Source organism: Anthonomus grandis, chromosome 4 (genome assembly GCF_022605725.1).
Source record: "Anthonomus grandis grandis chromosome 4, icAntGran1.3, whole genome shotgun sequence".
NCBI classification, from domain to species: Eukaryota; Metazoa; Arthropoda; class Insecta; order Coleoptera; family Curculionidae; genus Anthonomus; species Anthonomus grandis.
In genome coordinates this window covers 5,730,222-6,018,579 of record NC_065549.1, presented here as the reverse complement: position 1 = coordinate 6,018,579, position 288,358 = coordinate 5,730,222, and the positions used below count along the sequence as shown (strand labels likewise).

At 31.0% G+C, this 288,358-nt stretch overlaps 12 protein-coding genes across 19 annotated transcripts; 5 read left to right on the top strand and 7 right to left on the bottom strand.

Annotated features, from left to right (window-relative positions):
- Positions 1-65: 65 nt before the first annotated feature.
- LOC126735506 (negative elongation factor B) lies at positions 66-9,620 on the bottom strand. Of its 2 annotated transcripts, XM_050439521.1 has the most exons (7): positions 9,518-9,620; positions 9,314-9,460; positions 8,936-9,254; positions 7,068-7,639; positions 6,856-7,011; positions 4,939-5,190; positions 66-564 (listed from the first exon to the last, which is right to left on the bottom strand). In XM_050439521.1, the coding sequence occupies exons 2-7, from the start codon at positions 9,434-9,436 to the stop codon at positions 217-219; spliced, it is 1,770 nt and encodes a 589-aa protein (XP_050295478.1). In that variant the 5' UTR covers positions 9,437-9,460; positions 9,518-9,620; the 3' UTR covers positions 66-216. The 2 variants fall into 2 exon arrangements, with proteins under 2 accessions (XP_050295478.1, XP_050295477.1); XM_050439520.1 differs by having other exon boundaries at positions 9,314-9,550.
- A 228-nt stretch (positions 9,621-9,848) lies between these two features.
- Positions 9,849-13,249, top strand: LOC126735018 (single-strand selective monofunctional uracil DNA glycosylase). 5 transcript variants are annotated; one of them, XM_050438889.1, is made up of 5 exons: positions 9,849-9,931; positions 9,985-10,224; positions 10,284-10,573; positions 10,629-10,649; positions 12,995-13,249. In XM_050438889.1, the coding sequence occupies exons 2-5, from the start codon at positions 10,182-10,184 to the stop codon at positions 13,247-13,249; spliced, it is 609 nt and encodes a 202-aa protein (XP_050294846.1). In that variant the 5' UTR covers positions 9,849-9,931; positions 9,985-10,181. The 5 variants fall into 5 exon arrangements, with proteins under 5 accessions (XP_050294846.1, XP_050294845.1, XP_050294843.1 ...); XM_050438888.1 differs by having other exon boundaries at positions 9,985-10,573; XM_050438890.1 differs by lacking the exon at positions 9,985-10,224 and having other exon boundaries at positions 9,877-9,931.
- Positions 13,250-17,391, top strand: LOC126735019 (tRNA-specific adenosine deaminase 2). Its single transcript, XM_050438891.1, has one exon. The coding sequence runs from the start codon at positions 13,250-13,252 to the stop codon at positions 13,739-13,741; it is 492 nt and encodes a 163-aa protein (XP_050294848.1). The 3' UTR covers positions 13,742-17,391.
- Positions 17,392-17,497: 106 nt separating this feature from the next.
- LOC126735022 (uncharacterized) lies at positions 17,498-17,996 on the bottom strand. Its single transcript, XM_050438893.1, has 2 exons — positions 17,843-17,996; positions 17,498-17,780 (listed from the first exon to the last, which is right to left on the bottom strand). Exon 2 carries the CDS (start codon positions 17,773-17,775, stop codon positions 17,566-17,568), a length of 210 nt encoding a protein of 69 aa, XP_050294850.1. The 5' UTR covers positions 17,776-17,780; positions 17,843-17,996; the 3' UTR covers positions 17,498-17,565.
- A 519-nt stretch (positions 17,997-18,515) lies between these two features.
- Positions 18,516-19,189, top strand: LOC126735021 (U6 snRNA-associated Sm-like protein LSm5). Its single transcript, XM_050438892.1, has 3 exons — positions 18,516-18,703; positions 18,759-18,955; positions 19,085-19,189. The coding sequence occupies exons 1-3, from the start codon at positions 18,661-18,663 to the stop codon at positions 19,112-19,114; spliced, it is 270 nt and encodes an 89-aa protein (XP_050294849.1). The 5' UTR covers positions 18,516-18,660; the 3' UTR covers positions 19,115-19,189.
- A 65-nt stretch (positions 19,190-19,254) lies between these two features.
- Positions 19,255-21,360, bottom strand: LOC126735017 (zinc finger protein 25-like). Its single transcript, XM_050438885.1, has 2 exons — positions 20,588-21,360; positions 19,255-19,908 (listed from the first exon to the last, which is right to left on the bottom strand). The coding sequence occupies exons 1-2, from the start codon at positions 21,242-21,244 to the stop codon at positions 19,459-19,461; spliced, it is 1,107 nt and encodes a 368-aa protein (XP_050294842.1). The 5' UTR covers positions 21,245-21,360; the 3' UTR covers positions 19,255-19,458.
- A 168-nt stretch (positions 21,361-21,528) lies between these two features.
- LOC126735016 (presenilin-1) lies at positions 21,529-27,078 on the top strand. The gene is made up of 8 exons (XM_050438884.1): positions 21,529-21,964; positions 22,022-22,176; positions 22,228-22,437; positions 22,494-22,714; positions 22,775-22,873; positions 25,894-26,121; positions 26,687-26,799; positions 26,862-27,078. The coding sequence occupies exons 1-8, from the start codon at positions 21,776-21,778 to the stop codon at positions 27,015-27,017; spliced, it is 1,371 nt and encodes a 456-aa protein (XP_050294841.1). The 5' UTR covers positions 21,529-21,775; the 3' UTR covers positions 27,018-27,078.
- Positions 27,079-33,866: 6,788 nt separating this feature from the next.
- LOC126735569 (adenylate kinase 7-like) lies at positions 33,867-43,106 on the bottom strand. Of its 2 annotated transcripts, none has more exons than XM_050439599.1 (6): positions 42,858-43,105; positions 42,493-42,801; positions 42,174-42,404; positions 35,095-35,388; positions 34,184-34,343; positions 33,867-34,128 (listed from the first exon to the last, which is right to left on the bottom strand). In XM_050439599.1, exons 1-6 carry the CDS (start codon positions 43,044-43,046, stop codon positions 33,950-33,952), a joined length of 1,362 nt encoding a protein of 453 aa, XP_050295556.1. In that variant the 5' UTR covers positions 43,047-43,105; the 3' UTR covers positions 33,867-33,949. The 2 variants fall into 2 exon arrangements, with proteins under 2 accessions (XP_050295556.1, XP_050295555.1); XM_050439598.1 differs by lacking the exons at positions 33,867-34,128; positions 34,184-34,343 and adding exons at positions 34,464-34,686; positions 34,741-34,900 and having other exon boundaries at positions 42,858-43,106.
- Positions 43,107-44,854: 1,748 nt separating this feature from the next.
- Positions 44,855-94,338, top strand: LOC126734962 (phosphofurin acidic cluster sorting protein 1). Of its 2 annotated transcripts, XR_007660229.1 has the most exons (15): positions 44,855-45,331; positions 45,393-45,696; positions 54,570-54,727; positions 54,783-54,934; positions 55,020-55,225; positions 64,142-64,267; positions 64,356-64,490; positions 74,606-74,823; positions 74,881-75,135; positions 78,466-78,580; positions 84,649-84,846; positions 85,030-85,165; positions 85,304-85,423; positions 87,965-88,164; positions 88,222-94,338. XR_007660229.1 is itself a non-coding variant. In XM_050438827.1 (14 exons), exons 1-14 carry the CDS (start codon positions 45,219-45,221, stop codon positions 88,090-88,092), a joined length of 2,364 nt encoding a protein of 787 aa, XP_050294784.1. In that variant the 5' UTR covers positions 44,855-45,218; the 3' UTR covers positions 88,093-94,338. The 2 variants fall into 2 exon arrangements, 1 of the variants encoding a protein (XP_050294784.1); XM_050438827.1 differs by having other exon boundaries at positions 87,965-94,338.
- Positions 94,339-97,328: 2,990 nt separating this feature from the next.
- LOC126735152 (uncharacterized) lies at positions 97,329-97,844 on the bottom strand. The gene has a single exon (XM_050439091.1). It carries the CDS (start codon positions 97,842-97,844, stop codon positions 97,329-97,331), a length of 516 nt encoding a protein of 171 aa, XP_050295048.1.
- A 49,122-nt stretch (positions 97,845-146,966) lies between these two features.
- On the bottom strand, positions 146,967-287,658 carry LOC126735151 (homeobox protein homothorax-like). Its single transcript, XM_050439089.1, has 7 exons — positions 287,511-287,658; positions 255,557-255,664; positions 215,334-215,482; positions 200,151-200,227; positions 158,684-158,742; positions 151,789-151,950; positions 146,967-147,609 (listed from the first exon to the last, which is right to left on the bottom strand). The coding sequence occupies exons 1-6, from the start codon at positions 287,656-287,658 to the stop codon at positions 151,790-151,792; spliced, it is 702 nt and encodes a 233-aa protein (XP_050295046.1). The 3' UTR covers positions 146,967-147,609; position 151,789.
- LOC126735290 (uncharacterized) lies at positions 201,861-202,521 on the bottom strand. The gene is made up of 2 exons (XM_050439236.1): positions 202,499-202,521; positions 201,861-202,219 (listed from the first exon to the last, which is right to left on the bottom strand). The coding sequence occupies exons 1-2, from the start codon at positions 202,518-202,520 to the stop codon at positions 201,927-201,929; spliced, it is 315 nt and encodes a 104-aa protein (XP_050295193.1). The 5' UTR covers position 202,521; the 3' UTR covers positions 201,861-201,926.
- Positions 287,659-288,358: the final 700 nt, after the last annotated feature.

Sequence of the window (288,358 nt, the reverse complement as noted above, 5' to 3'; positions counted from 1 at the left end):
CAGATTAACACTTTTTTATAATAAACATACTAGGTCGATATATTCAGGACGAAACAAAACAAAACTTACTTTCTCCATACTTTTTTATTGGAACAACTTACAATGAAATAAATAGAGTCAAAGCTTCAATGTTTTTCACAATTTATTACAAAATATATAACAGACTAACAGACACAAAAAGTTATACAATAAAACTCCAATCAATCAATGCCTCACTTAAATAATATGATGATACGGTGCCGGCGTGGGCACACTCATAAGCGGCGAATTTATGTCGATTTCCATTTCTACCGGGGCAATGGTCTCCTCTTGCGAGTGAATCTTTTCCTGCAGCAGTTTGTACAAATTATGCACTTTTTCGCTATGCTGATGCGTTGGGGCCACCGTTTTTAGCAACGTATGTAAACGGCTCGCCGGTAGTTTATGGTGAACGTACCACAACAGTTTCAAGAGGTGTCTGGTGACGTTATCACGTTGTAACCCGGCCGAAAAGAACTCGTCGAATAAGGCGGTACAGAAGTCTTCCGCTTGGAATTCTTCGGGGGTGCTGATTAATAAATGGACCTGTAAAAAATACTCTTATTATGATACGTGTGAGATATGTTCAAATATGTTGTTAATTCATTAGTTTTGTCAAAAACCTACAGGGTGATCCACTAATAATTTATGCTATTAGAAAAAGTACACTGCATTTGAACAAGTAACTTATTTTTGTAATGCTTTTCTAACTTGTTCAAGCAGAATAAAAAGATTGGGTGAGTAAAGAAATAAAAAATATCCTAGTTTTATAAAGGATTTGTATGTAAAGTACAAAATGACAGGTTTGGAGGTTGATTTAAATATGTATAAGAATGAAAGAAAATGATATGGAAAATGTATCACAGTTCACAAAAAGTGCATTAATGTTAAAAAAAAACTAATTCAAACAATAAAACCATGTAGAACATTTTTAATAAAAAACCAATAAGAATAACTTTTTACAAGATACAACAATTAAAACCCAAAACGATGAGGTAATTGAAGACCCGATAGTCATAGCAAATAGTTTTCTTGGATAGTTTTCTCTGCCATTACTAGCTCAAATAAGACTTTTATAATAACAATTAACAAATATAAATAAATAATATAATAAAAATAACAATTTTATAAAACAAAAAATTCCTACTATTTGTCTAAAGCCAGTAGATGAAACTGAGGTCTGCAGGATCATCCTTGATCTTCCTAAGAAGTACTCATGATTGGTATGCTGTCCTATTTTATTTGTAAGGTTGCCTAATCAGTATTAATACCATTGACTACAATTTTGCAGTTGCTGGATATTCTTATTTACAACATGTTTTTCGGAAAAATAGAATTGTTTCAAGATTTGAAGATATTTAAAAAATAGAATACTGTGGTAAGTCTCTGTGTCTCATATAAATAATCTCATAATAGAAATTTCTAAAAACCAATTCATATTGACGAAAAAATGTTATGCTACGAAAACAAACCTTCTACCATTGGGATACTAAAGTGAAATACCTAACTTAATTAAAAAATCACAACATTAGAGCATTTTTCTACAGAAATTAAAGAATGCTAAGTTAGCAGATATTAACCTTCTATTGGAAAAGCATTTTAAAAAAGAGTAAAAGACAAAATCGGATCTGCAGTTCTTTAATGATCTTGTAGAGGGATAGTCCAGCAATTGGTGTCTTTCTATTCTTACTTTCGACATTTTTAAGGCTGCGGATAGGGGTGAGACTACAGCGCTTGTTCTTCTTGACTATAGCAAGGCTTTCGACACGCTTGATCACAGACTATTATGTGCCAAACTGAGGTCTTTTGGTTTTTCCCCCGAAACCGTTGAATTTTTTAAAAGTTATTTAATGGGACGGTCTCAGTTTGTAAAGATTGATGGAGTGGGATCTGATCTTAAATTGCTTACTAAGGGTGTGCCACAAGGGTCTATTCTTGGACCCCTATTATTTGTCATTTTTACCGCTGATTTAGACTCTGTGATTGGCGATGACTGCTCTGGCAATCGATATGCTGACGATACCCAAATCTCTAAGAGTTTTTCTAAATCTGAGAGTCATGCGGCCATCAGTCAACTGAATCAATGCCTGGAAAGAGTGGCAAATTATTCAGAAAATAACGGTTTAAAGCTCAATCCTTCTAAATCAGCTGTTATATACTTTGGTCCTAATCACAAATGGGCAGCAGAAAGTTTGGTAGTCCAGATTTCCCAGAGCACTATTCCAACAGTACACGAATCTAATAACCTCGGTGTAATAATGGATTCTGGTCTTAAATTTCGATCACAGGTGGCAAAAGTAGTGCAAAGGTCTTATATGTCATTACGCAATTTATACAAGAGCAAAAGCGTTCTTGGTACTCATCTTAAAAAGACTTTGTGTGAGTCCTTGGTACTCTCGCATACTACCTACTGTAACTTTGTATATGGACCTTCACTAGACTTAATATCAAAAAAGAGATTACAACGCATTCAAAATTCTTGTATTCGCTTTATCTATAATTTGAGAGCAAGAGATCAAGTAAGATACAAGTTGCCAGAATTAAAATGGCTAAATATTCAGGACCGCGAAACTCTTCATTTTGCATGTTTTCTCTATAGAATATTAATGACGGGTATTCCTGATTATCTAAGGGTTCAGATGACGTACAGATCCTCTACACATGATCGGATTACACGCCATAATAATCTCTTAAATGTGCCAAAGCATCGAACAGCCATGTTTCAGCACAGTTTCTCGTTTTTGGCTTCCAAGTGCTATAACACTTTAATATGTAACAAATTTGAAAATCTCAGTTCATCGGGTTTTAAAACTCGACTAAAGGGCTTCTTGCTGGGTAAATATAAATAAGAATAAAACTTCTAAACTGTTTAAGAAGCATTATTATTTTTCTCGCGTATAAGTAGTAGGTATCTTTATAAGTATTTTTTCACCTGTTTTTCCCTTAAAATTAATATTGTAACATAGTAGTTTTTAATTAATGCTGAATTATACATTTGACTGTTATTATTTAGAATTTAATGTATTTAGTTAGATGTTTGCCGATATTTTATTTTATGCAATATTGTAATTATGTAATATTTGATTTTTGTATGCTCGGTTAAGCAAACAGCCATGGCTGCCCTTCGCCGAGCCTAATAAAAAGACGTTTATTATTATTATTATTATTATTATTTACAAAAAAGGGGATAAACAGAAAATTGCAACAACTATAGAGCTGTATCCTTGCTACCTTTAATGTCAGGCTATTGAGGTCTTGTAGAGGGCGCTTTACATCCGATTATTGAATTTTTTGAATAGACATAATATGTTAAGTAAGTGACGATTTGGACTTCAAGGCCATCAAGGTCAATAGAATATGCTCTTTTTAATTCTTTAATTTTTAATAACCTTTAATTTTTTTGGGTTTTGAACTTATTTCCTGTTATAACATTTTAACTTCGGATCAGTAAAAAAAAATAGTACAATGTACTGTATGTGTGTAAAAGGAATAATCAAACTGAATATTTTATAATGATACCTTATTGTAAACTGCTCTAAGATTATATTTAATTAATTTTCCAAGATAAACACACAAAATAAAACAAAGACAATAACAATAATAAAACCAAAATCAAAAAACACGCTGTACTTACAACAATTATTCAAAATATTTACTACATATTTGTAGCTTCGATCACATTTTCTGAAACTGTTCTGAAATTTGACCTATTACTACTCTTAAACGCCTTTCTAGGTCGTCTTTAGTCAGTTGGAATCATTTAAAAGACTTGTTCTTTAAGATATCCCCAAACAAAAAAGTCTAGTGCAAAATCCGGTGATCTTGCTGGCCATCATATTAGACCATTGGTGCTTAACTAATTTCCTCCAAATCGTTCGTGTATTATTTCGGTTAAATAATGCCAGATTTGTAAATCTTGACTCGTTAGAAAAAAGAATATTAAAATGAAAATTGTTGTTTCCATTAAAATGATTACAATAATTTAACCGTTTTATATGATCGTGTGTTGGTGTAATTGTTATTTGTAGGAAACAAAAGGAAAGCCTATCGACCTCGAGAACTATCGACCCTTCTCTCGCAAATATATAAATTATTGGCAAGAATTGTGACAAACAAACTTGCACAAAGGTTTGAATTTAATCTAACTAAAAAGCAACCAGGCTTCAGAAAACCTTTTAGCAAACTCGAACATATCTTAATCTCTTAACATAATCTCCTAATATAACAGTAATGACCCTGTGTAATAAATAAATTTTGCTAAATCTTCGATTTTACTTGACCTGCTGCTTGTCCACATCATGCCTCTTAAAAAAAAAGTTTCGAGAAAACGCCAAACTTCAGCAATTATTAAAATTTTTTTATAAGCAAATGCTTTTTTTTTAAATCTAATATTGCACTTTAATTATTGCTACATATCTTTAAAAAAATCTAAACGTTCCTTAATTTTTCCATCAAAAAAGGTATAACTATAACCGTTTAAGAAGATTGTTACCTCCTATGCCAATGAAAAATGTTTTTGCTCTTTTAATTTTAAATGTATGTGCAGTATGAGAACAGTGCAGTTTTATTGTAAGTCACTTTGCTTTTTCCTATTTTACTGTGCAACTTTTTCTATACAATTTGATTCTAGGCATAAATTAATATTCACGTAGAGCCAAGAGGCAATATATAGCGTATGTCATATTATTATTGTATATATGACAGGATAATTATTTATATTATTAATATGCACAACTAAGGGCCGCATGTATCAATTATCAATTTTTATTTTTATACGACCTACTTCTGTGATATTTTTATTTAGCCACTTCTGGGCAGCTGTAATATTTAAAGTTTTACTGTTTAACGTTGCTTTGTCAGATTATGTGATTTTTTTTAACAAGAAAATTATAATTATCTTTAAAATTAATGATTACTTACAAACGAATGCAAGAAAGGATCCTCAGAGGCCCGATCGTCCTTGCAATTGGCTAAAACGGTAAGGATCCTAAGCAGGGCCACTCTGTCCTTGTTTTTGGCCACGTGCAAGGTGTAGTACATGGCCAGAATGCTGGCCACACTGCTGTCTTGGATGTAGGCCTCCACCGCGTCCGGTAGAGGGCCCGCGTGTTCTATCACTGTTATAGCCGCTTCCCTTTCGTCTGGGGGTAGTTTAGCTGATAATTGTCTTACCTAAGGAAAGCTAAAGTTAATTTTAGGGTACTAGAATTTTGTGCACAACTTTCACTGAATTTCAACTTTAGTGTTACATGGTAGTTGTAAGCAAGGAATTTAGTTACTTAATGGTAGTAATCAAAAGAAAGTAGAAGTTCCTTTAATTCCAATATCAATCCAGTATTAATAAAAGGTGCCAGGAATGAAGTAATAAATTATCGACCAGTTACTATACTAAACTCTGTATCTAAAGTGCTTGAAATTGTATTGTTTGATGAAGTAAAATATCGGAAAATCAACATGATTTTTTACCGAAAAAGTCAACATTGACTAATCTAATAACATTTTGCCACTATGTACATAATGTCTTTAATAAGAAAAAGCAAGTTTATGTAATGTTACAAATATTTTAATAAAATTAATAATTTTTTATTTAACCAATAGGCAGCAATATTTTGAAGTCAGGGGTGCAAAGTCTAATATTTTTACTAGTACCCCAAGGATCCAATTTGGGACCCTTTATGTTTTTAATTGCTATAAATGCCATATTGTATGTTATAGGTAATTCAAGGGCCTTATGTTTTGCTGATGACTTCAAAATGTATATGGAAATTAGTACACTAGAGGATTATCATGTTTTGCAAAGAAATTTACAAAGTGTTATAGACTGGTGTAACTTAAATGATTTTAAGACTGTAATTTGACTTTTACAGACAAATTGTTGAGTTTGTAAATAAAGTACATAGAACAATGGGATTTATCATCAGGTCTACCAAGGGTTTTAGTGTTGAGTGTTGTCTAAAATTGTTCGACAGTCTGGTGTTGCCAGTATTGGAGTATGGTAGCATTATATGGTCACCACAAATTGAGGTGTGGACTAAAACTATAGATGTTTACGATGTTATTTTCTGAAATACATGTTTTTCAAAAGGTATGGATATTATCTTATAGTAGTATGGAATTTTTTAGTTTTTAGGATGCTTGTACACAAGATTTTGTTTTGTCTTACGTAATATAGCACATTTTCTTTCTTTCTTTCTTTCTATCCAAGTCAGGGCTATAACCTTTTATTGTTATTGCAGGAATTTAATAGGCTCTCCCTGGAAAATAGACACCAAAAAAATTGCCTTGTGTGTATGTATAAAATCTTAACAAATAAAATTAACTCTCCAGAAATACTTTCAATGCTTCCATTTTTTGTCAATGCTGGGAACACTAGACAAAGAAAGACTTTCAATTTAGATTTTCCAAGGACAAATATTTTTAAAAGCTCACCAATATATAAAATGTGCAATTCTTTTAATATTCATGCTAGTGACTTGGACATAGATTTGATAAGCTTAGAAAGTTTTACTAGAATTATAAATGATGCTTCTCAGATGCAGAATTTAAATAGTTTATATCGTTAGTTCCTGTGTTAGTAGGTATTTAGATAATTTTCTAAGAGCTATGTAGGATTTTGTATTGTTTACTTAGTACTTCTGATTATTTTGAATTTATTAGTTATAGGTAATTTCGGTATCTGTAATTGGCCATTTGGCTGTTGATGCTAGAATATTAAATAATTACCTGGAAAAAATTAAACATTCCTTAAGACAGTTGGTTTATCTGTAACCACATTAAACTTGACATTTAAAAATCAATTTACTACAAAAAGAAGAAATATCTATCTACTCAACTCACCTGGTCATCAACCATTAAGCTCATCAAAGCGGGTAAAAACTTAGTGACAACTTGGCTATCCAGCTTTGGCTCCTTGAAGTCTTGCGAGTCAATCATCACCCAAGCACTCAAGCCCAGCGCAAGCATCCTCAATAATAATATTAAAATGGTATTTTCCTGCAATCAATATTTTAAGAATACTACATTTAATTAATAAACAAATAAATGCATACTCTTGGTAAACTTTCATTATGAATCAGATGCTGCAAGATCTTGATGGCTGACAAAGCCAAAAAGTTTATGGCATATGGGTCACATAAGGTCATGGACAAGTCGCCCAGTACTTGTTCCTGTCCCCTTTTGACATTGTCTAGGAACCCTTGGAGTTCTCGTGACCTCTTGATATCCACATTTTTCTCCCTTATGCACGCGTCCAAGCACCATGTGAATTTATGACAAGGATCAATTGATATTATATCTTGTACCTCTAAGTCGTGTAGGGCCATAAGCAGTTCCGCCCTAAGGGTGCAATAATGCACAATTCTAGTCCTGAGAAAGAGGGTTCTTAAGAACTGAAGCACCATATCGTAGAGTTTTACACTGTTGCCAATCATGTGGGCCAACTTTTGCACAACCTCCCCCTGTCGACGCACTTTGGGAGATGGTCCGAAGAACTGTGTGTTTAAGTTGTGATGGTCAAATAAGACGTTTTCTTTTTCTGTAATGTACTGGCTTAATAGTGGGGACACTTCGTCACCGAATAGTGACTGGTTGTCTTTCCAAATTTGCCTTTTTACTTCTGTGTCTGAAACGTTAAGGAAAGCATTCAGCAATAGACAATTGAGTAATTAATTGGATGTCGTGAAACCAGTCAAGCACATAATAGACAGGGAAGTTTTAAACAGGGAAATGGGATTATGTTTTTAACAGAAAGGCTGACTTTCATAATCATAAGCCATAACTCTATTCTTCTCTTCTCTTCTATATGTATTTGATAGACTCCAGTTTGCCTTGGCCATTTGGAGTACTAGATACAGGAATAATATTGACAGACTTAAGATACAGAGCTGATTTTTGAGATTGTCTCATTGAGAATCATAAATACTTTTTAAAGTTGAAGAATTTTTATGTTTTGACTTTGTAGAGAGATACTAAATATTCTCTTTAGCTCTCCAGGTCAGTAAAATTTGTTTTAGTGTACCTCATTGGCAAATTAGAAGCTATAAGTTATTCTGCATTCCTTATTTCAGAACTAATTATTAGCTGGATACTTTCTTAGTAAGAAAGATTAAAGCTACCAACTTGCATTGTACTCATCATAAAGAAGATTTTTATGCAAAGATTTTTCAGCTATTAAAAATAATCTTAAACACATTAATTCAAATCAGGACAGGGCTTATATAACACTATTTCTATCTTCATCTTTCAGGTAGTTAAAAGCATCTTTTATTGCTTCCAGGCAGTTGAAATTCATTTTTTTTTGTTGTACAATGATTTGAACAGCTCGGAATAAAATGATTGAATATTGTTCTTATTCCAGGGACGTAAGTTTCTAAGATTGGATTGAGGTTTATGTTTTTATAACATTTGATATTTTTTTAAGTAGGTTTTATATTTGTCATATTATTTAATATTTAAATTAGTTTATATATTAAGAAAGCATTTTATAGCTCACAGGAGTTACTTGAACTTGAAGGATTTTAACATAGAATGCTGTTTTATCTGATATTATATGTGTTAGTGATTAATTATTTTGTATATGTATGTAGTATTTTGTATATTAGTATTATGTAGTATTGTCTCTAAATCAGTGCCACAATAGATTTTTTTAAATGTGTTATTCTGCATATATTTTTTGACCTGTGTAAATGCTTGACATCTTGAGATGTAATATATTTGGTTTGATTTGATATTAGGTTAAAGCTGTCAATTCTGTTAGTGATAAAGGGGCGGTAGATTTTAACTCTTTTGTTGAACTTCTACATCAATAAATTATAGTCATTATTTAAGGCAAATAACATAACATATTCACTGTTGTCGCTCATTATTCTTCGGAGTAAATAATCAAAAAGATTTTACAATAATTTCTGATATAACTTACCAGTATCATTATACAACTCCCTATCTCTTACAAGTACTTTTAAGTAGTGATCTTCGATTTGCGGTATGTTTTTCAATATTCCCATAACAATAGGCCTCATAGCTTTCACCTTGATCACTGGAAAGCTTTTTTGTAACAACTCCTTTAGTTTTTGATCTCTCTCTTTGCCCTCTTGCTTGCCTATCTCGTTTATATGTGTTATCAGCTTTTCCCTTAAAGCTTCCACTACTGACATGTGGAAATCCAGCCTCCTGACCCCATGCAGGTCTAGCAGTGGAAGCATTGGTCTTAGCGATGGAAGAAGTATTCCATTCGCAACCTAATAAGATTGAATGAATATAGTCACTCCTTTGGGGCTTTTTGGAGTCTCTAGCTTACCTGAAACTCTTCAATAGCCTTAAGGGGATCTGTGCAGCTAGTGAGTGCTGCCTTTAAGTAAGAGGGGCCCTGAACCTTTAATGCTCCCAGAGGAAACTCATTTTGGACCCTTGAAGACGACATTTTGCTCACCCAATATATAAATATCTAAAATACACTTATTATTCAGCTTAATTAAAGAGAAGTAACATCATATTTATATACATTTGGAGTCTTGTTTATGTTTATGTCACGTGGCGTGACGTTGTCTTAAGTCAAATTTGACATATGTCATCTGTCAAACTATCCGGGGTTGCCAAGCTTTGGAAAATTCCTTCACACCTGGAGATTTTTCGTGCGTCTTGGGATTGGGAAAAACTTTTAGTAAAATAAGTATTTTTTCACCATAAACTTGTCAGTCACTAAACTAACATTAATCTCTATTTCTTACATCACAACGTTGCACGCTTGTGTTAAAAGGCAAAATTTCTGCCTAAGATCTGGGAAAATTAATTTATTCACCTGGCAACACTGGTTACATTGACACTAAACCAAACTCAAAACAAACAAACAAAGCATTTGATTGTGTACATGAATTGATGCATTTTTTTCAAAATTTATCACTTATCACAGCAGACAGTAAGTACGAAATTATGTAATAATCCCTATTCTGCAATAAATATGCTTCGAAGCAAACTGTATCCCTCAAACAACCAGACTCAAGAGCAACTTCTGGACCTGTCTTTACAAAACTGCCCCCCAGGTGATGTATCCAAATATTTTCCCAACGTACATCCCTCCAGTCAAATTTCCACTGAGGTGCTTCGCATCCAAGACAACTTAAATTGTGGCCTAAACACCATTAATTTCTATAAAAACCCCATTGAGTATGTGTATAACCCCACTGAATATGCTCGCCTGCCATATGAGATGTATGTTAAAAAATATTGCCAGTCCAAGAAAAGAATATTGTATGTCGGTATGAATCCAGGTCCTTATGGCATGTGCCAGACCGGAGTACCATTCGGTGACATAAATTGGGTGACAAACTGGCTTCAAGTTGAAGCTCCTGTATCAAAACCGCAAAGAGAATGCCCCAATAGACCTGTACAAGGTTTTATGAGCACCAGGAAGGAACAAAGTGGGGACAAGTTTTGGAAGTTGTGGTCGGATGTTTGTATAACTCCAGAGAGATTTTTTAAGGAGAGTTTTGTCTATAATTATTGTCCATTGGCATTTATGGGAGTTAAAGGGGTCAACTTGACCCCTGAAGATATTAAGGTAGATATTAAGGTCTCGTAAAGATTTTTGATTACTTATGTTGTATTATTTTTAGAAAAGCAAGGATTTAGTTTCTGTAAGTATTGTATGTAGGTAAAGTTGCACTGATTTCAATCATCTCATATTGTCATTGGGTGTAATGATGTCTATATACATACATAAAAGTTATTGCAATGGTTATTATAAAACTGGCTTTGGGGGTGGTATTTTTGATAGTCAATATTGAAATACTAACCCCATTTAAACCAACAATTTTAAAATATTATGTTGTAGAATTTGTATTGAATGTGGTGTGTGCCCTTGTTTTCTCTAAAAGTATATTTAATAATTCTTTTATTTCCTTAGTAGAAAATATATATACAAAAATACAGTTCCTTAACTAAAGAAAAGATCAAAATATAAAAATTAAAACTAATGAAAATAATCACATGTTTTGTACAAAACTATCACTGGTACACTTTTTCTCTCTTATTATACTAAACTTAAATAGTCAACAGACTATTGATGGAAAGACCTCAACTATAAAATCTACATCCACAGTTTTTGTCATGACTACATTTACTATTCATTTCACTATAATGATATTTTCTGCTTTGTCTAAGGGTTTCATAAAAATCATTTTGTTACCATGGTTTTTAGAGGTCAAGTTTTTTTCATTGATTCATTCTCAGCATTTTAATTCAAAAACAAAGAAAACATTATTAATATAAAAAAGCACATCTGCATCAAAGAATAAATTCTACTTATTCTAAGTTTCTTTCTTCATTTATTTATTTCCCTTTTGACTTCACTATCTTTTTCCTTCTATATATTATTACACATATTTAAATAGGATTCCTCTGACTTCTTGTTAGGGCTAAATTATACTCCTCACAGTTCACCCTTTAAATTGCGACCTGTAACATTGAATATGATTGAAATGAGTTAACATTGAAATGAGATCAATCTAGAGGCTCTTTTGGAATAAGCATAAAAATAATTGAAACTATAAAAAATTGATACTTTATCCATTGACAAAATTAATCAACCAAACAGTTTCCCCTAAAAAAATTTCCAAATATTTTACACATCAGATCATTGAGGGTTTTTAACTGGGTAAGGACATTGAACCTAGGACCTGACCAAAGCATTTGACTGTTGACTTGTTTATCGTGGTTTCCACATGGATAATGTTCTAACTGATATTACCTTTATGAAAGTTTGCAATATATAAACCAATAAAACTCTCAGGAGGCATTGGTACCCCTGGGTGTACCCCAAGAATCTGTCTTATGCCCAATCTTCTTTCTCATGTAAATGATAAATTTTCAGAGGAGTAGTAACATTATACTGTTTGCTGATGAAGGCCCTGATCAGCCCCTGAAAAGGAGCACATTTCCATACAAATGTTGCCAATTGGCAACAAAGTTGTCTGTTTCCTGGGTGTTCACTTTCATGTTTCTTTGATTTGCCACCAACATGTCTTGGAGATAAATAAAAAGCCTCTTTAAAGTCCCTAATTACTATCATGGTTATTTTCCTTCAAAAATTAATTATACCATTATGGAATGGGGACATTCTGTCCATGCCCACAATATCTTTTACTTACAGAGGAAATGTATCGGAAGTCTGGGATACAGGGTTGATTGCATGTGATGAAAAAATTAAAACCTTTAAAAAAAAACCCTTTTATAAGAAGAATTTGTGAATAGTAATAAGGATAATATCCTGTAACATCTCTTATCTGTCTTAGTTATTATGTTTTAAATGTGTTCCTTTTAATGATAATTGAAAGCATTCTTTTGATAATCAAAATCAAAATAAGCTTTATTATTATGAACAAATATTTATTGTTAACAAAGCAACTTAAATGTATACATAAATAGGAGGAAAATCAAAATCTATATATACATACAAAAACATACACTGTAGACTCTACAAAACATTAAGCATAAAACTCTTCAAGGTTATGGTAGGCCTTTTCTGTCAGATACTTTATGTCTCAAGCATTTGACATGCCTATGTCTAAAGCATTTGAGTGTTACGAGGTCTCTAATGTTGCATGGCAGGTGATTGAATACCTTTATACCTTCATAAAAAGTTTATTTCTGAATAAGAGTGGTTGTTGGAATGGGAGTTGCAGATTGCCCCTCTGTCGTGTCACATACCTAGAGTCCTCTACCATATATTTATAACTTTTACTTGTGACTTGAAAAAATGCTTTGCATATTTCTTACCAATAAACATTTGAATCTGAATTCCCATATCTTCCAAGAGTGTTAGTCTAAAGCCTTTTTCAAGTCATCGAAAATTTTCTAATTTACACCTAATATGTCAACCAATATATTAATTTATAAATAGTCCTTATACTTTATAGTCATTCACATATCCATGCTCCCAAAGTATGTACAATTGAACATAATAGTACAATTTTGATTCCAGGACCGACAAGAATTAGAACGTATATGTGATATGTTCTATCTGGACATTATAAACCTACTTCAGCCCCAAATTATTGTGGCTGTAGGCAGGTACATCGAAAAACGCACTAAATTAGTTCTAAAAGGTGCAAACAGTAACATACAAATCCTCTATCTACCTCATCCAAGCCCAAGACCGAAGGGCAATCAAAACTGGTCCGATAAAGCCATCGAGTTCCTCAGAACCAACAATAATTTGTTACAATATTTCACATAAATGGAGCTAACAAAAAAAGAAGAAGAATTCATGGAGAAGGCCTTTGATTATGCGAAACAGGCCTTAGCGAACCAAGAAGTGCCGGTCGGTTGTATTTTCGTACTTGACAATGATATTCTCGCGGTGGGACGTAATGAAGTGAACGAAACAAAAAACGCAACAAGACACGCGGAAATGGTTTGTATCGATCAAATTGTAGATAAGGGAAATTCGCGAGACATTTTTCGGAAAATTGACGTTTTTGTTACGGTAGAACCGTGTATAATGTGCGCGGCCGCTCTGTACAATTTGAAAGTGCACAGTGTGACTTTCGGGTGTAAAAACGACCGGTTTGGGGGCAGCACGGTGTGTAACGTTGCTGACATTTTAAAACCCGTAACAGTGGTTAAAGGGGGTTATAGGGCAGATGAAGCTATGCAGCTTTTAAAGGAGTTTTATAAGGGGCAGAACCCTAATGCTCCCGAGAGTAAAGTAAAAAAAAAAAAGGAATGATGTTATTTATTTGTTGTTATTGAGAGTTTTATATTATTTAAAGGGGCTGAGATAGGGGTTTCAAAGATTGGGATTACAGAAATCATGAATTTTTTAATTGGTGGAGCAGTTGCTCCTGAATAATGTTTATCACAATTTTTTTAAACTTTTGACTCAGTTCTTTAAGAATCAGAATTTATCTTTTCTTAATGATTTTTGTAATTTAAATCATTTATCTTGGTTTTTAGTATGTAGGGTGAATGCGCCTGTTTTCAACCGTTTAACGGTTTTTTGTCTTTAAAAATTGTGCAGCCCAACCGTCTTGACGAATATGTCAATCAAGTTTTGTTCTTGATGATATAATAGTATTTAGTAATTGCTTTTTTTTTGAAAATAAGTATGACTATGCCCAAAAATTTACAAATAACAGAAAAATACAAAATACGCACTTTTGCCGGTTTTCGAACACCCGGAATCGTTGTCGGCCAAAATTCTACCCGTTTTCGACCAATACGTTCTATTTTCGTCCACATGTCTTACCGTTTTTCGGCCATTGAGTTTTTTTACTTATAAGTTCTTATATTTTATAATAAAACTATTATTTATACCTATTTATTAGAAAAAAAAACGGTTTTGCTTAAATCTGTATAATATATTAATTAGATAATCTGTTTATCAAAAATAGATTTTTCTTATTTAGATGCTTGAAAAGTAATAGCTAATTATTAAGGGCTTTTTAACATTAACCAAGCATCAATATAAAAAATTTACACATTAAAACAGTAACAAAAAATAAATAAATAAAAGCAACAAATTATACCTTAAAATGTGGCAGGAACTAAAATTGTTATTCCATGAATTTTTGGTAAAAAAGGAACAAAAAAAATGAAGCTATAAAAGAGTGCAAGCAGAGAAACTAAGAGCAACAAAAACAAATATAATCTTTTGATGCTGCTTCAATGTACGTCATTCCAATAAACTCTGTGCCTCGCAAGTGAAACCAATTTGTGCACTTATCACATCTAATGTTCTTTTCCTCGTCTATTTCTGTGTCGCTTACAAAATCTTCATTACAAGTAATACATTTTGTTTTTTCCTTCCTTTCAGCCCCTTCGTGAGTGCTGTCTTGAACATTGTCTGCCTTTTTAACATTTCTTTTATTGTATCTTTGTCTGGCGGTCGTTCTAACATTGATTTTCTTTTTTTCTGTTATTCGAAGTTTTTGGGCAGACATTCTATTCTGTTTTCTTTTTTCAATTTCCTCTGCCTTTCACTATCATTTTCCTCGTAATGTCTTCTCCATGCTACAGACGAAATAGCGCTTGGTAATTTTTCATTGCTGCTGACTTTCTTTTTATATGTCACAGGTTCTGGATACATCAAATGACGAAGAAACGAGCCTTGATTTGATCATGAGATTGGTTAGTTTCTAAAAGGGATTCTCGTATTAATTCTTCACTAGATTGGTGTTGCAAAACTGTTTCCTTTTCAGCGTGGACGTTGGTACTGTTTCCGGTGTTACCTCCCGGGACTCTACGTTTAAGTCAGTATCTAATACAAAAGTATATTAAATAACAATAAGAATAGTAATAGTAGCAAGCTTTTTACAAACCTGTTTTATTTTCATCATACAAAGTTGATGATGACGTTTCAGTTAAAGTCTCCCCTGATTCTTCTACGTTGAGCTCGGTATTTGTGTTCGTTTCATTATGAGAACATGATGTTTCAGGTGTAATCTCCCAAGCTTCTACGTTAAGCTTAGTATCTAATAAGACAGAAAAAAGAATATAACGTAATAATACAAAACGTAAGTAGCTTTTCACAAACCTGTGTCCTTCTCATTATGATAGGAAGTTGATGAAAGTATCTCAGGTATCACCTGCTGATGAGACTCTATGTTGAACTCTGTATCTGTTTCCTCATCAGAAGTTTTTTGAGGCATGATATCCCTGGGTTTGATGTATAGAACTCTTTATCTTTATCGTTTATGGGCATACAGATAATATTCTGTACAGGAATGATGTCAATATTATCCATGTTAACATATGTTCCAGTTATATTATCTGGAACGACGTCTGTAATGTGAGGAAGAGGGTCTTGTAATGTTTGTTGGTGAGTCACAACAATGTCATTCGACAGGGTCACATCTGTAGAAGGAATACTTAGCTCCAGAATTTTAATCTCTTCCATAATTACATCAACGTTAATACCGTAACTAACTAATTTTTCGCGAATTGCTTCCAAAACCTGTTTGGAACCTTTAATATTGTCGGAAGATAGTGATGGTTCTACTAAATCCTGCGTAGTTCTATCAGTATTGTGATTCTCCAAAGTGTTTCTTACACACTTCGTGTAATCAACATTGTTCGGGTTTAACGGAAAAAGGCCACACTTGCGGAAACAATTGATGATATACTGGGTCATATTAATATTATTAAGACATTCCTGAAACACTTGGCAGAAATTTAATTTTGTTATTGAAGAATTAATTTTTCCGGTCGATTTTGCCACTTTCTGACCGTAGGTTTCCACTCTGTCTTCATGGGCTTAAAGACGCTGACATCTGCGGGTTGCAAGATGTGTGTGGTATTGGGTGGAAGCCCATAAAGTATGATGTCATTTTGCTCACAGAATTCACTGAGAGCCATGGTCATATGGGATCGGTGACCATCTATAAAAAGGATGATAGGCTTTTTTATCTCATTTTCTAATAACCATTTGGAAAAGTCGTTTGCTATGTACTCATAGAACACGTCCTATTTCATCCATCCTGAATCGGATCGACCCAATACCCAGTTTTTTGGCATAGTTTCTACTAACTGCCTGGGTGGCCTTAGGTAAGGGAATACTATTAAAGGCGGACAAAGATTCCCGATTGCACTGAAAACGATTAGTACCGAAAGGTTTTCTTTTTCTTGTCCTTTTTTAATTTGGTAGAGATTTTTCCAGCCTCTTGGTGCCAAGACTTTGCCGGTCTCGGGGCACATAGAAAAACCCGATTCGTCGCCGTTAAAAACACGTCAAATATTTCTAAATAATTATGATCATTAAAAAAATGCATTAGTTCTCTAAACCACAACCTTATGGATTCCTCAGTAATTACAGCTCTTGCTTTGTTTATTGATTCGGCTTCCCGCAATGAAATTTCTGGGTAACGCCTTAAAAAATTAGCATACATCGTTGTTTTTTCCAATCCTTAATAATGCATTCGACGGTAGCCATAAGATCAGATTTTTTTATGGGAAAATTACATTTTGCCATAGTTAAAATCCATTCAACAATTTTTTTTTCTACTGCGATAGATAGAAGTGGTTCCGGTCCAGTTTTTCTGGAAATTTTTCCTTTAAGATGATCTTGAATTGTACTTCTAGGAACTTCATATCGTCTACTTGCTTCCCTAACTCTTAAAAATATAATATAGGGCTGGGATGCTTAGTCGAAAACTAGTTTGTCAATATTATCATACCTAATATCTGAAATTAGCCTTATTTGTTGCAAATTTATTGATAAATGGCCGAAAAATGGTTGTGGCCGGCTAACCGGCACAATCACCCTATGTGTAACTGTATACACAAAATCAGGTTACTACAACACGCACTAATTTAATAAATTTTTTCCCTCATATTTTATGTTTAATGAAAGTGTTATTTTATTAAAAATTTTCACCTAAATTATTGTTTTATTCGAACTTTATTTATAGAATAATTGTATAACATACCTACCTTGAGAATATAATAATTATACAATGCCCCTTGAAAGGGTAAGAAAACACCCTGAATCTCTTAACCTACAACTTTATTTTTAATTTATCCAACTACATGACACTTAAGCCTACAAGACAATTCTTATGCTTGTCCCTTGTAGTTTTTGATGTTAACAAGGACCCAAGCGGGTATAAAAAGGCATCCAACAGAGATGGCGAGTCCGTGCATCAGTTTTTCTGCAGGGCTGATTTTTACCCTCGGGGGGGCCGTGACGATCGACATATTTCTGGTTTGCTGCACCACCTTTTGGGCGGCACGGGGGGCCAATCTACAAGCTTGGGTCGCGAACATTGTTGCTAAAAGATGATGAGTTTTTTGGGTGAATATTGTTTTTTAGGCTCTTGAGGGTAAAACTTACAGTTCGGTTAAAATAAAAAACGGGATTTCGTTATATAATCACTGAAATTTGGTAAAGGTTTCTGAGAATTTTTTTTTTGGTTTTTGACAGCGTTGACTTTGACGTAAGGCCGGGTGTGAACTGTCAAACGGCAATAGGGAGCTAAAGTAATAAGTTTACGATATATGGTTTTTTTTTTCGCGTAATTCTTACCGTTTAATTATTTAAGGTGTAATTCTACAATTAAGCAGTTCTTGTCAAAATCATATTATATTATTCGTTTTTTTTTGTTATAATGGTTTATTTTAGTATAAAACCTAATTTACTACAATGTTATCAGATTGTATAGATGTTATCATACATATTATTCCTTAAATATTATATATTATAATTTGTCAAACATGACGGTTTACATATTTATAAATTAGAATGAATCAGACTATTGATAAATTTGTTTTTATTGGACTTTCAATAAGTGCATCCATTTACTTAAGCATTATAAAATATCGTTAAGTATGGCAACATCGCAGAAAATTAAAATAAAAATTCCAGTAAGAAAAAGAACTAATTTTGTGAAATCTACAGGAAAACCCCTACTTGGGTACTTACACTGCTTTAGAATTATTATTATCACGTCACCAAAGACATCATTCGTGTCTGTAGGTTTACGTACGTAAATGCTTTACCTCTCTAGTTTCAGAACTGTCATTATGACATTTGACACATCTGTCATTTTGACAAATTCAAAAACATTCCGTAAAACCTAACCAAACAAATTAGTTTTAGGTTTTCAGAATAAAATTATTAGATTTCTAAAAAATCACAACTAAACAGCCAAAATGAGTACGATGCCCGTGAGTTCCTCCACATTACTTCCTTTAGGTATGATTTCCCGCTCAATAGATATTTTAATAATTAATGTTTACTAAATGTGTAGAGTTGGTGGACAAATGTATTGGCTCCAGAATACACATAATCATGAAAAACGATAAAGAAATGGTAGGGACGCTACTAGGGTTCGACGATTTCGTTAACATGCTCTTGGAGGATGTCACTGAATATGAAACAACCCCTGAGGGCAGAAGAATTACCAAACTTGACCAGATTTTATTGAATGGAAACAATATAACTATGGTAAGCAATCTTGGCTTATAGGCAATTACCGTTGAGTTTATGGGGTATTTACAGACAAAATGTCTCTTATTAAAATAGAAAAACTTTATTTTAGATTTTGTGTGTTTAGGTTTTTATTTTTGTTTTTAGCTTGTCCCTGGAGGAGATATGCCAGAATGAGTGATATACAGCATATATTACATTTTTGTAACATTAAAATAAGGAAAACATTCAAATAAAGGATATGTTGTGTAAGCATCTTTAAATTCAAGCCCCACCATCAATTAGTTAAGAAAAAACACTCAATCAAACAACTATGGTTATTCTTTTGAAAATTTTATTTTCTGTTAAAAATGGACCATCTTAAAACTTGTGAATTTTAATAAAATGGCCTGCTTGGTCTGCTAACTTTTAAAGCATAATATACAAAAAAAAACAATTAGTAACAAAAAACAACATCACTCTACTTAACCTAAGAAAATGTACAATATTTATAATTAATTAAATTCACCATCAGTGGCAAATTACCTCTTCTTCTTTTTAACAGCTTTTTTTACTAAGTTTGGACTCGGGTTTGCCCCCTCGCACTCCCTAAGACCTCCACAATCGTCAAACTGAACCACACTGTCTTTTTTCTTTCTCCTTTTCACATTAACATTTACCGGTTGATCTTTTTTGACCACATTTCCAGGAGCCACTTTATTTTTCGGATGGTCCCTCACCAAATGCACACTGAGTTCACAAATTTGTGAAAATGCCTGGTTGCATTTCGAACAGGCATAGGGGTACATTGGGTTTACATCATCGGTCAGTACAATTTTGTGAGTTTTGTGATGTTCGGTCAGTTCTGAGATTGCCGAGAATCTTTTAAAACAAACTATACACAAGATCATTTCGTGATAGGTTTGGTAATGGGTGGAGAGGTCTTGGAGTTGCTTGAACCACTGTTCACAGAGATCACAGCTGATGATAACCTAGTGTTTAAGAATTCAAATCAAAAACTGCTTTATTGTATAAGAAATTAACATATTCTCAATAATAAAGCATTGTATAATAGGTACAATAATAACTATTAAGTGAGTGATAAACAAATATTTTTCATGGCCAATTTTAATAGATCATATTTTTGAAAATGCACCATTACAGGATTAGGTTATTTGATAGTTCACTGAGGGTCACAAGTTTCATTAAAGTAAGTTCAAATTCGAGAATACCTTAAAGTAAGATTGGCTAATGATCCATACTTTTCCAAATTTACCCACATGCTTTATATTAGTTTTTTAAAGTAAGAAAACTTAAATAATGAAGTAGGGTCCTTTTAACTACATTTTCAATGAAGCTGATCTTGTTTTATTAAAAAAATATAATCAGTGTTTCAGGAATTATTTTTATGCTCTCTGAAAAATATCCATATAAAAAATGTGGGAAAATTTAATCGAAATTTCATCTTCTATTGAAAATAATTTTAAATTTGACCCCAGTGTTTTGAATATAGTCACATGGAAGAGTCAACCGAGTACTGACTAAAAAATTAATTGAAAACGCTGTTTTTTTATTTGAAATAAACAGTATTTCCAGTATGTCTAATAGATGGAATAATAAATATCTAAGCTGGAAGGAACTAAATAATAGATATATTATACTAAATCTTACCTCAAACTTTTGATGGAATGTCTTACAATGATTGGACAAAAATAGAGCATTATCAAAAGACATATCGCACACCTCACAAGTGACAAAATGAATTTTCCTATGGTCAAACATCTCCTGGCGACTTTCACACACTAAATTACATTTATGGCATATTTCTGTGTAATTTCTCATATATGTCATCTGATTGCACTTGTATTGAATCAAACCCAAGTTCAAATGGATGCTCTCATAGTGTGATTTGAGGCAGAATATGCATCCGGTTACTCTTCCACACAATTTACAGGGAAACATATTTATTAAATTATCAGACTCTGGTTGGCAACAAAAGACCAGAGCATCATTCGGAAGGCCCTCTAATATAGAGGTTTCAGAAGGTTCCTGCTTAACTACATAATACTCCCCATCAGTCCCTTCTATGTGTACAGAAGAGTATTCTCCAGAATGTTCTCCTTCATAAAGAGTCTCACATAGAGCAACGGTATCTGTAGGGCTACTTTCTATGTTTTCTTCGCTAATAGTGATTAGAGTACTATGGTCTTCAAGAGCTGTATCTTCTGTCTGGGTCTTGCCATCAGTTTGGGTGTACAGGGAGGCATTGTGCAACTCTTGGAGTTCTGTGGCGTTTTCCATGACCGCAGACAGATCCGTATTACTCATTATCTCGATAATTTGTCGAATAAGACTAGAAATTTCATAGGAAATATGGGGTCCAGATTAATAAACATAAAAAGCTGATTTGTTTACTTTCTACAAATAGCTGTCATCTGTCATTATTATAATATGTGTCAAATATATTTAAAAAAATATATTTGCGATGTTGCCAAAAGTCGTCAAGTAACCAATCACAAGAGCAAATTGGACGTCGGAGATCCGACAACACTACAAAAAAAGGATACTTTTGACATATGTCAGATTATATTTTGACATTTAACTGTCAATGTCAAAATAATTTGTTTTGATCCTAGAACAATAATGCCAGTGAAGTGACTAATAAAATTCAACCAAATGTTTTAAAAAGAGTCAAAAATCCCGAAATTATTTTCAGCCTTTGATTAACAACACACTATGGCATACTGACGCTAGCAAAAGAACGCTCGATACCAAACCAAATCTTATGTAATTACTACAGGCATTGAATCTTGAAAGCTTCATCCCCCACAGTGTTTTCCTCTTTGTAATTGGGGATTTATGTCTAGCAGTGAAAGTGAAGATTTAGATAACGTTTCGGAAACCACCAGGCTAATGGACGGTCATGTCGCAACCAACAGCAGCAATGCTACCCTGGAGGTTAGGAGTGAAATACCCACCACTAAAAGGAAAAATAAGGATCCAAACCCGAGAGATGGTGGTGGCCAGTCGTCTAGTGCTGATAGACAAGTAAGACATTCCAATTTTTGTATGCATAATATTCTATTTAAAGTTATTTCGTGACAGAGAGAAGACCCTAATTTAGGCATAAATGATGATGAAGAATTAAAATATGGGGCAACGCATGTCATAAAACTCTTTGCCCCTGTCTCCCTTTGTATGGTAGTAGTTGTGGCCACAATAAGTTCTGTAAACTTTTACTCAGTAAAGGACATGTATTTGTAAGTTTGTATTACCATTATAGACAATAGCAAAATGTTTGTATATTTCAGTGTATATACACCTTTTCATGAAGAGAGCCCTAACAAAAGTACCAAGGCCTGGAATGCTATTGCAAACTCTTTAATTTTAATGGCGGTAATTGTTGGAATGACCATTTTACTTATTGTCCTATACAAATACAAATGCTACAGGATTATACACGGTTGGCTCATTCTTTCTTCTGTAATGTTGCTCTCCATTTTCAGTTATTTATATTTAGAGTAAGTATGTTATTGACCCTTCAGGCAATTTATATTATTATGTTATTTGATCTTAGAGAGGTATTGAGGGCATACAACATACCAGTTGACTACCCAACTGCTTTTATTATAATGTGGAATTTTGGTATTATGGGAATGATCTGCATACATTGGCAAGGGCCATTAATTTTACAACAGGCTTATTTGATTTTCGTTGCCGCACTAATGGCTTTAGTATTTATAAAATATTTACCTGAATGGACTACTTGGGCAGTGTTGGCAGTCATCTCAGTTTGGGGTAAGTCTTAGTTAGTATTTTGCACAGATGCATGGATTAATGTTTTGATTTTTTTTTTAGACTTAATTGCTGTACTAACACCTAAAGGTCCTCTTAGGATTTTAGTCGAGACTGCACAGGAAAGAAATGAGCAAATTTTTCCGGCTTTAATATATTCATGTAAGTGGTCCAAACCTTAATAAATTTTATTGAATAACTTAATTTATTTTAAGAATCTTAAGTATGTCATTTATAAAGCTCTAGAAATTAAAGATTCCTTATATATTTACTATCGTTCACTTGTTACATAATTTGTCTCACAGCATATAAAAAACACAAATTCCTTGGTAGCACCTAGGAATTTGTGTAGTTATAATAGAATAGTTGTCAAATTTGTCCACATAGTACAGGTATATTATTTATGAATTAGTAGTTCTTCCAAGCTACAGTTATGGTCATATAAATAGCACACTTTTCTAAATTGCAATAAAAAATATTAAATACCATTTTCTATTTTTTTTATAATATATTTTGCTTAGATGTTCTACAAAGAGTTGTATTTAATTAAAATTAAAAGAGTATTTTAAATATATAAGAAACATAACAAAAAAACTAAAGAAATGCTGGCCATTTAAATAGCACACTTAAAAAATATTTACTTTCATCAAAACCAATTTAATATTTTGTTGGGTATCCTTTATTTTTTATAACTTCACTTAATCGCTTGGGTATTGACTCCACCAATTCTGCACACACGCTTGCCGGAATACTGTTCCAAGCCTCTTGGAAGTTTTGCCATAGTTCATCCAGATTTGAGGGATTTAATACCTTAATTTTGGTTTTAACGTGATCCCACAAATTTTCCAGAGGGTTCAGGTCTGGGCTTTGTGGCGGCCATTCCAAAACATCTACCACATTTTTAGTAAACCATCGTTTTATTGATTTTGCAGAATGTTTTGGATCATTATCGTGCATGAACTTACATGTAATTGGCATAAAATGCTCCATGTATGGTTCCATAACATTCTGCAAAATCTCCCTATACTTGTATTGGTCCATTATTCCCTCTATACGATGAATAGGTCCAACACCATGCCATGACATTGCTCCCCATATCATAATTGATCCTCCTCCATGCTTAACAGTTTTAATTGTGTACCTAGTGTTTAAAGCACGATTGGGAGGACGTCTAACATAGCATTTTCCATCATTTCCAAATCTATTAATCTTGGTTTCATCGCTCCATAATATGGTTTTCCAAAAATTAATGTCCTTATTTATATGTTGTTTAGCAAATGCCAATCTTTTTTTAATATTTCTTTTTGAAACAAGTGGTTTTTTCCTAGCTACACAACCTTTGAGATCTTTTTCACATAATCTTCTTCTTATTGTTCTTGCAGAAATATTGACGCCATATTGGTCTGCTATTTCACGTTTTATTTGGGCGGAACTTAAAAATGGATTATCCTTGCTTATTCTAATAATAATTTTATCCATGTTATACGTGGTTTTTCGAGGCCTTGTTAATCTTTTCTTGTTCATTGTGCTTTGAGTGGTCTCATAGAGAGCCAGAGCATTATAAACCATTTTCCTAGAGCAATTTAAATCTTTTGCTATAGCAGAAATAGAAAAGCCTTGATTTTTCTTTTCTATAATAAGAGCTCTCCTCTCTGGTCCACAATGTTTCTTTCTACCCACTAAAAACAAAACTACTCTTGACAATATTCAAAAATTTAAAAGTTAAAATAATACTTACTAATTAACACTCGATATATTTAATAAGAATGAAAGGTGTGCTATTTATGTGTCCAGCCTTAAAACGTTAATATTGGAATGAAATTCTGTATGTGCATATATTTTTAAAATAAACATAAAGTCTTGCATATTAGGAGGAGATTAACTGCTTAAATATTTTCTTATCAGTCAGGAATTTGTTTTTTGTAAGTAATATATGAAAAGGCTAAGTGTGCTATTTATGTGACCACAACTGTAAGAAATAAATTTAAAATTTATGTTTCGACTTAGTAATATTTCAATTAATTTATCTGCTCTACCAGGTGTGTTATGCATAGGATTGGCATATGTTAATTTAGTTTGATTTTTGTGGATATACACACAGAAACTGTATCAATCTTACATTTTGAATTTATTCGGAAAAAAAGTAAGTTGCATAGTTCTCTTCTAGGCTTATTATACTTTCCTTTTAGAATAGATTTTGGATTATGTTACGCTTTTTTAAATAAATGTAATACAACCCACCATAATGGATCACAGCTTCTATCAGCATTTTATAAATGATCTGTAATAGTTTTTTAATTAAATATATCTCTTTAAAGAAAAAGTGTATGTAGCAGATGCCTGATCTTATTTGTTACATAATCAATATGTGGGCCCTATTTTAGATATTTATCAATTTTTATCCCAAGGTATTTGGATTGTGAAACTTCATTAATCTGGTCACTATTATTACGCACTAGTACATAAAAAGACTTTTTTAGGCACTAGTGCATAAAAAGTGCAATTTTACACACCCTGGGAAGTATGTAAAGTGAGTACTTCACGCACGGTAATAGAAAATAGTTATTTATGTAACAAGTGTGTGCAATGATCTTTTTTTAATGAATAGGAAACTTTTTTTCCTTTGTTAGGCAATAGTGCGTAAAAAGCCAAACTTTATATAAACCCTGGGAAGTGTATAAAGTGAGTACTAAAAAAATGTGAGTAGTGGAAAAAATGATTTTTTCCACAAGTGTTCTTACTTTCTTAGATCTACTCAAATCCCGTTATAACCCGGTGTGATCCTTTTTTTATGAATGGCAAATTTGTAGCATTGACCGTAGACGAATGAAGAAAGTTGGTGCTAATATTACTATTTTTAGAATCAATTATTAGAAATTATTAGATTAGGTTTCTACCTTCATGGATTTCAGTTCCTCAATGTCCTTTTTCATAGCACCAGATATGGTAGTCTTGCCAACAGTCATCACATATCAAAAGTAAAAGCCATTTTTTGCAGAGGCATGAATTTTACTTCCTATGCAGTCATCTTTTACCTAAAACTCCCAGACAAGAGTCACACTTATAGAACTGATCATAATCAATCTCCTTTTACATTTAGGGCAAAATATCTCATTCCCCTCCATAATTGTAGGATTTTTTAGTTAGGATAGATACAGGTGTGTATACTTATACCATTTTAGCTACATATATGTATGCTTATACCGCAATGGCAACTGAGGGAGACAACGAGAGACCCAGCGAAAGACCGTCAAGGTCCAATAGTGAGGATCACGGTTTCACCCAGGAATGGGTGAACAACCACGCGGGTCGAGCCGCACAGAGACAATTAGCCGTTCATGAGAATAGCAGCGGACAGGTGCGCACTCAAGTTCTCGAACAGCAACCGCATTCCCACGAAGAAGAAGAAAGTAAGTTTTTAATTCAAGTTAAAGTATATTTTTAACATTCCATTGCAATACAATAGAGTCGTCACATACTCTCTTTTTATATTATTTCAAAAAACTTACTTTATTTAGATCTGGAAAAAGATCATGATTTCGGCCTGTAGTGATGTTATATTATTCTTGACAGATCCAGGATTAGAACTAATATTCGCCATATTGCTACGATAATGTTGATTTATTTACATAATACCAGGTTCTCCGTAAGGAGGACGACCGGATTTTATTGGGTCAATAATACCCTGAAATATTGAATTATTTTAAAAGTGTAACTAGATACATTCATCTAGAAACTGTAGGACTCAATTAATCAATAGCATATATTGGTCAATTATTGTCATAAAAGTAAATTTGATGACAGAGCTGTAAAATGACATGATACAGTAATGAAATTAGTTTTCTCAGTATTGAGAGTTCTGAATTTTTAGAATTTTCTATTTATCGTTATATTTAATTGTTATATACTATATAACAATTTAAAAATCATTAACATTCATTATTAAATAATTAAAAAAAAAAATACTTTTCTTAGGAGGTGTCAAACTTGGCTTGGGTGACTTCATATTTTACAGTGTACTCGTTGGAAAAGCCTCGTCTTACGGTGACTGGAATACCACTATAGCTTGCTTCGTTGCCATCCTGATTGTAAGCTCATCATCAGTATATTCATGTTTCTTTAATAAATTAAATAAAATCACACATTTTAGGGTCTTTGTTTGACACTTCTACTGTTGGCGATATTTAGGAAAGCCCTGCCCGCCTTACCGATATCGATCACTTTTGGCCTCATATTTTACTTCGCCACCAAAGAGATCGTCAGTCCGTTCGCCGACAGTTTAGCAAGCGAACAAGTATTTATTTAAGTTTAATTAATGATTTTAGGTTAGGGTTTTATTTAAAGCAGTAATAAACTTATGATGTAGCTCCGATGTGTTTCAATTTATATACATAATACTACCAGAGGAATGGGTTTTAGTGGGTCGGGACATGGCCAACTCCAACCCCACACTACCCTGGACGTTTGACAGGAATCACCTCTATCTAACGTCCAGGGTGTCTGTTTGCAGATTTCCTAAGCCTCTTAAAAAAAAAAAAAAAAAAAAAAAAAAAACAGGTCAAAGAAGACTATAATAAATTAATGTTTATTATAGGGCAACTCTTGAAGAAATGAAGGAATTTTACTATTAAGTAGAAGAAATTGCTGTTGTTAGTTAAGATTGTATAAATTTATTAATTTTAGTCTAATGACCACCTATTTATAAAAAACTGTAATGATATCATCCTAATTTATGTAATACTATACAGATGTTAAACATTTACGTAAAACATTTTTCCAATATATCATACCGCACTGATATAATTATGTATAGAAAATATCATAAATAATTTTAAGAAATTAAAGGCAGACATATTGTTACCGATTGTATAAAAAAATTAATTTCATGAAATGAAAAACTTAACATCAGATGATTTTTTATTTCTTAAATTTTAAAGGTTTGGTTACTTAAAAAGTTATAAGTACAATTTTGGGGGGTTCAAAAAAAAAGGTTTTACTTGGGTGCATTTTACTTCTAGATCGGACTTTTTTTCTTTAAAGCGGGTTTAGTTTATTGCTGTATAATTTGTCTTATTTTTTCTTTAATTGCTGTTTTGGATATTGTCGGGGGTGGTTGGTATTGAGGATTGTCAAAGTGATTTTCTTAATTATCCTCCTTATAGGGCTGCCAAGCTTTTGGTATGTTTATTAATTAAGGTGTTTCAGTTTTTGCTCCGGAACTACTTTAGCTACCGCAACCAATTTTGGGAGGTAAATTATTGTTAGTACGTTTATTCTTTTGAACCTACTAAATAAAAAAAAAACTTGCCAGGGGCTTCAAAATCAGGGGGGTATTTGGTAAATTTAGGCCCATTTCTTTAACAATTTAATTTCTGCCAGTTTGGGCATTAGATTATGATGTTCCTATGCTTTTTACATAAAAAAGGTGCTCTTAGTAAAAGTCGGTAAATTTCACCGTTTTTGTGGAAATTGACTAAAACCAAACTAAGATACAGCACCTGAATTAATTATTTTAATAATAATAATAACGCTAATTCATTGCCCCTGTCAGGATTTTTTAAATTTGTCACTGTCAGTATTTTTTACATGATATTAATTCCGTTTTTATTACGGTTAAGTAATGGAAGATTACACTTTTGCGGAATACGCCGATATGCTTTTAATTTATGGGGAAGTTCGATGTACTTAATGGTAGAGCTGCTTCTCGACTATATGAAGAGCGGTTTCCCGAAAGGCGAATCCCAGCTCACACACTTTTTGAAAGGGTCAATCAATGGCTCAGGGAGACTGGCTCCGTTAAAATAAAACGCCAAGATAATGGCGCGCAAAGGAACATCCGAATCCCGGATTTGAGGAAGAAGTGCTTCAGCGATTTGAAGATAACCCATCAGTAAGTATACTCGAGCAGTAGCTGATGCGATGCATGTAAATCATGTTAGGGTATGGAACGTTGTTAATGCTTCTTCGGCCCTACCACCTGCAAAAGGTGCAATCATTAGGACCCAATGATTTTATGCGCCACGTGAATTTTTGCCAGTGGTTTCTTGACTTGTGTACAGAAGAATCTAAATTTCCAAAATATGTCCTTTTTACTGACGAGGCTTTATTTACAAAAGAATGCGTTTTTAATTCTAAGAATAATCATGTGTGGAGTGAGGAAAACCCTTATGGTATTCATTTTAGGAGCTATCAACATAAGTGTTCGGTCAATATGTGGGCCGCCATTGTTGGAGAATGCTTAATTGGTCCAATTATGTTGCCTCCTCATTTAACGAGAAATATTTATTTAAATTTTTTAAGAAATGTACTGCCAGAACTATTAGATCATCTGCCCCTAAATATACGACAGAACTTATGGCTACAACATGATGGAGCGCCAGCTCAATTTTCACTTATTGTCCGCGAGTTATGAATGAAAATTTTGGAAGGCGCTGGATTGGCCGCGGACGCCCTGGCACCTGGCGCGCTCACCAGATTTGACACCCTTTTGATTTTTTTCTTTGGGGGCATATGAAAGGTCTCGTATATGAAACTCCAGTCGAGTCAGAAGAAGACCTGGTGGCCAGAATTTCCGCAGCTGCTGAAGTAATCCAAACCACGCCTGATATTTTTAACCACGTCAACCTTAATATGGTGCGTAGATACAATAAATGTATCGATCGTGGCGGCCGGCATTTTGAGCAATTAATATTTTAAGTTTATTTTTGTAATACCAATCTTTAATAAAATTTGTTTACGTTTCTAAAATTGTTAAGTTGTTGGTTTTTTATTACACTTAAAATAATTTAAACATTTTATGCCTCAAGGTAATTAAAGTGACAGTTAATTAATTTGAGTACCAATTTAATAAAGTGGCTACCTTAACTTTTTTTAAACATTTTAATTGTTTATTAATAATAATAGGTAATTCATTTTTGTATCTCATAACTTGCTTTTCGTCAATTTTTACAAAAACGGTGATATTTACCATTTACCGACTTTTACTAAGAGCACCTTTTTTATGTAAAAAGCATAGGAACATCATAATCTAATGCCCAAACGGGCAGAAATTAAAGTCTTAAAGAAATAGGCCTAAATTTACCAAACAACCCCCTGATTCTGAAGCCCCTGGTAAATATTTTTTTTATTTAGTAGGTTCAAAAGAATAAACGTACTATAATATTATAACAATAATTTACCTCCCAAAATTGGTTGCGGTAGCTAAAGTAGTTCGGGAGCAATTTAAAAAAAAATAGTTTTTAAAGGTTATTTTCAAAGAGCTCTAGCTCCCTGAGGCAGCTTTTCCGGACCCATGTTTATATGAACTTTTGTTTTTCTTTTGACGTTTTCTATCTGCCCTAGAAGTTTGTAACATGATCAACGGAACACCCTGTATATAGCATATTTATTTGCTAAATAAAGAGATATTATTATTATTATTATTATTATTATTATTATTGGGTTTCTCTAGGTCTTTTTTTTTGGCCCTGTGTCGAGCTGATGTGATGTTGTATACACCTGTATTTCAAACAAATACGAAAAACTCATTGGTTTAGTTAATTATCTAAAAACTTACATCTAACTCTCTATAATATAGATATCTGCTTGTCAATTATTTTAATATCTGTATTAAATGCTTATTTACTTTTTATATATCTACTACCTAATAGGAAGTAATAAGCTATCTTTTGAAAATTGTAGACTGGGTCACTCGCTTCTCGCCTTGGAGTCTAAGTAAGGCATTGTTTTAATTTAAGACTATACATGGTGACTCGGATAGGTAGGTAAATAACACTAGAAAAAAAATAGGGGGTGTTTTTTACATCCTATGTTTAATTTTACTATTCATTATTTCAAGTCTAGTTTTTACGTGAATTATATTTTATTTTTACATAGCTATAAAAATTTAGGAAAAGTTGCTTCTAGTTTTTTATTTGTGGTAACTTCTACCATAAGAATTGCGTGGCACATTGGAAGTAAGGATAGTTTTCCAAGTTCCATGTTTAAAAATTGAATGGCTTGGGAATTGCTTTTACAAGCAAAAAGTCTATGATTCAGATTTTTTTTTTGATTAGGTAGAATTTGCGTAAAAAAACATAGTATAGAGGCAATAAATTTCAAAACCAAAAAGGCGTAATTTAATTCCCCTTTAATGTGAATAAAGGTTAAAGGCTTCATTAGTACCCATACATTTTTCTTTCCCGAAGTGAAATTAGTGATGTTTGTCTTTATTTCTGTTCTTAAATAAAACCCGAACAAACTTACAGGAAATTTGAATCAATCAGTTTAAATATAACGTGTCGTTTATCTTTCTATATAAGACCATTGAAACGCACTAGATAAAGGGAAGAAGAAAAATGAAAACCCGTTTCTTGTGTTCGAAAATTAAAAATAAACGGAATAAGGAGTAGGGTTACTATAGATCGAAGTAACATTATACAGGGTGTCATTGAAATGGTGTAAAAAAATTCGGGGGGTGATAGTACTCCTAAAAATTTAAAAAAAAGTTCCTATAACTATAGGGTGGAAAATGCATATTAAGGGAGTTAGGGGCACTGAAAGGGTAAATTTAAAAAACGGTTTTTTGAAATTGTAGGCTTAAAAAACGAGATAAAATTTCGAAAAAAAATCCTCTGCCATAAATTTTGACCCAAAATCAAATGGTGATACTGAAAAATAATTTGGAAAATCGGAAAGGGTAGTTTTTGCAAGGGTAGGGGGTTAATTCGTGAATAACTTTTTTTAGGTTATTTTTTTCGCAACGTGGGTTCCTTTTTAAAAACTACATACTTTTTCCTACAAAAAAGGTACTCTTGTTGCACATCGCCCAGAACGATGGTTTTCGAGAAAATTGAAGGCAAAAAGTTTGCTCTGATGGGTTGCTAACTGGTTAAACAACATAAACCTATGAAAGTTATGGGGTTTCAAAAGTAAACACGTAGTTATTAAATAATTAATTGAAAAATCTAAATTTTATGATTTTTAAAACATCTTATTGCTTTAAAAAACGAACCAATTACCAAAATTCCTTATTAAAATAATGCATTTCTTAATTCATTCATAGTAAATGTTCAAAGTGACCACCATTCATTTTAATGCAGACATCTGCTCTTCTTCTCCATGATCTGCGTACCCTGTGGAATATCCCTGGGGTTGTACGAATTTGATTGGAACAGTCGATAATGCGTTGACGTAGTTGCTCTTCAGTATTAATCGGCACTGAGTAAACCAAAGTTTTCAAGTGGCCCCAGAAGTAGAAATCTAATGGATTAAGATCTGGTGATCTTGCTGGCCAAGCTTGTGGACCACCACGTCCTATCCAACGCCTCTCAAAAACTTGGTTTAAATGATTCCTCACCGCTAGCGGAAAATGAGCTGGTGCAATATCATGCATAAAATACGTGATCTGCCTCTGTGCTATGGGAACTTCCTCCAAAAGTGCTGGTAGATCATGTATTAGAAAATTAAGGTAACTTTGACCATTTAGCCTAAAATGTTTATTATTATAAATAACAAGCGACTTTTCAAAAGGTGTCAAATTAACCTCGGGGGTAGAAAAAATGGTCCAATAAGTCTATCGCCAAGAATTCCCGCCCAAACATTAACTGAGAATCGAATTTGGTGTCGACTTTCCACAACAGCATGAGGGTTCTCATCGGACCAGTGATGTGTATTATGGTAATTGAAAATTCCATTTCTTGTAAACCCAGCTTCATCCGTGCATAAAATATTTGCCAAAAAAAGGGGTTCTTGTACCTGTTTTCTTAATAACCAACGACAGAAGATGACTCGAGCGGGATAGTCTGCCGGAGCAAGAGCTTGTACCCTTTGGATGTGATACGGATGCAGGAGTTGAGTCTTAAGAGTCATCCATACAGAATGGCGACTCACGTTTTCCCGCGCTGCAATTCTCCTTACAGATATCCCCGGATCTTCCTCTACATGTGCTAAAATGCGCTCCTCAACATCGGGTGTACGTACCATCAAGTTACGGCCACGGTCTTGGTTTCTATGTCCAAATGAACCTGTGTCTCTTAGGCGCTGATGAATTCTCGCAAATATCCGGTAAGAAGGTGCCCTGCGATTTGGATATTTTTGGACATACAAGCGCTTAGCCAAAAGACCGTTTCCGTTTGCTCTTCCATAAATAAAATGCATATCTGCCAGTTCACACACAGGGTATTCCATAATTTGTGAAATTTTACGTTTACGCACACTTCAACAACAATCAACTGACAAAAATATTTATGAACCAGAACATTTCTTTTGCGTACATGCAAAATAAATAAAGTGATAAGACCGCATACCTTCAATAGCTACGTTTACCCCGCGAGTACCAAATATTCAGTACGCGGACTAAAACCTCTACATATTCTCAAACCTATTAAGTCACAATTTGGAATAATTTACGTGTAAACTTGTCAACTCGCGCACGTTGAGTTTGAGAATAGGGGATTGGGTCCGCGTATTGAATATTTGGTACTCGCGGTGTAAACTAGGCTAATGAATCAAATAAGTATGCATTTAATAAGGAATTTTGGTAATTGGTTTATTTCGTTTTTTTAAAGCAATACGATGTTTTAAAAATCATGAAATTTAGATTTTTCAATTAATTATTTAATAACTACTTGTTTACTTTTGAAACCCCATAACTTTCATAAGTTTATGTTGTTTAACCAGTTAGCAGCCCATCAGAGCAAACTTTTTGCCTCCAATTTTCTCGAAAACCATCGTTCTGGGCGATGTGCAACAAGAGTACCTTTTTTGTAGGAAAAAGTATGTAGTTTTTAAAAAATGAACCCACGTTGCGAAGAAAATAACCTAAAAAAAATTATTCACGAATTAACCCCCTACCCTTGCAAAAACTACCCTTTCCGATTTTCCAAATTATTTTTCAGTATCACCATTTGATTTTGGGTCAAAATTTATGGCAGAGGATTTTTTTTCGAAATTTTATCTCGTTTTTTAAGCCTACAATTTCAAAAAACCGTTTTTTAAATTTACCCTTTCAGTGCCCCTAACTCCCTTAATATGCATTTTCCACCCTATAGTTATAGGAACTTTTTTTAAAATTTTTAGGAGTACTATCACCCCCCGAATTTTTTTACACCATTTCAATGACACCCTGTATATTACTATTATATAGTGATAAACATATTTTATAATAAATTTTCAATTCAGTTGATATTTTTTAATTACAATATTTATACAATGTATTCAAATGTCTTACACACAACTCATTATTTAATTAAATAAAAACTATTCTCCTCTAAGGTCATTAAAGGTGGCAGTAACAGATTCGTATTGCTTCAAAATCTCTTCCCCGGCTCTAGTGTAGGATGGATCGAACATTTTACCCTCCGGGTTTTCTTTGAACAGGAATTCGGCCAAGTAGTCTATGGGGTCTTCCGGTTTGATCTTCGTTACTTCTGATAATCCTAAAGGGGGTAGAAGTTAATTTAAAGTCTGCTTTAAATTTTTTTTTAAAAATGCCTTTCGTTAAAGTCGGAAAGATGTACTTCATCAAATATAGTCGCAACGGCTCGCTTTCGATCGCGGTGATCTTTTCCTCTTCCATTTGGAGTTTTTCTAACGTTTCCGCCCATTTTTCCATTTTGTCCTCGTATTCTTTTCTTTCCACGTCTTCTTTAAGCTAAATATTAATTTTATTTAGAATGGAAGTATGTCAAAAATTAGCTTGAATGTTCAAATACAGGCACTTTTTAACAAGTCAAAAGGAACAGAGAGACTACTTTGGCACAATTAAAACACATTTTCAACTTTTATTCAAAAACTCTTCCTTTATTTCAACAGCGAATTCGCATCGTTAGATTCTTCGAGCGATTGTCTTTCTGAATCCCGGTTCACCCCGCCAGAGTTGTCCAGTGAAGGTCCGGTCGGATTGAACATCTTCACTTCCGGATTTTCCCTTAAAAGATACTCCGCTAAATAGTCGATCGGATCGTCCGGTTTGATTCTCACTATATCCACAAAAGCTAGAAATAGTCTCGGTTAATCCAGGCATTTATATCAGGCCAAAGGATGTCTACCCCGGTTTAAAATGTGACACAGGTGCTTGATTATGTAAAACCTGTATTTTTCAGATTCGTCGACCAGTCGCTTTTCCTCGTCCAGTTCGTACACCTCCAATTCGGTTTGCCAGTCTAATTTTTTCTCTTCGTATTCCTTTTTAGCGGTTTCTTCTTTAAGCTGATTTAAATTCACCATCACACAATCCCAAATCAATCAAAATAACCCGAACTCAACTTGAAACTTATAATTCAGACAGAGGGTAGTTGGATAATAAATAAAACATTTCTAACATCCTGAGGATGACAAGATAAAGGGACAAAACTACTCTCCACCTGTAACTTTTAATTTAACAACACTTGTATTGCATTTACCTGCTTTTCAATTTGGTAGGCCTCTCGCTCCATCCTCTTCTTCTCCATTTCCAACTTCCTAAGTTCGTCCTCTTCCTCCTTTGTTAAGCCGAAGCCGGGTATCGGAGGACCGAATATACTGTACAAATAGCTCAGTATATTCTCAGTTTCTTCGATGGTATCGTCAGTTAAATCGATTAATATCGGGTGAATTTCCGCCTCATCGAAAAAGTTTAAGACGCTATTGTCTGGCGAATTATTCACTCTGAACTCCATTAAACGTCGGATCATGTTCGGCTCGTCATAGTGTGTACCCTGTAAGTTTAGAATATGAAGTGTACATTAAGGGAATTAATACAATTAGTACAACATTTCTAAAGGAATGTTCTCTTATGATGCAGCCATCAGGAATATTTAAGTATTAGGTTATGTTAGTGACAACACGTCGTTGAAAATTTTTTTATCGTTTTTTCTTTTTGAATATGTTCATTTCCTAGCAATATGCACCTCGAATTTAAAAGACCCCATACATAAACTGCCTTTGAATAAAAAAGGACTTATGCGATTCCCCCTTAGAAAATATATTTTAATTTGAATACTAATATTGACTGTTCCAATTAAAAAAAATGCAATGTGGATGCAAAGGCAAGGGCAGGCAACGGAACCGAAGAAGAAGAAGCGAAAGAACTAATGTATATAAAATTATGACAAAACAGAAATATCAACAACGCACACGATGCAAATTGTAATTCTATTATTATTTATTTAAAAAAAAAATAAAAATTCTAATACTATAGACTAGTAAGGATAATAAATGACTCCTGACAGAGTAAACATCACAGGTCCATTGTACTTCAAGTCAACTTGATTGAAATCAATAGAGAAGCTTGTAAGGGTTAGAATGCTTTTCATTATGTAGGTCTTAAGCTCAAGTCAGTTTGGATTTAAGGAGAATATCGTCTTAAGAATAACCGATACATAAATAGTGTCGAGAATTATTCAAGAAACAACTGATATGGCTTTTAGGGTTTTTTTTATCCTGATTTCAACTGGTCTTCTGGGGATTTTCCAAACATTTCTCATTCCATAATTTCAAATTCCACAATTTTGATTTTTTCCTGGAACTAAATTTCTTCGTGGAATCAAATTTATTCCTAAAATTGAATAACCTTCAAATATTCGAAGGTCCTTAAAATTCATCTTCCTGAAAATTAATTCCTTAAAGACAATCCTGGAATAGAACTTCTTCCAAGAATATGCAAGCATTTAATGTTTTTTTCTAAAATAGAATTCCTCACAAACATTTAAAGTCATTTTAAATTTATTCCTTTAACTACATATTTTCCAGGCATTCGAAGCCATTTACAATTCTTCTTCTTGGATATAAATTTCTTGAAGACATTCGAAGCAGTTTTAATTTATTTCCTTAAATTTAACGTCATTTTCAGTTTCTTCCTATCATTGATTTCAAGGGACTACATGAATCCATTCATGTATTATGGATTGATTTAAAATCCTAAAAGAAACCTTTTAATATATTTTTTGAGCCTATAAAAAGAGTAATTTTTTGCATAAGCAGGTAAATAGATTCCACATTGGAATAGCATCAAAGCTGAAAAATCACTAGTAATTGCATTAGTCAAACAACAAAGAAAGTATTAATGTAATACATAAAAAGTATTTAGTTTTGACTGGAATGTGACGCTTTAGATTATATAGACATATTTTTAAAGTGATGGATGCAATATAGAATACCGCAAGACAAATTGACTTTATCTAAAGTTAAGGTGCTTCAAATGAGTGAGATAGTCATGAAATTCATCCGTAAACAATGTCGAAGATTTGAAACACATATGCTGCTGGAAAACACCATTAAGGATATAAGAACTATTTAATTCAAAGCCAGGATAAAGTAATTCATGAAAATAGAAAATTCAGGATTAAAAAAAAATACGCCATGAAATCACATTTCATTCAGTCTCACTGTTGTCAATGCTATCAAAGGTGATAGAAAAGTGCATGGTATACAAGCTGACAACTTTTTTCAAATCAATCACCTATTTACTGATAGCCAATATGGGTTTAGAAAGGGGAAAAGTACAGTTCTTGGTGGCCCTTATCTACTCTCTAAATTAATGCATTCTTTTGAGAAACATGATCATCTCCTAGCACATTTTTATGACCTGAGCAAGGCTTTTGATTGTGCGCATGATCTTTTGAACAAACTTATAATTTTTCAGATAATACGATACAACTTCTGGAATCGTATCTCAAAGAACGCCTACGAAAATCAAAGTTGGGAGGATTTGATTGGTGTTTTGGTGATTTCAAGGTTTTTTAAGCTTTCAGGGTTCTGTATGGGGACTTCTTTTTCTTCCTTTTATAACGGTACTGCCACTGGGTCAACTAGTCTACTACATACTTTTTGCGGATGACACTATATTATAGTCAAAATCGCTCTTATCGTGCGGGTGTATCGGATTATCAACGATAAACTTTTGTAGTTACGTTTCATTTCAATTTGCGCAACAACGTTTTTTAACTACAACGCGTCAGATAAACAAAACAGATATATGCAGCGTTAATGTATCAAAAGAAGATAAAAAAATAAATGTCAGTGGTTCTAAAACAATTACTTTCATAACAAACATGCCTGTCTCGTTTCGATTGACGGATGACATTATTTGTCACAAGATAATTTAACTTTCAAATTATGGAAAAGAAAAAGCCTTTTTGTGGATTTCTAAATCCTCAAGCCAAAAAAATGGTACTTAATGTTATTAATTACTTCGAGAACGAAAAAGAAAATAAAGGGTTGCCTAAGAATGTACAAGAAGAAGTAGCTAAAGCGCTTGGAATTAGTTTAAGAATGGTGCAAAAGTTTGCATATGAAAACAAGAACAATCTTATTCCCAAGAAGGAAAAAAGTGTAAAAGGAAGAAGCCAAAGACTGAAGATTTAAGTGAATATGTAAAAATGGAAGTAAGGGATAAGATTTATGAACTATATAGGCTAAAAACAAATATAACGCTGCCATTTCTGAGGGATGTTTTAAAGCAACGCGGCACTTTGGAAATTGGACTTTCTGCTTTATTAAAATTAATTAAAAGCATAGGTTTTCGCTATAAAAAAGACTGCAATAGAATATATTTGTGTGAACTACCAAATATTGTGAGCCAACGAATAGGATTTTTAAGACAATATACACAAAATGAAAAATCAAAGTTAAGGAAAGTGGTATTCTTAGATGAAACTTGGATATTTTCAAACGGGAGTGAAATAAAATCTTGGCAAGATGAATCTGTAAAAAGTGTGAAAAAAAAAGGATGTGGTCAGGGAAAACGATTTATTATTTTACATGCCGGGTCTTCAACGGGATTCGTTTCAGGTGCAAGTTTAATTTTTTCTTCTAAGTCTAAAAGTATGGATTATCATGACAATATGAATTGCGAAATGTTTGAAAAATGGTTAAAGGAACAGTTAATACCGAACTTGCAAGAACCTTCCTTAATACTATTAGACAATGCGTCGTATCATTCAAGAATTTTGAATAAACAACCAAATGGAAGTTGGAGAAAAAGCGAAATTTATGAATGGTTAGTAAAAGAAAATCAGAATCCCTTGCCATATATGCTAAAATCCGAACTTCTTTCAATTGCAAAATCGCTGAAAAGACCAAAAATATATGCTGTTGACGAAATAGTACGTGAATATGGCCATGAAGTTTTAAGATTGCCACCATACCATTGTCAGTTTAGTGCCATTGAGCTTATATGGGCAGGGTCAAAATCTTATTATGAGAAGCATGTAGGTGCTGGGCTTAGATCTGACCAGGTTGAAGCTGTTTGGAGTAAGGCATTGAATCACATCACAAAGGAGTATTGGCGGAAATCAGTGGATCACACAGAAAACATTATTAGAACCTGGTGGAAGAGAGAAAAAGTACTTGATATCCAAGTTAAACAATTGATCATTGCTCCATTTGAAGAAGATTCGGAAAATGACGAAGAGTTTTCCGACTCTCTTAGTGATAATGATAGTTATAATTAGTTTTTTTTTTAGTCAAATTTGTTACTTCATTTTTACACATTCACTTAAATCTTCAGTCTTCGGCTTCTTCCTTTTACACTTTGTTTCCTGCTTGGAAATAAGATTGTTCTTGTTTTCATACACAACCTTTTGCACCATTCTTAAACTAATTCCAAGCGCTTTAGTTACTTCTTCTTGTACATTCTAAGCAATCCCTTATATTCTTTTTCGTTATTAAAATAATTAGTTTTCTTCTTGTATTTCGTTTATTATTTAGGTGTGGTTAAAAAGTACAACATTTTTTTTTAAACAAAGCTAAGTAAATAAATTGGTGAATCCGCTGGGATATAGATATGCCCGGCGCATTCTCCATTTTTTAATAGTTAGTTTCAAACTTTTTTTTGCCTCGTATGTGTAAATAAATAAATATTCATAAGAAAACGACATTTTAAAGAACTGTCGTAGCTCGCCTCGTATTTATCTTTTTAAACAAAGTTAAATAAATAAATTGGTGAATGCGCTGGGAGATAGAAATGCCCGCCGCATTCACCAGTTTTTTTTTTAGTTATTTTTTTATCTTTTTTTGACTTTTAACTGATATAAAAGAAAAGGTAACACAACTTTTTTAATTTTCTGTGCATCAACGTATAGATTGGGTCTAACGACAAATAATAAATCATAAAATTAAAATGTTATCTTAAAAGTGAGATTGTAACATGAACTTGCCTTTAAACAAATAAAGTAGTTTTCTGGTCTTTGACTGCACTGCATCACACACAATACAAATTAATTGTTTGTCATTATACCAAAATGTATAGCTTCCCAATAATTATTACAAAAAAACACAATCACACGTAAACAAAGAAGAAGACAAGATCAAATAATCGTTAAAAATTAGACGCTGTGCCCTGAAATCGACAAATTAGTATGTTATGCACATACATAGGGTCATGCTAAATCGTATACTAATTTCTCAAAAATTTAGGTAACAACCATTTTTAAATGAAATATGTACAATTTTAATGAAAGGCTAGGGAGGCATTTTTGCTCTCATAAAAAAATATAAAATACTTAGATTTAGATATTATTGCGTAAAGAAAAATTGTTATTGAGAATTCCGTCTATTTCGGACAATTTTTCAAAAAAGAAAAGTAAATATTATGTCTGACAACTTAGCAGAATATCGGGGATTCTAGGCATATACCGATGAGGCATATACCGATGAGGCATATACCCAACGGGCTTTATACTTATGGGCTTTTTCACGTCATGAAAGGAAATAACCAACGTATGTTTTACATGTCGAATCTCGGATACGTAGTATTCCGCAGACATTTTTACGGCGTTAAAGGCATCACGTCAGTTAATAATTATGATCTAAGGTGTATACGCGGCTTCAATATGTCACATGACGGCGTTCAATGTATTGTCAAACTCTCAAGGAAATAACATTTTGGCAGCCACTGATTTTTCAATTTGATTCATATTACGTGGTGACCTTTGAACCCGCACGATTAGAGCGAAGGCGACTATATCATAATTCATTCATGATCAAGATCGTTTGATAGATGCATCCAGTGAAAACAAGTAATTGGAGGTTATAATGATAAGAAACTTAACCTGGATAAAACCCAAAAAATATGAAACACTTAAGAAGTTTAGAAATCCGTCTGAAGTAAAGTGTCTAGGATTTTATCTGGATTCAATAACTCACTCGGGAACATACAGATAATTTATCTGGAAAATTGAGAAGCAATTTATTCTTGCTGAGAAACTTATATAACTGTGAAAGTACAATGCCTACTAAGGCATATTTCATTTGGTAATGATATATGGGATTTTTTTATTGTGGAGGGCCTGGAATATAGGGATGACTGCAGGTCTGCATTCAATATACCAAACTTTCCGTCAGTTACAACATCATCATCATGGAATACGTACTTTATGTCAAGAGATCACAAGATGCGATTTTAATTTATAGTAACATTTACAACTATCAAACCAAACACTGTAGCAGTATTGTACCATCTTATTGCCAGTTTATAAGTGCTAAATTATTTAATAAACTCCCAATCAATATAAAAACCTTGCAATACAGCTCTTTTAGGAAGGAATTATGTTTCAGAGTTCCTTCAACCCTAGACAACTACCGTTATGTTGTAATTATGGGAATTTTGTAATTCTAATCTCAATTTTAAACTACTTTACTCAAATAGTACAGAAAACTGATAAAAATAAATCAAACACTGGAAGCCTTCCAAGTATTCTTATATTAAGCCAAAAAAGAAAACACCATGCGGATAAAACCAATAACAGTGATATTGATGTGTATTATTAAGTGTGAAAATAATTAAAACTAAAAATAAGATATATAATGTAATATATAGGATAAAATAGATATAGTTAAATCCAGTGCAGAAGATATTTTCGCTGATTACGAAGCGCAATTATCAAAAATTACAAATTACGAAGGAAAACTTGACCCGCAGATTTTTGAAGATAAATTTATATCTTGGTTAAAAAGCTAAAACATAATGATACTTTCATAATATTTGGTGAATACACTCCAGGCTCTTTTTATAGGTTTATGCATGCAAAAAAGTTGTTATCAATCGCTCACATTTTAACGAACATAATATTGATAATTTGGACTGTCCAGTGCTTAAGATTAACAATACAAGATGGGCGCCACATAATATGTCAAAAATATTAAAAAATTAATACAATTTTACACATTGAGAGAAATACTGAATCTCAACATGTTAATTTGTTTATATAAACTTTTAGTATAATCCCTTATAAAGTACGGGATAATTGTGTACGAAAACTCACTGTATCCTGAGAAAAGATAAGATCAGCTTATTTCCAAAAATTTATAATTCTATACCGTCAAATAAAAAAAAAACATTTAGAAACTTTTGCTTCTTATGTTTCTTATATCTATAATGCTACCTTATGCACATATATGAGCTTAGTTCCCTAGGTGCACCTATAAACTATTAAATAATGAATAAACTAATGTAATGTAAATTAAGGTTTAAATATATTTTGATTTGATTTAATTTGATTACCTGAATCACTTTTTCCGGCAATCTCATAATTCTCTCACAAAGAAACTCGTCTTTTGCTTGCAAACTGACCACGAAATCGGGCATGATATTCAAACTGGCGTTGCCCAACATGTCTCCCACTTGTCCTCCCAGTTCATGTTCGCCTGAAACCTCTTCGGCCCCCAAAATTCCCCCTTTGCCTTCGGCAGGTTCTTTGGTCACTTCTGCTGCTTGACCGAATAATTCTTTTGCCTTAAATTATTCACGGACAAAATTGAAGGTGCCATTGTGAACATGTCAAATGAATATTATGGTAAAGTAGTTGTGTTCTGTCTCCCACCTGTTGAATAGTCTTGGGAAATCCGTCCAAAACATATCCGTGGCTCTGGCATCGATCCTTAGCCAGAAATAAACGCATTAGACGCACCACATACTCGTCCGGTAATTTATTATTCGGGCTATTGGTCATCAAACCGTCGATGTCCCGGATTTGTTCTTCGTACTGGGCGATGTCCTCGTTCACATCCAGGTTGTCCTCGTCTGCTTCTTCCTCCTCCTCTTCCACTTCCTCTTCCATCTCAGACTCCTTGGGGTTTTTTTCGGTTTTCTTTAGTAACGCTTGTTCTCGCAAGTGAGTGATGTTTTGCCTCTAGAATATTAAAGATATTAACAGTAAAGCTTGGAAAACTTATTATCGATTCTTACCAATTCATCCAGGGTTTCCTCTATCATGGTTTTCACCGAAACGTAATGGGCTCCGTACATTTTACATATTCTACGGGCGATTTCGGTTTTTCCTACGGCGGGTGGTCCGTGAATCATTAGCTTTAGGGGCTTTAAAACGTCAGCGAATTGGTCGCTCATATTTTTCGCTGCATCGTTTTGGGTCGACATTTTCAACTTCTTTTGATAAGTTCAAGACTTTGTCATAAAATTAAATCGTCAGTCATAGTATAAAACAGACTTCTAAGAGAAATATGTTCAGAAAGTAATACATTTTTCTATCAATGTCAATAAAATGTTTACATAAATTAAATATAAAAAAAGCGCGAAAAATTCAAATTTAAAAAAATTTGTGACCAATGGAAAGCTGCCGTTACAAAAATTTTTCGTTCTCTTGAGATCATAGTCTAAACCCGCCTTAAGCACGGCAACGCGCCAAAAATTTACATGGGGGAAAATTATTCCGCTTTCTTGAAGCTCTAATATAAGCCCGCCTTAAGCACTCCACAGATTTTTGACAACTATGACAGATGCCCGGTCGTGAAACGTCATCCGTACATTGCGATATGTCAAGATTTTAAAGTCACTTAATATGACATGAAAGTAATAATTCCATATGACAAGGTGTGAAAATCCGCTTTTTTGACGCCCTAGTGAAAACTTGCTCTAAGCCCGCTTACGAACTTTTGACAAGTATGGCAGATGATGAACTGTCATCGGTACATTTGAAATGTCAAAATTTTGATTGCTTAGTTCTGTACAATAAAAAATGATTACTTACTTAAGTATCGAACCTCCAGAGAAATTTAAATTAGGACACAAGTATGAGTTATCGTCATGAAAATCACTTAACGTCTTAGTGTAACCTCGCTCTAACATCCATGGATTTTGACAACTATAGCCCTAAGCCTGTCCACAGATTTTGACAAATATTATGACAGATGGTGAACTGTCATCGTTCCATTTTAAAATGTCAAAATTTTGGGTTTATATATTTTGTTCAGTACGACAAAGTAGTCCTTAGTTATAAGTATTGAATCTCGCAAGAAATTTAAATCTGAACAGAAATATGACCAACCGTAAGCTGTTAATATGAAAATTATCCCGCTCGCTTAACACGTTAGTGTAAACTCCCCCTAAAAGCATCCATAGATTTTGACAACTATGACAGACTGTCAAATGTCACCGATACACATTGAAATGTCAACATTTTGTTTTAATTATATTATATAAGCCCAGTTCGACATAAACGCGACAGTTGGGTTAGATAACACACGAAAAATTTGAATTAGAAGCTAATTGTGACAAATTGTATGTTTATAGATAAAGTTCTTACGTTAGGGGTTTGTTGGGTAAATAGGTGTTCTGTGGGGTAAAGTTAGGTATGGCGAAAAATTTTATTTTAAAGCTTATTATGACATACCATAAGTTGTTGTTACGTAAGATTATTCCCTTCAATCCCGCTAAAACACTTACTCCAAAACTCGCCTAAAACACTCACGGATTTTGATAATTATGACAGATGACAGGCTGTCAAATGTCACTGATAAACTGAAATGTCTTTTTATTTTGATTATTTACGTTCAGTTCAACATACAAGTGATAGGTAAGAAAATACAAACAAAATTCGTCTGTTGTCACTACGTAAAATTATTCCATTACATTGACGTTACAGTGTAAGCGCGCCTTAAACAGCTCCAAAGGATTTTGACCACTAAGATAGATGACAGGCCGTGAATTAAATAATCAATAATATGAAAAATGTCAATAATTTTTTAAGATTATTTTTATAATATAAACTAATTACAATTAAAAATCAATAGATAGGTATCAAAAGATGCTCTGAATTAGAAGCTAATTAAGACAAATTATTCCGTTTCGTTGACGCTGCGATGTAAACTTGCCTTAATCACCTCACGCATTTGACAACTATGACACATGACCGGCCGTGAACTGTCATCGGTACATGTAAAAATGTCAGAATTTTGTTTTGATTGTACGCCTTGGGGCTTGGCTCTTTGTACAGTGTTTATAATCTTTGTTCTGTGATTCACCTTCTGTAGTTTTGTAGGAGTAGAATAGTGAAGTGAGGAATCCTTATGAGAAACGCATCGTAATTAGAAAATCTTATGCAAATTTCTGCGTCTAAATTGCGCATCTAATGGTAACAACTTTCCCAAGTAGATTGAGGATTTGTTATAAACAATATCCTTCCTCGTTTTGTTTATGCCGCGTATAGTCTTGTTAAAAAGTTGTTATAGTGGGGCATAAATAATGACCCTGGTTAATTATCATTTGGGGACTTGAGGGCTCTTAAGAAATTGATAATAAAACCACCCAAAAATGAGTGAGAAAACTGGGAAAACTTTAGTCGGTGCCGGCGGTACCTCAATACCGAACAAAATGCGGCTTTATGCTACGTGGGTCGATCGCACCCCACCAAACTGCATTCCCAGGTGAGAAATATCGCAAAACAAACTTACTATCCCCATTTTAATGCCAAATTCCTCCTTATAGGCTCTGCACTTTAACTTTCACCAGACTTCACATCCTGAGACCTCTCGGTTCAGATTTAGCCAGTGTGTCTATAGCTGTTAAAATGCAGTCAAGTAAACGCACATTGAGGTCACAGGAACTGTTGGTGCCCCCTAATGGTTTACTCGATACACCCCTTGATATCACTTTTAGTGTGCAATATCCTCATTTTCTTAAGAGGGAAGGTAATAAATTGCATATTTTGCTGCAGAGGAGGAAGAGGTACAAGAATCGAACTATGCTTGGGTTTAAGACTTTGGCTGAAGGTGTTATTAGGATGGATCAGGTATGTAGGAAAAAAGTGATTTATTAGATAAAATATTGATATTCTATATTATTGCCATTAGGATAAAAAATTAATAAAATAAAGAGCAATGGTCGCAGTTGGTTTTTGTTGGAAAAAGCTGTTTCTCCCTATTAAAAATGACTTCAACAAATTAAAAGTTTTCCTGAAAAACCTAACTGTACCATTTTATTTGGAAGAATACAGTGAATGACCTTGTTGAATGTTTGCTTAGAATTAATACAATGTAATGCAGAAATGTAAATTAGTGTATTTATTTGTTATAGTATCAACAGCATTTATGCTAATTAGAGATAATAAAACATTGTACCATATTGTACATTAAAAACAATATAAAAGTACAGTAAGAATATGCATTATTTACACTTATAAGTAATAAACTTTTTAAAATATAAGTTTTTTAGAAACTTTTGTATATACTCCATACAGCTAACCCAAGAATCACCATATTCTAGTTTTGGCAAAACAAGGCTTTCAAACAATTTCACACATATACTTTGGTCATAATTCTTTGTGGTTGTAATAACATACCCCAAGACCCTACATGCTTCTTTTAGATAAAACTAGACCTAAAAATTGGAAATTTTATTTATCTGTTGCAGGTCATAAACATTTAAAACATTTTTATCCTAATCCATAAAGCTATTCATGACTTTGTAGAGGAAATGTAAATTGATCTACCCTGTCCTGCATTCTGAAAGAAAAGCACTAAGGAAATGATATATAGAGGAAATAAGTAAGTAGTGCAAAAATAAGGGTTAACTCAAAACAGTATTCCAAACTTTGATAATGCATCACACTCAGCCTGCAACATTATAAACTATAGTAGAAACAAACTGTCATCTAATGTCAAAATTGACCCTAAGGAATTTAATTTTTATCTCCTTTACCTTTGCCGCTAACCCCCTTTAACAAGTATCTGAATAAGCCAAATCTTAAAAATAACTCCTTTTTGTGTTCAGAGGTGAGCTTCCATTATGTAGTTGTTCAACTCTAGTATTAATGAAACAGCCTACCCAAATTTTTTTAAGATCAGCAAGACTGTTACAATCAATAAAAGTGGTCATAAACTTTGTGTCACTCAACTATAGACAAATTTCCCTGATCTCGGTAGTCTTAAAACTGCTTTTTTAAAAAGCAACTTTATGCATACTTTGAAAGCAAGTCAATTTTTATTGCTGAACAATTTGTATTCCGGTATAAGCTAACGAGTATAAAACCATATTGTGCAGTGATTTAAACAGTATTAACTTAAAATGTTTTAATCATAATTCCATAAAAATATTTCAACTAAATATCTGTAGTGCTGTTAAAAATCTTGATAATTTATTGCTCTTATTGTCACAGATTGAGGTAAATTTTGATATCATAGTATTGACAGAAACTTTTCAGATATTGAACACAGATATTTTAAATATTTCAGGATATGATTTGCTTTACAATCATGGCAATATTAATAAAAATGATGGTGTTCTTGTATACATTAGTCAAAAGTTCAGTTATAAATATGAAATAAAAAAATTGTCAAATATAAATTTTATTGATATTGATCTAACTCAACAAAAAAATGAATCTTTTAAAATTACTGCTATATACAGACCACCGTCCACAGATGCTGACGTTTTTTAATGCAGACTTGCTTCATTATTTATCTGAGTTGCCTAGGTTGGATGTTCACGTTATTTGTGGGGATATTAATATTAATATCCTAAAGGAAAAACATTTTGTTTCGTACGTAAATAATGTTTGCACTTGGGAGAGAAATTTACAGAAATCCTGTCTAGACCACTACTTTGTTAAATCCGGAAATTCTGAAAATATTAAAGCTTATTTGTTAAATTACAAGATAAAAACGGATCATTATCCAACTATCATTGAAATAGGAGATCAGAACAATTTATGTAGAAATTGTCCAAATAAAATCATTAAAGAATACATTAATTATGGAAAATTGATACAAGACTCCTTTTTAATAGACTGGAATTATTATAATTATTATAATTTTACTCTTGTCAGGACTTAGATGAAATGACGAACATTTTTATAAATAACATAACAAAAATCATGCAAAAAAATACAAAAAACGTTAAAATAAACAAAAAAAAAATTCCAAGGAAGGGTTGGATTAGTCCAAGCCTACTAAATGCTATTAATAGTAAAAATGTACTACATCAAGAATTAAAAAAATCTCCTAATAATTTAACTCTAAAACAAAATTACAACATGTGTAAAAGAAGTCCTGCAAAATCCATCGCCGCCTCAAAAAAACAATATTTTGAAAAATTACTAAGTAACCAACAAAACACCAAATGCCTATGGGATTCAGTCAATAAAATTTGTAACAAAAACCAAAAAAATCAGGAAATTGAAAAAATAAAATCAAAAAATAAAATTATATCTGATAAAAAAAAATAGCCGACGTATTTAATAAACACTATTGCTCAGTAGGGAAAAACTATGCCAAAAAAATTAAAAAACCTAAAAATTTTATTGACAACGAACCTGAAATAGCAAACAATATGTTTCTTAATTTTGTTACTGAACAAGAAATATTAAAGATTATAAAAAAATTAAAGACAAAAAAATCCCCCGGTTTTGATGGTATACGTACTGAAATCTTAAAATTAATAGACAGTCAAATCTTATACCCATTAGCATTTTTAATAAATAAATGTATAAAAAAGGGATATTTTCCAAAACCATTAAAAATAGGTATTATTTCTCCTTTGCTAAAATCTGGAAGTAGACTGGATATTATAAATTACAGACCAATTTCGCTGTTAACAAACATAGCAAAAATTTTTGAAAAAGTGCTAAAAAGTAGAATCATGAAATTCTTAAAAAAATACAAATTGATATCCGAGAATCAGTATGGGTTCATGGAGGGTAGATCGACGGAAAATGCAATTGCTGGGCTCACATCACAAATATATAAAAATCTTGATGGAAGCAGCCCGACTGTATCTGGCCAAGGCGTTCGATACAGTTTCGCACTCCTTGCTCTTAGAAAAAATCAAAAGATATGGCCTTAGACGAAAAATATTTGATATCATAAAGAGCTACTTATGTGATAGAATACAATATACAAAAATCGGTGGAGTAATGAGTGAGGCTGGGTCGATAACCTGTGGCGTTCCTCAGGGGACTGTTTTGGGACCCCTACTGTTTGTTTTGTATATAAATGGCTTACTTAAACTGAACATCAATGGTAAAACTATATCATTTGCTGATGATACTGCTATTTTGTTTAAGGAAGAAACATGGGAGGAATTAAAAATTCAAGCAGAAAGGGATTTTTCGCTAGTTAAAAAATGGTTTGATTTTAACTTATTAACTGTAAATCTTGAAAAAACCAAATGCATATTATTCTCTCCCAATGATAAAACAATAAACTGTCAAGGCATAATAGTGGATAATCAAGCAATACCTGCGACAAAGACTATAAAATATTTGGGAATTATTATAGACAACAACCTCTGATATGACCATCACATCAAATATGTTGTTCAAAAGATTAGATGTGTCATGCCAAAATTAAACTATTTGAAAGACTTCCTGTCAACGAATCAATTAAAAACTATATTTTTCATTAGTGCAGTCACATTTGATCTATGAAATAATTGGTTGGGGAGGAGTGCTAAACTCACATGTTACAGGTTTAGAAATAACTCAAAAATGGGCACTTAAACTTGTATTTAACAAAAGTAGGTTTTTTCCATCGGATACATTATATGGCATAAGTGGTGTCATGGATATTAGACAGCTTTTCTGTTATAGAATGCTCTTAAGATCGTTTAAGAAACCTCAAGAAAGTTTAGTTTCCAACGAAACAAACGATAATTTAAGGTCTTCAAATAAAGTTATTATTCCAAAATGCAAAAAAATGTGTGGACAGAGAAGCTGGCTATACCTAACTCCAAGACTATATAATAAAATCCCTGATGATCTTGAATGTTGTGAAAGTTTTATTAGTTTTAAAAGAAAAGTGTCAGACTGGTTACTGAGGGTACTATCGCGAGAGGATTTAAACAGTTTTGTGAACCAAAAAGAAAACAAATATTAAATTATATACCCAAAGACTTATATTGAAGTGAAAAAGTGTAAGAAAGGGTCACACAAAAAGCAAAATGATTTTTGCTTTTTCGACAATACTTATGAACGTTTATTACGGTAAATTTATGGTAAAATATGTATTAATATCGAGATTAATATTGAATTAAAATTGTATTTTACATTTGTTTAATAAACGTCCTATATATTACTTAAGAGGGAAAGAAATAAGATATCCTTTGGAATATTTCATAAGGTAGATCAACTACAGGACCTCAGAGAAGGTTTTGTCATTATGTAGTCAGAGGTTTTAAGAAAAAAACTTTTGTGTGTATCTCATTACATCCTAAATAAAAAGGTCTCTTCAAATTGAATAAAAAAAAGTATTTACTTCCCAAAAAGTACCTACAAATTATAGTACAGTTCTGAAGCACAATGGATCAAAGTCTGTGTGTGCACCTTGAGTTAAAAATTCTCGCCTACAAATTATCTTGTTTTTTAGAACATATTTGTTCTAGTGACAAAATTTGTAATGTTAAGCCTACCATAATCATTTTAAGCAATAATTGTCCAAATAATTACCTACCTAATAAATTTACATTGAATACACTATTGAAACATGTTATTTGGTTGCAAGTAGAATCCAAATTGTTCATTAACCAAAGATCTATTTTATTTTGTGCAGTTTTTATTTTATATGGAAGTATGTTTACTACTTTAGGTAGTATAAAAGACATATTTTTTGAGTAGATGATACAAATAGTACAGTTGGAGCATACCATACACCATAAACATAACATTCTAGATTTTTGTTCCATAATAATGAGTGTAGGTGTGGTAAACATTGATAATCCTTAACCACTTCTGGACATATCTTTTTAGAGAAATTGCTCTAACAATCTAAATCTTCGAAATGCATGTGGCACAGTACACTACAGTTTACATAATTTTCAGCCTTCTGTGTGAAAAGTTTAAAGGAGTGTTTAATAACTGTTAAAAGTGTTTTCTTAGGTTGCTAAAGTGGTTATAGTTTGTCTTGCTTTGATTTGTTTGTTTCTGTTAGAGTATTTAAAGCATTTCGTATATTCTCACAGTGGTTTTCCTTAAGAATTTAATTTATTGAAAAAATATATTACATAAAAAATACAAAGAGACCAATAGCAAGGCAAACTATCATTACTTTAGCGATATACCAACTTTAGTAGCTAGTAGTGTAGGGATAAAAGAGGTGGCGGAATGTCAAAACTAACATGAAAATAAGAGAAATAGACAGATCGTCAAAGGATCAAATTGTATACTGGTGATGTGTTAATATAGATGAACAAAATCTGAAAGTAAATGCAACATATAAACCATCATCTTATAACAATATAACATTAAAATTTATGCTTAAATACCCATATTATGGTAGGAGATACTAATATTAACTTGTTTCATTATAATTCTAAACCACTAACAAACTATAAAAGTGATCTAGCCCTACATCTTAAAATCTGCAATATTATGTCAGAGAATCATCCAATAAGAGAAATGTCTATAAATATTCTATCATTTAAAATTAGTCACTTGAAAGTAAGGAATAAAGTAAAGGAATATAAATCAAAAAAATACTTTAATCTGAATTCAATTAATTATAAAGAATTTGTTACCCAGTTCATGAAACAACTCAAGCTTATAAAAATGACTTATAACGTTAATAAATGAAACAAGGAATAACGGTATAATTAATAAAGCTTTGTGTTATAAAATGTAATTAGATTACAAGATTAGGCTTATATTAGGAAAATAAAAAACCCATATAATTAAAAGTACGACACAGAATTCAAACAATATAAAAATCAAGTAAATAACTTAATAAAATGTGCGGAAAACTTATACCTCAGGAAAAAATGGGAATCTGCGGATACTAGTACTAAAAAACAGTGGAAATTCATAAATAATTTTTTTGGTAAACAAGCAGAGACAATATGAATGAAAACAAATGATTAAATACAGGGTCCGGCAAAATGATCTCCCACATTTTGATTTTTAATAAAAACGCCAATGTAGTAAATGCTATTTATATTTTATTTTTATTAACTAAAAATATATGGTATGCCATTTTGTTTTTATTAAATTTTGAAAATTACAGAGTTGAGTCCAAGTTCTTTTGACATGAAGACATTCGAAGCTGATTTCTGAAAGTTTCCATTACTCGAGCAGTAATTTGAAGCGATATTCCTGTAATTTCTTGGCGTATTGCTGCTTTCAATTCGTCAATGGTTCAGGGATGATGTTGAAAAACCTTGTCTTTATTTCAGATAGCCCCAAAGGAAAAAGTCGCATGGGGTAAGATCGGGTGAACCCGCAGGCCACCCAACGTGTCCACATAACGAGATTACGCGTCCTGGAAACATTTCCCTTAACAGGTCCATTGTCCTTCTTGCCGTATGAGCTGTAGCCCCACCCTGTTGAAACCACACATCCGGATGTTCAAGTTTCCTAAGTTTTGGTTCCAAAAAATTACGTAGCATGTCAACATATCGATCAGCTGTTACGGTAACCGTTACCCCTCCTTCTTAAAAAAACAGGGACCCCAAACACCAAAAGAACCAACAGCACACCAAACGGTAACACGTTGGCTGTGAAGTGGCCTTTCATGGAGCTGCCGCGGATTTTCTGGTGCCCAGGTAGCGAAAATTCTGCTTGTTCACACAGCCAGACAAATGGAAATGAGCCTCGTCACTCGTTATTAAAAGCGCATTTTGCGGGACGTTTTGAAGAATATCATTTGAACATTCTCGGCGATTTTCCCAGTCTCGTTCACTCAGTTCTTGCACGATCATCATTTTGTATGGGTAGAACTTCAGATCAGTGTGCAAAAGTCTTCTCACAGAACGATCTGACAAAGGCAAAGCAGAGGCATGTTTAACAGCTGAACGTCTAGGAGATCGTTCAACTGCTTCTCTTACAGCTGCAATGTTTTCAGGTGTCCGAACACTTCTGGGTCTACAAAATAAGTCACTTAACCATACATACAACTTTTATAGAGATCCCTTGTGATGGATTCACATTTAATTTAGAATAATCGAATAAAAAGGAAATAAATATAATTATAATGTAAATAATTATAATTAGTTAATCTTACAGAATTTAAAATAGAACCAATTGCAACACTGGTAAATCAGGTATTACATTAGCAATGGCTATTTTTCCAAAAGAACTTAAATGTCACAATTACAATCCTGAACAATTATTATAGAACATCTGTAGTAAGTGTGCTTTCTAGAATTTTTGAAAACCTGATAAAAGAATGACAAAATTTATGTTAAATAGCGCATTATTTGATAAATTCCAGTATAGTGTTATTAGAAAAAAGTAGTACCTTGAGGGCAACCTTCGGTTTTGTAAATTTTATAACAAAAGCCTTAGATCTAAAGAAAATTATAGTACTAGTTTCAATCAATCTCCGTAAAGTATTTGTTGTTTGTCCTGAACTTATCTATAAGCAACCTCAAGGTCCAATATTATAGTTTGCGGATGACTGATATTATTTTTGGTATATTTAGGAGAAACTGAGGGGATTTGGAGAAATTAATCAATGAGGACCTTGCTAGATAACTTAAAAATAAACCTCGGTAAAATTAAGTTTAACAAAAGAATTAACTAATCAATAATATGTTGATTTAAAAATTAATAACATCCAATTGGAAAAAAACACGCTTATTAGGACAAAATAAATTTCTAAAAATCTTATTTAATTATGATTATCTCATATCTAAAAAAATGTATATCAGGAATTAAATGTACCAAAGGTATAAACTGTATTACTCGAAGCAGCTTAAATGGTGTAAACTTATTTAAAATTCTTTAAACTTAATATCAAATACAAATTGACAAGCAGTTAATAAAACTCATAATCAAAGTACAAGATAGTGCACCAAGCAAAACCAACATAAGTCTAAACAATCCTATACAGCTTGCATCTAAAAAATGTAATAACCTGAGTGATGACGTTAGATTCTTCAGTTCCTACGCACTTTTCCTTAGGAAATGATATAAGATATACCTAAATATTTATGAAAAAAAATCCAATGCTATATCTTTATTATTGTATTAATTAAGTACAACTTTCCTACAGTCAATGTCAACACTGTAGAAATAGGATTCTATAAATGCGAAGAAATAGAATAAAAAAATAGCAGAATATTCTCTTCTTATATGACATTATTGTCAAGTGTTTTTTATGGTGTGTCAGAATTTTTAACTTGTTTATTTATTTATTTATTTATTTACCAAACACTGTCTAACAGAAAATTCCTAATAATAACATATGCTTAGCAGATCAAGAAGTAATGATACAAAACAGATACACTTGACAAAAAAAATTATATACTTTAAGTAGCTTAAGTTAACAGTTTGTAAAAATTGAAATGACTCAAGAACAACCCTCAACGTAATCCCAAACTCACACGTGTATATTCTACCAATTTTGAAGCATATATATATTTCTTTTACATTCTTTTATTGACCTGATTATGAAACCAAGGAAAATTTAAGAACTTCATCAATATGTTTGTTAAATGTGAGTTTATTGTCAATTATGAGCCTTAGATCCCTCATTTCAGTTCTGATGTTGTTTTAAATTCTAATAATAATTTTATTGTTTTTTTTTTTACTTTTATACCTATTGTGTGTTAAATAAATTAATAAAGTCTTATGTGCAATTAGTTATATGCCAATACATATCCTCTATTGACCATTGTAAAAACTATGTTATTGTACGATAACATATTCATTTAATTTAATTTACACACTTTTTACAGGTACTACAGAGACCTCTGGACATCGAGCTCGACTTAACCACAGAGGGAGGCGGTAAAGACAAAGTCTCTGGACTGGTGGCTCGTCTATACATTCTTCAGGTAAGCTCTAACCCGGTTGATCAACAAGAGCACAAACCTGATAGAGAACACGATTTCAGGTGAGTACTACTCATATAAATCAATACTTTTGCTTTAATTAAAAAACGCTTATAGTGACGAAGACGATGACATATCGTCGGGAGAAGAAGAAGTGGGCGATCTGTCGGATTGCGAGCCGATTCGCACGAAAATGCCGCACACTCGTCATAATTTAAAACAGAGATTCGTCGCGTTACTAAAGAGGTTTAAAGTGCCAGATGCAGAAGGTACTTTGAATGTGTCTTGTTCCTGAAAAATTATCCTAAATCAGTTAATTTTCGTGAAGAATTGTGTCTATTATCGATTTTTCAGGTGGTCGCGGTCCGGATCTGGATAATCCGAGCGATATCCAGGCGTTGTTTCACGAGTTGGAGTCGTTGAGCTGCGACGAGGATTCCGGCGCGGAACAAGACACCATGTCTATATCGAGCACTCCGAAACCGAGTTTACGTCCATTTTTTAGTAGCAGTAGAAGTTTGTTGGAGTCAAATGCTGTTCCTTATATTGAGGCTGAACCGGTACGTTAAATAATCATTTATTGTTGCGGCAGAACAACTATTTAACAATGCTAGAATAAAATTAATATATGGGTAAGTATAAAATAACATGCGTTCTGTTTAAAAAGTATCTATAGCATATTAAAAGTCCTAATACAATGTTAAAAATAAAGCAATAGAATAAACGTACAAGATAAGCTAAAAGAAACCCATAGAACAAATATTTAAGTTCATTGCATTCTCATTAAAAAAAAAAGTGAAGTAGTGGAAATTCTAATTCTAATTCTAACTCGAAAAATTCATCCATTATCCCAAAGATGCTGATCATACACTTTTATAAAAGGTAAACACACAAAATCTACAGCATCACAAATACATTTATTAAAACGACAAAGGTTACATGTTTCGCTCGACTAGAGCATTATCAGACTATAACATACACAAAACACCTAACATATAAATAAACAAAGCTTACAAAAATTCTAATCTTATTTCATTACGAAAAACCATAAACTTTAAAATTTGTTTTTTTGCACCAAGTAGTTGAATTAAGTTTTAGCAAGCGTTTATTGGAAAATAAAATGTTTCTGTTTAGAAAAAAATATGAAAAAGTATGGATCATCCTTATATTCCCTCCTTAGTCTAAGAATACATAAAGAATGGGTAAGAATTGACGTTTTTTATATGTAATCATACAAAGTGTACAAGAAAAACATAATTCCCAGAAGATCTAGATACTAATTGAGAAATGAAATGGTGATATTTATATCGACCATATTTTAAAACATATACTAATGTTTTATAACATGACTGCCTGCCCTAACATAAACGTTACTATAAACAATTATTTTACTGTATTTTAAAATATTTTATAAACTGCATACTTTAACTATTTTCCCGAAAAACAAAATATCGTCAGATAAGGATAACATAACGAGCTGCTTTAATGAGTCTCAGAGAGCCAAGAGGGAACATCCTGTTTATATCCTACCAATTTTGGTTTAGGATTGATTGAAGGAAGTAGGGATGCGCCGAAGCGTAATTTTTTCGATTCGGCTGAATACCGAATCTGTTTAAATTTTGCAAAGATTCGGCCGAACTTTCGGCCGAATTGTTATTAAAGCTATTGAGCGAACATTAAATTTGTTAAGCAAGAGGGAAAAATAAAAAAAAATTATGTCATTATAAACATGACTTTTAAACATTTATTAACAAAAACATCACATTAAAAACCCAAATATAGGAAATGTTATTTCGATATATTTATAACAAACAAAAAAATAACTCTCATAAAAGCTAAAAAACATAGTCCGAAAAAAAAAGAAAAAAAAAAAACAAAAACGAACTGAAAACATGAAAAAGAGCATTATTTTTCAGTACTGGAAATTTACCAGAGGTAAATTATGGTGGATTTCATCATAAATATTACCTGCTTCCGAAAAGGACCTTTCACTATATACACTAGAAGCAGGGGCTGTAAGAAATTTTAAAACTATCTGAAGTAATTTAGGAAAAACTGTTTTTCGGTCTTTCCACCAAGTAGTTGGATTCTCGGTTCTATTAATTAAAGGTAAAGAGAGGTACATTTCAAATTCATCTTTAATGCTATTTTTATTATTTTTATTGGGTGTTTTGGTTGCAGAACTAGCTGCAATTTTGTCAAAACATTGCCATAATTTACTTTGGGATGATTTTCTACTTCTTCACTAGTTTTATCACATAAATTATTTTCTAAATATACTGTTTGTTAAATTTTTGATAATGGGATATCATCATCGTCAGAGTTAGTTGATTCTCATGGTACTGAAAAATAATGCTCATACTCATCTATTATACTATTTATAATTTTCAAGATTATCACTTTGAAAAAATGCTAACTTAAACCTAGGGTCTAATATAGTTGAAATTACAAAGAATTTATTTTTAAATAAAACATCGAATCTCTTTGAAATTTGATCAAAAACGATTTGCTTCATTGTTCCAACCCCAAAAAATTCAGCCTGGTCTTTCATCAAGTATTTTTTCAACATAACAACAGTTGGCAAAACTTCCGATATCAACGCTTCATTCGAACTCATTTTTTTTGTAATCTCTTCGAATGGTTGTAGAAGATTTATTAATGATTCTAATAACACCCACTGGTTTGATGTTAAATTATCCACATTATGATCGTCTGCATAGACAGTTAAAGCTCTCTTTTGCTCATATATTCTTTTGATCATTAAAAAGGTGGAATTCCACGTAGTTGGGACATCTTAAATTAACTTATTACATGGTATATTTAACTCTGTTTGAATTTCTGTTAATGTTGTACATGCGGCAGATGAATGGTTAAAATGTCCCACCATTTTTTTGCAAGTTGCTATTAAATCCAAAACAGATCTTTGAGTGTCTATAGTTTGGGTAATCACTAATTGAAAGGTATGAATAAAACATGACACACTAGGGATTCCAGCATCCTTACAGCCCTTTACAATATTAGCACCATTATCTAGTACCATCAAATGAATTTTGGAAATGTTTATATTCCACATATTTAACATATCAAAGAATACATTTTTTATTGACTCACCAATATGACTTCCAGGAAAATGTTTACAGTTCAACACCACATGATTATACTTAAAACTAATAAAACTCTCATTTGTGTGAGAGCAAGTCCATAGATCAGATGTTAACGATAAAGAGTCTATATTTAATAAACTTTTTTTTATTACTGTCACTAAACGGTCATAAATGTTAGGAACAATATTTTCAGTTAAATATTTTCTGCCGGGTAAGGTATATGGGGGTGCAACTTTGACATCAATCTTTGAAAACCCAAATTAGTTACAATAGAATAAGGTAAATTATCTAAAGCAATCATTTCACCTATTGCATAATGAATAGGTTTTGCACGGTGATCGTCAATTTCCCATTTAGTACGTGACTGTAGAGAATCAGCAATTGTTGGCTGTTTTAACTTTTTGATCGCAGATTTTCCTTGGAACTCCTTATAATCGTCTTTATGTTTTCTTTTTAGGTCGTTAATCATTGGTGTTGTTGTAGCGCTCTTACCAATTCCGCCTCTAGATATCTCACAATTACACTTACTACACCTTGCATACTTATTATTATTTTCAGATATCACATAATAATGTGAATATCGAAAAATGGAGTTATTACTCCATCATCACTACTCCTTTTTTCCATTTTTAAATAAACTGAGCTAATCCTCTTGCACATAAAACAACAGAGAAACGAACCGAATTAAATAAACACGCTCGAAAATGCTGACAGTTCACTTACGAACGACAAGTCTCGACAAGTTTTTACGCGGCTCGCGCCGTATGGTCGCTTCAATTAATAATAATAATAGCAAATAATTGCTTATTGATATTATTAATAATAATATAAATAAGCAATTTTTTGCTTCGGCCGAAACCGAATAGTTAAAAAATCGGCAGAAGCGGACGAATACCGAAGCCGAATCGATGATTCGGCGCATCCCTAGAAGGAAGTACTACATTGGCAATTTTAGATCTTGTGTCCTACATTACAGATTTATTGAACAACTTGCAACATACAGGTGCCTTATTCCATCACTTCAGTTGGCAAACAAAAGAAATAGACAATGTTTAAAGCATAGAGTAATATCATTAATGAAAATATTGAATAATAAAGGAGCTAGATCTCCGCCTTTATTAATTGACAACACTTTAAAGAACAACATTAAAATTTATGAGTAGAAAAAAGAGATTATAGTGCAGTTTATCAAAGGCTTTTGAACAGTGGAATAAAATAACGGTATTTTTAAATTTACTAATGCAAAGTCTGTACTACATTTTTTTTAAACCGCACTCTTAGGGATCGAGAGAAATTATATAAATGGTTAAATAAAACCTTTGCAAACATTTTTGATAAAGCTGGCAAAATACTGATTATCCTTAAATCATTAAAATTAGAGGGGTTAGTTGTTTTTGGTAAAGGCTTCCCTATTCCTTTACTAACTTCCATGACTCTGGAAAGCTTTTTTTTATACAGCAATAATATGAAGAATATATTTATCAATATACAGACTATAGAATTTTAACATAAAAAGAGAAATTTCATCAACACCAGTTCCATTACCTTTATTTCCGTTTAAATATTCATTTACTTCCAGGATATTAGCTAATTGAAATGAAAAGTTTATGGTGTTATTAAAAATATGTCTTATATAAAAATCTAATGAGTTTACTTAAGTTCGGTGGAAGGGAGCTATTTTCTTTATTAGTTGTAATGGTTTAAATACAACTTTTAATTCATGTCTTAAATTTGAAAGCGTTACATTCCATTTTTTGTTTTTATAGAAGCCACTCCTGCTTACTTTTGGTTCCTTTAGATTTTTGTAGAGCGGAGTGTCATTGTCTTATATGAATCTTTAAATTTTCTGTCAACCACGGACCCTTGGGTTTAGTTATTATGATTTCTTTAAGGGTGCATGAATAATTAAAAGATCAAAGATCATTAAATAACTTTATTTTACTATCGATACAATTTTAATATAAAATATTATCCTATGACAAATTTTGCAAATCCTGTAAAAAAACGTTAGAATTAAAGTTTCCAAAGGAACGATACTCAGTTATCATTGGAACAGCATTTTTGTTTAGAAATGTTTACAATACATGATTAAAAATTTGATTATCTGCAATGACACTACTAATTAATTCTAAGTTACTCACATAAATTGCATCAAGCAAAAGGGGAAGCGGTTGAAGAAATAGTACCGAGCAAAAGTTAAGAAACTTTTCTTTTATTTTGAAATTTATTTTATTAAAGTTAACTAACATTTTTTTATCCTATAATACTACACCAAACTAGATAATAAAAATAAAACATAAACAATACAATTCTACTTATTATAAAGCCATATGTAAATTAATTAAAAAAAAAACAGGGAGCAAAAATAGAGAAACACATATTTAAAGAAAATATATAATAGCAACAAATTAATATTTAGTTGCATATCCCTTATTTTTAATAACTGCAAGGCATCTCCTTTTCATAGATCCAATCAGATTCCCTAAGGTCTCCTTGGGTACAGAATGCCATGCAGCTTCAACTGCTTCAACCAACTCGTCTCCATTTTTAAATTTTTCGTGATGTTCCTTACGAATTTTTTTGTCTACTAAATCCGATAGATTCTCTATGGGATTAAGGTCAGGACTCTGAGCTGGCCACTTAACAACAGTTATTTTTTTGTCCTCAAAAATTTTAGCTGTATGCTTCGGATCATTGTCGTGTTGAAACCTCCATTGCAATGGCATGTTTTCCTCAGCATATGGCAACATATTATCAGTTAATATTTCTTAATATTTAAACCGATCCATAATCCCATCAATTTTGACAATGGGGCCCATTTCCATACCAGTGAAACAACCCCACACTTGTACATTTTCCCCTTCATGCTTAATAGTGCCCAAAGCATACTTTGGATCAACCCTTTTATTTTTAGGATGCTTGACCCATAAAATACCATCAGAAGAAAATAAATTAAACTTACTGTCATCCGAAAATAATACTGTATTCCATCTTGCTTCTGACCAGTTTAAATGGTCATGTGCAAATTGAAGTCGGGCGGTTCGATTCTTCTTCGAAATGAAGGGTTTCTTGGATGGTTTTCTTGCCGGCAAGCCACTGTCCCTTAAACGTCTTCGAACTGTATGGATACTAATATTTACATCGTCTAGTTGAGATTTTTATATCCACTGCTGTGTTAATGTGTTAAAAGAGCTAAGGATTTAATCTTCTCGTCAACTCTAGGCGTCGTTTTTCTAGGCCTACCAGTTTTAGGTGGACTTATTAATGAGTTCCTAATGCGGTGTAACTTTATGGTTTTGGAAACGACTGAGCGGTTTAATCCTAACTGCTTATCAATGATTGCTTGCTTAATACCCGATTGATATTTTGATATTATCAACTGTTTTATACATAACGCAAAAGTAATACCTCGAGGCATATTTACAGGTTATTCTTTATTAATTAACAAAATATGATTGTGTATTGCTTTCAATAAGCAAACATAAACTAAGAACTTTAAAAATGTTTCTCTACTTTTGCTCCTCATAAAATAAAGATAAGCAAATAGATTGTTTTTGTTTCAAGAATTTATAAATACCAAATATGTTTTTGCATTCCTTTGAACCTTGTCAGCGGATTATCTGGGTTTAACAAATTTACACCAAAATCGCCTAAACAAATTAGCTTGTTAGTAATAGGATATAGTGAAGTCTCTAATGTTATCAAAATCGCCCAAGAAATTACTTAAATTCGGGCTTTGAGGCTATAAAAAGCAATGGCTTTCTGTCCCAGTTTAACTTTCACAATAAAACATTCCAAGCCAGGAACTAATTAACCACAGTAAAAAAGTGAAAGAATATATTAATCTAAATATTATCAAATTCTTGAATGTTTCTTTCTTGTTTATATGAGATGTTTGTTTGGATACTAAAGCACGCACAGGTGTTGTCATTTAGTATTGAAAATTATACAGGGTGTTACAAAATTCGGTGCAAATATTTTAAGACCGTATTGCTAGATTCAAAATAAGACTTTTTCCATAAACATGTGTCCTAAAATGCCCCCCTTCAGAGTTACAGCCCGCGCAAATTGCTTGCAAAAATCGATTATTTGGATCAGGACTACAGTTATATATAAAATTTTTTGAAAACTAGCAACTTGTTTTTTTTTTGAGTTTTGTTGAGTGCTTTTGGCATTTTCGTCCCAAAATTGGTGTTCACCCAGATTCAGGAGGGCTTACCCTTATAATGATCCCTATCTTAGGTTTCCGATAAAAATTTTGAAAATCTAGAACACCATTTAGTTAGCAATAAAAAAATCTAAAATTATCGTTTCGTGCATTTTTTCGATACAATTAATATGGTTTAACAAAAATGAAAGCAGTCACGGTCCACTTCGTTTTTCTAATTTGATAGTTTAATCGGGTTTAATCATGTTCTTTTTCCTTTATGAGCGATTTCCTCAAAAACGGTCAATTGAATCGAAAAAATGCAAGATACCAAAATTTTAGAACTTTTAATGGCTAATGAGATGGTACTGCTAGATTTTTAATTTCCTTATCGAAAACATAAGATAGGGGCCATCAGAAGGGTAAACCTCCCGAATCCTCTCGTAAAATTGGATTTACAGCATTTTGGGGACGGAAGATGAAAAGAGCCCCTAAAAAACAATGACTTGCAAATTTTCAGGAGATTTGACAAATAACTGTGGTTCCAAATAATCGATTTTCATCAATCAATTTGTGCGAGCTGTAGCTCTGAAGGGGAGCATTTTAGGACACAGGTTTATAGGAAAAAAAAGTCTTATTTTTACTTGAATAATACGCTCTGAAAATATGTGCACCAAATTTTCTAACACCCTGTATAATAAATTAAATTGAATTGAATCATACAAACTATACAAAAACACTTACAATTATTCATTTTTTCTTTGAAGTACTTAAACCCTATTCTATAGGGTGGTACATAATGAACGTTATGGTTTAAATGCTTTATAACTTTTTAATTTTTGAATACAATTTTAAAATTATTATTCTTGGAGAATATTGTTAATCTAAACGTGAAAAATTACGTCTCGCAGATGTATGACTTTTTGCAAAATTTCAGGAGTTATGGCACGAGTTTCATTGCAAATATTGGTTTTCAGTTCAGGGATGGTCTCTGGCTTATTGATGTATACTCTCTCTTTCAAAGAGACCCAAAGAGAAAAGTCTGTAGCATTCAAATCCGGCGAACGCCCATGATATCCCATAACAGAACCATTGTGTCCTGTGCAGTATGGGGCGTGACACCATCTTATTAAAACCACATTTGATAGTGGTTTGCCACAACCCTGTCTCAAAAAAATTGTTCAACTTGTTACGGTAGTGATTAGCATTGATGGTAACGACAGCACCGGATTTATTTTTGAAAAAATATGGTTCAAAGATCCTTTCGAACGATATAACACACTGCATTTGAGTGGATTCAGCTCTCGCTGATTAATCGCTCTTGGAGTTTCTGTAGCCCATATCCTGCTATTTTTATGCCATCATTATCTATAAGTCTAGTTGAATATTTAATTACTGTATAATAATGTGAGAGAGGGAAGAGCTACACAAATACCTTGCAACCCTTATATATAGTTCAGAAATACATATTAAAAGTTATATTTAAAAAAATTGAGTATGCCACAGTATAATGAGGATATATGTGATCATCTTTTTATGTTACATGTGTTTCTCTTTTGTACACAATACCGACTTAGCTAAAAAATGTATGTCACTCAAGGTACCAGGAATACTGTTTTAAATAATCTCTCTCTCTCTCTCTCTCTCTAAGCATTAAGAATAGTAATTTAAAGTTTATTGACTATTTGGGTCCAAAGTATTATAATTCATTACCAAACGAAACTAAGGCAATTTAAAATGAAAAAAAAATGTGTGAGTGAAAGAATATATTTACCTAAATATTAATTAATTTAAATCTTGCGTCTTTACTTAAGCATAAATTAAATATGTATATTGACTCTTTAAGTTCTGACTTGCCTTGATTGAGAGGTGTAGATTTAGTGGACGAAATGTTTGTTTCTTGTTTATTTGTTTATACGAAATTTTTTTGGGATGCTGGAGTTGAAAACTTTCATATATTGTTTTACTAAGTAAGGTGCAATAGTTTCGTTTGTAATAATTTTAGGTACACACAGCTGTTAAGCTACTTAGGTGCCTAAGCTATTATTTATCATATTAGGTATTATGTAATAGATTGAATTGAATTTAATTGAGTTAAATCAGGAAAAGTATAAAAAAATTGAAGTACTTGAACCAATTTTATTATTCAGTTTTCAGTGAGTATAAGTAGTTTTTTTTCAGATTTTCATTTTTTTTAAAGAAATATTCATAAAGCATATTTATAGATCGGAGACGAGAAGACTGCATCCGGAAGCGACGGCAACACCGATCTCCTCACCGACCCTGAGGCCCAAAGCGACCCCCAAACCGGCTCTCCACCGCGCGAGCACTACTCCTCAAAAAAACACGGCGTAAGGTCCACAATTAACATTTACTTTTTTCTATACACCCTTTAAACATTCTCCTAAACTCGGTTCATTAACAAATATTTCATTACAGAACGACAACGATTTAACTGTAATGTTCCAAGACTTGAGCGAGAAAAAGTCAAAACTGTTTAGGACTTCCGCTTCCGGTGTCAAAAAGAAAAACTCGCTGAGCGTCAGTTCCGACACGCCCACGTTAGAAGTAACTGTAAGAAAATTTTTTTCTATATATACTATACAACAGGGAACTTTACATTTTTTTTTTAATTTCATAAATATACTGTTTTAAGATAAACATAACCACAACACCGTTGTTGCCGGCAGAGTTGCCAACTCGGTGAATTTTTCACCAAAAATTTTCGTTTTTCAAAGCGAATTTTAAGATGAATTCGAGGAGTGACTCTAAGCTGGTGTATATTTGATTTTATTTGGAGAATATCTAGTCAAATTAAATATTTGCCTCTTTTTTCGTCCGAACAAAGATCAATTGTCAAGAAAGGAATATGTCTTTTAATAAATATTTTTATTAGTCTCTTTTGTATTAATTTATATTCGTTTGTTTATTTAATACAAACGTTGTTTTAATTAGGCAATCCATAATCCGATTACTGTTGTAGATTCCAAGCAGAAAATTAGTAGGGTTTTGAAAAATAAAACTATTTTCTATAAAAATGGCAAAACTGGCTGCCGGTGTTGTTTGTTGTTAACGGCCTAGTCAAAAACGTTTACTCGTGTGCGTTTTCTGTTAATATATTAAAAGTGGACCAAAAAGTGTAATATTGGATAAAAAGTGTATTTTTTTTGCAGTTAGAAGAGGATATGGATAATTATATAAAATTTAAAATTACGGATGGTAAAAAATGTTTTGTACCCCCTATATTTGACTGCCAGCCAGATAGAAAAAGGGCATTTATTCAACCTTCCGCACTAGCAGCTATTAAAAGAGCCAAATGTATAAGCTTTAAGCATATGCAGCATTTACTTGCCTCAAAGGGTTGCATATTAGTTAGACCACCTAGCATTTCTACATATGTAAAACTCTCTAAAAATGAAATACTCGAGACTAAAAGAATAGGAAGTTTAAGGATGTATGTTAAACGGGTTATACATAGAGTACGAGAATTTTTTCTTTTAGAACTTTTCTCCATTTTTCATGGTAGCTAAATATTTACAGTCCTTACCAATATTTCTTAGTAAAATTAGAAAAATAGTTTGGAATACAATATAATCTACATATTTGATTGGCTTTATTTTTGATTAAGCTACTAAGTGTGTAAGTTTTTTGTTCAATAGTGTTTCAAAAGTCATGGTCCAAACTGAAAGGAGGTGTAGGGGAGCCTATTTGGAATCAAAATAACCCCCTATGTTGTTATTCGATTTTTGATGGTTTAGAAGTTATAGCTGTTTTTCACTTTTTTGCTATAATTTCTTCTAAATAACTTCTGGCTTAAAAAATAATTTTTTTTTAATGTTTGGGGATTTATTTTTTAAATATATTTTTTTAGTATTTTATTTAAAAAATGAATGTCGAGTCTTTTTAATAAAAGTATATCATAAAAAAAATTTGTATTATAGCTGCAGAAAATCATGTTTAATTTTTTTGTGGTTTATTTAAAAACAAGTTTTACCGTTAATGAGGCACCACAGTACAGAAAGGCGGTGCAAGAATTTAAACCAATGTTTTAAAAATTCTTACAACTTATAGCCTTTTAATAGAAACCTTTAACTTAAAGGTCTTTATCTGTTTAATATAAGTTAAGTAAATTTTTAGAAAAATGGAACGTAAAAGAAATAAAAGCTAAAATAAAACTTCGAATATTTCATTGGCATTTATTTAAAAAAGATGTTCAAAATGGCCGCCGCCGGCTCTTATACACAAACGACATCGTCTTATAAAATTTCTTTTTAATACATTGATTAAACATACATTGATCAAATAATAAACACTATAAGGTAAATGTTTTTATTGAAAGACTAGAAATAGTAGGAAGTTTTTAAACATTGGTTTAAATTCCTGTAGGTCTTTGTGTACTGTATAGTGGCTTCATTAAATTGTTAAAATTCATTTTTGAAGAATCCAAAAACAAATTAAACAAGATTTTCTGCAGCGAAACAAAATAAAATTTACACTGCACTTTTATTAAAAAGACTCGACATTCGTTGGAATAAAAACAAAAAAATATATTTAAAAAATAAAGCCCCAGACATAAAAAAAAAATAATTTTTTAAGCCAAAAGTAAATTATAGAACTTCTAAACCATCAAAAATCGGATAACAACATAGGGGGTTATTGTGATTCCAAATAGCCTCCCCTACCCCCCCTTTCAGTTTGGACCATGACTTTTGAAACACCCTGTATAGCTATAGTATATAGCTATAGTGTTTTATTTATATACTACATAAATTTTAAAAAGAATACATTCAAAATTTGGGTAAAAAAGAATTTTTCGTTCCATCTTTAAACAATAAAATTGTATAACTGTTCCAAGGTAAGACAAAAGTTATGTAAAACATTTTACAATAAAAGTAACAATTAAATAAAAAAAGTTACAAACTAAATAACAAGCACTTTATTAATGAAATTGATAATTAATTATTCTTTATAGCCTGATACAAATGAGGAAATATACAGGGTGTAACATAAGTGATGACTTTAATTTTAAGAGATAATTCCTGGTAATATAAACTTATGCCCGGAGACGCTTCGTTTTCGAGATACAGGGTGTTAAACTTCGATTTTTAATAATTTCTAAAAAACGGGCTTACCGAATTTGTTAAACTTTTACACTTTGTTAATTTTTTTTAGGGTGTCTCTTGGAATTCTCACATTTTGCCTTAACTAAAAATGCCACTTTTTGTCGCTTGATTCTTATGCGTATCTTGTTCTTCGTTTACATATTATTTCATTCATATTTCAGCACTCGCAATGGTTTTTGGCCTCCATAAAAAAAAATAAAATGCTTTAAAATTACTAGTATGTTTAATTGTAGTGTGTGGCGTTCAGATTATTTGCATTTCACGTTAATTAAAAAACAACATTTATTTGCCAAACACAGTAATAAGTACAGTATAAATTATTAAATTAAATAGTATGACGCCATTGCTTGCGTCGTCAGAAAGTCAAAAACGAGAGAGTCCGTCGTTCCCACTTCTACACCTCGCGCGGCGCTCTCCTCGCGCATGGTGACGTCGTGATATGGAAGGGATGCGGTATTGCCAAGCGTTTACAAAAATAACTGTCGACCAGACAACCAGACATATCGCCCCCCTTGAAAGCCTCCAGGCTTTAAAAATCATAAATAGGCAGGACAGCAATCTTCGTAACTGGACGCTTATACTCGCCAGCAGCAGTCCTCACTAATACTGTTCGGACAATACCATCTCCTCCAGGAAATATTTGTACCACTCGGCCAGTTCGCCATTTTAATGGTGGTAATCCATCCTCCATGATGAGCACAAGAACGCCTAGTTTCAGGAGCTGCGGGTAATTCTGCTTCCATTTCGTACGTATCTGGAGTTCTGCAATGCATTCCTTGACCCAACGAGACCAAAAATGTTGCACCATTTGTTGTCTATGTTGGTATTTTGATAGTCTGTTCTCTGCTACTCCCAGTAGATCAACTTGTGGGCACGTCGTCAATGGTTCACCAATAAGAAAGTGCGCAGGAGTGAGAGGATTTGGATCATTCGGATTATCAGAAAGAGGACATAAGGGTCTGGAGTTTAAACAGGCTTCTATTTGAGTTATTATTGTAGAAAAATCTTCAAAAGTTAATGATAAACTACCAACTACACGCTTAAGATGAAACTTTACCGATTTAACGCTGGACTCCCAAAGCCCACCAAAGTGTGGAGCGCGAGGCGGTATAAAATTCCATTGTATACCTTGATTTGCTAATTTATCCGAAATAGTAGAAGAGTGTTCTTTGAGAAACGCATTTAATTCATTTAATGCACCCACGAATGTTGTCCCTTGATCAGAATAAATTTGTATGCACTTGCCTCTTCGTGACATGAATCTGTACAAAGCGGCTAAGAAACATTCGCTAGTAAGATCACTTACTAGCTCTAGGTGAATAGCCTTGGTAGCAAAACACACAAACAATGCTATGTATGCCTTGTTAGTTCTAAAATTACGTCCTTTGCGATCCCTAAGGGAGAAGGGCCCTGCGTAGTCAACACCGGACACAGAAAAGGGTCTAGAGGGTGTAATTCGTGTCTTGGGTAAATTACCCATAAGGTACTTTGTCGATTTTGCAACAAAGCGAAAACAAGTTAAACAGTCATGATAAACCTTTTTAATTAAGTTCCTGCCATTGATTGGCCAGAAGCTTTCACGAAGTGATGCCAATGTAAGTTGTGGACCAGCATGAAGTAGCTTAATATGTTCAGAATGTGCGATCAAAAGTGAAAGTCTATGTTTAGGGGGTAAAACTATAGGGTGTTTCTTTTGATATTCATAATTAGATTGTTGCAAACGACCCCCAACTCGAATAAGATTAAGAGTGTGGTCAAAGAAGGGATTCAAGGTAAGGAGTTTGGATTTATTAGAGACCTTATTATTATTCTTCAGTGCTTTAAATTCTTCAGAAAATGTCGAAGCTTGTACCAAGCTGACAAGTGTATGCAAAGAATTCTCAATTTCCAGAGTTGAAAGCTCTCTATTAAAAAAGTCAGATTTAGATTTTAATTTAAGGATGTTTTTAAAGCGTAGCACAAAGGCAAAAGTACGAACCAGTTTAGTTAGATTAGAAAATTTGTCAATTAAAGTAAGTAAGTCATTATTGGTATGTTTTTCGATGGACACATGAAAAGAAGTGACATTTCGTAATTCAGGAGTATCAATATTTGATAAATCTACTATGTCGGTTGGCCACTCATCTTCAGTCAGCCAAGGAGGTCCATGAAACCATAAAGTCGAATTTAACAAGCTTAAAGGTGGAATTCCTCTAGTAAGTAGATCAGCTGGATTGTCTGCGGTTCTAATATATCTCCATTCATCAATATTAGTTATGGATTGAATTTGAGCTATTCGATTAGCAATAAATGTCTTTAGACGATGAGGAGATGATCTAATCCAGGCAAGTACTATTGTAGAGTCACACCAGTAGTGCTTAGAGTCCAAAGTAGAGGGTATTGAAGCTAACACAGTTTTAGCTAGTTCTGCTAAGAGTAATGCTGCACAAAGCTCGAGCCTAGGAATAGTCAATTCTTTAAGTGGAGAGACTCTAGTTTTTGCACAGAGTAGTTTAGACGAAGAATTGCCTAACGAATCCTTTGAACAAAGGTACACGCAGGCACCATAACCTGGCTCCGCAGCATCAGAGAAGCCATGTAATTGCAGCTCAATAGGATTACCGCAAAGAGTTAGTCTTGGTATTTTAAGATTATTCAATTCCACAAGTTGTGTCCTGTAAGATGACCAGATTGTAAAAAGATCCATTGGAATCGATTCATCCCATGATATTTTAAGCTTCCACAGCTGTTGCAAGATGATTTTTGCCGAGATTGTGACAGGAGAAAGTAGACCAAGAGGGTCAAAAATCTGAGAAATTGAAGATAAAATTGTACGTTTTGTTACGCGAGTGCTAGATTCAATAGGACCTATTTTATATTCTAGCGTGTCAGAAATGTGATTCCATAAAAGGCCCAAGGTTTTAGAAGCAATATCTGTATCAAAAGAAATCGAATGTATTGAGGAATCAGAAGTTAAGGTTGGCTCATTTGAAGCCCATTTTCTAAGTGGAAATCCATACTTCATAAGAAGATCATGGATGTCTTCTTTAATTTGTCTAAGTTCATCGACTGTTTGTGCGCCGGTTAAAAGGTCATCAACGTAAAAATCACGTTGTATTATGTTAGAAATCTTTGGACAGTCTTTAGCATGTATTTTACCTACTTCCTGCAAAGATCTAGTAGCCAGAAATGCAGCAGAGGCTGTACCGTATGTAACGGTGGACAAATCGTAAGTTAAAATCGGCTCATTAATATTAGCACGCCAAAGAATTCTCTGAAGTTTACGATATTCAGGGGCTACATAGACCTGTCGATACATTTTTTCAATGTCACCACTGAGAACTACAGGATGTATACGATACCGTAAGAGAATTGAAAAAAGACTGTTTTGGACATTAGGTCCGACCATAAGTAAATCGTTTAAAGAAAAACCTGAGTCAGATTTACAGGAAGCATCGAAAACGACCCGTAGTTTAGTTGTAGTGGAGCTTAATTTAAGCACACAGTGGTGCGGTAAAAAATACCCAGAAGTATCATTTTGATTCTTAGATAGGGTCATGTGACCGAGTTTTTCATATTCTGTTATAAAATCTTGATAAGTACGTTTTAAATCAGGGCTTTTATTCAGTTTCCCTTCAAGATTTAAAAAACGACTTGTAGCTGTCAACTTCGAGTCCCCAAGACGATCAATGGAGTCCTTAAGAGGAAGATGTACTACAAATTTACCATCAGGGGCTCTAAAAGTGTGCTGAGAGAAATGTTCCTCGCAAAAGGTTTCCTCTGGTGATAAGTATTTAGTTTTAGGAAATTCCTCTACCTCCCAAAATTTAGTTAGCTGATTGTCAATTGAAGTTGTAAAAAAGCACTGTGTCTTTGAGCAAAGGCTTGAACTAAGATTAGTTTGTAAAGGACCAGAAATAATCCATCCAAAATGTGTCTTTTGCAAAATTGGAAGTCCTCGACCCAATTTTATTTGACCAATATGGATCAGTTCCCAGAAAATGTCTGCTCCGAGCAGTAAGTCAATAGGTTTTGCAGAGCTGAAATCGGGGTCAGCCAATGCAATATTTTTGGGAATATGTAATAAACTGGAGTCAAAGGATATAGCTGGAATATTTCCAGTTATAGATTTAAGTACAAGACACGATATGTTCGCCTCAAAGTTAGAAAAATTGGATTGGACTTTAGCAAAAACTCTAGAATTTATGGTTTCAATTTTCTGACTGATACCAGTGATAGAATGTTTAATATTTTCAATAGGAAGTTGTAACAAGTTGCAAAGTCTTTCTGAAATGAAATTGGATTGGCTTCCACTGTCTAGGAGTACTCTACACAAGTGTGACTTATCTGTAATGTCAAAAACTTTGATGATAGCAGTGGATAATAATACAGTGTTTGAATTAAGTTTTTCATTTACCACTAAACTACAAGGTGAGTATATAAGAGGAGTGTGCATCACATGTGTAGACAAAGAGGTTGTGGCTACGTCTTTCAAGTCAGTCTCAGTGCTGTTGGAATAAGAAGAGGTAGATGTGTTATTATTATTGGTTTGTACAGTCCCAGAATCGGTTCTGTTGAAATGTAGAAGGGTATGGTGGAATTTTCCACATTTTCTACATCCAGACGACCTACAGTTTTTAGTTGCGTGGCCTATAGAAAGGCAGTTAATACATAACTTCATTTGTTTAGCATTATTTAATTTTTCAATAGCAGAAATTTGTAAAAACTGAGGACATGTGTAGATGAGATGTTCTTTTTGACAAAACGTGCATTTTTTATTACTGTTAGTAGCGACAAAGGATTGAGAAGTATTTTTGTGAAAGTTGGGGTGTGATTGGCGAGGCCTTTCGATTTTGTTTGAAGCGTTTCTTAAAGAGCTGTTTTCGAAAGACTCTAAAATTCGGCATCTGTCTTTTAAAAAATCTATAAGTTCCTTGTAAGTAGAGAGTTCTTCAATAAAGGTTTTGGAATCCCAAGCTCTTCTAGTCACATTGTCAAATTTACCTGTCACAATATGACAGATTAAGGCATCCCAATGTTCTGTGGGCATCTTTAAAACCGTCAAGGCGCCCATGTGCTTCTGTAAGCCGTCAAGTATGACTCTAAGGCCACGTCCAGATTCACGTGATAAAGATGGCAAATTAAAAATAGCCGTTACATGGTTGCTGACTAAAATCTGTTTGTTTTCGAATCTCTCATTTAAGATGTTCCAGGCTACATCATAATTGGCGTCAGAGATTTCAAGTGATGAGATAGTTTCAGCGGCCACACCCTTTAGAGAGAGGCGCAAGTAATGAAATTTTTTGGCTGGTGTCAGTTTGAAATTGCTATGTATTAAAGAATTGAAAGTGTCTCTAAAAAACAACCATTGGTCATATGAACCGTCAAACGTTGGAAGGTTTATTGGAGGCAGTCTAATGTTGGCTAAATCATCATTAGAATTAGATGCTAAGTTAGATTCCACGTTTGGAGTTAAAACCTGCGGCTGCATCTGGTCAATTAAAAATTTGCTCGCTTCAGATGTTATGCGGTAGAATTTATTTTCAAATTGTTCAGACTCACTGTCATGTTCATCAAAATCAATATCAGTCTCCGTAGCGGCAATCTTTAACTGAGCAGCGTTAAAATCTTCCAACAATTGATCAGCCTTTTGCGCACGCATTTTGAGTTCCACCAAATCAGTTTGAGAAAGATTTATGTTTGACTTAATAGCTTGAAAATAGTTTTCAAACCGTGTAAGAGCAGCTTTAGTAGCCTTTCTTTTATTTCTTGCGTCAGCCATCTCGAATAGTTAATAATACAAATATATAAGTAGTTTCAAAGAAATTGTTTAAAATAGAGGCAAAGTAATAAAACAATGCAATTAAATAGGTTTCTCAGAACACTTAATTAAAATGCATGTAAAGTTATCAGACCTACGTAAGTGACACCAAAAATGTGTAAAATATCTAATAAAGTAGGTATATTAAATGTCAAAATTTAATAAAATGGAAATAGTAGAAATCACCATCAAAGGGAGTGTGAAATACCAAAAGAAATTAGTGTAAATAGGTATAGTATACCAGCAAATGTGTAATATATTGCAACGTAAACAAATGTCAGTTAAAGGTATTAATTTTGTCACCAAAGTAGCATCAAATATCACGAAATCGTTTGTAAATCAATGTAAAGTACCATCAAAGTAACCACCATAAAGTAACACAAATACAAAGCAGTTTAAGTTTATTAAAAAAATAAACAAATAAATCAAACAGAGGCCTGTAAAAGTAAAGGAAAGAAAGTGAGAAAGGAACGCACTAACCTGTAGTGAAATAAGCAAAACCAATCGGTGTTCCCTGAGAAGACGGTCTTGTTGTTTCCGTCGTCAAAAAGGCAAAATATCCAAACTTGTGTCGATTGGGTCGGCGGTCGGCGTTTCTTCCAGTTCAAGCCACAAATAAATGCGGTAAAAGCCTCGTTGAAAGTCCCGTACGGATGTTAAAATGCAGTAAAATTCCGTTCAGGAGTCAAATCCAGCGACGAAGGACCATAAAATGTAGTGTGTGGCGTTCAGATTATTTGCATTTCACGTTAATTAAAAAACAACATTTATTTGCCAAACACAGTAATAAGTACAGTATAAATTATTAAATTAAATAGTATGACGCCATTGCTTGCGTCGTCAGAAAGTCAAAAACGAGAGAGTCCGTCGTTCCCACTTCTACACCTCGCGCGGCGCTCTCCTCGCGCATGGTGACGTCGTGATATGGAAGGGATGCGGTATTGCCAAGCGTTTACAAAAATAACTGTCGACCAGACAACCAGACATTAATATTGAAAAACTAAAAAAAACTTCCAATAAACTAATTATTAAGATGCTACTTTTGGTGTAAATTTTAAATAATAATTACAATAGCTGGACATCCGTTTATATGAACTTTCTTACTTAAAAAAATACAAGGAATCACTCCTCAAACAGGTACTCAAGTACCTGCAGCACTCATGGTATTTTCCACAATTTGGAATTTCTTTCAAAATTGGGTTTTGCAACACAAAATAACCATTTTTTTCTTGATACTTTGCCGTGATATTATATTCTTTAGTTAAATAGTTTGCAACAGCTTTTTCACTTTGCGGACATGTCATTTCGACAACAAAATCTTTACATATACCATCTGGTGAGGCTCCGAAAATAGGATGCTTAGGGTTTAACAATAATCCAATCTAAGAAACCTTTATTCTTAACGACTTTTCCAGGCTTTTGATAACATTTTCTTCGAGACTTTTCCTTCTTTTCAATGCTTCATTCTTTAATTGCTTATTTGAAATAAGATATGCAAGAATAATTGCATTTAAAAGCAGTTATTATTGCATAATTATCTTAGTTCAAACCAAAGGCTGCAGTTTGACTGTTCCTTAGTTTTAAGCAAAGCCTCTTAAGTTTTTCTAATATTATATTTCACTTTAAATTTTTGTGTAAGTTCCTTACTAGAAAAGTACTCATTTTGAAATAATAATACTTAAATATATTTATTGTCGCACTATTACGGAACGCAACTATTCTTTTTAACAAAAACTATATTGGAAGGCGTGTCTTGTTCATTGTAGGTGCGCAAAGGTTTCCTGGACCAAATCTCGAGGCTACTGCCCACGGAGGAAAACTCACTTCCGGAGTGTATCACGTTGATTTCCGGTCCGGAAAACGTCGCCTCGGCCATATCGAATAAGCTCGGGTCCGTTCAGCCGAATTTTCGGGTTTTTCAGCCAACTTCCCATATGGAAGTTAAGGCCGTTCTAGTCGCTTTATTCTCGAAGATACAGAAATAGTAAGTGGACTTTTTTCTTATAAATTTTCTTATTTTTTTAATAATAATTCTATGTAGTTGCAACAGTTGTGCGAAACCGTCGACTCCAATAAAACTCCTTCTGGTGGGAGGAGATTCTTTGGTCGGTTGGTTCGTGCGGCCGTTTGTGGAATCGTTATCCAGTAAACCGCCGGAATGGTTGTCGTTTATTTCCGTCTTTATCGCACCGCTGGGCGGTTGCGGGGTGTGTCGACATTTGGCTGCTCTGGATCCCGCTTACTTCTCACTCTTTCCCAACGAAATCGATACGAAACCCGACGAGATTGCTCAGAGGTAAATACCAAATGTATCTTAGAACTATCAGTAGTAACTTAAAAAAATACTTTTTTCAATAATATCAAAGAACTAATAAATCTGTAAATGGTGTGTTTACTGTTTAGGCCTATAATAATAATAATTTGTTTGAAGAATTTATACATAAGTTCCACAACTCTATTTAAATGAACTAACAGGGAAGACCTGCATTATTATCGTCAATGTCATCCTCCCCACTATGAATTGGTGAAATATAATAACTGGTTTGCTTTTTCTCTCCAAGCTGTATTTTTGACGTATATGGAATTGAAAGTGTATCAACTGTAAAAATAATCGCTGAAAAACATGGGTTAATATATTTGAAATCGGCTAAATGAATAATGTGTTTAATATTAAAACATACATTATTTAGTTTAAAATCCAAATTAATTACTTTGTTTACCTAAAGATTACTGTGCTAAAAGAATAACTCAGTTAAACTGACATGTCAGCTAAAATAGATATAAAGACTACTTCCAATTTAGAGAGTCAAAGTAAGACATCACAACAATAAAAAAAATTATAAAAAAAGGGTAGTATTTAATCGAACATCAGTTTTTATACTTTTTAGCACGTTTAAAAACTGGGTGGAGCAACAAAAATACTTATTGAGCATCTAATAAAGTTAATATTGTCAACTGTTTTATACTAATCTGGATAGCTATTTAAATAATAAAGCTTCTAAAAACTGTTTGAACTTCATACTTTATAATATGACAAAAGCTAGTGAGCATAAAATAAAACAAAAATAGGCATCACAATTATACTTTATTGTCTTCTATTTATAAAACAAAAAGGACAAAAAATGCCATTTTAAAACAGTATTTGAACCCCAAAAAAGAGTGAACATTAAACAAATTATTAATAAGGCTTCAATAAATTAAAAACATCATTGAATTACCAAAGCAGGTTTGGATTTTGATGGACGTCCACGCTTTCTTTTTTGTCCAATCTGGATATTTTTTGCCTCTACAGGCGGAACTGTATATTTTAATCTAATTGCTAGGCCCAGAAGATGTTTGCACATATTCATCTTAAAAAAATGTGGACAATCGCATCTACCATTCATCCAATCATCTTTTTATTTGGAAATTGTTACTCTCCAAGTGGAAAAAAAATTCTTTGAATTCATCAAAAGTTTCCCAAGGTTTTTCAGCCTGATCATCCAATACTTCACCTCCCGGTACTATATAGACATTGTTCTTCGTGTCAGCATCTAACACCTTTATTTTTTTGTCTAATTTTGCCCATTGATAGGCTTTTGTCCAATCAGGAAGTTTAATAAGCGGAGTAATTGAAAATGACTCCTCTGTAGTTTTGCAGGACCATTCGTTAACCATCTCCGATGCGATAACCAGAAAACGAGACAAAGAAAATCTTTCGCGTAATGTATTGCTATCTTTTATGGTTCTATTAAACGATTCCAGTGCGTTGTTTGTAGCTGGTGATCCTGGGGCATCACCTAGGTACCAATTGCGATTTTAAGTTAACCACTCTTCTTTGAAGTATTTAATAAAATTAGTTTGGGTTTTCCATTTCCTCATAAAAAGCTGTGATGCGCTAGTAAAATGTTCAGGAGAAGTAACGGACTATAAAGCATCAATGTCTTGTAATATATTCTTTCGGGCGTTTTTGTCTGAGCAAGTTTGTTCAACCCTGGTTTGCATTTTTGTTTTTGCATGTGCCCAACACATTCTCACAATGGGTGCAGGACCAAAGACTTCTGTAAAAGCATTTTGGATGCTCTTTGCGGCATCACAAACTAATACCGACGGTTGTAGAGAATGCCCGTATACAAACAAAACCTGTTCTTTTAAACTATTAAATAACATGGTGAAATCTTCCTGACGCTCGTTTGTCGAAACTCTCTAGCCATATCAGATGAAATTTTCTATGTTTATCTGTAGTTCCTACAACTAATACCGGGAACCCTTGCCAAATCAACTTGTATGTCGCATCAGCATGGATAATATTTGCATGACGTTCTGCTAACCCCAGTAAATGTTTTGTAGACCATGCAAAGCGAAAGGACATTGGTTCATCCTCGAATATATAATAAGAAAGTACAAACACTTGGTGTATGTCCTCGGGAACTGCTGTATGATTTAATATCCATCGCTCCAGTTCTCCTAGATTTATAGTTGAGGAACCGTATTTGTTCAATAGTTTCATTAATGGTAATTTTACTCCCTCCATCTTACTAAGACTTTTTAGAATAGCTTTAGGCTTCAAATGTAAATCAAATAGTTTGTTTATTTCTGTTTTAACTTCCTGCCTTATTCCGTAATCAGAACGAATTCCAATCGACTCGTGGTTATGGGCAGCCTCTACACGATAGAGCAAAACAGCATTTGATGTAGCTTCAAATAGTAAATAAATTTGTGCCGCACACTGAGGGCCACGACGTTTTACTTTGTTACAGCGATAAAACCTTTTTTTCCTTCTTCAGTCATATGTGTTATTAAAATAGACCAAGTATTTTCTGCACGAACAACTTCCTCCGCTACTTTAACACATGCAAATTTTCTTACAAAGAGCCACTGTTTACTCTCGCCACGCTTTTTTTTTGTTTCTAATTCTTTAATGTCCGAATCACTGTCCGAACGATATGAAGGAATTTCTATTTCATTCTCCATTTGAATATTGTCATCAGAACTATTCCCGGGTAAAACAGTATCGAGTTCCATGATTATTTAATATTTAAAACGAATAAAACGGTGCATAAAACAACTGTTTATACTACTGAAATATTATATACACCATAACCAATAAACGTATATGGGAATTCCAAACGCAGTTAACTGTCGCTCCAGTATAAACGCACGTTGCCGGATTTTTTTGTAATTCATTAACGAAAGCTGTTGCCGAATGCAAAATAAAAACTTTTAAGAAAAAAAATTGATGATTATATAATATTTTAGTTGAAATGAATTTGAAAATTAGATGCTCATTTAGATTTTTTGTAAGCTTTGTGTATTTTTTGGTGTCTGCTTTTGTTGGCAGATTAAAAATATAATGATGCCTTAAGTTTGTTCACCGATAAATTTATTTGATATACAGAAATATAAAAGTTGCCATGTTAGTTAAAATAGTTACCGCATTTTGTTGTACATCCATAATATTTGATGCTCATTTAAAAATTTCCCATAAAAAAATGTAATGTCTAATCTAAAAAATCTATATTAAAAAAAACAATTAATTTATTATAAAAGAATATGAAAAAGATAATTTTGTCCAGGGACCTCTAATACTATTCTTACGATTGTTGTGTAACCTGTTATTTGAATTTAAATTTGAAAACTGTTTCAGATTAATTAGATATACGTCAGCATCACCCGCTGCCCCGGCAGCCCACTTGCCCATCGGCGAAGCCATGTTAACCTGTTACGATGAAACTAGTCAGCTCTTTATTCCTTTTATACACGTAAGTTTCCCAATTAAAAAAAAAAACAACATTATCTCTCTCATTATTTTTACAAAAAAAAAAACAATATAGGAAATAGGTGGAGCCGTTAGTATTAATTGCTCTTCCATGCAACCACCCTATCTATATCAGAATACATGAATAAGTCACAAAAAAATATAAGAAGAGTATTTAAGAAAAATTAAGAGAAAGATTCTTTCCTGATTAGCGAATAAATTCCAAAATTTCAATTTCGATTTTCACAACGAAGGCCTTTAATGCGTTTCCAAGTATGGAATCTTTTCCAAAATATCCACGAAGACAAACTTAGCTTGACTGAACAAAATCTTTAAAAAAATTCTGTGTAAGATTAAGGAGTATTCTTGTATTCCAGAATAATTTCTTGCTTATTCCATACTTTCGCTGTAATTTTTCATTTTATTCCAGGCATTTGAGGCCACTGGATTTTTTTTTCAGAATTTTTGGATTGATTTTTCATTTGTCACTCAAATCCCTGGAATTTGTAAAATTTTAACACATTCAACAAACACATTCTTGATATATTTGCCAGATATTCCAGATATAAGAAAAGAGCCGAGAAAAATTCAAAATCGAGAATAAAGGTCCATATTTTCCTTAGTTTTCCGAATCTCTTTTTCTATTTCCAAAAAAAAGATATTTGTATATATTCCAGAGTTCTTAGGAGCTTTTCTTATATATTCTAGGCATCTGAAGTTTATTTTTCAACTTATTCCAGGCATTTGAACAAAGTTCAACACTAAACCTAAAACCCCTGGATATTTCATATTTTTAAATAAATTTAAGGCAAAAACACGCTTTTGATTTAGTTGCCCGCTATAGCAGATGTAAGGTAGAACTCGAGAAAAATGTTGTGTCCAGAAATAAAAGATTTCGGAAATTTTAATTGCTTTATATCTCTCTGCTAACCTCAACCACCCACTTGCGACATACCTGTGATTTTCATGACCAAGGCTTATAAGCCCAAAAGCTAATCGAAAACATGTATTCTGTATTTTTTGTAAGGTTTCTTTATCTTTATTTAGAATCGCTGGCCAATACATAACATCACAATATGAAATAGTGGAGAGAATAAGACTATTATACAATCCCAATTTTATGTTACTACTAAAAAGATCTTTGCTTAAATGTAGATTTTTCCAACAATTTTAACAGATTTGGACCATACTTCCACTGATTAGGAAATTGAGGAGTTGAAATAAGGGAGTTGAGGAAAATTAGAGATTATTAGACAGCAAATTAGAGAGATCAATAATTTTATTTAGAGCGTTTTGATTTTTGCTGACCGGGATAGAGCTCACTTCAATCAATAAATTCTTCTGGACTTTTAGAAGAAATATACTCAAATGGCTCCAGGGCGCATAATCGGATCGTACTTATTCCTCATTGGAAATTAACGAACAATGCCGACTCGGGTCCGAAGTAACGTGCGTGATTACACATAAGTGTGCAATAACGTTAAAAAAAATAAATAAATAAACCCTGCATATCGAACGTGCAGTGGCTCTTGTGAAAAAACCCATTTGCGAGGAAACGAACACAGAAGTTATCCACTCTTTTGAAAAAGGACATTCAGTAGCTTCAGTGTACAACAGCACAATGGGAGTTCGGTGACCAGTATTGAGTTTTGTCTTTAGGTCGTTCTATCCAAAAACATAAGATTTTGAAAATATATGGCGACAACACTTTGTTATAGTTTATTTTCTTCAGATACATAAAGAATAAGAAAATAAAATGAATCCAAAGTTAATAAAATAAACAGTTATCATTTCAGTATTAATTCTATTTTTGATATTAATAATTTTCAACCCTTATGATGATTATTTGTTTTGATTTTACTAATGTCAGAAGTCATATCCTAGCCAATAAGATCCCAGCTCATTCTCCTATATCCCTACTAAAACCATTTCTGGCGCGAAAATCTTTGACATCTAGGAGTCTTGAAGAACAAGCCTTTGAAGAAGGTTGTTTCTTGGTATTTTTGCCGGTTTTACTCCAATTAAAAGTTGAAAACTCACCTTTTGGGTATTTTAGTTTGTGAATACTAAATGCCATACTGCAATAGTGCAGGATTATAAGTGGTGTAGTTAAATCCCAACTTTTTCAAGGTTCTTTGTTTAAGTGTCCATTTTTGTGTTCCCGAGAAAATAAAATTGGTAAGTCCTAATATTTTCATTTGGCATCTTGGTTTATGATACTCGACATATTACATATGTAATTTTATATAAGTAGACTTAAGCATACCGTTAAGTTTAACCATTAATGATTATATCTACTTATTCTATTGGCGATTCCTCAATTTCTTCTATTCTTCCACTTTTAGGCTTTTTTTTTCTCCCCGGTATGGTTTTTATCCACTATTATAGGAGGTAGAAATCTCCACTCATCTACTTCAATAATGTCCACAACATCTACATTGACATTCACTGTTCCTTTTGGAGCCAGGTTTGATCAATGTTTGTGATGTATAGTGAACCATGCAGTCAGTAAACCACCTAACCAGTAAACCTAAGTCCTATCAACATTTATTAGCTTTACTGTAGTATATTATACTAAATACTAACCTCAAAATTACATTGTTATCACTTTCATTATTAGATTTCACCACTACACTGTTGTTTTGAATAGTTTCATAATAACTAGGTGCATATTAGTAATAGACCGTATAGATCTCCTTGTAAACTGGATAAATAGGCCTATTTCGAAAGTACTCACGCGAACTTTTAGCCCCAAACAACAGATTATGAGATTTTACCCTTGATATAGACACTATATTCAGGAAGGGCAACATAACTTGTTTTTAAAGTAATAAGTTTGATTATTAACTTTTCTTTTAATATAGATTCACTTGAATGCTGAATAAAGCTTTTCTTTTATGTTTATTTTGATTTTTGAAAGATAACCTAACTTTCTAAGTTAGACAAGGGACTTTTGGTGTGAGCCCATGAGTTTTAAGGTGCTCTTACACTAAAACTGTGTGTATTTCCTGTTTTCTTGGTCATCGGGATTTTCTTATCCATCTGGGATAAAACAGGTGGCGCTTATATTTTATTGCACTCTTGTGGAATCCACGCCACTCTACCAAAAGTGGTTAGTGCTAGTCGTCGGCTTCCCTTTGAGAGTATCCCCTGAGCCTTCACCTCTATAGTAAGTCTCCCTCCTCTCTCCCTCCTTCCATTGGTTCCCTTGTTCCCATTTTCGAAGCCTCACTTCCCATTGAAAGAACTCGTCCATTATCTCAAAGAGACCTACGTAACTAGAGAAAAAATGAACACTCTAAGTCTCAGTCTCAAAATATCTTTTTAATTAATCAGGTAACATGTTTCGCTAATAAAGCATCATCAGATCTACAATAAACAGAAAAACACACGTAACTACGATAAAACCTTACACTAAAACAAAATCAAATATTAAAAATTAGTTAAAATTACGTTATTACTAACTTTACTAGGTTCTTTCTTAGCGAGTTAGTCAGACGTTGGATAAAAGTGATTCTCTATCTAAATCCGGTGTATATTGTCTTAATTGTAAGGATTGCCCTGCTGTTTATGTGGGACAATCAGGAAGGAGAGTATCCACAAGAGTACAGGAACACCTAAGCCTCGTTAATAAGTTCAGGGACACCAACACCACAGAAACTAAGTCAGCATTTGCTAACCATTTATTATCAACGGGCCATAGTTTTTCCGTCCCTGAAAATGTTTCCATTGTTCACGAGTGCCCTAAGAGTAGAAAGTTGGATCTCTTGGAGAAAATGGAAATCACCAAAGCCAAAAAGAGTCCAAATTTGACATGCGTTAATGATGTTTTCACTTTTGAGCCAGGACTTATCTTTAATAATCTTATCTAACCTCTTGTTTCTGCTCACGATACGCATATATGACTCTAATATTCATAGGCAAGGCTGGCCGAGTGGTTAACGGTCGGGTGTTTCACCGAGATCAACTTTAGAGCGTGGGTTCAAATACTACACCTGTCACGTTTTTTCCCTTTTTATATTTTTTGTTGAATTTTTGTGCCGTGTTATTGTTTTTATTACAAAATATGTGGGTATTCTCAGGTTTAAATTTTATTTGTCAGTACATAGCAGGTCATCTAGCTATAAGGTAATTTTAACTAAATTTTAATATTTGATTTTATTTTAGTGTAAGGTTTTATTGTAGTTACGTGTGTTTTTCTGTTTATTGTAGGTCTGATGATGCTTTATTAGCGAAACATGTTACCTGATTAATTAAAAAGATATTTTGAGACTGAGACTTAGAGTTTTCATTTTTTCCCTCACTTCCCATACTTTTACCCTCCTTTTACCCCCGTTTCCTTCCTGTTATTACCCATCTGTCCATTCAAATTTTGTTTAATCCAGGTAAATAAGATAAAGTAATTAATTATAAATTAAAGTATTATTAATTATAATTAATTCTTATTATTTTTTTATTTATATTTAACAACTTAATCAAATTATAGCGAAAGTGTAGGAATAAATACGTTAAATAAGTTACAAGAAAATTTAATAAAATATTCGGATGGTTCCTTTAGAATTTCTGAAATTGGTGATCACCATGCTGTCTCGTTTTCTATAGGGATCACGAAAAAGGCACCAGAGAAACTCTGCCAATAATCCGAAGTTTTATTTATAGATGCTACTGGCAATTGCGATGGTCAGCTCACAAACTATATTTCTTTACTATTGGCCTGCATTATTTTAACAAGTCAAAAATAAGATGTTTTTGATAGAGCCGTTGAAAATTCAATGAATATGATGTCAGTTAAAATAAAGCCAAGCGTCATTATTACAGATGATGATACTATCGAAAAAAAGGTTCTTCAGACATACCGGCCTTCTTCTGACATGATATTAAGTAAATTTCATGTTTTGAAAGCGGTATAAGAGTGGCTGAATTTGTTCAAAAATAATATGTTCAGAAATATCTTGTATGCAAAACTTGATTCGAGCTTGGAGACTTTCACGAAAAAATGCCGTTTCTCAAAAGTATATTCAAAATAAAATTGATAATGATTTGCATTCATGGTGCCTTTTTTTTCAGAAAACGTTTACCGAACTTTTGGATCCGATACAAATAATTGTATTGAAGTCTTGTTTAGATTATTTAAGGATATGCCTTAAGAAAGAACAAAAATCTACAATTTAACACAACTCACTGATTTTGTAGTATCTCACTTAAAAATATATTATAAGCAGTGACTTTTTGATCTAGTTTTTGATAAAGTGAATAGCATTACTTTAAAAAGGTTATATCCAAATTCTAAAGATGTAAGACAACATCAGGCAAAACGTTTGATAGCCTTGTAGTTATCCGTAAAATCTAAATAACTGCCGAAAACAAAGTTTCATTATACGAAACTGCTATCGGACTATTGTGCCCATTAAAACTTACTGAAAGTGTTAAAGAGAACGCTATTTTAAATGATGCTATGAATCGAGTAAAATTAAATCAGGAACGTATCAACTGCAACATACAAACGAAATAATTTCTATATTTTCTTATAACATACGAGTGGTTTATGTCAGATGTTCAAATTTCAACAATCGGAGTCCTTATGATTGTCTAAAAAGACGCAAAGAAAATGCAAAAAAATAAGCGTTCAGCCAACATCAGTGGCACGCAGAAAACTGCTACAAAGGAAAAAGGCGATTATTGTTCAAAACGAAAATATGTTCTTTATTTTGTTTTTTATTACTCTTGAATGACACTACATAGGTATTACGGGTAAAACTTTCTCAGTTCTTTTATTATGCTAAATATTATTTTGAAATTGTGTTTTTCTGTTGTAGTTTGCCACATTATACAAGAAAAACGTCACTTTACTCTTCTATTTCTCTGACGGAGATAAGGATTTAAAAATGTCTTTATTGGCTGGACATAGTGTTTTTTTGGAGTACCTTGCCAAATTCTACAAAAAAAAATTACTTTACGACTATACTCTTCCAGTTTAACTTTCAGCATTTACCATTTACGGAATAAATCTTCGAATTTTGATCATAGAAATTAATTTATTTGACACGTTTTTTTTTATTCGTATATTTTTAGGAAGTTCGTGTCGGTCCGGCGGAACAAACGATCTCAACGTCAGTAGACATGGACGAGGTATGCCTGAGTCCTCCTTCGGCCCCCTCTCTCACTCCACCCTCTTCGCCCAACGTGCAGATCAGGGAGTCCCCTTGGGAACCTTTGGAACTCCAAATTGACTATTGGCAAATGCCGAAGTGTAATGACAATATTATTAAGGTAAGATTAAGCATATCTAATTTTTATATAGGATCAAAAGTAAGGGTAATAGGGAGAACACTTGATGGTCTCAATTAAGCTCTATGCAATTCTAGGATTTAAAAAATATATTTATTTTTGTGAACAATGATATTTAATATTTTTTTTTTATACAATATTCATATTTTTCTTAAATTTTAACAGACTGATAAGGATAAACCGAAACAAGATGGAAAAATATCACTTAAAGGAGTGTTTCGGGGATTGCAAGCCACCCCGAGCAACGTATCAGGCCTATGTGTAAATATTTATATAACCAGCAAGGAAAAGAAGCAGAAAAGTTAGTATAGGTTTTGAAATATGCATAATATGAATTAATTAAATAGTCAAAATATTAAATACAAAAGAGCCTCTTCTGGCTTTCGTACTAATGTAATGATTTTAAGTCTTTTTTTTTAATATATGTCCCTTTTTACAGTAATGCGATTAGGTAAGAAAAAAGAGAAAGAAAGAGAACCAGAGCCCCGTTGCCAGAATGTGGAGGGAGTGTCCAGGCTGATATGTTCCGCCCGGGCCTCGCATACTACTCCGATGAGAGGTAAATTTTTTCAGTAAATTTTCGAAAAATTATAATTTTCTTCCCATTTTTATCATATTTAAAAAAAATTTTCTAAAAGTTCACAAGCAATCAAACTTATACGTTTTTACATCCGAAGTGTAACGATTTTATTCAGAAGATGCACGGTTTCGATGCACACTTAATTGCACAATTTTCGGGTCTACTTTCCTTTTTTTTGACCTTTCACACTTTTAGATAATGAAAATAAATAATCCAGGCTATAGTAGTTTTGAATGGGTTTTCGATAGGAAATACGAAAATAATTTACAAACATTAAGAGAGGAAGAACAGAATAATGCTAATTAAGGGCAATAATAAAAGACGGAATCCGCCAGAAAACAGAACATTGAGGAAAAGATCAGTAGAAATTTACCTATAGAGAGGAAATAAGCATAGGTGAATTGAATGACAATATCGTTAAAGCATTAAAAGAAGCGGAAAAGAACTGTTGTCCGAAGTTTAAGAAGGAAAACGAAAAATTAAGCCAAAACACATTATATAAATGGAAAAAAGAACAGAATTATGATATAAATAAGCTAAAAATTTTATACAGCAAAAAAACTCGAATCTGATTTTTTTTTAATGATTATGTACAATTTTGAACTGTTTTTTACTCGAAAAACATAAGATTCCATGTTCGATTAAAATAAAAAAATTATTATAAATCCATAAAAGAAATATTGCAAAGAGCATTCGAAAATAGTTGTTTTTTGGAATATCAAAGATAGGATTTAAAGAGGATTTGATCTGAAAAATGGTTACTGCTGAAAAAAATTGATTTATTAAATTCTCATTACATTTGTGAAATAGAAAATGCCAAACCTCTGTATTCTAGTAGATATTCGAGAAATTTCGGAATCTTTAGGACCATCATCGTCTTTATCTTCAATAAACTCTTTAATTCTTATTAATAGGTTTCAAAGAAAATTGCAAGAAGATCTAAACTCTGTGGAAAATTGTTTTAAGCAAAATTGTGTGTCACTTAACATTGGTAAATAACCGTTACTAGAAGACTTAATGATATTAAATTTAGGTATTTTATAAATATTGAGCGGCTGCTTAACAAAACGGAATTAAAAGATCTCAGAGTTGTTTTTCGAAGCAATTTAAAATTCAATAGTCATTTTGAGAATATTTGTCATAAAGCTTATCGTGCACTTGGTTTTGTTATAAGGAATAAAAGGAATTTGACAAATATTAATTATATAATAATTGTACATAATGCATTAGTAAGATCTAATTTAGCAAATGCTGCGGTAATATAGACACTACAAGCAGCATCACATCGTGATACAATAGAGCAAATTCAAAAAATTTTTTAAAAATATCTTTATGTTAAAATAAATAATATATAAAAAAGGAATATGCATTTAAACTTTAGAAATAAGTAGACAAATACTTGTATTTTATTTATTCACTACTTAGATAACAATATTAAATATTGGGATTGATTCTTAATAGAAAATATTTCAATTAATATTCTTAAAATTAGCCTAAGAATATAAAATAAACAAATGTTTTGTGGAAGCAGGTTTACAGCTTACCCATAAACAATATGATGCGTACATTTAACAGATTTTACAAAGATTATAACTTAAATATATTTTAAATGTTTTGGAAACTCATATTTTTTTTAAATTGTTTTATCATTATACTCAACATGTTTTTTGTTATTTTTTACAATTTCATCTGAATCATTACCTTCCTCGTAAGTTTTAGGGTTTTCTGAGAAAATTTAGACCGTAGTAATGTGTTTTTTGTATTACCGGCTTTTTTACACAAGTAAATATTTTGAGGGGTGAATTTCCAATTGAAAATTAGGGTGCTTTTTCGATATTAAGTCAAAATAAGGCAGAGAAATAAATATTTTAAATACATAGTCAAACTGCAGCGTGTTTAAAGCATAAAAAGGGAAGTTTTCACCAAATTTTGTGATATTTTTTTGTAAATGATAAAAATAAAGAACTGAAACGTGGACTATTTGAATTTTTCACATATATGTTGAGGTTATGTTGAAAAAGTGTAAATACAAAAGTGGTAAATGTTTTTATTATCTACAACCATTTTTTACCCTTAAAAACTCACCTTTTTCCAATTTTCGACTTCAGCTCGCCAGTAAATTATCTTTCCTTTCATTTTGCTAATATTTCGTTCCTTTTTCAATGGATGTCATGTTTTTTTCACTTTTTACCATTTTCAAAGGCTTCAGCACTGGTCTTATAGAGTATAGGCGGATTTTAGAAACGGCTATGGAAGAAACTATCATCTGTTATTAATAAAAATCTAATTGAAGAGTGTGTTGAATATAACAAACCATTGCTATTAATATTTGTAGACTAGACCGTGAACTAAGAAAAAATGATACACAGAATGCAGAATATTCCTCATATGTTTGCTGGATTATTACTTGATATAAATACATCGTTTTAAAGAAAATCAGAAATCGTCAGAAAATTTTAATAACTGACTTTTCAAGTACACATAAGTGAGATTTCTTAAATTAAAAAACTAAACTTTCAGTTACTATCGACGGGGTGGAATTCAACGGTGTCAAGTTCTTCCAACTGAGCTCCACTTGGCAGACCCACGTGAAACAGTTGACCGTCTCGCTGATCGGAATCCCGCTGGCCAGTACCGAGATCAATTGAACCGACGCCGACGCTTACTACGCTGCTCGCACGAGACTACTCCCCCTTTCTATATCTTTAAATTGCTCTTTAGTAAGATACCGTGTAAGTGAATAGTATTAGAATAATTTAGAGATTGTTGTTTTGTAGATAAGATATTAAATGCTCAACGATATCGGACGTGTTAATAAATTGATTAAACTATGGGAATGTGATCGATGTGGTAGGTTTAGTGTGGGAGTGTTTAGGTTTATTTTTTTTTTGTAAGAAGGTTGTTTATGTGAGGCATCGAAATCTGGATAAGAAATGGTTTCGTTTTTTGTTTGTGTCTATGGAAATTAGGCAAAAAAAATCCTTTAAATTACACTTTTTTTGAGGCATGTCTTAAAAAAATATATACGTATACAGTAGTGGAAAAAAGTTTGGAAACTTTTTAAGATGATAAGTATCTTTGGTTTCTGTCTATTATTGCAGCCTACACATTTATTTGGAATCTGACTTAATATTAATTTATTTCTTAAAAAAAAAATCATTTTGTTTAGAGTTTTTGCTTTTAAATAAGGAATTTTTAAGTAAAGGTTGGAAATAAGTATGGAACTCTTATTATCTCATAAAAAATTAAGTTATATAATATTCTTTAGCATCTAAGACTGCCCTGGCATCTTTTACCCAGAGAGTCAACTAATTTTTGTTTTTGCAAAGGAATTTGCATTCCTTTTAATTTTACGATATTAAACAAATGAATCCTATAAAAGCAAAATCCAACAAATCTACTTTTAGAAAATTTTAGGAAATGAGAAAAAACGATAAGGAGAAGTTAAAAGCTCAATATCTTTTTAAGTTTCTTTATATACATAAAGCAAGTAATCAAGCATCTAATTTTGAATAATTCAACCTGGAAAAACCTCTTAGTGTAAAGTTATTTGAAATTAATTTTTTTTTGTCGGGTTTTAAAACTGACCATAGTGGATTTGTCGTATTTTGTAAAAAAAAAACTTTTGTTTTTGAAATACGTATTTTATTACGGAAAAATTTAACAAACATAGATACTTATACTGACATTATTTAAAAAATACTTTAAACTAACAAATCACTTGAATAAGGCATGTTTTTACACAAATTCTCTTCATTTTCTGGAATTTCCATGTTCTCCAGATTTTCCAATTCGTATTTTTCAAGAATATTCTTATAGTATTCCAATTCATTCAGTTCTTTTCATTTATCTGCATAATGTCTGGTGAGGAGTGTTTGGACATCCTTTAGCTTTTTAGGATTTTGCCGCATACCGTTTAGGACTAATACTGGTTTTATGTCGGTTGGTGACTTGCCCTTTTTTAAGACTGATTTGAAAACACCCAGATCTGATTTATAGGACTGCTCTCCCCGAATCGTAACCTGTCCAAAACTAGTGCGATTCAATATGTACCTCTTGCATGCATTAAATGAGAAGTGCCAATGTCAAGTAGGTTTTACTGTTTCCTTACAAGCTTTCTTCCATAAACTTTACCGTGATCAGCAAAAATATTTAGGTACTGTTCTATGGAGACTAAGACTTCTTCTTTTTTTATATTTTTTTGAATTCGAGCTAACACACGATCTGCAGGGAGAAAAGAATGAACAACTGGAAAGATAATTTCTAATTTTGAGACTGACTGAGGAGCCTTCTGACTAAGCCACATGGTACATATTATAATTAAAGTAGAGTTTTTATTCTGACCTGCACATCCGTCAGCAACAAGTCTTACTTTATTTCTATTCCTAAGGTCTAGTTGACAAAGTTGGTAAAAAACAGCACTTGCTATTTCATTTGATCCCTTATGGTATTCGTCTTCAGTCCAAGCATAAATTGACAGATTATTTTTAGTGAGGGGTGAATGTGAACTGCCAGTAATAATGGTAAAATTGTAAATATAAAGCTGGCGGCTATAATAAACTGATTGGTCAGGAATCTTTGGTAGGACTTGATTCTTCTGGCAATCAAATGATATTGTAATTAGTTCAGGTTTTTCTTCTTTTAAATGGTCAAAGAAAGCCTTGGCGCGTAATTTATGTACATGTCTTTCCGTGATTAGTTAATTTTTTTTATTTTCGTCTTTCTCATTTTTAATTTTTTCTGTTAATTGAAGACACACGGAATACACATCAGTGCGGGGTGAACCAAAGCCAATGTTGTAATTGGTATTAAATATCATTGCAAAATAACTTTTTTTTTTAACAAGGAGGGTTGGTATTTCGTTCATTTTTTGACAGTATAGTCTCCACATCTTTGAAATACTAAGTGTTGAGGGTAAATATTTGCGGTTAGTTCTGTTTTGGCAATAATGAGACTCGATTACCTTAAAACTTTCAATGAATTTCATTACTGACTCTTTTTTCGCACTATATTTTCAAGAAATTCTGTCAAGATTCTTTAAACCTCTTTAAAACCCCATTAATCCGATCTTTACCAACTGCCAAAATTTTAGTAAATGCAATCCTGCAAACTGGAACCAGTTTTAAAGTATTGGCCTTGGGAATATTATAAATAACTGAAAAACTTCTTTTAGACGCGCCCTTTTCATTTTGGGTCCTTTTGCGTTTAATATCTCTAATCAGGCAGTGCTTTAAAATTAGGTTGTCTTGCTCAATTTTAGTTTCGTGAAGATGAAAAGTTTTATGAAAATTTGAAACATCGTACATTGACAATGAACTGCAACGATACGATTTTGTCGCGTGTTTACATTTTGGATACTCCGGCAAACTTTTATTCTTGTATCTAGAATATTGAATATATAAGCACTGTCAATAAGTTAAAAAAAAAAACTTACCTCTCATTTTGTTCTCGTTTTCTCTTCCAAGTTTCTGGTTTAGCCACTTTTTCCTTGCTAAGAGAGGCATCGTAGGTTTTCATAGAGTTTTAGGCACTTAAAACTTATTATTTAATAAAAAAATTGGCAATAATTAAATAAAAGTACAAAATACTATTGTTCGAGTCCGCGAACAACGTTATACTAACAAACATTGTAAAAAATTCGCGCGTAAAATTATTATTGTTATGTGGACGCCGGGAGCGCCGTGATTGGTCGAAATGGATTTGGCGGATTTTGAAACTATAGCCAATATTCTACTTTAAATTTGAACGTATTTTGACGGTTTTTGATACCACAAACCTATTTAAATCTGCAGATTTTTTTTATGTAAACAGTTCAAAACAATAGCCTCGTCTTTGACCAAAAGTGGATTTGTCGGGTTTTGCTTCTATAAACTTTCCATAAAGACCTCCATTATGTAGATGGTTTCTTATGCTTTAACCCGTACCCGTTAATAGGAAATTGTTCCGAGATTTCATTTATAATTTACCTGAAATTAGTTTTTTTGGGGTCAAGTTTCGAGGTCCTTAAAATAGTTTTTTTAAATTCCGAAATTAGTCTTACGAGGTCTTCGGTGCATCCCTTGCATCACCACAACTATCATTTTTTTACAATTATTTTCATTACAGCACTTTTAGGAATATTGAGAGATTCTGCAACCAACGACCTTTTTCTTCCACCACAAACGGTGTCTTGGCATGATAAGTTAATTAATTAATTGGTTAACACAATATTTAATCAGTAGAAATAGCCACCATAATTTTTTTTTAATACAATTCTTTTTTTTTAGACTTATGATTATGTATTAGAAAAAGACAAACTTATGCCAATAACAATGTGTAACGCAAAGAAAGATATAAGCATAAACAAAATAATATTATTAAATTTAATATCTGATGTTTTGTCTTAAACAGAAGTACGGAGCATCAACTTTTTTTTTAAAAAACAATCCTGGCAACTAAAGATAATGTGTTATAGAAAATGACAGATTTATGCCAATCACACAAGACAAAGAAAGATATGGTAAAATGTTTTTTTTTTAACAAAATATAATTTTTATTAAATTTAAAATCCGACGTTTCGGCTTTGTCAAGAGCCATCATTATATTTTTCCATGAAGTTTTAAGAGTAAGAGTCCCGAATCTTAAACTTTGGAAGTTGGACGCGTACCAATTGCACAAAACTAAAAAATACTTTAACAATGCCTTTTTTTTATAAATTATACCATATGACAAAATGGACTTTGGCAATTATTTTCTTATGAATTTGTACGGAAAAAATATTTTGAATTATTTACGGTTTTGTTTTTACACATTGTAAATCTCAAATTTTAAGCTTGAATAGTTAGACGCGTACAAATTGCACAAAAGTACAAAAATTTTAAGCTTTGATAGTTGGTCGCGTACAAATTGCACAAAAGTAAAAAATTTACTTTGACAATGATTTTTTTATAAATTATAATAAAATAAATACAGCAGACAGGGAACTTGGACGGGTACAAATTGCATGGCATTTTTTTAAAAATTAATTACAGTAATTTTTCTCCTACACATTCTCGTAGTTTCAAATTGTGAACTTTGGAAGTTGGACGCATACACATTACACAAAATTACAAAATTACCTTTGACAATGATTTTTTTATTATGAAGTTATACTATAGTAAAATTTGCATGGAAAATATATTTTGAATGATTGAGTCATGTTTCTACACATTGTAAGAGTCCCAAATTTGAAGCTTTGATAGTTGGACGTGTACAAATTACACAAAACTAACAAATTGACTTTAGCAACAATTTTTTTTATAAATTATACCATACAAGAAAATAAATCCAGCAGAGCAGAAAGTTCGATGGGTGCAAATTACATCGAAAAAAATACTTTGAATAAATTAGAGTCGTCTTTAATTTACTCATTGTAAAGGTTCCAAATTTTAAACTTTGAAAGTTGGACGGTTACAAATTGCACAAAACTAAAGCATTTAACAAAATAAATGCAGCAGACCAGGAAGTTGAACGGGTACAAATTGCATGGAAAAATATTTCGAATTCATTACAGTCATCTTTATTTTACTCATTGTCAAAGTTGCATATTTTAAACTTTGAAAGTTGGGCGGTTACAAATTGCACCAAACTAAAAAATTCACTTTAAGGATGATTTTTTAATAAATTATACTATATCAAAAAAATAAATAAAGCAAACCAGGAAGTTGGACGGGTACAAATTGCATAAAAGTAAGGAATTGATTTTGACTTATTAGATATTCGTGGAATTGTTAAGACTTATTCAGCAATTGGGTTAGAAAGGGAGCTTAAAACCTAAAAGGCTTTATGGTTATATAAAACTATACTGAATCCAAAGCTCACCTGCAAGTTATAGGGTTTTATTTGTAACTTTTGTTTTGTTTCTACACTGTTCTTCAAAAATAGTTTATTTTTTTATATTATCGTTTTGTACTCTGTTTTTCCATTTTTCATGAATTTTTTCTCTGTTCATTTTAAAGTGGATACTGAAAAACAGGAAAAAATATTTTGAATCACAATAAATAAATACCCTTAAAAATACTTAGGAATGCCATTTTTTAGTACATAACCTCAGATACCTCTAAATCTTACTGTAAATTAATTTCCATGTAGCAGGGAAAAAGTTGCAAATAATACAATTTTTCCAAAATTGTTGGTATCAGTCTGTATATTACGGTATGTTTTAATAAAAGCTCCTCCGACATTTTTTCTAAATAACTAATAATATAATCCATTATAATATAATATACTTAATATAATTAAATGCCAAACTAGCAAATGCTTCTAGCTTCACCCCTTTTAAGCTTTGCATCCCTTGCGAACAGGAAAGAGTAGTTTTTTACTATAATAGGCTCTATTTAAGTAATACAATATATTATTCTTAACAATAGTGAATAGTGTTTTTTGCTTTAATCCAGTTCAAAGGATACAATAATAATTATAATCTTAATTTGCTCAAGTGAAAACATCCTATACCATAAAATTTCCATAATTTTTTTTTATCCAGATTACGATGCAATTCAACCATAATCTTATGAACGATAATCGAACGAATGTCTCGTTATATTTTGTGATATTTTCAATCCTGAATCGCGCATATCTTACTCGATATGAAAATATAGGAGGAAACTCTCGTGTTATTCACCTTATTAATAATATATTTATATCGTAGTATGTACTAGACACGCCTATTCGTTGAATGATATTAAATAAGTTCGCATGGGTGCAATATTTAGCCAAAAAAAAAAGAGAAAATACATCCATTGTGCGCAATAAGTAGTATTCCAGAAAAAAAAATGTGTTATTATGTATATGTACTAATTTATGTGCTAGCTTTTAAGGTAACGTTTTTTTGTATATATGCGATGTGTTGAATAAAAAGGACGCAGTGAGTCACATTTTTGTTTGTTTTGGTCTCCTTAGTGCGAATCCTGAATAACAGAATCAAAATACAGTATTACCGTCAAACGGGGTGAATCGGGACACTATTAAATATTTATGTTATATTTTTTTTATACGACTGCCGAACAAAGTTAAAATTTAGCAGAAAGTGACCGTAGTCCATACAACAGCAGAAATATGTATTCGATTATTTTTTAATTTCCATGGATTATAAAAAAAATAAATAAATATAGGGTGTCCCGATTGACCTCGTTTTGGGGCGAATCGGGACGCGCCGTTTTAAGCCATGTAAAATGCATGTCGCCCCGCGTATGAGGTGAATCGGGACCAAAAATTTTAAAAAAATATATTTTTCATACATTTTTAAGTATAAAAACAAAAAAAAAATACTACAGTAAAATACAAAAACAGTCTTTATTTTGCAGTTTTCACATTAAAAAACCACATTAAAAAAATATTTTCAAAAATAATATAATGATATTAGATGGCATAAGATTTTAACTTCAATTGTAAAGGAAATTTGTATCCTCCTCGTCGCAATTCGGTTGGTTTAGGTAGTTTTTTATATGTTAATTTGTTCCGGCGTAATCATGCAAATATCTTCCACTGTTGGAAAAATAAAAAAAAAAATATTTTTCGGTTTGATCTGAGAAATTTAACTTGAAAACTTTTACCAATGAGTCCCTTAATTTGCCCGATAAAATATTTTTCCACTTTATTGGTCTTAAACTTAACCTCGACAAAATCTTCAGTGGCAATGCTATTTTCCATTGGATGCTGTACATCAAAGCACTCGTCCGGTTCCATTGCTTCAGATTCTGCTTTGTCTGACTCAAGTTCGAAAATGTCGTCCTCTTGAGAGTCTTGAGGCACTGTTGTCTTGCTTGTTGACGGTTGCGGTTGCGCTTCTAAAAAATCTGTGGTAGAAATGCTTTTGCCAGGCAAAACTGTAAACTCGACTGTAACTTTCTTTTTCCTTGCTACAGTAGGCTTGCATGCATTCCTGCTTTCGTTAGGCACTTCTACCACAGATTCTGTCCGGTCATCAGGATGATCTTCTTCGAGGTTTCTTTCTGGCAACCTTTTCAAAACTTGATTTCTATCAATGGGAATGATTGCCGTGCCACGAAAACCGCTTTTAATATTTTGTGTTAGAGTTGCTTCTAGTTTGCTTATAGCTTGCCTTAGTAGGCTTGGAAAGTACTCCTTCGGCAAAGAACCCTTGTATTGTTTTTTCCAATCTGCTAGAGTTTACCTCCAAGCATTTTTCATCGGGCCAAAAACGGACACGTAAAGTGGCTGTGTTAAATGGGTTGAATTTGGCGGCAAAAAAGAAAACCGAATATTATTTTCTTCGCATAATTCAATCACCCTATGCGACAAATGACTAGACAAATTATCGCCAATGACAACCCTTGGTGCCGGACGCCTCTTCAAGAAAGGTAGAGCTATGGAAATGAACCATAAACCAGTCTTCAAACAATGGCTGGTCCGGGATCATCCACAAAGCATGTTTTATCATAATTAATGACGGACTCAGGTTCAACGTTTTGCAAGTTGGTTTGGAGATTATCGAAGTATTTATTTACTGTTTCCCGAGTCACGGCTGCACGAGATCGTTTGATATTCTCGCACAGTCTCTCAGTCAGAAGTTCTTTATGTCGGACACAAAACAAATTCGCCCAATCAACACCGGGCATATTATTTGTAAATTTCGCCACTCTTACCCCTTTTCTATCAAGATATCCCTTTACAATGTATCGAATAGTAGTTTTCTCCATTGGGTATGCCCACTCTCCCGCCAGTACTATTAAATGGACCAGCCTGGATTCCTCAGCTCCTGTCAAAATTGTTTGACCACCTTGTTTCTTTGGCTTCTGCTTCGCATGACGCTGTAATGTCGATTTTGGGATGTTATATAACTCCTTTGCGTCTCGAAGAGTTATCTGGCCTCTTTTGAACTGCCTCAAAGCCTTTTCCAGATGTTCTTGACTATAATTCTGACAGACCTTAGTCCCAGGCGTTTTTTTGAATTGATTTAACGTTTTTTTGATTGAAAAAACGTTAAATTTCGCTCTAATATGTGGACACCTGTACGCACTGGAATCTTCCAAATAACTAACGGCCACGCGTGAATGTCAAACAGCTGTTGTGTCTACAACAGGTTTTTCATATTACCCATCTTAAAAAAATTTGCTGCATGCATGAAAATCGCGTGTTTGTAAAAAAATGTCCCGATTGACCCCCTGGTCCCGATTCACCCCGCTTGACGCCATACAGTTCAGAAGTAAAATATATTGCGAGAAAAAATTTAAGTGTTTTTTTTGTGACCTTAGGTAAGGTAGAAGGACTCGAGGAGCTAATAAAGGAAAGGAATCCTTTAAAAAAGCTAATTTATTGATGTGCAAAAGTTAAGTGACCGCATGAATGGGTCATCTTCCTCAAAAAAATTTTTTCTCAATTTTTTTTTGAAAAACCCTGAAATAGGTGTCTAATAAAATTAATTGAGGAACGTGTGTACACATTTTGAAAACTATAACTTGAGTGGTTTTTGAGTTATCGCCATTTTTTGGATTTTTCATTAAAAAGAAATCATCTGTCTCAAAAAAAAAATGTTTTTCTCATATTTTTTTATTTTTTTTGAAAAACCCTGAAATATGTGTCGAATGAAATTAATTGAGGAATGTATGTACAAATTTTGAGAACTGTAACTAGTGGTTTTTAAGTTATAGCCATTTTTAAAATTTTTCATTAAAAAGAAATCATCTGTCTCAAAAATAATTTTTTTCTCAAAATGTTTTAGTTTTTTTGAAAAACCCTGAAATAGGTATCTAATTCAGGGTTATAGCTGTAAAATTACCGATAATTTAAAAATCGGTAATATTATGGTAATATTGGTAATTTATTAAAAAAAACAGCTTTTTGACTAATACTAGTTTTTTTAATTCAAAACTGTAAAAACATTAGGAAACACAAAAAAAACGAGTCAGAATGAACTACGTAATACAGTGGATAATGGTAAATCATCCTCATCATCCCCAACCTCTTCATCTGATTCTTCTTTCTCCTTAGTTAATTCAGTCAAGTCTATAATTTCGAAACCGAGATCTTCGTTTTCAATTTCTTCCTCAGAATCCTCATTAGCTTTTTCTCTTCTTGAATGATCTTCGTTTAGTAAATTATAATTATGGGCAATATAGGTTAGTTTTCCGGCTCTTTCCACGGTAAGCCTGTTTCTTCTTTGCCGATGAATAAAACCATAAGTACTAAACGTTCTTTCGGTTGCGGCTGTTGACGATGGTAAATTTAAAATGTCTACAGCCAATCTACTTATTTTAGAACTGGAGCAAATTCCTGCCCACCAAACATGCCCAGACATAGATTTTTCGCTGGAAATAACGAATTCCTTAGCAAAAAGATTACCACCTCTAATTTTGTACTGTGCAAGTGCTTCCATAATAAGACCTACTTCTGAAGAATATTTTGGATGATGCAGTTTCATAGATGAACTCCGTCGCAATTAAATTTTCAGCTTCAGTTAAATAGTTGCCACGTTGGTTTGGTTCTAATAGGTAAGCAGCAAGATGAACGGGTTTTAAACATTTATTTTTTCGTTTTTCAAGAATCGAACATATTTTCTGGGATTCCAACATAGTAACGGATAAATTTGATACTTTGTCACGTAATATAGATCTTATTTTAAAAAAGCAGATAAACACTTTTGAGATTGTTGGCCCGTTAGCTTCAAAAAACGTTATCCACTTAGAGATTGGCTGGAACAAGTCATACGTTGCTTCTATTTGTAACCAAAATTCATTTTGAAGAAGAAGTCTTACTGTATTTGTTGAAAGAACATCAGAAATATCTGGGTTATCATCAACTGCTAAACTTTTCAATGAATGTTTAGTGTCCAAAAAGCTTTTTAAACAAGAAACAAAGGAACCCCATCTTGTTTTCACCGGCAATTTTAAAGAGATGTATCTCCCCGTTTTGTTTAACTGGATTTTTTCAAACTTTGCATGTAAAATCTGCGAATTTTTTAACTGTGATACAATTAAAATTATGTTCTTTTTGAAATTGACAAAATGGTCTTATTTCAAGAAGTCTTCAACCAGAAGGTTTAGACCGTGTCAAATACAACCATAATTAGTTATGTAATTGTACTTGCCGCTAACTATTTCACGAGCCTTTTTTATGTTAGCTCCGTTGTCAGTGACAATAGCCAAAAAATTGCATATGTTTAATTTTATATATAAAGTAGGTCAGTCTTCATACTTAAAAAAAAATGTAACGCTGTCTAGAATTCAGGATTTGGGCGCTTAGCAAATAGTCAATGTTTTATTGTCCTATTACATCCACTACATATGAACAATCTTTTAGCTACGTTGCTATAAAAAGTGGAATGGGTTACAACGGATTCTTAAATTTGAAAGAGTTATTAAAGAATCATTATTACAAGAGCAAGCCCAACCTCAAGGTTTGGGTATCTACATGGTGTGATTAAAAAATAATTATGTACTTAAAAAATATGAGTAAAAAACTAAGAGCAAAATAATTATTAAATTAAAAAAAAAATTGTATATATCTCGATTCTCGATGTCACAGGGCACTTGGGTAGTCGTTGTTTGATGTTCCCCTTTATAATATTTCTACTTGTGGTACAAAATATGTTATCAGATCTGCATATTTCCTGGCTTATTTGTTTTTTTTTCTTTTTCTTAATTTTTTCGATATTTGTTTTTGTTAAAAAAAATTAGTTTCAAGGGTTTTTTTCACAATAGGTCTTACATTTAAATGGATCTTTTGTTATCGGTTGTATAATCGCGAAAGAATCCTATTTTGTCCATACGCCAATATTAAAATATTATTGTTATTTTAAAATTAAGAATAAATGGTTTGAATTTGAATTTGGACCCTAAAAATTAATAATTTAAATAATTAATAATTAAATTATTAGCCTATTAAATAATGCCAATTCAAAAACTTTTGAGATTGCGTTGAGAATTGTAACTAGACGATAATTTGTTGCATTATTCTCGGCACCTTTTTCAAATAATGGTATTACTTTGCTTGCTACGCCAAATTTTTGGATATTTTGAAAATTGTAGATAATAAAGATTAAAAATATGAAATAAGAGGTTTTACCAATATATCATTGCAGGCAGCACTTAATGTCATAGCCAGGTAGTCCATCAGGTTCTATAGATTAATTTTTCTTAAGTTTTTTAATGGCATCTGAGATTTCCTTTTTATCAAATAATTGATTGCAAAAGTAATTTTTAAGTGGAGACTTTACCTGGTTAATGGACAAATTAGAAATAAACACAGAACCAAAATACTTCGCAAACATGCTTGCAACATTTTCAGTTCCAGATACAGAATTATTATTATCCTTCTGGTTACCAATATATGACCAGAAACACTTAGGATACATATTTATACTAAGTTAATTCTACATTGCGTAGATAGGCACCATATGCCAAGTTTATTTTAATTTTAGCTCTTTGCCTAAGATCTTTAGATTTATTTAAGCAAAAAGTAATGTTTGTTCTTTTAAACTTAGACATGTTTCTTTTTCTCTGAGCAACCTAATAATTTCACCATTATACCAAAATAGAAATTCCTTCCCAATTTGGGTGGACATAGGGACACAAGCATCATTAACAATCTCAGAAAATTTCGTGACTGTACAACTTGTTTTGATTCGTCACTGTACAACATCACTGCAATTATACATTTCATCCCAGTTAGTATTTTTAAACAACAAGTACATTTACTCAAAATCAGCTCTTTTTTAAATTGAATTTAGCATTTTTTACCTCTTCCATTTTATAATTAAGGGTGACTACAAGTGATAGCACGTGATGGTACTTATCAATTATAAATCTACTCTAGAGCCCTGTATATGGGGGCTTATTGTAACAAAAACCTAGGTCCATGGATCAAATGATAAAATCTAGTTCAGAGATCTATTAGAACCTTTGATGTGCCGCGAATAGTCCGTGTGCCGGTGTTGCTTGTATTGTCACCTGGCATGCAAGTTTAAATCGCAAAACTTTTTATTAATATTATTTATTAATTATTATTTAATTATTTCATTAAATAAATGTTTTAAATATTTTTTTTAAATTGAAATTTTTTTTAAATGAAAACCCCATCTCTATATTCAGTACCAACATCTTTTGATAAAAAGTAACTATGTAGTCAGAAAAGTGGAAGTATAATAAGTGTATAAGTATATAAGTGTATTTTTTAAAATAAAGTTTTACATTAAAAACCATCTAGCTGTCTATATCTTATGCGTGTAAAAGACAGTAGTTCTACTTATAAGAAAAACACACTTTGCATCCTAAATGTAATATTTATTAATTTGTTTGCCTCATATTTAGTTATTGTGCATAATAGAGAGATTAGATGAAAAAAATAAATGCTTATACTAAAAACTAAAAATCTTATACAAAAAAACTACATTTTAACTATATTGAATCCTAAAATTATAGTAAGAATACTAAATACTTTTATAAATTTAACCACTCATTTGAATCTGGCCCAAAGCGTTAATACAATTTTCTATACTCTGTTTTTTTGCCTTTTTTCTTTAGCAGTTTCTTCCATTCGGAAAGGAAATAGTTTGTCAATGTACGTACAATGATTTCATAGATAAATTATATTACACTTTGCTATTTAAATATGTATATCATACGATAATAAATACGACATAGGCGCACGGACTATTTATATCTCCGATACATCAAAGATTCTAATAGGTCTCTGAACTAGACTATTTTTATTTACTACAGCCCTGTTCTCAAGGATTCATTTTGAGGGTTAAATTAGCGCAGGATTAGCTCTAGGATCAAAATGTCAGTTAAAGGGAGTTTATCAGTTTAGACAAAGTATTATAGGACATAACCTCTAAATCTTTAAAAGTGTTATTGATGTTTAAAAATAATAAAAATAAACTAATAAATTTGTTTTTAAAGCTTAAGCTTGTCCTTCTCTTCATGTTCTTTATTTTTGTGTATAAAAATTAAAGCCTCGTAAGTTAACATCTAATAAAATGTCAAACTTGTCATTTTGATACTTGAAAATAGGTCGTAGAAAAAATTAATATAATCTATCCTCAATGGGTAACTAAAGATGCTTCGGTCATCCTCCACTAAATTTATTTAAAAAAATATTAATCCTACATGTTTCGACATATAACATGTCCATCATCAGGGATAACAAATTAAGGGGCTCCGTCAATACATCTTCCAGATCTAGTGCCTCAGACAAAGTTAAAAAGTTAAAACGAATTAAGATACATCAGAATGGGACCAAACATCAATTTACAAAAACTTTAAAATTACATTATTACGACAATATGATAATTGTTTTGTAAAACCTATTGAAGTATCTTTAGTTACCCATTAATCTATTAACTCCACTGCAAGAATAGACTACTTCTTCAACTTTAATCTACCCTGTTTGCGAAGCATCAAATTCGTGTATCAAATTTTAGTGTGCTGCCATTTACACCTAAAAAAATAGTCCTCTGAACGTCATTTGATCCAAGTATTAAATATTTGGTACACGCGTTGTAAACGTAGCCAATGTTGCAGTTGTAGATAGAAGAAAGTAAGAATTTTGAAATTTTATACCAGGACTGCTCAGTATATAAATCTATAAATATCTGTCTAGTGTATTTTTGAAAAATCCTGCGAAACACGCCTGTAATATACCCAAAATCCAGGAAAGACAGTAGAGAGCATCAAAAGGGGCTTTAGAGCCTCTGTATACGTTTCGTCGATGACACCGGGGTGCCCCAGCAGCCGGTCGACAAGAGAAGCTTTAATTAAAGGGAAACGAGTAACGAAGTGCCCCTTTAATGCGGCCTATCTCGTGTGCGCGATTAAGGGCCTGTCAAAAACAGAGAAATTCATTTTTTCGCTTTCGTTCTCTAATTCTTTTTTATTTTCATTTTTTCTATCAGTTAAGCGGTATTCATCCGTCCGCCCTCCTACCCGTACTCCGCTTCATTTTTTTTTCCCGTATATATCCCGGCAGTAGGGTACAAACAGGAGGCGCCCAGATAATGCAGATTTCAAAATTGGGAGGCAAGGACGCAGATGGGGACAAACGGCCGTTTGTCACTCGAAGAGTTTAATTATTTTGCATTTTTAACGCGTCCCGGGACGAAAAAATAAACACGGAATGGAATTTTTGGGGAGGCGAATTTAACAAAAAAAAAACAGTCGAGAGGACGTATTTTCCGGTAGGATTTTCGTTATTGTAAAATAGATTTGTAAAATGTTTTATTGGAATAATAAAAAAAAAATCTAAATGGTATGTAATGCCATTTTGGAATTGCCTTTTGAAAATATTGTACTAAACTTTCTAGTGGGAAGTCCTAGGAAAATTCGGTACAGAGTGTCTCATTATATCGTATGTTTTATGGGGTTTCTCGATTATAAAAAAAAAAGATAGAGAGATGCAGTTTTTGCGACACCGGGCTACTTTTTAATGAAACTAATGATGCACTAATCAAATTTGCCATAAGTATCTTAGTTTTTGTGTTACAGGGTGATTTCGAAAAAAATTAATTTTCAGTCATTCCCTCCGTAAAATCGATATTTGTAAATTATCTTGCGTAGAATGCAATGGTGTACTCAAAAAGTTTGCTTTAGAGAGCAAAGTTTTTTAGGTATTGACATAACTTTTTGGGTCACCCTATATAATTTTTTAAAAATCTATTTTCGCTTGCCAAGAACTTGAATGATTGTTTTTACAATTTACATTATTAATACAAAAAAAAAAAACTTTTATTACCATTCAAAATTATTAAACATTATTACAGAATATACAAAACAAAATTCCATGAATATACAAATAATTCAAAATTACAATTTGTTTGGTAATCGAAGTGCAACGCGATTTTTATAAAAAAAACCGATACACATGCAAGTACATAGATTACTTGTACATGTGCTGTACAACCCGTGTTCCTAAAAAAACTATTTTCTAAAAAACGTAATATTATGTATTTACAATAAGGTCCATACCAAAATCAAAAGGGACAATATGGGCATTTTACAATGAACTAGCGAGTAGCTATGAAGCTGGGCAAAAAGAAAAACAAAAAAAAACAAAAGAATCCAAAGACGAGCGAGAACGGTATAGGGGCGAGCACGGAGGGTAGATAACAGGCGAGTGAGAATTCAATTTTAATGTAAATATTTGCAATTAGCAAGATCAGGTGTGCAGAACATTAATTAAAACAAAAATACTATTTTGTAAAATACGGTCACATTAGGTTACCATAATTTGCGTGTTTAAGAGATATTTTTTTAAGTTTATAATAAATTTTTTATGCGAAAATTCCTTTATATAAATAGGTAGTTCATTCCACATCCGAATGCCCATATATAAAAAAGATTTTTTAAAGGTTGCTGTTCTATGTAAAGGAATTCTAAGCAAATGGGGATTTCTTGTAATATAAGGAATATCTTGATTAAAAAATAAATTTCTTAAATTTGCAGGCTGTCCGGTTTTCATTATTTTATAAATTAAATTAAACATATGGACTTTCCTTCTATTGCTCATATTCAGAATTAAATTAGAATTTAAATATGGAGTTATGCGGTTTCTAGAGGCAATATTAAATGAATATCTCATGCAACTATTCTGAAGTTTTTGTATTTTATATATACAATATATACAATATCCCCATAGTCAAGTAATGCAAGATCTAGTGTATCACACAGCCAATATTTTATTTTTGAAGGCAACATTTTCTTATACTGATAAAGGCCCTTTAATCTGATGTAGGCGGCTTGAAGTTTGACTTTAATATGGGAAGTAAAGTTAAGATTTGAATCAATAACTACACCTAAATTACGTTTTTCAGTTACAACTGGAACAGACTCGCCTTTAACAACTACTTTAAATCTGTTTGAAACCTTTTGCAGCTGACTCTTGTTATGTGTTACAAACATTACACACGATTTTGATGCGTTAAGTTTTAAGTTATGATTCTCAGTAAACACGGCCAAGCTCTGTAGATCAGTATTTATTTTATTTTGCGCCTCAAAAGCAATATATACCTGGGAATCGTCAGCATACTGTTGGAGTTTTGAATTTTGAAGACACTTTTCCATATCAGCCACATAGAGAGAAAACAACAATGGTCCTAATATGGATCCTTGTGGAACACCCATGGTAAGAGGCAAGAAGTTGGAGAACTAATACCAAGGTAATGCAAAAAAAATGATTAACGTTCTGTCGTATATTCCCAAGTAACAGAGCATATATTATTATCGTTAAATATACAGTGAGCGGCAAAAATATGGAATAAATTCAATAAAAACTAAAAAAACGGTCGCACACGTCGATTAATATTTTTAGTTGCGTATTTTTTTAACAAAAATTAGTATAGAGGGTGTCTCATGTAGCCGTGGTCGATAGAAACTTTCTTATTATAAATAAAACATCCTATATATGATTACATTCCTGGATTCTACATAAAATTATATACATTTTATTGTATCACATACCATACTTATATTCAACTGTTTCGAAGATACGCGGTTTTGAAAATTGCTGGTTTTATGAATTTTAAGCCCTCCAAAAGTTGTTTTACTAAAAATAGAAAAAATGGATTTTACTTTTCTATTTCTGAAAATATACAAAATATGAAACAAATGCACTTAAAATAGTTTAAGTATCTAATAAAAAAACAAATATTACTTAAGGTATATTGTCATGGTAAGTAAATTGTCAAATATGACTTGGTTGGTTTTTTTAAATGAAACTCAACGAATTGAATTTTTAATTTTTATTGTAGGCGGAGATAAACAAAGAACTTAAGAAGTTTGTAATTTCTTTAATGCAAAATATTTGTAAAGGTCCATTACAAGAGGTACAGTAAGTAAAATTGAAAGAAAATTTAGAGAAACAGGAACTGTCAAAAATCATATACGGCAATAAATTAATGAAAATTCAAGATTGAATATTTTATTAGAAGTCGAAGATAATCCCCATATTTCGTCTTCTGAAGTAGCCTCAAATAATGTTGTAAGCCAACGAACAACTTTGCGTGAATTGAAGAAAGAAAAGTATCATCCATAAAAACTTAGATTACTGCATGATCTACTCGTTGATGATCCTGATCGCAGACTAAAATTTTCTGAAAATTTGATGGAAATGTGTAACTAAAATCCATTATTCCATCGGCAGGAACTCTCGTAATTTTTTTTTCGAAATTCAAATCAGCTTAATATCCCAAACAGATCTATTTGGTTTCAACAGGATGGTGCCCACCCTATTTTGTTCATCAGTTACGCGAATATTTGAATGCATTACTTCCCGGATAGTGAGTTGGTAGGAATGGCCTGCAAGATCCCCAGATCTAACACCCCTAGATTTTTTCCTATGGGGTATTATTTAAAATCAAAAGTTTATAAAGAGAAACCGCGCAATTAAGATGATCTACAATTTAAAATTACATATGAAATTAATGAAAATACTCTAGCATTTGCCCAGAAGTGAAGGGTGGGCATTTGGAACACTTAATAAAATAATTAAAATATTTAATTTATTGAGTTTTATTTATAATTTTACGTAAATTGATTTTTTTTCGATATGTATTATATTTTTTAAACTGATTATCAGATTTTTTAGGAAATTTTCAAAACCGCGTCTTTTAGAAAATAAAAGTATGGCATGTAATACATCAAAATATTTATAATTTTGTGTAGAATCCAAAAATATAATCACATATTTAAAATAAGAAAGTTGGTATTTACCACGGCTACATGAGACGCAAGTATGCAAAATTTTTATTGAAAAAAATGCGCAACCAAAAATATTAATCGACGTATGCGAGCGTTTTTTCGAATACGTCCTCATTTATTTTTTATTGAATTTGTTTCATATTTTTGCCGTTTACTGTATATTATTCAACGATTTTTTAGTAAATTTTTGGTTCTGGTATCTATGCAGTCTATTACGTATAGCTTTTAATAGTCATCATTAAATCAGCTTATTTGCTTATTTGGAATATTTTTATTAAATAATTTTTTTTTAGAAAATAAATATTTATGAAATTTGTTAGTACGTCAATTAGCATTTTAAATCGATATTTATTATCATAAATAAAAGTGAAGTTGAACATGTTCTGGTAAAGATTTAAGACACCACCTTCTGTTATTGGTCTATAACAGACTCTAGTTTGAGAATTTGTTGAGCAAAAAAGCATATGGTTGAGGTGTGAGTGAGATCAACTGACTTAATAAATCTATCAGTTTTAGTGAAGATACTGTCCAGACATCTCTGATCAAAAGTTTTACAGTCTCTTTTTCATTAAAATGAATATTAAAATCTTCTGTTACGATAAGAGGTTTATGGACGTCAATTTTTTAAGAACTTTTCCGATTACATTAAACAATGTATCTAAATCACTATCTTATGCATTTGTTTTCTGTTGCTGCAAAATTGTTTAACTCATCCATTTAAAGTAAATGGTTTACTCTTGGTAGTTTTCTATTATTCTTTTTTAGGCCAAATCCGTACCTAGTTGAATTAAATTCGCTAGAAAGTCGGTTCATAGTAAGACAAAATCAAAGTGGACTTAAGGAATCTCCCTGAAATATACCTTTACGAATAGGAATCATATTAGTTCCAATGCAGTTACCCTTAGGCACCTGCAGTTTTATTGATGTTTGTCAAAATGCCATAGTGGATTCTAAAAAGGAAATTATGTGGTTATCTATTTTGTACAATTTAAGTACATTGAGATACAGTAACGAGTTGCATATGGATTTCTTTAACAAAGTGCCTGCAAATTGATTTTTTTCTTTGAGAGATTCATTGGGAATTCTCCACACTCATTGTTGTCCATCCGATCCGAAAATAAAAAAGTTTCTCTAATATGTGAAACTTACGTCCTTCCAAAATGAAAAATTCTTTTTCTCTCTGGGTGCTTCAACAACTTTTATTCTCTTGATATTATTTTACTTACTGATTCAAGGTTTACTTCAAGCCACTCTGCTGCTCGATGAATATTGTTTTTTTTAGAAAGTTTTTAACTATTTGAGGTTTTAGGTTCCCGTCTTGTGTAAATATATTTCGATCTGTTTTGCTAGTTTGGGTGCGGATATTTTAGGATGTTTCTCAACTTACCTGAGAATCCAACGTTCGTCGTATAAATTGAAAATTTTTCAAAAAGAAAAGAAAGGGCTTTTTCTTACTTTATTTGAAACTCTATTCTCTCTCTTATAAAGATCTACAACTCCCTGCACTGCAGAGTGCTTCTGTAAGCCATATTAAAGATTTTAGTGCTGCTTAGCAGAGAGACTTTCGAAATTAAAAAATGTCATAACTTCAGTTTTCTCTGGTACAAAAACCTACTTTCCCATGAGATTTGATCATCCTGCAAAATACGAAAGCCACTGTACAATGAGAAAAAAAGTCTAGCTCATCTGGTACCAATCAGTGTTCATTCAGGCTACCTGAGAATCCAACGTTCGTCGTATAAATTGAAAATTTTTCAAAAAGAAAAAAAAGGGCTTTTTCTTACTTTATTTGAAACTCTATTCTCTCTCTTATAAAGATCTACAACTCCTTGCACTGCAGAGTGCTTCTCTAAGCCATATTAAAGATTTTAGTGCTGCTTAGCAGAGAGACTTTCGAAATTAAAAAATGTCATAACTTCAGTTTTCTCTGGTACAAAAACCTACTTTCCCATGAGATTTGATCATCCTGCAAAATACGGAAGCCACTGTACAATGAGAAAAAAAGTCTAGCTCATCTGGTACCAATCAGTGCTCATTCAGGCATAAATAATCCGCTGAAATCTCACTGAGTCGTACCTCAATGTCTAAATAGAATCATTTTTAATGAATTATTTATTGTAAAGTGTCTTGATGATACTTTTTCCTGTGCTGAATTCATTTCCATTTCTGGTGGACAGCGATTGTTCAATATGGAGAAAATGGTTAATGATTGTTATATGCCCAGCTAAACAATAAAAAAATGATTTCACTGACTCTTCATAAATATCCTATGATAAGGAGAAGATCAATGCTTCATAAGAATGACGTTGAACGAATCCAAACTTCTATAAAACACTACTTTACGGCGGGACATTTAAACTAAGTCCTTACAAACTTTTACTTCTCTTAATTCTGTATGTCTTCCGTCTCACGTCAGCAATTTAACATTTCAGCAATAATAATAATAATAATGTCCCCCTTATAACTCGCATACAACGTTTCCAGAATGAGATTACGGGAAAGCCTTCCTAATGAAAAAATGCAAAGCTATGCAGGCCCGGGCGCCTTTTCAAGCCGACCGTTATATAATATATACAGTTTATTCCTTCCCCCTTCGTAACATTTCTTGCTTAACTGATAATGGCGCATTAAAATTCTGCGGGGAAACTTATTACGGGGATGACCCTCTGGGTCGTCCTCACTCCACCGATTCCTACTCCAGACGACGACGATAAGTATCCAGAAGCCAGGAAATGTAGTTATGGTGATCAAATGACACATGCATGATGCGATTACGAAATTATATGAATATGAATATGCACCCCCCTCTCAGCCCAGTTTGACGTTGAACAAAACTTGGGGAGCTTTAAGGGAAATTTAATACGGGTTAATGCGTGAGCTGGGAGACTGTGGATGGTCATTTTACATTTATGTATGTATTAGCTAAAGGGGTGATAATGATGATTTTTGGGGTGTTAAAAGTTTTTCTTTTTGGAGGTTTATTTTAGGTTAGAAAGATTAATTTGTAGGATTTTTAGTAGAATTATCAAAAAAAAACAACTTTTTTATTTTTAATAGAAGACACTTTTATTCTGATAATTCAAGATTTTACGTAAGACTTTAGGAAAATATCACATTAAACATTTACGTATATTTTTTAAAATATTGTAATTTAAAAAAGTGAAGTGTTTAGCGGTAGATAGTGCAAATAAAATTACAAATAGTAGACTTACAGACATTAAAGGAGAATTCAAGACGTATGTGGGCTTTTAACCCTAAAATTATACTCAATCATATTTTCTGCTGAGGATAGCATTATTTACCATTTTCCCACCAAACAATATTGGATGCTGAATACTCTATAAACAGTACCGTAAGAAATTAAAGAGGAATTACGAGTTATAAAATCTGATCTATTAGTGGAAATAAGTAGTCTTAAAGAGGAAGGAGAGTAAGAATCTAAAGGAGTGTCTTCTTGACATCGAACCAAAGAACAAGAAATATAACCTTTTCATTCACGTGGAGAAAAACGCAAATACACTGGAAGACTTTCAAAAGATTCTAAACATCATTAGTGTTGAACAACAATTGTATTTTTGTATGAAGATCAACGGAAATCATTTTCAACATTTCATAAAATAGGTGTTAGATACTTTTTGTTTTGTTCATTTAAAATAAGGTTTATTTTTTAATTCACATTTATTCATACTTCTTAAAAATGAATTGATAAAATAAAGAAAATACAAATAGGACTATGTAGAAAATTAAATTATCTTTGATTCAAGGTATCGCTTGATCCCTATTCCCATTTAAAAAAATTGTCATTGGGAGCGAGAGAATGACGTCAAAGAAAAGCAATTTCTGTCAATAAATATCCCCCACACTATTAAAATTGACGTGTTCGCCCGTTATAGCATTTAATTGTTTTAGATTGTAGTATGTTTTGTATTATTGTGTAGTCTATATTTTTGCGTTTTATACATTTCCACACAGGTTCAAACAATGTCTAGCACAGTCTAGACGTCTGAAATGATATGCCCTTTTATTTTTCTCATGACACCTATATAAGTTGTATTGATATTGATTTTGTTCATATTCTTTGTATTTTTTGAAAAGTAATTATTATTATTATTATTATTATTATTATTAAAAATTGTTCTTTTTGACTATAAACGCACCTTTTTCATTCCTCTAGTATTTTCGTGATGTATTTGTAATTTTGGCCTTAAAAAATCATAAAAAATTGCATTTTTGTGAATTTTTAAAGTGCTCTCATTCGCTTAGTTCTGCTCATATCCCACTATAACCCGATATTTTCGTAATGTAGGGTTGAGAATACGACGCTGGTATAGTTAGTTCGACTTTAAAAGTTTTTTTTTTCGGTGAAAAAATGCATGCTCAGAGGTACCCGAAAAATGAAAAATCCCAAACTTTGGAGGTCAATGTCTCGGTTTCTATGAGTACCATCCGGAAAATTCCAATGGTTTTTTCATAATTTCGTCCTTCTGATTCTAACGAGACTATCCGCAAGATCGTAGCTCTCTTATTAGCCGAGATCTTGCTTTTTTAGAGGTCAATTCTCATCCTTTATTCACTTAATGAAAGTTATCTAAATGATGATAATATGATTATACAGTGCTTTTTTTTAATGTCCCTCCCTCTTTATTTTTTGAACGAATCAATTCAAAATATTGAAACTTAAGGTAATGCAATTGATGAATGAATACCATATTTTAAAGCGAAATTGACAGATGAAAATTTCAAGATGGCCGTTGGGCGCCATCTTGGAAAAAAACTTAAATGGAAAGGGTGGTCCTGTGGCACATCATTTTGAAGCTTCTGACGAGTACTTTATAACCCTAGAATATAAATTTAATATCTTTACTTACTACAAAATGGCGGTACATAATTACCTGAATACATTAACATTTAATTTGATTGAGTTCAATTGAGAAGAAGCTGAAAATGGTGGCCTTGAACTTCTTGACACAAGAACAGTCGGTCCAAAATTTCACACCGAATATTTCCAAATATACTAACATCAGTATTTCTATAAATATTCGTTATTGTCTGTCGTAAATCCAATACTAAAGCAGGTTCAGTTTCGGACACCATTTGCTTCAAATAGCCGTCGAGGACCTGTGGAATGGCCAGCTCGCTTGCCAGATTTGACACCTCTACACTTTCTTTATGGGGCTATTTGAATGCTTCAGTATTGGATTTACGACAGACAATAACGATTATTTGTGGAAATATCGATATAAGTGTATTTGCAAAGTTGAAGACAACCATTTCCAGCAGCTTCTCAGTTGAACTCAATGTATTTATTCGATATATCAAGTTAAATGTTCAATGGCGTTCCTGAGGTCCAAGGCGCCCATGTGCCAATTGTTATCGGCGGCGCCCCTTGAGACGAATTTTTTTTTGGGATGCCACGCCCAGTTTTATGTAAAACTCATGAAATTTATTTATTTCTATTTTGCAATTTAAGTCTGCCATTTTTTAAAAGTAAGTTGAACAAAGTTGCGCATGCTCCATTTTATGGTATATCAAATGTAAATAAATAAAGCGTGTATTTCATAAAAAAATTATATTTAAACAAAAAATAACAAAATAAATAAAGGTGCTAACACTGAAATAAAAACACTTGAAACATAGACATTATTTAAAGTAAAATTATGAACTAAATAAAATATAAAATTAAAAAAAAAACATTTTATAATAACAGATAACACTCTTAAACATTAATTTGCCTAGGTAAATTGGACTTTACGTGCTTTTTTAAGGGCAAAGTCACTAATAATATCAGTTATATCAATTTTGTTAGCAATTTCGTTTTCAATGCTAATTAAAGAGAGTTCGCTAAGTCTTTGTTGTCCCATTGTAGACCTTAAATGATGTTTAATAATTTTTAATTTAGAAAAACTTCTTTCACCCTCTGCTACTGTAACAGGCAAAGTAAAAAAAATTCTTAATGATATTATTAAGTTCGGAAAAAGGCTTGCTAGATTATTTTAAATGAAGATATTGAAGAACATCTATTGAGTTTTTACTAGAAGGCAACAAATGAATCACATTATCTAGTTCTTCATGTAAATCTTTTGCATTAATGTCATACTCATTTTTATTTGGATCAAATAGAATCATTTCTAAATCTTTACATTTTTGTATTTTTTCTTTATTTTCCAAATTTGCAAATTCTTCTATATTAGTATTTAAAAACGAAAATTTTTCAAAATTGTTTTTAAGTAGTTGTAACCGTTCTTCTAATTGTATGATCGCCGTGTCTAAGATGACGAAAAAAAAGTTAATCTTGTATAACTCACTGGGGGTTTTTGTTGAAACTTCATCTCTTGATTCATAATCAAATAACCTTTTTTTAAGACGTGGTCTGATAGGATTATATTCAGGAAATGTTGGATCACAATCAATATCTGTGGCGATAAGCTTAGCTTCATCAAGGATGTCAGAATACCCTTTTTCATTTCTAAGGCCTTCCAAATAGAATTTAGTATTTTCTAACAAAGAAACTATGACAGGCAACGTACGAACTTTGCATTACCTTACTCACTACATTGATTTTACTCAATATTTTATACCATACAGAGATGGAGCATATGAATTTGAATGATTTTATTTTCAAAAGCAAGGAATTTGCAAGATTGCGGGAGTCATTGTCTTTTGATTCGTCTGAATATAATTTATATAACGCATCATAAATATGTTCTAGGTTAAATCGCAATACTTTAACCGCATCTATTCTGCTTTCCCATCTGGTATCTGACACAGGCTTTAACAATAAGCTCGGTAACTCATCTTTAAGTATTTGCCATCTTTTGGTTGAAGAAGAAAAAAAAACGTATATTTCTTGAATAATCGAAAAAAAATTGGTGATATCTAAGGATGCCTTTTCAGCGTCATTGATGATCAAATTCAGACTGTGAGCAGCACAAGGTATGAAAAAAGCACGAGGATTTACATCAATAATTTTTTTCTGCAAACCATTATTTTTACCTTTCATGTTGGCCCTATTATCATATCCTTGGCCTCGCAGGTCCATAATATCGAGATTATGACTGCTTAGAAAATTAAGTAATGTATTGGCAAGTCCCTGTCCAGTAGAATCTGTTATTGGTACAAATCCAAGAAAACTCTCTTTGATATTAACAGTTTTTATTTAATTATTTAGATGTACATATCGTACGACGACTCTAAGCTGATCTTGGTGACTGACATCTGGCGTAGAATCGAGAATAATTGAAAAGTATTTATTTTCTTTTAATTCGCCGATTATAGAGGTACGAATTTTTTGTGCCAGTAAAGAAATCAGTTCATTTTGCATATGTACACCTAAATAATAAGGTAAAATTGATGGACTGTTAGTTACCCTTCGTAAATGGTCTGACATAATTGGATTAAAATTTGCCACCATTTTAAAAAGTTACCATTATTACTCTCAAACAGTGTATTTGTTTTACCCCTAAATGCTAAATTTTGCCCTGCTAAAAATCTAATACACGCAATTATGATTTTTAAAACATTGCACCACCGTTCTTTTTCTAAATTAATAATTCGTTCATTAAAAGAATCGGTCGTGGTTTTGTTACGAAGAGATTTTTTTAAATCGACCCATGATTTAAAACAGCACATGTGAGTCTTTGATTTCATATGACGTTCAATAGCTTGTGAAAGGTGTCTCCAATCATTATATCCTTCGGTAAAAGGAGAAGAAACGGTGTTGAAGATCTTACACGGGAAGCAAAATACTTTATTTCTTAACAGAGAATATGTTAACCAAACTCTAGAAATAATTTCTCCATTGCTAAGCAGCCTTTTGTAATATTTTGGAGAAAAACTTCTTTGATAACTGTCTATTGGAAAAATTAAGTCTTTTTCAGTAGGCTGACTAGGTCCAACTCTACTAAAGTAAATTTTAACTTGTCTGACAACAATGTGGGCCAGTCACCTATATCTTTAAGATTTCTTATTGCTTCTTCGCTATTATTTACGGTTTCCAAGTCTACCTGATCAACTTGACTTGGCTCAGCTTCTTGATACTCGGACGCCGGCGGCGGATCTAATGTTGCGGCTTTGGAAGTGGAAGGGCTGACTATTCTTTCACTTTCAGTAGAACACTTGGACGTAGTGGAGATTTCGTTGTTTGAATTTTTGATTTGGAATTTGTAACACTTGCTTTTTTAGCTTCCTCTACCTTTTCCAGCTTTCTATTTTGTGCTCCAGAGATTTTTTAATTACTTCAAATTTAAAAAAAAATTTTTTTTTTGGAAGTAGCGGCGCCCGTGTGCACCGCACACACTGCACACGTGGATGAAACGCCCCTGTAAATGTTATTGTATTTAGGTAATTATTAAATGTATAATTGTAATAACAATAAATGTATTAACCATTTAATTATTTTATCATTTATTAGTCATTAAGAAAGAATCACGATTTTTAACAGATCAGCATCGAACCTGAACCTGAAAACTGAAAAGTCAATACAGAGATAAAATTTTTCCTTATTCTCTTATAGATTTTATTTTGTAATACTAACGCACTTTTAAAAATGTCACTGTTGACAAAAATACTTCATCTTTTATTAGCCATTGAGAAAGAGTTATGATAGCTTCGCATCGAACCTGAACTTGAATCATAATTTTTATATTAAATATTGTTCCTTATTCCTTCATAAATGAGGTCTTCATTAAGAAATTACAATAATATTTACAAACTTATATTATAAAATTTTACAGCGTTATTAAAACTTCTCATAAAAGTTGAGGTAAGATGTCGAGACCTTTTTAAAAAGTTATTTTTTACAAGAATCAGCTCTAAAAATTTATTTTGATCTTAAATAGTCTGGGAGAGATGTTTTGAATATTTCAAAAATTAACACTAACATTAAATATTGAAACAGATATTCAAATTCAAGCCAATTCAATTTTCTTATACTGGAGGCTACATGGTCATATTTTCTTGAGCCATTAACAAATCTAACCCAATTATTCTGCATAAATTATTCTTCAAGGGACACTTTTCTTCTTGCATTAGGCCAGGATAGTATAAAATAAGTCAATAAGATAAAAACTATGCTTCACATAACATTTTTCTTTCCTTATAGCTCAAGACATGCTTATTCGCATACAGAACTTTGGGTGTTAGATATGTCTCTTTACTTAGATTAGACAAATACCTACTAAACCTAACGTTACTCTCAAATATCAGTTCAGGTTTTTGGCAGATTCCGTATATATAGTTTGGGAGTTGGCTATTGATATTAAATACAAGATATTCCTTTAAAAACTCTTTAGCAAACATCAATTAGCTTTTGGTACTATTATACTATATAAGTTTAAGGTTATGTTTTTTGCTATATTCAAAAATACTTCGCAAATCTGTATTGACACTTACCTCAACTGCGTCACAGAAATGTGGGTCGAAAATGTCATAAGCATAGGAGTGTGCTGATAAAAATGAAGTAAATGAATTAAGGTCAAATGTGTATAATAAAAATAATAAGGGTCCGAATATAGAGCCCCAAGGCACTGCTGAGGATACAACAGACTCCTCAAAGCAGGTTCTTACCGTTGGTTCTTAAGCCGTTGAGAAAGAAATACGATTTTATATCTTGCCATTGAACCTGAAACCTGGATTAATCACTAGTGGGATAATTTTCTCGTGTTAACGAACTTTTAAAAAACTCACCTTTAAAATATCTTTTTTGTAAGCCTATACTTGGAACTTAAAAAATCACTGCTGATTTTTCCATTTTCGCTTACAGATCATGAAAATGGGATATGAAAGATCTTAAGAATAGTAATTGGAAAAATTTAGACAAATAATACAAAAAAATGGAAGTTCTAATTTTGAGTTCTTTACTAATATCTCCAAAACCTATGGTCCAAAGTATGGCATATGATCCATCTATATCATTAATTTTTCACGTAGAATCTAAAATTGTAATAAAATACAGGCATTCTATTAAAAATAACAATGTTCAATTAAAGTCTTGATATCAAAAATTGCCGTTCTGACAATTCAACAACAAAAAAGTTTATTTCTCTATATAAGAAAGAGTTGACCGGGGTATCCCATCTGTCCCGTCGGGACGCTCCGGGTCTCCCTAATCTATCCAGATGCGGCTCGTAAAACGTAATATTATGACACTCCCGGTGGATCTTATTATCCTATAAAAGTAAGTTGAAGGCGGCCATCAAGCTAGACTAAATGTACTGGCCAACAGATACTCGAGAATCGTAAAAAGGAGCGACGACGGTGGCGGCGCAAGATGAGGTGAAGAAGGTGATCATCGCATAAAGCCGAATCAAACGTAACGTTACGACCAGGAGATCATTTTATTATCACTTTTATAGTGCTAAAACCATTCTTGTGGATGTTATTTTTCGGATGTAAACTAAGATTCGGTTTTACTAGGCACTTCGGTCGCAGTTTATACTTGTTTAAGAATATGTCTTTTCGTGTTTATTGGCCTACTTACGGCTGTTTTAAAACTATTAACGGCCCTTGTTTTATGTTTATGGCATACAAATTATTGTGTTATATTCAGAATGTAATTTTCTTAAATATTTATTATGTCCTAGTACCAATAGTAATAGTAGTGTTTATTTGTTTCTATCTGAAATAAAATAACAATTTCAGCCGGTTAAAAGTGCATCTTAATTTATCTTGTTACTCTTATATTAGAACAATATACCACTAAGCTACCTAAAAAAGTAATAGTTTATTAGATCTATAAACTTGGAGTATTTAAGAAGGCAAAATATGCCCTTTAGGCATTGAGTGAATTTTGCACTAAAAGCACTTAATGTACAGGGTGTTTCAAATTCGAGCCACATCATTGGGATTTCGGAAACGGTAAGAGATACAGGGTCGGTTAAATTGGGGCAAAGTTGCGTATTCTTATGCTTAACAAAATGCCGTTTTAAAATTTAAAAAATTCCGACTACGTACGAAGTTATTCGGAAAATACCGAAATTTTGGAAAATCGTTTTTATTTTTTTGTGAGGTTATTTGAAAACATATTTTAAAATAATTGACACTTTATTATTGTCACTTTTTCTCCTCTACCAGATAGCGTCGTCAAATTTAAAATCCGACGTTTCGTCTTTTGGCAACCATCATCAACTTTATTTTTTTAAATACGGCCCTGGAATTTTTTTTACTCATTTTAATTCCCCTTTTTATTCTTAGAGAAATGACATATCACATAGTTTAATTTTCCAATATTTTGATGTCAAAAATTTACTTTTATTAAAAAAAAGTTAATACTGTCCTGTTGTTTGAAATAAAAATTGTCTTGATGTTGTTTTTTAATCAATAACATGGTAAAAATATAAATATATAAGCGGGCAGTGTCTGGAAATTTACGTAGAAGGATACAAAAATGTATTGAGGTGCAGGGTCAACTATTTGAATATTTACTTTAAACTTAAAATATTGCATTTTTTCGCATTAAGTTCTATTATTTTTAGTTTGTGTTGTTCAACATACAAATTAGTAATAAATTATAGTTGTTACTATTGTTATTGTTAAAATTTAGTATAATATATCAAATTTATACTATTTTTACCATGTTAATAATTAAAAAAATTCGTCAAAAACATTGATTTATTCAATAAATGATAGTGTTAAGATAAATTATTACTTTTTATTTTAAACAACAGGACAGTATTAACTTTTTTTTAATAAAAGTAAATTTTTGACATCAAAATATTGGAAAATTAAACTATGTGATATGTCATTTCTCTAAGAATAAAAAGGGGAATTAAAATGAGTAAAAAAAATTCCAGGGCCGTTTTTAAAAAAATAAAGTTGATGATGGTTGCCAAAAGACGAAACGTCGGATGTTAAATTTGACGACACCATCTGGTAGAGGAGAAAAAGTGACAATAATAAAGTGTCAATTATTTTAAAATATGTTTTCAAATAACCTCACAAAAAAATAAAAACGATTTTCCAAAATTTCGGTATTTTCCGAATAACTTCGTACGTAGTCGGAATTTTTTAAATTTTAAAACGGCATTTTGTTAAGCATAAGAATACGCAACTTTGCCCCAATTTAACCGACCCTGTATCTCTTACCGTTTCCGAAATCCCAATGATGTGGCTCGAATTTGAAACACCCGGTACTTAAACAGACTAAGGAGCTTAAAAATACAAACCTATATATCTCGCCGGATTACACACCAGATGATTACCAAATACAAAAAATTTTAAGGCAGCATCTTAAAGTTGCTAAACAGAAAAACTAGACAGCATTTAAAAAAAAAGGAACATACAACAGGAACCATCTGAAGCCTCTGGTTCGAACCAGCCCATTACGAGTGATTCCATCGAAGCATGAACAGTGGTACAAGGGATTCTAATTTAGGACCTCTCATATATTATAGTACTATAATTAAGTACTTTTATATTAAGCACTATCTCCAATCATCTATTTGCTTTATAACGTGTTAATAGCACCCGATATTCTAATACTTCATAACAGTGATCCTGAACTGCTCCTTTTTTTAAACCATTTTGATATTTACATATAATATTAAGCATTTTAAATTCGTATATGCCGAGAAATTAATTCTACATATAGTACCAACTTATTTGCTCAGTAATATTTTAAATAGATAGTAATTAGTTTATTTTATGTATGTATTAATTTCAATCGATTTTTATACATGGAATATATAGGTAAAATTTAAATTTTATATAGGCTAGATTAATTTTTATAAAGCGCTTGATACAGAGTGTATTTAACATGGACGAATTTATTCGAAATTTCAGAAACTAACCTCTAAATACCCAAGAAATTCAGGCATAAAAAGAAGCATTTATAAAAATATGGATGCATTTCTTACTTATATAGATAATTTACCTATGGATGTGTTTGGGATATTGTTATCTGACAATTATAGACACTCGTGACCTTACTGTTAATGGTTATACTTACATGAATTTGCAATAATAGCAAACCTAATTAAAATGATGGAACACTAGTGTTACTTAAACCTTAATTGTTAAAATCTTCGGAACTAGTAGCTATTAACAATTTTAAATGTATAGTAACTTCTATCGTAAAACACAAAACAACAGCTGGGTTACTTTTAATTTATCAACCACCATCCACAAATGCTGACATATTTTGAGAGTCCTTTTTATTTTTATTAAAAATAAAAAATTTAAATTTGCTTAGTAAATATGGATACGTCTCTGTTATTAATAAACCTACACGAGTTCAAAGTGATTCTAGTAATTGCATAGTCCACGCATTCGTAAGGACCACAAAAAATAACTTAACTAAGATATGCGTTCAGACAAATATTATTATATAGTAAGCATTATAATTAATAAAAATAAATTAATGAATTTTAAACCCAAAGAACAAATAATAAAAAAGTGAATATTGAAAGAATAAAAGGAAGAATGCTGTATATAACGTATATACTGGAACAAGTGTGGATCAATGCTTTTATCACAGTCTAACATTAGACTATATAACATCAGTCTATCATAGTTAAAATCTATATACTTTGCTTTTATATATTTATATCGGAAATTCAGGAAATTGTGGCTGCATCTACGGAGCTGAAACATGTGAAGTGTCAAAAACGTAAAAATTAGATGAGAGCATAATATATAATGAAATAAATCACAGAACGATATATAAAAATTAAAAAAAAATGATTAAATATAATGCTTATACAAATAAATTAAATGCTCTCATAAAAAAAAACAACAAATCACTATTATAATAAAAAAAATACTAAAGTAATCGAAGAGTCTATGGCAATTGGAATTGGGAAGATGCTATAGCATAAATTACGTTGAAACTCATAACAACCTGGACAATAAATTGCCAACAATATGTGTATTTCTTGACCTAGCTAAAGCGTCTGATACAGTAGAGCATAACCTTTTATTGCAAACACTATTGAACAAAGCCATCCAAGGAACTATATTTAACCGATAAGGTTTAAAGAAATACTTATTGGAAAGAAAACATCAGGTAAAAATAAACGAAACCTTAAGTAACGTAGAAGAAATCATTTGTGAATTACCTTAAGGTTGGGGCCAATATTATCTCAATCTACATCAACGATTTAATCAAAGTACCGTTAGAGGGATCGACTGTGGCTTTTGCCTGTGGAAGCAAATAAAAAGCACTTAAAGACATAATTTTGACTTGGTTTAGCAATAACTCATTAACCTGGAATTATGATAAAACCAAATATATGCCTTTTTCATCTGATCAATTGCATTTACTGGAATTTATGTACTTCTTAATAAAATCTGTATACTAATATAATAATATTCATTCTGAAATTATCTATTATAGATTGCAAGCTAAAGTTGCGTCATTAATTTATTTTAAATTTAGTTAGGATTGTTGTAAATGTTCATTGTTCAAGAAATATATATATTTGTTTATTTTGGTCTCCTGATCAAAACAGTTTCCATACCTTTGAGTATGTGGTTACTCCCTTTACATATTCATCACATTTTTCAACATTTTCAGCCTTTATTGAATTGCAATTCTATTAGAAATTCGCCTTATCTACCTCCTATTTAATTTTCATCATTTATCAATAAATAACTCGGCACGAATAATTTTACGATTTTGACAGCTTATAACTTAGTCAATTTTGATTTTTGCAAAAAACGATAGACGACTTTTCGTTTTTAAATGATCCAGAGAATACGTTTCGCTATAATCCTTTGATTCTGCGACACCTTGTGTATGTATGTGGTACCTTATTTCTACCCTTGACTTGTAACATGTAGTGTTGTTTTGTTTTTTTTTCTTTTTAATTAGTTGATAAACAAGAATATCTGATGATGCCTAGAAATGCAAAACACGTGTAATCGTTTGATCTTATATTACAATATACTTGAGATCTGTGCCTTGGAGCTTAATTTATCATGCACCATGGTTGGTTGTTGTGTACGTTGTTGATTGTATTCTTTACATGTTTAAAATTTATATTCAATATTTTTTTCCTTACATTTACTTTTCAGTTTTTCTACAAAATGAACAGAAATAATTCTCTTTTAATAATTTTTATTTATGTGAATTATCTCTTGTGTCCTCAGTTTGTAAGCTTGGATATTTTTTTTTGTTGTATATAAATTTAAAAAAAATTACTTCAGATGACCGATTTATATATTTTGGTCGATGTTTCGATCTTTATGAGATCATCCTCTGATATACACAAAAACACAAATAAAAATCTTACATTATGGCATAGTTACAAAGATTAAATTTTCGTACACAGTAAAAGTAATATGTAATGCTCAATTAAAAGTAATTTATTTCTTCAGTCTAATTAAAATCTTTTGCATAAATTTCATTCTTTTAAAAAATTGGTTATTAAGGTGTAAATCACAACTAAAGTAAAAAAAACTTTTAACATTTCTAAATTTTTTTTATTTAAAAATCAAAAGGTTACAGCAGATAATGTAAGAAACATTCGATCAAAATGAAAAGACCGCATACAGGGTGTTTAATAATTAGTGGGATAAACAAAATTGTCGGTAAGTATTTTAAATCAATCCAGTTGTTAGCTTCTCTAACAAAATAATGTCTTACATCTATGTGTTTCGATGTATTATGAAAAATAGGATTCACAGACAACTTTTGTGCACTCTGATTATCGTTATATAACCTTACACAATTGTACACGCTTCCAGTTAACTCTGAAAGAAGATTTTTCAAGTACTCAGCCTCAGTACTTGACAACGCAACGGTGTGTTGCTTCCTAGCTTCCCAGGATACTGCAGACCCAGAAAGTTTCAAAAAAAAATCCTGTATAAGACTTCCTGTCACAGGAACTACTTGCCCAATCGGCATCAACAAAACCTTCTAGTTATTCACTATCCTTGCAAAACTTTAAACCAAATTTCTTTGTTTCTTTTAAGTACCTAAGAACCCGTTTGGCTTGGTTCCAATGACTTTCGTTAACACAGCAAGATACATTAAACTACCTATTAATTGCTGATATGGCATTTTGTCTAGACAAGTATTTACAGGATCCTTAATTAGATTAACATTTGTCTCTAAAGATGTAGCTACAGTTTTACAATCAAGCATATTAAATTTGTTAAGTAAACTATCAATATACTTTTCCTGATCTAAAGTAATACTACTGCTACTTTTATCAACCCTTACTCTCATTCCAAGACAATCTTTACCCTGTCCTAAATCCTTAACTTAAAAAAATTGTCCTAATTTACACTTTACATTGTTCGTTTCCGGTACACTGTTTGAGAAAACAAAAAAATCGTCCACGTACAGCGCTACAATGGTCAAAAAATTACCAGAACCCTTTGTATATAAATAAGGTTCATATTTTGACCTGCTATATCCTAATTTTACAAGAAATTCATCGACCCTTGTGTACCATGCCCTGGAAGATTGTTTTAACCCATAAACTGCCCTTTTCAACTTTAAAACCTTATCGTCACAAGTGTAACCAGATGTTTTATAACCCTCGGGTATGACCATAAAAGCATCTTCCTTTAGAAAGCCATTTAAAAAAGCAGTTTTTACATCTAAATGGGATATGTCTAAATTTAGTTTTGCAGACAAAGCCATTAACAATCTTAGAGTGCAGTATCGCACCACTGGGGAAAAAGTTTCGTCATAATCGATACCTGGTTTTTGCGTAAAACCTTTTGCAACTAAACGAGCCCTGTATTGCACATTATTTTCACTGTCACTTTTTCTTTTAAAAACCCACTTGCACTGTACAATAGCCTTTTGTTGTGGTATGTCCACCAGCTCTCACGCGTCGTTTTCTTCAAATGATCGCAGTTCCTCTTCCATTGCAGCTTGCCACAATTCTTTATCTGGTCTCGATAAAGCAGCTTCGACCGTCGTTGGATCGTTTGCCAAATCTGAACTGTCCAAGCACAAATAGCTTACACCATCATCGATCTGCCTGGGCTCAGGAACTCGTTATGACCTTCGTACCGCTCTCGAAATATCTTGAGAATCACCATCCGTTTGAGAACTGTCACTATCAGTAGGATTATATAATTCCCCTGAACTTTGACTTTCTATATCAGTTTCACTCTCGAAATCTCCCACTGAAACTGATATTTCTTTCGCACTAATATTTTCCAAAGGCACCTCTGTATTTACTGACATGCTTGTAGGATTTTCCATTACAACAACATCTCTACTAGTGAATACATAATTTTTTATTGGATCGAACACTCTATAGCCCTTAACAGTGTCGCCAAAACCCACTAAAACACATGTCACAGCCTTTTTGTCCTATTTAAGTCGCTTCTCTTTTGGAACGTGCACCATAACTGGGCTTCCAAAAATCCTGAGATGACTTACATCAGGTTTACTACCAGTCCACATTTCGTATGGAGTTTTCTGTAAGCCCGCCGTCAATGACCTATTTCGTAGATACGCGGCCGTGTTAACAGCCTCTGCCCAAAAACTCTTTTTTAGGTCGGCATCAAACAACAAGCACTTCTGTACAATAGTCCGATCAATCTTTCTGACATTCCATTCTGCTCAGGTGTATATGGGTTGCTTTTCTGGTAAATAATTCCCTTTTGTTTCAAAAAATTGTTAAATTCTTTTGAACAAAATTCACCTCCATTATCTGATCTCACCACTTTTATTTTATAGTTTGTCTGATTTTCGGTCATGGATTTAAATTGTTTAAAACAATTAAATACTTCATCTTTAGACTTGATAAAATATACAAATGCCATCCTCAAAAGTAACAAAATACTTGGCACCTCCCAATGATTTGTTCTCCATAGGACCACACACGTCAGTGTGTACTATTTCCAGCAAATCTTTAGCGTTTGTACCCTTATGCCTAAACGGTAATTTGTGTTGCTTACCTTCGCAGCAAACTTCGCAGTTTGACTGACTTATCTCCAATGTCTCTGGGTATGCCAATCCGTTAACTAACCCGTTCTTCATTTTATTTAAGTAATTACTATTTATGTGTCCAAACCTTCGATGCCAAATTTCACCAGTGACTTCTGTTGATGCAATAAGACATTTTTCAGGTTGTAAAATGTTTAATTTATATACACCTCCCACTAAGTCAGCTGTTGCAACTAAAACACCTCTTTTATTGTATATCTTGCAACAATTGGCTTCGAACTTAACAACATTACCATTTTTTATCAACTGACTAACTGACAATAAATTTGTTGTTAATTCAGGAACACACAAAACATTTTTTATTTTAATAGCAAAATGAGAATTTTTAATAACTGTGATTATGTTAACATCGCCTGAATATTTCTTGGTCAGCAACTACAATTTCCTGTACACTAACCTGACTACTGCGGTTTTCAAGTCATTCCTGCTGAGCTGTCAGATGAGAACTGTCACCTGAGTCTACGTACCAGTCCAATTTGTTAAATGTGATACTCACGAATACTACATTAAACGCATTCGACGTTTTTGCGTGATTTTGCTTGCCATATGTACACTTATTCTGGAAATTTCCTGGTTGTACACTTAACATCCTTTTTGCTCGGCTTTTTGTTTTGCGAGGAAAAACTAGATTTGCCCGCAAACGCACTGCCACTAGAGTTAACCTCGACTTGCATGTCTAATAACTTAGTTTTAATAGAGTCTGTTGTTATACCTATACCAGAGTGCTCAATGGCCATAATCATAGGCGCGTACTTTTCTGATAATCCTGCTAATACACTCTTAAAAATATGTGAATAAAAATTCAACAATTGTATAGATTTTACATACAATTTGATTCTGGAAATGGTACAGAATCAATTTGTGTAGAATTTCTCTATGCTATTGTGTTTAAACAACTGTGGTTCTATAATCAACAAATTGTGTATCAATTTGATTTATTTTATTGTATATATAGTACACTATTTGTGCACTTAAATTCGACAATATTTTATATTTATTTAATATAATTGTTCAATAAATAAGCAAACTCTTAGTGTTTTTTTAACATGGTATGTATAGGAAAAAAACACAATTTGTGCATTTTAAATACAAACGTTAGTGTAGGTTGTTTTTACAATATATTTTATTTTCTTTCATTTCAACTATAAAATTTTATTACAAATTGTGTATAATAATACTATATATTGTTTTATAAATTTAAATATAGTGTAGGTTACTTATTTTAGGTTTGTATATCAAATTACCATAAGAACTGGAGTTTTTTATTACAATGTTTTGTATTTATATTCATAAAAAATTACGTATTATCAAACGTTAGGCCCCACTTTTTCCCATCGTGTTAATTTACTTATTTAATTTTAAGCAAATTATGACTTTTTTCCAATATTGACTGTTTTCCCAAGCACTCTAACATTTATGTTTTATAAAAATTTTAGTTCTATAGGTAGGATAAAAAAATTCAATTGTTTAAAAAAAACATTTTTTTATTTAAATACCTTTTAAAAAAGTACACATAACCTGCACAACAAAACAAAAAAACTTTAGTAGTAGTATTACAAATACATATTAGGAACGCAAATAGGAACTTAAAATGGAAATTCTTAGTTGTAAAAACAGGATTTTAACCTAAAGGCTAATAAACACATACATTTATGTACAGGGTCATTTTTTATATTTGCGTGCCCATAAACAGGGGTAATGTAAGTGATAGAGAAAAACTTTTTATACTTTTTATTAAAAAATATTTGTTAATGTAGAGCTAACAGGAGATATGTTAGCTTAGCTTAGATTATGTTAGAGATATTACAGCTTATGTCTGTACTAATGATTGCTGTATCTGACCGAGCATCAAAAATTATTGGTTGAGAGATTGCCTGAAAACCATTTAATATAGCTACCTAATAATATTTACACAAATTTTATATTAGTTTGTAAAACCTCTTTGAGTTGGTCCTCCTGGTATTTTATTACAAATTTTTTTCTTAGTCCCAAAAGTGGAATTAGTTCCTTAACATCTGACTCATTCAGATTTTCAAATACTTGTTTCTCTATTTGGCTAGCTAAAAGTAAAAAAAAAATATATTTTTTATTATTTTAAATAATTAATTCCGGGTAAGTATTTTTCGATTTTTAGTAGGTACAGGAATCTCGAAAACGGGATGAAAAACGAAAAAGTTTAAATGGGCAAAAATTGCAGTTTTGTAAGTACTACTCAAAACGACTCTCCAAAATTTGACAGCTGTCAAAAGATATTTTTAAAAAACTAATTTTTGGCGCTTTTTTAAAATGGTCCTAGCCACTTAAATATTGGTTTTAGAAGAAAAATGTAAATACAAAAGTTTTGGGAAATTTTATTTTTAATAATATGCCATCAAAAGATTTTTTACAAGACCTGTCATTTTTAACATATGACATAAAGTTATATTTTCTAAATCGCAACCATATTATTTTTTATTTTTATTAAATAGAGAATTTTATTTTGATTCTAATGATGTATCACATGACAGGTTTATTTTTAGAAATAAGGTTTTTATAACCATTTTTCAATTTTTTTATTGTAACTATTGTCAAATAATTTAAAAAAAAGCTGTATTTTTATTTTAACAATTTATTTAATTGTATGAAATATTTTCGAAAATTCCACCATTAATACATTAAAGCAATCTATTAAATCTAAGTTTTTTCCATAGACATTTTACACTCTCTCCTTTATAGCTCCATGTAAGTTTCCAATAAAAAAAAATCTTAACTATTTGTTTTAATAGTAATAGCCTAGGTAATTTTTAAGAAATTTTTAAAATTGAATTTTAAAAGCTTTTTTAGTTTGTTGATAATAGTTTAGTTACCATTGTAACAAATCCAAACATTATTTATTTCCTTGTTTCCATAGTAACTAGACTAAAGAGACTTAACTAAAATAAAATTTATTTCGCTTCTTTATTATTTTTTTCGGTTGTTTCCATAGCAACTAGACTAAACCAAAATAAACAGCAAAAAAAAATGAACAATGGTTATAAAAGCTTTATTTTTAAAAACAACCCTATCATGTGATACATCATTAGAATCAGAATAAAATTGTGTATTTATTGGGAATAAAAATTAATATGGTTGCCATTTAAAAAAACATAACTTTATGTCATATGTCAAAAATGACAGGTATTTAAAAAAAACTTTTTGTGTTATTTTATTTAGAATAAAATTTTCTAAAACTTTTGTATTTCCACTTTTTTTTTTAAACTAATATATATAAATATTAGCTACCTATACATAGCTAGGATCATTTAAAAAGATCAATTTTTCATATTTCTTGACAGCTGTCAAATTTTGGAAAACTTAAAGTGATTTTAAGTAGTATATTATAAAACTGCAATTCTTTGTCTATTTCACTTTTTTATATCTCTTATAGTTTCCGAGATCCCTGTAATGTAAACATCGAAAAAAGCTCACCCTGTATATATCGTATCTTTCCCTCTCTCTAAGGTTTTAATAATTTAGTAGGAACTTTAGTAGGTATATATCTACCTACCTATAGTTGTGAAAGTTATACTTGCTAGAACCGCAGCCCACAGATAGTATCTGAAAAGTTTAATTTAAGTTTAAACAAACCACATTTATAAAGACATACATAAAGTATTTTTCTGAACCAAGTTAACCAAAGGACGAGAGTGTGAATGCTAGTGGCTGCCCACAGTGAGTAGGTATATGGTGTTCAAATTTCCTTACAATACTACTACAGGACTTGAAAAGGACGGTACAGGACTGTCAAACAGTGCAATGATTAAGTAGATACCATTTTGTAATACAAATTGTAATACAAATGCAATAAAGGTTACAAATTTAACCGACCTCTACATTAAAATTGGATGTATTTAAACTTCGTGACTAGAGTTTAAACATTAAACTTAGTAGAGGTTTAAAGAGATTGTGCTAATACCTTAATATTAACACGCCACTACGAAAGGACTGACATAAGGCTAGTAAATAAAATTTCCATCAAATTTTCTCCTAAATATCTTATATTAAATATAAAAACGGTAATTTTCTTTAAACAACTAAAAACCTAAAACTTATTACTAAGTGAACACACTCATTCCAGCAAGCACTCGAATAAAAATAAATTTTAAATTTAATTAAACACCAAGACAAAAGTAATTAACTAAATTAAACCCTTTGGCCTTAATACAAATAGCGTAACAAAATTATTATTGTTTAAAATAAAACACACAAGTGAAAATTACAAAGGTACCTTGTTTCTATGTGAAGACACAGAAAAACAAAATCCAATACACTGCTGCTTCCACACTATACGCTTCCACAAAATGTTCAATAGTCTTGTCCTCGGTTCAGTAACAGCCTCCTCACTAGTTATTAAAACTGTTCATGGAAAATGTTATAAATGTTGACTTTTCTGTTCACAACTTTATATTCTTACGAAGCGCCCACAAAATAATATGCTTTAACTAAAAGGCAATTTAATAGCTAGTTTACAACGCTTTTAACTGCAACGCTCAATTTTGCAACATAAATTTGCTTTTTATTTAAATTTATTAAATACAGGAAACAGATCTTTCCCATTTAAAGATATGGACAGGAAAGGTTTTATACCATTTCCGTCAAAAGACACAAACTGTTAACTAACTCTTTAAGAAGATCAACTTATGTGAAACAAAATTAACATCGACTTCGATGTTTTGGGTTTATGATTTTACGTCGCTGGCTGGACGGAGCAGAGATCTTGCCTGGTTTGCATTTATCGTCATACTGGGTGTGGTGCGGGGTAAATTTCGTGTCGCCGCGGCTTGATCGGGGCAAGACAGACCCAGACACCAATTCCAGGTATCGGAGAGTTTTTGTAGACAGTAGTTTAGTATTATTTGAGACAAATTTAATTTGTCTGTGTTGAGAAATTGATTTCGCAACATTTTGGGGCCCGGTTGGAGCAAATTGCTCCAAACTACATAAGTATCCCCAACTAATTTAATGAGGACAAAAAGGTTTCAGGTATATCTTGTTGAGGCAAAGGACAGACCTTGGCCACACTTCGAGTAAAAACTCCGTCCTTGTTTTTAAGTTTCACAACTCTTACTTTACCATCATCTCCGGGAATGACTTCTATGACTCTGGAAAGTGACCAATGAAATGGTGGAGAGTTATCTTCCTTCAGAAGAACAAGTGAGTTGAGTTCTATATTTGGAAATTCTTGAAACCACTTTGGTCGATTTTGCAAACGATTTAGGTAGTCTTTAGTCCACTTTTTCCAAAACAATTGTTTTATTTGAGTAATACGTTTCCAAAGCGTTAATCTGTTTTCAGGGATTAAAGAAATGTCTTTTTCAGGATATGACATCAAACTAGTACCAATTAGCAAATGACCAGGAGTCAAAACTTGAAAATCATTTGGGTCATTTGATAAGGGACATAAGGGACGTGAATTAAGAATTGCTTCTATCTGTACAAGTATGGTATAGAAAGCCTCAAAGGTAAAATGACTTTGACCAATAATACGATGGATATGATGCTTGGCACTTTTAACGGCAGCTTCCCATATTCCTCCCCAATGAGGACTTCGTGGAGGAATAAACTTAAATTTTATTTCGCTCTGAGACAAAAATTCCTTAATTTGATTAGAAGTTTCAATTTTATTGAAGAATGAATAAATATTATATAATTGGTTCTTAGCACCTATAAAGTTGGTCCCATTATCACTGAAGATCATAGATGGGTTACCACGGCGACTTATGAATCGCTTCAAAGCACATAGGTAGTCTTCAGTGGTCATGCTGGAGACTACTTCCAGGTGAACGGCCTTAGAAGACATGCAAACAAAAATAGCCAAGTAAGCCTTTATTCTAGGAGCCTTACGAAGGTTGGAAGATTTTATGGTAAATGGCCCTGCATAGTCTACACCAACATGACTAAAAGGTCTAGATACTAACACCCTGTCCTTGGGAAGGTTTGCCATGATTTGTTGAGCTGGTTGCGCTTTAAAACGATAACATGTGACACATTTTGAAATTATTCTCTTAAGGTCTCTAAGACCATTAAGTGGCCAATATCTGGATCGGAAATTTGAAAGAACATTTTGAGCACCTGCGTGTCCAAGTCGCTGATGCTCATATTTCAACATCAATGACACAATATAGTTATGAGACGGTAGAAGTAATGGATGTTTGTGGTCAAACGGGATATTAGCATTTTCCAATCTTCCACCAACTCTTAGAAACCCATATGAATCAATAAAGGGGTTCAGTTTTCTCAAAGTCTTATCCGAAATATTTTTATTTGACTTTAACTCAGAAATTTGCTTTAAAAAATATTTGGATTGTATGACCTGTATTATTTGGTTAAGAGAATCTCTTAATTCTTGGACCTTTAAAGGGCCAGAATTTTTAATGTTTTTATTTCTGCAATTATGTAAGAACCTAAGCATATATGCTACTGTACGTTGCAATTTCAAGAAACTTGAAAAGCGTTTGAAAATGTTAGACCAAAAAACATCCTGATTTAATACTTCAGTACTAAGTAACGAAATTTTTCTTTCTTCTGGCAAGTTATTTAAACTCTGAAATTTTTTAGACTTTGTCAAATCAAGATCTGGAAGCTCTAGAAAGGCTGGTCCATGAAACCACATTTTAGAAGTTAAAAGATCAGTAATAGAAATACCTCGAGAGGGTAGATCTGCTGGATTGTCAGAGGATTTAATATGCCGCCAAGTAAATTCAGAGGTTAATTCCTGTATCTTGGATACGCGATTTGAAATAAATATATTCCAACGGGATGCATGAGACTCAATCCAAGATAAGGCTATCTCGGAATCAGACCATAGATTTACTGAATCTACTTTAAACCTATTAGCACAAATGTTTATGAGTTTTGTGATTAATTGTGAGAGCAGAAGCATAGCGCAAAGCTCTAATCGAGAAAGTGTAACGCTTTTTAGAGGAGAGACTCTAGACTTTGATGAGACCAGAAAACTAGAAATGCTACCATCCGAATAGGATGTGCGTATATAAACGCAGGCAGCATAGGCTTTCATGCTTGCATCTGCGAAGCCGTGTAATTGTATTTCCTTTAAGGGTTTATCCAAAAAGAAATATCTTGGAATTTTGAGATGTTGAAGAAGATGTAAATTGTCAACAAAGTTTTTCCACTGGATAATTACATTACTATCCTTTAAGGGTGTATCCCAATCAATTTTTAAAGTCCAGATATGCTGAATAATCAGCTTACCAATAACAATAACTGGTGACAAAAATCCGATAGGATCGTAGCACTGTGCTACTGTTGAAAGGATTTTTCTTTTAGTAAAGGGTTCAGGAAAAGTCTTCTTAGGACTTGAAATTAAAAAATAATCGACTACTGGATTCCATTTTAATCCGAGAACTTTATTTAGGGTTGAATGAAATTTAAATTCCAATTCTGAATAATAAAGTTGGTCAGTACATGCTGACAAAAATTGTGGTGAATTGCTGCACCATTTATGCAATGGAAATCCATGCTTATTTAATAGGGAGTTGAGTTGATCGTACAGAATTTTAAGATCATTAAAATCATCAACACCTCCTAAAATATCATCACAATAAGTTTGGTTTAGAAGAGCATTTGATGCGACTGAATAGTCAGATGAGTTGTTCTGTGCTATTTCAGTTAACACACGAGTGGCTAAAAAAGGAGCATTATTAGTGCCATAAGTAACCGTTAACAATTCAATGCATTTGAGTTGATCCTCAGGTTTTTCTCTCGAAAGAATATTCAATAAAAAGGTTTGCTTAGGATTAACCAATATTTGTCTAAACATCTTTTCAATATCACAAGTCAGAACATACTTAAACGAGCGAAAACGACACAAAATATCGTATAAATCTGGCTGTACTTGAAAACCTTTTAACATTATGTCATTGAGAGAATACCCTGTTGAAGTTTTACAAGAGCCGTCAAACACAACACGCAATTTAGTGGTTGCACTGTCCTCTCTAATCACTGCATGATGTGGAAAAAAGTATTTTTGTTGGGAAAACTCATTACATTGAGTAAGAGGAACAAATCTTGCATGACCTAGGGACACATATTCCTCGATAAATTGTTTATACTGTATATAATATTCTGGACTTTTCTCAAACCTTTTCTCAAGATTTTCAAACCTTTTACGAGCAATTGAAATTGAATCACCTAACTTGAGGTGCTCATCTTCATTTTTAAGAGGTAAGTTTACTTGGAAAGTACCATTTTCTAAGATTTTTGTAGTATTTACAAATATAGATTCTGCCAAGTCATCATCTGGGGTGCGAAGCTTAACAGATGGAAGTTCTTCTAACTCCCAAAACTTTGCAACAATGGTTTCAAGGCATTTTTGTTCATCATTTTGAGCAAAAAGGGCAACAGAGTCTTGACCTGATTGAATTACGTTCAGATGTGCAGTAGAAATATTTGAATTGGAATTTGAAGGATATAAACCTCCAATTACCCAACCAAGATGAGTGTTAAGTAGGGTAGGCATTTTGTTTCCCAAACTAATCATACCAGGGGTAAGTAATTGATAATATAGGTCTGAGCCTATAAGAAGATCAATTTCTGAGGGTATGTTAAAGTTGGGATCAGCTAAGAATATATTACTTGGAATATTCCATGCAAATGTATTAATTTCTATATGAGGAAGGGAACATGTAATATTGGGAAGCACCACACAACTTAACTTAAAAGATTTTTGATTAAAATTGGAATGTAAAATGACATCCACCATTTTTTGTGAGACGCTATGAGACAGGGCAATACCTGAAACTCGTGTTCTTTTGTTATATGGAATATATTTTAGTTTTTCAATAAGAGAACTTGTTATATAGGAGTTTTGAGATCCATTATCTAAAATACCCTTGACGGTAACTGGGTTGCCATCGGCATCTAACAAGGTTAAAGAGACAGTAGCTAGAAGGACTTGACAGTTTTTGGTAGACAAATTTGAAACTGTGTGGGTCTCTTCGGAATGTTGACTCACTTCATTTTGTGATACATTAGCAGCAGTTAGATTATTATTCTGCCTGCAATTATTGTGTGAAGTGAATTCTTGATCGACCATAGAATGGTTTTGATTATTGTTTATTTGGGAATGAATATTGTTCGTATGATTTCTGGCAGATTGATTATTTTGGAAATTTCCATGTATTGATCCTTGGTTAGATCTGGTTGGAAATCGTGAAGTCTGGCTAAAACGATTCTGATTAACTCTGTTTTGTAAATTCGAGCTTGGACTATGGGATTGCTGAAAATCATGAAGAAGGGAATGGTGTCTTTTGCCACAATAAATACAAGTTTTATTAGAAGGGCAATTACTTAAATTGTGCTGAGAAGCCAAGCAATTATAACATAACTGTTTTGATGAAACAGTTTGTCTCTTTCCTGTAAGTGATAAACCTTTAAATTTATTACAGCCTAAAATTACATGTGAAATTTCATTACAGTATACACATTTTTTATTGTTACCTTGATTTGTATTTGTGTGTAAGGAAGTATGGGTTTGAACCCTATTTGGTTTTTGAACTTGAGGTTCATTACTTGACAAATTTTCTAGAGTTACACATTTTCTTTCAACAAATTTAATAAAGTCAGTAACACTAGGCAACTGGTCTTGTCTACGTTCACTTTCATAAGCTTTACGTGTACCTATGTCTACCTTTTTTATCCACAGATAAATTACTAAAACATCAAACAATTCTTCTTTAGTATAGTTTAAGTTATTTAAAGACCCTATGCTTCCTTTGCATTTATTAACAAAATCTCTAAGATTAGCTGAGTTAACCTTTGAAACAACTGGAACATCTAAAATTGCACCAATGTGTGCATTAAGGACAGTTATTTTATTTTCATACCTTTCTTTAAGATAAGCTAAAGCTGTAGTAAAATTTTCATTAGTAAAAGATAAATGCTCAACTATTTCAAGTGGCTCACCTCGTAAACAGGATTTTAAATAAGCAAATTTTTGTATATCTGATAATGTGTTATCTTGTATAACAATTGACTCAAACATTTGCATAAAGGAAGGGTATTCTGACATGTTACCCGTAAAATGTTTAATTTTTATTAATTGTAAAATATTCGTAGAAGGAGACATCATTGATTTTCCTACTACTGCTGGCGATGCATTAGAACGCTGTAAAGAAGTATTTAAAGTACCTGACAACTCTTTAATTTTATTATGACACAAAACAAATCCTGTATCACATTTTTCATCTATTAATACCCTATCTTCATCATCTGGTTCACTATTATCTAAAGTTGAATTCAGCTCGAACTGATATTCAATTTCATCTTGAGCTAAATTATAAGTATCTAACGCATTTTGCAACTGATTTATTTTGGTTTCAAAAAAAGTTATATCAATTTCAATATCTTTTTTCTTATCAAGTGAATTTAAAACCCTTGATATTTTACTTTTGGCCAAAGTACGGTTCTTTTTTAACTGATTAATATCCATTTTGAACTATGGATAATTTAAAAATAGTACTTAAAAAGGTAAACCTTTAAATAAAAACTCAGTAAAGGTATTGATTTGCTCAACAAATTTGACTGGACTAAATTAGAATCTAATCTATTACTAATTTTACTGGATGTAAAATTAAATATAATGGGTGCTGGAAATATGTTTTATTTAGAAAACTTGATGGAACATCCGGCTCGAAGGACCATATTTAAACTTCGTGACTAGAGTTTAAACATTAAACTTAGTAGAGGTTTAAAGAGATTGTGCTAATACCTTAATATTAACACGCCACTACGAAAGGACTGACATAAGGCTAGTAAATAAAATTTCCATCAAATTTTCTCCTAAATATCTTATATTAAATATAAAAACGGTAATTTTCTTTAAACAACTAAAAACCTAAAACTTATTACTAAGTGAACACACTCATTCCAGCAAGCACTCGAATAAAAATAAATTTTAAATTTAATTAAACACCAAGACAAAAGTAATTAACTAAATTAAACCCTTTGGCCTTAATACAAATAGCGTAACAAAATTATTATTGTTTAAAATAAAACACACAAGTGAAAATTACAAAGGTACCTTGTTTCTATGTGAAGACACAGAAAAACAAAATCCAATACACTGCTGCTTCCACACTATACGCTTCCACAAAATGTTCAATAGTCTTGTCCTCGGTTCAGTAACAGCCTCCTCACTAGTTATTAAAACTGTTCATGGAAAATGTTATAAATGTTGACTTTTCTGTTCACAACTTTATATTCTTACGAAGCGCCCACAAAATAATATGCTTTAACTAAAAGGCAATTTAATAGCTAGTTTACAACGCTTTTAACTGCAACGCTCAATTTTGCAACATAAATTTGCTTTTTATTTAAATTTATTAAATACAGGAAACAGATCTTTCCCATTTAAAGATATGGACAGGAAAGGTTTTATACCATTTCCGTCAAAAGACACAAACTGTTAACTAACTCTTTAAGAAGATCAACTTATGTGAAACAAAATTAACATCGACTTCGATGTTTTGGGTTTATGATTTTACGTCGCTGGCTGGACGGAGCAGAGATCTTGCCTGGTTTGCATTTATCGTCATACTGGGTGTGGTGCGGGGTAAATTTCGTGTCGCCGCGGCTTGATCGGGGCAAGACAGACCCAGACACCAATTCCAGGTATCGGAGAGTTTTTGTAGACAGTAGTTTAGTATTATTTGAGACAAATTTAATTTGTCTGTGTTGAGAAATTGATTTCGCAACAGGATGGGTACAAAGATAAAAAAGATGTAAAAAAAGTAAGTATACCTACTTATCTATTCTCTAGGTAAAGTCATCAGTTATCACTGAAAAACTAAATAGGTACCAGCTACCTGGCTAAACATCAAAATATCCAGTAAATTCTAAAGTATACAGTAAGTAAATGCAAAAAAATATGGTGCTTACCTAATTACCTACCTACAAACTGCTCCTGGAGTTGGTCCAATAAACCCCACTCCTTAAGTTTATCTTCAACGAATATATCCATTTTTTTCTTATGCAATTTTAACACTTTTAACACTTAACCGAAACGAAAAAACCTTAAAACAAATTAATGCCGGCCGATTGATTGAAGGACTGAAGAATGAACAGTTGAACACCTGTGGCACTGGGAATTATAGCAATGCTGCCAAATCAAATGTATCTTAGAGATTACACCGACATTAAAAAAGTTAGGTATAAAAAGCTACGTTTCCTTTTTCCTTACGCGTGTTATTATCACGATATTATTAAAATAAATAAAATTAGAACTTATGCTGATTGGGCTTATTTTTAAATATCCTATTAAATCATTTTCAATTAACAACTTTAAATCGACTGCAAATTTTGATGCAGACCTTTACAACTGTTTAATATTGAATCTGGCAAAATTCTAGCGGCAAAGGCAAGGGCGTCGGGCGCGTCCTCCTTTATACACAATTGTATATTATAAGTACACAATACATGTTTTAAAATTCTATAATTGTGAAGGGCTATTAGCAAGAATCTTTTTTATTCTACACAATTGTAAATAAAATCAACACAGGCCAGAATAAAAAATTAATTAAAAATTGTAGTAAAAATATACTTCGTTATTAGATTTTTTACCAAACTGCATTGGATTTAAAAAAAAAAGTGGAATATTTATACACATTATCTTAACTAATCTTTAACTAATTTCAACGATTTGATTAACATAATCAGCCATCGAATCGCAATTGTCCAACCGCGTCGAAATCAAAATTCGGAACAGACCGATTTTTCTAGTAAAACCGTTATCATCGAAAAGTGACTTTAACTTTGACCACAACTCAACTGTTATTTTTCGCATCCCTAATGTGAACGTAAAGGGATGGATCGACTGTTTAAATCAGTTTCGCCTTTGCTTTCAAGTCGTCTGCTTCCACTACTTCTGTTATACATTTGGATAACCCCTCAAAAATCAGAACGTTTTCAACAGCAAACGCCCAATCACCATAGTTCTCACGTCCTTTTAACTTAGGAATGTTTACTAGGTAATTTTGAGACATACTTATGCTTTATCCCGATATTAACGCGTACAAACTGTTTTATTTTCAAAACTTATTTTAAATTATTAAAGCTTAAAATTTTCGCGAGCCTGGGCCGATAACCTATTGAAATAAAACGCACACGTAGATTTCTAAACATAGACTAACTTTATTGTCAACAAGGGTAAATTTTAAGAGGCAAAAATGTATTAAACAGATGTGACCCATAAAAGGGTTTGCTGGAACCTTTCCAGTGGCGTAATAGATTAAGAATATTTTAAGCTATTTCATGCATCTCTTTTACTCTTTGAGATCCCTGTAGATATTTTTCTGAAAATTAGTAAGCAGTTTCTATGCATCTAGTACGTACTATTTTTTTAATACATAATTGAATTTTTTATTCAGTGGCATCCGTGCCGGCTAGAACCTAGTGAATTACTTTCAATTCCTCATTTAATTTAGAGTAAATTTTCTCTCTTGGCTTTCTTTTCTTCAAAGTACTGATTTCGCATAAAAATTAAAATTCATTGTTCGAAATTTATTTCTCGCTAAAATTTAAATTTTTAGTTTCATCCGTTTAATAATATTTACGGTAAGTATTCATTATTAGAAAAAAAAATGCAACAAAAAAATTTTCGGATAGGGGTTTATGGCGGTTAATCAAACTTGCTTATTTTGAGGCCCTTTACAACCCGTCCAAGTTTGTCCCACTAATTATAAAGCACCCTGTATATATCGTAGATCTCATGCGTTAATAATAATAATTATAAAACCATAATAAGTACAAAGATTTATAGGATTTTTGTGGTTTATAGTTTTTTATTTTTTTTAATCATTTACCTTAGAGACAATCGTCTTTCAAGCAGCTAATCATTTTATCAATTCTTTATCGAGAAAAAAAAGCAAAACATTAATAAGTTGTGTGTTGTTATAAATTGTTAGGATAAATAAAATGGGGACTCACTTAGTGTAGTATCTTATGCCATGTACAAAATATTCTTAGTCTTTTTAAATTTTCATTATTAAATTGAAATAAGCATCACATAAATAGTCAACGTCCTGTTTCCTATTTATTACTTGGGTTTTTTTTAAATTTCTCTCTTTGTATAATTTTACTACAATTGATATTTTTTCTAAATCAAATAGATGTTTAATGAGCACTCTGAAGAACTTTTCATAAATACATGGGGTTTTGTACTTCTTCAATGTACAGAAATTCTAGCTTTGAAATGTCTTGATGTTTGACTCTTTGTTTCCATTTAAAATGATAATTATATTTTATAAAAATATATATTTTGACTACATACTTTCTTCTTGATATATTCCACAAATGTTCTGAATATCCTTCAACTGATATAAATGCCATACGGAGGGATATTGGGAAATCAAGGGAAATAAATAAAAACACAATTTATATAAGTACACAAGATGTAGCATTTAATGCTCACGTTTCAAAAAACACTATACAAAGGACACGGCGTTATCAAATAAATTTTGAGGTGTGTCTCGTCCATATGCTTCGTAATAATAATAATAATAATAATATATAATATAATAATTTTTCATTAAAAAGCAGAACACAATAAAGTTTCCTCTCATACAATGACATTATTTTTTATTAATAACATATAGAGGTACGACGATATTTTCTCATTGATCTGTATTGATTTACTTTTTTTCGTATACATTGGTTAAGGCGATAATGATTTTAATTTTTTTTTTATTATGATGGTAATCACTTAAAACGAACAGCCAACATTGTTTTTATTGGAGGTAAATTGTATTTACAACAAACGTACACAGGGTGTGTGCCAGGTAAGGCGCGGGCGGCTCTTTTACTTTAAGAGCATCAGTATACTAAGAAATCTATGCATAAATACTTATTAATACAATATTTACATTACACCAGAGTATATTTAATCGAAAACTATATACCTTAGACCTTCTTGTAAATCGGTATACATAATATAACAAGGACCCCAGCCTTTCCCAGCAACTTAACAAAGGGTAACGCAAAAAAAATTTATTATTAAAACAATTATTATTACAATAATACAACTGGGGGGGGGATAAGGGGGGGAGAGGAGGTAATAATATACAAAGATTAGCTTTATCCGAGTCCGACCTCCTACCAGCGATTGTGTACGAGTAAAATTTAAAATTACAATAACCTATAACATCACTAAAGTCGTATACGTTGGGTTTCTGGCTTAAGAGGGGCGGATGGGGATAAAACGACTGCTTTTAACTATCTATAGAGGCTTAATAACATCGTCGGGGGGTTGGGGGTAGAAAAATTATGTTTTTTTTAACAACATTAACAACAAGCTTACCGGAAGGGAGCGCTTTTAAATTATCCTACCGCCAATCATCGTAAGAACGATTTACTTTTATTTTGTTTATATTATGTTACATCGAAATTATTTTTTAATAAAATGTATGTGTTTGTGTGTGTATGTGTGTGTGTATATCACCAGTTGTGCAAAATGCCGCAAGCCTGTTTTATTATTACAACTATATTAGGGGATTTATTCTAGATGGCCAGTTGGGTTTTTTTTTCTTTTATAGATGAGAGAACAAAAATTTCATGTCTTTTAACCCTTTTTAGTGAAGTTTTATGAATATTTTTAATAGAATGCCTCTATGTTATTATATTGTTAGATTCTATATGGAATTTCGAGAAATTTGATAGGTTATATGCGATATTTTAGAATAACGGTTTTTAAAATAATTGCATCCAAAAATTGCCTTTTTTAGGTTTGGAGAATATTTGGAAGTTAAAAAAAATTTTTTTAATTTAGACGTAAATAAAGATTTTCAATTTTTTTAATAGTTGACAATAATGACATCCTACATAAATTCAATTAAAAATTGGCTACTCATTACCAACATTCTTATTTTTAACAGAATTCTCGTATATTATTAAATTTTCAAATCTATGTAAAATTAATGAAATTTGATGGGTCACATCCCGTAATTTCGTCAAATAGCTTCCAAGATATTTGCAGTTGAATATCGCCATAACTTTTGAGCACTATTGTCTTTTTTTCACTTTCTATTTTAACTTTTCAAAACCTATTTATCACATAAATTTGACACTTGACAGATGTGACATGATCATCATTTTATGATTTGAATTATTTTCGAAACCGTTCGTTCAAAGTATGGCATGTGACCCATATGACCCATCCATGTGTGGGCGTTTCATTAAAAATAAGAAACTTGACATTGATCTATGACACAAATCTTCTTATTTTGTATGAAAATGTTTTTTGTTAAGGCATTTTTAGATTCTACATGAAATTTCAAGAATCAATCTTGAAGAGTCACATGCCGTACTTTGGACGAATAGTTTTTGAGGTATTAGCAGTTGAAAATGAGGATTATATTTATTTAAAACAAGCAGTTTCCAAGATATTTACAATTAAAAATCACCATTTCTTAATTTTTGAGCGCTATAGTCCCAAGACTAATTAATATACAAAAGAGTTAAATTCATTTTTCTGACTAACTTTTGAATCTATACACTGACATAGATTTGACACTTGACTAAGACTTGAATTATTTCAGAAATTCGTTTAAAATTTGAAAATGTTTATATGTAATTAAATTTTTAAATTCTAGAATAAATTATAAAAAATTGATGGGTTACACTTTCGACAAACAGCTTCCAATATATTTGCAGTTAAAAATCGCAATTTTTCCAACATTTGAGCACTATAGTCAAGACGAAACTGCATTACTCGACTAAGATATCCATGACCTCTGATACCTCAGCTATTCTTGCTCAAATCATTTTTGAGTCTTAATAAATGTTTGAGCAAAACTCTTAAGAATCTTTAACTACTTATTTTCTTAAATTATCGTTACTGGTTCTTGAGATATTTGGCTTTAAACTTAGACACGAGTTAGCTCCAAGACTCCTCTATAACCTCTGATATCATAACCATTCTTGCTCAAATCATTTTTGTATCTCAATCATTGTGGTAGCAGAATGTTTTAACGAATCATTTATCTTTGTTTTATGAAGTTATCATAGTTACTAGTTCTTAAGATATTTTATTTTTAAGCCAATCATTAGCTCCAAGAAATAACTGTTTTACTCGACTAGAGCGTATGCTTTCATTTCAAAACGATCCACCCTTAATAACTTTCTTAAAAAAAAAAAAAAAAAAAAAAAAAAAAAACACGTCAAATTAGATATACAGGGGGACGTTTAATTATGCATTTACTGAAGTTCTGTCAATCACCTCCTCACCTCCAGCTAACCTCACTTTAATATGTCAAATGGAAACCCCCATCGTGTGATACATCATAGTAGGGAGCGTAAAATTCTTTATTCAACGGTACACTAAAAGTATTCATTTAAAATACCAAAGTTTGGCGTAAATAAAATATTCATTATTTCTAGACATTTTCGCTAACTATTTGCTTACACATTTACCGTATTCATTTTTTTTGGTACCGTTAAATAGAGAATTTTACGCTCCTTACTATGATGTATCAAACGATGGGGGTTCCCATTTGACATATTAAAGTGAGGTTAGCTGGAGGTGAGGAGGTGATTGACAAAACTTCAGTAAATGCATAATTAAACGTCCCCCTGTATATCTAATTTGACGTGTTTTTTTTTTTTAAGTTATTAAGGGTGGATCGTTTTGAAATGAAAGCACTATATACAAAATAACTAAATTCACTTTCCTATTTTCAAATTTCAAATAATTCGAATTCTGTCCCGGTTGTCTTAATGGCTCTATTAGATAGGTCTGAGGATGCCGTGTAAAGCGGCGAAACATGTGTCATCTTTTTCATTATTTTCCAGATATGAGACTTGTGAATAAGACTTTTGGTTATTTATTATTTAAATTAAGTCTCTTTGAGAATAATGGATATTTAAATATTTTTATTCTTCCAGGCAGTTGAGGATATTACTCGTATTTTGTCTGATGCTCAACTTTACCACTTCTTTTGTGAGCTAAATAATGCCATAAAATACTTTAATGTTAACTTGTTCAGGTGTCATACTTTCATACACTAGCTGTGGTACTAAATCGATTCTATTCACTGACATAGATAAAATTATTGAAATTTTAAGTAGTATTTCATTAGGAATAACAAAAATTAGTGTTACACGTCAGTGTCAAACTTTCTTATTTTTAATGAAATATGCTGATATTATTGCACTTTCAAATTCTACGTTAAATTTTAAGAAATTTGATGGATCATATGTCAGACTTTGGACAAACAATTCCCGAAATATTTTTTTATTTTTTGAGGCCTCTAAAGTTAACACTAGACATAGAAAAAAAACAATTAAAAATACAAAAAAAAACAGCTTCACGGCAATCATATCTCTAGATCCAATATCTCCTTATATTAAATAGTATCGATTCTATAACCTCCAAAAATAAAGAAATAATAAAAAATTCTTGAAATTCCATTTAGAATCTAAAAATGTAACAATTTATTAAATGTTACGTAATATTATTTAAGAAATTTGCAATTAATTAAATCAATCCTGTATATGGTACTCCTAAGGCATTACTATAAAATAAGACAACGTTTTGTATTAAGCCATTACTGTAAAATGTATGCGGGGGGCATTATTACGAACTTATAAGATCATTGCGAATCTTTAAATGTTTATTAACTAAAATTTTCCTCTAATATTTAATAAACTTTTCTCAAATTTATGAAAAAATGTTGTAAATTAAAGTATTTTAACAGTTTAAAGATTGAAAAGGCGGTTAACTCTTTAAAGCTCAGGATATTCATTCTCAATTTTAGTATCAAAAATTGATTATAATTTACAGTTTTTAAAATTTTTATGTCTTGTGGGAGCATTGGATGATCAAAATATGTTCCAAATTTTCGCATTTTTCATAAGAAACACCTTTCAAATTTGAAAGATGTGGAATGTTTGATAATTTTTTAAGCTATTTAAGATGAAAAATTCGCAATATTTTACTGATAGTTGTATTTTTTAACGAGTGCAATAATATGCAGAAAATACTCAACTTCTCTCAAATTTTGGAAATTTTCAATTTTGGCAGAATTAATTATGGTTTAGAGCCTATTGAATTTTCACCACTAAATAAGAGAATATTCAAAAAATAGATTATTTCGCAATTTTTCTCAAAAATGCATTTAATTCGGCTATTTTTTAAATAAGAAATTGCCAGTTTCTATTTTCCATTTTGATATTTGTGCTTCCTTAATATTAAATAGTCACTTTCAAAATTAAATTTTAATAATTTACACATGTTTGCCTTTTCTACCTTATTTAACAAGTTTTTCGAATTTTTGAAAAAAAAAAGAAAATATTTACTGGAAGCAAAATTTCGAAATATTTTATGGGTTCCACATACTCAAAGCATTAATTTCTTAAATTGTTTCTTTTTTTGGCATTGACACTTTTTAACTTTGGTTTTGGAAATATCAACAATGTTTTAGATTTTTTTTTAATATTTATTGATTTTTGACACTAAATTATTTAATTTTTTTTAATTATATCGTCCAAATAAGAATTTATAGAAAATGAGAAAAATTGTAAATATTTGGCAAAATAATGATTTTCTATATTAAATTTTTCATTTTACCATACGTTTTTTAAATTTATTTTCAAGTTTAAAAAATGGGGAATATCTTATATTCAACATTTTTCAAATTTAGAAAAATATTTAAATCCTCTTGAACTTTTTAACGACCTGAATGTAAATTATTCAAAAAACAATTAAAAAAATGCCGAAACATTGAATAACACACAACTTTTGTCAAAAATTTATTAACTTTGGCTAATTCGGATATTTTTTTAATTATAAAGTTGTCAATGTTTATATTTTTTTATCCTTTAATTACATTTTGATATTTTTGCTTTCTTAACATTAAAAAATCATTTTTAAGATAAAATTTTTAATAATTAATTTGTTATAATGAAATTTTTGCTTTTTCTACGATTTTTAACCAGTTTTTTAAGTTTCCAAAATAGCGAAACTATATGGACAAGCACCAAAATTCATTTTGCAGTTTTTTTTTTGGAATTGATATTTTTCAGTTCTGGTTTTGAAAATATTAAGAATTTTCTAGTTTTGATACTTAAAAAGTTACTACTTAAGTTTAATTTAATTTTATTCTTTAAGTGGAAATTTGGAGAAAATGAGAAAAATTGTAATTGTTTACCAAAATCATGATTTTAAATTGAAGACTAGGGAGTCAAGATTATTTAAAATAAAAAAAATTACTTCACATTTCTAGATTCGATATCTCTCTATATTACATAGAATTGATTTTATAACCTACAAAAAGCAAAAAAGCCAATTTTCAACTGCTAACTCCTCAAAAACTCTTCGCTCATGTATGGAATAGAATCTAAGCATGTAACATATCATTCATAATAACAAAGTTTCAACCTTCGTGCAGTACAAAATTAATTCAATTAACTCTGTATATGGTACTTTTAAGGTCTTACTATGAAATATATACAAGGTGTATTGTCTAGGATCTATACAGGGTGTTCCAAAAAAGAGTGTCAAGCGAGCGCCCAGAGATAGAGCAACACTGAGAGATTCCGAATCACCCCCATATATATGATCCGATTTTTTTTAGTTTAGGAGTTATTACATTTTTTGTGATTTTTTGGTATTATTCGACTTTTATGCTTATTTCTGCTATATTCATAGTAAATAGGTAAGGCGAATGCCTGATTTTTATTTTATTATTTAGATAAAAATTGACTCTGACAAGAACAAAGATAATTTGATCCAGAAATTAAAATATTGCTTACAAAAATAAATAAATTGTGACATAAAAAACAAAAGTAAAAAAAGTTCAACAAAGTTATTACATATTTAAATTTTTTAACAGAAAATCTTCATGAGCTGTTAGAAGATGTTGATTTGGAAACAAGGAGAGACATGTTTTTTCAGAACGATGGGGCTTCTTGCCATTATGCGATAAATGTTCGAGAATATCTGAATAGGTGATTTAGACACAAGTGGATCGGTCGAGGTGGACCAATTCAGTGGCCCCCCAGGTCACCGGACTTAAACCCAATTGATTTTTTTGTTTGGGGTTACTACAAGGAGGTCGTGTACGCTCAAGAGGCAAGAAACTTAGAACTAAGAATAAAAATTAATGAAGCAAAACAAACCGTCAAAAATAACAGATTAGCATTTAGACAGTTAAAAGATAATTTTTTTCGCCGATGCCGTATTTGTATTGAACAACAAGGTAGTCATTTTGAAAACTTTATGTAATAATTAAAGATAAAGTGATTAAAACATTTTTTGCTTTATTTCATTTATTAGTAAATCTTTTTTTGTTTTCCTTTTAACTGTTAATTAGATAAGATGCGATAAGGGTAGCCCAATGAATTTTTTATAGTGAAAAGCTGATAGACCGATAAGGTTTCTTAAATAATTATGTTTTGAAAAAAAAATGCTGTAGTTTTTGAAACGCCTTTAACTTTGTTGAACTTTTTTTACTTTTGTTTTTTATGTCACAATTTATTTATTTTTGTAAGCAATATTTTAATTTCTGGATCAAATTTGTTCTTGTCAAAGTCAACTTTTATCTAAATAATAAAATAAAAATCAGGCATTCGCCTTACCTATTTACTATGAATATAGCAGAAATAAGCATAAAATTATACATATATAAAGAATAATACTAAAAAATCACAAAAAATGTAATAACTCCTAAACTAAAAAAAATCGGATCATATACATGGGGGTGATTCGGATTCCCCTAGGGTTGCTCTATCTCTGGGCGCTCGCTTGACACTCTTTTTTGGGACACCCTGTATATTAACCACGCTCCTTTTCGTCTAAGTTATTTTCAAAATTAATGAAACAAGGGCAAAAGTAGATGCTAATTTCATTATTTTAAATTGGACACCCTATTTTGCTAAAATAGTTTCTGGATTACATTCAAAAGTTGTCATTGTTTTGACATCGACAAACGGTCATTTTCACAGTAGGTATGCTAAAACTTACTAGTATACAGTAATTTATAAGTGAAAAATAAAATGCAAAAACCGTTTGCCTTTCTCTGAAAGCAAAAAAATTGACGATTTTTCACTAATTATATCTCGAAAATCTTTCCACCAAAACATGACATGTAACATATCAAATTTCACGTGGAATAACGCTATTTTAAGAATTTTTTAAGCAAAAACGGCATTACCTCATTAAGTAACACCTTGTATACAGCTCAAAATCAAATGTTTATTAATTTTCAAAAGCTGTTTAACAACTACAGTATTTTTAGGCATAACTTTAATGCACACGATTAACTTTTCTTTATAAGAACCAAAAAAAATCAATTTTCAAGTTACTCAAGTATTTGTTCGGATTTAATATTCCAATTTAGGATAAGGGCAAACTGCATGAAAAGCATTAGGGACGCAATATGCATGTGACCGTTTTATGAACCATTTTAGTATATTTCAAGACTTTGTAGAATAAAAACTTGATATGCATAATTTAAATGGATACGACGGACGTTTCCTTATAAATTTTAGATTATGCTTTAGATGGAAAACATACAAATAATAATTTTAGGCTCCGCTTGCCAAATATGAGAAAAACATTTCAATAATTCAGGAACAAGGAGAAGATATAAATTATTAAGGAAATTTATAGGAACCTTTTAGTGATATTACGTAGTTGATATGCATAACTGAATTTGGTACGGTAGACGCTTTAATTAATGTTTTCTTAGTAAATGTATTAGAAAGGAACCATATAAAAGAGGATTTTTTTTGAAAATAAAAAAATGAGCTTCTTCTGGCCATAAAAAACTAAATTTTACATAAGACATTTTTGTTCTCTCATCTTCTTGAACTGGTGTCTTATACCAAAACAAAAAAAAACAATAAAAACTTGGAAAACGTCAATCTAATGCCCTCTCCACTACAAAATTACAAAAAAAAAACGCTTCTTGACTCATTTTGACATTTCAGACAATATTTATTAAACCAAAAAAAAAGCAATAATGATTGTTACATTTTCGTATACTTAGTATGAATATCATTAACAACATGGGTGTAAAGGGAAGCGTTGCCAAACATATCTTAGCAACACTTTTTACAATTTTAACACTAATCGTTATACAACTGTACTCCGTATAATATTATAGTCAAGTTACAAACAAACAAACAAAAAAAAGACTTACATAGCGGTTGTACGTTTTCCAGGTTGAGCGGGACAACAATTAAAAAAATTAACAAATGACAAGATAGGGAAAAGTGTGTGATATAATAAACCTAAGCTACAATTATACCACGTTACTGTTGACTTGGTTGCTTGCGGGTGTGTACCAATACCTCCAGCGTCAAAAGGGTAGGGGGTGGTGACCTCTCCGTGGTACCCTCGCACCTCACCACTAAATAACTTCCTATTTACAGCAGTCAGCACGATTAAAATTTAATACTTTTGTACAAGTCCTCGATTTAATTATTTATTATTATTTTTTTTTATCTAAACACTGGGCACTACATTTACACTTTGTACAGATATAATCACATTTAAGAGTTGCATATTTCTATGTCCATTGTCGTCGTCGTTGTGACAAACTGCTGAAGGGGACCTGGAATAAATAAGAAAAAAGAAATTGTTAGTTGATGTTATTTTACGTTTGAAATGCATAATTTAAGTGGATGTGATAGACGTTTTTTCTTAATTTTTGATTTACACGCAATTTAATGATCAAAGTTAGGATGAGGACGAACTGCATGATAAGGTTTATGAGCTTAACTATGAGCATACTATTTTGGAACGGTGAAAGTACAAAACTTCAAATGCATAATTTAAATGGATATGATGGAAGTTTTTTTATTGGTTTTAGGTTGCGCCTTTAATTTTTTTTAGATAATATATGAAAATGTAATACACAATTAAACTAGTAAATAAGTATTTAGTAAAATAGCAAGCAAAAATAAAAAATTTACAATTCAGTATAATTTTTTCTTGAAAAAATCAATTTCTATTACGAAATCTAGAATATATTCTTAATAAAAAAATAGTAGTTGCGCTTAAAAAAGTCCAATTTTTGTAGATTTTAGTTATTTAAGTAAAAGAAAATGAAACAAACATGGTTACAACAGTGCATGTTTTATAGAAATACAATTTAAAAAAAATTTTTTTTGGATAAAAAGATGTTCAAATATAATTCTGTTTTTGAGGACAAATAGAAAAAAAATCACAACTTTTGACCCTTTTTTTTAAATGTGTATCATCTGAACCGATAAAGAAATATTACTATATAATTATAATTGTTAATTAGATTTTTGTTCACCGTCTAATATCAAGTATGATATTCATTTAAAAAAATTTTTTTTATCATTCAAAGATATTTTTAGAAAGTAAGAAAAAAACAGATCTATATAAATAGCATCCTTCATCAAAGATGGTTCTTATGTAGGACATATCGGAGATATTAACAGATTTGCTCAATTGGTCCAGTAAAAATTTGCAAGAAAGGTAAAATTAATGTATAAGATGATATCAAAGTCTCTCCAAATTTTCCAAAGAAACTGGCAAAACTAGAATGTTGAAAACCGCATAGTAGGGTGCGCTCAACTTCCCTCTATAATGGACAGCTAGAATTTTCTAAATATTTTCGATTAGTTTTCGAGATATTGACAGATTTGTCTGGTTGGTCCAGTAAAAATTGCAAAAAAAGGTGAAATCAATGTATAAGGTGACGTTAAAATCTCTCCAAATATTCCTAAGAAACTGTCAAAACTAGAATGTTGAAAACTGCATAGTAGGGTGCGCTCAACTGCCCTCTACATAAGAGAGCAAGAATTTTCCAAAGATTTATGACTAGTTTTAGAGATACGGACAGTTTTATCTTGTTGATCTAGCAAAAAAAGAACAAATTAATGCAAAAAGTGACCTTTAAGTCTTTCTTAATTTTCCAAAGAAACTGATAAAATTAAAGTCGTAGAAACTGGACATTAGGATGCGCTCAAGTATCTTTACAAGAAACACCAAGAATTTGCAAAACATTTTCAACTAATTTTTGAGATATGGACAGATTTGTCCCGGTATACTAATGAAAATTGCAACCTCAAGTTCAACATTCTGTAAAAATTATTCCTAATCAAAAATTGAGCAAAAATATTTTTTTCAGTGTATAGTGGAGCTTTCCTAATAAACCAGTGGAAGTGGGAGCAAAATCGGATCATTTATATTTGAAGAATAATTTTTTTAATAAAAATTGTCCAAAAACTATGTTAGCATTTATTTATTTTTTGCGGTGTAAAATAGAGCATTTTAGATAAATCAGTGGAAACTGGATCAAAATTGGACCAATTTTAATGCAGCAACATATTTTTTAATTAAAAATTGTCCAAAAAATATGGCAGCCTTTATTTGTTAAACCAGAGGAACGTAGAGCAAAATTAGACTAATTTTATTTAAAATAAGTTTCTAGTTTATACATTAGGTTAAAATATTTTTTGAGTGTAGAGAACAACCTAGTGCGTAGAAGAGTAGAGAGTAGAGAATAACCAGGGGACAGATTTGTTCCGGTCTACTAATGAAAATTGCAACCTCAACTTCAACACTCTGTAAAAATTATTCCTAATCAAAAATTGAGCAGAAATATGTTTTTCAGTGTATAGTGGAGCTTTCCTAATAAACCAGTGGAAGTGGGAGCAAAATCGGATCATTTATATTTGAAGAATAATTTTTTTAATAAAAATTGTCCAAAAACTATGTTAACATTTATTTATTTTTTTGTGCTGTGTAGAATAGAGCATTTTAGATAAATCAGTGGAAACTGGATCAAAATTGGACGAATTTTATTTAAAATAAGTTTCTAACTTATATATTAAGTTAAAATATTTTTGGAGTGTAGAGAACAACCTAATGCACAGAAGAGTAGAGAGTAGAGAATAACCAGGGGACAGATTTGTCTCGGTATACTAATGAAAATTGCAACCTCAACTTCAACACTCTGTAAAAATTGTTCTCAATCAAAAATTGAGCAGAAATATTTTTTTCGGTGTATAGGGGAGCTTTCTTAATAAACCAGTGGAAGTGGGAGCAAAATCGGATCATTTATATTTGAAGAATAATTTTTTTAATAAAAATTGTCCAAAAACTATGTTAACATTTATTTATTTATTTTTTGCTGTGTAGAATAGAGCATTTTAGATAAATCAGTGGAAACTGGATCAAAATTGGGCTAATTTTAATGCAGCAACATAGTTTTTAAGTAAAAATTGTCCAAAAGGTATGGCAACCTTTATTTGTAAGACCAGGGGAACGTAGAGCAAAATTGGACTAATTTTATTTTAAATAAGTTTCTAACTTATATATTAAGTTAAAATATTTTTGGAGTGTAGAGAACAACCTAGTGCGTAGAAGAGTAGAGAGTAGAGAAATATTTTTTCAGTGTAAAGTGGGGCTTTCTTAATAAACTAGTAGAAGTGGGAGCAAAATCGTACTATTTATATTTGAAGAACAATTTTTTTAATAAAAATTGTCCCAAAATTATGATAACATTTATTAATTTTTTTGCGGTGTAAAATAAAGTATTTTAGATAAATCAGTGGAAACCGGATCAAAATAGGACCAATTTTAAGGCAGCAACATATTTTTTAAGTAAAAATTGTCCAAACGGTATGGAAACCTTTATTTGTAAAACCAGGAGAACGTAGAGCAAAATTAGACTAATTTTATTTAAAATAAGTTTCTAACTTATATATTAAGTTAAAATATTTTTGGAGTGTAGAGTACAACCTAGTGCGTAGAAGAGTAGATTATATAAATTATTTTCAGTGTTCTCTTAATCAAGTAGAGGAAGCTAGGGTAAGACCTCAATTAGTTTTTTAAATAAAAGTAGCTTATTTTTCTAACTCAAACATTAAGCAAAATTTTTTCCAGTGCACAATAAAGTAGTGGAAGCTCAAGTAAAACAGGATCAATTTCAATGGGGCAATAATTCTTATGGTGCTGAAAGATTTTACGTAGGTTAAAGCTATAGACCATTCCAAAAAAGAATTATTTGTTATCAGAATATCAATTAAACGTTAAATTACAAAAAAACTATTGTAACTATTCTCGAATTAAGAACGAGTTTTAAACAAAGTGTAGACGAGAAGTAAGTAGGTTTTGTTATCGTTTTCAATTACAATATTCATAATAAAATTAGCTGGGCAAAGAAGAAACGAGCTCAGAGATCAATAGATTAAACCTCAGCTCCTGGGTATATAAAAAAAACCTATTATACCTTAAGTAAATTATTATTTGTATTTAAGACTTGTTGAACTTACATACATTAAATTAAATATAACGAAAGGTATCATTAAAGATTTAAGTTCAGATTTCTTTTAAATACGGGAATAAGTCTACTTTCTTATTCTTTTCAATATTTGAGCGTATGAGATACTATTTTCTAAATTGATTTTTACTATAAGTGACGTAATACCTAACAAACTAAATAACTCATATTCATTAATATAGTGCAAATGAGTTAATAATGTATCTTGTTCTTATTTCAGGAATTTTCAGGAAAAAAACACTAATTATCTTATAACTTAAATAGGCCACAATTATATCTATTGTAGCGCCCCCAGGATGGCCTAATATAAGCGCCTGAGTATTTTTCAGTTTATTTGACCCCACATCCAACTCATTTAACAAGAAACATCTTGATAATCCCTTGTCTCATCTGGGTCTTGACTATAACCCATTTGGGGCAAGTAAATCTGCATAATTCCACCCCGGGTATAAATAAATTAAGGGTAAAACTTACCTCACAGATGGTGACCGTAGTATTCGGCGGGATAATGCGCGTACTGGTTGTGGAAAGCGGGATCTCCGGGCGGCCGATGCATCATTTGTTGCTCGCCCATCATGTAACCCATCGTGCCGTCCGGACTATACGCTCCACTAGGACCTGCATGCGGAGAAAAGACTATTAGTGGCGTTAAGACGCTGTCCTCGGACTAATACCGTTCAATACTATAGTAATTTAATGCATAACTTAAGTGGATACGAACGCCAATTTCCTTTTTTTCATCAGTAAAAAGCAGTATTTTATTCGAGGATCGATTTTTCTGTGTAAGGGGGTTAGGGAGGGTTAGAGGGGTCCCTTTTTAGATCTCCGGCTCTCTTGGCTTGGCAAAGAGAAATGGAGGAAGCCATTGACCCTCACGGGCCAATCCATCACTAGCGGAACACAATTGGGCCCCCAAAACGCCGAGGGAGAGAAATTTGATAGAATTTCGTTGCTCTTAAAAAGTCTCTGGGTAGATGGATTTAGCGAGTTAAGCTCCGTGACCGGCTAATACCGGATAATGGCCAACGCCGCCTGATAACAACAATTAAAATATATGAAGGGATTTTTCCGTTACCGCCCTTATATATATATGGAGATTATGGAGATATTGGCTTAGAGGGGTTTATTGAGCTTTAAAAAAATTTTACTATAAATTATTGCAATCCATAAAATTCCATGTTGTGAATGTGACATTAGTGGAAGATATGTAAAAGCTAGAATTTCTGAACATAAAAAAGGTACAAACCTTGTTTTTCAACAGTCATTTGATTTTCAGAGAAAACAGAAATTCAATCTGGACAGCAAAATTATAAAAAGGATTAAATGATTTAAATTAATAAAAACCCAAGTATTATAAATAAAAAACAAAACGTTGACAATCTAAGTAATGCTTATTTCAACTTGATTAGAAACATGAAAGACAAGACACGCTTTAATCATCAATTCTGCAAAAGAATTATTTGTATGCGAAATATTTAAATTAGACTGAAAAAAAAAAACATTAGATTCAGCATTTATGCGAAATGTCGACCAAAATATCTAAATTTTAATTAAGTCTTAATTAATTAAAGAAAATTAGGGAAAAATATTGTATTTAATTATTTTTGTAAGGAATAAGTTCTGTTAAATTGTGAATTAAGGCCACGTCTGTCTAGAGATGGATGGGTAATTGTTTTTTATCGATTTTCAGTTCTAGAAATTTTTTTTTTCTATAGATTTTAAAAATCTTAATAAATCGCAAGGATATTTTGATAAATAGCCACGTTTTTACATTTTCAGATTATTAACTTAAAAACTGCCAATATAAAATTGAACCATCCAAATATTTTAATTTAAAAAAAAATTGTCAACTTTGAAGATTTGGTTTTTTTATTTTTTACGAGTTTGAGAAAAGTACTAAAATTTGAGAATTCTTTGTTGAAAATTTTGATAATTATTAAATTTTTCAATAAACAAAAAATAAACAATAAATTTAACGGTTTTTTCAATTTCAAAACATTAGGAATTATTGATTGGCCATTTTGTATAATTTTCAAAATTTTGCTGAACAAGTTTTACATTTTCAAAAAATATCCTAAAAAGTCTAAAAAGGGTTTTAATGACAATGATTAATTTTAAAATTTGGGATTTGCTTTTCAATTTTTAGAGCTCTTACGCTATATTTAAAAACAAAAATTGAATTCTGCAAAATGTGTGAATTTTGTAGATTTAATTAAGATTTTGGCAGTTTCTTCCAAAGTTCTTGAATTTTTGAGATATATAAAAGAATTTTAAAATTATGATAATTCTTGGGAGATGTGTGGTTTAAAAATTGCATTTTTTAAAAATATTTTCTTTACGATATTTATTTTAAAAATCAATGTTTTTATGGGCTTACGTTAAAAAGCAAAAACTCTAAAGAAATTATTTTTGCAAAAGAAAATTTTGACCTGGATAATTGATAATTTTTGGAAAATATGTATTTGGTTAATAGAAATTAGGATACTTTTAACATATGTAAATCAATTTTTTAACATAAATGACATTAAAAAAACTATTTTATTTAATGATATACGGATATAAAATACTTTTTAAAACATTATTTTATGTTTTTTTTTAATTTTTAATTTTTATTTTATACATTTAATATATTTATTGCTTACTTATATGGTACTTTTGCTGACTAAGTATGTTGTTGAATTAGGTTTATGAACATTATTATTGATATTATAGGTATTTTTATTTTTATTAATTTTTGGGGAAATTTTTTGTTTTTGTATGTAGCTATTTATGCTGAATATTATTATATTATTATTATTATCATTGATTTAAAAAATCGAATTAAAAGTGGAATTTTGAACTCCCGGACTATTTTTAAAAGGCAGTTTTTATATATAATTTTTCGATATAGAATTTTGAAATTTTTTATTTATTAATTTAAACAAGAATATGTTTTTGAACAAGAATTACTACGGAATTATTAATGTCAAAAAAACCATTTAAAAACAAAAATGAAAAAAAAATAATTTTTGAATTTATACGAGAAATTTGATCACTTGATGCACTTTACATTTTGCATCAAGTATTTGGTTTAAGAAAAAAAATTTAAAAAGTAAAAAAAAATACGATATTTAATTAATTTAAAGAATTTTGAATTACCGAATTTTTGATCCTTAAACATTGTGATTTTTTTTTAAAAGATAGTAATTTTGATTTTTCTTAATTCAATTTTATTTATTTAAAAAAAAACAATTTAAAAATAACATTTTGGAATTTCCAGGATTTTCTTAAAAACGAAATATTTATATTTTTTTTTTTGAAAATTAAATTTTTTTTTTAATTTACACAACAAATGTAGTAATTTTTAAATTTTAGGAAATATTTCATTTAAAAAAAGATTAAAATAATTATGGTATTTGAGTAATTCCGAAAATTTGCAACTATAGAACCGTTAATTCTTAAATCTTAAGCATACTGAATTTTTTTGATAAAAATAGCAATTTTCAAAACTATTTATTGTTTTTATGTTAAAAAATTAATTTAAAGGAAAAATCGTGGAATTTTCTTAGAAAGCAGAAATTAAATTTTTATTTTTTTTTCCATTAAAATTAAAAACTTGGACTTTATTATTTTTGAATTTATACAAGAAATTTGAAATTATTTTCGAACATAAAAATACAAATTATATAATTTTTGAAATAAGTATATTAAGAATATACTTTTTAATGTTATTAAAAAAAAAATAAAAAATAATTACAAAATATTATTGTTTAGAAAGTCTTACTACAGATTTTTAAATTGGGATATAAATGGGAAGAATATAATTTTTTTATATTCATTACTATTTATTTTTAATATTAAGAATTTTTTGAATTTTCCAACTTAAACTAATTAAACGAATGTTCGAAATCATCAATTTATGAATTTTCGTTCTGCTAAAAAATCGAATTTGAATAATTTAAATTATGAACTAAATATAAACTTTTAGATATGTCCAAATTTTAAAGACTTCATTCATTTCCAGTTTTTTAATTTTAATTAGTCAAGACTCAAGAAAGTTTTTGGGTATTTCTTAACTTTAATTCTGAAAATGCATGGAAAATTGAAACTTAGGACTTAAAATCTTTAATTTTAAACCCTTTAGTAAAATTAGATTAATTTCAAATAAAATCTCAAAACCTCATTCTTTCTAGTTAAATTTCCCGATCTAGAAATAGTAAATTTCTTAAAAATATTAAGTTAGCTTTAATACTCTTAACTGAATCAAGAACATATTGTAGAGAATATCTTGAAAACCTAAAGCTTTTAAGCCTCCCACCCAGACAGATACTTTTGACAAAAATAACTGATCAAAAAGCCACCCTAAAACGCCCCCCTTTTACCAATAATAAATCCTCGTAAAACCATCAATTTAAACCAAAAAAAAAACAAAATTTATAACACATCGTCATATATAATTTTTTTAAATTCTTAAACCGAAACCATCCACCGTGTTGGTTGTTACCATTAAAGCCCCGACGCAGGTTGTATGTCGTCTTTTAAAAAGATATGGGCCGATCCCATATACCGGTAATCAAGCCGATATGAATTGTAAGCGAAAAGTCTTGTATGAGAGTCAGTGTGCGCCTTTGGGCACTAATCTTTGCTTTATTTTTTTTGTTGTTGTTCTCTTCTCGTCTTCTTCTTTCTTACTTACAGCAGGTTGTTTTTCCTGTTTTCTAGAGGAGAGAGGGAGCGAGGCAGATCATTGACTAACAAATGGCCGAGTGGTTTCACTCAAAAATACCATTTTAATTTGCACGTTATCTTCTCATTGAATTAACATATTTAAAGTAATAAGAAAATGATGGTCGTATTCACTTAAGTTATGCATTAATAGGGACTGTTGTATTCTAAATGCTTGATTGAATCATGTTATTAAAGAGTGTAGATGACTTAAAAAAAAACATGATGAGAAATGTCAATTTTTTTTACTGTATGATTAATTTTTATTAGAAATTTTTAATGATTTAACTGAATTATTGATATTTCCGCAAAAAAATATTTAAAAAATTTCTGTATGTTAATAGGTTTTTGAGTATTAAAAAATATAAATGTTGAATTTTTGATTTTAAGAAATTGAATACTCAATTAGTGTTACACTATAGAAATCTTAATTTTTTTTCAATTTAAATTTTGAATTTTAAATAATTTTGGAAATTTTAAAAAACTTCGCTATTAGTTTTGATTTTTTGGGTATGTTCAAGAATTTTAACGTATTTTGTCTTATTCAAAAAAAATATCAAAATTGTTAATTTTAGTAGTATTTTCTCCTTAAGTTACTTCAGTTATCTTAGATTTTTCAAAATTTTGTAATAATTTTTTCTAAGCTTAGGAAAAAGAAACTTAAATTAAATGTTTAATTTTGAAATGTTTTTAAATCTTTTTAAAAAATAATAAAATTTTTTAATTTTAATGTATTTCAGATTTAATAAGTTTTAAATTCTCAGTATTAAAGTTTAGTAAGTTTTAACTAATTTTGAACAATTTTAATTATATAAAGTTTCTTAAGAAATAGAATATTTTATAAAAAGTTATAATTTTCTAACAGTTAGTTGTTAATTTTAATTTAAAATTCCGACAAATTTTGAGGTTTCTTTTTAGATTGATATAAACTGAATGGTAAAATTTTGTGTTTCCAAAAATTAGATAATTTCATTTTAATTATTTTAATGTCTTATCGCCTTAAATAAAAAATTTATAAAACATCAAACTTGGCCAATATTTCAGGGTGGCGAAATTTTGTGCCGGCGAGTGTATATATTTTTTCAATTTCATGCATTTGAATAAAAGTATTGACTATAAAAAAGAGATATTACGACAACTCAAGACTTTTCCATAATTTTGACTGACTGGAATAAAGAGAATTATTTATTTAATTTGTGGCATTTAACGTTATCTTTTAGCCTCTTGTTTTTTCAAGAAAATTTAGATTTAAGTTGTTTTATTTAACCAATAATTTTTTTTCCTCGATAATTATTTGGTGGTATATGAATAGATTTTTAAATTCAAAATTACTTAAAATTATTATAGCATTAGAAATATTATATGCAAAAATAGCAGTTTTGCATTTTCCTCAAAAAAGTCAAAGTCAAAATTTAAATTAAAAACTAAAAAACTGAAAATACATTTTGAAGCTTTTCTACAATTCAAATTATAATAATTTGTAACATAACATTAGGTGACAAAATAAATTCCAAATAGTAACACATGTAAAAAATATTTATATAATTTTTAAAAACACGCATAGAATTGTTAGAGTTTTACAATGTTAATGCTAATTTTTTTTTTCAATTTACAGTATTTAATTTAATGCAAAAAATAAGCTCTTTTTCATATAAATTCATATAAGTAATATAAATTCCATAAAATTTCCCAGAAATATTCGGCTAAAAAAAAAGTAACCCTTAAATAAGGTTCTACATAAGTATACATATACATAAATATATACATGCATATGTACATACATAAAAAAATTATTTGTTTTTGCCTTAACAGCCGTGACTACTTAAAAAAAATTATATTTAATATTATACCTATAATTTTAAGAAATTCTAAATTTTTAAAAAGTATAGTAAAGATTTTGTATATTTGCAGATTTGTAACGTTTGTAACAGAACGACTGAATAACAAAATAAATATTCAAAAAAATATTCTAGAGACCATAAAATCAAAGAAAAAAAAAATTCATGGATAAAGCAAAATATAAAATGTATAATAAAACTTTAGGAAAGGCTAAATATTAATTTAAAAAAGAATGTACCGTAGAATCTCACAATAAATATAAAGCACGTGTAAATTATATTACTAAGCTTATACGTAGAGCGAAATAACCTTATTAGAGCAACAGAAATAGCAAAATATTTTGGAAAACATTAAAAAAATTTGATTAAAAAAAAGGGTGGTTAATACTAATGACATTATTATTTTTTTTAAATGACATAACATCAAGTAATATTTCTACAGAAATTCATAGATGCTATAACAAACTATAAAGTCCAAAATTAAAACTAGATTTGATTGGTTATGATAAAATTCATATAAATTTTGTAACATTTCTGTATCTTAAAATATATTTGTCAACTAATAAATTATTGTAGAGCAAATTCTGTATTTCCTTCTAAATGGAAACTGGTTAATATCGTGCCAATACTAAAAATTAATAATTTAAAGAGCTTCAATGACTTAAGGGTCATTTTCATTCTTCCAATACAACTCTTTTTCATATAAATTTCACAAAATTCCCAGAAATTCCAATTAGTTAAAAATACTGTCCTATATAAATACATTTAAAGGGTTTAAATTATATTTTAAAAAAAATTACCAAAAAACGAAAAATTCAAAAACTTACCTGCTCGATTTGATTGATCGATCATAGGTTGTACTATCCTCCGCCTTGCGTTAATAAACCTAAAACAAACAAAAAAAGCAAAACGTTAAAATCCGTATCATCCCTTACCAATATAAAATTCACGTAAACGTTAAATAATTCCTATTCAAAAAAATAGGGGGTATGGACTAAAATTTTGCCATATTGCGATATTTGACGGTCCGTCTCCACTGAGAGAAACTGATATAAAATTTTCGGTTTTTCCATATCTATATATATATATAGATATACATATACATCCGGATATATCGGAAATGCGTCCAATCGGGCGGCAGAAAACCCAATCATTTCCGGTGTCAGAAAGCATTAGCTGCCGTGTTATTTTGATGGTCGGTGACAGCTCAGCCGACGCCATTCCATTCTGTATTTCCAGCTACCGTTGCTGTGTGTGTGTGTTTTGTTTTTTTTTGCATGTATGTATATATATCTCTCTCTCTTTATCCTCCCTATAGTCGACTGTATCTTATCCTATTGTTAAAAATGTGCATTGTGTACCACAATGCATATACGACGAGAAAAGAAAAAGTTTAATAATGAAAAGGGGTTTCGGAATTTATAATGTTGGTTTTTCGATTGTTGGCGGGGGCTATTGTGCTTTTGGAATTGTTTAGGAATATTGGAGTTTGGGGGTTGTATATTTATTTGGGTTATTTGTTTTATTGGTGTGAGTAAGTAGATTTTTTTAAGGGCAGTTGAGGTCATTTCAGAACGTCTTTAAGACACTTAGTGACCAATTTTATTTCAATTTTTGATTGTTTTTGAAATCACAGAAGTCATCATGGATTTCTTCCAGGCAGTTGAGATCTAAAAGTTCTTTCCAGGAATGGTTTTTTCATTTAGCATCAGTCAATAACCTTCCTAAGTTGAAATTAAAACATTTTTAATCATTTTTTATAATTTTTAAGACACATTTAAATTACTTGGAAAATAATGAATATATTCTTCATTTCAAGCTATTTAATTTCTAAAAAGCAATTTTTTCTTACAAATTACTTTAAACTATTACATTTTTTAGGGCCTTATTTACTGGCCTGGAAAAAGCTAAATATTTTATTTTTTATTTTCAGTTTTTCCAGGTTATTTCCTTTATTGGTGAAATAAAGAAATTCTTCCAGGCAGTCATAAAAAAAGTAAAAACACAGGAATAAAACAAATTAACGAAAAATAATTTTTAAGCATAAGAAGGAATAAATGGCCATTTTTTAGTTAAATTAATCAAAAAAAGTTAAAATTTATTAAGTTTCCTCGGACAGACTAAATAGTGCTTTTTTTCCATATTATTTTTCTTATTAGTAAAATACAGAAATTTTTCCAGATATAGTTATAGTAAATATAAGACACAAGAAGAAAACACATTAAAAATTCATTGATTATTTTTTAGTGACATTTTACTTAATTAAATCCATTAACATTCCTCGAATAAAGCATTTATTATTTTAATTCTATTTTTCCCGGTTATTTCTCTTATTAGTAAAGTAAAGAAATTCTTCCAGGCAGTCTAAGAAGAATAAAGAAACATGAAAAAAAAACTAATTAAAAATTACATTTTTAAGCATAAAAAGGAATAAATTATAATTTTTTGATAAAACTTGCCCTAAAAGTTAAACTCCATTTACTTTCCTGGAATGGACTAATATTTTCAAGGTTTCTAAACAATTAAATTTGTTTATAAAAAGTATTAGTTTTATTAAAAAAAAAAATTATGACAATGGTCTAAAGTCAGTAATGTTGATCCCCACATTGGGCGTCCAAAAAAAACTCCTAATACCGAATTCAAATTTAATCATACCGTTCCTTAAATAAACATAAAAGAATCACATGCACCAGATAACTTTCCCTTATAAATGGCATAACGTAATAACAACGTATATAGGCCCTGGTAGTCTTTTGTTATTCAAATAGCTGGAGTGGAGTGTGGGAGGGTTTGGGGGGAAGGGGAGGGTGGTTGTTCCTTAAAATACGGTTCTGGATCGCATCAGCAGCAAGCAGCCTCCGTAACCGATATCGTTGCTTTCGTTTCTATAGAATCCAAATTGCATCAAGGCTGGGTGTTAATGGCTCCGTCGGCATAATGGATGGAATTGCATTAAAATGTGATCTGCATAGTTCGCTTCTACATTCCGCTTGCGCAAACGTAATTACCGAATCTTTCGGAGGCTTCCGGGGCATGATGAATGTCGCGGAAAGATAGGGCGAGCCCGGGCCCCGTCTATCTCTCTCTTTCTTTCTCTCGTCTATTCTATGGAACGAACAACCGATGTATCTCTTAATGGATCAGGTGGATACCGACGCTCCCTTTTCATGTTGCGACAATTACGAAAGAGCGAACCAACGTTATTATACGAGGTGGAACGGTTTGTTCTCTCGCCCGTCCACCTCCTCCCCCGTCATCCCGTTCTCGTCTTTCTAATAAGGGACAAAAAGCTTTTCTTGTTAAGGTTTTGGTGATAACCCGACCTTTTGTCCGTGCGAATTTGTTTCCGGAATACTTTTAATGCCGATTTGATCTGCTTTACATGATTTTCGTCGCCTCAAAATTAAATGTCTTGCGATTGTTTGTGTGCTGTTTTACGAGGAGTTGATGTAAGAAAAATTAGATAAAAAAGTTAAGGGTCAAACTATCGTATAAATTTCCTCAATTTGCTAAAGTGGCAAAGAGCTCATTCCAGACCAGCCTGAAACTCAGCTACATAAATACGATTAATTGATCTAAAGGATAATAAGGATGCTTAGGTTCAAATAACTTCTGACTGATGAGGCCTGAAAAGATGAAGCTTATCCAGCAAATAGTTTGTAGCTTAGACCATCACTATAGAAAATTTTAACTTTCTAGCTACAGTAGTTTTATTTAGGAAAAAAGTAAATCATGGTCATGTCCAATTAAGTTATGCAACTATTTGATGCTTATATTCAAATAACTTATTCTTGATGAGACCTGAAAATACAAACCTTTTATGTGAAATCGGGTATACGTTAGGACATCACTCTGAAAAATCTGAACTTATAATTAACAAATCGCAGCTATATCTAATTAAAGTATGCACCAAATAGGTGCTTAGGTTTAATTCGCTTGTGAATAAAAACAATTAAAAGGTTAAAACTTTTTAAAAATATAGGAAATGCCTTAGAAAATCACTTCAAAAGATCTTACATTTGTAGCTTTGTAATTTAAAAAATCAATAAACGACATTCATGTCCAGTTAAGCTATGCACGAATTTGCTGTTTAGGTTTAAATAATTGGTGACTGAAGAGAATAAAAATACGAAACCTTCATGACAAATAGGAACTAATTTGGGGCATCACTTCGAAAAGTCTTATATTACTAGCTAAAATACTTTTTAATTTAAAAAATAGATAAACGGCATTCATGTTCAATTAAGTTATGCACCAATTTGATGTTTTGGTTCAAATTAGTTGTAACTGAAGAGACCTAAAAATATGAAACTTTTATGACAAATAGGAACTAATTTGGGGCATCACTTCGAAAAGTCTTATATTTCTAGCTAAAATACTTTTTAATTTAAAAAACAAATAAACGTCATTCATGTTCAATTAAGTTATGCACCAATTTGATATTTTGGTTCAAATAACTTATGATTGAAGAGACCTAAAAATACGAAACTTTTATGACAAATAGGAACTAATTTGGGGCATCCCTTCGAAAAGTCTTATATTTCTAGCTAAAATACTTTTTAATTTAAAAAATAAATAAACGTCATTCATGTTCAATTAAGTTATGCACCAATTTGATGTTTATGTTTAAATAACTTGTGACTGAAGATGCCTAAAAATACGAAACTTTTATGACAAACAGGTACTAATCTGGGGCATCACTTCAAAAAGTCTTATATTTCTAGCTAAAATACTTTTTAATTTAAAAAATAAATAAACGGCATTTATGTTCAATTAAGTTATACACCAATTTGATGTTTATGTTTAAATAAGTTGTGACTGAAGAGACCTAAAGAGATAAAACTTCTACGACAAATAAGAAGTGCCTTGGAGCATCACCATAGATATTTTAAACTTTCTAGCTTAAGTATTTTTTAATATAAATAATAAGTAAATGGAATTCATTTAAAATTAGGTTATGCATCAATTTATTGTTTAGGTTAAAATAGCTTATGACTGGAGATGCCCAAAGACATAAAACTTTCGTGACGAATAGAAAATGCCTTGAAACATCACTCTAGAAAATCTCAGATTTTTAGCAGAAGTACATTTTAATTCAAAAAATAAATAAATGGCATTTACTTTCAATTAGGTTATGCACCAAATTCATGTTTATTTTCAAATAACTTGTGACTGAAGAGGTCAAACTTTTTTGAAAAAGGGGAAGTACCTTGGGACATCATTATAAAAATTTTGAACTCTCTAACTTTAGTGCTTTTTAATATAAATAATAAGCAAATAACTTTCGTGTCCATGCACCAATTTGATGTTTGGCTTCAAATAACATGTGACTGAAGAGGCCTAAAGCAATAAAACTTTCATGACAAACAGGAAATGCATTGAAAAATCACTACAGAAAATCTCACATTTTTAGCTACAGAACTTTTTAAATTAAAAAATAAATACACGGCGTTTAGGTCCAATTAAGTTATGCATCAATGTGATGTTTAGATTCAAATAACTTGTGACTCAGAAGACTCAAAAGGTTGAAATTTTCTTGATAAATAGGATGTGCCTTGGTCATCACTATAGAAATGTTTAGCTTTATAGCTTAAGTACTTTTAAATATAAATAATAAACAAAATGCATTCGTGTCCAATTAAATTATGCACTAAATTTACGTATAAGTTCCAATAACTTGTGACTAAAGAGGACAACTAGGTATAGTATCTTGGAGCAATACTATAAAAAGTGTTAACTTTCTAGCTCAAGTCTTTGTTAACAGAAATAATAAATAAATATCATTCGTGTTAAATTAAATTATGCATCAATTTGATGTTTCGGTTATGATACGATTACTGAAGAGTCCTAAAGAAATGAAACTTTTTTGACAAAAAGAAAGTGCCTTGGGACATAATTCCACAAAATCTCACAATTCTAGCTAAAGTACATTTTAATTTAAAAAATATATTAACGATAATAATGTCCAATTAAGTTACGTACCAATTTGATGTTTAGGTTCAAATAACTTGTGACTAAAGAGAGCTAAAAAGATAAAACTTTTATAACAAATAGGACGTATCTTGGGACCTCACGGTAAAAAATTTATTTATCCAGCTTAAGCACTTTTTAATATAAATAATGAGCTTTTGTGGGCAATTTGGTTGTGCACCAACTTAATGTTTAGATTAAAATAACTTTGGATTGAAGAGACTTAAAAGGTTGAAACTTTCATGAAGTATAGAAAGTACCTTGAAGCATCTCTGCAGGAAATCTTACATTTCTAGCTTAAGCACTTTTTAATATAGATATTAAGCAAATGGTATTCGTGTCCAATTAGGTTATGCACCAATGTGAGATTGAGGTTTGAATTACTTGTGAGTGAAGAGACCTAACGAGATGAAACTTTCATGACAAATAGGAAGTACCTCGGAGCATTACTCTATAAAATCTCCAGTTTAATGAAACAACTAATAATAAAACAAATATAAAATTTGCTTTCAGGATCAAAAAATCCATGCTTTGCTTATAAACGATGACTTGAATTTCCTCTACGATTTATAACCATATTTAAGGTTATATCTTGGATTTAAGTATGTAAGTCATAACTTACTTAGTTATTATATTGCATAATTAATATTCCAATTATTTAGCATACCCTAGATTCTAAATTTGATTTTGAGGTCCAACTCATAAATTATTTATTTTGAATGGATTTTTTAGTTTTTGTCATACGTACTTATTACTTAGATCTATTTACATATTCAAAAATTATGATGTAGCACGAGTAGCTAGTTACTAAATGAATAAAGTTCAATTTAAAAATCTAAAAACTCTGCGTACCATTAATTAAAATTTACTTTAACTACTTGTAAGAAATGGAACAGAAGACTTTTAAAAACTATAGACAATTGCCTTCACAAATATTGTTCTCTTTTTAATTCTTCCAGGCATTTGAAGTTGTATTCTGGAAAAACTGTATCCAAAGTAACCAACATTTAGTTAAATTACTTGAAATAAATTTACAACAAAGTCAATTGCCCAGAAGTAGAAATACTATAATATAGTTCAAGGATTTGCAAGAAAGCTAAATAAAAATCGACACTTGCAGCTAAAAATTTAATTAAAAACAAGAAAGGTAGAATAAACAGGCAATTTTTAAAATGATGTTTTGAGTCCACATGAATATGATTTTGGATTAGATCTGTTTTTTTTAAATAAAAAAATTAAAAAAAATTAAAACTTCAACTATTTAAAAAAAGCTCTCCAAGCATTTAAATTTCATCGGCATCATAAGGCATACATCGAACTTCAAGTATCTCTAAAGCTTTTAACTCGAAAGTGTTCAAATTTTGTTTTTATTGGTTTTTTTAATTATTATCTCTGTTCTAATTTTAAAATTTGTCTTGCTAATGCCTTAATTAAGTCTTTCTTTGCATTTTCTATAGCTAATATGATATTTAATTTGGGCCGAATTTTCGGAGTAATCAAGACCTTTAGAAAGAACAAGTTCTTCTGTTTCGAATAAATTACCAACCGTTTCATTTATAAATTATTTATGCGTAATAGTTCTTGATTTATATTTCCATTATAAAGTAGATTTATTTCATTTATATGGTTTCTTTGCTAAATCTGAGAAACCAGTAATAAATAATAATAATACATCAATACCCAACAAAATATGTAACTAATTATGAATTCGTCATAGCAATCCCTCATCAAGTTAAAAACCACAAACCCCTTCCGTCCTCCTAAATGATGAATAATTAATAACACAGGAAGCATTATTTGCATCTGGAGTGTCATTGTCGGAACCACCCTTAGTGTCGCACCTAATCAAGGCAAGTAAGGGTGCGAAAATTTAAACTATAGACCGAAACTAAAATGGAATTGCCGCTGCTACTGCTGCTGCTGCTGTTGCTGCTACGATGGCCTCCCGTTTATTATCGAGCGTGTGAATCCCAATTAAGAGGCAGCAGCTGTGAAAATTAATGGAGCACAGCTTTTAAGATGTAATTGGGCACATTCATAACTCTCTCTCTACTCCGTTGCTCTCCGGTGTTGTTCGCGCGCGTGCTGCTGCTGCTCCACGGCGACATCTGATTCAAGATTTTATATTGCCCTCGTAATCTATTTGGCCCACGGATGTTAATTAACTTGCAATTTGTTGCTGATGGTCCTGCAGTAATTTATACCAATGATAAAGCATACAATTTCGCACCCAACCCAACTTTTTTATGCTCAAATCTATTCTGCCTAGAAAGTCATAGAACTGAAGGTTTGTTTTTTAAATCTAGTTGAAATGTCACCATCTTACTTCATTATCCTATTAAATATCCAAGAGAAAATAGACCCTCAAAACATGCCAATTTGTTTTTTTTCTCAGTATTTCCGCATTTAAATTTTTAATCTCGTCAATAATAGAAGGGCGACGGCGTGGTTTAAACCTGTATGCATATAACCAAGGAGTAAACAAACGCCGAGGGGTATTGTTCCCGATATAATGTCGTATTGATAGGATTGAGTGCCACGGGGGTATTATTTCCACGTCTGAACAGTTTAACCATATAGGGAACACGCTCGAAACAGATATTACGATAGTGGAAATAACTCGCGTTCATATCGGTAAAAACTGTTGGATTTTAGTTTACCTGAATAAAATGCATAACTTAAATGGATATGAACTTGAACGAAATCAACAATATATGAGATATTTTCAAGTAAACTGTGGTGTGTTATTTTGATTTATCTAAATATTATTTAAAATTTGTTGAGTTATAATGCATAACTTAAATGGATACGAGACACTTTTTCTTATGATAATAATTTATGCATTTTATATTTGATTTCGTAAGTGATAACAATCAACTGTTGATTCTGGGGAGGGGTGATACTGTAGATAAGGTTCTATAATGGAATGTTTTGTAGTGACCAAGAATATGGGGTCAATAATTTTATATTCATCTTCTTTAAATTGAAATGCATAACTTAAATAGCTACGACGTACTTTTTTTAGATGTTGGGACTGATTCTAAGAAAACAATAAATTTCCAAATAACAATTTTTTAAATGGTAATGGTTTTATTTTGGACATTTTCTGAATTTGTGTTCGATTACTACTTGGAACATGTGGCTCTGAAGCTCTTCCAAACACTGAAAAATATAGTTTATTTGACTCTTAAAGAATATTAGTTATTATTATTAATTTAAATTTTCAATGCATTCCAGGCATTCATTTTCCTATCACAATATAGTTTTTGACCCTAGAAAAGCAACAGTTCAAACAGTTTAAGTTTTTTTTAATCCTCGATGATACAGAAGTTTCCAATATGAGGAGCAACTATAATGGTTTTAATATTTTTGTGGCATTTTGTTAAATTATTACATAAAAAAAGTGACTTTAAAGGCAGTTGATGCAGGAGAATGTTGTTGGTTTTTCCAGGTACTTGATTTTATGGATTATAAAGTGTGTATAAAAGTGGGAAACCCTGGATTCCTTTACTCCCAGACACCCTGTTATTATTGATTCCAGGATAATAAAAAACTTTAGAAAATGCTTATGACCTTAATGTTTTAGAACTTTTTTTTCTTTTTTTTCATTGAGTTTTTAATTAGATTCTTATATTCCAAATGATTAGGACTCGTTTGCCCATTTTCCAGGTCTACTATAGATTCCGGAAAGGTGTTTTATTGTAGACGCGAAAATTCTTTAATGGAATTCATTCATATAGAGTAATTGAGAATATTTTCATGTTTCTATAATTTGAATGCATAACTTAAATGAGAACGACGTACTTTTTTATATTTAAATGAGTTTCTAAATTAGAAATTATTGAATTGTAATAATAAATAAAATCCTAATTCCACAGTACTACCGTAGATATGCGGGTGTTATTGGAAATCCTACAAAATATCCTGTATTTATCAAGAATATAAAGCGAATAATAGTATTTTACTTTTTGTCAATTTTAATGCATAACTTAAATAAATAAGATACATTTATTTTCATAATTTAATTCAATACATTTTATATTGTCAATTTCAGTTTTATTATTTCAGTTTCTACTGACGTAAATATACAAAATAATAGAAAAAACTTAAGTAGTAAACTGGAAAAAAAACGTATTGAACTAAGTGGAAAATATATATAAAGTGCTTAGAAGAGGTAAATACCTTCCTTAAAATATTAATGAATGCCTTTATATGAAAAGGCAAGAGTTGCTTTAACCAATCAAAAAATTTTTTGAAAAAAATTATTTGAAGTCATTTGGAAAAACTAAAACCATATCCAGAAAAAAACCAGCTAGAAGGAAACAAAAGACTATTATATTTTATTTGACCTAAATAATGTTTAGGTGAAACTATCTATAAAAGATACTTAAACTGTCTAAAAGAAGCAAGTGGTACCCCAAGTTTCTTCTAGAAACTCTAAAAACATATCTTCAAGAATCGTCTATAACTTTCTTTTGGATATTTTAAATATGCAATGAAATTGTTAGAGAGGTGAACAATTATGATTTTTTAAAATCATTTAACTCAATTGAAAACCATACTTTTTTGACACAATAAAAAGAGACAAATTTCCATTGGATTATCCTAATAAATCTAATTGGAATAACTCGAAAAAACATCCCTATAGAGAAGAACCGTGGATAATTTACTATTATAAAAAAATCACATTTTCCAGTCTGGATATTTCTCCCAACAAAAAAACAACCAGAAAGCACACAAGTGAAACGACAATAATCCAAAAGAGGAACGGTAGGAGCTTAATTAAGCGAAGCAACATTAAGCACATTAACTCTTTTCCCCCCCGTGCAGCCATCCAGGCAGCAGCAGTTACCGATCCAATCCAATCCAGCCAGGTTTAATTACCATATAGAGAACTCTGTCGCCGTTGGTGGTGGAGGTGGTGAATCCACATACACATCCAATTAATTAATATAGAAAGACAAGTTTCCAGCGTGCAAATATGCCAGGTGCGAGGAAAAGGTCTGACTATCCAGAGAGGGAAGACAAGGGAGGTGGGGGTTTGTGTGTGCGTTAATTCGAATTTTAGAGATTACGCACGTAGCACGCTTCATTGGAAATCCACGTCGTGCAGGCCGGGGCGGGTGCCATGCCGTTGCTACTGCTCTATGGAAATGTTGGTCAAATATATCATTCTGGCTTGACAGTGCAATTCTCTTATCTGCGCCCGCCGGCACGGATCCCGGGGGTCGTTGCTGAAAAACAGAATCAACTCGGCGAACCGGGAGTGAGGAGGAGGTGGGGGGAAGAGGGAGGAGGACGGGAAAACCGGGAGGGCGAGAAGGGAAGAAACGGGAGCAGCACGAGGCGGCGGCGGCATTTTACCGAACTTGCCGTACGGATAAATTGCAAATAGAATAAAATTTTTCGGGGGGTTTTTGTTACAGCTGCGGCTGCCAAAATGATTTAGGTAGAACCGAAATTGGGTCTCTAAGACGTAAGTTTTTTCAATTTTTTTTTTGCCTTAAATTAAGTAGCAGTGTATCGTGGTCACTTGCGTTATGCACTTTTTAATGTAGATCTTAAAAGAGCATTTAAAGAAAAAGTGTATCGTATCCATTTAAATTATGCGTTTTATTTAAAAAACCTAAATAATATCCTGACAAATTAAAGATTTTTGGACATGTACAGAACTGTACAAAATTATTTAGGTAGAACCGAAATTGGGTCTCTAAAACGTACGTTTTTTCAATAATTTATTTTTTTTTTGCCTTAAATTAAGTAGCAGTGACTTGTGGCCACTTGGGTTATGCACTTTTAAATGTAGATCTTAAGAGAGCATTTAAAGAAAAAGTGTATCCTATCCATGTAAATTATGCGTTTTATTTAAAAAACCTAAATATTATCCTGATAAATTAAAGATTTTTGGACATGTACACATCTATACAAAATGATTTAGGTATAACCGAAATTGGGTCTCTAAAACGTACGTTTTTTCAATTATTTATTTATTTTTTTTGCCTTAAATTAAGTAGCAATATACTTGGCCACTTGGGTTATGCACTTTTTAATGTAGATCTTAAGAGAGAATTTAAAGAAAAAGTGTATGCTATCCATTTAAATTATGCATTTTATTTAAGACATTTAAATATCATCGTAATAAATTAAATATTTTTAGGCATATACACAACTCTACCGTCTGCTTCATAATCTACAGTATGCCGCAGCACGTAAGAGTTAATATTTATATAATTTTTAATTTAGAAGATAAACGATAATACAAATCAAAAATTATAAAATGCCCAAAAAAATGTTTTAGGAAAAAGTATATCATATCCATTTCAGTTATGCATTTTATTTACAAAAATTTATCGTGTTAATTTGAAATTTCTACAGGCTGCTTCATAATTATCTAGAAAGAAAAGTTCCCCTCACAGTGACTGCTATTATGCAATTTTCATCTCAAAAGAAACAACTAAACTCCAGTGTCCAATTACAAGCACTGCGGATACTAGAGGCTGAAGAAAATTTGGAGGTAAGTAAATTTTTTTATCTAATAATATCAAATTGTATATATCTATGGTTCTATTTTACAAATCGAGAATTTTATTTAAAAAAAAGTGGTTTATAAGTTTTTAATTTTTTGATCCTTAATAACAAGATATATTTTTATTTTAAATTTCCACAGAATATCGAGCCGATTGATGAAGAAACCATAAGTAAGACGAGAGTGTTCTTGTTCCTTGTTCAAGTAATTCCATGCAGTTCATAAAAATATAGTAATACTTTAGATGTCATTGACAACATCCAAAAAGAATTTTTAAATCGCCTTGGTTATTGTCTGGTTGTAACGGTGCTCAATTCGAACATTTAATTCAGAGAGGTATTTCTTTAATTTTACATTTTATCATCATTTTTCGTTCAAAATTGCTTATGTTAACACTATTCATTTGTACCATATCCTTTGCAACAAAATGCGTTCTTTCTGATTGTGCATTAAAAAATAATGGTTTCTATTTAAAAAACATATTAATGAAGTCATATCTTTTTCTTTGAGTCACCCTATAAGTTTAATTTGCACGTAGAAAGACCCTTAAGCCAATATTAATATCGACGGGTTCGGGGATTTTTTTTAGAAATGGTCTATTTCATTTTTAGTGAATTTATCCGCTACTTTACAGAAGCACTGTACATTCTATTTTTAAGAAAATACCACCAAAATAATTATTTATCTTGTCAAAAACTTGTAGGTCAACACTATCCAATTGATAATAAAAATATAAAATACATAAAAAAAATACATTTTAGGGATAAATATATCATATTCAATTGAGTTATGCATTAAAATTTAAAAAACATGAAAATAAGAATAGGTTCATATTGTATCTCAATCTAAGGATTTCTCCTCATTTATTCCTTCTGGGTACAATTCCTCATAATACTGTTCTCTGTATTCCATAAGAACTTCTAAACGACACCATCCAATTAAGGCGATAAATCAAACAGTACGAAATCAAACTTTTATCGGTCCCCGGGTTTATGGAATTGCACTCGCTCCCCGCAACCCCTAATTGGGATAACTTTTTCGGCGTGGTTTAGCCATTCAGCACGCAATGCAATTTCGTAAAAACCTAAAGAAATTGGCCCTCGCCAGGCCCGGTAATGCCCGTTATTGCCTGTTTGACGGCGATTTCTATGCTCGCCTCGCACTTCGGCCTAAATAAAGCCGCGATCTTTGCCGCCTTTGGTCAGCGTGACATTCCGATGATTTGTTTGTTACGTGATTGTTGGAGGGCCCTCCAACTGGATCGGGAGGCCTTTCTCTTTCCTCCCTTTCCTTACCCACCTCGGATAATATTAAAACGCCCCAGGGATTAAGTGATTAAATTTATTTGGTATTTAGCTTGAAATGAGTAGTGTTTTAGCAAATAAATTCAATTTTTAGTTAAGTAGGCAGTAGGTTGGAAATATAGTGAATTCATAATTTTTTTAAATATTTTAGCATTATTTTATCTTAGGATTCCATGCAGTTGAGCTATGACTATTTCTTCAATTTAAGTACATACTTGAATGCTTTTATTTTTCCAGGAAGTTGAATACATTTTTTATATTTTAGACGAAAGAAAGTTGTTTCTTATTGCAGGTATTAAAAGTCATATTTACCTTTCAATTTTCATATATCAAGCTTTTTTGTTTTTGTTTTCTCAATTTTTTCAGGCAGTAAAAGTCTTAGTAGTTAAAGTTTAAAATAAGTAAATCAATTTTATTTGTATGTAATTTTAATAGGATCAAGACAGATCTAACAAAATTTTTCAATAAAAGAGCTTAAAAGAAATTGACAGCATGATTAAAATTAAAATTAAAATAAAACAAGTCCTAGATAATCCTTTATACTGTCATAACGATTTTTTTATCTAAACTTACTAAGCTAAAATATCCTACGCTTTCTGAAGTATTTATGTGAACTAACTAGCCTGCTTAGTACTTATTAAGTTGGTATTGTAATGCTGTGTTGTTTTTTGATTTGTAAGTTCATTAGTAGTTTTGCTTACAGGGGTTTTTAATAATTACTATGCATACTATGTTCTTTTGAACCTTTGTAATAAAAAATTGAATAAATAAAATAAAAAAAAAAAATAAAAAATAATTACTCGAAATTGTTCTGAAAATGTGTCGAGGGGGATGACTGAGAAAAAAGGATGAAATTCATATATTAATTTCCCTAAAAAAAATCATTACATATATCTTCCAGGCAGCTGAAGTCACTTTCTCAAATTTTGTCAAAAATATTTTTTTTTTCAATAATAAATGATATAAGCATGCATGTAAAAGTTGCAACCTTAAACAAGAAGTTGTTTTTTTAGATTCTCTGAGGAAACCACCCTGTAAAAAAACCCGATTTATACCCAAAAAAAAAAGAAATTGAAAATTAACTTTCCCAGTAAAACCTTATCTCGAAAAAGGTATAAATTTGTTTGTTTTTGAGCACGAGCGGCGGCGGTGGCGCTCCCGTCCTTGTTTATGGGAATTAAGTTAAAAGTTTGCGGAAAAACATTTTTCGAGTCGTATTTCGATTACGGGACTCTCCCCAGCGCGCCGCGTCACACATAAACAAAATTACTAGGAATTTTGTAGGATCAATTTTCCCTATCCATTAGGGCGGCGGGGGGGCTCTGGAAAAAGGGGAGGGGGAGGGTGCCCTCCAGACTGCTTCCCACGGCGACTATTACACTACTTCTCCCTGTATTATTCATAATATATATTGGATGGAAAAGGAAGTACGCCACATCGACTTATGCGATATATATGTATACGTGTGGGAGGGCTGTTCATCTTTTCCCAATTTGCAAAAAAAAAAAACGATATGCGATACGTGATGGACCCCAACTTCGGAATTGAGTCGTATACATTTTTTTTAAATTACGCTCCCTTCTATTCGTTTTATTTAAAGAAGTGAAGGTCAAGGAAAATAAATGCACGTCGTCCCTTGAAAGATTATGCAAGTGAGTTCATTATTTGCTTATATCAAGCAGCAAGGCTCAAGTTGCCAATTAACGTACTTTTTTGTGGTAATTTGTTTAGTAGCTCTGAATAATCGAAGCTATTTCTTCCAGGCAATCGAGATTATTTGTCCATAATTTAAGTAAAAAAAAATGACGAAAAACTTCTTCCCTTCGCGTCATTAAAGTACGGGAAAAAGAAGAGATTTTTGGATTCTGGATAGTAAAAGCTCCTCGTTTAGACATTTTAACTTTTTTCCAGACAGTTATGGTTATTTTTCCAGATTTCAAGATTAAGGGTCATAAAAATTATTCTCATTAATGCCAGGCAGTTGGGGTTATTAGATTAAATAATGTTGGTGTGTTTAGCTTTCAACTGCCTGTAAAATATAAGAAATTGCTTAAACTACCTGGAAGAACTAACTAATGAGTCTTTTTTCTTGGTTCCAATATTGAATTTTTCGAAAAAATAATGAGTTTTTTCCCTTCATCCCTCCTTGATATTTTGCTATTTATTTGACCTTTTTTATTAACAAAATTTTCCTATTTTTTTGCAAGGTTTATTTCTTTGTCATAATCTAAAATTAAGAGAAAACTATCATACCTTGTGTAAGAATATTCATGTCTATAAACTCTGTAGTAAAGAAAGCATTGATGGAGGTTATATACCACGTGAATTCATCAAAATATTGCAATAACTTTAAGCTTTGTTTTGACTATTTTTCTGCATTATATTATAATAACTTTGATGACTTCTCTAAGTCTAGGCTTAGGTTTGTGAAATTCCATGGTCTCCTTTAAAATATGTGTTACTCTTAATTTTTCCCAAAACCAGGAAAAGCATTATTAAAATGACCAATTTGTTGATAATAAAATTCAAGTTCAGAGACTGTAAGACACTTTAACAATTTGACTGGAAATTACCTGACAAGATAAATTTCCAAATTGTCCACCATTAATAGGTATGTCTTGCTTAAGATTTTTAAATAATTTCGGGCATTTAAAGCAGTATTTTTTTGGAAATTTGGAAAAATTTGCAGGCAGTTGGGTTTATTTCGTCAGACTTCAAATGTCTTGATCTCAATAAAACTGTTTCTTCCAAATAGTCGAAGTCTTCGTTTGGACATCAAGACACTTCAAGCATCTTAAGAATAATAAAAAGTAATTTAAAAAAATTGCTCATAAATTCCAGGCAGTTGGTTTTTAGACTCCAATTACCTTGAAGAAGTGTAAAATTGCATGAATTGCCTGGAAAAAATTAAAAAAATCTTTAATTTTCTGGAATAATTAAACTGCATTGCCACCGTATTAATTAAAAATTCTTTATGCTACAGGCAGCAGGTCACTGTAATTTATATATACACAGTAACAACCTGTAATTGTAAATATTACATTTAAAGGACCTTTAGTAACTTTGATAGATACGACTTTTGGATTTGGTAATAATGACTTTAAATTTAGATATATATGTTACGGGTAAAGTTAAAATAACGGTTAAACTTAGGTTTACCCGGATAAACTGCACAATACCCAGAAAACATAGGTAAAGTCCGAAATAATATTGAAATTACACATATTTCGGATTTTACCCGGGTAAACCGCGTTCTATCCGCTTTTGCGTGGGTAAAAAATACAGAAACTTCAGAAAATCAGAGCAAGTGTGTAGAGAGTGACAATTTAAATACATCAGAGAATATAAAGTGTGAACTTTGCTTGTACCAAAGGAATATACAGGGGTCAAACAGACTATACGCAAAAAGAAATTTAGAAAATCAAGCAAAGAAGATGAAAGCTTTATCTAATTCAAAGTTTCCCCCATGTTCTGTTGGAGATACAGTGAGAGTAAAAATTCCAGACGTTGATCGAGGAAGGGGTGATTTTAGAAACATTCTCATGACAATTATCGAGAAAACTTACGACGATTTGTATAAGCTAGCGAACAAGAGAGGAACTATCGAAGAAATGTTTTCCAGGAACCAATTTTCTGTGTGCAGTGAGAAGCTTATTGAGATGGAGAGTGTATCACCGGAAAAGAAAAATTTAAGACAACTTGCAAACGAACAGTCACTTTTAGGAGGTCAAGGTTATAAACGATGCAACTGTAAAACTAAATGCATGACCAATAAATGTAAATGTAAAGCTATTGGAAATCTTTGTAACTCGAAATGTCACAGCAGCTTGTTTGTTTGAACAAATAGATTATATTATCTTTTACTTTGTTAGGATACAGTTTTAGTGTAACCTTTGATTTGTAAAATCTTGTTTTTTTAATTAAATAAATTTCTCCAAATATTTATGGCGTTATTTTTTAACATTAACCACGCCAAGGCGGATAGAATGCGGTTTACCCGGGTAAACGTGTACAATTTTATTAATATTTTGGACTTTACCCATGTTTTCTGGGTATTGTGTAGTTTATCCAGGTAAACCTAAGTTTAACCATTATTCTAAGTTTACCCGTAACATATACACTAATGATATATTGACCAAAATAATCTGAAAACAAAATTTATTTTTAAGAAAATTGTGAAGGAAAAAATAGCAAACTTCTTAAATTTAAAAATCTTAATCTAGCTTTATTTCTTCTGGTAATTTTTTTGGGAAACCTTCTCAAAATTTAAGCCTACTTTTAGATAAACTCATTTTATTGAATTTTTCAATTAAATTTTATTTTCTACCTACCTTATCTTGGTAATGTTCTAACTTTTAGCTGCAGCAACTTTTGAAAGATTCTTACCATCAGCTGCTCAGAATTTTATAAATAAGGTCGAGGTGTAGTTTTATGTAGCTTTAATCTGAACAGAGGATCTTTTACAGCAAAAAAACGTTTATTGTCATTTTAATTTGTTTGGCCTTTCTCATTACTGACGATTACAAAATACAAGTCACCAAGGTCTGACACTTTGCCTTTTTGTATTGACTATAGATACGACTTTTAAAAATGGTATGAAAATGATGTATTTTTTGCTTCCTTCTCCTCACTATCCTACCCTTAAGATTTTTTTAGAATTTTCCAAGTTGTTGAGATTTTTTTCAGACTTTTAGTTTTTTGGAATTGAAATAAAAAGCCTAAAATAAATGAAGAAAAAAACTTTAAGGCACTTCAACTGTAAAAGGTGGAAAAGTGCCTGAAAGAAGGTGAATTTAACTACCTGGAAGAACTAAACTATGATGAATGTTTTGGAAAAACAAATATGAATTATTTCGCTTTTTTACACTAAGAATCAGAAGCATTAAAAAGAATAAATTATTTAGAAAAAATTGAAAAATGTATATAATTAAATACCTGGAATTATTCAATGTGTTGTTTTAAACAATAACAACTCTTGTTTTGGCTGATTTTCTGAAAGGTGTTTTTTTCCTTTTCTCCATTGTCTTGTTTATTTTTGCATACATTGTCACAGTTTTTTCAATAATTAATGTTTATAAATATAATTAGAAATCATTTTTTTTTTTTCACCTGCGTGCTATTTAAGTAAATTGAATTTTCCTCACTTATTCACCCTTGACATTTCTTTAGGGATTTTCTTCATAATAATTTCAGATAGCAAAAAGAGAAGAAGAAGCCAATTAATTCCAGGCATTTATTTCTATTCTATTTCGATTGTTTTGAGACTTCAACTATCTGGGAAAAGTGTAAAATTACTGCTTTGATGATATTGGAAAGTGACTTCAAATGTCTGAAATAATAAAACTATATTGAATTTTTTTGGTAAAATAAATGTGAGCTTCCTTGTTCCTCCTCAATCATCTTAGCCTTCATTACTCCAGGCTTTCAGGGCTTTGGATTTAAAAAAATATATTTAAAATAAAAAAAAAAATTATTCGTTAATTCTAGGCACTTCAACTGCCCAGAAAAAAGTGTGTTTAACTTAGAAGAACCAAGTAAATATGAATTTTTTTGGAAAAATAAATGGAAGCTTCCTTCTTCTTTCTCACTCATCCTATTTTTTCTTATTTTAAGTGTATACATTTTATAGAAAACATATTTTTTCTGTAATATTAAGCCAAAAAGGTATTTTTGTCAAAACTAGGTCTTAGCTACCGTTTTTCCAAAAAAAAAATTAAAATCAGTGTAAATTTATTTTCTTTTTAAGATCAGGTTTTATTTAAAAAATTAATTTTGATCTTTTTTTATTCTACGAATTTTGGTGGATGAAAATTGGTTTTACTTATCATTTTTATTTAATTTTTGATTTTAGTTGGATAATGGAGAGAGCAAGAGAGAGCGAACATGTGACAACTGTTCATTGAAGGTGATGCATAGAGTTACCAAATAGTTAGAAATGTACTCAATAATAAATGTACTAACTTCACAATAGTACAGCGTAAAGATATTAAAAATTAATCACTTTTTCCTATAAATATGTGTGTCTCAGGATGAGCGAATTTATACGTAGAAACAACAAAAAATTTTGAGGTTGAAATTTGACCATTTGGGATCCAGCCCTGCTTGATTAAAAAATAAAATTTAGCATATTTTTTTTTTTTAAATTAAGCATGTTCTTATTGTCTAGGTAAAGTAATATTTCCAGCAAGATATAAAAAAAGTTTATAAGAAAAAGTTGTTTAGAATGCAAAATTATGCCCGATTACCGAATTTCATAACTATAGGCCTGGTTTGATTTTTATGTTTAAATTATTTATTAATTATTTAAATATTTATTCTTACTTTTTTTAAAGTTTGAAAAAAAACCAAATAAATATTATTAGTTAAAATAGTAAAAATTCTTGTAAAAATTATTGCCCAAATTATTTGTTCCGACCCATTACCAAATGATAGGGAATTACTAAAATAAAGAATTAGAGATGCTGGTAATTTAATTTCCATTGAAGAAATTAGAAATTCTTTTAAAATGTTTAGGAAAGATATTGAAATTTTTTTCGATAATGGAAGATGTAGCTACATTGAATAAATTTAAAATAAGTATAAAATAAATTTTCTTGTTAAATTAGACGAACTATGTACATTTTATTACAAACCTATTTTTGGGGATGATTTAACTATTAGATAAATAAATTAGTTGTGCACGATTTTTAAAAAATAAAAATATGCTAAAGTTTATTTTTTAATCAAGCAGGACTGGATGTCAAACGATCAAATTTAAACTACGAAATCTTTTGTCATTTTTACGTATAAATTCCCTCATCCTGGCATACACTGTATAATAGATTTATCCCACAGTGAATTTAACCATATATCCGGAAGAAGGGGTATAATAGCAAAAAAAATCTGGTAAAAGCTTCCTACCAAATATGAATCTGCATACGATTCTTTAATAAAAAAAAAACTAATATATCCCAAACCGTATGAATGAAAGTGAGCATTACGAGGGATTTTATTACGTTGACGATTGCCGGGTGTATATCCAATAAAGATTTCCATGCTACCCAGCTGACGAACGACGGCAATTTCGGAATGTTTTATTGACAAAAGAGAGCAACCCGGATTGCAGGAAAGAAGGTCGACGAATTCAACTGAACGTTGAAGCAGGAGGGGTGCAGGGTGAGGCGGAGCAGGGCGATGTTTTTCTAGACAATTTGCTTTTCGAACATTAATCACGGCGTAGCGGGAGTGACAACTTATACACGCTTCCTGAGCAAGGATTAAAGAAGGGTTCTCTTCCAAAAAGGGGGGTGAGGAGGAGGAGGAAACGAGAGAGAGAGGGTCGCAGTAGTTTTCGGGGAGCAGTTTTCCTGCAGCTCTCCACACACACACACACACACACACATATCATCCGCGGATGTCGTATAAACACATGTGGCGCGTAAATTAAGAAATAGAAACAACGCGTTCTCCCCGTTCTTATTATTATGGTATAGCGTATATATATATATATATAGTAAGATCTCAGGTCTTATCGTTATGGATGAGGGGACGACCATAAATTTTCGCTTTAATATCACCCGACACATAAACGCCGTCGGGTCACAAGCTGACGCCCGGTGATGAAGTTCATATACGGGCTGACCTCCTCACTCCCTTTTTTCCCCCCCTTCAGGTTATTTTCCATCTGGTGCACGACTCTCTCCGAGATCGTTTTGTTAGCACATAATTACTGTTAAGGATTTACAGGGTGTCCGTATATAAATAATTTAACAGGAAATTTCTTAAAAAAAACTTAGAGGTTAAGTGGAATTTTCCTAGTCCGAAAGTGAAAGATAACCAAGGTTTTTCATATGTAATAGGACTAACTTCAATAGAAAAACACATTTTTAAATTAATATCGAGGATATTAAAGAGCTGAAAGAGGGATATGTTCAAAAAGTGACTAAAAAGTCGAGATTTTAGCTCTTAAGACCTATATCCTAAGCTCAGTTTAAAAATAAGTAAAGAATTATTAGAAAATTAATGTTTTTATATGTAATTGGATAAACCTCAATAGAAAAATATAATTTTAAATTAATACCGAGGACATTAAAGAGCTGAGACAGGGACATGTCCAAAAAGTGACTAAAAACTCGAGATATTGCCTCTCCTAAGACATATATCCTGAATTCAGTTAAAAAATAAGTGAAAAATGATTAGAAAATGAGTGTTTTCATACGTAATTGGAAAAACCTCAATAGAAAAACACAATTTTAAATTAATAGCGAGGACATTAAAGAGCTGAGACAGGGATATGTCCAAAAAGTGACTAAAAAGTCGAGATTTTGGCTCTTCTAAGACCTATATCCTGAACTAAGTTTAAAAATAAGTGAAGAATTATTAGAAAATGAGTATTTTTATATGTAATAGGAAAAACCTCAATAGAAAAACACAATTTTAAATTAATAGCGAGGACATTAAAGAGCTGAGACAGGAATATGTTCAAAAACTGACTAAAAAGTCGAGATTTGGCTCTCCTAAGACCTATATCCTGAACTCAGTTTAAAAATAAGTGAAGAATTATTAGAAAATGAGTATTTTTATATGTAATAGGAAAAACCTCAGTAGAAAAATATAATTTTAAATTAATACCGAGGACATTAAAGAGCTGAGACAGGGATATGTCCAAAAAGTGACTAAAAAGTCGATAAATAAAATAAAATATGTTTAACTTAACCAAAAATTTTTTTTTTTATAAAAATAACAAAATTTTATATAAAGGATGTCCCAATAGGAACGCACGTTTTGAATTGCGCAGCATTCTTTTTTTATCGCAGTATGTCAAAAAAAAACTAAAAAGAATAGTGTAAACAGTTTGCGATTAGTAGCCATGAAACGATAGACAGTTTATTATTGTTAAAACACACTACAAATATGGAGAATGTTTTGCGGAAACAGTTCGTAAATTGCGGGGCATTTTTGGCCGACACGATGCACCAAATCACACGACCGTCCAAAGACTAATTGATAAATTTGAACAAAATGGTTCTGTCGTGGATGTAAAAACACCAGTGCGTCACCGTACTAGCCGTTCTGTTGAAAATATTGCCGCAGTGCGTGAAAGTGTTGGCGAGAATCCGGGAACATCTATCCCGTCATCGTGCACAGCAGTTGCACATTTTAAAAAGCACTACCCACCGAATTCTAATAAAAGATCTTCATTTACATGCCTATAAGATTCAATTGACCCAAGAATTAAAGCCAGTGGACCATGCGACGCGCCGTACATTTTCTTCTTGGGTGTTGCAAAAACAACAAATGGATGTCGATTTTTCGAAAAAAATTTTGCTTACCGATGAGGCACACTTTCACCTTAATGGCTTTATTAATAAACAAAATTGCCGAATTTGGGGCGAAGAAAATCCTATAGTGATTCATGAGAAGAAAATGCATCCATTAAGAGTCACTGTTTGGTGCGGACTTTGGACAGATGGAGTAAATGGACCGTACTCTTAGAGGACGAGGCTGAAAATGCAGTTACCGTGAACAGCGAACGCTATCGTAATATGCTCACTGTGTTTTTATGGCCTCAATTGGATGGTATGGATACGGGCGGTATGTGGTACCAACAGGATGGTGCGACACGTGAAGCAATTCAATTGTTGCAAACAAAGTTTCCCGGTCGTGTCATTTCACGGAATGGAGACCAGAACTGGCCCGCAAGATCATGCGATTTAACGCCTTGTGACTTTTTTCTTTGGGGTTTTTTAAAATCCCTCGTATACGCTAATAACCCAACAACAATTCCACAGTTGAAAAACGAAATTAGACGTATTATTAGCGAAATTGGGCCGCAATTATGTGAAAATGTAATTGAAAATTTCTCAAAACGAATAAGAGTCTGTCACGAAAGTCGAGGCGGCCATTTGCCAAATATTATTTTTCACGTTTAATTGCAGTGTATTAGCTTTACATTAAAATATAAATAACACTCAGTTTAAAATAAATTATGACTTTTATTTGCCAATTAAAACGTGCGCTCTTATTGGGACACCCTATAAAACTTATTATTTCTAACCTAGGAAAACTAGGTTATAGGTTATGTTTACTTACGTTAATACAGACGTCAAAACTGTCAAATTATAGGCATGTCTAATGCCTCAAGCGTCATGAGGCTCATGACTGTTTGAAAGGGTTTTGATTAGTTAAATTCTTAAAGATGCCATAGAATATCGATATTCGATTGAATTTCCGTCTTTATTTAATTTATTTTGGGAGTTTATTGGGATGCAATTTAATTGTTTGAGATATGCTTTTGGGAGTATTTTTTTATGCTCTTGTCACTTGAGAATTTTTTATAATATATTGCATTTTAGGCACTGAAACTAATTTTAAATTTACTGTAGTTAAATTTACTGAATCTTGGTTTCGACACTTAGATATTCCCCTTGAACATAGAAGCATATAAAAACATATTTTTTTAGCTTTGTACGTTCTAAACTTGAATACGCTTCTGTTAAATGGAGCCCTTACTATGGAATTCATAAGTTTTCGATGGGAAAAATTCAACGAAAGTTTCTTAAGTATCTATCCTTCTAAGTTGATGATTTTTACCCTCCACAGGGCATTTCATATAATCTGCTTTTAACTCGATTCTCCATGGAATCACAGGAGAAATAAAACCTCAGTTGTGTTGTTGCATAAAATTCTGCGTGGGGATATTGACTGTTCTGAATTGTTAGATAAATTAAATTTTTGTGTACCACGATAAACCTTTTACTGTTTCAAGGCAAATACGAATATACTCTTATATTCACCCCTGTATGTAATGTGCAATAACGCTAATAGAGTCTCACAATATTGTGATTTATTTGTATGCTCTGATGCTGAATTTGTAAGAGCGTTTTTGGGATTATCCAATTAACTTTGCTGTTTGTATTGTTTTTTTTTTCTCTCTTTAAAATATTTATTTTGTTTGGGGTTTATAAATTGTGGTTGCTTATTTTTATATAGGAAGCTTAAGATTATTGGCATAAATTGTTACAATATAGTTTATACTATGTCTTTATTATATCTTAAAAATTGTTAAAACATTATTGTAACCTTTGGCTCTGTAAATGGTTTATATTATTGGGCTGTATTGCTAAAAATAAATAAATAAATAAAATAACAAGTCTCAATTTTGCAGCCTTGTCTTCTTTATTGGGTATTTTTCAAAATGAATTAATTTGTATACCTTACAACGTATACAAATTACATAACTTAATACACAACTTGACAGCTTGACTCTTACGGATCTAAGAAAAGTGACGATCTCTCGCATGTACGTAAATCACGGGGGCGTATTAAGGAGCTTGACTAATTAAATAAAACTTATCATTTACTCAGTTAGATTAATTTTAATTTTAGGCAGTTAGTATCTTACACTTAATATCGATACTGACATCCATCAAATGTGAATTTTAGTAAATTATAACTCACCAATGAGATAGAACCTATGTTGGGTTCACGAGTTCGTTAATTCGCTTAACTGATTTTAATCTTAGAGAGAAAAAATCTTAAGAAAAAATTTTTTTTTGGTAAAATGTGTTGACAGTTTAATGGTGATCATGACGTCACACATCTTTGACGGTGATTATGACAGTTCAAAGGCGTTTCGATTGGTTAAATTATTCCAGATGCCACGAAATATTGATATTTGAATTAATTAAATTTTATTCGTTGCATTTAATTAAAATATTTCTGTTTAATATGTATTTTTAGTATAGTTATCGTATAAATAAGTTTAATACATTCAAGCCGAAAGAAGAAAATGGATTTTCCAATGCCCGACCCTCCCTTGACTCCCTGTTATTGAAACCAATGCTAAAATTACAAAATTTAAGAAGACATTCACATCCCTGAGATAATAAAATAAATATAAAATATGGTCATCAGGTCGACTTAAGTTATGCATCGTTAAATAGCAAATATTTGTATCTGTTGGTTTTGGAGGGTGGGTGGTTGGTTTAAAAATTGACCGAACGAGGGCCGGCATATATAGGAGGACGTAAAAAGTATTGTAGTCGGAATAGAAATGGATTGATTAATCGCAGTAATTACTGATCAGCTTTCCGTGCTAATTAGATTTCGTCCCCCAGGCAGCGCTCCAAATGAGATTACGGGCTGGAAATGGCGTTCGCCACATCAACCGTTGCCGTGCCGGGCGCACGCGTTAATTGTCATCGATTTTTATAATGTCATTATGTCGGTACACAATTTATCACGTTATAGCCGTTGTTGGAATATATAAATAGTTTTACATACTTTACTCGTTTTTTGAAGCATTTTTTTTGCGGCTTATGTTCACCTCATTATTAGTATTTTAGGAGCAATTCAATAGGAACAATATCGATGTTTATATTTTATAAATAAATAAAGAATATTTAATAGCTCCTAAAGAAATCGATATTTTAGTTTTTTTCGTAATTGAAAGTATTAAATTTATCTTATTAAAATAATGTTTGCACAGAAAACTGTTTTTTTTTTGCTTAAAGCAGTAAATACGATAAAATCCTTTTTGAAACGAAGTTAAGGATAAAAATCTTTTAACCAAACAGCATCATACGTACTGGGTACGTAATTTTCATGTTATATTTATGTCAATACGTCCATTATTATAAAAATTACGTATTTAGTACGTACTTTTGGATACGTAAGTCGTACGTACATTAATTACATCTCGCGACCGTACATATAAATACTTAGAAAATGTTTTAGCTCCTATGGATTATACAAGGATAAAAAAAACATAAATTTTGCTCAGTGCACAAAACTATATGCCAGGAAAGATTTTTTTTCAAATATACGTACTTTTAATATTTCTAATTTCAGTAGATTAAACAGGAAAAAAAAACAATTTGCATGCTTCTCTGCTTTGATAGAAAAATTCAAGGAACTCAATTAGGCAACAACAGTCAAATCGAGATTCCCTCTTTTCAAAGGACCAACATACCCATTAAATTGAGTTAATTTACATATTGATCTGGTCGTATTAAAGTAATTAAGTATAGGATTTTCAAAACATCTAAAAACTATAGATAATGAAGTATTTGTCATAATAATTAGGTTTACACTCCTGTGAATTTAGGATTTATCAAAATTCCGTTTATAATGACGTTTTCTTATTACATTTGAATTTAGTTTTACTGTTCACTCAGTATTTATTCATTTTAGTAGTAATGGAATTACTTATTTGATAATTTACTTATTTTAAAATATAATTTTAAGGTGCAGAACTACAAGCAGAGACTGAAAGCACAAAAAAATTGAACACTGTATTTCACAATAGTTGCAAACAAATGATTTTTTTTGTCTTAAACGTTTATTTTTTGTTTTCTTTTTTAGGCATTTACATGTTTTGTTTTCAATTTTTATAAACTTTTTTATAATCAATAAATTTTCTATTTTCATAAATAAATTTGTTATTTTTTCTGCCAAACACATTTTACCACACAAAAAAAGGAGTTGCGTAAATATTCTAAGTACGTCCTAAAAGTACGTATATGTGACATAGAATCCTGCAAAAAGTAGACGTCCTACATACGCCTATAGTACGCAATACGCCTTTTGGGGTTTGACTATATGTCGTAAAGTACGTACGTCTTAATAGTCTAATTTCTTTTCAAATTCCTTGCTTTAAATTATCAACATTATTTGGTGTATTCAAATAAATTTTGGACTTCAAATAGCCCCATAAGGAAAATCTAATAGGGTTATATCCGGTGACCTTTGTGGCACTTCATATAACCCTTTTAGTTATAGGGTTCTTGAGACACCCTATAACTAAAATTTTCATTGCAAGGACGCATTGAATCAAATGGACAACAAATTAAACTTTGTTCTAATTTCATAATATGTTACGTCATATTTGACAAACCATTGACTTTAGGCATATGTAAATATGAATTGTAAGGCGTCATAATATACAGGGTGTTTTATTTAAAAAAATGAATGTTGACGCCATAGTTTCTACTTGAATCACCATGTGTGGAATTTTTTTTTGTTTCAAATAATGCGCGCAAATAAGTGACAATATTAATCGATGTGCTCAAAAAATAAAAGAAGCAAAAAATACCTGAATATTAAATGATTTTTTTCTTTCATCGTGAATGCACTGTATATCCATAATAACAATAATGATCTTTTTATTATTTTTATATATCTATACTTATTTATATATGACATTCGAGATCTTATTCACAGACATCAAACAAATAATTTTGTCCATCTCATCTAACGATTCGTCTTCGATCCTTGGGTACTACTTCCTTTCAGAAATCTTCATCATCTCGAAGAGACGGGTAAGAACACTTCACATACTTGTAAAGTAAATGTCCTTCAATTCGCTATTGGGGATAATTAATAGGATTCTCCACGACCTGATTGAAAACTCTTCGGTACCACTTATCTGCAACATCTGGTTTCTGGTTTACATTCAATTTAGCAATCTCTGGCACAGCTCTACTGAGAACATCCGGCACAACATGATCTTTGCCCTTTCTATGAATAACCTCAAAATCGAATTGTTGCAACCGCAATACCCATCTGGCAAGCCTTCCTGTTGGTTCCTTCAGACTATGATGATCTGTTATCACTTTAAAGGAGTATCCCTCTAAGTAGGGTCGTAATTTCTCGCAAGCATAAATAATGGCCAACAGTTCTCTCTCTGTGGTGGAAAAATTTCTCTCTGCTTTAGACAGAGATCGAGATATGTAACAGATAACATGTTCACCATCATCAAACTCTTGAGATAATACAGCACCGATCCCATACGCTGAGGCATCAGTCTGAACCAAAAAGGGTTTCGAGAAATCAGGACAAGTAGGTACAGGAGCGGAAACTAACGAATTTTTGATGTTCTGAAACGAATTTTGACATTCTGGGGTCCAATTCCACTTTTTGTGTTTACAAAGAAGAGCGGTAAGGGGAGAAATAACGGTCGAGAATTGGGGAATAAAGCGCCTGTACCAGGACGCCATACCGATGACGCGTCGGATTTCGGTGGTGTTCTTTGGAGTTGGAATGTTCAATACGGCTGTCACCTTATCCGGGTCGACATGAAGTCCATCTTTATCGACAACATATCCTAAATACTTAAGTTCGGATCGACAAAATTTACACTTATCCTGAGAGAGAGTTATACCTGCTCTATGAAATCTCTGGAAAATCTCTTCCAAAACCTCTAAATGTTGCTGAAAAAAAATGTTGCTGCTAAATAAATAAAGGCATATGGCTCAAAATCAGCTCCCAATAAGGTATCTACCAATCGCTGCCAAGTTGCAGGGGCATTCGTCAACCCAAATGGCATTCTCTTAAATCGATAAAGTCCCCGACCAGGGACATAAAAACTAGTTTTATAACGTGAATGTTCATCAACCTCGATTTGTCAATATGCAGAGTTAACATCTAACGAAGTAAGATACTTTGCATTTCTTAATTTGTCCAAAATACTATCAATAAATGGGATCGGATAAGCATCCTTAGCCGTAACAGAATTTAGTTTTCGATAGTCCACGCAAAATCTCCATTTACCATTACCTTTCGGCACTACTAAGGCAGATTGTGATGGCTCGATAATGTCGAGTTGCAGCATGTTATCAACCTCCTCATCAATAATCTTTAGAGTGGCGGGTGAGTATCTATAAGGGCGCAAACGAATAAGTTGGGCATTACCAGTAGTAATCTGATGCTTCACTAAATCTGTTCGACCAAGCTCACCACCCAATAAAGAAAAGTACTTTGAAATCAATTTATTCAATGCAGATCGCTGTTAAAGTTTCCTGAGGAATAATGGCTTCAGTGATACAGATTTCCTGAGACGGCATACCAAAATACCAACAACCATTTTACAAATCAGGAACACCAAGAGTTTTCCAAAAATCGGTACACAATATAGGACAACTCAATTTCTCCACCACCAAAACACTGCAAACCGCTATCTTATCATATAAAACAATAGGTAAGTTAATTGCGCCAATCACTTTACTAGAATTATGTTTTCCAAAATTGCACCAAGAAAAACGTGATAACCATTGCATGTCTGAACGTTGTAATATATTCCATATGCTTAAACCAATAGCAGTAACATTTGCTCCAGAATCCAATAAGCCAATAAATTTCATACCAAATATCGAGACTTCGAGATGAGGACGATCATCGCCATTGCACTGTGCGAAGGCGTAATCTAGAATAGGGGAGCTGGGGTTACTAGTCGAGACCTTAGGAATCGAAGTGATCTCTCGACTAACTAACAGTTCGCCCTTGGGTTTCCCGACCTACTACGATTTGGACATGAACGGGTAGTCACATTTTCCCGACCGCAACGGAAACAGTGTCGACGAAAGGGTTGTGGACAAGTACTACTCAAATGGCCAGTACTACGACAATTCCAACAAACCACCGGACTACGAGAATTCTGAAGGTGCGGTGAAGAATTCATTGTATGTACACGAGGGTTTCTTGGTCGCTGATACATCAACTCAGGCTCGGCGACATTATTAGGGTTTACTGGAGGAGGTTGCATGCGTTGAGTTCGCAATTGGATGTTCTCAATCTCTTGTGTTGCAAGTTCCAGCTCTGTGATGTTGTTGAAATTGTGAGGTGCAAGTTGATTTTGCAATGAGGGGAGCAAATTTCGGCGTATAATGCGAAGTTGCATTTCCTCGGATGGAGGTTCACGTAGCTTTCGAAACAAGTTTCGCATTTGTGCAATAAAGATTACCGACTTCTCCACTGGACCTTGTGTTCTATTCCTTATATCGCACCAAATATCCTTCTCATATTCTGACGATAAATAGGCAGACCTAAGTTTACATTTAAATTCTTCCCATGACCTGTTATCACTGCGTATAGATCTATCCCAAGACAAGGCTGTGTCCGAAAATAAAATTACTGCACAATGCAGCAGCTAATTCCAAGATATTCCACAAGCAAAACCCAACTCCTCCACACGCTCAATAAAATTGGTAACACTACCAGAACCATCAAAATGCAACTGCCATTTTGAAATTGTTGAAAAACTCTTACGGGTACATTCCGTTTCAAGGTGGAATTAAATTGTGGAGGAAAGGAATAGTTCCTTGATGGGGAATAATAAAAACACGTTATTGGGTTAACTGGATCTTTTCCTTCAATTTTAAAACGAACTATCGTTCAGCAAATTTACAAAAAAGGAAATAAAAAGAATGTTTCTAATAATCGAAGCATTTGCGCTATTTGGTACAAATGTTATACAAGTAGGTCCCAACTTGGTGAATCCCAAGCCCAAAATTTTAAATGGACCACCGCCCTTGTGAAATACTTTATATTAAAGGTCTTTTGGAGTAGTACTCACCTGTATATGAATTTTTCATAAATTTTATACAGGGTAAAAGAAAGGTATAAGATAAATAAATATTCTCCAGACTCGCCCAAATACCTCACACAATATGTTCTTGTTAGAAAAAAAATTGTTTGAACAGTTAAAACTTAATTATAAATGAAATTAAAATAAATAAGACCTGATTTTCCTAATTTTGGGACAACCAACGTTAGACACACATCTATGATACAAACTAGAGAGAAAAAAAGGGACGGATATTACTTCAATAAGAAAAAAAACTTTCAATTTAATTTGTTGAACTTAATTCAAAAGAAATTATAAAAATTTCTACATAAAGCTTTTTACAATACAATACTCTTAAAATATAACTTATCACAGTAAAATAATTCAGTTCTTTTATGTGTAAACAGTGCATTATATACCAACACACTTCTTCAGTAGATAGTTTTTTTTTTAATAATATGGTGTTTTGCAAACGTCGATATTTGTTATAGTTGGTCTATTATATTAAAATGGGCAGAATTAAGGCGGTCTATATCGGTCCTCTTATTGACAGAATTTTTTTTTTTATGTGAATCATTTCTGAATTAATTCTCTTTTTGTAGTTCGTTTGTTAATCGAGAATCGATATACTTTCAGAGTCGAAACTATGTCCTGTTTTATATGTGTTGTACTAAAGCAGTCGGATTTGTTTTTGATTGAAAGTTTTTTTGGTCATTTTATTGATCCCTAAACCCAACAATATTCCGAACGATATAAAAATATTTTTATTTTAGTTGTAATTAAAGAGTGTATGGGAAATTAAATTTAAGTATGAATAAAAAATGCGTTTACTCTCTCGAGTAAGTATGATTTTAATGCTTTGGGAAATGAGGGAAAGGAAGGTATGGACTTTAGTTCTAATGACAAACGATTGTGCATTTTTTTCGCATTATACAGAATTCATTTATTGACTGACTCTGAGTTTCTGAGTGAGTAACTGTTAAATGGCCCTTATGGAAGGTCATAACAGAGATGCGGCTCAAAAAGGGCATAATATACTGCTTTAGCAGTAAAAAAATTGAGTTTCTTGGAAACTGATCGGAACGCAAAACAGGCAGAGCTTAATTTTTTAGATAATGCGTCAATATGCAAATCCCATTTAAAGAAGTTCTCCATAGTAAGTCCCAAGAATTTTACTGAATCAATGACGTCAATAGTGGTGTTATTTAGTATAAAAGGTTGCAACGTACTTTTATATGATAAAGCCTTAGTTTTAGAAATGTTAAGGCACCAACACTTTATAGTCAATAAGTAAATAGAAACGACACTATGGAGTTGGAAAATGTTTTTGTTTGAATTCTTTGTAATTTTATATAATTGTACTTAACAATATCCCATATTTACATATTGTAAATCATTTGGAGAAAAAATATATTTATTATTGATTTGCATGCTTAAATGCACACGAAATGCTTTCATTTTTCCTCCCATCAAACTAAACTTTTATTTGAATATTCATGCAATAATTCGATAAAAGTGAAGTTCGGCGGTCGACCTCCTCCCGGTAAGATAAAATTAATGTCAGAATGTAGCGGCAATTAAGCAGTCGGAACGGAATCATTTGACTAATTGCGAAAATAGTTTCTTAATAGTCGTCCCAACACGGGGCCGGATGGCACCCAAGAGGATCGTGGAGCGCACACACACACACACACATACATCCCCAACGGAAGGGTTGTAATCAGCCGAGATAACGCCCTTGCCCTCCTCGATTCCCTCCTCACCCCCTCTATCTTTGAGGGGGATCTGGGATGAGGTGGAGGGAAGGTTATAGTTTCGGCATTCCCCATTTTCATTTCCTGTTACAATAGTTCATTAAAAAGGTGTTTCGGAGGCTATTAGGTGGCCCGATATTACTCCTCGGAGGACCATTCGCCGCCGGCAGCATCCGACGACAATGAAAGTCGGTCGTAAATTGCCGGTGCCGAACGTTCTGCTCCTCTGGGATATCTCTGGATAGACGAAGATTATTTTGTATATACGGTTTTATATTTTGGAAATGTTTGGTATCGGCTGGTGCGGTATTGAGGGTGAAATTTAAATTAATTTCCAGGCTGAAGATTCTTGAAAGTTGGGAATTTTGGTATTTCTGCAAAAGGTGATCACAGTCTTCGAGATTTTTCATCAACGGAGAAAAAGTGAAATTTGAGAAATTTGTCTGGAAGCGATTTTTCCAAGAAAAAAATTCTTGGAATTTAATAGTTTATTAGAATTGTATGCAAAAGATTGTATTACGACAATCAATAAATGGTAGAGCTTGATGATGACATATTTATTATTCATTTGAATTTCAATTTCCAGGGTGTTTTGTGGGTAAAGATTTTAGAAAGTTGGAAATTTATTGGGATTATAGGTTTTTTGAATAAGGTTATCATAGCCTGGAATTTGGATTTTGGATTTGGAAATTATTATGAAGGATATTTTTTCCAAAAAACAAATATTAATAATGGTTTATTTAGCAAGAAGCTACATAGATAAATTAACACTTTTAGGAGTTGTTCTAGGGGCACTTTTACCAATTTGGCTAAAAAGATTTTATTCGCATAAAAGGAGTCCTTAAGCAGATTAAAGTTAAAGTCACCCATAATAATATTTGTGCCATTAAAGTCACTTATTTCGTCTACGCAATCGTCAAAAAAAAATCAATAAATTGAGCCTCATGGTGTTGGGGTGAATGATAAATGACAGCGCATCAATCGAGGATATTTCCAAAAATAATAACCACAAATGTTTGAATTCAGTAATGGAAAAAATTAAGGACTCTAAATGTTGTGGATAATTCGCACTGCTTAAATCGTATTAAAATTATGAGAAGAGTATACATTTTAGAGATTTGGCAGCTTTCTAGCAATTAAAGAAATTTATAATTTATTTCAGGCTTTTGAGGCTATTCTACATTTTGTCCAGGTGTTTATAGTAATTTTTGTGTGTTCCTAGTATTTTAAGTAATTTTTAATTAATTCCAAGCATTAAGTGTAATTCTTAATATGCATTTAATATTAAAAAAAAAAATAAAAAACGTATCCCTGGAATTAGAAAAAAAAATGGTATATGGGTAAAATACATATTTTTCTGAGACTGTGCAAATTAGAGATTTCAAATATGAAACACAAATTTATTAGTTACTTATTTCAGCGTTTTTTAAAAAAAAAAAAATTAAATAAAAAAGTGTCCCTGAAATTTGAGTAAAATAAACACATAAGTTCATAATGCCTAGGAAGTAAATGCTGATATCTCTAAAACCATGAAAGGTAGAGATTTGAAAACTGGAACATAGGTTAACCTAAAAAAACCATTGGACACCTATTTTAGCATTTTTCTCAACAAAAAAATTTAAATTAAAGAAATAATTGCAGGAATTTGAATAGCATTAAGAAAAGAGTGAATCTACGAACAAAATGCTCGTATCTCTAAATACAGCCAAACTTTTTAATTTCCTCCTTAAATACTTGACTAATTTATCCTCACAGCCCTAGCTGCACTAATAGTTCTCATGATTTTACTGATAGTAGGTGTGCTATTTTTCATACTAGAATGCTGCTGTTGGCAACACTATTATCCTCAATAGATGACATGATAATGAAAGACGCTTTAATCAAGGAAGCTATCATCGACGATCTCAATACTACCAAAAACCTTCTGTGGATATATATTCAATTTTCAGGAACATAAAGTTATATGAGGAGCTAGAGTTCAACAATCCAGAGTTGACTAACACAGCAGTGGAGAAAACTCACTAGTAAATCTCTCTTGCTATGAACTAACATTGTCATAACCCCATTATTTAATTACAACAAGAGCTATCGTACATTTTTCTATATAAGATATTACCTACGCATCCCTCAGCCGACGACTTGGCAGAGTACGCCACCTTATCTACAATAGCTAATCAATAGCTGTGTGAGTAACAACAGCTCATTAAGCCTGTTTATCCATGGAAACTTTCCCTGAAAATGACACCGTTTAGTCCTCCCTTGGACCTATTTTGTGTATGCGTTATTGGACACCTATTTAAGTGTTATTCTCAAGAAAACAATTTAAATTAAAGAAATTGTTCCTAAAATTTAAAAAAATCATAAAATGATAAAATGCACATATCTTTGAAACTATACAAATTAGAGGTTTGAAAATTGGAACACAGCTTCATCTTATTAAACCATTGGGCCCCTATATCACTGTTTTATTGAAAAAATTAAATAAATAAATGAACCTTGGAAGTTAATAAGATATTTCCCTGGGCCTTTGTAGCCATTCAGCTTAAATACAGGTTTTGAGCTTAATACCGTCACCCTCAGAGCCAACAATGACGATGATATTTTCTTCCAGATCTAGATCGAAAGTTTCCAATTATATTTCCAAAGGCGAAATGCCCAAATTAGACAAAACTTGAACCGAAAAATAGGTCTCCCCCGCCGCAAAGAAAGAAAACAAAGAAAAACGTATACGAACAGAAAAGGCAGACAACCTGCCACGGCACATCCGAATAATAGGAATGTTCCCACGGAGTCGCTATGGTTAACAGAAGTGCCATTAATTATGTGTCTAAAATGCCATTGGACATCCGAACAATGACGTTGGCCAATGTTACCCGGTCGATACCGATCACACTCTCTTAAACGGCCAAACCGAAGTTAATGTGCCACAGGTTCTTCTGGACACTTTTACTTTTTCTCGGTCGGACTTTTTTAAAGATCTCGCTTGTTGCCCACCTTTTGTTCTCTCACTCTTCTTTTTCTTGTTCTTCTTCTTATTGTTGTATCCAAACCCGCATAATGAACGACCAACATTTCACGAACGCTAATTATTATCGAAACCCACTTTTGTAGATCATTGTCTAATGTAATTAAAACCTGCGAAGCATGTTCATTTAAGTTATGCATCGCTGGAAAGGGTTTTCTTTAAATAATACGTCCTAATACTTGAGGGCGTTAATGATGTAGTCGCGTCTTTTTCATCGGTGTATAAAGGCCAAATTTTTAAATATGTAAAAGATGATAAAAACAGAGAGTAAGCAGTAATAAAAATGGATGATGACTGCACTGACAATTTAAGTTATGCATGCAATTTGTTTACATACACATCAATAAATATGCAAAGGAAGAAGAGACAAATAGAGAGTATGCAACAACAAAAATCCCCATGAATTTTCGTCTTATCTAATCCGATAATTTAAAAAAAAAAACATTCCTACTAAGACTCCCATTGGATAAGCCCTACTATTAGTAACATCTTGGACTAATATTCCAAAAACGAGTGTTAGGACACACGATTCAATAATGTAATTGTTTTCGTGTCGAACCCTTTCGTCCGCCCCATTATGGGGGTGTACAAGCAAGAGAGCCTTAATCCTAATCTCGACCCTTGACGCGACGGGAACGTTAATTACTGGGGCACAAATGAAATAACGATTATTTGTAAAAGTTCGACTGTTCGGAAATTCGGACAAGTGTCAGGAATTGAGATAAAGGAGCCGATGGAGAAAAGGCTATTAGAAAGGATTAGGGCGTGTGTATATATATATATACCCTTGAAATATTACACTCCTTAGGGAGAGGAAAGGGTTGACGAAAACAATGAGTTAAGCCTAAGCCAAACAAACTGTTGACCCCCTTTTTGTTTTTTTTTGCTGGGGAGTAAATCTTTACCGATAGTGTCGGTTTACTAGAAAAATACGCTAATAGACTTTTTGAGTACCAGAGGGAGGGAGAACAAAAATAGGGAATGCATATGGGGATATAATGGTTCCTTGTGATTCTTTAACTGCCTCTAAGAAATAATGAAATAACCTCACTTTACACTATAAAAAATGCTTGTGAAGTATCGTGATTTTCCACTAAAATACATGTCGTTATATTTAACTTTTAATTTGTTAGTAATGTAATTATTTTTTTTTACATTTATATTTAGGTAAAAATATTTCAAAACGCTAAAACTACAATCAAACAGAAATATTATGGTTTCAATAAGATAATGCGCCTATTCTGTTCAAAATTATCTGGATACTATATTTCCAGTCAGATGGTTTGGCAGAAGAGGACATTTTGAATTGCCACCAAGATCTCCCGATCTAACTCCTTTAGATTTTTTCTTAACGGGATATTTGAAATCCAAAGTGAAGATTAATTTCGCAAGAAGTTATAATAAAACGAATGTCAATAACTTTTAGGGCATTGCTAAATTATAAATAGGCTACAATCTGAACACCTATAAAAGGAAAAAAATCTTTTTGTTTTTTTTTCAAAAACAAGTCATAAAATAACCTGAAATTTTGCATAAGTCGATATACTTCAAATTTTATAGCTATGTATAGTTTAATAAAAAATTTGTGTTATTTTTGGGACACACTGCATAACTTTGTTTTCAACAAAAAAGAGCGCAACTATAAATATTATTTGACGGGCTCGAGGATTTTTTTGAGAAAAAAAAAATTATATGACCAAATAATGATGGTATTATACAAAATAATTAGTGTAAATACATAGACATTGGTGTATATTTTTTTATATTTGCATATGTATTTTTACATTGTCAGCTACTTAAATTTTACGTTATTTAAAAAAAAAAAGAAATACATGGACTAAAAAAGTTTTTTTACAAAACAGACAACTTAAATTTTAATGTAAGGACATGTAAATATTTTACACAATATTCCACGGTACTGTAAGGTAATTTTACACAATTTTTTTTTACAGTGTAGGTATAGCCTGAAGGTGATTGAAAAAGTCTATTATTACTTGAACATTTGCCCTCAATAAAATCAATATAGAAAAACTCAATTTTCCCTCTTTCGTTCCGTAAACGTTCCCAAAAAGTTACTCAACCTGAATCGGCGAACCACCAAAGTGAACAGAAAAAAGAAGAAAGTCAATCTCCTTAAACAAAAACCCCGTAAACCGTATCCGGGAATCGACCATTTCGACCTATTTACGATCCAGAAAAATGCTTTTACAGGCCATTTTCGCGCGGAAACCGCTGCCGGACCCCGGCGGTGTAATACGTGGAAAGTCGCGCGCCCCCACACACCCGTTCCACTAGTCTTTGTGTTTTCTCGGCAAAACGGCATCCTTCCTGTGGCGGAAAGTCGCAGAACGACGGACGAGGAAAAGAAAAAAAGGAGAAAAAAAACGAAAAGGAGGAAAAAATGCCCGGAGTCCCTTCGTCGTCTACGTCGTCCTAGTCCCCGGAGAATTTCGTTTTTCACGAAGCCGTATCATCATCATTTTTCACGGCTTCATACCATTACCGCTCGGAGACATTGTCTTGCTTCCCCGTGCCGAGGGTTCACCTGGGTTAATGCGTCTCGGTGATAAATTGTCCTCGCTGACTTGAAGGGGCCGTTATCAGCCCGAAACGATGGAATTGCAACTTGACTGTTATGTTCGTTTCGATGCTCTATACGTCGGTCCAGTCGTCACCGAAAGGAACGACAAAGACGCCAATACGTTACGCTTATACTTCACTTTTTGTACGTATTAATAATGAAAATTTATCTTTTCACTTTACACAGCCTCATTGAATATGACGACTGCTTTCGGGATGTGTAAGAGTATACCAATTCTGACATCCATATGAACTGCAGCGAATGGTAAACTAATGTTAAAGAAGGAGAATATTTTGTACAATCAATGTTCATCCAATATTTGGCAAACACCTCAAATTGTGCCAGTATTCTATACGGAATTATTACAGGCTTATTTCCCTACTTAGTCACTTTGGTGAACTATTTGAATCTTTGCTGTTAAAATAATTATTCTTTAAGGTCAAAGAAGCTATTGATGTTAACCCATATGGCTGTTTTCCAAAAAAGATCGTTAATAACCAACTTAATACCATTTATTCAGAAAATAAATGAAAGTATGGATAGGGATTTGGAAACTTGTGCCGTGTGATAGTAGATCTCAAGATATTCTTTAAACTATTCGTCTAACCCTCCATTGTTCCGATGCGCCCATAGTTTTAATAATTTTTAAGAAACTAATTTCAATTTTGATGTATTTTTCTCCAGTATGGCCGAAATTGGCTCCAGTATTCATTTAAGCGATACTTAAGAAATTTTACCTAATTTCGCAAGGAACGACGAATATTGTGCTATTTTGTCTATATTTTAAATATACATTATGTACAATATAAATTATGTATATTTTAAAAATATACATATGAATAATGATAATTTTTGAAATTCAGCAAAATTCAACATTTTCTACTGGATTTTCCTGATTTGAAATGGAAATTTAATCATAGGGAAAAAAGTGAGGAATTTTGAAAAATGGTAAAAAAAAATGTATACATTTTTCAACATCTACAAAATTTTCAAACTTTCTTAATAAAAATGAAGATTTTTAATATAGGTCATTGGGAAAAACACCTTAGATGCCTATGAAGTGCCTATGAAATTTACATTTTTTCACAATAAAAATATACATTTCTAATAATAATGTCTTTATTTAGCAAAAAGCTATATTCAATAAAAATACAAATGAAAAAGAAAGTAATAGTTAAAGGTGGTCATAACTCAGGGAACTCCAGTTAGTCCATGGATGGTCTCGGTAATTCAGAACCAGCATCCCGATTCCAGAAATATCCTTCCAGAAGTAGACTATATATTAAAACTAGCTTAAACATTATTTCTTATAACATTATTTTCTTGCTCCACTTATTAAAAGCACGGTTAATTGATGTTGCCTTGCTTTATAATAATAAATTTAATGTCGACTCAGGTTGATCGAGTCAGTGTGATGTCTTTGGAAAAAACCTAAGAAAATGGAAAGATATTCCAAGAAAATCTTGAAAAATTATCCAAATTAAAATATATGTGTAGAAGGACTTAATAAAAAATTGTCTTATTGCAAAACCCCTATTTTTTAGTTGAAAAAATAAAAAATCTGACTTTCATAAAAACGGTGTCTTGGAAATTTTGGAATTTTTATTTACAGTATAACATAATAACACAAAATCTGGAGTTTGACTTAAATAACAAAAAATATGATAATTTTTATAGGGACGTACTATGAATGAATTAGAAATGTTGAAAAAATTATTTTTTCTAGTACTGCAATATCTAAAATAACTCCAAAATAGTTAAGTTATTAAAGTTAAATTATTAGTTAGTTAAATACTAAATTTGATGGGATATAGAAATTTTCACTCACTTTTAATTAGTCATATCTTGAAATAAATAAAATACGAAAACACGAATTTTGAGCGTTGAATTTTTCCATAAGAGGCCAACATGATTTTTTTTGCTTTGGTATATGTATCAGAAATTAAATGAAACATTCTCATTAATATCCAGTTGAGAAACCCTGATTAGTCATTTATGAAGTAAAAAAAAGAAAAGAATATGGAAAAATGGGAGGAGCTTAAAAGATCTTAAGGATACTAATGAACAATTTTTATCAACCTTTTCCCCTAAATATATTATTTATGAAACCGTGCATAACCTTATTAAATACGAACGACGTTTCTTATGGAAAATTAAATTTTTCTTTTCAAAAAATTAAATTTATTTTATAGTATGTTAATAAAATGTACTCTTTAAATGTCAGAAATGGCTGTTTTAATTCACAATAGGGCGGATACTTATCCGAACCTAAAAACAATTTTGTGCATAATCTTATTGGATACGAACAACGTTTTTTAAGGTAAATGATATTATTTCTTACAAAAGCTAAATTTCTTTGATAGTGCGACGATAAAATGTGCCCTTTACAAGTCAAAAATGATAATATTACCCACAGAAGGGTGAGTAAGCAATAATTTTAAAAAATCATATGGATTATTTTATTTAAAACAAGGAAGGCTTTACCAGTTTAACAGCTTTCAAGAATAAATTTTCTTCTAAACTAATTTTTCGTCATCCTAAATTTTGAGACTTGAATTTGGACTGCTTTAAACTGAACTTTGAATTTTTGACATTGAGTTTAAGAAATAAATTTTGTATACAGTAATCTTTACCCTTGCTTCAATTGGTTTAATAGAAAAAGACCTGCACACTTCCAACGGGAAAAAGAGAGATACATGAAGCCGCCTCCCACTTTTACCGAAATAACCTGAAAGCAAGCAAAGTATATTTCGGTGTCAATACATCACGAGCTTAGGGATTACCCTGGCATTTTTCTTAGTTCCTACAATATAAGAGTTTTATATACGACACACCGGTGTTTTCCCTGCAAAACCCGTATATAAATAACGTTCCGAATGCGCCTCCCGAAGCCACGTTCCCCCACGGGATTTAGACGAAGGAAAACGCCTAAAAACTTCAAATCCAAAAATATCCGACTTAATGAAAACTTAAAGAAGGTCTGTCTCTCTCTCTCTCTCCCGTTTTCCGGCTCTCTCCTTCTACCTCCGCTCGCGACTTGGGTATTAAACAGGAGTTATATACCATATGGGTTATTTAATTTGGCTTAATAAGCCCTCCCGTCCCCCTCACCCCATTTCCCGGAGTAAATTTTCATTTTATGGGAGGGGGGGGGGGCGTAACGCCCGGTCTCAGGTGTTAAAAGCTTAAAAGGGTGATCTGTAAAAACAATATTCTAAAACAGCAAGCGAGAAGGGGTTTGTTGTTTGCGCAAAAGGGAGTGATTTATCGCCTGGATTAGATGCACTTGCATAATTTAATTGGGTACGAGGGTCATTTCTTTAATTTGCCCAATTAAATAATTCAAGGGTGGATGGAACATATTTTAACTCTCTTTCGGTCCGAATAAAGTGAAACGCGAAACGGGGAAACGCCCGATGTTTAATTCATGAGAGGAACAACAACAACTATCTCGATAGATCTTCGTCTTACTGAAACACGATCTTTTGAGCCCGAAGATCATCCCATTGAAATACAAACAAGAATAATAGAAAGTCGAGAATTGTAAATTAGTTTGTCCGATCAGGACGTTTGTTGTTTATAATTTTCGATGTTTCGGTGTGTTTTGTTTGGATTTATGTGCACGTTAGATGTATACGGAAAATGGCACTATCGATGCGAAGTATCAATGTTTATTCTTTAATTTAGTAGCATCTCATTTGATGATTTTTTTAACCTAAGAATATGCTTTTTCCCCCTTTTTGGCAAATGTCTACTATGGCTCTTAAAATCATTTGATTTATCACTATAGATTAAATTTTGATGTACTTACCAATTATTAACTTGTAGAATGGTAAGCCCCGTATCCTGTGCCAATTGTTTTTTCTGGTCCTCCGAAGGGTAGGGATGCTGAAAAAGAGGAAAAAATGATAAAACATGTTTTTTGTGCATTTTTCTAAGAAATTTTCTGTTTAGAAGAAACATCGATTAATTATTAATGAAATGGAAAACAATGGAAATAAGGGAATGGTGTAAGGAAGTTCCACCTTTCTCCTAATAAATTCATAACTACTATTTATACTAGAATGTGCATAACCGTACTGGATACGAGCAACGTTTTTTTAAGGTAAATTATATTTTTTATTAAGAAAGTTAGGTTTTTTTTAAAGTATGATGATGAAATCTGCTTTTTAAGCGTCAAAAAGGAGAGTTTTAATCCAGAAAAGGGCGGATAAGCAATAATTAAAAGAAAATGCGAATATTTTACTAAAATTCTATTGTTTTCCATAATGTAATATTTATGAGCTATATAAGGAGCTAACAGGCAGTAAAACATGCCCAGAGAGTACATCTTCTTATTTTGAAAAATTTAGAAGATTTTTCATATTGAAATTATTTGCCCTTTTAAGAAGTATTGAAGTCCTATATAAAGGAATCCATTTCTAAATGACACTCAACTATGGAAAATAAATTAAATATTTATTAAAATGTGCATAACCTTATTGTATACAAAATACGTTTTTTAATTTTTGGCATTTGTTTATTATTTTTTGTAATAGGTTGGACTGTGATGGTAATATAAAAAACATTAAATTTTTCCACGTATTTTTCTAGTACAACTTTTTCAAGAAAGTTTCTTGAACATCAATATACGTGTAATAAACACAAATATTTTTGAACATTTAAGAGTTTTTTGACTTTTTTTTAAACCGATGCTTGCTTTTGTACATTTTCTATATAAAGAGAAAAAAGAATCTTATGTCAAAGTCTTTATTTTTAATAGAATAAAATACAACATTTCCTTATCCTCCTCAGACGCAAGGTGAAATGAAAACATATCTTTTTAAATCACGTACTTTTTTGTAAAGTGTTGGGCCCAAAAAACAACAAAATATCAAAAGAAATATTTTTTTTTGTTTTTTACTGCAAAGATATACGTCACATGAGGCACACTTAGCAAATGTCAATTTACCAAATTTCGGATATCGACATTTTGATCTGGATTTCTGGTCGTGTTTGGTAAATACTGGTAGATGAGTGTTTCCCTGCTTCCTCTCTCTTTTATCTGGAATAGGCTGAATTTTCATTTGTTTTCGGGGCGTTACCTGCTCTTCATCAGAATTACTTTGCTCGCAATCTGCTTGAGGAATAATCCCATTGGATTTGGCTTACCCCTAACAAATTGTCGCATTTTTACTTGGCCATGAAGAGGAATCATTTTTTCATCTATTGACACTGTTTTCGTTCGTTCATTTAAACGGCATCCTCTTTGCACCATGTCCAATAAAGGCCTTACTTTCCAGAATCTATCTAATATTTTTTCTTCATTGGTAACCCTTTGATTTTCTACAAGTTTTACCCGTGATCGCAATATAAAGTTTCGATTTCTTGAAATTGTGTCTGAAACAATGGGTACTCTTGTACATCCTTATTCTCGGTAGACCATAAATTCCATTCAACATGGAAGCTCCAAAGAATTTTCGCAATTTATATTCAGAAGTTTCAAGGGAACGGCCTGTCTCAATAACCTCACGCATATTTGTGAAAAGTGCCATTTGTTCAAAGAAAGTATCAGAAATGTATTTTCTTAGGTACATACTTGGTTGATTTAATTCAGTGGAAATGTTCTCGTTTTTAAAGTTAAACTGGAATGGTTCAAATTCCCGAACACGGGACCAAGTTTTTTCATAGCCTGGTAAATAATGGGCAAAAGGCTCGTCATCCGAAGAATCTCCATATCCTCTATACTTTCTAATCCATCCTGATGATCAAGGTTAATATTAACCAAATCCAAGTCCACATCTACTTCATCCTCACTCTCCGACGATAAATCGCCGATATCTGATTGGTCTAGGTCCAGATTAAGAACTAATTCTTCTAGCTCGAAGCTGGTTAAGGCCCCTAAAAATTATTTCATAGACGAGTGACGAGTGACGATGTTCAACAAGGCAAATAATTAAAAAAACCCAAAATATGATTTTATATTTAACACACAAATTCCTAGCAATTCATTTATTTTTGTAGTCTTAGAGACCCAAGATATCATTGGTGATACCTTTACTAAGTCTACCATTTGCGGCACGATTAGATTACTAAGAGAGAATTTTTTTATTACACATGTTCTATGTGCTACCTGCCGTCAATATATAACAATAAAAAAGCAAGAACAATATTAGTTACTCTTATTTTGGTCAAAAGGCATAATGATGCAATGGGCACTTGCAAATGTAAACAATACACTAACCTAACCTCACCACTACAGCGTGCGTCGGCGAATTAAAATTTGTGCGCATATTTGGCTATGTATCATATATGATACCTAGGGTCTGAGGAGGATATTCAATATTTATTAGTCTGTGCATAACTTTATTGGATAGGAATAATGATTTTTTAAGGTAAATTGTATTTTTTATTAAAGAAGACTAGCACATGAAAAGAGACAAGTCAGCTATAAAAAGTGTTTTTTTGACAAAAAAATTATAGATTTCAAACACAAATAGATACTAAATAACGGATTTTTAAAATTAAAAAAAAAAACGTAATATATAAACATATTGTTATCAATATATTGTTTGCCCTTTATATGATATAAAAAGTAATAAAAAAAGTCCTGTAAACACAAAAATCTATTTCTAATAACAAAAACTTGGATATTTAGTGGAAAATATTTATTAAATTGTGCATAACCTTATTGGATACGAACGACGTTTTTTAACAAAACTATATTTTTCTCTAAAAAAATTAAGTTTTTTTTATAGTTTGATAATAAAATATGTCCTTTAAACCTCAAAAATAACAGTTTAAACCCATAAAAGGGCGGATATGTAAAAATAAAAAAAAAAGGAAATTCTACTAAATTATAATTATTTTTTTTAATATAATATTTATGGACCTATATAAGAAAAAAAAAATTTTAATTTCTTTAAAAAAAAAGTTTAACTTCGATTTTAAAATTTTTTTGAATTTACTTTTCTATGAGTAAAAATTCAATTTTGGAAAATTTTCAAAATGTGTTCGAAATTTTACGAATCTTAAAAGGTTTTTAAAATTAAGAAAAGTCTTAAGTAGAAAAATCTATTTCTTATTGAAAAATTTAGTTATTTAAATTCAATATTCATCAAAATGTGCATAACCTTATTGGATACGAATGACATTTTTTTATAGTTAAATATACTAAAGAAAAACTAGGATTTTATATAGATTATAAATAGAAAACTAGATTTTATCTTTGATTATTGTCAAAAATGACTGAATGAATTTATCAGATTTATATAAATGTTTGTGCATAATGAGACTATTAAAAAAATTTCATAGGAGCGACGCTTAAACTTTATAGCTACAGTAGCACTTCCACCAATTTATCAGTATATAATATATATTTTATAATTCGCGTTTTAAGAAAAAAAATTTGATAAAATTGTGCATAATTTAAAGGAACATTAAGAATGTTTCTACAAAAAAAAATTACACAAAAAGCAAATTATAGATAAATAAATTCATGTTGAAATCTTCAACATCTTATTTCTTAATTCTCTTCATTTAATTTACAAAAAACAAATATAATGACTAACGCTTGACTAAAAATCCCTGAAGTGTTATATAGAGACATAATTATATTGAAATTGCATATAATTTAAACGAACGTGATTAATTAAATACAATTTACCCGTTAATAAAGCAATGTTATTTGTTGTTTTCAAAATATTTATTTATTTGACTTTTAGTAACTCTCAGTTTGTTTGCTCTCTTCTCTGTGCTAAATATTGCCTGGTATATTGTAAAAGTTATTATATTAAATTTTTATTTGCCTTACGTGTTCTTTTTTAGAATTCGTAAATATCTTAGGAACATTCAGGTTCTAGTGTGAATTCGTTGTATTCTTGTGTGAAGAAAAAACTGCCAAAAGGCCATATACATTTTATATATGTCTTTTAACTGTTAAAAAAAAACAATTTTATTTAAGTTTTACTGAGCAAAATTCGTGTCAGCATTCATTCCTCTTATAGAAAATAAAAATAAATTAATTCTAAATTTAATTTAACTCACATATTAAGTTTTAATCCCGTTTAAAGTATATTTTATTTCTTATGTCTAAGCCATTAACAAATTTTTTAAATTAAGCTGCCTTGGAAAATATTTGTATTTTTTATTATTTTAATTTTTTTGACTGACTCGTTAGCACATAGAGAAAAATAAACTAAAATTCTAGAAACACATTCCAATAACTGAAACAATTGAGCATAACTTTATTGGATACTACCGACGTTTTTTTAATGAATTTAAACGGATCTAATAAAACGCTTCTTTAATTTACCTCAATAAAACTAATGTACACAAAACAAATTACGGATAAATGAATTAGTTTTTCGGGGTCAACCGGCGGGAACCATCTAAAGGGATTATTATGTAGTGAAGCGAAAGTGATCCCGCGGGATCAACGGGAGCAGCTCGGTGCACTACCCATTAGCTGTCGACCGGAATCTGCGGTCGTAATTCCGTTGAAAAACAACGCGTTCGATCCATTCGTTCCCCGTCACACCTCGGAAGAGCCCCACGGAGACCGATAACCCCATCTTCGGTGTCTCTCAGGGGCGGCATAACCCTTATGCGGACCCGCTCCCTTATTTCTTTTCTCCCGCATATATGGCAATGCATAGTGATTTTTACGATTATGTTGGGAATCCAAAACGTGCATACGCACTACATTCCACCTATTATTTTGCGTATCTCCACGTCGAAAATGTGAAACGGGTAGAAAATTGGAAAGGGAGCAAGTAGGTGCACCTCTAGGAGGTCTGATTTCGATTTGGGCACCCCCTCAGGGGTATTATTTTATTTTAAGCGATTTACGGATTGCGGCATAAACATATTTCTTTCTGTGTATTGTAGTCATAAATTATATTATGCACTTATGGCCTCAATAAAACTAAAAGAGTTTTATAGTCTAGTTTATCCTATCATTCCTAATCTTCATTTTGAGGCCAATAATTATTAGGTTAATATTTTTTAGTAATATATGAGTTAATTCTAGAGTCTCTTATTGTTCTAAAAATTTTCTATAACTTTATCATATCCAAGTGGCCGATGAATTCGCAGCGGTAAAACTCTGATGCCTATTGTAGTTCAATTTAGGAGATTCAGTCGTAGAGGCTTGCCAGTTTACACCGCAGTGTTATAATCGAGATCAATTAAGTGATTGTGCATTTCCAATTTTCAAAAATCCTCCATAACTGTTTTATTTTCGGATTTACGGCATAATTTTATTCTTTATGATTTATTCTATTTTTGCTTGAAGTTCCAATGCTAAAAGAAAAATTTTCATATTTTCAATAGTTTTTGAGAAAATGACAAAAAACTTTAAAGAGGTTTTTCCCAATTTTCCGAAAAACTATTGGACTTAATAATTATTTTTCTATAACATCTAATGCGCGTTGAAATTCCAAACAACTCTTGTTTCAACAATTTTTTTATTTGAGCATTTAATCAATTTATAAACATTTTTTTTTCCAATTTTCCACGCAAAAATTTATGTAATTTTCCAAAAAACTTCCATCACTCTTTTACTTTTTGATTTACGGCTAAATGTTGTTCTTTATAATTTATTCTATTTCTGACTAGGATTCCAAAACTAAAAGAAATTTTTTTATATTTCCAATAGTTTTTGAGAAAATCAGGAAAAACTTTTAAGAAGATTTTTCCCAATTTTATAGAAAAATATTGTACTCAACATATATTTTTCAGTTGTATCTAATGCGCATTGATATTTTTAACAGCTTTTGTTTTAACGATTTTCTTATCCAACCAATAGTTTACTAGAAAAAAAATAAAAACCAAAATTATGAAGATTTTCCTATGGTTACCCCTTTGAGAAAATTGGGTATAACTTTTTTCTGGTACATTTTTCAAAAATCTTTTATAAAACTTTTTTGAATCTTTTTGAGCGATTAATCAATTTATAAAAAAAAATTAAAATATCTGAATTTTTTTTTTCCTAATTTTTCACCTAAAATTTTTTTTAAAACCCCCCATAGCTTCTTTATTTTGAGGTTTTCGACTAAATAATAATTTTTATTATTTGTTCTATTTTTGATTGGGATTCCAATGCTAAAAGAAAAGTTTCAATGTGTTCAATAGCTTTTGAGAAAATAAAGATAGACACTTTTAAGAGGTTTTTCTCTGTTTTCTAAGAAGCTATTGGACATAAAAATTATTTTTCTATTGCATCTAATGCGCATTGAAATTCCCAACAACTCCTGATTTAACAATTCTTTTCTCCAACGTATAGTTTTTCAGAAAAAAAATAAAAAAAAAAAACCAAAATTATGAACATTTTCCTAAGGGATGATTTCCTTTGGATTTTTTGAGGAAGACTTTTTTGGGAAAATTGGGTATAACTTTTTTCTGGTACATTTTTCAAAAATCTTTTATAAAACTTTTTTTAATCTTTTTGAGCGATTAATCAATTTATAAAAAAAAATTAAAATATCTGAAATTTTTTTTTTGTCCTAATTTTTCACCTAAAATTTTTTTTAAAACCCCCCATAGCTTCTTTATTTTGAGGTTTTCGACTAAATAATAATTTTTATCATTTGTTCTATTTTTGATTGGGATTCCAATGCTAAAAGAAAAATTTCAATGTGTTCAATAGCTTTTGAGAAAATAAGACACTTTTAAGAGGTTTTTCTCAATTTTCTGAAAAGCTATTGGACTTAAAAATTATTTTTCTATTGCATCTAATGCGCATTGAAATTCCCAACAACTCCTGATTTAACAATTCTTTTCTCCAACGTATAGTTTTTCAGAAAAAAAATTCAAAAAAAAAAAACAAAATTATGAACATTTTCCTAAGGGTATCCCTTCGGATTTTTTGAGGAAGACTTTTTTGGGAAAATTGGGTATAACTTTTTTCTGGTGCATTTTTCAAATTTTTTTTATGAATCTTTTGAGCGATTAATCAATTTATAAAAAAAGATTAAAATACCTGAAAATTTTTTTTCCTAATTTTTCACCTAAAATTTTTTTTTAAAAGCCCCCCATAACTTCTTTATTTTGAGGTTTTCGACTAAATAATAATTTTTATCATTTGTTCTATTTTTGAATGGGATTCCAATGCTAAAAGAAAAATTTCCATGTTCTCAATAGCTTTTGAGAAAATGAAAAAAACGTATTTAGGAGTTTTTCTATATTCCCAATAGCTTTCGAGAAAATGAGGAAAAACATAAATTTTTTAATACTTCTTGCGTTATTTAAAGGGCAAACAGTTTTAATGTGGAAAAACTTTTGAGATTTTCAAAATTTGGAAGAAAAATTCAACATTTTCCAAAAAATTTATTTTTACTTATAAGATTTTTTTAACGCTTCTTATGTCATATAGTCCAAACAATTCCAATTTGAAAATTTTATGAATTCTCCAAATTTTTCCAACATTTCATGTAAATTTTCAGTTTTCCGATATCGAAGTTTTACTTGCAGGACGTTTTTTAATTCCTGTCATTTCGTTTTACGTATTCTTAAATTATGTATGCTTAATTAGGGACAATAACGGAACTTTACCAGAATTTTTGGTTTTTTTTTGAAAATTCCGTAGATTGAATGTCTGTGTATATGATATACCATTTTTTTTCTCAAAAAAATACTTTTCATACCTGGTTATATGCCTCTCTTCATCTGCTAATCTTTAGAAAAAAAACAATTTACTTTAAAAAAAAACATTACTCGTCTCCAATAAAGTTATGCACACATTAATAAATATTGAATGGGAAAATTCCCTATTTTATCCTATAAGAAATGAAGAATGTGGCATAAGATTTTTTAAATTTTGTTTTAATTTCGCATTAAAAATACAATGAGCATCCACTGAAAAAATATCTTAAAATTGAAAAACTCAACTTATATTCTTATATTACCATCTGAGTCCCACCTATTCCAAAGAATAATAAATAAAGACTTTCTTTTTTTTCAACTGCCTGGACGAGAATCATTATGCTAATAATAATTCCAGGCATTTTGTGATAACATACCCCCTTAAATATGTATAAAATACACACAAATTGAAACTTTATTCTTAAACCGTATCAGAAATAAAATCAATCATTAAAATAATACTAATTTTTCCACCCAATTCCTGTTGTCCTCCATTATATGCAAACGACATGTCAACCAAAGCCGGTTCGACATCCCAATCAGATAATCGGATGTAATTTCCACTTGACTGATTTTCCAATACATAATTTTTGCATGTTCGTTAGTAATTTGATGCTATTTAGATAACCGATATATTTATATACAATATATAAAACCGTATTATGTATAAGCATCGGATAAAGGCAAATAAATAGTTCTATTCCGAAAAGGTTGTCTCTCTCTCACTCCTGGATTCGATGTTCGGTAAATAAGACACATGTCGCCATCGGATCTCCCCCGGGGATAAAGTCGGATAACTGTGTCGAAAATATAGCTCGGGATGCAGTCAAGCCGGAAATGAAACCTCGTAACCGGAAAGAGCAGTTTTTTTTTACCAGTTATGTGGGAGAATATTGAAGACGTTCCCGGTATCCCTTATGGGTATATTATACCCTTTGGATTGAAGGTTTTTTTCCCCGGCTACAAATAAGGAGATTCGTGGGATTGGCCTTTAAGCTGATATTCATGTTATTTTATGATAAGTAAAATGTAAAAGAAGGACGTTTTTCGTTTGGATCATATTATGTAAAAGAATTTTTTTGTTTTTTGCAACTGGGGCTAAATTCCATTAGGAACGCTGATAAACAATAGTCAAATTTTTATAAAAACTTAAATAATGGAAATCTGAAAATGCAATGAAATGTCTGGAAAGTGAGTTCCAATTCTTCCAACTTTTAGAGAAAAGAGAACATTTTTTTGGAAAAGTCTAAAATTAGTGGAATGTATGTATAGGCATTATCATTATTGTGGCATAACCTAAATGGATATGTAAAGCTTTTTTTTAAGCTTAATTCTTGCACTATATATTTTTTTAATTTATGTAATTAAAAAAAATGTTCGCTTTATACATTTTTGTGCGTTTTTATTAGGAAAACGCGTAAAAAGTATCAAATTAAAGATACTCTTACAAGAACATAATGGAAATCTCAGAAATTTTAAATATTGCTATTAAAACGTGTTAGATATTTTGAATCCTGTAATAAGTCTTTATTTCCCATAAAACACTATTTTATAGAACTGTAGCTATTTTTACCTTAAAATACCCATAGAAGTATTTAAAGCCAAGAACTTATAACAAATATTAAAGTAAAGCAAGGTTTGACATATGTCTACGTAGAATGCACCAAAATGTTGCTCAGAGATTACTCGAATTTATAGTATTGAGAACTTTTAATTAAATTTTTTCTATATTGCGAGAGGATTTAAATAAACCTAGTTTTAACCAAATGCCTAAAGCAAAATGATATCAATATAGGTATAGTAAGTTGATTTCTATTATTATTATTATTATTGTTACTCAGACACGAATTCTGTCTCTCTCCCTCTCCAGTTCATCTGATCATACTAGAGTCACCCTTTTCTTCTATCAAAAAGTTGAAGTAAGTTTCTGTTCTCCTTCTCTCAACTAAAAAGTAATTTTGTCTTTCCCTCAGACACTTAATCAGCCATCTTAAGGTCATTTTGTCCCTCTCCCAGGATTTCCTTGCCTCTTTTTCTTCAATTTATCTAATATCATTGAAGATACTCCTTCCTTCTTCCAGGTAGTTGTTAGGCATGTTTCTGTCCTTCTTCCCTCAGTTGAAAAGTAATTTTGTTTTTCTATCAAACAATTAAATATTTATTGTACAAAATTTTTTACATTGTACATTGTTCTATTGAGGAGTAATTTGATCCCTCTCCTAGGTTCTCTTTGTCTCTCTTTCCCTTCAGTTCATGTCGCTCTTTCCTTCTCAACTTAAATCTTCTCTTCTCAACCACTTAAACAGTAATTCTGTCCTTGTTCCAGACAGTAAAGGAGTCATTTATACATTACTATATTTTTTATTGTTTGCTTTGACTTGTGTCAGATGCACTCTGCTGCATATATGATTATAATTGATATTATAAATTAAAAAATGGTAGGACTAAAGTATTTATTTCGAAGAACTTCATTTTCTTATTATGCTATTTAATTTAATTTTGATACACGTTTCTGGAAAAATCTGATAAGTTCATTTAGAACTTTGTTGGTTGTCACAGAAAAGCCTGGAAAAATAAAAAATTAAATAATACTCTTCTAAAAATGTAACGGAAATCTCACAAGAAAAGTCTTTTTTTAAGATCTATAAGAATATAGTGGAATTTGGGAGACATTATAAAAACAGTCTCTATTAGCTATGACCAAAAAACTTCAATAAAAACGTACACAAAACACATAAATAAATCTACAAAAACTTAAAAAATCCACTTTAGAAATACACACAGGTTAATACATAAAAAAAAATAATTAAATACATTATTCAAAAAAATTTGATGTTTATTTTTTTTATGTAATAGTGGTTAAAAAAAGAATAAAAAAACTTACGAGTAAGCCTGGAAAAAATACACTTTTAAAAATGAAATGGAAAATTCCGAAAAACCATAAGAAATATTCCAGAAAAAAAAATTCATTTATATTTATTTTTTTTTTATATTTTCAATAGTTGGTCTCATTTTTTTTCTAAGGAAAATTCGGAATACTAGATCTCAAAAATCATATTTTCTCTCAAGGTTTTTTACTCAATTAAGATTTTTAATTTTTCTTAGTATTGTCCTTTATATCCAATGGAATTTCTCATTGTCTCTCTTTTTATTTTTTTGAAAACTCTTGGAAAAAATATTGTAAATTCCAGGCATTAATTACTGAATCCCAAAAAAAAATCTTTTTTTTTCTATCTTATCTGACCAAATTAAATTTTTTTCTCTTTTTTATATTCTTCTTTCATATATTAAGTAATAGTAAATAAAAGTCTTCATTGATTCGTGAAAGCTTGGAAAAACTAAGCAATTAAAAATACTTTTTTAAGAATGTCATAGAAATCTCGGAAATTTCATAAAAAAATATTTTTTTGTCTAGAAAAGCCTGGAAAAAATAAGAAATATAAATAAGGATATTCTTAAAAGAACATATTGAAAATTTTGAAAATCTTGTGGTAAAAGTCTTTATGGATCATAGGAATACCTGGAAAAATTTGGAAATTAAGAATACTCATTTTCATTATAACCTTTGTAATGGAAAATTTGGAAATCTCATAAGGAAAGTGTTTTTTCTTACAGGAAAACCTAAAAAAAATTAAAAGTATTCTACTGAGAAGAAGTTTGAGATTTTGAAAACCTAATGAAAAAAGTCTTGAGAAATTTTGGAAAAATAAAGAATTAAAATTCATTCTTCTAAGAATGCAACGGTACTCTTAAGAGAAAAGTTTTTTTTTCGTTTAGAAAATCCTGAAAAAAATTAAAAATATAAAATTATCTTAAAAGATATTATTGGAAAATTTAGTATAAAAGTCTTTAATTATTATTATTTATTTATTTTTGTTATTATTATATTAGTAGTATCCAATGGCTTATAGAGTAGATCGGTGTTATAAATATAGTGTATTCCTCGACTACTTAAATTATTTATTAAAAAAAAACTGGAATACAAACATTGTAAAGATTGACGGATTTTTTAATTATACATTTATATATAGGCATACACAAGTATTAAGTTACTTCTTCTACAGGTGCTTATTTTGTACTTTTACATAAATTGTAAACCAATTTTTTGGATTATAAACAAATATAAAAAATAAACAGATAAAAAATCTTAGAAAGCCTGGAAAAATTAAGATATTAAAAATAGTTATTTAGGAACGTAATAAAAATTTTAGAAACCTCATAAGAAAAAATATTTTTTCGCTTAAAAAATTCTGGAAAAAATTAGAAACAAAAAGTATTCTCCTAAGAACGTATTGAAAATTTGAGAAATCTTATGGTAAAAGTTTGTATATATCTTAAAAAAACCTAGAAAAAATTGTAAAAAACTCTTATTTATTTAATAAGCATTTAAAATGATCCTTTTTTATGAATGGGAAGTTTATTGCAAGAACTATAGGCGAATGCGACATTTCTCCTGAATAAAAAAGGGGAATTAAGTTTTCTTCTTAAACGCATGTTAGTAATTTTCACTTTATTTTTTATGTGCGTGTGAAATGAAATACCGCAATCATAGTTTTGACCTCTTTAACCACCGGCAATTTAGGGCTATGAATCTGTGGGTGAAAATTGAAAGAAACCATCTAAGAAAATCACAATAATTATTTTCAAATTATGATAAAAATGTTGTGTATTTTCTAGATCCTAATTGAATTTCTCTTCTATTACAGGAAGGTTTAGACGTAAGAATGCATAACTTAAATGAGCACGAATCCTTTTTTCATAAAATATACTTTCTGCAGACATTTCCAATAAAAAAAGGCAACCGTTGTTTTAAATTCAATCAACAAAAGCCCTTTAAATATGCACCAAAACTCCCATTCTAAAAGAAGCCGAAATCGTGTGCCCTTTTCCGAAAATAAATTTATTAAAATGTTCCGCAGCGTACTCATCTCTCCGCCGGCGGTAATTAATGTTCCTGACACTTTATCTATCCGACGGTCGCGCATGTAAAGTAACAATAAACCGGGCAGAACCGTTGGCCCTTCTAATTCGTATTCAGTTCACCTTTTTGTGTCCGTCCATCCGGGGCAGTGGGAACGTATCGTCGGCGTGATATAAGGCGGTCAAAGTTGCTCCCAAAGGATATCATCCCCCCAGTCCAAAGAACGAGCACCTGTCAGACGAAATTATTACTGGACGCGAAAGTGGAGTAAAGGGAGCAGGAGGAAAAGGGCTGGCTGCTGCAGCAGCACCAAGTGCACCTCAATAGACTGTAGATAACGTCGTTCCCCAAGGATCTTGACCACAACCTTCTTAATATTTGATGTGGCGCACTTTAAATTCCTCCTGCCTCGGCTAAAGACCGTCCGGTCCGGTCAACTGCTCTGCTCGACGGTCCATGAATATTTGAACGATGAATCATTCAGGCGCGCGGGTATCAGTTCTCTCTGATCCCGGCTTACTTGCACGACTCATTAAACTCTGTGTGCTAATCCCGATATCGGATATTGCGAGGAGGCGAGGGATGCAAAAGCCCTTCTTTACTACCCCCGGCTCGCTTTATCCCGCTCCATCTCGCTCCATCTCGCTCTCTCCGTCTCTGGATGCTGGTTGCTTTTTGGCGACTGTCGTCCATCAACTTTTTACTGATAAAACTATCATTAGTCTAACCCCCGATTTAAGCTATAAAGTTATTTTGTATGCATAACTTAAATGGTCATAAATGCCATTTTATTTTGTTTATTCTACATTACCGGCCTTACAAGTGAAACAAACCGATCTATAACTTAATACATGTTAATATGTCTCTTAATATTAAAAAAAGCACTTCCTAGAATATTCTCTTTTAGGTCATTTAGAAATTTTAATCTGCTAAATTTTGAAAATGATCTTTTAAATATGTTGTGGCATTAAATTTTATGGGAAGAGAACTTAGAAAGTAAACTAGAGCTTTTCATATTTAAATGATGAAATTCGTCACCTAAAAGTGTTGACAGATAAAAGTTGGCAAAAGTATAGAAAAACCACATCGGAGGCTGACTATTTACTCTATAAAAATATTCGTAACCAGACGTTACCTGCCATAAGAGCTTTAAAAAAGAGATATATTATAAATACTTCTCAATTAAACAACACAGTTAAGCTGTATAACTCTGGAAAATGAAAGCTTTAAATGTTCGCTCACAAAAAAAATACATACACCAAGTAACCTCTCAAATCCTTATGAAATTAATAGTTATTTTACATCCTTTTTGCGATTCATGTCAAATCCCTCTAACACCCATATATTCAACCCAGAAATTAACTTCAAATTTTCTTTAGCTATAATAGATGAAATACACTCCGCTCTACATAACATCCGAACTAACGATGTTGGATCAGACTACAAATTAATGCAAAACTGCTCTGGGAATCCCACTACTAAGGAATAGCTAGCCCTCCCATTTTTCTGAGTTGAGGATCATAAGTATTTTCCCCACCCTGTCAAAAATTTTTGAGCGAATCCTTTATAACCAAATATTCACTTATTTTACTATTATAAAATCTTGCCTGATAATCACTGTGGATTTCGAGAGAATTTTAGTACAGTATCTGCTTTAGCATCTGTGCTTGATGATATATTCAAGGCCTGCGATGAAGGCAACATAAATATTTTGGTACTTCTAGACTTCTCCAAGGACTTTGATACTCTGGATCACCGTCTCCTATTAGCTAAGCTAAAATATAATGGGTTCGACGCGGACTCAATTAACTAATTCATTTCTAAGCAAACGGTTAAAAAGTTATTTTGTATGCATAACTTAAATGGGTATAAATGCCATTTTATTTTGTTTATTTTACATTTCTGGCCTTACAGGTGAAACAAACCGAATGTTGCTGTTGTAGAGTGTAAGTTAAATGTTATTCACGACATGGAATATTTTGGCCAAAAGGCAGGGGAAAAAAGTGAAATTATAAGAGGTATTCCAGAAGTATCTTTTAAAATTATTTTCATGATACGTTGTTTTTTTTTTTAATGAAACATCCTCTACAATACTTGATTCTTGGATCCTACTTGATAAATAAAGGTCGCTTTTATTAAGGTTTATCCAGCCTAAACATAATTTTTTGCGTTTTGTGAAAACACTGAGATAATTTCAATGATAAGTTCCTTAATGTGTGTTTTTTTTTTACCATATTTGCATCGAGAAGCATTAAACTATTTAATTTTACGTTTCATTTGTAAAAAATTTACTAAGTTATTATAGTTTTTACAAGGCGATAAGGTGCTTAATTTAAATGGAACAACCTGTATTTTATATCGCTAATAAATGTGACCTGTTCAAATTTAATAACACCCTTACACTTGATTTCTCAAGAAATTTATCGGGGGGTAAAAGTCTAATTGGCTTACCGTTAAATGTTGAAACAACCACGCCCTTAGGATATTCGTGGCTACTTTGGGAAATATGCCTCTCTTTTTTTGATTTTTCTTTCCGTTCGTATCGTCATCCTCCTCGCCTGTGCCTTCTCCGCTGCCAATACTCGCGTTACTTGCGTCACCTAAAATAAAAGCAAAAATTTTACAAAAAAAAGAAAAATTTTTTTTTTGGAAAAAAACAAAAATATACTAGCTCAGTATATTTTTGAGTTTTGTGAAGTTTTTAAAAATTTAAAGTTCCGTAATCCCTTATTTGAAATTTTACCCTCCTATTAAAAGGCAGAGGCGAGGGGGAACGATGGATGGTCTCTACTAAACACCTTCTAAAAAAATATGATTTTTTTATGCTAATAATAAGATTCTGAAATATTATATTAAATTAAACATTTTGTCAGCATTTTTATTATTTGAATAAAAAAAAAATATGCGGCAACTCCATCGCAGAATATTGGAAAAAATAAAAATAACAGTAATAATAATAATAATAAGAGTCCTTAGTAGTATCAGTACTTATCAGAATTGCATAACTAGGAATATAATACAAATAACAATGAAAAAAAAGAATTTACGTAATAAGATGGTTTTAAATATAATAACATACATGATGTAACAAATAAGCAAAGGGAAAACGTAGAAGTAGGTACTTAAGCAATGTGCGTACAAATTTTCTGAAATAAATTTATTTGAAGAATATTTCTATAAATTCCCAAAACTGTATTTCAACTAAATTTTAAGTTACGAGCATTTTGGAATTATTCTTGAATTTTAAAAAATTTCTAAATGCTATGATTTTGCTCAAAAATTAAGCATCAGATTTACGATACTAGTAAAAAGGAACCTCGGGTCCATTTAAATTATGCATCCATAAGAAAAAATTAATTATTTCAAAGTCGCTTTTTATTGCGTATTTATGGACAATTTATTACGATCCTTTAACATTTTAAGTTAAGAAAAAAAAGTGATAAATGTCGATTCTTATTCGGTTTTTGGGCTTATACTTATAAAATTTAATGAAACTTTACTTAAAAAAATATAAATGCAATTTTATAAAAAAAATATCAAAAACGGCCTCAGTCCAATGTAAGTTATGCACCCGTAAAAAAATTAATTATTTCTTACGCCAAAGAAAATAATTCATCAATTTTTTACGATTTGCGATTTTTTTTGGTATAAGAGGTATAAGACACTTACCAAGACAGACAATTGCAAGCACTTTTAAACATATAAATTAAATTATAGAGGTATTGCAACTAATTATAAAAAGGGGGCATCAGGTCCATTTAAATAATGCATTTATAGGAAAAAATAAAGCTTTTTTCTCAATTCTCACCTTCTTTAATTGTTGGGTCTATAAAAATATAAAAATAAAAATTCTTTACAACCTTAGACACAAAAAATATTAGTTCGTTACGATTTTTTATAATTATTAAGTGAAAGGGTTACAAGGTTCATTAAAGTTATGCATTTATTTATTTGTGTCTTTTTTTAAATTCCAATGCCAAGATCTATATTTCCAAATTGAGTTGTGACACTCATCCCATCATGATCATGTACCGAAGATCGATAATAATGCCTAAAAACCATAAAATTGAATCCTTTGAGTCTCATTATAAAACCCGCACAAAAAAACCTTGAAGTCGAACGGAGATACGATGACGGGCCGTCATCGGTGGTCCGCCCGTCATTTTTCGCTTTTAACAATTAGGAAACAACAACAAGAGAGAACAACAACGAAAAAAAAAAGGTATCGATAGATCCGAAATCGTATAGCAGATCATAAATACGTTTCAATCATCGGCCGATTCGACGGGTCTAGATATGGAGCTGAGATACGGGTGACATTATTACAAATTGTTACGTGCTTTTATCGACAGATCCCGGTCTATTTTTAAAGGTTGAAAATCACCCGGGAATATTTTCGTTTTGTTTGTTTTATTAATTGGGATCGTTATATCTGTTAGTAATATTGTAATAAAGCGAGTGAGAGATATGCAAGGATCAGAGCTACCATCCATTCTTGTCATATATTAGATTCATTGTGTGAGAGAAAAAGTTAGTTTGAAGACTGCTGTAGTGAAATGCAGCTTTCGCCACATATGAATTGCATTTTTTTTAAATTCACGTTTAAATATTTATTATTATACAAATCAACAATTTTCAATTAAAGAATCAATTTTGGAACATGTCTCTGGCCACACATAAATTTCTAAAGGTTTTTCAACGTACATTTGAAAAATTTAAGAACGGAGGATTCGTATGCATTTAAGTTATGCCTTATTATTAATTATTTATAAGATTTGTGGAGAAATGCAAATCTTTATATGTAGAAATAATTTAAAAAATGTATTTTATGAAAGAAGGAACCGTATCCGTTTAAATTATGCAATATTTAAAAGTTAATAATTGTGAAAAACCCAAGTAGATATTTAGAAAAAAAAAGTTTACTGGTAAGAAATAAGGAAGCGTATAGAAGGATCTGCAAACCTAGCATAGAACAATGGCTATGTGATGAGAATAATATAATAAAACTTGTAATATGAAATTTAAATAAGGAATTTATAATTCGCAGAAATAGTACATTAAATGGTTTAATTTTCAGCATCTTATTCATATACCTAGTTTACCAATTTTTGGCCATAATTGACCAACTCAAATCCAACAATGTCACAATAGAATCATGCTCCCTGTCTGCTATACAGGAATAGAAACACTTTGGAGTAATTGAATCCACAAAATGGTCACCTCAGTTCCAAAAATCGTTAAGGCTCCTAATAAGGTCATTCTTATTTAACATAAATTTGATTTGACAGTGGGCACAGCAATCATAATAAGAAAAATTATCTCAAACAAAGAAATTAAAAATTATTGAAATTTCTGGAATAAAATTGAAATCTGGAATATCGTAAAATAAATTTAGAACAATTGACTTTTTGGTACCTAATTAGCCCAAAAAACATTAAAAATTATATAAAAAAATCAATATTTCCAAGCTGTTAAAAATAAAGATCGAAAAACTAAATAGGCTAGAAATTTTAAAAAAATTATACACTTAAATAAAACATTATGATACTCCTGATATGGAATGAAGTCTGCATGATTCAGGAACACAAAACATTGGATGGATAATAATCATTTTTTTTATAGAATTATTTTTAATATATTACTATGGCGAATTAAATGAATATTTGGTATAAAAGCATGAGCAACAACTTATTTTAAAGATCAAAAATTCAGAAACTAGGCGAGATATTTCGATGAATCAGAAAATGGAAAAGTATGTTCTATGGAAGTGTTTTAAAGTTCTCTGCTGATTGAGCAAACGTATACTGCATTATTTTTAAAAATTAAGAAAATCTATTAATCTATGAGACTAGAACATCTATAGATTGCCAATAAGTTTTGTTAAAGTTCTTACCTTATGCACTACTTAAAGTATTGTAAGAAACACGTCGTACGCATTTAAATTATGCACAAATATTTACAAGATTTCTAGAAGAATAAGAACATTCAAACAAAATATGCAGAGCAAATGAAATTAATAAAAAAATCATGAGTATCGCATTCACTTAAATTATGCACTAATAATATTTATTTGCAATAGCTCCGAAAAAATGAAAATATTGCATTTTAAGAAAAAAGATTCATATGTATTTAAATTATGCATGATCACTATTTATTAAAATATTCTAAAAAAAAATAAGTAAATATATGTTAAAAATAAATCAATTATTATTACTATGAAAGAAAAAATCGTATTCATTTAAGTTATGCACGATTATCATTTTTTCACAAGATTTCTGAGAAAATACACGTCTAGATGTGTAAAAGATACACAAAAAATTAATTTAAAACATGTAGGTATCGTAACCATTTAAATTATGCAATATTAAAAATTATTTAATTTTTTTTAGATTTAGTTATACAAATAAAACCTCAGGACTTTTTAATTTTTCTTGATGCCAACCTTTCGGCTTACATTAGGCCTTTTTCAGGGCAATAAAATAATTTCTTGAATTACCATACGAAATATCATTTATTTAATTTAGATTTGCATAGTTTTTGGGGTTTTTCTCTATTTATATTTGCCAATTTTTAAATGTTTGGCTGATTTCTTAACCGAAAGTCTTTAGTATGTTCTTTTAAAATCCTATATCCAAATACCATGAAAATTCAATTCCTAAAAACATTCGGTTCATTTGGTTGAGCAAGAAGCTAGAACCCACATCGGCTTGAGCTAGCAGCATTGTGAAGGATTCCTTCTCTGGGCGTTTCAGGTAAGAGGGGTTAAGTTCCTCCGGGCATCAAACAACTTTTGGAGACCTTCTTAAGGCCATAAACCATTCACTATTTTTAGTACTTCTTTTCTTTTGATTAACTTGGGCATTCATCGGTTCCCCCTTCCCATTACATTTAAAAAAAAAAGTTAAAAATCCTAGTTTCTACAGCTGTGTTTTTGATAAAGTTATTAAAAAAAATACGTAAAACGCTATGATTCAAGTTACTTTAAATCATTAAAAGGCATAAGGCTTTTTTTTTAAAGCCTGGAAAATATGAAAAGTATACCTGGAAAAATACTTGAGATGCCTGGAATAATATAAAAAATTGCTTAGACATCTCTTAAAAGTAAAAAATGACGTTAAATGCAAGGAATTAGTTGAAATGTCTGTAAAACTATAAAATGACTTCTAAAATCAGAAATAAAATAAAACGTTTTTTAAAATGCCTGGAAGAAAATTGAATTAAAAAAAAAAAGAAATACGTGAAATGCATAGAACAAAACTACATCAAATAAATTAAAGACAAGGTATTTTTCTAAAATCTTGGATGGAAAATATTAGAAACATACACCTGGAAATTGCAAAAACTGACGTTAAATGTCTAAAATAAAATAAAAAATTAATTCAAATCTCTGTGAAACTGCAGAAAGACTGTCAAAGCTTGGAACAAATTACAAAAATTCTTTTGAATACCTGGAAGTAAGAAATATAAATATATTCCTGAAATATAAATAAAAATTAAAATACGATCTATTCCAAAAGTCTGGAAAAATTTAAAAAAAATACTAAAACATAACTAAAAATTACCCAAAAAAAATTAAATGACTGGAAGAGATGAAATTATATAAATTATTTTAAATGACTATATAAGTTTGGAATTAACTAAGAAAATCATTTAAATAAAAATGAAAACTACTACAAAAAAAAACATAGACTTGTTAATAATTACTTCCAAATGCTTCCATTAAGAATGTCCCTATGAGTAAATTGAATAAGAAAATAAAAATATAAATATGAAAATTTAAATTAACTACTAACTGTTTGGATTATTTATTTATTTATTTACACCACATAAACAGATTACAAAATCCGATTATTTAGTGGGAAAAATATTATAATTACAACTTAAAATTAACTATCCAAATACAAAACTAACGTACAATGAATAAAGATAACAACTCAATGAACTTAAACTACAAAGTTTACATTTTAAATATTTCTAATGCTGCAGCTAAATATGTCACACTGGCTCTGCCAATTTAGAAATATTAGTTCTGGCTCTTGTTGAGTAAAAGGTAGGAGGATTTCTTGTTAAGACCATTGGACCAAGTCTGGTGAGTCGATCAAGTGGTTTACCAATTTATATAAAAACTGCAGATCAGCTGATTTACGTCGAACATTAAGCGGTCGTATGGAAAATCTGTCAAGTAAAGTTTGATGTGGAAAACTGATCTCCGGATACACTTTGTCACATTTAAACTAGAGATATTTCAAAAATTTTCGTTGGACATTTTCGATATCTTGAATATGATATTGATAAAAAGGAGACCAAACTTGCGCTTGCGAAGCATATTCAGGAATGGTTCTAACGAGCGAAAAATATAATAATTTCAACGTAAATATATTATTAAAATGCTGTGTATTTCGAATAATAAATGCCAAGATTTTATAGCTTCAGCTCACTGATGTGGAACAAAAGATAGACTGGTATCGAATGTAATCCCCAAGTCCTTAAACACCTCTGATCTAGGAATAGGTACATTGTCTATAGAGTATTCGTAGTGTATGGGATTTTTCTTCAAAGTATATGAGATCACAGTGCACTTGGCAACATTAAGAGGAAGATTGTTGTTTTTACATCAGGTGTTTATGAGGCTAAAATCATTTTGAAGTACAAGGCAATAAGATATATTGTTGATTTTAAAATATATTTTATTATCATCAGCAAACAAAAGACTTTCCACTTTAAGATGTTTGGACATATTATTAATAAATGAATAAAAAAATAGTGGCTCCAAAATTGAGCCCTGAGGTACACCAGATGTGGGAATTATTTTAACCGAGGTATGACCATAGCACTCACCATGCTGTATGCATTTTGTTAAATAGGAAATAAAAAAATTATTTAATCGTGTGGAAAAGCCATAATATTGATCAAGTTTATTTATAAGAATGCTATGATCAAGTCGGTTAAAAGCCTTAGAAAAATCGTTGTATATCACGTCTACTTGAGAATTTGAGTTAATTGAGTTGCCAATAAATTCGGTTATAGTAACTAAATTCGTGGTAGTTGATCTGCCCTTCATGAATCCATGTTGGCGAATATCAATTATATTTTTCATAGTGGATAAAGTACAGAATGCAGAGTTCGTTCAAAACACCTTGAAAAATTATTGATAATAATTATAGACCGATAGTTTTCAATTTTATTTTTATCATTCTTTTTATGTACAGGAATAATTTTTGAAGCTTTCCATAAATCTGGAAATGTTTCTGATTTTAAAGATAAATTAAAAAGGACTGTTAGGGGCTTGGCAAGTACGTGTGCACAATCAGAAATAAAAAACGCTGGAATCTTATCTGGTCCCACAATACTTTTAGGTTTGATTGTTTTTAAGGCACATAATACTTCTTTTTCTGTAAATACTGTTATGTTAATTGTGTCGGCATTACTATTGGTATTATTTTCCATATTAAGGGTATGTGTAGAAGTGGTATGTGAGCTTTGAAAGAATTTAGCAAATGCATCAGCTATATTTTGGGGCTTAGATAAAAGATTTTCATTTGTATCAGTTATTAATATTATCCAAAAACGGTATTTTTGTGGCGTGACTCTGAGCAGTTACATGGAAAAATTGGTCATTTGGGAAGTCATTTGATAATAATACTGCTAAAAAAATATTTGTGATTATAAAAAACAATAGTATAAATCATTAAAAATGAAATAAATTCACTTGACATTTATATCAGTTTTTTTTTAATATAGTATCCAATAAGTATTTTTTTTTAAATGATTTTAGTAGAAATGTTTCACCAATATCTAAAAGAATTATGATTTTCAGTTCCTTTTTCCCCAGTTTAAATTTACCATTTCTTTTGTATTTTACCAAAATCTAATTCTAAAAAGCCCCCTAAATATAAAAAAATCAAAAACAATTAACTGGATCACTAAAATAACATATTCAATTAAAAATTACTTACACAATTTTAAAAAGGATTTATCTCAATTTAGGTGATGCGCCATTAATAATTATTTAATTATACTAAACATATAAAAAGGAATGCTAAGAAAAGAAGAGGAATTGTATCCATTTAAGTTATGCATAACTTGAAATATTAGGATTAATTTATTTTAGCCTATTATCTGATAATAAAAAATTTATCATGAACTCTTAAGGAAAAAAGGTGGAAATATATAAGACATTACTAATAAATAATTTTCAAAAAAATTATTAAAACAACTGAAAAACATGAATATTAAATAGAGCCTTTATACGGATAAACTCACGTAGATACACATCAATCCCTTTCTCAATTTTTCGGTTTATACAGGAACTTGTTACAACGGTAACATATAATTTTCACATATATAATGGCCCGTAATTGAATCTAATTTAAAAGCAATTTGATTCCGATTGCTGTAGTTATAAGCAGATGCAAATTCCCGGTAACTCGTTATAGAAGGGGGAAAAAAAAAGGAAAAACAGCGAAAAAGAAAAAAATTACAGTGTTCGATTGACCCTATAAAATTGCCGGTATATTCTTCGTCCGATGCGTGCAAAATAACTAGGTATTATCTAAACGGCGGTTCGCTGAGGTGAACCTCCATGCAACCTTCGATATATAATATTGTAATAAGTATTACGTGTTCGATAAATTATAATAATTTATGCAAATACGGTAAATGGTGCGCATTATAATGTTTATAGTATTCTTTTGACTGTTGTAGCCTTGGGAAGTGGCGGCAAATTTTCACTTCTTCGTTGTCAGTCACGGATCAGCTGCCCCCCGAGGGACGGTGGGGCAAAGGGAGGCGCTCGTCCAATGCCGAATTACAATCTCACAATAGCCGGGGCATGTTCGCTTTCTTTCTCTCTCTCTCTTACACACTCTGTTTGGTGCTTTAATGTTTTTTTTTTTTTTTAATTTTTTATTATACGAACCGTGTGCCGGCCAATGATGACTGACGTAGCCCATCATTATATCCGCCGATGGATCTCCACTCTCGCCCACCATGGGCCCCCAAGCATTTTCCCAAGCGTACAATATCATCCTCCACGACCTATGATTTTTTACGGTATTATGATGGGGCCGACCCATCACATTTAAACCGTTTTTTGTTTTAATTTGTCAAGGAAAAATGGCGACGAAATGTTTCGTTTTAAATTGTTTTTCATATATCAAAAGATGCCCTTAATTCATTTTTGTCTAATTGAGTGCAAAGATTTCAAGGGCGTATTTACCAGCCAAAAATATGAAGTTTTTTTAATAAAATCATATGTTCTAATTTGTTTCGTTGAGTGTAAAAGTTTTTTAATGAAATCGGTTTTTTATCAATTATTTAAAATTCTTTTAGCCGATTTAAATAAAATTTGGTAGGCTTATTTGTCGTCATAAACGCTCTCCTTTGGCTTTTGCTTATATCTGTTACTTAGGCTAAGTTAAATTTTGAAAAGAAATTAAATGAATCTCAATAATCGATGCGAATTTATTATTTGTTTGAATAGGGCCAGGCACAGATTTTGATTTTTTTCCTGGAAACAAAGCTAGATAGAAAGGCTCAAGAGGTAAGAAAGTTACTTTATTAACCGCTTGATCTAAAAAAAAATTAAATTGTCAAAAAAGCGGTGGCGTACCATAATTTTATCTATAAGTATCAAGAGTAGGTAGCCCCCTGAAATGCCACTGAAATTAATAAATTTATTTTATTCCCACTAAAGGAGGGCCTTTATGATGACGAAGAAAAATGGATTTTTGAGTTATTTTTTTCTCAAAAAGCAGTTGAAGCATTTACGCATTTATTAAAATTATGTGTTCATTCTCATTTATTTAATTGAATAACTGATTTTCAACAGTTTTTTTAAAAACTTTATAGAATTTTAAGGAAAATTATAATTAAAAAAAAAGGTTAAAATATTGGAAATTAATTGATCTCATTAGATACCTTTTTCAGGATATTAAAAAAAAATCGTTTATTAGAGAATTTTAAAAAAATGCTTACTCGAAAATGTGCGAAACTCAAACGCTAATTTAAATATTAATTATTTGAAAAGTTTGAAATAAAATATATTTGAAAATTCGTTTATTCCCTTTTTTTTACGTTTTTTAAAAATCAAAAAGAATTTTGGGAAAACTGTGATTTTTCAGAAGCATCAGTTTCTCTCTAAGATTTCTAAAAAATGGCCATATTTCAAAAATTGGTCAAAGCTTCATTTTGAAAATGTGTCTGAATATTTCTTAATTATTTATAAAAAAATATTTATTTTAGTGTTATTTAGAGGTGCAAAATTAAAAAAAAAATTGACAAAAATGTTTAATTTTTTAATAGTGTCAAAAAATGCCCATAGGTCAAAATGCAGGTGAATAAGAATTTTGAAAATTAGACGCTTATTTTTAAGTTTTTTAGAAAGTTTGCAAATCTTTAAAAAACGATTTTTTAACTCACCGATAACTCAAAAATCAGTTCAAATAAAATTTTGCCTATACAAATTTTATAGAAAATTTACATGTATATTACAAAACAATTAGTGTAAAAAAAGCCAATATCAACTAAGTCAAACATTTAAAAAAAGAATTTAAGTAATAAAATAATCGTGAAACAATGTGATGTGATGTCCCAGTCTTTAAAGTCCATTCGCAAACCACGCTTGACAAAACGTCTGTATTACATTCAGTGGAATATCGAGTATTATATTGAAAAATAATAATATAATGCAAAGTACAACTTTGAGTAGTATCATAGATTGCGTAGAATGACTACTGGTTAATATTTGAGGCGTTCACCTGACATTTTTAAAATTCGACAATTTATGAAGTGAATACACAAAAATTCTTTTAAAACTTTTTAAATTATAAATACATTCAATGAATTTTACATGTTTGACGCAATATTAAGAAATGTAAATATTATTCTTCTAATAATGTAAAACTCTTCAATGAACCAAATACTAACGTGTAGATTAGCATTTAGAATTCACTAAGTATAGTTTAGTAAGAACAATAAATTAAACTAATTAATCATAGGTATATTGAAATATAAGATCAAAGGATTACATCTGTTTTGCTTGTACCACTCTTTACCTTTAGGACATTCATGTAAGACTTTCACATTCCCACATATGTTAGTAGAATGTCCCTTAAATAGCCAATATGTCTAAAGAATCGTCCGTTAAATTAAAAAAAAAACTTTGTTTCAGTACTATTCAACAAGGTTATCTATCACGATTATTATGACTAGTAGGTTCGAAATTAGTAAGTTAAGTGTAATATTAGCTAAAAAATGACAAGACCTATTAATTTTAAAACAATATCTATCACAGATGGTTGTTTTGGTACTACTTGAACCCCCTTTATTTCAGATGAGTTGGGAAAGTATGTGAGTTGAAAATTATACTTTTTCTGTGATTTTGGAAAATACCTAAAAAATGCGGTTTTTTTGAAAAATGTCTTAAAAGAATATTTTAATTACTTATAGGCAATTGAGGGAAATGAATCAACTGCCTGGACGAATATTTTAATTTCTTCGAGGCACTTTAGTAAATTCAATCATTTCTCAGCAAAAAAAGAGAGTAATCGACTTGAGTAATATTAAGGACCAATTATAGTGGTAATATTATAAATTATCCTATAATATTAAAAAAAATATTTTAATCAACTAATTTAATAACGCCCTAAAAACATTAAATTGTTTATTCAAATAGGCAATAATTCTGTAATGTATTTATTTATTTCGAATAGATAAATAGATGTCATTAGAAGATTAATTGCACTTTTATTTTCCTACTTCAGTTTAGTTATTCCAATGATATTAGAAACTGCACACTATCTATATATTAATTTATGTTTTATAATATACAGGGCATAACATTTTTTTTCAGAAAAATTCTGCCATACGTTTCTTGAATTTAAAAAAAAAATTATTTAATAATATTTATTTCACAAAAAAAACGTAAAATTAACGTGCTATTATCTTTTATAGATTATATTTAATTTATTTACTATATTTAGAAAGCGTTTTAAAAAGATCAATAAATCACATAAAATTAAATTGATTTTAAAACGACTTAAAGCACGACATAAATCAATTCGTGATTTTTGAGTTACACATTATATGTAACGTTTAAAACCGCGACATTTTTAAGTACATTTTACGTAATATTAAAGATTTTAAAGAAGAAAATTACGTAATAAAAGCACCTTATTAAAAAAAACGTTATAGGTAATTCTAGACGTCTTTTGTTTATTTATTGGGGTAGCAATTTGGCTCAATGGGATATTTTGAAGATACTTTTACGCTCTATAAGTTCAGCGACGGTTTTCACGAAAAATCAAATGCAAAAATTGTTTGAGTTTTCCCAAAAATACCCAGGATTGGTGCGGCAACTTCTCGAATTTGTCAAACCTGATTGACAATCAAAGTGATTTATTTATTCATTTCTTTATACAAATATTTCATAAGAAACACAACGTGCATCAAAAAAAAACTATAATAGACCTAAATTACGAAGTTAATAAAATCAAACTTACATCTATAACAGTCAAAGTAATACAATTACATCATAAGATCAAACACGTAAAATTTTAATTCACGATTAAAATTTGGTTACCACCGCTGGCCTTACTCTAATGTAAAATACTGATTATGGAAAAAAAGGGAATTTTCAACAAATACTTTTAATTTTTTAATATATTTTATATGGTATGGTAATTTATTGTAGGCTTTTATTATCGTATATATGGTAATTCCTTGACAGTGGGATGTATTATGTCTACTACGAAACAAAATCAGTTATATTAGGAGCGTATTAAACAATAAATACTACTTAACGGCTGTAATTAAAATAATTCTGTCTTCTTAGCAAGTTTTATAAATAACTATGTGACAGTTTAATAAAATATTTTTATAATGAAATAAGTAATTTGCTGTAAAGCATTTTTAAAACATCTTATATGGTTATATTGTGTTAAGCAGGATTTGTTATTTAGTTGCTTTATAATTCATTTAAAACCTCTCAACATATCAAACACATTTTATAAAGATTTTGTAGTTAAGTTATATTAGGTGAACGAAGACATTATTATAAAACAAATTACTTTCAGTGACTTTACATTTGTAAGGATTATGTTTATACAAATATTTTATTACACTTTCCAAAATGATATTCATATAGTATTTATAAAGTTTTATAAAACAAATATGTGTTTTTGTCTACAAAATTGCTGTTTAGGAAGATTATATAACTTTATGAAGACTACGCTTTAAATTAATTTATATTTGCTAAAATAGAACATGTTTTATTTTTTCTTGCTAATACTTATTTATGAAGTATGATTTTTTTTGTAAATGTCTAGAATTTCTTCTTGAAAAAACATTCGGAAATTTTAAAAGAAAAGTAAAGCATTATCAACCTGAAACATTCAAAATAATCATCCATTACTCTCAAAGAGACTTAAGTATATGACCAAAGGAGGGAAAAAAGTAAACTCAAAGTCCAAGTCTCATAAATCAGCGTCTATTAAAGGTTACGCGTTTTGCCGTTACAAAAAAACCACACACTGACTCACACTAACATAAATTAAAAAAAAAAAATAAAATAAAATACGTTTACACCATCGTGTATCGTTATTGACAGAGAGTCAATAACTAAGTCAGCTGACTCAACCTGAAACATTGTAAATTGGTCAAAATGCTAACATATCATACATCGATGATGATGAAGTGGAAGCTATAAATAGTACTAATAAGGTTAATGAAATTACTGACATTTCTCAAAACAGAGACCGGTAGTTGAAGGCAATAAACCATAAGTTAAGGTTTTTAGTAAAAGTATTCCAAATATTATATATATTTAATATTTTCTTATATAATAATCATTACAGGTATGATCAGCTAAGCCGCCGTGATAGACCTGGTATTGTTTACAATTTCGCCATTTATCTTTTCTTTTTACAAAAGGTATGGAGCTTATAAACTTTGTTAATTTTATTAATCTCTATGAGTGTGATAAAATAATCTCAACCGAATACAAATTGTTTCGGTTAACATATTTATATGTTATAATTGCATTTAAATAGTTTTATAACGTAGTAATAAGACAGTAATATAAAATAATTTTGTAAATGCTTTATTATGGACTTAAATCGATTTTATAATCCTATATAAAACTATTAAGTGAGTTTAATGAAATAAAAATATTTTATTAGCATGGGCCCGTTTTAAGTTTAAACACGATTTATAAATGCTTATAAGAGCAAGTTTAACGACAATAAAATTTTTTTATAATGTCATATAGCGTGCTATATGATAATTTCAAGCACATTTGTGCTGCTTGGGTCTTGTTTGCATACCTGAGTTGATTTGGAAGTTTCTATAAGACCTTTTTTATTTCTATAAGACTTTCCCTTTATAAATCCAAGCAGAAAAAACATTAATATTTTTTAGATACGCGACCAATTTATCCTAGAAAACCGTCTCTAATACTTTGAAAGATTTGAAACGGGCCGGTTATTTTCAATTTTTTGGCAATTGCCATTTTTATGAATCGTGCTAGTATTTTTGCTGAGAAATTCTCTCTCTCTAGATTGTCTCTACCAAATAAGGTAACCGTCAAGGTTAACTGTTAATTTATTTCAAAATGTATGTGGATCTTTATGATACGTTTCATTATCGTGCCGTATCATATTACTAAGAAAAGTTTTTTGTTTGTTAAAAAAAAACGAGAGAAAGAAGAAATCGTTAAAGTAAAATAAAGGACAACGGCGGCGGGTACGCGACCGACAGAAAGCGATCAGTTATCTTCGAGCTGGGGCTCTTTCGTCCCGCAGTTATCGGACACCTCCTGGGTCGTTCGAATGATATCATGATCGAACATTCCATGACCCATCGTTATCCAAATTTAAATCGCCAAAAAGCGAGGCCCGTGTCAGACGATCCGGCAGCAGACGCTCGAAACGATTAATCAAGCGTTATCTCCTTCAGGCAACCAACATTCTGGACTGTCTCCTCTCTCTTCTTCTTCTACTTCTTCTGCTCATTCTCCTTCCTTCTTGTCGACGACTACGGGATTTTACCATCATGCATTGTGCTCCACTCGTTCCGCGTAATTATCTTAACGAAGCCGGCCCGGGCCCCCAAAGGAAACCCCTTTAAGTCGCCTCGTTATACCGGACCAAAGTAATCGACCAACGATTATTATTATTATTATTATTATTTTTATTATTACTATATGGATAACCCCTAATAGGATCCGCGAAGAAAAAAATATTGCCCTGGCTAATTTGTGTCCATTCTTTCGCGGTTTAATGCCCTGTAAAGTATTATTTTTTATTATCCACGCTGCCTTATACTGAATGTAATCAGCTCCGATTATTTTCGAGCAATTTTTTTTTGCAAAGCAGAAATAATGGGTTTTGTGTATAACCTATACAGCAGACATCCTCTGATAGAGGATGTCCAAACTAGGCCAAAATGTCTTTAACTTCAAACTATCTTTGTCCAATAAAATTTTATTCACCTTCCAAAAGATGCTTTGAAAAGTATAATCAGTCAAGATTATATTTTAATTTCTTAATTTTCGATTTTGATCATATTTTTTCACACCTTTATCCTACTGTCGATGAAATTTTTGTAATTGGGAGATTTTAACAAAAATTTATTGAACCTGCAAAATCCATTGCTACCCTTATTTGAAAACTATAATTTTGTTCAAATCACTGATGAGCCTAAATGAGTTTCAGCCAATTTTTGTCACAAATAACCCTTTACTAAAAAAATTTGGCGTGATTTCCTCTGGCAATATATTTGCTTATAAATTCATTTACGGCGTTCTTAATTTAACAAAAACTGGCAAAATAGCTAAAGTCATAAATGCATAAAGTTCCATGGATAATTGAAAATTTAAAAATATTAATGAGACTAAGAGATGAGGCCTTACAAAAATTTAAGACATTTTACTCTAGCAGCAATAAGAAAGTAAAAGTACTTGGACTACTTAAACTTAGAGAGCCTTAAAAGACTTAGAAGAAGAAAAATTGTGAAATAGCAAAAAATTTAGCATATCTGAATAATATCAATAACTACTTTGCCAAATACTTTTATTCAAATAATTCTTACTAAAAATAATTTCAAAGTATCAAACATAAATCACTTTATACAACATTCAACAACATAAAAAGTAACGCCACTGGAGTAGATGAAGTATCTTCACTAATGCTGAAATATTCCTTACATGGATATCTATGTAAGCCATATCATAAATTGTTGTATAGAGATTATTTTTCCGATTAATGGAAAATTGCTGTAGGAAAACCTCTGCTGAAAACATCAAATCCCATAGTGGCTTTAATGAACCTTGCATTATTAGTATCCTTCCTCTAACATTATTCTTAACATTCAATATGGTTTGATAAAAGGTTATGGCACCTTGGGTTAAAGGTTATAAGCACAAGATAAAAAAATTTATACAATTTTGGTATTATTAGAATTTTTGGAAACTGGTCAGTTGGTTTAACGAGTGCCAAAAAAAAAAAGAATTTTCGAAGGCATTTGACAGAATAAATCATGATCTGTTGGTGGCCAAATTGGAAAATTATAGATTTTACAACGAATCTCTTATACTTATAAAATTATATGTATCCAACATATTCTACTCCAAGTGCTCTAACAATAAGTTTTCTGATAGAGCAGCTATAGCATCTGGCGTTCCTCAGGAGTCGATTTTGTGCCCCCTGAATGTTCCTTATTTATATTTCGGACTTACTAAAATCATTAAAATATTCAGGTTTTGCTGATGACACGTAGATCTGTGCTTAATTTAATACGAAAATTTAAAAAAATTGAAGTGTGCACTAATAAAGTATTTAAACTTTTATGTATATATATATTTAAGCTTATCCCGGAAAAATCTCATGTCATGGTCTTTGGTAACAAAACAATAGTGAGTTTTTGAAGAATAATTTAAATTTAATTGTAAAAAATTTGAAATTAGCATTCATTGACAGTACTAAAAAACTTGCTCAACTAAGATTTCAAGAGCATTTAAGAATACTTATACAAAAATAATTTTTTCTTTGAATATTTTGTACACAGCAAGAATCACATAAAAAAGGTGCAGAATGCTTGCTTGAGGTTTATCTATGGTTTGGTATAAAGATGGTAAATAATTTAACAGCAAATTCGTTAAAAAAAAATAAGGTTAAATTAAATTTTCTCAGTCCGAAAGTCAAAAACAATCCAGATACACAGATTCTGGCCATAAATTTAGCACTTTCTTAGTTTTTAACAAAATTTGGATAATTTTTTTTATATGACAAATCTTAAAATTAACCTTTTTTTTAAATTATGTCATAGAGGGCAATATATATATATATATATATATATATATATATATATATATATATATATTTACAACAGATATTTCTTTTTACTGTATTTATTTAAATTTCGCGTCAATACTCCGACTACTATAGGCGATGCGACTCCCTATATACTCGGCAGAATACTGCTCCGGAAGATTCCCGCTTAACTTTCGAGATGTCGTGCAGTGTACCATTTGTATCATTACGGAATGACGGAGAACCAACTGGTTCCTCGGTGTTTACAATATACGTCACACTACTTTCAATATAGTCTATACTTTTATGAATAAAAATTCCTATAGTATCACTATGTCCAATAAATTTTTAAACCCGAAACTGGAAAAGTCAAATTAAAGAAAGTGGCACTTCTCAGATCTAAAGACAATAAGGAATTATCTAGTTGGTACTTAGAAGATCCAATTTATATCAATACACAAATAAGTATGAGTTAGAATATTGTTGTCCAGAGTTATTTTACTAAGAGCTGTGCAAGTGATCATTTATTTGAAAGGGATTAAGTACTTTTACAAGAAAAAAAAATTGAATTAATGAAAATATAATAAGCATTTGGCTTGTAGAAAGCTACATAACCAACACGAAAATTCAAATGTTATTCGACCAAGAAATTTCCGAATAGAACTTAGTGTTAATATTTAACTTGGAATTGATAATAATTACCTATTTGGAATCTATGTTTTACCAGAAGAGTTAGTGGTGAAAACTTACAATTTCTAAAGGCAGAGCCTAGACGTACGAAAAAATTTCATAAGAATCAAGATTATCGGCTTCGTTTCAACTTGATGGTTATCTACCTTATTTTCATAGTAATATTAGAAACTGGTTGAATACCAATATTCCAGAAAGATGGATCGGTTGTAATGTTTAAATTTTACCCCTTTAGACTTCTTTAAATGGGGGTTTTTGAAAGAAATCCTATATGCGACTCCTGTGAAGTCAAGGAAAGACACTTATTGGGCGCATTAAAAATGCTTGCGAGGAATTAATAAATTGAAATTTAGCTGTTGCTATCGGATCTATTAGACTATCAGTAAAATAGTTTATATTTCGAATATCTTCTTTAAACTTGTATTTGAGTGTGGCTATTAACGCTTTTTAAGTACACATTTTGTTTACAAAAATAGTCTTATTATGGAGAATGAGTTTTATTTTTTTACTCGGAAAAGGTGCCTCATACATACAAAATTAAAAAAAAGGAATTTACTCTAAATTAAATTACGATTTCAAAAGTAATTTTTATTTTTGGACAAACTAGTGGCGTATAATTTTTTTGTCAAAAAATATTCAATCTCGAAGCAGTAAAGATTGCCACTGGTTGAATTAAAAAAAAATCTTTTTGCAAAAAGTGCCCCTTGACTCCTAAAATCTACGTCTCAAATTTCATAAAAATATTTCAGGAAGTGTGAAAGTTATAAATAAAAAAACTTTTTTTTCACGTCTAATAGATTTTTGAAATAAGATTTTTTTTCATAGGAATTTAGCTTCATTTTTATATCTTGCACGAATTGGAAATAATTTTTATTTTTTTTCCATTTTATGCCAAAGCTTCCTTAAAAATCTTAAAAAAAACAAATTTTTCCATATTGTTAGAACCGTTTCTTCTTTTGTTCCTAGGCATTAAGTAATTAGGATTCTGAGCGATATTTTTTATGTTATTTTTATGTATTTTAGGGGTCCAGGAATCTGAAATATTTTTTCAAAATTTTAGCCTTCTATGGTGTCTTTTCTTTCAAGCATTTGTTTTTGTAAGCAATAGGCATTAACGTTTACAGGAATCAGTCTTAACTTCGTTAATACAATTTTATTATTTTTGTTTGGGGTCATTGACCCAATTGAGGAGCTACGCTTCTGCCATTTGTCTTATTGCTACAGCTGTCATTTAAACCTCACATGTGCAGAGTGTCATTCCAGGAAAAAATCAAACAAACCTTCACATTGAAAATAAATATTGATAAAGGCGTCAGGTCCATTAAAGTTATGCCCATTAAAATTAAAGATTCCCTTAAATCCTATTGCCGAAAAGTCAAAAAAGTTTCCCCTCAGAAATAGCGGGAGCAGTGTCGCGGGCACTTTATCTACCCAATTCACACTAAGGCCGGGTGAATACTGATTACTTTTTCTCCGTATACATTAAAAGATTTAATTTACCGATATAATCCGTACATTTATTATCCTTAATGGGCTTTATAAATTACCATTATTCTCATTAAAAGGAGCAAATTAAATCACTCGATGCAGTTATTTTTATAAAGCCGGTAACACTTAACATATGTGGTTAGAAAACAAGCTTTAAATAACAGAAATCACAACCTGGACGGGGAGTCCTCCCTTCTTCTTCAACCCTTAAAAGCGTCAAGAGTGGCTCAAAAACCGCCGGTGTTTGTGTATCTGGTAATGACTACGATTCGGCATTCGGCAAACAAAACAAAAATAGAAGTCGTCGCTTTACGCGTACGGACGTATGTACGTACGTCGCACCCTAATCTGATTTCTTCCCCTTTTAGTTTGCGTGTGAGTCATTAAAACCCTCTCGTTGTTGGCTCGTTCACCCTCGCCCATTCTCCGCACATACACAACACAAAGTTTACATGAAGAGCGATTGCGACACCCGCAAAATTGCTTTACGTAATTAGCTTCGCCGATTGTGTGTTTGTTAGTGTGTGCGCTCCTTAAAAAGGCCGATGCGATCCCTATTGTTCCAAGTTTTTCTCATTAAATGTTAATTGGATTTTATTTTTTTTTGGAAGGAAATTATAGGTGGTAGATAGTTGTATGTAAATCAATAGTAATGACAGTAATGACATTTGACGTTAATTGATGACATCTGTCAATTCAAGAAGGTAAAATAACAGTTATGAAGCTTGATCCTTGCCTAACGCTTAGGCCACCCAATGACGAGGCGTTAAATTCCGAAATGTATTCCATAGAGAAAATAAGAAGAGGGTTAGAAGAGCCTCTTCTTATTTTCTCTATGATGTATTCCGTCAAAAGTGTCAATGGTGTCCTGTCTCGTAAAGGTTAAAAATGAGGTTAAATCGTTTCGTGTTGAACTTTTTTGTATTTATCGTGTTAAAAATGCCGGTAATATGCAAACTTTGTGATAAGTCATATAGCACACAGTTTAACTTAAATAAACATTGTCGCCAAAACCATGGCAAGCAAATACAAGAACATTCTTACGATGAAAATGTTTTTAAATTTTAATATTTAATGTGTAAGTGTTCTTACCCAAGGAATGTGCAATTGTGCAATCATTTACAAAAGAAACACGATCAGAAAATCAAAGAAAAAAAATTGGAATTTGAGTCATTAGAAGGTATGAACTATAATAAATCAAAGGTTTCTTTTAAGTAATAAGATATTTCTTCAATGTCAATACAAACATGTAACTAAAAAGATAAAGAATTAAAATAATAAGTAGTTTTTGTCAAAAAGGTTTTAACAGCAATTCAAGCTATTGTAGTATTATAATTATGTATGTTTCAGAATTTCAATCATGGAAACATGATTTGGAAGAAAGGGAGCTGTGTAATTATGTTGTTCTTGCTGGAAAGAAAAAAACTCCTTCTTGTGAATTACAATATTGTGTGTGCAATAGAAGTGGTAATATATTTTAGTTCCTTAAGTTCCTGGTTTAATGTGATATTGTTTATTTTAGGAACATCAAAAAGATATAAATGATGTAACAAAGAGAAAACGAAATATTAAATCACAAGGGTTGTCAAAGTTGGAATATAATTGCATTAGTAAAATAACATTAAAAAGAAGCAATGGAAAATTTCAGGTTCACCGAATTATAACACATTATGGTCATTCTACAGCCATTGAACATTTAAAAATAAGTAGTTTGGATAAAAAGCAAATTGCAGTAAAATTAGTAGGAGTCTCAACGGTAAGGTAATTAAAAAAATAAATACAGGTGTTAAGAATTTGTCTCGGAATTTGTTATATTTAAAACTAAAAATAAAATAATTTGTCTTGAACATTGGCCTGGTGTAGCATGAGAAATCAGCTTACATTTCATGTTATTGTGGCCTTCAATATTATTAAACTTTGAATTACCCATAAGTGTTACTTAAAAAATTAAATTTTCAGGATCCTAGATGATACAAGAAATAAAATTGGTGGTGAAACAAAGAGGGTTGATCTACCAACAAGGCAAGACATTGACAATATTAAAAGAAGGTATAACCGTTGATTGATTAGTAGGTTATTCAATCAACCTATAATATGTTATTCCCTATAATAGGTTATTCAATCATTCCTATTATTCAATCAACGGTATAACATTCACAATAAGGAAGGGGTAAAGCATAAGAATGACGCTATTAGTATAAAAATCTGGGTGGAGGAGTGTAGGTCTTTAGAAAATAATCCTGTGTTATCTTATAAACCCCAAGGGGAGGCTTTAAAGGATTTTGTAGAGTCAGACTTTTGCTTAATAATTATGAATGATTTGCAAGCATCACTTCGCAATTTGGTGAAAATATTATAGCAATAGATAGCACGCATGGTCTTAACAACTACGATTTTGAATTAACAAGCCTTATGATAGTGGATGAGTTTAATGAGGGATTTCCTGTTGCCTTTATGTTTAGTAATAAAAAAGACACCTTTATTAATAACATATTCTTTAGCAAAATTAAACAAAAAATTGGTGCAATTAAATCAAATACGTTTATGTCAGATATAACAGGGACATTTTATAATGGCTGGGTTCAAGTTATGGGTTTATCTAGGTTTCAACTATATTGTTCATGGCATGTGGACCGTGCCTGGCGTACAAATTTAAGTAAAATTTCAAATAAAGAAGATAAGGTTTGGGTTTATAAAACTTTAAAATATTTACAAAAAACTACCGATTTTGACAGTATAAATACATTTAGGTGTTGATTTAACATTTACGGGTTGCCATTAATAATATGCGTAAAAATGCTCATACTAAAATTTTTGGAGAATATTTTGAAAAGAATTACTCTCTAATAACTATCAAAAATTGGCGTATTATTTTCGTCAAGAATGTGGAATTAATACTAATATGCGACTAGAGAGCTTGCATAAAGTTTTTACTAAATATTTTTATTAAATATTTTTACCTAAATGGTAAATGTGTCAAAAGGTTGGATAAAGGGTTGCATGCAACTCTTAAATATAGATCGGCTAATAAAACATACAAAAGGGAAAAGCACTTGCAAGAGCCATGAAATTTTTAAATCCCATAGAATGGCAGTTTCTTCTAGTTTTGATGTAGTTGTACAGACTCCTGGTATTTGGGCTGAGTAACAACCTCAATAAATATATTGTAAAACAAATACCCTTATTAAAAAAATGTTGCAGTTTAATTTGTCAATTTTGTGATATATGTGTTCACCAATATAGTTGTACATGTCCAAATTATTTTATCAATACTGTGATTTGTAAACATATTTATTTTGTAGTTTTAAAAACCCCTGTTAATAATAATGTAAATACTTATTCATTACATTCCTATTCATTACTAGATGAGGGTGTAGATGTGATAAATGAGGTGGAGGAAGTTAGTGCAATGGACCAGTGCTTAAGCTCTCTTAAAGCAACTAATGGTGAAACAATTGATAGATGTGATCAAAAAGATAGAGTTTTAAAAAAAATATCGCATTTACAAACATTAGTTCACAGTTATCATTTTGATTCTGACCATGATAATATTTTTCAACAAGTTATCAGTAACATACAGACTGCTAAAAATTTACTTTAATTGCCCACTTCAAAACAAAGTACTATAGAAACTTTTAGGGATATAAAAGAATTATCTGCTTCTCAAAATGTTGTTCGACAAAAACGATTATTTTCTACAATAAAAAAGAAAAAAAAGGTAAAAGAAGCTATCAAAAACCCAAATAAAGAAGAAATAGATGACATTAAAAGGCAAAAAATTACCATTTATTTCAACTAACTCTACTTTTGATCACAGCTACATATAAACAACCTATATTTTTTGTTATGGTTAGTGGTAACTAGTTATATATTTTTTAATTTTGATATTTTTTAAGAATAGGCAAGTTGTGACTGTTTTTGTTATTTATTTTTCAGCGATTACTGGTGCAATTACTATGTTCTATGTGTTATACAAATAATATGATATTATAGATATTGGTCAAATAAAAATTAAAGTACAAACTACGAATTTATATACTTTTATTTGAATTTTTTAGTACGTAGTATGTACGAGCTTCATTTGAAATTCGTAAATTACAAAATTAGAATTAAAATTATTATTTTGAATTTACGCACGAACTTTTAGCGCATGCCCTGATCCCAATTTTCGTTGACAGTCCGTTGGAATACATCTCGGAATATAACGCCTCGTACCCAATGGACAACACGAGAGAAAAAGAGAAAAAAAATATATTATTGACATTTGACAGAGGACATTAAAAAATGCTGTCAACGTCATGTCACTAAAATTAAGGGTGGTACGTATTTGCATGTAAAATTGCGCAACAAAAAAAGATTAAATTAAGCAATTGCGATTCTTTTTAAAAGTGATTGCAAAAAAGTATCTATATTTTAAGAAATATTTTTATCTGTAAGATAATAAGCGGCATGCATTCCACGAGCAAAAAATTCCTACCGATCGTAAATTTCAAATTTCAATTACGAAATTTTTACGTATAAATTCGCTTATCCTGCGACACACTGTATATATTGTTAAGCGTGGTCAGAGCATCTCGCATCATTAAGCAGTTTCTAAAGTGTTTCAATTTAAATGCAAAAACTGGGATATTTTCTCATTTATGCATGTTACATAAAAAATTGTAATAATTATCAGCGAGTGGTCACTTTTAAATGAGACATACTCAAGAACAGATTTTTTTAACTTCTTAAATTGAGAAATCAAGACACTATGAGTTTAGAATGTTAAAAGGCAATTTAAATGTTCCCTTCAATGTTCTAAGACCGTGAAGATTTCCTTGATTGTGTTTTAAAGTAAATTCCAAAGAAATACCTAAAAGCACTTCCCTAGCACGTATAAACCAGTAGTAAATCAGTGGTTTTTTACTTAAATTTAAAGTACAGGCGCCATCGGATTGTAAATTTGAGCACCTGTCCCCGATGTCGAAAAACCGTAGCCACAATAAAAGTGGATCGAGGAGCTGGGGAGAGGAAGAGGGCGATCCGAGTAAGTTATTTTGATGGCAACTTAATACCAGAACCTCATAAATTTTATTAAATCAGTAAACCTCTGTGGCACTCACACGAGAGACGTTCTTTAATGATCCATTTTATGTTTTCGCACGACGGACATTATTTTAATTCGTCCGCTTGGATGGGTTCCAAGGCTCGCAGCACATGTTTATTCTATAACCGTGTGTGTGTCTGTCTTTTTTTTTGTTATTATTATTATCCCGTTTTTCTTTTTTTAAGTTTCCTCGCCTTCGGGACATGTGTGATAACGAACTTATTTCCAAAATAATAAGCTCGAGTCGTATAGACGAAAATAGCTACACGCATTCCTTATACATACGGATTTAGAGTTTATAATTAAACACGTCGAGGGTTGTTATTAACGGCGCACCTATAATTATCGTGCCACATTCATAAAATAGAAAAAGAAAATTAATGAGCCCCCGATGGGATAAAATGCCGCAGGTATAAATATACGAAAATCATTTCTATTTCGTCGGTCAAATCGGACGAACCCAACAATAAGGGATATTATATAGTATATAAGATATAAGTTAAAATTATCCCACAACAGGCCCGGCTTATTATATAAAACCACCGGCGCACATTAATTTAAGAATTTAATTGGAAAACTTGATACTCGGAGAGTTGTATTATTATGCACGTTAAATATTTTGTTACAGAGCCACGAATATTTGCTTAATTAAATAAACAGAGATGTATGTTTATTAAATATTTACTTTTCGTTTATCTATAATTAGTTATATATTTTTTTTCTGTTACTATTTAACGTGGTAATTTACGCCGTATTTATTTTAATTGGGAGGCTTAATGGTTTTTGTTTGAAATTATAGTATAATTAATCGCGTTTAAATTAAAATACTTATAACCGCATTGAAATTAAATTTGTTAATTAAAGGCTATTTACGAGGTCTCTAATATCGGTTTTGGATACAAAACTAAGTTTTCTAGTCTTCTTTTTGTCTCTAGGACTAGAATGTATCATTTTCCATCTTTGGAGTCTTAAATTTATTTACATACATTTCTAGATAAAGCTTAATCAAATTTAATATTCGAATTTTGTAACCTGCTAAGAAAATAGTGATGTAATGCAATTATTGATAAACTACCTTGCCCCATCTCTTTCTGATGTACTATTTTAACCATAAAACTGCCTTTGTTAATACCAACTAATTTTTTTTAAATTTAAGAGGATCAGTTTACCATGTAATTATTTTAATTTATATATATTTTTTTATATGTTGAATAAGGACAGAGTAATAAATTTGTATATTTTTAAAGTAAAATTTTTGCAAAACATTAAAGCTTCTATGGTTGAAATTCCATGCAAAGGTCAGTTTTTCTAAGGCCATCATGAAGTGTTAAAAAAATTTTAAAAAGGCATTAATTTATTCAAGGCTTTTCGACACACACGGACTGTGTACAAGTACCTAGAACTATTATCACATATTAAAAACCAAACACTTTCATTATTTTTGTTTATTTTATTAATTTTTCTCAGGACCGGATATTCATAACCCTAATCTTTCTTTTTTTCTTAAGATTGTTATACCGGCCACAACAATTATGTTATTACCAAACTGTAAACCTTCTCCAACAGATTAAAATTTGATTCATAATTTCTCCTACAGCTATTGGTAGGTTTACCGATAAGATAGAATTCATCTGCCTGATAACACACACGAACTTTACAAGCTGGTCGGTAATTTGGCCCTAAAGATGTTATTTTTGCGCTTAGAATAACATATATCTATTTCTACTTTTTATTTTTAATCCAAAATCTAACATCAATAAGTTAAATTAATATTATTATTGGTGTTGATATACAGGATGTCCCGTATCGTTATGTTCAAATTTTGGGGGCTTTATTTTAAGTAAAAAAAAGGCAAAACTTGAAAGTCCCTTTTTATTTCTTTCAAAGTTACACGCCTATGAATGTTATTAGAAGATAATACTAAAAATTTATTTGTAAATTAAATAAAAAATGATTTTATTAAAAAAAAAGTTATTTGATAATATTTTTAAATTGTCCACCTCCTGGTTGAATGCAGGCTTGTGCCCGTAAGCCAACAAATGACGTAGTTATCCGTATTTGACCCCTGTTTTGTCTTATTTATTCAGCAGCTTGCTGAATACGGTCCAATAACTCTTTCCTTTTATTTGAAACTTGCGCATAGACGAAATCTTTCACGTACCCTCATAAATAAAAATCAAGGGGATTGTGATCGGGTGATCTAGGTGGCCAAACAACAGGACCACCTCGACCAATCCATCTTGGATAGTTGACCGTAACACAGTTTCGGATAGCAATTCCGAAGTGCGGTGGAGCCCCATCCATTTGGAACCACATCTGTATACGAATATTTAATGGGAGATCCTCCAAAAGCCCTTGCAGTTCTTCCATAAGAAACTGAAGGTAACTGTCTGCATTCAATCTTGTAGAAAACAGAACAGGACCAATCAACAAGTCATTGATTAAAGCAGCCCAAACGTTAACAGAAAATTAATGTTGAAAATTACAAGGACGTACAGCTTTTGGATTTTCTGATTCCCACCTATGCAGGTTTCTCAGATTTGTAATACCACACCTAGTAAATATCGCTTCATCTGTCTACAGGACTGTTCTGCAGAAGTGAAAATTAAGACGGAAGACCAGTTAGAATAAACTAGACGAGGATATAGTAATTTTGCAAACCTTGTACCTTTACGATGTATACGGATGTAAGCCTTTACTTTTTAAAATTCGTCAGTCATTCGCGGTACTCCGACTTGTATAGAGATTCGACGTACACTAATAGTTGATCGTTGATCCAAATCTGGTGGCAATTTCACTCCTCGATAAAAAAAATTATCACGCAGTCCGCATTATCACACCGAAGTATCACTTTTTGTATATCATATATAAAATGAGGAATTTCGTGTCAATGTGTCACTCTCTAATGTTCTTAAAGATCGCTCAAAGGTTCCCTTTATTCCTGTTTTTTCATAAATTCTCATGATCCAATCAAAAGCATTAAACAGATCATAGAACATCTCTGGGATCTGAGGATCTGAAAATGGCATTCTGAGTACTTTTAGATAACTGAAATATATTGATTAAGAAATAGCTCTTTTAATTTGTAGATAACTAAAAAGTATAACCTAATAGTATAATTAATATATAATATATGGTTGGTCCAGTTTAAAAAATAATTAGAGGGTTGCTAAGTTGTACTAAAATTAATATTTTCGTGCTGATAAGTATATTTTTGAAAGAGATTCTAAAATTGAGTTGTTAAGATGTACTAAGATTGATGTTTTCATGTCCAAAGAATATGCATCATGAGACTATTTTAATTGTACTAAAATTGTACTAAAAGAAAGTGTCTTGGTGCTGCGTAACCTCTGGCCACGCCTAAGGTTTTTTAAGTACATTTTTTAAAGTAAATACTTAGACATGGTTGTTAAATTGTACAAGAATAACTGTTTTCCTATCCAAAGATTATGTACCACAGGAGTTTTCTAACTTTTAAATTGTACTTAAAAAATTAAAAAAAAAATTGAAATTGTCTTAGTGCTGCATAGCCTCTGTTCACACGTAATATATTTTAAGTACATTTTTTAAGTAGATATTTAAACAGGGTTGTTAAATTGTATCAAAATAAATGTTTTCCTATCCAGAGATTTTGTATCACAGCAGTTTATTAATTTAACAATTGTACTACAAAAGTGAAGAAAATTTAAAAAATTTCTTAGTGCTGCGTAGCTTCTGTCCACGCATTAGGTTTTTTAAGTACATATTTAAAAGTAAATACTTAGACATGGTTGTTAAGTTGTATAAAAATGACTGTTTTCCTATCCAAAGTTTATGTACCACAGGAGTTTTTTAACTTTTAAATTGTACATAAAAAATTTAAAAAACTTAGAAAGTGTCTTAGTGCTGCGTAGCCTCTAGCCATGCATAAGATGTTTTAAGCAGATGCTTAAACAGGGTTGTTAAATTGTACCAAAATGGATGTGTTCTATCCAAAGATTATACACCACAGACTTTTTTCAACTTTTGAAATGTACTTAAAAAATGAAGAAAATTTAGAAAGTTTCTTAGTGCTGCATGGCCTCTGTTCACGCGTAATATATTTTAAGTACATTTTTTAAGTACATATTTAAACAGGGTTGTTAAATTGTATCAAAATAAATGTTTTCCTATCCAGAGATTTTGTACCACAGCAGTTTATTAATTTAACAATTGTACTACAAAAGTGAAGAAAATTTAAAAAAATTCTTAGTGCTGCGTAGCCTCTGGTTAAGCAAATGGTATATTAATTACTTTTTTTATGTAGATACCTAAACAGGGTTGTTAAATTGTACCAGAAAGAATGTTTTTCTATCCAAATTTTTTAACTCTTGAATTGTACTTAAAAAAGAACGTTTTTTAGTGAGGCGTAGCTTTTGGCCACGCATAAGGTGTTTTAAGTAAATTTTTTTTAACTAGATGCGTAAGCAGGGTTGTTAAATTGTACCAAAATTAATGTTTTCTAGCCAAAGATTATATACCACAGCAGTTTCTCAATTTTAAAATTGTTCTTAAAAAATTAATAAAATATAGAAAGCATATTAATTAATGAATTAATAAAATATACGCATAAGGTGTTTTAAGTACATTTTTTCAAGCAGATACTTAAATAGGGTTGTTAAATTGTACCAAAATTAAGGTTTTCCTATCCATAGATTTTGTACCACAGACCTTTTTTAACTTTTGAATTGTACTTAAAAAAATGAAGAAAATTTAGCGTTTTTTAGTGATGCGTAGCCAGAGGCTATACAGGGTTGTTAAATTGTACCATAATTAATGTTTTCCTATCGAGAAATTTTGTACCACAGCAGTTTCCCAATTTTAAAATTGTACTTAAAATATGAATAAAATATAGAAAGTTTCTTAGAAATAAATAAACAATTAATATAGAATTTTTTTTTATTGCAAGCCTCTGTAGTACTATAAGTAAAGTACATTCTTTCAAGCAGATACTTAAACAGGGTTGTTAAATTGTACCAAAATCAATGTTTTCCCATCCAAAGACTATATACCACAGACCTTTTTTAACCTTTGAATTGTACTTAAAAAATTAAGAAAATTTAGAACGTTTTTTAGTGATGCGTAGCCTCTGGCCTAGTACGTACGTTACGTAAACAGGGTTGTTAAATTGTACTAAAATAAAATTAATCCTATTCAAAAATTATGTTCCACAGGACTTTTTCAACTATTAATTGTACTTAAAAAACGAAAAACATTTATAAATGTTTCCTGATGATGCATTTAAATTGTACACAAAGGTAAAAGCCTGTCGCCATGCATAAGGCGCTTTAAGTACATTTTTTGAAGTGGATTCCGATACAGGGCTATTATGAGTGAATTGTACTAATAAGATTGACCAATATCTAGTGAAAAATGTACTATATTTAATTCTTCACTTCATCTTATATGTCAATAAAAATAAAGACTTTGTATATGCAAGGATACTTGTGATATACACACTTCACAAAATCATTATAATTTTTTTCAATTAAATTGAAAAAAAAACCTTGATTACTTTTACAGCCTGCAACTGGTTTATCCGCTATTTCCACGATTTCAAATATTACAAATGTCCATTTAATATATCCATAAATGGTTTTAGTCCAATTACAACCGTCATTAACGAACACCCGAAGGATATAACGTCAACAAGAAAAAAAAACTAAAATCCAATCTATACTTTGCCCTAAGCAACTGAGAAAAATGACCAATATATTAACGTGGTCTTATATACGCTTTCGCAAATGGCAAAGTGACAAGCCATTATGACTCGCTCATACTCGCGCTCGAATTAACATAAAATGTCGTTTTAATATTTAAAGAAAATATTATCCGGCTTTAGCATCTGGAAAAATATATGCGTATACATATACACCGCACATTGCAAACCGATTTTTTTTCCTTCTCTTTCTTGTTTTATAAGACCGTTTGTTAAGGACGGACTATAAAACATCAGATATCCCCAAAGGCAATTTGCATACCGGACTTAAAGTATCTCGAATTAAATTTTATTTAGGAAGTACCACCTTTGTTGGTTTAATCATTTTTCTTTTTTATGTTAAGCAGGTGGTTTTTTTCCACCTTTATGTGCAGTTTTTTATACATGCAGGAACACAACTAGCCCTAAGGAATGTGAATCATTGACTAACCACTCAGTTTCTAACCACAACTTCTTCCGGTATGTTGGGGTATAAAAAATATGAACATATCTTGTGTATAAGTCCACGGTAGGTCTAATGGGAATTTAGAGGGCAAATTCCCGGTAAATTCCTCAATAATTCTTTATTCCACGTTTAGTCATGTGGTGCTTTAGACTTACGGTGCTCAAAGTTAATCACCGTTTTCAGTAAAATCCGACCATACTAATTTATCTATGCCACGGATCGGAAAGGTTCGCCCTACCATATATAGCGGGATAAATGGTAAATGCCGGCCTATTAAAAAAATCTTTAATTCCCAATTTACCAGTTTATTTACAGCTCACTCTCTCTCTCTCTCTCACACACGCCTTAAATGGCGCGCGAGAAGAAAATGGCCGAGGCGATTGTACAAAAAAAAATGTTTAGAGTAGCGATTTTGATTGTAAGAGAGCAGGTATAGAGAAAATAAGAAAAAATTGTAATCGAGTGTATTAAAGTTATGCACAAGACTGCAAATTTCTGTTGCTTGAAGATCAGAATGCCTAAGAAGTAATTTTCATAAGATGTAAAATACAATATTGAAAGTTTAACTCAGGTCAGTGGTAAGAAATGTAGCTAGCAATGCCTTTCAGACACAAAAAAGTCATGTACCCTTCAAATTAAATTTAAATTACATTTTCGCATTAAATATCGGAATTTACCAAAGTAACTTAGTCCCAATTTTGTGACCATTTCAAGGGCAATAAGCAAATATGACGCTAAAAAATCGTTGAGATGGAAACAGTAGGTTGGGTATGCGAGAGAGAGAACAAATTGTGAAAAAAGTGTTAAAAATAGTAATTTTGATCAAAAAAGAGCAAAATTTAAAAAAATCTACTTAAAAAATTTACTTAAAACTCATTATGCATGGCCAGAGGCTACGCATCACTAATAAACTTTATAATTAAAGAAAAAAATTTCTACAATTTAAAAGTTAACAAGCTTATGTGATAAATGACTTTTGATCATGGAAACACTCATTTTAGTACATTTTAACAACCCTGCTTATCTAATTAAAGAAAAAAATGTGTACAATTTAAAAGTTAAAAAAAATCGTGTGATACATAATTTTTAAATGAAAAAACATTTATATAAAAGCGCAAAAATGTAAAAAATAAGGAAATAGTAATCGGGTGCGTTATAATTATACCTTTATTAGTAAAAAATACAAAAATACGCCTCACACTTAATTGGTGTAATACAAAAATCAATAAGTATGTGATAATCTCTAGTAATTCTGTATGCATATAAATCGAGTATTTATTACATTAAATCGAACTATAGTTCTTAAGGTTTCTCACATTTTAACAACCTTGTTTAAATACCTATCACTAAAAAACGTTTTAATTACAGAAAAAAAAATTGTACAAATTAAAAGTTAAAAAACTCATACAGTACGTAACTTTTGACGACGAAAACATTCATTTTAGTACATTTTGACAACCCTATTTAAGTATCTAAGTACTTAAAAAAATTACCTAAAACATCTTATACGTAGCCAGAGGCTACGCATCACGAAGATATTTTTAAAATTTTTTAGGTACAATTTTATTAATTTTTTTGTTATTTACATTATTTTGAATAAAATATATTTATTCAAAAAAAATAAGGAAATAGTAATCAGGTGCGTTATAATTATACCTTTATTAGTAAAAAATACAAAAATACGCCTCACACTTAATTGGTGTAATACAAAAATCAACAAGTATGTGATAATTTCTAGTAATTCTGTATGCATATAAATCAAGTATTTACTACAATAAATTAAATTATATTTTTTAAGATCTTTTACAAGTAGAAGTGCCTGGGATAGGAAGAAAATTGAATCTCATATGCTTGGAAAATAGGCGGTCAAAGTAATTTTACAGATAGACAAATGAAAAATGCCTTTTTTTTTTAATTAATTTTTGGTTATCACCTGATTGTTCTAAGCAACCATATTCAAATAACGTCGCTTAACACTGCCATCGCTTCCCACCAAAAATTTTCACCTTATTGCTATTATTAAGAGTTGGTGGAATGGGGATATACATAGTAGTGTCACTTAACATTACTTGCTTAGGGGATTTTAATATTGAAGCATTAAACTTTAATACCCAACCAGTAAGTCATTTAATGTCAATCTGTGAAGGTTATTACTGATTCTCATTTTGGGATTTTTTTCCGAATTTTACAGCGATTTTTGTTGTGCAGAGTAACACTCTCTTATTTCTTTTACGTTTTTAACAGAAATCTATTTGCCTTTATTTCAATCGACCGATTACAACAAGTTAAAATAAAAAAATATTTTTCCAAACCAAGGTAGCATATTTGATTTTTTTTACAATAAACACCGAGATTTTATTTACAACTAAAATATTGTTCTTATAACTTGTACCCAGTTGTATCTATCTTTTAATCGTGATAATTGTGAAATAGCTTAAACCATAATTAATGGGAACTTGGAATGTATATCTTCCAATCCCTGTTTAAATCTTAATGCTTCCAAGTGAACTGTCATGTTTATTGGAAATAAAAATAAAACTTTACTTTACAAATCAAATTTAATGAAGAAAATCATCTTTTATTTAAGACAAGATTCACGGTTATTTGTTTATTGCAGGCAGTCGATCCATAATTTTTCCCTATTATTTCTAGCAGTTAAATTATCCATTATTTTTTATTAATTCAAGGCACTTATTCCTTTTCTATTCCAGGCAATTGAATCATAAGTTCATAATTAATTTGTTATTCTAGTTAGTTGAATTATAGATTTTTTCCCTTAATTCCACACAGTTTAACTGTGAAGAATTTCTCTTTTGTTACACATAGATTATTCCTGTTCTATTCCAGGCAGTTGAGGTAAACACTTATGAATATTTGGTTAATTATTAATCTTGAAAAGGAGGCTCAACTTTTTGTGAAGCCAATACATCCAATATGTTGAAAAAAGCATTTACCAGCATAAAAATTATTGTAAAAATCACAATATTTTAACGGAAAATAAAACTGCATTTGCTGATTATCAGTTAAGTGTTGAAGAGATAGGAATTCTGAATTGTGAATTAAATTATAAAAAAAATGATGGTTGGTGATATGATTTATATAAATATATCCAGTTTTGTTTATTTAAAGATTGACACGCAAGACTTGGGTAATATACATAAATGATTAAAAATAAGAGCAATTGAAATACTATAAGAGAAACACGAGAATATTTGAAATATACAGTCATTTTTAATTTAAATTCCATTATATATAAAAAAGGAAAAAAAGATAAACTGTGTGTGTTATATTATTTTTTAATAATAGATTTTTTAACTATTCCCTATATGTATTCAGGCATTGGATCAAAATTTGTAAACTTTTGAAATCCAAAAATTCTATCAATTACTTCTCATTACACATATAATAAGTACTTTGTTAATAGTTTTATTTCTATTTTTCTAAATTTTAAACTAAAATGCTTTTATGTGAAATCGATAAGTAAAGAATATTATGAATAAATTTAAAAGTATAAATGAAAATGTTAGTTATATACCTAATCTGGCAAAATGTAGATAATCATTTAAAAATTTATTTAAAAAAAATGATCATAATTTCATTCGCATTTTGTAAATATGCTTAATGTTTGTATCAATAATAATCATGCTTTCACAGATTTTTTATATATTATGTATTTTTTTTTTAATAATATGTAAATAATTTTATTCCATTAATATTAAATCTTTAAAAGCATACTATTTGTGTAATTTTTTGTCTTTCCGAATACATTAAACCTATCTAAAACAAATCTTCATTTAATTTGAATTTTTCGGTTCTATATAAAAATTTAGTTTTTGAAGCTTAAGCTCACATTAAATATATTTTTTGGCATAATTTTATTGTATGCGAGTGCCACTTTCTTATTTTCTTCTCTAAAGTTATTATTTCCGAGATCTTTATCAACAAAATTATAATTTTATATATTAGACTTAAGAGGCTAACTTCTTAGGCATAACTTAATTGCATCGGATCGCCAACTTATTACATTCTTGCTTGGATATCCATTTTCTCACCATTCCTATTGACTGGGTGGAAGTATCTTATGCAGATAATGACTGATATAAAGAAAATAATGTTGAGACATATGTAGGTTTTCTAGTTTTATTAGGGAAGTCAGTTATGGCTTTTTGTCTAGCGTTTAAACCTGAATAGTAGGCGTAACTGTATCACGTTTTTTATATTGTCGAATCCAAACAAGTGTCTAATATCCTAGACTTTATTTTCTATATAAGTGAGATTTTTATGATGCATCCTAGGATTGTCACATATTATTTTTAATTTTTTAGTTTTCTACGAGTTAAAGATCGATGTCTAATACTGCTCCTCACACTAAAATGCCAAAAGAAAGGCGAGGTTGTATAAGCGAGAAGTATATGAAATATCAAAATATTTTTAAAATTTTTTAAATTTCCGAATCAGAATCTAGTTTAACATTTATTTACTGATACAGTGGAGAAGGGCCTGAATAGCTACGGACCAGCCTAAAATTTGTTTTTTAGGTATTTACTAAACCAATAAACATTTTAGGGAGGTCAGTTTCAAACATTTTTTGTAGTTCTAGCCAAGTTTTTTCTCCATATATTATTGAAGAATTATTTGCAAAACAGACCATATAAATTATTGATATAAATAATAGTGATCCTAGAACTGTCGTTCATAATTACTAGGCTTTTTTTAATAAACAGACTTTTTTATTTAAAGCATTTAAGTAATATTTTAGCATTCAATAGAGCATTAGTAGTAGGTAATATTAAATAATTTGTTTGATAGTAGTAGACTTTGTGTGCTGCTTGGGACATGTAGGTTCATTATCATATTGCACTTAATTCAAACAAAATACCATCAAAATCCTGAATGGAAATTTTAATTGTTTTTAGTCCTTATCCAGCTTCAGCTTCTTTGGAAAATACCGATTTTATGACCCCTAAAAATTGCGTTGTTTTTTTTGTATGTACATTTTAACAAATCACTTTTAAATTTAAACGCGTCCACCCTTATGGTAACCTAAACCCATAATACCAATTTATTTTACAAAAAAATACCCAACTGGGTTCATTCACGACCCTTCTGCCCCCTTTTCCCCCCTCGTCTAATCAAACCAGGGTAAAGAGAGGGGCGGGCGGGGGGCCACCTTTCCTCATCCATTTCCCGATCGTGTGATATAATACATTCCACGAACTTCGTCCGAGACCGTCTGACGTTGCTCGGCGGCGGAACGATGCGCGCGCGCTCTTCTCTCTCTCTCTTTCTCTCCCCCCATTTTGCAACTTAATCGCGAGCGAGACGAGGATAGCACACGAGAGGGGGGGACGGAGCAAGCGAGGGTGTCTCCGTCTAGCACACGGGGGGGAACAACCAACACGTACGTCGTCATGGCGACGACCGCATTCCCGCCTCGCAGCCATCCGCGTCGTTTTGCGCGTGCGCTGCGTACGGTCGGCGGCGCGTCACGACGGTATGGCGGCGGCGGCACCGGCGGCGTCGACCGTGGTGAGAGGGGTGGGGGCGGTGTAGAGGAGGCGCGCCGCCAGTTGGCGCTCCTCTTTTTTCTCTTTTTTGTTTTTTTTCGTTCCTCGGTAGGGCGCGAGCGAGAGGAGACGACGATCAAAACGTTTGCGAGTTTTACTGCGGACGGTTGTATGACGCGCGTGTGATCGGAATGGTGTGGAAATGGAAATTCGCAAGAATGAATTTAATTAGTTGGGAATCGGATGCCATTATGTTATGCCTGAGTTTGGAGAAGGAAATGTGGAATTCACCTTAAGCAGCACACAAAGTCTACTACCACACAATTTTTTTTTTAATATTATGGGCGTATTGAACAATGAAATATTAATATTAACTTAATGAGTTCAATTAAAATAATTCTGTCTTATAAAAAACCATATTTTATAACAAAGTTTTATAGATGCAATAAGTTATTTGGTATAAAGCACTTATATAACAATTATATAAATGCCAGTCCTAGGACTGCTATGATTTATCATTTATATAAATAATCTGTGCTAAATTCGCTTGGGGAAGTAGTCCGTTTTGCAAATGATTCTGCAATGATATACTGAGTGATTCATATTCGACCCTCAACATGGGAATCTCGGAATCGTTGGTCAAATTGGAGCAAAGTTGATAATTTTTGAGCTTAACATTATGCCGTTTAAGAAATTTAAAAACGCCGAATGGTTCCAAAGATGTTCGAAAAAATCCGACATTTTGAAAAATTGTTTTAATTTTTTTCTGAGCTTATTTCTTATGCCATTTTAAAATAATTTGCACTTTTGCATTGTCGCTTTTTCCATGCTACGTGATGATGTTTTTAGATTTATAATACGACGTTTCGTCTTTTGCCAAGCATCATTAACTTTTTTTTCTTATATGGGCCTTATATTGGATTTTTGCATTTTTAAAATATTTGCAAATCTGTTTTTAGGACTAGTTATTTTTAAAATATCCATAAATCACAAAGTTGACAAAAGAGAGTTTTGAAATTTTGAACACATATTTGTTGAATAATTTGACTAGACAGGTATTTCAGGGTTTTTCAAAATATGTTCAAAATTTTGAGAAAAAAATAATTTTTGAGAAAAATTATTTTTTTTTAAGAAAATTTTACAAAATGCTCATAACTCAAAAACTTGGCAAGACACATTTTTGAAAAGTACACATATTCTTTGAGTAATTTAACTGCATACCTATTTCACCATTTTTCAAAATACTTTCAAAATCTTGTCAAAAAAATGATTTTTGGACAAATGATTTTTTCTCAAAAATTCACAAAATGCCCATAAGTCAAAAACTTGACCAAATACAATTTTTTCAGACACCTTTTTTAGGGTTTTTCAAAATATTTTTGGGGAAAACGTATTTATTTTTTTAAATAACACATGACAAGATTTATTATTAAACATGTGTATACATATTCTTTAAATAATTTTTATTTTAGATTTATAAAGAAGTTTTACATGTATTTTACTTATTAAGTTTTATTTTTTTTAACTCATTCTTTATTTTAATAAGTTTTTTCTTTTATATTCGCAGATTTACAATTTAGTTTATTTTTAATTTATAATAAAGTGTGCGTATTGTGTTCTTTGTTTTTTTTTAATTTTTTTTTATTTACTGTAAGCATCGTTTTTTTTTTAAGTTTTTATTATTTAATTAATTACTATATTGTAGCTTGTGCTAAATAAAGTATATTATAAGTTTCAATATTTAATTTTTTTTAAATTCACAAAATGCTCATAACTCAAAAACTTGATGAAATACAATTTTGAAAATTTGTACACACGCTCCTTGAATAATTTGACCACACACCTATTTCAGGGTTTTTCAAAATATTTTTAAAATTTTGAGAAAAAAATAATTTTTGTTTGGAGAAAATATTTATTTTTAAATTTCACAAAATGCTCATAATTCGAAAAATTCCAGGAGACTGGGGTCATTTTCCAGGAAGTTAAATGTTTCAACTGCCTGAAGGTTCCCCTTTTTGAAAATTGCAATTTGAAAGGCTTTTTATATACTAATTAGTTCATGCTGTTAAGGTATAATTTTATTTAAAGTGCCTGAAATGTTAAAAAATCCGTAGTCCAATTGCCTGGATTTATAAAATAATTTAATTAATTAGTCCAGGCAGTTGAAGAACAATTTAAATTAAAAGTACCTAAAATGTTAAGACATCCGTGGTCCAATTGCTTGGAATTAAATATTAATTTAATTAATTAGTCCAGGCATTGGATGAGGTAGAATTTTAATTAGAGTGCCTGAACTATTAAAAAATCCAAGGCTTAATTGCCTGAATTTATAAAATAATTTAAGTTAAACTTCACTAATAAATTAAATAATCAGTCCAGACCGTTGAAATACAATTTTAATTACAGTGTCTGAAATGTTAAAAAATCCGTAGTCCAATTGCCTGGAATTAAATAATAATTTAATTAATTAGTCCAGGCAGTTGGTGAGGTACAATTTCAATTAGAGTGCCTGAACTACTAAAAAATTCATGGTTTAGTTACCTGGAATTATAAAAAAATTTAATTTACACTTTACTAATAAATTAAATAATTAGTCCAGACCTTTGAAATACAAATTTAATTACAGTTTCTGAAATGTTAAAAAATCCGTGGTCCAGTTACCTGGAATTAAATAATAATTTAATTAATTAGTCCAGGCAGTTGATTAGGTACAATTTTAATTAGAGTGCCTGAACTATTAAAAAATCCATGGCTTAATTACCTGGAATTATAAAATACTTTAACTTAAACTTCAATAATAAATTGAATGATTAGTTTAGGCAGTTGTAGAGGTACAATTTCAATTAGAGTTCCTGAAATGTTAAAAACTTTTTGGCCCAGTTGCCTGAAATTATAAAATAATTTAATTCGAGAGAGATTATGAAGAACATACTGGTTTTTTCCATGTTTTCAGGCAATACTACTTATGTGATTTCTCCATTGCAACTTAGGGTCTCAATTTATACCGAAAAAGGTGACCACAGGTTCATTTGGGAGATTCACTTCTTTTGTTTGATTTTTGCTACATTAAGGAGAAACTTGTTGCAAACTGACAGAGAGTGGATAAGTGGATAGAGTAGTATCATCAGCAAATAATGTATATATTACTTCAGCTTGATAAAATTAGCCCCATTATGCCTGAAGTTATCAGATGGTTATTTATTAGCGTCTTGTAAAAGGAGTGGCATCTGATAATTTTTGGGCTTATTTACAATATTTAGCCATTTCGATGCAGTCCAAAATTCGTTGCTGATTTTTTGTGTCATTTAATTGAATTAACTCAATCTCTTATAATAAGAGAGAAAATCTTATTAATCCTGAAATGGTTAAAGATCAGCAAGCAAGGAAATAAAAAGGTAGCTTACACATACAATAAAGTTATGCCAAAAAATGGTGGCTTTAAACTAAAAAAAAAATGTGGTAATCATATACATTTAAGTTATGCTTAAAATAGGTCTCATATGCTAAACCGTTATAATTTTTTTTATAGTAAAAGATTAATAATTTACAAAAAGGCGTGATTGCTTTTAAGATAATTATATACAAAAAAGTGCAAAATTCCTTAGAAAAATTAAAGGCGTATCTTTCAGACAGAAACTGCTAAAATATCACCAAAGTGCACCAGAATCCAGCATTTTAGTATCTTATAGAGAAGATCTATTTGGGATTTACCAAAAAACTTAAAAAAAACCCTTTTTGTCAATAAAACATCTTCACTTTTAGACTTACGAGCCTTACACTTTAGCCAATTAAATACATCCAACTTTACGACATATCTCTCATTAAACCCAATTAAAATCCCCCCTTAAAAAAAACATCAACTTCCTAATTTAATAATCTCATTTAGTACCCAATTAATTGCACATACACGGTACTCGGGCCTCTCGGATTATCTCGGTATTAAATTATGCCCTGTATATTGTTGACACCTCTCGGTAATATAATATGAGTATTACAACCCGATTGGCATAATATGTAAAGTATGGTATTACGATACGTGTGTGGAAAGTTATAAGGAGAAGTTGCCGAAATTGTTGTCGCTCTGATGGGTGTCAAAATTCGTGGGAAATATATGAAGAGGGTATTAAGGTACATTTAAGTTATGCCCTTTTTCAAGAGTTTTTTAGTTTAAAATTGGACTATTAAATTTGGGGTGCAATATAGGAAGATGTCAGAAAGTTATGCCTAAGAATTCATTTCCATAAGTCATGATGTCAATCGGGTCCAATTAAGTTATGCACTGGATAGTTGATTTATAGCCATTATCATGGTCAAAAATCGCAGAATGAAAAATTCAATTGGTCAAAATTTAATGCTTTTGAGTCACATACAATTAAGTTATGCATTTAATAAAATTTTATTGTGTTGTACTTACCGGGACTACCAAGGAAGACCGACGAATATAAAACTCCTCTTCTAGCTGCATCCGATGCCGCCCGTGCGTCGGGTGGCGATGACCATTCTCTTCTCGGACACCATTTTCCTGCAAAAAAAAAGAATAATAATTATATTATAAGTAAATGGGCAGTATTTTAATGCGGGATAAATGACAAACCAATTTGTACGTCTTGTAGATTGTGGCGATTTTATCGGAATATTAAACGGCCACCGTCGAACCAGTTTTGCGTTGAAAAAGTAAGTTCGGAGAGCGACCGACGGACGTCGCTTTATCTCGTTTTATCGGTTGCATGTTCAATTAAATGGCATGGAAGTTCTTTTGTATATGAGAGTAATGGAGAGTTGAGTCCATAGTCTCCCGAGGCTCCCGATCTGTCCCCATTTAACCATTTTTATATCGATTCTCTTGAAATTGTTTTAAGGGTCATTATGAGGCCAGCAGGGTAGTTTACAATTGTAAATTTTTCAAAGATTTTCTTCGCCCTTTTATTCTTGTACTGTTTGTATTATAAATCGTGCATAAAAACATTAAATTGTATTACTGAGCATAATTTTAATGGATATGACTTACATTTTTATACTATTTGTTTAAATGTATATTAATTTGTTAGTCCAGGAATTTACAGAGGAGATTACCTTGGATCCTTAAACCTATCATTGCCTGGAAGAAGTTTTTATTTTTCTGGAAAAACATTTTTTTATTTCGTCCAGGCAGTTGGATTTTCCATTTTTTTTTACGAAAATTAAGGCTTCAATTGCCTGGAAAAATGTGATTTTTATCCAGGTAGTTGCGTTTTTTTCCAAGCAAAAATGGAACTGAATTAATATATTTTTTTTTTTTAATTTTTGCCCTCGTAATCGCCAGGCCTACAATCCCTTGATAATTTGATAATGCCTTGGTCATTATGTTTGGATCAAAAAAAAGAATCGCCTTAGGTGAGCAACGTTTCGACTTGTATAGAACCATTTTCAGAGGTTAAAAAATGGCCAATTTTAAGGATTTTTTTAAACCTTAAGTTCTCCTCAATTTTTTCTAATTTCTCAAGGACCATAAGAGCCCAAGCAACTCATAATAAATTACTAGTGTTAAATATATATTTATTTAATGATTTTTTAGTAAATTTTTGTTTTTGGTAAATTTATCCAACTGAAGAATGTATGTATATCATATACTATAAAAATTTCGGAATTTACAAAAATTGACACGTTATTTACATATCTAGTTTTTAAACTCGATTACTACACTTCAAATATTTGATAAAATGATCCCACATACATAACGTATGATATACTTTTCATACAAGTATATATCTTACAGTGTAATAATGGAATAACGTACACAGGGAAATGTAGAAAGAAGTAGGAAATTAATATGTATGAAACACAATAATTATACCACATAAGATATACAAATAAAAAAAGTGGAGAATACAAATTTACTAATAGGCATTTAACCAATAAAATTTATTTTAGAAAAATGCAGTGGTATATTTTTATTATTAAAAAATATTTACGATAAACTCCTTATGAACGCCACTGATAAATATTATTTTTTTACGTCAAAAAATGACCCCTGATGCATAAAATACAATTGCGAATTTGAAAAAAATATCCATATTGGTAGTAAAGTTATTAAAAAAAAACTTTTTTTTTAAATTTTAACACCCTGTAGATCTGAAAGTAAGACGTTTAGAACAAACATTCATATATAAATTTTTTGTTACTTTTTATTGGAGAATCACCTTGTAAAGTTTGTCGGTAAAGTTCCTAAACACCCGGTATAATATACCACAATTCAACCTTAAATAGATACCTTCATTATAAATTCCATATCAACATTTGTTAAAAAATAATCAACGTTTTGTTGATGGTAAGTATATCTGTTTAAAAGCTCGATCCATTAAAATCATTCTGTAAACGTCTTTAAATAGTATACAATATATTATACTTTTAATTAATATACAATATACCAAAATTTTTTGTGACAAAACTTTTATGAAATAATAATTGTATAGTATGTTATAAACCTTCTGCATGTTAAACCTAAGTATCTAAACTTAATAATAAATTCCTCAACGTATATTACGCGGATATTTTATCCGATATTCATATTTTAACCAAAAATCTACACCTGGTGTAAACCAAAAATAAACGTTTATTTAACTATCGTGTGTTGCTTGGAAGATACAACATTTTGGATAGTCACATGTTCTGCAGAATCGAACATCAAAATTGAGCATTTTAATATTTTTCTTAGGTAGTATTAATTAATTGTGCCAAGTTAACCAGCTCCCTGATATTACTGCTACAAGGCAAATTCTAAACAAATCATCTTCTGAAATCCGTCCAGTCACCCCCCGTGGATCCAAATACCCACCAAACTGATTAACAAATCGTATAACAAAAGCACGAGAAAAAACTACAACAACCAGAACCGAATTGTTATTTATTTAACCAGCAAGCATTTCGTTGTACTAGCTACCGCTTTATTGTTCGGCGAGTAAAAGAGAGGCAACCTAAAAGAAGTTATTATTAAAGTTGTAATATCTCGTTTAGTGACCACCCGTTGACTGGGACTAGCCGGTAATCTCGTCTCGTAATGAAAGTGTAGCAAGGGACCTCTTTTTGTTGCTCCCCTTTGGCCCCCTTTGTCCTGTTACAATACTGCAGTAGAGAAATGGCGGAATATAGTACAGTCATTTTGAAAAAAATATATATTTTGTTTCTTTAGGTAATGATAATGTAATACTGAGAAGTGACTTAATACTGAATGTGTCTATTGCATTGCATTGCATAGGCTAAGTCCTTCTAATTATTTGCAAAAGCTAGGAGTCGTTGAATCCCTTAAACCAGGGATGCTGAATATTTTAACCAGAGTTGCCAGGTTGATACGATTATACTATATTTTGTATCCCAGAAACACAGTGGTCATGCACTTATAAACTAAAGGAAATTTCGTACAATATCCGTTTTTTATAGTTTAAACAAAGTTGACCATGATAATATTTTAATAGAAAATACAAAATGGCAACTTGGTACAAATATATAATTTAGTTCTACTTCATATAGAAAACAGTCAAATCATTAAATGAAACTTATGATTTTATATTCTATTATGATGCGATGCAATTAGTTATTATGCAAAGAATGTTTAAAAAATGTTAGTTAATTTATGTACTTGTAAAATAAATTCACTAATTTAAAAATTTAATTTGATGAAGATTTACCTGCACAGGGAAAAATGTACAAAAAAAATATGGTACGTCTTGTCTTTCTAGAAAATGAGATGTACTGAAAAATATTGACCTGGAAACCCTGATGTGAACTGCCTGGAATAAACTAAAATTATTTTTTAAATTTTGCCCTACAGCACCACCTAATTAATATACAAGAAACCCAACGTATAAAATATCTCGGGGTATATATAGATAATTTATTGAAGTGAGAAAAAACTAAGATCGATAATATTTAGGTTCAAATAAATAAAACGAATCTGAAGCAACGAACAAATAAAAATAATATATTATTTTCTGATATATTTTTATATTTAGTAATGCTAGGTTGGGACGGTGTGGAAATAATGCAAAAGTTGTATTTTAAAATAATGTTTAACAAAAGAAACAGTTATCCTAGTCATTTATTCTATAAAGAAAATAGTTTATTTAAAATTCACCAAATATCTTGTTGCAAAGTGCTTACAATTTAAGCAATTTTATAATTAAGAAATAGAAAAGGAAATAAGCTAGAAAACATCACATAAGACGCAAATAAAATAACGAAAATTGCTAGAACAATAAAAAAAATTGGGCATTGATTACGTAAATTTTTAGGGTGCTACAAAAGGTTCCTTTCATTTCAATTCAAAATACACTCTACATAAAAGCTTTTAAAGAAAATGGATACTATCATTAAATAACCAATCTTGTTTCAATTAAATCAATTTGCAGGTTTAATAATTGTGTGTATTGCGAAGCTCTGAAAGAATATTTTTAGAAAAAAAAAACGTTTTTATAAATGGATGTTTAATTATAGTTAATGTTTTTAAAATGTTTGTATTTTATGTTATTATTGATTTAGTAAAAAAATAATATATTTTATATTCGAAATAAATATTTGCAGAACTTCCACGAATAAATCCTCACGATTTTAGTGGTTCGGTAGAGTAGAATTGTAACAATAGGAATCTTAAAGGTATATGGGAAATAAATAAAGTTTCAAATAATTTTTTATTTTATCCAGGTGGTTAAAGGTTCCTTGTATAAAAAATAGAGCTTTAACTGCCTGGAAGAAATTTTTTCTCAGGTATACAGTATTTTAAAAACCTAGGTTTCACTTTATTCTAATAAAACTTAAATTGCCTAGAAGAAGTGTTTAATTTCTTAAAGAAAATTATTTACTTTAACCATGCACATTTAGTTTTGTTTTATTTTTAAGGCAAATTAAGGCTCCAACTGCCTGGACGAAATAATATTATTTTTTGCAAATTAATAAGTGCGTCCAGACACTTTAAATCTTATTGAAATCCAGTTAAAGTCATTTCAAGAATTTCCTTTTTTATAAAGAAAATTTATGCTTTAACTGCCTGGAAGAAATTAATTTATTTTTTCAGATAGACAATCTTTTAAAAGCCTGGAATTTACTTAGTTCTAAGAAAGGGCCTGGAAAAGGTTTTTAATTTTTTAAAGAAAATAATTTACTTTGTTCAAGCACTTTTGGTTTCGTTTTATTTTTAAGGCAAATTAAGGCTCCAACTACCTGGTCGAAATAATATTATTTTTTGCAAATTAATGACGGCGTCCAGACACTTTAAATCCTATTGAATTCCAGTCAAGTCAATTCATTTTAAAAATTTCCCTTTTTTATAAAGAATATTAATCCTTTAACTGCCTGGAAGAAATAAATTTATTTTTTCAGAAAGACAATCTTTTAAAAACCTAGAATTTACTTAGTTCTAATCAAGGGCCTGGAAAAGGTTTTTAATTTCTTAAAGAAAATAATTTACTTTGTTCAAGCACTTTCGGTTTTTTTTTATTTTTAAGACAAATTAAGGCTCCAACTGCCTGGACGAAATAATATTTTTTTTGCAAAGTCCAGTCAAAGTCAATTTATTTTAAGAATTTCCTTTTTTTATAAAGAAAATTAATGCTTTAACTGCCTGGAAGAAATTAATGTATTTTTTTTAGGCAGACAATCTTTTAAAAGCCTGGAACTTACTTACGTAGCTCTAATAAAGAGCCTGGAAAAGGTTTTTAATTTCTTGAAGAAAATATAATAACTGCGTCCAGACACTTTAAATCTTATTGAATTCCAGTCAAAGTCAATTTACTTTAAAAATTTCCTTTTTTTATAAAGAACGTTGACTGCCTGGAAGAAATTCAATTTTTCTTTCAAGGTAGACAGTCTGTTAAAACAAAATATAAATAAATCAAACTTAAAGCCACGGGTCTCAAATATATTGAATATAGAGTCAAAAGATTATACATACTTTGCCTGTACTAGGCATCATCAGATCTTATAAGTCTTACAGACACTTATTAAATAAACCTAATTATACTAAAATTACAAACTCACAACTAACGGCATACCTTGAACAAATAAAGAATACCTACATGAATATTTTTTTTTGCCTTTAAACTTAACCTTATTCTATTTTGTTTATATTCTTAATATGTGGTAACTAGTCTCCCTTCTATGACCTATGACTTAGAGTGCTAGATTTCACTTAATTCCAATGAAACTTTATCTACCTGGAAGAAGTTTTTAGTTTCTAGAAGAAAATAATTTTTTATTTCGCCCAGGCAGTCGAAGTTTTCTTTTCTTTTTAAAAAAAATTAAGGGTTTAGCCAAGGGATCTAAAAATTTTAAAATTAAAAAACAGGATTTAAATATTTAAAAAAACTTGATTTCAATAAAACTTTAAGTGCCTAAAAGACGATTTTAATTTGCAAAAAGGAAATTGAGTAGTTCGTCCAGGCAACTGCAACTCTCCAATTTTTCGTGTGTTTCAAAAATGCAGATGACCTTTTAAAAGCATTGCTTAAGAACAACAGTGGATAGGAATATTATTAATGATTAAATTAAGTCAATGCCCAAAAGATGTGTTGATGTTACATAAGAGTTAATGGCTACCATACCAAATAATGATAATTGACTATTTGCTATGAGTCTCAGTTTATATTATTATAGAAAATAAATTTCTTGCAATAATTTTGTCCAGGCTGTGTTTTATTATCCTTATATTTTTGTTCACTTATTTATTGAGTTTTTGATATGACCAAGATGCTTATTACTTTACAAAATATTCATACAAACTAAAAAAATAACTAATTAAAAAAATATAAGAAAAAAAATATTGCAATAATTATGGCCAATACTTTATATATCAGAGTCGGTTGAAGTCCTCGAAAATTCCACTTAATTTTATTTACTTACTTATTTATTAACTTTTTTTTTGTCCAGGCAGTTAGAGTTTACTATTTTTTAAGGAAAATTTATATTTTAACTGCCTGGGACTAGACTTACTTTTTTAGGGACTGGATTTCGTTAACTTCAATTAAAAATTTCACTTTGTAAAAGGAAAAACTCCTTTTCCATAAGAAAATATTTTTTTAATTTGTCCAGGCAGTTGAAATTACCTTTTTTTAAAGAAAATTAAGGCTTCAGCTGCCTGAAAGAAATTCGTTTTTTTTTCAGGTATTAAATTTTTTTAAAAACCCGATTTTAATGAGAATTTAAGTGCCTACAGCACATTTTTTAATTTGTAAAAAGGAAATTGAATATTTCGTCCAGGCAACTGAAACTCTCCAATTTTTTCATGTGTTTCAAATATGCAGATGAACTTTTCAAAGCATTGCTTAAAATATGGAACAACATTGATAGGAATATTAATAATGATTAAATTAAGTTACATAAGAGTTAAAGGCTACTATACCAAATAATGATAATGGTTTATTTGCTATGAGTCTTAGCTTATATTATTATAGAAAATGAATTTCTTGCAATAATTTATTTTTTATTATCCTTTTATTTTTGTTTACTTATTAACAAGTTTTTGATATTCAAGACCAAGATGCTTATTACTCTATAAAATATTCATACAAACAAAAAAAACAACCTAATTAAAAAGAATATAAAAAAATAAAAATATTGCAATAATTATGGCTAATACTCTATATATCAAAGTCGGTTGAAGTCCTCGAAAATTCCGTTTAATTCAAATAGAAATTTAACTGTCCAGAAGAAGTTTTTAATTTTCATAAGAAAATATTTTTTTTATTTGTCCAGGCAGTTGGAGTTTAGACTGGGACTAGACCTACTTTTTTAGGGACTAGATTTTGTTTACTTCAATTAAGAATTTCACTTCGTAAAAGGAGTTTTAAATTTCTAACAAAAAAAAATTATTTCATCCAGGCAGTTGAAATTTCCCTCATTGAAAAGAAAAACGAGGCTTCAACTGCCTGGAAGAAATTCGTTTTTTTTCAGGTAATAAATATTTTTAAGATCTTGATTCCACTTAATTCAAATAAGACTTTAAAGCCTGCTAAAAGCTTGTTTTTAATTTGCACAAGAAAATAATTTTTTATTTTTTCCATGCAATTTTTATAACAAGAAAAGAAACTTTTACTGCCTGGACGAAATAATTGAAGAAATTCCTGTTCAGTTTATTTTTGTGCCAAATTTTTCAAAAACTACATTTAACACACTATCAATAAAAAATTCTACTGTCAGTTAAAATTAAATATCGACAAAACTTCCATTTAAATTGTAACCAAGTGACTTTAAAATTAAAAAAAAAAATATTTAAAAACAAATTATTTTTCGGTATGACGAGTCGTAATAATTAAATATGATTAAATTCAATCTGTGACCATTACTTCCATTAATGAAAAAAGTATAAATAGTAATTGCTATAGTATTTGAACCCATAAATAATTAATAAAATCAGTACAAAAACTGACTGATTGACTCCACTAATATTGGTCCCTTTAGTTCATCTACTACAGCCTTGCTACCAAAAGATAAACGGTAGAGAATTTAATCGCCCTTATTTTTGGCTTAAAAAAATTGCCTGTAGCACCTACAGCCTAGCCAGAAAATCAAACTTAAAACTTACACACTTTATTTTGACTGTACTATAAGAACAGAAACGGTTATTGACTAACCCCTGGGTCCGTCATCTGGTTATCATCGATTACCGTTCGCCTACAACCGTTCAGTGAAAATGCTCTGTCACTGTCGTTCACTTCCGGATCTCCCGTACCCAATATATATATATGCGCTTTAGCCTGATTCTGTCGTGTTTTCGTTAAACTTATACACCCCTCCAGTTTATTCCCTCTTTTTTTTCTTCATTTTATTTTACTTTCGGGTATTGAGCGACAGAATAGTGTTTCTGGGACACACTTTTAAAGTTGGGTTTATGACCGTTTAACACATACTAGGGATCTCCTTTGGAAAAACGTGGGGTTTAGTTTAATTTACAGGATTCCATCAAAACCAACAAAAATTACAAAGAATTATTTAATATGTGAGAATATCATAAATTTTTTCTGACCTGTGACTAATTACATTATACTTCTTTATTGAGAATTCGTTCCCAAATCACTCTGTTTAATAAAAAAATACTTCAGGGGATTTAACAGTTTCTTTGCTAATAAAAGTCGACGTTTCAGCTTGTCTATACGATCATCAGGATTGTTTTTCAAATCTTTCTATTATATCTCAAAAGCTCATCTGATGTCTAAATTATATAAGGAATTACAGATTTGGCTTCCTGATCGAGAAGTAAATGTGATTTTTGACTTATGAGCGGGTATCTTAAAGACATATCTGAAGTCTAGATAATAATAAGAATTGTAAGTGCTTTTATTAACTTAACGAAAATTGCTATTTAAAAAAAACTATTTCATCCAGATTTCTGGACTTATAATAATTACCAATAATATCTTAATAGCGAACAAGGATTAGGAAAAAAATTCAAAGGTAACAAATCTTAAAATTTTGGGTCCAAGACTAATTTATTTTTTAAACACTTTTACATGAATAATTTTTAAATGTGGTTTTCATAAAATAAATTGACACATTTGGATAAATTAAATTTTTTAATTTTTTTTGTCATATACATCCATTTTTAGTAAATAAATTAAAAAAAATATATTTAGAATTTCAAAGGCAACACTATTTTTTGCATAATATGGCAACCATGCAAACATGAATTCCTACGAGTCGAGACGTCTTCATCCGATTCCTAGTTGCTATAAGAGAAAAGACAAAGAAAAATTTTCATTTGAAAACCTAATTCTTCCATCAACTAATTTGCTTGATAAAACTGCTATAAAACATTAAATATATCCCATTGTATTTATATTAAAATTTTAGTATAAATTTATAAGTGAGATAGTGAAGAAAAGAGAAAAAAATCACATTTCCAGACTGTTCTAGACTCAAACATTTCCAATTTTTTAACAAAACTAATAAAAAAATGTGGGTCGTATCCATTAAATTTATGCCAAAGTCTTGGGAAAAAAATAGTTCAACGCATTTTTGTTAAATCAAATTTTAATGTAACAATTTGTTTTTTATTTATGAGACAGTAAAGAGATTGGGAAAAATTTTTAAAAATGAACATTCCTGGACTCCCTAGGAGAATCTTTACAATTTTCTAGGGAAATTCATAAGCAAATGTGTATCATATCTTATAAATTTATGCCAAAATCTAGAAAAAAACATTTACTTCAATGCATTGTTGTGCATGTGCATTCAACGTGAGATAGTGAAGAGATTGGGAAAAAAAATTTAACATTCCTGGACTCTCTAGGACAAACTTTTCAATGTTTTGAGAAAATTCACAAGAAAATATGAATCGTAGTCCTTAAAGTTATGCCTAAGCCCAATGGGGAAAATATAAACTAATGCACTTTTATCAAAGAGATTATGAAGAGAAGTAGTGATTGCAAAAAGAAAAATGACAGGACAAACGTTCCTTTACTTCCTTTACTTGATGTGATTGAAAATTTTTCTTAAAATTTTCATTTTGTTTTTTTGTATACTAAGCCACCCTTAAACGCCACCAAAGAAACAATGATACAGCCCTCCCTCCTAATCCCCCCGTCTCAATTTAACTTCGCATTAACTAGGAAAACAACAACTTAATTAATTTCTTTCTTCGAGTACCGGGTTAAAATGGTCCATTTAGCCATTTGCATATTCATACGTTTAGAGGCTGTTTCACAGATTATGCAGATTTTATTGCTCGCCGGATCGGGTTCGAGACAAACTAGCGCCCGTTTTCGAATTACCGAATAAAATTATCTTTTTTTTTTTCGGGGGTTATAAATTGTGTTATTTTAAGGGGTAGATTTATGTCAATTGGGAAAACCTGAAAAAAATCGCTATCTCTCTTCGAATCCCACACATAATAAATTAAATAGCAAAGTGAAACAACAACAACAACAATATCTCAGGTTTGCGTCGTAAAAAGTGCACAAAAGACAAGGAAAGGAATAGCTTAATAGTTTACTTTTAAGCTTACAAGGCTCTTTATTCGTAATTAATTTAAATTAAGTCTATTAATGCCTATATAAGGGAATGTAAATTGCAGCGTCTTATTTAAGCTTTAATTAACTTTGTGTTATTGCACAAATGGTAATAAATATCTATTGCTGCTTTCGTCTGCGTATATCGTGTATGTGTTAGTGCGCTTTTTTTCTAACAGATCTTACCTCGTTATTTTGTTTTAATAATGCATGGGATAATTTGCTTAATAGTGGTTTGTTTAGGTGCTAAAAGAGCTGTAAAAGTAATAAATTGAAATTGTATTCAATAGAAACGTGTGACATTTCGAGACACCCCAAAAAATTTTTAAAATTATTAAATATTTTCACGATAACATCAAAAATGCCATCCAAAGTTCCACGGTAAAATAACTCAATTAATTAAAATGTGAGTCACACCCATTGCAGTTATGCCATAATGCATAGACAAAAAATTTAATTTTATGTGAATTTTGATACAAAAATTCCACTCTGTTAGATTATTGAGGGTGAAATGTCCTCCATTAAAATAATAAAAAATTATTAATATTAAAATGAGAATCATGTCTAAAGTCTAGTGACTAAAAATCCAACTTATTTCACAAGAATATCACTTCTAACAATAAGTGAAGAGATGAGAAAAAGTTCACAAATATTACATCCCTGGACTATCCAGGATCAACTCCTCTGATTAAGTTGTCTAATAAAATATTTAATTTCTTATTAAAATGTGAGTCGGGTCCATTCAAGTTATGCCTACATCCAATGTAAACATTTTAATAATTTAAAGTACAAAAATTCAGCTTAAAAAATATTACCTGAAAATTATTAGACCAATAGACTTGCGGCCTCTTTTTTTAATTTTAAAAAGATGTTTTTATAATCCATATGATTTTTATATAAATTGGACATGATTTAAGTTTGTAATGAAATATTTATTTTTCTCGTAAAAAAAAATATTTTTTAAAAACTACTGGACCAATTGACTAGCAGCTATCTTTATTTTATTTATAAGAGATTTAGTTATTCTTCACCTAATTTGCATGTAAATTGGTCTTGCAATACATTTATGAAAAAAATTCCACAAGCAGGAGAAAAAATTCATACACATATTCCTGAATTATTTAAGGTGAAATTGCTCTTATTAAAATATTGAAAATAATTTACATAGAAATGTGAGTCGTGTCCATTGAAATTATGCCAACGTCTAGTGCCTAAATATTTAAATTATTGCATAAGAATTTCACTTTTATCAGTAAGAGAAGAAAAGACAAAGAAAAGTTCCAGGATGAACTTCTTTCGACAAAATACCAATAAATTAATTAACTATATTAAAGAATATAAAATAGTTATTCAGATCCGTTAAAGTTGTGCACACAATAAAAGAAAATATAAAACAATTTAATGTATTTATGTAGAAAAACAAGAGAGTGAAAGGAGGAAATTTCTGGATTATCGAAGATCATTTTTTTGTATTAAAATGACCCTTAAAATAATCTCAAGAAAGCTAATATAAAAATGCGAGTCATGTACATTAAAGTTATGCCAAAGTCCGAAGACAGAAATTTAACTTAATGTATTTTAATTCGAATTTCAAGTATTTGTGTCTTTTTTCTCAAAACCACACTTTTGTGTAGTTCGATTTTAGTATTCTTTTTGATTTTAATATTTTTTTTGTTTATTTAACTAATTTGTTTTTATTTAAATTAATTTATCTCTTCAAATCTTTAATTTTAAATTTAGCAAGAAGCACAAAAAAAATTATGTCAAATAAATTGAAAGATAAAATTCAAAAAATTAATTGTTAAAAATGTTTACAGTCCCTGGAAGAGATGAAAAATTACTTTAAAACCCTGAAAAATGTATAAAACTATTGCCAATTTTAAACAATGTTGTTTAACAAATGCCTAGAATGAAAAGCAACATTACTTTAAATGTCTAAAAAATATGAAAATTATTTTCGATTTCTGGAAGATAGAAAAATTACTTCAAAATACCTGGAAGACATAATCTGAAGAATAAACAAAAAATATTAACAATCCCTGGAAGAGTCAAAAAATTACTGCAGAACCCTGTAAAATGTATAAAACTATTTATTATTTATATATTCAGAATTCTTGAAAAACATTTCGGCAAATGCCTAAAATATCAAACCCTTAAATATATAAGTTATTGCTATTAAAATCCATTGATGGAAAATTCTGTGATCAGTTATATATGAAAATTCTATAAGTTTTAAAATTTCAAGTCTGTATAAAACTCTGAAATGTGTATTTGTAATCTTTATGAGCCAAAAAGAGAACTTTTTTATGCACGTACGAAAAACTCTGTGGTAAAGAATTAAAAAAATAAAAATTTTCTTATAAAAACGATCAATTTTCAATAAAAAAATCTTAAACAGGCACGCGCATGAACTTATCAATAACGAGAAAAAAAAACGAAGTGCATGAAAATGACAAACGGTCCAGTTTCGTCAAAAACGAGTTCCCGTTGACACATTATATCGCATGAACAAGTTATTTTTCTACAAACTTGGACCGCTATTATGGCGTGTCGGTTCGTAAATCAGGAGGACCTCATGACCTCAGTTCACGACCTCCGCTGAGCGTAAACATCGCCGCGAGGTCATATTTCAATTTTACTTGTCTGCACCTGGTGGTGATACTTTTTACCTTTAACGGTTTTATTATTATTATTATTATTATTTTTATCGTATCAATAATAAATTTTATGCATTCATTAGTGGCATTTTTTATCGTCCAGGGCATAACTTTAATGGACACGACCCATATTTTTCTTTATTGATTTTTCTTAAAATTGTTTAAGTGTGCCATATGCAAAGAGGGGAAAGCTTATTATTATGAAGTGCTAATTATAATTAAACTTATATTAGTCCTGAGTAGTCTAAAAGTGTGATTTCTTTTAACTTTTAACCTCTTAATTTTTTCCACTAATAAAAGTTAAATTCATTTAATTTTTTTATTAAACGTATTAAAGTATACCTTTAATGAATCCGACACACAATTTTGTATCATTTTTTCTTAAAAATTTAAAATTTGTTTTTGTTTTTCCTTTCACTATCTTACTGATAAAAAAGAAATTTGAATATAATTAATAACAATTAAATATAGTTTGTACATAAATAAATTCAATTGCTTTATATTTTTAATGATAACTTCAATAGACATGTCTCAGATTTTTATATTCTTTAATATAAAAATAATTAAGAGGAGCTTATCCTGAATAGTCCAGAACTTTTCTTCGTCTCTTCGTTCTTTTACTAATAAAAGTGAAATTCTTGTTAAATAATTTGAATTTTTGGGATATTAATTAATTAATTTAAATGGCAATAAAAAAAAAGTGAAATAGGTAAAAACTAAAAAGTTAACAAAAATACTAAAATCGAATCATAGAAAATATCGTTCTTAGAAAAAAGACAATACTTCAAATATCATATATAACAAAGCTTGTTTAATTTTCTTACCCTTCTAAATTCAACCAAATAACACACAAGACCGTAGCTAAAATAGTTTTTGAGATATCGCATATTTGAAGGTATATTTGAGGCTAGTTCCAGCAAATTTTTGCTTGCAGTTTTTCCAATTTAGGCAATTTCAAATAAGGCCCCAATTGCCTGGAATAATTAATTTATTTCGCTAAATAAATATAGTTACAGATATGTCTAGGCAATTAAAATTATCTTATGCTGAATCCCATGATATTCATCTATAAGAGCGTAGCTATGATAGTTTCCGAGATATCACATATTTGAAGGCAAAGTTTGGGTTAAGAAATTGTAAATTTGGGAATTTTCTGGTGTAATTCCTAAAGTTCTACTTAGATCCCGGCATACCCCGATGTTTTCATGATCTATGGACAAAGATCTTACTCCCAGTGTAGTAAGATTATAATTTTTTTTAATTTTCTATGTCAGAACAAACCCCGAAAATTAAAAATCCAAACTTTAAAAGACGATTGCTGAAAATTTACTTTAATTTTTGGGTCCTACGTGTGGGAGAATATTATGGGTCTTTGAAGGAAAATAATTAAAGAAATTTAATTTTATGCTTTTTAGATTAATTGAAATGATTAAATTACCTCTAGCTCTAGTTCTTGTAATATGATCGTGATATACATAGTTTTCAATATAGTCATGATATAGTCTTATATTGGTTATTTCTTCTGTAAATAAATAATTAGCAGGGAAGAGTTTTAGCTAAATATTTGGTGTGTAAGATATTGATTAATATACAAACTTAAATTGCCTTCGTGAGACAAATTACAATAAATTTTTATTTTAAATTTGGGCTTAATTATTTAAACGCTCTAAAGCATATTACATTATCTAGTTTTTATTTATACGATTAAAAATCAATTGCGTGTCATCGGCATATGAGATTATTGTGCTATTATTAACATCAATTTTTAGGAGAGAATTGAAATACATCAAAAACTAAGTACTGTTCTTTATTGTACTATAATAGTATCTATATAATAAATTTCTGGGATATTCTGGTGTTAATGTCGATAGATGCCTGTACACTACTCTTATTAATTATTACACTTAAAGACCGATAAGTTATGCCTGGATTCCATTAAACCCTAAACAACAATGAATAACGAATTTTTTCTTAATTTAATAAAATTTGTTTATGCTTTTATGTTTAACAGTTTTTGAGATATTTCAATTTTTGCGTTAATAGGTTGGTCGGACTTTGCATTAATTGAGTCTAAACGACTAAAAGTTTTCCAGAAATTTTTGATATACATTTAGCTAAAATTTTATAGCCTTAAGCTCTCAACCTTCCCTTTTTAACTTCTCAGCGTAACTACAGTGTTTGAAGAGCTATCTTTCTTGAACTTCCCATTTACACATAGTACGCTTTCATTCTTTTAAAATTTGTATAAAATATTATGAATTAAAATTGCTGAAAAGAGATGAAATAGACACTAGGACAAGTTTAGAAATGCAATTATGTTCAAATAGTAAACGTGAATTATAAAAAAAACCCTGCGTATATCCAGTACTACCCTGAACAGTGAATGTAGGGCATAATTTAATAAAACACGACTCTCCCGTTTTCTTTTTAATTCAATTATAACCATAAATCCCCAAACAAACCATATATAGCAACAAAATCACGTAAATACCAACCGAAGAAGTTTAGGTCAGTCAATAGAGAAAATGTAACCCCCCCAAAACGCTGGGGAAATTTCATCATTGCTGCGACGCCGTATAGATTGCTGTCGGGGAAAAGGCGTCCCGGCACTCCCGACTTTCCCATTGGCTCTCTCATTCACCGCGCTTACGCGTGCATCTGCTGTCGATTCTATTCGTAAATCAAAATTCCACCCTTTAATTCCGACAACCTGTCGTTACAAGACATAAGAACGCAATCTCTTTTCCTCCCTTTCTACCCCCCTCGCCCTTTAGGGCTGCGCCCCTTTTCAATTAGCAGCAGCAGCAGCAGCAGCAGGAGTCGTGATGGTGCGTACACAGGAATGTTAACCGAAAATTTTCGGACTGCTATTTATAATGGGAATGAGCTAGGGGAGGGCACATGACCTTTTATTATTGTTTTCTGGTTTAATTTGTTTTTTCTTGGCTTTTGTTGATAGATTGGCTTAACGTGACGTAATTCTTTTAAATCGATAACATGTTTAGCCAATTAAGTTATGCAAACGTTCAAGGACTAAAAATCACGGAATGTTATTTAGTATTATTTTAAAACCATAAAACCCACTCGTTACCATTATATGTATGTATGAATGTGCATTCCATGCTCCGACGATTTACATTTAATAGTATTTTTTTTTAATGGCTTACAAACCTTTATTTTTACAATTATAACCGGCATATATGCGATCATTGCAAACAATGCCTGTATGGTATTTTTTTTTAAATTAATGAAATGCAACAAATTGCCGCATAAACCGTATGGATATTTCGAGGCAATCAAGCGTAAAGATGGTGGATTCTTCATTAGTTCATGCCTTGATAATTAAGCAGATAAACAAAAGTGGTTTTAATGAGAAAAGATGGAATTCTGTTAGAAGACAGTGAAAAGATTGTATATGATTTTAAAAGGATAATTTTTTCCCAAAAAGAGCGTCCTGATAACAATAGATTTTCTTGAAATATTCCTGCATGAAAGGCTGAATCTATAGTACATTCTGAGAGTGTCTCAGTTAAATCCTTGCAAAAAACCCCTGAATTTGTATTTTTTTTATTGGGTTTATATTTTTTGTGTTTTTTTTCGAAATCAAACTATCAATATCTCGGAAACTATAATACCTAATCTTTTATAGATAGTATTATTGGAAACCGTTATATTTAGGAGGCTTAATTTGCTTGCAATATTCTTAAGTTTAGGAAGGTATTGTTAAGAAATTTTTAATTTTTTTCTTAATAAAATTAGTATTATTTAAAATCTTTTATGTTAATTAAAAACAAGTTGTCTAGAAAAAGTTGATCTACTCGGTTTGGTCTTCATCTGACTTTTTTTAGCAAAATTTTAAATATGTCTAATTTGATAAATATAATAGTTCATTAATACTTTTTTTTTAGCTACTTAGACTAGCTATTGGAAAGTTTTTGTTTGGATATTTTATCTTAATTCTGCAAAAAGTTACTTGGAAAGAAGTTGAATTACTCAGTTTGGTCTTCATCTAACCTTAGTCAAATTTTAAATATATCTAATTTGATAACTATAATAGTTACAGGAAAGTCGTGTTATAGTTTTTTATAGCAATTTATACTAGCTATTGGAAGGTTTTTGTTTGAATATTTGATCTTTATTCTGGAAAAAGTTATTAGAATATTAAGCCAATTTCAATAAAAATATTCAATAAATTTCATAACTGAAAGAGGTCGTCCATATTGTCAAAAAAAACCTTCACATAAATAAATCAAAAGACAACAACACAAAGTCTCGGTCCCGAAAATTTTATTTTATGAGTAAAAGTGGTGACACCTGTTTCGCTCCTAAGAGCATCATCAGACCTTAAAAAGATTAAAACACGACCGACTTTGTGTTGTTGTCTTTTGATTCACATTTCATAATGAAAATTATTAAATACGATGCAATATTATAGAAATATTAAATATTTTAAAATATATGACAGTTTATTTCACAAGTTTTATATTAAAATATGACAATAACTTTTGAATATTCGTAGATGTTATAGTTCATGAATAAGTAAGAAATTAAATGTTATTTATTAAATATAAGTATTTTTGTGAGTATTTTTTAATCTGACTTGATTTTAAACATTTTATAATTACTGGAATATTGCCACAATATTTCATGCCTGGACAGTAAGGTGCACATTTATAAAAACATTAAAGGATAAAATATTCCCTACCATTTAATTTTTATACTAAAAGAGAATATTCTATTTAATTTATTTTAGATATATGAATATATTTGTAAAATAATTAAACAAATCATTATATACGTAAAAATAGACTTTTTCAAGGAAAAGACAAATTTTATATAAGCAAGATGATTCAAGATAAAATTATATTTGGCCAATATCCTACTAAATAACAAATTATTCGAAATATTTCACTAATGATACCTAAGAACATTCGATCGAAATATACCTAATAAATGAAAACTCCCAAACTTAAATATGCACAAGGTCCTCTCTGCAACAATTTCCGAGATATTAAACGTTTAAAGTAAATTTTGATACTGAATTCTACTATTACAGCCAGATACTTTAATTAAAAATAAAATGCTTTATAAATCTTAAAAGTGTAAAAATACCTAAGCGGAATTTCTTAAGTTATCTGGTTTCTAGTTCCGTGGATCGAAATGTTCAAACTTATTTGCCGTTAAGTGCAGTTGAGAGTTACTAGTCTACAGCCAAACTACTTCTGCTTAAACTGAAATATCTCCTGAACTAATACAGATAGAACTATGAACCAAATTGGATGAGATAAAGAAATAAATGCTTCAAACATATTGTTTAGAATTTCAGGCTCCTCAATCTCTCTTTAATTTCTTGAAATTTGTGAGATCATTAAACATCCTAATGCCAACTAGTGTGCAAATAAATGCTCTAAGACGAGTTATTTATTTATCAAATCATTTTTAATTTACTAAAGTGTGTCTTAACGAAAACAAAAAAGCGAAAGATTTATAACGGCAGCAGACACACCGTAATAACTTTAATTGTTACTATATGGAGTCGGTAAATTTTCGTATATACATCGTCGTTTCCGAGTGGTGGTGCATGCACTCGTCCATTTATCACTTTCGTATCATTTAAGGCTCCTGCTGGTAATGATAAACAAATGAAACAAAAATAAAGTAATTCATCGTAGGGAATGACGACAGATACAGGACGCCCGGTGGCGCTTATTAGTTAGACGGAATCCTGCGGGATAATTTCGCGAGCAAATGCCAAAGTAACACACGTAAATCACCAGGAGAGAGAGAGAAAGATGGATGACAAGACGACAGTTAAAATTTATGGAATAATGTTTTAGCTAAGTGTGGCGATATTCTTTGATTTAGCGGGAGTGATCCGTCATGAATGGGAATGCGAGACGGACGTGGAGAGTCTCTCTCACTCTCGCGTGAGCCGCCATTTTTCGCTAATTGGTGCAGATTGTGCGCGCCGCCGCTTTTAATTAATTGCCGGGCATGTTTTTGAACGCGATTCGTAATTGACCAGCAAGCCCGATTCCATGCCTTACTTCGAAAATTATGTCACGACCTACGTCGAATTACGACATGCGCTGCAAAACACTATTTTTTGTATATAATATGTATAATTTAAATTTATATATCTATTAAGAGTTTTCATTTGCAAAATTGGGTCTACTGGACTAAGAACTACTTAACTTAAGAAATTTTGCTCAGATATTCTTATACTTATACACAAGATTATAAAGTATTTTGTTCTTAATTCATGTTGTATCTGCCTGTAATAGTAGGATTCAGTGTCCAAGCTCACTTTAAATATTACATATCGTTAGAGTTGTGACGATTAAAGGCGTAGTTTATTTATGATTGCTTCTTAAATTTTAAGATTTTTCATTCATTTAGGTATATTTAGATCGACTGCTCTGTCATTATTAGTGCAATATTTCGAATATTTTCTTATTTAGTGGCATTATGACGGAATATTTCTTGTTTAGGCAATAAATAATACTTATGACTTTATGTATAGAAATAGTCGGCAAAGCTTACGTATATAATGATATTCTAGACAAGAGGGAACATTATTTATAAATTTTTTAATTAATTATAATTCACTTATATTAGAAACACTGTTATTCATTATCTAAATATAAATTTAATAGAATATCCTTTTCCAATATTAGTATTAAATGGTAAGGGACATATTCCCAAAATGCTTATATTTTTTTGTAAAAGTGAGATTTATTGCCCAGGCATAAAATATTCCGGCAATATTCCAATAATTATGAAAATATATAATATATCGCATCTATGATCAAATGTATATTTAGTAAAGAATCATAAATTTAATTTAGTTAATCGCCTTTTTGTATAACATTTTTAAGCATTTTATTTTCTGATTGATCCTGGAATATTTTAATAGCATCTATAAAATTTAAAAGTTATTGGAATATTCTAAATATATCAGTAATATTGAATATTTTTAAAATGAATAAGTTTTTTGCTCATCTCGTATGATTTAAAAATAAAATTATAGGATAATTTTTCTTTATACGAAAATTACGTAAAGATAAAAATTAACAATACTCTCTACTGTCTGATGAATAGGTCTCTGAGTGTCTGACAGAATATTCTTTAAATGCTGCATTTTTTTTCTAAAACTGACTTTTTCTCAAGCATGGACTATTCTGCTAATATCTGAATAACTATGAAAACACTTAAAAAATTACATAAATAATATTGGATCGGATTTTTCAAGTATATTTTGTGAGGAATATACTTAATTCTCTTACTTATTTATGAATTTAATTTATTGTTGATCATACTTTACATCAAATTTTCAATTTAATATAATTTTTTTTATAAAATAATTTAATATTTAATGGAATTTGATATGAATATTTTGGATCGTTTGAAATACATCACAGATATTTTCAAGAATATTCATTTGAACATGTTTAATGGATATTTTCATCCATACAACTACTATAACAATTTCCATATTTATTCGCACATTTTCGATTGATATATTTAAAAAAAATCAAAATACAAAAATTTTTATGGGAATTTTTTAGCATGTTCTCAAACAAAGGTATTGAATATTGAATATTCTCTCTTTCTAAACATGTTACCATAAAACCAAATTATTATTACCAAACATATAGATAAGGAATAATTTGTAAATATATGAATAAATATCAAAATATTCAAAAACTTGAAATAAATAAGATATGGTTATGTTTATACCCTTGGCATATTCATACGAATTTTCATCGGATATTCTTGCTATGAAATGTTATGGATTTTTTCTGAATTTATAGCACCTTTTGGTTAAAGAAACGACAAATTTAGACTCTTAACTCTCTCAAACGCATCTGATTTAAAATCATTATCTTTAGTCGTCTTTAAGATAAATGAGTGGCATTAATCAAACATTGCTTGAACTATCATATGAACATGAAATTCTGCCTGGATATCTGTACCCCATAATCCTGATTTATTCAGCATCATTTTTTTAATATGAAGCAATTTGATTTATACATATTTTTATTGATAACAGTTATTAAGATATTTAATTTAGAGGAAATTCTTCTCGTTAGACGTTATACTTAAGGGCAGATAACATGAACACTTTTTACACCAGTTTTGGTGGAACATTGCCTGGACTAATAACTGGACTAAAAAGAAAATAATGTGTTGTCTTGATTACTTTCCAGCAAAGACTAAGTGAAAATGTGCGTAATTATTTAAGAAATTCGTAAATTTATCTCCCGCGCGTTTTCGAGGAATTTTCGTGCATCAGACGGAGAGATAATATATCTTGAACCATTTTAATTAAAACTCAGGAATTTTTAATTTAATCAAAACTTCGTAGCGTAGTAATTTTATTGAATAATTAAACGGGAACGGGTCCGAACTTTAGGCTTAATTGCGAAGTGTAATGTGTAGTTAAACAATTGCTACCAAAATAATGGGGAGTGGAATTAGGTAATTTCTCTTTAGTGACGTTTGTATGACGGAAAGCGTTAGATTAAAACAACCCTCCCGTGTGTATTTACCTTACCCTTAAGAGGGAAAATTGGATTTGTGTGGGGGTTTTGTTTTGTTTCGGTACGTTAATGCTGCAACGTCGCATTATTGTTGTTCAGGGGTTCGTTAAAACGACGATTTAAATTGAAAAATATCCACCTTAATGCATTTACTTAAGTTTACTGTTATGGTTTAATTTAATTACCCGTGCACCGCACTCAGGTGTAACAACTAAATAGATACCAATAATAATTGAAAAAAAATAAGTAACGACAGAGGCCAATCAGTCTAATTGGGTAATAAATTCAAAAACAATTAGGTTTATTGCTGAAACATAATATAAACCAATGATAGTAGTAAAATTACCCTTTCCACACACATGCGTAATTTCTTTTAAACTGTGTTTTTACATACAATCAGGAGATCGATCATGTCAAGTGTACCCATAATCCCGACATGAAGTACCAACTAATATTATAATCTATTCTAAATTGTGAGATTGGAGGAAAACATACATGTTTAATTTCATTCGTGATGGATTGTTTCATTTATTCGGGCGGGCAAGATTGACAGGTGTGTAGATAAATGGTGTTTCAATAAACGGTTATCGTAAAAACATATAAAAGCGAAATCTAAATAGTGTTTACGTATTGTGGCGGGTGTTTGCTGCCAAGGAAAATTCTGATAAGACAAAATACGTAGATGTAACCAGTTAAGGGTCGTTTTTTAAACGGTATTCCCATAGTGTCCTGAACCCTTTAAAAGGATTCATTTAAAAGATGTAATTTTAAGCTGACTTTGATGGACATAAATGTCAAAAGGAAAATCATTATTGGCTCTTGCACTATTCTCTATAATTCATTCACTCAAGTGTAACGTCTAAAATGTTAAATTTTTAGGTTTTTATTGCCTGAATCGTCTTAAAAGGGCATTTTTTTACGCAATTGTATCGTTCATCATAAAGCGCTTAATTGCCTAATTTTTTTTTAAATATTTTTTTAATTTCTATTTTGAACTGGGATTTCAAATTAATGACAAATCATTTAATATATTACTAATTAATTAAGTTCAAATTGACTTAAATTCTCAACTTTTGACATGTTTTGACTATACGCCGAATTGAAGCATATCTGAAATGGCATTTTTCTTATATTTCCTACGGCCTCTAAGTGTAACTTTATTAGTATTCTTTATAACTATTGAACCCTAAATATCTAAAATAAAAAATCACGTGTAAAAGTGGTCAGAATTGTAATATTTTTAGAAGACTAATTCTTTACTATTTCTGAATATGACTATTTATATCAGACTAGGTCTATAATGGGGTAATTTTTTGAATTTTCGTAACTTTCTATCGCATTTAAACTTTCGTTCGTTTTCAGTCGTTGTTCTCTACCTCATTTAATTTTTTAGTCATTGACGAATGCTACTGCAATGAATAGCGTTATAAAAGAATTTTATTTACGTAGGGTAAATCTATTAAAAGAGTGAAATTATCATAGTCACTGCCTGAACCATCTTAAAATAACAATTTTCTTAGGCGTCTGTATTGCCTAAAACTGTAACTAAGTATCATTTCATTACGATTCTCTCCAATTAATGAATCTGAAATGACTAATGTACAATTCAGAAGTCTAAAATATTCTAAGGTACATTTGAGTCTCAACTGCCTGGAAATAATAAAGTAATATTTCTCTCTTGAATAAGAAAGGCTGAAACAGAGGATTTCAGGCTAGATCACTTTGGGCTAAACTAAAGGATGATTCGAGGCAGTTTTGACAATACCTAGGTCACTTTATTTTGACCTAAATTATTATTACAGCCTTTATACTCTTTATCTGAAAAAGATCCTAAATCTGAAGCTCTAAATCGGTTAAAATTGAATTTTTTCTGGGATCACTTTTAAGCAATTATACATACATTTTACCGTCAACTGCCTGAAATTAATATCTTTTTTCTAATAAGTTGTACACGAATTTTACCTTTAATCATTTGAAATTAATAAATCAATATTTTTCTTCGAGACAGACGCAGAAGATATTATTTGACCACCTTTGCTTAATTAGAATAACCATCTCTTATCTAGAAAATCATCACTACTATCTCTCTTTATGAGCTATAAAAAATTGTCTTGTCAATTTTGTTTTTAAGTAATTAAATTAATCCTTGTATTTCTTCGAAGCTATCAATTGCCAATTGTAGGATTTTTAAAGAATAAGTGAATTCACTTTATTTGTTGGTACTTCTGAATAGTTTTTATTAAATTTGAAAAAGTTAAACTTATGGTTCATATTAAAAAAAATTAGTATTAATTCAGTTAAATGAATTTTTAGAGTAACTTTCGGTTACTTCCTACCAGTTCTTATTAATTATTAAATTCTTATTTTACCTTTGAATCTTATTACTTTTCCAAGGAGTTTTTAATTTTTTAACAATCTGAAATTGTTTTTTTAAGTCCAGGTAGTTTAATTAATTTTTTATTCCTTCGAAGCCATTGAACTTGTTTCAGACTTAGACTGAGAACTTGAACGAAGAATGGTTAGAGTTAGAGTTATGTCAACAATTTTAGTTACTAGCAATATTTGTCACTTAAATCCCTGAGTGTCCAGTGAAGAAATTGTATCATTTGTACTTGGGAACTACGTATCTGTAACGTGTTTGTAAACGAATCTACTCCTTGTTATTTACATTTTGAGTATGCAAAACTCTTTGACCTTAGTGATTATTTTCGTGAATGTTATTCAATGAAACAAGTTCGGATCTGGAAGAATTTAAAAATTGTAGTAATTGTTAAGTAAATTGATTAGAGGTACTCATTAAAAAAGGTGATTTTTATGTTAGTTATGTTCTTTAGATAACAGAAAAATTACATAATTTGAGTCTCAACTGCCTGGAATAAACAAAATAATGTTTTCTTGCAGACAGTTGAACATAATTTTGACACTTAACTAATTGATATATGAATGGCATCTTCCAGGCAATTGAAAAAGAGAATTTGCCCTATTTGATGTAGTTATTGCAAGAACAGGATTTTTATCTTAATTTTTGTTTATTTTTATAAAGCTGCAAAAAAATTGACATAATATCAGTTTTAACTGCTTAGAATTAAAAAATCAATATTTTTCTTCCAGGCAAATGAAAAAGATACACTACTCCTATTTGCCTTAATGGTGTCCGATTTAATAGCAATAGTTGGAAAAACGACAAACTGTCTTTTTATTTATTTCCAAGTGGAAAATTGAACGTAATTTTAGATTTAACTGTCTATAATTATTTAAATAAAAAACTGTTTTTTAGGGTAGATATCAAAACAAATTAAAAAAAAAAAATTCAAATGGACATAGTTTAAAGGCTTTTTTACATTTTTTTTTCAAAAAAACATTTGATGCTTGTCCGACTATCTATCGCTGATATTTTAGAATAATTTGAAAGCCAAAAAGACGTTGTTCTTACTATGATTTAAGCATAAGTACCAAAAGTCTGTATTTTTGTTGTAAAGTCAATTTGGTTCACAACTGCCTGGAATTCACAGAAGGGAATACAGAAGGAAAACTCACAGAAATTAAATATTTTTCTTCCAGGCTCAACTAACTAGTATAAGTAATAGTATAATTTTTGTTAAATAGGTAAAGGCAAATTTGTCTTATTTTAAGTATGTCCTAGTATCAATGAATCATCTGTGCTGTATCCAACAAAATAAATTAGGCAAGCTTACAAATTGAGATTATTCATAATGAAACAATTTCCTGATAATTGAATACTGATCATTGCAAATTATATCAGTTTCTTCTAATTGTCAACTGTAGCTCTTGATAGTTCAGTTGCTGGACATCGGAATTCTTTGCTTTGCTCCTATACTTCTTTGAAATCTGTTAATTTTTTCTCTGAAAAAAGATTTAAAAATAAAACAGTATTTTAAAGAACTTAATTATATAATTTCTGTCTTTGTCTCTCTCTCTCTAGTTCATTCGACGTTTTTACGATAAAACGATATCGGTGGGGGATGATCCGAGTCGATAAATTTAATCGCGATGACCATTTAGAAGATTGCAGTCAAGATGGCGAGGAAACGACGTCCGCGTGCTATATAGCGTAGAGCAAACGTCGGGATAAAGTAAAGCGTCGCGACGGCGGCTTTGTGCGTCACTTTTGCGCAAACTCCGACGGCCGAATCTATTTCCGAGATGGCCCTCCTCTCAATTTTGATGGACATTCGAACGACCGCGCCCTCATTTCCGGAAACAAATCGCGTCTTTATCGCCACCTTTTTCTCTTTTCTTCTCACTTCGAGGAATTAGATCCCGACATCATCGGGTGCCCCGGGTACGGAATTGCGTCTGGGATTATTTGACCGGTGTCAAATGGGAATCCTACTATCTTGGCTTAAGTGTGAGGGTCGAACACCGGGTTTAACCGACACGAAATACCTATTTGACGCGAATTATTTCATCCCTTTTATGAAAAATGCATAAATTAACCTTGGACTGGGATGGCGTTATTTTGGCGCCCATGTGAGGTTAAATCTGGATTTTTATTGTTTATTTATTAGGCAGACAAACACCAGAACAGTAATTAAATGTAGGAGTGCTAACTGGAACAATACAATTAAAGATACAAAACTGAATAAAAAGATAGCTATCCTTTATATAAACATCCTAACAAAATACTATAAAATAAAAAATAACTATACACTAAACATAAATCAAATCAACAAAATTGAGTTTTTTATACTTCTGATACTATTTGCAAATAAATTTAAATCACATTGTTACAGTCTTGAAGAATTCTATTTTTAGGAAAACTTAGCTTGAGGTTGAACCCAAGAAGAGCTTTGGATTTCTTATTTTTAATTTAATTTTGGGAAATGAAAACTTAATTTGATCCACAAAAGAACATTTTTACAATTTTTTGTTATTAACAATATAATAGACAAAAAGTGTGCTATTTAGAATACGTCTTTTATGCAAACTTGTTAGGCCAAACTCTAGCAACATACTCGAATATGATATTATAAAATATTGTGTTTTCTAAAATGCATATATCTTTTTTTTCAAATGGAAAGCCACTTTTTTTAAACTCTCATTGAAAAGAGCCCTTTTTCCTGATTGAATTGCCCTATTTACTTTTGTGATTATCTAAAGGAGAAGTACGAAAAACAAAACATTAAATTATTAAAAGTCTCGAAATATTTTGTGTTGGTAAATTTTTTGCACGTTTGTTTATTTTATTGGTATCGAGACATTTCCTGACATTGTTGTAGTGTCACTGTTAAAGTGAATTTCAACCAGTTGTTAAATAAGTTAACTTATATTGAAAAAATGCCTTATTTATCCGAATCCCACAAGTTTGAAATCTTAATGATGATTGGTTATGGAGACAGAAGTCGTACTCAGCTAGAGGTTGTCTACTTATTCAGGCAGAAATATTCAGATTTGCCACCTATTAACCAAGGTATGGTTAGTAAAATCGAAAGCAGATTTCGAGAAGTTGGGCACGTGAGGGATGTTTCAAGACAAATGTCTTCTAAAATCGATGAAAACACCCAATTAAATGTATTGTTAGCGATGGAAGAAAATCCGGTAACTGCAACCAGAAGAGTAGCTCGCGTAAACTCTATTCATCATAAATCTGTGCTAAAAATTTTAAAAAGTGCAAACAAACGACCATAAAAAATGCAACCCGTTCAAGAGTTATTGGAAGACGATCCAGATCGCAGAGTTCAGTTCTGTGAATTAATGATGAACGCCATTGACGAAAATCGCATATCTTCGGAGAGGATCCTTTTTTCTGATGAGGCTACATTTACCCTAAATGGCCATGTTAATAAGCAGAACTGTCGCTACTGGTCTGACGAGAACCCACACTGGGTAAGGGAAACTAATACACAATATCCCTAGAAAACTAATGTTTGGGCTGGCATAATTGGCAGGCAAGTTATAGGGCCCATATTCTTCAATGATACTTTAACTGGGGAAAGATATCTAGAATTTCTTGAACATGAACTAGTTTCAGTCTTACGTGCCTTATATCCGAGTCAGTTCGATCCAGATTTGTATGATGAAAGAATCTGGATGCAACAAGATGATGCTTCCCCACATTATGCCCGTAATGTACGCCAGTATTTAAATGACAATTTTCCAAACAGATGGATTGGTAGAAGGGGTGCAATCGAGTGGCCGGCACGTTCTCCTGAACTCACCCCACTTGATTTTTTTCTGTGGGGACATATGAAAAGTCAAATTTATATGAGCAAACCAGGTAACCTAGATGAACTCAAAGAACGTATTAGGCAAGAAATCCGACAAATATCTCCAGAAGTGTTACAAAATGTCAGAAACGAATTTTATTATCGCCTTGGGCTTTGCCAACAAATAAATGGTTCTCATTTTGAGCATCTTATACATTAAACGCAACTTTTAGTAATTTATTGGTTTTTATTTATTTTTTTGTATTTCTCCTTAAGATAATCACAAAAGTAAATAGGGCAATTTAATCAAGAAAAAAGGGCTCTTTTCAATGAGAGTTTAAAAAAAGTGGCTTTCCATTTGAAAAAAAAAAGTTGGGGTTACTTTGGACCTCCCCTGTAGGTGAAAAAATACAAAAAACTATCTTAAAATGTGAAAAAAAATAAACAAAAATCGAAGGGTCTCAGGAGTTAAATATTGTTTGTATAATAATTATTTTGAGAGATAAATTTTGATTAGTTTTAACTGAATTTATTCCAGTTAAAGTCACCACACTGTATAAAAAAGAGCAACAGAAGCAGAGACTTCCAAGAGAATTTTAGCGATCATTATGAATACATATACACCTGATAATTATTATACATCCAAAATGAATAAACAGCGTTCGGCGCGTGCAATTAACAAATGAACAAAGGACATCAATCAAGTAACGAGGAGAAGTTTATTCGAATGTCGTGCGTTATATAGGTATACATACATATATACCCGGGCTGTTTTATAATAATTAGTGAAATGGTGTAGAGAGTAGAGCTAATACACAAAACGCGTATTCATCTAATATAATGGCTCCGCAGCTGACAACCATGTCGATTAGAATAAATAGCGGCGGAGGGTGTCCAGGTGCCCCCCTCACCCGAATATTCGCAAGTCATCTCTCACCCGACTGTATTCACGCCGTATCGATTTTAACATCTATAACGTCATGATTAATAATTTTCAAGTCATCGAACTTGATGCGTTTTGAATGTTATCGGGACTTAGGAAGCGTTCGGTTATCACTCTTTTTCTTTTTTTTTTGTTAAATGTTATTGCATCGATAATCGATGGAAGATTGTCATTGAAGGTGTCAATAAATTTCGATCCTGATTAACTTGTTAGAAGCACAAACAACCATGTTCCTAAGAAGTGTGTTGATATTCTTTTTGGGAATAAGGTCTGATGATTTTGTGTTGGCTATCGGTAATCAAGCACTTCAAGCTGTCGAAAGCACTAAGATTCATGTGTTAAATACTCCTAAGAAGTCATATTGTGATTTAAAAACTATTACCCTCACAGACATTACCTTCATCAAAATATCAAACGAGTTATGCGATTCTGACAGAATGATCAAGATTTCTTTTATTCGTTTTATTTATGGTATTAATAAACGTAGTTTTATGTATTGCATAAGTAGTTTACTACACGAGAATTGCATGCCAGTTTACTATTTTATAAATTTGTTATTAAATATCACACTTCTTCTTACTTATACATCAAAATTATTTACTAAGTTCACGACAGAATTTCGATCTTTAAACATAATAATCAATTTTTTAAGCAATCGCTATAATATCATCAAAATATTCGCTTGCTTTCGTTTTAATTTTTTTATTTTTACCTATACTTTTACTTATGTATACGAATTATCTTTAAATATGTATTACCATGTTTTGTTAGGACAATTTAATTAAGTTAGATAAGTGTTTCTATTTAGGTAGAACAAATCTGATACATGGGCTTTTATTTATCCTAATAGTCAACTCCACTTGTAAGTTTTGCATGTATTTTTTTTCTTTTTTATGGTGAATAATAAACATTGTTATTGTTATTATTACTATTTTATAATTATCTAATTTCTTTCGTTTATTTTTCAAAGTTTATTCGTGTCTTTGTTTACGATATTTTTTGTGTCATTCTTAAAATATTTTTATTTGTCAGTAAAAGCTAATAGCTTTTTGCCTTTCTCTGTCTTTTTCATTTTTAATTTAATTTTTATTAATATGGGAATCTATTCTTATCTTTTCTAACATTTCTTCTTATTTTTTGTTTATTTTTTTTTAAATATATGTTAATTGATTTGAGTCAAAGAACCATATTTCCTAAAATTTTTGATAATTTTTCAAATAAATGACTTTCTAAATGATTATTATATTTTGGAATTTTCCTTATAGCCATTTGTTATTTTATGTTATTTTTTAATAATTCCTCTTTATTTTTCACATTTCTTGTATTTGTTTTTAAATAAATATTTATTTGATTTAAAGCGAATTAATTTAAACCAACGGTTTATATTTCCTTTAATATTCTCTTAAAAGTTTCTATTTCTATTTTTTCTCCAACAGTTTCTTCTTATTATTTTTCTTCCCTCTGTTTTTAATTTTTTTTTGTCAAGGCCATCTTCAAATTGACATATTCTTTCTTACTCTCTCCCCTTTTCTTTCATCTTCTTCTTCTTCTTTTTCCTCTTCTTTTTTTTAATGTCGTTCTTGCATTTTTAACTATATATACTTAACTATATACTTCTTACTGCTAACATTAAAAAATAAAATACATTTTCCAAGCACCTGTATATTGGAGCTTCCTCCTTTTTCTCTTTTCCTTTCTTGAGGCTTCTTCCTTTTCTTCTTCTTCTTCATTTTCTGTTTCTTGTGAATTTTACTGCATTATAACATTCATTTTATCAGTTAAGAAAATTAATATATAAGTTTAAAAATTTGAATGTCATGTATTTTTAGAGGTCATTTCTCCTTGTCTTATTCATCTTCTGTCTTACCCTCTCCTTCTTCGTCTTGTTTCTTCTTTATCCTCTTCCTCATTTTCTGTTTTTTCGTAAATTTTAATTAATTACTGCGTTAAGAATTTTTTATTTTATTTTAATTTGTGCTAATAAGAATTTTTATTTTAAAAATTTACTATTGGCCTTTCGACCTTTTTTTACTATTTTAAAAATGTTTGTTTTTTTTTCTTGATAGGTTTCGGTCAAATAATCATACTTCCTGCAATTTTTGTTTCAAGTTTATTTTCATGTTCCTTTTTACTTCTTCTTCCAATTTTTTTTTGTACATTTTGTCTTCTTTTTAGGAACTTCTTTGTTCTCATTTTTTGTTGTTCCAAATTTAGGAAAAAACGAAAAGAATCGTAAATGCGAAATATAATTTTTTAAATTTTTTCTCACGGATCAGTTAAGAAATGCAATTTAAATTAAATAAATGCAAATTCTTAGTTTTCATTCTTGTATTCTTAATTAAACTTATCTCGTCGGATTTTTACATCATCTTCTTTTTTTGCTTTATTCTCTCCTTCTTCGTTTTCTGTTTCTTCAAAAAAAATCATATTTGTCCTCTTGCCTTTTAAACTTCATCCTCTTATTCTCCTTCTTCGTTTTCTTTCTTACCCTCTTCCTCATTTTCTGTTTCTTATGAATTTTCTTTCGTTGAGAAATCCATTTTATCAGTAAAAAAATGTATAAATTGAAAAAATGCATTTTTTAAATCTCATTCTTGTATCTTTAGCTAAAATTATCTCCTTGTTTTATTCATCATCTTTTGTCTCTTCTTTTTCATCCTTTTCCTCTACGTTTTCATATTCATTTTCTGTTTCTTCTTCTTCTTTTCCTTTTTTTCTATTTTCTGTTTCTTATTAATTTTCCTGTTTTGAACTGCCAAAGCTAAATCACAAAAGGCATCAATTTCAATTAAGTAATTAAATATTATTGTAATAAACGTAATTTAAAAGCATAGCTGCTATTCCTATAGTCAGAGTTGGTCATTTTTCTTTTTCTTCATCTACTTCTTCATAATCCCGAAAAATATTAACATTTTAATATTTTTTGACAATTACTGGCAACATAAATACAACTTGTAAATTTTGTGGCCATGACATTAATAGTTCAGTGAAAGCAAAAACTAAAAAAAAAATCATTAAGTTTAATTATCGCTATTTCCTGTTTCTGTTTTTACTGCTTCTTCTTTTTTATTTTTTATGAATTCTACTGCGTTGAAAAAACATTTCAGTTAAGGCCTTCTCCTTCTCTTCTTGATTATCTTCTTCTTTTTCTTCACCCATTTCTTCATATTCTTCTTCACCTTCTCTCTCTTCTGATTTCGTTTTACTTTCATCTTTTCTAGATTCGCCATCCATAAACCCCCCAAAGAAACTAATTAAACCAATTAAGCCCTCCCAACAGAGGCATCTTCTGGCCAAAAGAAAAACACGAAATTACTTTCTTCGGACGCGTCACAGTACACCTGTTAACCGTCTCCATCCACTTCTCTACTCCCTCCCTCCCTCGTTATCCTTCGGGATTCCCCCAGTGTATATAATACGCGTCCGCTATTGTCTCTTAAACAGATTTTAATGGTCTCGGAAAACAATGACGTGCGCCCTTCTGGAGTCATAACCACCAGCCCCCCCTCCTCCCAATAAATAAATATTTTTCCACCTCCGCAACTGAACAAAAAAAATAAAACCGGGATGAAAAAGGGAGAGGGTGAAAAATACGTTGCGCATCTCTCCCGGTTTTATTCGCTTTATAATTATATCATCCGATGAATTTTACGATCTTTAATTTATGTTTATGGTGTTTTTATCAGTCGTAAAGGCGGTTATTAAGCATCTATTTAAGTTAAGACTTGACGCCGGGATTAAGAATTAGGGAAACGCGTTTATTTGTTGCTGTTTTATTTTTGGGGTGAAGCAGTCGAAGTTCTTGTGTACTTTTCTAGTATAAAGGCTCTACTTGCATCATTTTATAATTTATATGATTTCTTAAAAATATTTATTTGTCAATCATAGGCGCACTTTATTTCAAACTACTATCTTTAGTGGCTTTAGAGTTATA

Coding starts and splice junctions, on each gene's coding strand:
- LOC126735019 (XM_050438891.1), top strand. CDS start 13,250: ATGGAGCTAACAAAAAAAGAAGAAGAATTCATGGAGAAGGCCTTTGAT.
- LOC126735021 (XM_050438892.1), top strand. CDS start 18,661: ATGAGTACGATGCCCGTGAGTTCCTCCACATTACTTCCTTTAG. Junction 18,704..18,758: donor CTCCACATTACTTCCTTTAG/GTATGATTTCCC, acceptor CTAAATGTGTAG/AGTTGGTGGACAAATGTATT. Junction 18,956..19,084: donor ATGGAAACAATATAACTATG/GTAAGCAATCTT, acceptor TTTTGTTTTTAG/CTTGTCCCTGGAGGAGATAT.
- LOC126735506 (XM_050439521.1), bottom strand. CDS start 9,436: ATGTCGTCTTCAAGGGTCCAAAATGAGTTTCCTCTGGGAGCATTAAAG. Junction 9,255..9,313: donor AGGCTATTGAAGAGTTTCAG/GTAAGCTAGAGA, acceptor CAATCTTATTAG/GTTGCGAATGGAATACTTCT. Junction 565..4,938: donor ATCCTTTCTTGCATTCGTTT/GTAAGTAATCAT, acceptor TATTTTTTACAG/GTCCATTTATTAATCAGCAC.
- LOC126735569 (XM_050439598.1), bottom strand. CDS start 43,046: ATGTCGACCCAAAACGATGCAGCGAAAAATATGAGCGACCAATTCGCT. Junction 42,405..42,492: donor TTCCCAAGACTATTCAACAG/GTGGGAGACAGA, acceptor GAATAATTTAAG/GCAAAAGAATTATTCGGTCA. Junction 34,687..34,740: donor GTGTCACATTTTAAACCGGG/GTAGACATCCTT, acceptor GACTATTTCTAG/CTTTTGTGGATATAGTGAGA.
- LOC126735152 (XM_050439091.1), bottom strand. CDS start 97,844: ATGAAACTGCATCATCCAAAATATTCTTCAGAAGTAGGTCTTATTATG.
- LOC126735018 (XM_050438886.1), top strand. CDS start 9,974: ATGCTTCGAAGCAAACTGTATCCCTCAAACAACCAGACTCAAGAGCAA. Junction 10,574..10,628: donor TGACCCCTGAAGATATTAAG/GTAGATATTAAG, acceptor TATTATTTTTAG/AAAAGCAAGGATTTAGTTTC. Junction 10,650..12,994: donor AAAGCAAGGATTTAGTTTCT/GTAAGTATTGTA, acceptor TTTTGATTCCAG/GACCGACAAGAATTAGAACG.
- LOC126735017 (XM_050438885.1), bottom strand. CDS start 21,244: ATGAGTAATACGGATCTGTCTGCGGTCATGGAAAACGCCACAGAACTC. Junction 19,909..20,587: donor CATTCCATCAAAAGTTTGAG/GTAAGATTTAGT, acceptor CTTAAACACTAG/GTTATCATCAGCTGTGATCT.
- LOC126735151 (XM_050439089.1), bottom strand. CDS start 287,658: ATGGATGGCGAATCTAGAAAAGATGAAAGTAAAACGAAATCAGAAGAG. Junction 200,228..215,333: donor GGTTGTTTCAACATTTAACG/GTAAGCCAATTA, acceptor CCTCTTTTTCAG/CATCCCTACCCTTCGGAGGA. Junction 158,743..200,150: donor ATTCTACAAGTTAATAATTG/GTAAGTACATCA, acceptor TGTTTGTTTTAG/GTTTATTAACGCAAGGCGGA.
- LOC126735290 (XM_050439236.1), bottom strand. CDS start 202,520: ATGCCTTTTGACCAAAATAAGA. Junction 202,220..202,498: donor GCCTTTTGACCAAAATAAGA/GTAACTAATATT, acceptor AATAATTTTTAG/GGGCCTTAACCAGCTTCGAG.
- LOC126734962 (XM_050438827.1), top strand. CDS start 45,219: ATGAGTGAGAAAACTGGGAAAACTTTAGTCGGTGCCGGCGGTACCTCA. Junction 84,847..85,029: donor GTAATGACAATATTATTAAG/GTAAGATTAAGC, acceptor AAATTTTAACAG/ACTGATAAGGATAAACCGAA. Junction 85,424..87,964: donor GCATACTACTCCGATGAGAG/GTAAATTTTTTC, acceptor CTAAACTTTCAG/TTACTATCGACGGGGTGGAA.
- LOC126735022 (XM_050438893.1), bottom strand. CDS start 17,775: ATGTTCGCGACCCAAGCTTGTAGATTGGCCCCCCGTGCCGCCCAAAAG.
- LOC126735016 (XM_050438884.1), top strand. CDS start 21,776: ATGTCTAGCAGTGAAAGTGAAGATTTAGATAACGTTTCGGAAACCACC. Junction 22,438..22,493: donor TTCAGTTATTTATATTTAGA/GTAAGTATGTTA, acceptor ATTTGATCTTAG/AGAGGTATTGAGGGCATACA. Junction 22,715..22,774: donor GGCAGTCATCTCAGTTTGGG/GTAAGTCTTAGT, acceptor TTTTTTTTTTAG/ACTTAATTGCTGTACTAACA.